The 288,358-nt window shown below is 47.2% G+C and overlaps 2 protein-coding genes and 3 long non-coding RNA genes across 21 annotated transcripts; 1 reads left to right on the top strand and 4 right to left on the bottom strand.

The window, feature by feature from the left end:
- Positions 1-26,998: 26,998 nt before the first annotated feature.
- Positions 26,999-44,897, bottom strand: 2700003A03Rik. Of its 7 annotated transcripts, XR_878375.1 has the most exons (5): positions 42,465-42,786; positions 42,219-42,375; positions 34,631-34,708; positions 33,914-34,085; positions 26,999-27,145 (listed from the first exon to the last, which is right to left on the bottom strand). It is a non-coding gene; the product is annotated as an RIKEN cDNA 2700003A03 gene (long non-coding RNA). The 7 variants fall into 7 exon arrangements; XR_003947931.1 differs by lacking the exon at positions 42,465-42,786 and adding an exon at positions 43,864-44,897 and having other exon boundaries at positions 33,914-34,708; XR_003947930.1 differs by lacking the exon at positions 42,465-42,786 and adding an exon at positions 43,882-44,897 and having other exon boundaries at positions 33,914-34,708.
- An 11,216-nt stretch (positions 44,898-56,113) lies between these two features.
- Positions 56,114-70,504, bottom strand: Gm34930. 8 transcript variants are annotated; one of them, XR_878384.1, is made up of 6 exons: positions 70,242-70,504; positions 68,239-68,361; positions 66,616-66,814; positions 60,872-61,040; positions 59,251-59,730; positions 56,114-56,481 (listed from the first exon to the last, which is right to left on the bottom strand). It is a non-coding gene; the product is annotated as a predicted gene, 34930 (long non-coding RNA). The 8 variants fall into 8 exon arrangements; XR_878380.1 differs by having other exon boundaries at positions 70,299-70,504; XR_878385.1 differs by lacking the exon at positions 70,242-70,504 and adding an exon at positions 70,128-70,225.
- Positions 70,505-102,044: 31,540 nt separating this feature from the next.
- On the bottom strand, positions 102,045-113,789 carry Ackr3 (atypical chemokine receptor 3). 2 transcript variants are annotated; one of them, NM_001271607.1, is made up of 3 exons: positions 113,682-113,789; positions 107,899-108,181; positions 102,045-103,974 (listed from the first exon to the last, which is right to left on the bottom strand). In NM_001271607.1, exon 3 carries the CDS (start codon positions 103,946-103,948, stop codon positions 102,860-102,862), a length of 1,089 nt encoding a protein of 362 aa, NP_001258536.1. In that variant the 5' UTR covers positions 103,949-103,974; positions 107,899-108,181; positions 113,682-113,789; the 3' UTR covers positions 102,045-102,859. The 2 variants fall into 2 exon arrangements, with proteins under 2 accessions (NP_001258536.1, NP_031748.2); NM_007722.4 differs by lacking the exon at positions 107,899-108,181.
- A 44,524-nt stretch (positions 113,790-158,313) lies between these two features.
- 4930434B07Rik lies at positions 158,314-164,277 on the bottom strand. Of its 2 annotated transcripts, XR_878374.2 has the most exons (4): positions 164,031-164,277; positions 163,512-163,696; positions 163,136-163,374; positions 158,314-158,696 (listed from the first exon to the last, which is right to left on the bottom strand). It is a non-coding gene; the product is annotated as an RIKEN cDNA 4930434B07 gene (long non-coding RNA). The 2 variants fall into 2 exon arrangements; XR_878373.3 differs by having other exon boundaries at positions 163,512-164,272.
- Positions 164,278-164,332: 55 nt separating this feature from the next.
- Positions 164,333-275,637, top strand: Iqca (IQ motif containing with AAA domain). Of its 2 annotated transcripts, none has more exons than NM_001368722.1 (19): positions 164,333-164,604; positions 172,624-172,948; positions 174,977-175,093; positions 177,695-177,886; positions 179,547-179,618; positions 187,511-187,716; positions 213,862-213,946; positions 219,706-219,858; positions 228,219-228,294; positions 236,347-236,453; positions 236,817-236,909; positions 239,895-239,962; positions 243,940-244,022; positions 247,150-247,257; positions 250,845-251,044; positions 265,295-265,381; positions 269,803-269,980; positions 271,939-272,177; positions 275,027-275,637. In NM_001368722.1, the coding sequence occupies exons 1-19, from the start codon at positions 164,594-164,596 to the stop codon at positions 275,141-275,143; spliced, it is 2,517 nt and encodes an 838-aa protein (NP_001355651.1). In that variant the 5' UTR covers positions 164,333-164,593; the 3' UTR covers positions 275,144-275,637. The 2 variants fall into 2 exon arrangements, with proteins under 2 accessions (NP_001355651.1, NP_083398.2); NM_029122.2 differs by having other exon boundaries at positions 164,368-164,604; positions 219,706-219,831.
- The last annotated feature ends 12,721 nt before the right edge of the window (positions 275,638-288,358 follow it).

The following is a 288,358-nucleotide window of genomic DNA, read 5'->3' as shown; positions in this document are numbered from 1 at the left end:
ATGTATGTATATTGATTCTGATATCTAGATCTAGACCTATACACACATGTACACACATAGTGTGTGAATTAGCAATGTAGTCAGATACAGATTAGATGGATAGATGGATGATAGATAAATAGATAGTTGGATAGATGGATGGATAGATAGATAGATAGATAGATAGATAGATAGATAGATAGATAGATAGATAGATGATAGTTGATAGATGAAACACACAAACGCACAGGAAGAATATATTTAACATTAAGCTACAGAGATCAATGATATCTTAAACTTTCTTAAAAACTAGCACAATGACAAAACAATACTGAAGCTTGTTATCCTATGTTACCTTGGGTCAGTCTTCCAAAGTGAGTCTTTGCTGGTGACCTCAGGGGCCCCGAGGACCACGTCCATCCTGAGTTGACCATATGCAGAAAGCTGGAGCAACACGAGGCCTGAGCCTGGCTGTCTCCACGGTTATTCCCGTAGCTCATGAGAGCAGTGAATCTGCAGCTCAGCTAGTATTTACTCAACAAATAAAAGATTGGGCTGAGAAAAGTCATAGAAAGCTCTGCATTTGGAGTAAACATAAAGACAACCAGATTAAAGCAGAAAGCCTCCAATCCAACCCAGCACTCAGGTCGTAAGTTCCTCAATCACGTGTCTATGTCTCTTCACTTTTTCTTCTTCCTTCCTTTCTTTCCTCCTCTTCACCAGCCTGCCATCCATTCATCCTTCTGACAGATTCATAGGGCACATGATATTTCATTTAGGGGATGCCTTTACTAAGAGGGCGTGGTGGTTTGAATGATATGGCCCCCACAGGACCATAGGGAGTGGTTCTATTAGAAGTGTGGCCTTGCTGAAGGAAGTGTATCACTGGGGGTGGGGATGGCTTTGAGGTCTCAGATGCTCAAGCCAGGCCCAGTGCTTTATCCTCCCTGTCCGATGACTAGTTAGCCAGATAAAGAACTCTCAGCTACCTCTCCAGCACCATGTCTACCTGCATGGCACCATGCTTCCCAACATGACAATAATAGAATAAACCTGTAAGCCAGCCCCAATTAAATGGTTTCCTTTATAAGAGTTGCTATGATCATGTTGTCTCTTCACAGCAATAGAAACCCTAACTAAGACCGTGAATAAAACCTAGAACCTTCCCCAGACCTTAGAGCTTTGAGATAGATAATACCGCACATCATCAGCTTCCAGAAACAGCAGCAGATACCACTGCAAAGCAGAGGTCTCAGCCAGGCACTGGGCTACTTGGGCGTAGTGGAAGGAGACTGGGTCATAAGAGAATCACTCAGCCTTAGAAGGGATGGATGTGGGTCTTTCGAAGTATGTGAATTCCCAAGGAAAGTAGCTGTCTTTAAAAGTGAGCCTGAAAGCGGATTCTCTCTAATTTTTTGTCTCCCCATATGCTAACTCCCCACAATGATGTTGTCCATCATGTTAAGATGCACCCATGGGGACCTCACCAGAGCTGTACTGATGATGACCTTGGTCAGCAGCTCTGGGTGCCACCGCCCCACCCTCCACTTGGGACTATGGTCACAAGTGTAATAGGACTGTGCTCCAGTGCCTACTCCCACAATCCCAGCTTCAACACTTGCTGAGAGGAAGATTACCCCTCCTCTGTACCCTCCATCTATTGCTGGGGCCTCTCCATGTCCCTAAAAGAACTCAGCGGTGACTCTGTCCTGTTTCTACAGTGGAGATGATCGAGTTCTGGTCAGCTCCAACCAGCCAACACAAAAGATCTCCATTGAAGAGCTTTTTTGGAATCTTGTTTGGAATCTGAGAAAAAAAATCACCCCATCTTCTATTTAATATTGATGGCTGAAAGCTTTCCTCCTGGATACAGAGGCAAGGAGCTCTTCTTAGTCTGCACAGCAGCTCTCTAGCCTATGCTGGACTGATACCTTGGGCTGGTGCTAAGGAGGCTCAGAACAGATTATACAAACTGAGAGACTTCTAGAATCCTATAGATGAAGGGAAGGAGGAAAGGCATGGAGAGACAGAGAGACAGTCATCTTGGAGAGGCTTCCTACTCCTGACTCCCTCTTCTACAGCATTAGGCTGTATCCTGCCCTGGGGTCCTGGAGACAGACCTGGAACCTCATCACAAATATATCTTCTTTGTTTAGACACCTCAAGACGTTTTTCTCTTTTGTCCTGGAATCTGTCCAGAAGAAGACCTGACTCTCAGGCTCTTCTGGGCTCTTCTCCTTGAACCTCAGATTCAGTGCTACTGAGGTGGTCCATCTACCCATGCCTTCACCCAGGGTGTCTGTCTACCTATGCCTCTACCCAGTTTTCACATCTCCCTCGACCTCTGTTCCAGACTGGGGTAGGCCAGGCCTCTTCCTTGTGGTCCTATAGCTGTCAGTCACATCTCTGAAAGCACGTGTTTTTCTTGCATGAAAACACTAGAGGCCAGAGCTCTTTTTGGTCAAATATACCTCTGCATTGTTCATTGAGCTTTAACTTCAAGGATTGCTGGGGATTCAGGAAAAAGGAAAGTCAGATGAAGCATCTACTTAGAAACATCACACACACACACACACACACACACACACACACACACACACACACACATTCTCAATGCCCATGAACAAGACCTCTCTCTTCACACTCTTCCAGAGTACTTGTATACACTTCATCCCTCTTGAAAAACACCTCAGTCCCACACAGACAGACCTTGCACTCCCATCTCCATCCTGCTCCAAACTAGGGTCAGAATGTTTGTAAAGCCATGGAGGTAGGTGGTACTGAATCCCCGTCATTCTGGATCATAGCAACATGTGCAGGAGATGCAATTGTAGAGAGAAGCCAGACCGCTCAAAACACCTCAGATGTGTGAGAAGTGAGGGATATACCCAGTGCCCTCAGCTGTGACTGAAAATCTCTATTCTCTGAGTACTAATATTCATACCTGATTCACTCCAGGGTGGGATATTGTGTACCCGTGTATCTAAGGGGTAGAGGGCTCCCTCTAAGAAAGTGCAGACTCCTAGGCAGCTGATGGTAACCCTACTGTGGTCCTTGGGCAAAACCTGACGACCCAGCATTGAGCACACTTACAAAGTCCAGGCCTGCTGGATTAAGGAGAGTGAATTCTCCTTTAGGATGTGCATTGCTTAACACCTTGAGTCTAGTCGGGCGTGGAGACACGTGCCTTTAATCCCAACACTTGAGATGCAGAGACAGGAGAATTTCTGAGCTTGAGGCCAGCCTGGTCTACAGAGTGAGTTCCAGGACAGCCAGGGCTACACAGAGAAACCCTGTCTGGAAAAAAAACAAAACAAAACAACCCACCTTGAGTCTGTAGAAGGTCCCCAGCATTCCAGCCTGTTGAAGGCAGCCTATTTACCAATCAAGGTGCAAATATAAGCATATGTACTTGCATTTTTGATCATTGATCTGGCTGGGCAGGCAGGGAGGAGTTAAAGCCTTAAGGAGTGGTACCCCACCTTGCATGAGAAGCCTGTGCCCATAGCTTTTAAGCCCTAATTAAAGCATGCCCAGATCAGCCAAATTCAGAGCCCGCAGTTACATTCCCTAATAAGACAGCCAACGCAGCTCCAGGATGATAAATGATTTCATCAGCATACCGCATTACATGGGAAGAACTCATGAGGTGAGGGGCTTTTAATGTGCTGCCTAAGGAGGAGGCACAAAGCCTGCAGGGAGTCTGGGCTCCGAGTTTCAATCCATTTCTAATTATACTAAAAGAAATACCAAGACTCAGGGCACGGAATGGTCAACCCTTCCTCCACGTTAATTTAGGTCCTTCGCCATCCTCGCTTCCAGCCAAGATGCAGGCTGGGCTACAGATCCTCAGCGATGCGCTCAGCATTACTAGGTAACACACTCATGGGTCCAAGCAGGACTAAACCAGTTTTCTCTGCCTTGCAGGATATATAACTGTGAGGATATAGTTTAAATTTAGCTAAATCCTGCCTGTTGGGATTCTAATCCCGGTGTTCTCAAAATCGAGCTGTGTGACTTGGCTAGTTACACTCCTTCACATCCCTGCAGTTTGCCTTCCTTGTCTGTAAGGTGGGCATAAAATGGTACTTTATCCCCAAAGACGTCTGTGAGAATTACATTGAACTCTTCCTGTCATACATACCTGGCTTCTGGAATGTGTGCTGTGACTTCGAGCCAGCAACTAATGCCCTTGCCCTTAGTGGAGACTTGGGTATCAGAGATGCAAGGCTTGGAGTAAGACTTGGTGCAGATACAAGGCTTGGATTCTTCAATGCACCTGACCCCTCAACCCCTGGACCATACCTAGAAGGAAGAATTATGGTAGCTAGACTCACATGGAGAAGGCCCCAGGAAATTGACATAAAAAGGAAGAAAAGGAGAAAGGGCAGCAACATTTGAGTGTGCTGTCCAGACGTCCACTCTTCCAGTTCATTTCTGTTGTTGTAATATAATACCAAGAAGTTTGAGTTTATGAAAGAAAGATGTTCATGTGACTCCTGGTTCTGGTAGACGCCGTGTTTCAGAGCTTAATGCCATCGAGATCCTGTGCTGCATGCACATGTACTGGAAAGGGAAGGGGGACACGGGGTAACCTGCTTTTTAACAACCTGTTCTGGAGAGAGCTAACCTGGTCTCTCAAAATCTACATTAAACCACTAATGAAGCTAACAGCTTCAATCAGTTCGTAAGAGTTCTCCCACCGATCAGGTGGGATTCAGTGTGAGTTTTGATGAGCATCATCCATATGGAAGCCTAATACTAGTGGACACGTGATTCTGCCTGGGGCCCTCCATAGAGCACGCACACTCCCTCATAGAATCGCTCTCCGTCGGTGATGCCAGTGAAGGTCTCACTGCTTTCATCGTTCAAAGGACTTTGTCTCTGCAGCTAAAGCTAGAGGGTAGTTTCTAGTTTTAGCACCCTTTCCTCAGAGTGAGACCATAAGGGCTCTCTGGCAAGGAGAACCTGTAAGGACCCTTGCTGTACCTTCTGAGATCAGCAGACAAGAGCCAGGTGTTCCAGACTTAGCATCCAGAGCAGTCAAGTTCCTCCCAGGAGACACTGGATCCATGAGTAAAGTTTAGCGTGGCTACTGCAGGTTGATAAGGAGGGCATCGTGGCTCTGATCTGAGTCAGTGCTGAAGATGCAGCCGGTGGCAAGAGCCAAACGTCAACCACTGAGAATGCACAAAGATAGATGCTGGAAGTAGCTGCTAGAGGTAACCCACCTCTACCCCTGCCCCCACCCCACCCCCAGATCTATTTCAGTCCCAGATCCCCCCAATACCTACTACACAATAGCTGGCCATCCTGAGAGAACTAGACCATCCTTGACCTGGAGCTTGAGTGACTTGCTCCTTCAACGCTAATGCTGTGGCTTTAAGCATTGCCACTTTCAAGAAATCTATAAGACTTGAGCAACAAAACAAAAACATTAGGGAAAGAACAGGGCATTAAACAGCTCATTACTGTCTGTGTGACTCCCTCTCTGCACCGCTGAACACTACCCTGACAAGTCCTTACGGATACAAGGAGAAAATTCAATCAAAACAACATCTTCAGAAGTTCAATATCGCGGCTGTGATTAGCTAATAAAATCCCAGTGGTCTGATGATATTCATTTTCTGAGTTGTAATTTCCATTTTTACTACAATTCATCTCTGTCTGAATCCAGCCCATTTTCTTTCCAGCTCTGGGCACTGGTTAATTTGAATAAATGAGATAAGCAAGACAGACAGGTGAATATCCATCATATTTCTGGTATTTCCAAGGGGCAGAAGCCACCTCGCCACTCTGCTGCACCCTCCCAGCGCTGATGGGCCTTGTCTAAATGCTACACTGAATTGGCATCCACTGAATGCAGATGAGGGCAGCTGAGGCAGAGGAGTGCCCAACAATTAAGGGTTTGGTCTCTCTGGCTCCATGGCGCCTGCTTCCCTCTAAGTTTCTGTGATGGATTAAGTGTTTACAGCTCCCCACTGCCTCCCCAAACTCTTCTTCCTTCAAGCCTGCTGTTAAGCTGTCACTATAAACAATGGCTGTGCCATGAGTTGCCCTCCATGTCCATCAGACTCAGAACAGCAGACAACTATTGTCACTGTTGGCTAAACTCCCATCTGAGGGCTGTGGGGGTGTTTTTGTTTTTTGATTTTTTTGTTTGTTATTTTTTCCTCTGTGTGGTCCTCATCTGGCTGGAAACAACTTTCCGAAGAGCAATTAACTTTCCATTAGAAATGAAGTAAGCTAAGTTTTTCTCCTTTCTCCTCCTGAAGATGCTTTCAGTCTGTCCTGAGCGTCTTCAAACTGATGCAAGATGGGGGGTGGAGATTCTAGAAGATTCCATAGTTTAGGACTTTACCCTAGATCCATTCCTACGCACCCCAGGAAGTCCCTCAGAAGTGGGGGGAAGGTTTCAGACATCTGGAACCCCGCCATCATTTTACTGTCCTGTCTGCCCCGCTCTCATTCATGGCTTTTCTCCTCAGAGTTCTCTTGGCTTCTGCCTGGCCCCAACCACAAACCATAACCACACATAAATGCATGCACAGGCCAGCTTCCCCAGAATGCTTGCCAGGGACCACTGTTGGAGACCACACAAGCAAAGAACAGAGCTAAAGGAGGAAGGAAAAAAATGGTAGTCCCCTGTGTCCAGGCTGACACCTGTGCTGTCCCCAAGAGCACACCCCACTCTGTCTGCTACCAGACTCCTTACTTTCTAGCTCAGTGGTTCTCAACCTGTGGCTGTCTAAGACCATTGGAAAACACAGATAATTATGTTAGGATTTATAACAGTAGCAAAAGTACAGTTATGAAGTAGCAGCGAAAATAATGTTATGGTTGGGGCCCACTACGACCTGAGAACTGTGTTAAAGGGTCACAGTGTTAGAAAGGTAAGAACCCTGTTCTAGCTAATGAACACTAGCATGTGACCAGTACAAACTAAGTTATTCCATGTAGAAAACACACACCCAATTTCCAAGACAGAGAGAGAGAGAGAGAGAGAGAGGGAGAGGGAGAGGGAGAGGGAGGGAGGGAGGGGGAGAGGGAGAGGGAGAGGGAGAGGGAGAGGGAGGGAGGGAGAGGGAGAGGGAGAGGGAGAGGGAGAGGGAGGGAGGGAGAAAGAGAGAGGGAGAGGGAGGGAGGGAGAGAGAGAGGAAGAGAGGGAGAGAGGAAGAGAGAGAGGAAGAGAGAGAGGGAGAGAGGAAGAGAGAGGAAGAGAGGAAGAGAGGAAGAGAGAGAGGAAGAGAGGAAGAGAGAGAGAGGAAGAGAGAGGGAGAGGGAGGGAGAGAGAGGGAGAGGGAGGGAGAGAGAGAGGAAGAGAGAGAGAGGGAGGGAGGGAGAGAGAGAGGGAGAGGGTGGGAGGGAGAGAGAGAGAGAGAGAATAGAAGCTATTCCACTGGTGATTTTCTTGTAGGGCACATGGGGTAATAATGATATTTTGGAAAGAGTGGATTCTATAAAATATATAATTAAAATTGACTCCACTTCATTTTTAAACATCAGGACACAGATTCTAGAACATTTAAATGTGCATATACGGCTCACGTTGAATCTCCATTGGATAACTGACCTTTGCTGAGGGCACTACTAACCCTGTCTTTTGGTGTCCACTTCCCCTCATAGTTGGTGCTGCTCCATTTACCATTCTGAGGGCAAAGGAAGCTGGACTCCAGCAGTATGGAATCTACCAAGAAGACTTCACAGGCACTGCACACTGCCTGGCCAGCTGCTCTGAACAGCCACAGAGAATCCTATCAACAGCTCCTTCAGTCTGTCTGGGGTCACATCAGGTGCAAGTCTTGGGTTCTCCGCTTCCCCCAACCCCCAGAAGAACATTCTCAGGAGAAGCGGGCTATCCACGAAAATGCTCTCCAGAAGCTGTGTGAAGGGTCACGGAGAGCAAAGGGTGAGGTCATTCAGGGAGCTGCTGTCACTAACAACTTCCAACCACTACTTAAAGTGACAGAATCCACCTATTTATACAAAGGTACTTCAGAAATAAAACTATCAAGGTGAAGAGAGCACAGCCCTCTAGACACCTCGACTCAAAACTCAGCGAGATGACATTGCTGACACCATCATCTCTAGGATCCATGACCCCCTCCTCATCTGTACACTGATACCCCCTGTTCCATGTTTTCTTTTTAAAATGTGTGTGTGTGCGCGTGCATGAACACATAGTGTATGTGTGTGTGCCTGTGTGAGTCTAGCTGCACCAGGAGCTTTTGGAAACCCAGGAGTATCTGATTTCCTAGAATTGGACTTACAGGCAGTTGAGTTGCCACTGTGGGTACTGTCACCCAATCTCAGGTCCTCTGGAAGAGCAGTGAGCACTCTTAACCATTCGTCCAGCTGCCTCTGAGCATTGTTTGCCCTGTACACACTCTTCTCCCTCACTCAGCGTTCTACAATGAAATCTGCAGCAGCTCGAATATAAGTACGACAGTGCTTCCCAGTATACTCGCCTACTCCAATAGGCAGTAACTGAAAATAGTATCACTCTTTTCCCTCATTCCCTACTTTGAAACATACGCACTGCACTTTAGTTTAATCATTGCTATTAAGGACAGGATACATAAAAGAAAACTTTAAATAGTATGCATGTTTACAATGTTTAGATTTGATTCTTTCTCAACACTTCTTTTTATTGACTAAAATAGACTATTTTCATATGATATATTCTGATCATAGTTTCCCTTCCTCCATCCTTCCCACCTCCCCACCCACCCAACTCTGAGCCATTCTTATAAGGGCGCATGTTGATGGACTTAGGCTCCGTATTCTTAAGTGGATTGTGCCTTAGGTCATCTAAGGTACATTCACAGGTTCCAAATGGTATACCTCTGAGGATGGATGCCATAGCATGCTATCTTCTCGGAGGAAAGCTCATTCTCTGCCTGAATGTCACTGGCATCCCAGACATCAAAGGGCACAAATGCCCTCACCTGGAGTTCATGGGAATAATAAATTCCATATTTTATTCAACTCTTCATTTGCTCTAAGCTAATATTTGACAGTCTGAAACCAGGCGATAAGGTCCCCCCTCCCAATTTATAAGTAATTGAAATAGTATAGATGTTGACAACGCATAGATTTCTTTCCTAAATCACACACATGGGAACAACGCCAAGTTCGTTGGGAGCTATGAATTGGCTTGTCTCAGGCCTCCTGAACCTAAAGACCGTGATCAAACCCTCTCCACACAAGCGTTTTGCTGTTTCCATGAACATCTGCCAGTGTGCCGGCTCACCAGCTTTCCCCGTGTCACAACTCCAGGGATAAGAAGCTCAGGAGTTGCTTGTGTTCTAAGCCATCCTGGGTTCTCCAAGAGAGAGTTTGGTGATGATGTCTGACCTTCTCCTGGCCTCTGTGATTAGGGGACACTGTCTCTGCAAGTGTGAAGTAAGAATAAGACATGGGGTCATTGACCACACAGTGAGGACTTTACAGCCTGGGCCTCAGTCCTTGCTTTTGGGCCTGTCTATAGTACCCAGCACAGGCTTAGCTCTCTGCTCAAAAGGAAGGAAAGTAATCTGCTTTCAGGACTGAGTCCGAGCCTGTCATGGCATCTACCTAGGGGTACCATTACCAACTGGTCATTTTTTGTTGTATTTAATTGTGGCTTTCTATTTTTTTTTTTTTTTTTTACTTCTTAAAAATTAGTTCCTTTAGAATTTCTTATAATGTTGGCCATATTTCTCTTCCTCCCTGTGCTGACTAGTTTTATGTCAAGTTGACACTTGCTAGAGACATTTGGGAAGAGGGACTGTCATTTCAGAAAATGCCTCCCTAAGACTGGCCTGTAGGCAAGTCTGTGAGGCATTTTTTTTAATTAATGATTGATGTGGGAGGTCCCATCTCACCGGATGTGGTGCCAACTCTAGGCAGGTGGTCTCAGATATATAAGAAAGCAGCCTGAATAAACCACGGGGCGCAAGTCAGCAAGAAGCATCCCGCCATGGTATGTGCTTAAGTTCCTGCCTCCAGGTTCCTGCCTTGAGTTCCTGTCCTGACTCCCCTCTGTGATGAACTACAAGTTGTACAATGAAATAAACCCTTTCTTCCCAAAGTTGCTTTTGGTCATGGTGTTTATCACAGCAGTGAAAACTTAACTAAGACACGGCCCTAATTCTCCTGCTCCCCTCCCCACCACGTTTGTGCCTCCCCAGCAAATTTGTGCTCCATGAATATTCCTGGGTTTGTAACCTCGCACTGAGGCAGGGGTATATATACTCTTAGAGAAAACTGACCCTTCTTTTCCCAGCAGCTAACAACTGCCAATAGGTTTCTCAGCCAGGGGTGGGCATGCCCAGCTCCTCTCTTCATGCTAGAATGTGGTCTGGCTTGGGCTTAACAGAACTTGTGTATGCTGTACCAACCGCTGTGAGTTCATATGTGCACCTAGCTGCCCTACCATGTGCAGAAGACATTATTTCTTCCTCTCCACTAGCTAGCTGTCACCATATCATGAATGCCCCTGGAAGAGAAAAATAGGCATCAACCATACCCATCTGTGAGCCACATGAGCTTAAGAGTGACTGGCTTCAAAAGGCATGCACACTGGTGTGATACAGGCACCAACACCGTGGGAGTAACCAACCACTTTCTGGTTGGATTTAAAGTCCACTCCACAAAATAAAACCTGTACCTGGCACCATTACTAGGCTATGGATCTGTGGTTAGGTAAGTCATATATGACCAAGGGGCGATCACACTATTGTTATGCTCATAATTGGGCATACTCTATTAAACTGACCCCTAATAGTTTATGATTATACCCATAGATAAGTGTATCAGCACCCGTCATCAGAGAAGCTTCTGTTTGTAGTAGATGATGACTAACATAGAGACCTCAAACTGGCCAAGGTGCACAGAACAAGAAACTGCAGAATTCTCAGCCCCAAATGGAACAGCTATACTGAATCCTCCTCAAAAAAAAAAAAATTATCCAGGGAACGTTGAGGAAGAGGAAACAGATTTAAGAGGTTGTGAGCGATGATACATGTCATGTTCAACTTTAAGCAGATACAGAGTTTCTCTTCAACATAAAATATCATGAAAATAAATAAGTGGACTCTATGTGATGGTCAACTTGCATCTTGGTTGTGTTAAAGAAGTCTAGACACCTGTTAAAATGTTATTTCTGGACATGTTTATGACGGTATTTCCAGGGGAGACTGGCATCTAAGTTAACAAGCAAAGAAAGGGAGACCCATCTCCCCACTTTGGCTGGTTCCATCTGACAAGTTGAGGGCCCAGGTGGAAAAGAGGCAGATAAAAAGAATGCATGGTCTTTATCCTTGAGCTGGATATCATCTTCTCGTGTCCAGGAGCATTGGAACTCCAAAGTCTCTGACCTTGACTTGTTTGTACTGGCTAGTTTAATGTCAACGTGATACAAGCTAGAGTCATCCTAGGGAAGGATTCCTCAATTGGAAAAATGCCTCCATAAAATAGGATTATAGGCAAGCCTATAGGACATTTTTCTTAATTAGTGATTAATGGGGGGGGGGGTTAGCCCATTATGGTTGGTGCCATACCTGGGCTGGCGGCCCTGGGTTCTATAAGAAATCAGGCTGAGCAAGCCAGGATAAGCAAGACAGTAAGCAGCATCCCTCCATGGTCTCTGTATCAGCTCCTGTCTACAGGTTCCTGTCCTGTTTGAGTTCTTGTCCTGACTTTCTTCAGTGATTAACAGCTCAATATGGAAGCATAAGCCAAATAAACCCGTTCTTCCTCAGTGTGCTTTTGGTCAGGATGTTTTATCACAGCAGTAGTAATAGTAGCTAAGACAAAACCTCAAGATGATTCGGAGGCCCTTGAGGTTATACTGAGGATTCCATTCATGGTGCACCAGAGATTCAGGACTTGAGCCTTACCCACTCTCTGCCACCAGCTTCCCTGGTCCTCTGGCTTGCAGATCCTCTATACTCTATATATTCTATATACTCTATATACTCTCTCTCTCCCCCCCCCCTCTCTCTCTCTCTCTCTCTCTCTCTCTCTCTCTATATATATATATATATATATATATATATATACACTCTATACTCCTCTATACTCTATATACTCTATACTCTATAGTGCCATCTGCATCCATTATCTTGTGAGCGGAGCCCCCTAAATCACAACCTCTTCTCTGTGGGTCTAAATTCATTTGGTTCTGCTCCTCAGGAGAACTCTGCACTGTGTCCAATTAGTCAAGGTTTTGCAGGGAAACAGAACTATGTGTGTGTGCGTGTGCGTGAGTTCATGTGTATATGTGTGTGTGCCTGTATGTGTGTGTGTGTGTGTGTGTGTGTAGATAGATTTATCACAAGGAATTAGTTGTTTCATTCAATGATAAGGCCCAGAGAGTTCTAAGGTCTGCAGGCTGCAAGCTAGAGACCCAGGGAAGCAGATGGATAATTCTCATCCAAAATCTCCATTGCAGCGCCCCTCCTTCTGTGGAGCTAATTTTCTTTGCACTAAAATATGAAAATTCAATGTCATCACTAAAAGGAACATCACTGTTGAAAGCAGAAGTACAAGTGTTTGAGAGCATTTTGTTTTGTTTTGTTGGTTTTTTTGTTTGTTTGTTTGTTTGGCTTAAATGCCTTCTGAGAAGAAATATCTTGACATAAAAATACAAAATGAGGAGAGCAGCACCGCACAGGTGTGTGCCTGCTCAGTGGGAATGCCACTGGACTCTTCAGCTTTGGCTACTGGTTCGCTTGGTGAGAATTTGCTAGATGCTGACAATAAACAGCTGAGGGAGAGCCGCCTAGAGCTGAGCCTTAGGACTTTTACATGACAACTGTCATCTTTTCTTCTTTTATTCACTTTACATCCTAATCCCAGCCCACCGCTACCCCTGCTTCCGCTCCTCCCAGTCCCATCTTTTAAACACACAAATCTGACCCTATAGTAGGTCTGCTCATAGCCTCCCCTGGCCCTCCCCTGTGCTCAGAAGAGGTTCAACCTCCCTCAAGGCCTCTTTTCTCCTCTCTCTGAACTGCCAACCCTCCTTCACAGGCCTTAATGTCCTTGCCCCCTTTCTCTAGAAACAGGATCGCTGACATTTTTCTCTGAGGCCTGCAAAGTAGGTCTCAGTTCCCCAACTCTGCTGCCACAGTGTGAAACCTCCACCAACAGTATATGGCCAAGCGGGTTTGGCTGGGTTCTAATAAAAGTTTATTTATGAATAAGCAATGCGCTGGCTCTGGCCTCGGGCCTGCTCCTCTGATTAGAGTCTGGCTACACAGTTCTGCCGTCTCTGGGGGGGCCTCCTTCTGCCTGCCTGGATAACAGAGGCTCTGCTGTGGGGTATCAGTAAATGGCCTTCTCCCTGGGAGTTCTTGGATTCTCCCAGCACAGATTCTTTCTCAGAGCAATTATCCTATGTGTCTCTGTGTGACAGGTCACCATATGCTTCTCCGGCAGTTGCGAGGGGACAACTTCATTATTACAAGCTCGGTACGGCTCCTGGGAGGTTCAGTCCTACCTCAGTCAAATGAGTCTGTGAATTGCTGAATGAGAAAACAAATAGAAATACATAAAGGTTAAGAGAAGTGTGTGTGTCTTTGATCTTGCCAAGCCTGATTAGGGTCCTTCCCGGCTCCTCTTCGCAGCACAGGCCTTGCCTCTGATATCTTGGCTTTTGCTGTGATCTCCCTGAGGTGCAAAAGAGCTGTTCTCTCTGAGGTCCACCTTCAGCTCACAGATACCTCAAGCTGAGTTGATCGCCTAGTCACTCATCTGCAAAGGTGCTAGCCACACTTCCCTCTAGGACCTCTTAGGAAGATCAATATTGTTGATCATTGCTGCTTTGTCTGTGGAGAAAATCAACAGCCAGCCCCAGGAGGCCCGTGATAAAAAGCCCAGGACCCAGTGAGTACAGACAGTGTCTGAGGACAAAGGCCAATCTGTGAATACACATTTCTTCTGGGACAAACCATAGCTCTCTTCTCTACTTTCATACTAACAGTATTGAAACAACTGTCAAGACATGCGCCTGCAATTCTGAGTTTAGAGTGGATTGTCAGTGTCTGCCATGTGTAAGACTAGCTAGAAACAACCTTGGGCAGGCATTACAAGGGTAGAGCAAGGGGATCCTGATGCATGAGGCCATTCGGTTCTGTTGAACATTTTCAAGCTTTGTCACAACATTAAACAACAACTCAAATAGCTGGAAGACCAAATTAGAAATTTCATTGCATAAAAGAAAAGTCGCTGTGAGATGGGCCAGAGAGATGTGGGGAGGATTGGAGTTCAGCTCTTGCACCCCCTTCAGATAGCAAATAACCGCCTGTAACTCCAGCTCTAGTGGATCCAGAGCCCTCTTCTGGCCTCCACCAGCATTGCACTCACATTCACATACACCTACACAGACACACACATATATGCATATAATTGAGCATAAAGTAAATCTTTTTTGTTTGTTTGTTTGGTTGGTTTTGTTTTTGTTTTTGTTTTTTTTTTTCGAGACAGGGTCTCTCTGTGTAGCCCTGGCTGTCCTGGAACTCACTTTGTAGATCAGGCTGGCCTCGAACTCAGAAATCCACCTGCCTATGCCTCCCAAGTGCTGGGATTAAAGGCGTGCGCCTCCACCACCCAGCTAAAATAAATCTTAAAATAACTAAAATGCGTAAGTAAAGCAAATATTGAAGAGTGTCTTCTTCCAGTATTTTTCTGATTTCCCAGCCTCACCAATTATGACTTGGACAATCAAGGAAGAAGTTTGATCGAGTGTCATTCAAAGCTCTCCAGATAGACACCATGTGACAGAACATCCACTTGTAGGATTGGACATAAGAAGCTTAGCCCCTTGTCGGGGTTCCTAGCCACCCAACACAGTGCTGTGAAACTATTCCTCATAGTCAGAGTTGGGTCTTCACAGGCTATGGGTGATGTCTATGAATCTCTTCCATCTAGGGTTCCTTTCAGAGGCTAGAGGGGAGGGAGTGCATCAGCCATGGGGGGGGGCAGCTCTAGCTTGGGTTAGCTTGATTTAGGCACAAATCCTATTGCCGCCGTGACTTCAGTCATAGTCTTTACCCTTTTAGTGACAAACTTCTCATCTGCGAAATGGGACGATTGTACCAGGGCTGGGCTCAGTGAGGACAGGGTCATGCCAGGGAAGAACAAATAAGAAGCTGCTCTTAGACCCTGCAGAGGCAGAGCAGGTTTCTTGCCAATCTTTATCCTCTGATCCCTTCTGGGACAGGAGAGAGTGTTTAAACTACTGTTTCATAGATGATAGGTCTCCGGTGAGCTGGTCTGAGATCAGCATGGAAAGGTTGGACCAAGTCTTGAAAATGAAGACAGAACAGACTAGCCTGGAGTAGGGAGGGAGGGGGAATAGACAATACCAAAATACCTCTTATGTGTTCTTGAAATGGTTGATTCATATGTGTGGGATCGGAATTGGCAAAGATGCTCACATAAAATGTCTGGGAAGTCTAATGCAAAGTTCCCTATCTCTGCTCAGGACCTTGCAGGCGAGAGGAGTTTCAAGAAAGCAATGGCTTTTATAACAAAAGGCACTTCTGAGACAATCGACCCTCTTTTATGATAACGACCTTATTCAACTCAAGAATACAGAGCCCCAAGACCTAAGCTTTTTTTTTTTTTGCATGTGTGCATTTGCATGAGTGGAAGCACATGTGTGCACATTCATGGGGAGGCATACTCCACTCTATTTATTGAGGCAGAATCTCTCAGTTGCACCCAGAGCACGTACACCATCTAGTCTAGCTTGACATCTTTCTCTAGAGATCCCCTGCTTCCAACCTCCTGAGTACAGGAGTTACCGGGTGGCCACCAGACATACCCATCACCTATGTGGTCTTCGAAGTCCACAAACTCAAGTTCTCATGCTTATGTTCATCATCCACTAAGCCATCCCAAACTCCTAGATAGATGCCTTTTATAAGCCCTCATTTCCCAAGTCCTCTGCGATGCCCACCGATGTCTTGTGTTTTCTAGAGAAGTCGTCCAGAAGACAACTCCCAAGTCTGGGGAGGCAACCTAGGTCCTGTGGAGCAAACACATCTCTGGTCTTCATCTACTGGAATCTGGAGATGAAAGTCACATTTTCTTTAGCATTCTACCAAGAGGACAGCCAGATCCAAGCATCCTCAAGAGTCCTGCATCATGAGAAAGCAGGAGAATGTTAAGCTGCCCAAGCAGAGTTGAATGTACGAGGCAAGGATCCATCTTGCTGCCATCTCATTAGGAATGATGAAGTTCTGGATAGGAAAACTATTCAGTCCCTCACCCAACAGACATATATGCTATGTTTTCCTTTTATTTTTCAATGTCTGTGTGTATGCGTGTGTGTTTCTGTGCTTTGATATATGTGTGTGATGTATGTATGTGTGTGATATATATGTGTGCATGTGCATATGTGTGTTCATGTGCATGTATGTGTGTGTGCACACATGTGTGAGGCACGTGTAGTCCTAAGTGTCTGTATACAGCTATGCAAATATGGAAGCCAAAAAAGAACAGTAGGTGTCTTGATCTATCATTCTCCCTATCTCCTTGTGACAGGATTTCTCACTTAATCTGGAGTTAGACTGGTGGCCAGCACTAACTCCTCTTGCCTCGCCACGCCCCACAGTGCTAGGGTTACAAATACACATACAGCCACATCTGGCGTTTTTTCATGGGTTCTGGGGATTCGAAGTCAAGTCCTCATGCTCACCCAGGAAGTGATCTTGTCCACTGAGCCATCTCATCAGCCCTCTGATTTCATCCTGCAGGACTACCAGATTAACACAAGTACCTCCTTGGGAAGAAAGTCAAGAAGTAAGTAGAGAGGCCTGAAAGGTAGGGAGGGCAGTGGAGGACTCAGAAATGTCCTGGTCACTTAATGAGGCAGCAGGACAGAGTTGGCAGAACCAGAGACCTTGCTGCTGTCCAGTGATGGACAGTCTGATGCCGAGGTTCAGCACAGGGAAAAGCTGGCCACAAGTGCTTGTTGTGAATTTCATGTTCTCCAAGGTGTTTCTGAGTGTGTGTGCAGAAAATGTCTTAGCTGTTGATTTTTCTTCCAACTAAGAAAGTCTTTGCCCTTGATTCATAATCTGAAATCCCCTTAGGAGCTCAAGATGTGATCTGACAGGGGAAATTAAGCCCAGGAGACATCAAGCCACACCACACTGGTTTTCCTTGGAAAACCCTTTCTCCCAGGACCGCAGTCATTGTGGAATGCATTCTCACAAGGCCATTGGAGAAAGCGGATGTGGCCTGTGAGTGGTGGTTCCTGTAAAGGGTCAGATTTGCCTTAATAATGGCGCATGTCATTAAGACGCAGACACTGGCCAGTGACAGACCAGAGGCAGCGTGTACTTTTTCAACCGTTCGATTACAACCTTCTCAGATGGCAACCCAGCAGTGTACATAAACACTGGAATGTGGTAGTGATTATTATGTGTGAGCAGGGTGGGAAGGTTAATTCGGCTTCATTTTGACACCTGAAGGTGTCCAGTGAAATGTTGGTTAGAAACGTCCAGATAAAGCCATGTGCCTTTCTCCTCCAAGAAAGCCAGACGCACACTTGGTGCAAACCTAAAAGCCGGTAAGCGAGAGAAAATGTAGATAACTCAAACCATATTCCCTTACCCCTGTTCTGTGGCTGCTGTCCTGGAAGACATGTTAGGTCACAGCTAAACAAGTGCCTCATCACTGAGCAGATCCGAGAACCAGTCCTCAGGATCCCTCCAAGAACTTGGGCACTGGGGTAGTTCTTTTCCTGGCACCTGAGCCCTGGTACCTATGCCAATGCCCAGGTCTCCCCCAGGCCAGAAGCATCATTTTATTTCATAATATATTTGATGTATTTGCTCATTTTCATTATCTTCTCTCACGATCCTCCCATTACTACGTCTAAGCAAAAGGGATCATCTTTTCCCATCTTTATCTGTTCAGCTCTCTTCCTCCTCCTCCTCCTCCTCCTCCTCCTCCTCCTCCTCCTCCTCTTCCTCTTCTGTTGTGATCCACCAAGTTTAATTAGGGTCTCTAGCATGAATCTGGGTAGAAAGCTGCTTACTGGAAAGCAGGCACTTAGCAGACTACACCTCTAAAGAAAATGACTGCTTTTGCTGCACCAAGCACTCACTGGCAAGAGCTCCTTAGGGGAGGTGGCTTCATGGACCCCTTCCCTATACATGATGAAGTATTGGGAAACTCCCTTCCCTGACCACCAACCCCCCCCCCCGTCTTCTGTAGGTCTTGTCAAAGCATAATCTTGATATACTTCCTAGGACACTTGTGGGCCTCAATGCTTCAGCTGCGAGAGACCCCTGAGAAATGTCCCTTGGATCATGTCCTCCCAGTTTCCTCCTGCATGTTGCCCCTTGCAGCGTGGTGAGGACTAGGCATGCTCTGTGAGTAGCAACTTTTCATACAGACTGTGAGACCCCAGCACCAAGATGATAGGAAGGCATTCAGTCCTCATTTGATGCTCATGTCTGCATCTTAGTCCACCCTTGACCAAACCGCATGGCACTCTCCTTCCAGGAGTCTCCCATGGACAAAAGTTCCAATTCTGACTAGATCAACTTTTCCCCTAAATTATCTTTGGAGTCCCTGTAGAGCAATCAAATCAACTCCTGGTCAGTAGCTAGTTTGCCAATCCCTGGTTTCTGTCCCCTTGTGAAGAACAGGAGTCTAAACCATGAGCTAAAGGAATCCCCTTAAAAATTGAGAAGTGAACAGTCATGCACTCCATTCAAAGAGCCAGTTTCTCATACTGAACAGCAGGGCATCCATCACTGAAGTGAAGAACCCATTACCTGACCATGGGAGAGGACCCCAGCCACACTGTTACCATGCAAGAAACAGGGACTTGACAATTGGACATTCCTGACTATGATTTCTGGCTCTATTGTCTACCACTCGCGTGACATTGGGCAAGATGTATGTCTAAAGGCCTCCATTTTCTCACCGGCAAATGGAGAAAGATTAACTCTTGATGAGCTGTTGAGGAAATTCAAAAAGATGTCAAATTCATTGGTGCACACAGTAGATGCTTGCCAAATGTCACCCCTTTCTCTCTAGTCTCCTTCCAAAGTCAAGCCTCTATCCCTGCTCTCTGACACACTTTCCCATCCTTTTCTTGTGTCCGTAGTTGGAGGTCCATCCTTCTTCCACCTGATCCTCATCTCACAGAGGCATCTGGGGGATGAGGTCAACTCTGCTGGTTCTAATTCCTTTCATTTTTCTTCCCAACCATCTCTGTTCAGGGTCCTATCAGTCCAGTTGTTGCCAACAGTGTCACTCAAAGCTCTTTCCCTTCCCCTGCAGGTGAGTTAAACCAACCCTGAGAGTAATAACAGCAAACAGATTGTGGACTAAGAAGGGCAGAATTTGGTGTCCACTGGATGGCCCTTAGAATGACCCCTCCATCTCCCCCTTCTTGAGACTGAGCGTGTGGATGTAGGAACAGCCAGGCCTTCTGGGCTGCTCGAGCTACAGTATGAACTGTGTATGTGTGAGATTTTCCCTTCGTAGCCACCTACTGCACACAGCCAGGAGGAGTGTCTCTGTTCTCTGGGGTATAGAGAAAGCAACTCAAGGACCAACGGATCTGATGGCCAATTTTCCCCTTTCCAGTCAGGAAGCAGGATGCATGAGTCTCTTGGGGACTTTGAAGGTAAAGTTGGGAAGCCGGGATGCATGAGTGCGGATGCATGAGTCTCTCGGGGACTGTGAAGGTAAATTCTACTTGAGCCTATCAATAGTCTTAGAAAATGCAACTTGACTGAGCAAATATTTGTCTGGACTCTCAGGCCCTCTGAAGCATGCCCGGAGAGGCATGTCAAGGGGGCCAGTGGGCCTAAGGCAGCTGCTCTGGTTTCTTTTCCTGAACAAGCACTTCACAGCCACCTGACACTTTGAATTGTGTAGCCCATAAAATTAACAACTGCCTACAAGATCAAAGAGCCCATTGGACACTGTAAACCAAGGGACAGAGGAGAGACCTCATTTCTAGCGTGACAAATGGGTCCCTTAATCTACAAAGAGAAATGAGAACCTGGCAGAAGCTACTCCCTGATTCCCTAGCAGGGGACCAAGTGACCCCCAAAAGCTTTGAGGGGAAAATCTTTTGAAAGTACACAATATTCAAAAATTAAAATCCTAGAGCTAGGCATGGTGACTTGTGAGTATGATCCTAGCACTCAGGAGACTGTAGCAGAGGCATGCCGTAAGCTTGAGGCTAGCCCAGGCTGCAAGTGAGATCACGTCAAAAGACAAGACAGCAAAACAAACAAACAAACAAACAAACAAACACCAAACCAAACAAAAAGCTTTTAAGCAACAAAAACTAGAAATGTATATATTTTAAGGCCCTTGGCATCATTTAAAATAGCCAATTGTGCTAATTTTCAATGATAAAACACTACAACTGAACTATGAAAGTTAATAATAAATAAGATACATTTTGACATCTGCAACGGCCAGTTTTGAAGAGGATGCGTGTGGTATGCTTTTATACCTGCCAACTTTCAGTACTGATTTGAGTGCACTTGGGGACTGGAGAGCATCAGATGTAATATGCACTCATGTTATTAAATTAAGCATAGTGCTGGATCCTGCTGAAGAAAAGTTCAAGCGAGTAAAGTGAGAGATTGTTTTACAGTAAACCAAGTCCTTGGCTGACATTATAAATGTTATCTGCCCTTATAAAGTCCATTTGTGTTCTCAGTAGTCTGGTCCCGATCATAGCTCACACTAAACCTGAAGCTGCACATCCCTGGGTGGGAGGACAATGATATGGGACCAGTGGGTTTTATCAAGGTAGAGCCTGGCGCACTAAGAGAATGTGATGTACTGGACCTAACCTAAGCTAAGTATGTAGTTGGTTTGGACATTCACAAGCCTGAATAATGCTGGAGAGTCCTATATAGAAAATACCCATGAGAAGAGAGAGAATAAAACAGAGAGAGAGAGAGAAAGGGCAGAGAAAGAGAGATATCCCACCTTAGCTTTGCTGGTGTGATAGAGGCTTTGTCAACTTGGCACACATTAAAATTATCAAGGAAGAGAATCTTGATCAGGGACTGTTAACATTGGGTTGATCTGTGAGTGTCTCTCTGGAGGATTGTCTTAATTAAATTAACTGATGTGGGATAGTCAGCCCACTGTGGGAGGCACCATTCCCTAAGCAGAAGCTTCTGAACTACAGGAGATAGAAGAAATAAGGCTGAGGATAAGCAAGTGAGCGTGTACAACTACATTGCCTTTTGATATTTACTGGGCATGTGTATATATACTGTATGTATGATGTGACTGTATAAAGTTCCTGTCCCGACTTCCTTGCTGATGTGGACTGTAACCTGGGCTTGGGAGATAAAATAACCCTTTCTTCTCTATGTTGCTTTTTGTCAGAGTATTTTTGTCACAGTCACAGTTGAATAAAACTAAGACTACGGGTCTCTCAGATATGCAGGTACTGGGTCATTGTCCCTATAGAGGACTGAGAGACACATTTCCTTCAGTAGTGTCCCACTCAAGAAGTGAGCAATAGCTCAGAGATTCTTGGAGCAGTGCCATAGGACACACTCGAGGATGTGTCTGAGTTGGCATCAGCGGGATTGACTGCACAGGGTGAGGGGGATGAGGATTAGACATGACCCAAGATGAGGAAGGAAGATGAGGAGGAGGGGGCCCCTTGTCTCTGGTAGACACCAGGATAGAATGGATGGATGCTGCTGCTCCCTACACACTTCTCACTGGGTTAGGTTGAAAGGGAATAATGAGGTCAATGTTAACATGCTGGGCAGGAACTGCTGTCAGGACAGACAAATCAAAAATCTCAGTGATGTAGCCTGACTATTTTTTTTACAAATCATTCTAAGTTGTACTGAGATCAAATTCATTGGGAGAGATAAATACCTACCACCCCGGGGAGACCACAGAACAAGAAGGAAAAGCAGATGGAGTTCCTGGAGTTCCCAAATAACTGGGCATTGAGGGCTACAGAGAGCAAGAGCTACGGTTTTGTCTGACTATCTGTCCCCTGGGGAGGAGGGATCCCATTTTGGTTCTCTGCATCACCTTCTCTGAGGGAGGGGCTCAATGACCATGTGATAAGTGGATGAATAAAGGCATAAAGACATGCAATTGAGTTCCTGGCCTACAAGTAACTGCCTTGCAGACTATCATATTTAGTATAGCTATAAAGGACATGATAATTGCATATGAAGTGAGTCACATGTCACTGATGAAAACACACACACACATACACACACACTCATACAATCATGTCTCCTCATTTGTATGCAGAAGCAGTCAGACCAGGTATATTTTGATATCTCTTTTTCTTTCTCTTGATATTTCGGAATCCCAAATGCACAGATGAGGCACAGATTCCAGGTCCATGTGGCTGGTCAGTGATGAGAAGAGAGATCCCACACACGGAAGTGGGGGTAGGACCCATTTTGTGACTACAAGTGCCATGGGATTTCTGACCTTCAGTGTGAATCAGAGACAAGATGGAACATCCCTCCTTTCAATCGCTGCCATGACTGACATGTTCTTCAAGTCTCTCCTGCCCAGAGAGATATAGAAAGGAGAAAAGCTGGCTTTCTGAAACTCAGCCCCTCTCTGAGGAACAGCCCTTGCTTATGGAGTCTTACATCTCAGGACTCCATTCAGGGTCTCCTCCATGGATCTCTGGAGAGATGTTGAAGAAAGCATTGCTCATTGTGCACACTTGTGGTCTAGCAAGTGAAGCCTGCATGCTCGCTGCATGTAGTCTTCCCTTCCCTGCAGCCTTTCTGTCACTGTGCAGCTCTGGCAGAAATCTGTTAGTGGAGATCTTCTAACTGCCTATGAGTGGATTTCAAAATTGGAGGAGTGTGTAAGGTCTGTCTTTTCCAACCAAGTACCCAATAGAAAGAAAGAAAGAAAGAAAGAAAGAAAGAAAGAAAGAAAGAAAGAAAGAAAGAAAGAAAGGAAGGAAGGAAGGAAGGAAGGAAGGAAGGAAGGAAGGAAGGAAAAAGAAGATAGAATCTTCCCCCTCAACTGAAATTAAAATAGGAAACAAACAACTCTCAAGAAAGTTTTCCTATTTTTATGTACCTACAGGACAAAAAGGCAAACTCTAAGTCACTGTGCAGATATTACCTACTCACTGAAATGGAAACTTCTGGTTCCTTTGAAAAGGCATTAGACAATGCTTTGCTGGGGCACAGAGGTGAAAGGATAACTCCACAGACAGAGAGCTCGAGCACTGCTTTGCCTTGCTCCGCCTCACTAGTCTTCGCTGATGACACACATGTATTGGTTGGCTTTACATTGCTGTTGACTTGATAAAGAGAAACTTGCCAAAGATCCTCTCATGAGGTTCCTGGGGCTTCTTGTCACTTCATCGGACATGAGCCGATTGGGAGCCTTGCTGTTTCTTCTGAATTGAACTGTCCTTGATGATTTGTGAGTGATTTTTGCAGAGTGGACTGCAGCTTCTAATTCATGTTTGGTGTGTGCTAGTGGACTGGACTGAGATCAGTGAAGATTGGATTCACCCCAAAGAACTATTTCTAAACAGGTCCATGTCCCCTGTATCCTAATAACCTTTCTTTTCCACTACCTCTGCTGGGTGGGCTTGAGGGGATGTTGAACCTTTATTAAAAAGTAGGTTGGAAAAATATTCACCAACAACATACAAAGCTCCACTGTTCTGTCAACTGGAACACAGTGTGTTACTCTTCTTCTGTCTGGGACAGGATGACCTACCGTCCTACCATCCGGAACATGGTAAATCCCTGTCCTTCCAATGGGGAAAGGATATCCATTGCCCTTCTATCTTGGATTCTTCCACATAAAATAGGATGTTCCACTCTTCTTCCATCTGGGGAAGGATTCCCCAATGTCACTCTAGAGAAGGAGGGGAAGGGAAAGAGGGAGAGGAGGGAGAAAGGAGAGAGGGACAGGGAGAGGGACAGTGGGAAGCCATCTCTGATCTCTCTTGTTCTACTCACCTTCACAAACTGCAGTGAGGAGACCAGGAGCTGGAAGGGACTTGCTCAGGAGGTTTTATTCTTAGTCATTGACAATTTCATAATGCACATAATCTATTGTTGATATTTTCACCCCCAACCCCTTTTCATTTTCCTCCAACTGAACCCCTTGTTGTTAACATGTCCCCATCTCCTAGTTTGCTTCATGCTGCTATGATACATCACTGACCAAAACCAACCTGGGAGAAAAGGACTTGTTTACCCCACTGGTGGGTTGGTGCTTTGTGATGCTGGCTGCCATTACAAGCAGGCTTTCCACTGCAGCTGCAGTGACTTTTCTTCTTTCTCCTTTGACCCATACCTGAGCAAATCAAGTTCAGACGACAGGAACTTCCCCAGAGCCTGATGGGGAGGGACAATGAGGTCCCCAGTGTCACCACCACGTTTCTTTACAGAACTGAGATTGGAGAGTTGGAAGTGGCGTTGGTGTTACTCATTGAAGAGAGTGGGAGGCAGGAGAATCCTGTGAGTTCAAGGCTATCCTGGGCTATCTCCGGAAGACTGTCTCAATAAGGAAGGTGGGAAGGGAAAGCGCAGGAGAGATGGGGGCAGGGGGAGAAGATGGCAAAGAGGAAAACAGGGGAAGGCATAGAAGAAGAAAGAGGAAAGGGGGCATTTGAAGAGAAGGAATGATGTCATAGGGTGGCCTGAGCACAGAAACCCTTCCCAGTGGGGTGAGGAAGCAGGAACCATTCTGCTCAGCTTCCTCCAGGCAGCTCCTCTAGGGCAAGCTCCCTCTTCCACCCCTACTTCCTTCAGCTCCTTGGCAGGGGTGAGGGGTGGGGTGGAAGTGGGTGAGGGTGGGGCAGGGGGTTACCTTCAGGCCTGCAGCTTCCTGGGCCCCTCACCACCAGAGATATTCACATGTATACAAGTCAGTCTGGGGTTGTTTGTTTGTTTGTTTGTTTGTTTGTATGTTTGCTGCTGTGACAGAATACCACAAGCTGAGCAACTTTCAAACAAGATAAATGAATCTCCCTACAGTTGTGTGGAGCTGGGAAGTCCAAGATCAAGAGGCTGTGTCTGGTCAAGGCATTCTTTCTATATCATATCATGAAAGTCAGACAACGAGAGGGCAAGAAAGAGACAGAGGAGTCTGAGCTAGCCCTTTCCTTAGCCACCTCCATGATAGTGTAACAGTAATAAGTCACTCACCAGGGCAGTGGCCCCACGGGCTGAAAGGTTCATAGCCTGTATACTGCAATGGAAATGGTTGTGACGTGACTTGGGGGCAAGCCATGGAAACATTGCAGCTTCTCAATGTGATGTCAGACAGATTCTCTGCTGAGACACCAGGGATGCAGGGATGGCTAACAGGGTCCCCAGCACCTGTGCTTTGACCCTGAGATTCCCCTAGCTCTCTGTGTTTCCTGTGGAGAATCCCCAGGTCTTGCTTTTAAATAAGAACTAAACTTCAAACCATTTCAAATTATTCAGAAGTAATCTGTCTGGTGCAAACCTGTAATCCCACGGGTGGGATGGTTTCATTTTGAAGGCCAATCCTATGGAAAGAGAGAAACAAGAAGAGAGGAAGAGAGGGCTGGGGGAAGAGGAGATGGAGGGGGAGGGAAAGAGGGAGAGGAGAAAGAGGAGAGGAAGAAGGGGAGGGGAGGGAAAGACTGAGAGGAGGGAGAAAGTAGAGAGGGAGGGAGAGGGAGAGGGAGAGGGATGGAGGGAGGGAGGAAGGGAGAGAGAGAGAGAGAGAGAGAGAGAGAGAGAGAGAGAGAGAGAGCCTGCCTTTTCTGTGAAAACATTAAAAAGGCCAGCAAACCTGATATAGGTGAGTGACCTTCTATAGAGATGTTTCTTTCATTGTTAATTATAGTAATCATAATACTATTGTTAAGGACTTTAGGAACTACCAAGTGGGTAAAGGTTTTTGCCACTAAGCCCACCCATCTGAACTCATTTCTCAGGACCCACATGGTATCAGGCAAGAACAGATTCCCAAATTGTCCTCTGACTGAATGGATATATATGCCTTGGAGCAAGTCTCCACTCCCATACATACACACAAAATAAGTAATATCGTTAAATTAAAAGGGAATTCTAAAAGGTCTCATCCATGATGTCATCATCATGGTACCGTTACAATATGCCCACAAGACTAGGATATCAGAAGTCTGAGGGACACACACATAGCACTAGATTGATCTGTGCCTCCATGGTACCCCAGATGCTTCCAGAAAGTGTATAAGTGATATACAGACTTCTGCCTCTGGGGTGGGTTGCAGGTCTTATGTTCTGCTACCTTTTGTTTATGTGTCTGTGTGCTTTGCCAGCAGTATGTCTGTGCACCACATGCATGCAGTCCCTGTGGAGGCCAGAAGAGGGCGTCACATTGTCTGGAACTGGAGTCACCAACTGTTGTAAAGCACAACCATTAGGCTGCTGGGTGCTGAGTTCTAGGAATCAAACTCAGGTCCTCTGCAAGAGCAGTGAGTGGGTTTGGCCTCTGAGCTATTTTGCCAGCCCCTATATTTTATGTTAAAAAAATGATTACATATTCTGGGACCTGAACTTCAGATGAGAAAAGAAAAGGGTATGAAAAAAATATGGAGGTTGTCAGGACATAGTGTCTCTAGTGTCAATCTGCCCCAAGGGACAGCTAAAGCTGGGGATTGTGAAGGAAGGGCTCTCATGCATGAGAGCCCAATCGTGGCTGTCACAAGACACTGGCAGAGCCATCCTTTCTGCAAGGACATCTGCCCAGCAAGTGTTCAACCTCAGACTAATGTCACCCTGGTTACTGATCCTTATTAGACAAAGACTGCTGTGTCAAAATCTCTGCTATCCTCGGAGTTCTCAGTCTGAAGGATTTCTCCCTGGCGCACCCTTTTGAAGATGCCAAAGCTTACACAGCGCACACTCCCTTTGTAATGCTTTACTGTCTCCAAACACAGTCACTGGGCCACATTTTGTTTTAGATTGACAGAAGAAAAGAAGTGAGGAGAGCCAGGGGTACCCAAAGGAAGGGAGGAAGGGAGGGAGGGAGGGAGGGAGGGAGGGAGGGAGGGAGGGAGGGAGGGAGGGAGGGAGGGAGAGCCCTGTTCTTCCTTGAAATAGCCGCAGTCAGTTCACATAAGTAGGCTCCCAGGATCAGCATAGGAGTAGTCATCTTGTGTCCTGTTAACAAAGGTCCTCACAGTGACTTCCTGTTTGGGAAAAACACAGATGTGTGTAAGTGTGTGTGTGTGTGTGTGTGTGTGAAATAACCCCTAATTCCCTGCTGGACAGTGGAGTGGGTTGTCTGTTGGTGCTCGTTTCTCCAGCCCCTCTCCAGTCTGCCTCTGTGTATCGCTACAAGAATGACTGCCTATCATATTTTGGGGTATGCATTCCTTTGATTCCAACCAGTGTAAAATGTTCCATCCCATATTCTCACACCAAGACCCGTCTCCTTGAGAACAGAAGAGCCTTTTACCCCAAACTCACGGCCACTGTCTCCCTCAATGAGGGTGTGCTCAGCACCATGTGTGAGCAGGGGCAGAGCCCCCTTTCCAGACACAGCCTTTGCCCCAGAAGCCATGCCTTCTGGCTCAGTAGCAGGAACACAGGCTCTAACCTGCTTGCCACCGGCACAGTCTAAAGAGAGTCATGCTGAGTTTCTACATGGAAGTGTCTGCCTACAAAAGCAACAAGCTTCTCCATCCACTTGAGGCTTACCACCTCCGAGGGCCAGCCAGAGAGAAGTACAGCCCATGAGAGAGAGACACCTCCAAGTCCTTCCCACCCCACCCCCACCACAGCCACTCAGCCCCATCCTTCCAGCCATGTAGCCTTGGAAACCAGAACAATTCCCCAAACATCCCAAGATTCCCACGCACTCAGGAACTCTCCTGGAGATGGGTGGGGGACAACAGCAATTGTTTTTACAGATGAAGGGACCAGGAGAGAGCAGGTTGGAGCCCGTGGGTTACTTATAGCTGGCCCTCCAGCTACTCTACACAAACCCAGGGAGCGGAAACCTGAGTGTGAGCTCAAAACAGGTCAGCAGGGCCTTCCTGGCCACTTCCCCCAAAGATCTATAGAGGCAGCCATGGCCGTGGAAGCCCTCCCCCATGGGCAGAAAGGCAAAACTTATCCTCCAGGGACCTAGGGACGCAGCACAGCCTCTGACCTCAGGGAGCAGGCTCAGGGTGTGGGCCGGCCAGATAAGAAAGGGGAGGAGGGGCCTGGGGAGGAGAAACCAAGGGGAGTAGATAGAAGCCCAAGACTTTGAGACACTTGTTTTCAATGCATAGATTCTCAGCATAACGAGCAGACTGTGTACTCTGCCCACAACATGCCCTGAGAATGGCCAAGTGCTGCGATTTTCTCTCCCATAAGCCCTAGGTGTGCTGGCTGAGGATTCAGCAGGAGTACACTCTAGTCAAGAGGGTGTAGACGCCCTTCTGAGTGCAGATCATCACAGGGCTCAACTGCCTTCAGTGGTGCCTGCAAGTACCTGCTGCTCTTAATGAGATACCAGATGCTTGACTCGGTGACTCTTTTCCAGAATTTTCTATCTGTACCTCTGTGCTTTCTGCCTGACACCCACTTCTTCCACAGACTCCTGGCCAGCTAACCCTGACTTGACCCTGGCCTGACTCCGTCCTGCACTCTGCTCTGACTCTCAGCTCCAGCCACCACCCCTGTGACTCACTTTGTGGTGAGGACATCTCCATGCCAGGGCCTCTGCCCAAGCAGACAAGCCCCACACACCCACTGGAACCCAGCATGATGCTAGGATCCCCCTTTCCTCTTGTGTGCATGTGGCACTGTGCCTGTGTCTCTGGGGACAAAGAAGCTTCCGAGCAGAGCATTGCATGGCAGTTCCAGGAAGACACTGCTATGTGGCTGGGCATGGGCCCACATTTCAACATTCCCATCCCATTCTGTATACAAGTTCCACCTTCTCAGGCTGCCTGGCATTTGTCTTGCACTGAGAGCAAAACGCAAAACAGTCTAGTTTTCCAGACACTATTTTAGAGTGGATGTTACAGTTTGAGCTAAGAGAGCTGACCATTATGCATACACACACACACAGGCACACACAGGCATGCACGCGCATGTGCACCCACATGCTCACACAAACATGAAGGAGCTTGACAGTCTGGCACAAACAGAACATGTCAGGGAAGCCACAGCCTATGTCCTGGTGCCCTGAGACTTGCCCAAAGCAGGAGGAAGAGGAAGGCTGGGTACCATTTGCATGTGTGGAATCCCAGAGCCTGAAGTGGGTACTGAGATGACTCTAGCAGACAAATGAGGCAAGGCACCCTTCCATGAAGGGGGTATGACCGCCTACATCCCTGAGGATCTGATGGAGTCCTGGATGGAAGCCAAATTGACAGATCCTCCTGTGAAGAGGGCAAATGATGGCGGCTGGGTGAGCTAGCGGCTTTGTCCTAGGTTGACCTGATCCAGGGGACTTAGGTCCGGATGGATTTTCTCCTAGGGTCTTGAGAATTCAAGGTTGGGATTGTCACTGGCGTATTTTCGAGGAAGGGAGTTAGCATTGGCATGTTCTTAACTTCAATGAAAAGGGGGCAACTTGTCTCCAGGGAAACTGTTACCAGGAGCAAAAAGTTTACGGGGGCGGGGCATGGGGGCAGAAGGTGTAACTTCAGAATGCTGGAGAAGTGACCTTGCCCTAGAGAATGTCACTAGCTACTAAAGGACACATGAAATGTGAAGCCTGCATTTAGTGTCTAATTTCAGACTTAAAAGGGGCTCATTCAAGGAGGAGGAGAAGACTTAAGTGAATTAAGAGTGAGCTTTATGATTGTGAAACAACCTCTGACTAGTGTGAACTTCTAGAACTAGTTTTTCAACAGCCAAAGCCGACAGGATTCAGATACCTCCATCTTACACGAAGTACTCAGAGAGGTGGCTGAGTGAGGGGGACACTTCATGATGTTCTCCATGAGGTCTTACAGAGTGAGCCCAGGCTTTTTAATCCAGCTAGAATATTCTGGAACAGTATGACAGCCAGGATCTGGCAACAGGGACACACAGAGAGAGTGGCCAGGCCAGGCATGAGCACAGAGTGGTGCTGAGGTCCCCAAGTAGCACCTGATTGCCAATGCATGAAAGTCACGCAGAAAGACCTTTGGGGTCCTTGTGACGAGTTGTACAGGGATACAGAATCAGACTCTGGGGGCTACAGTGCAGAAGTCTCACTTCTGTGGCACATCTCTTCGAAGTTTGGAAAACAGCTGTCCCCATAGCAAAATCTCAGTCCCCTTGTTACCAGGAAGCAGGACCTGAGCAGGTGTTTCTCCTCTGTGCCTGAGTTTCTCACCTGTTCACCCCTCCCCTGAGCGCTGATGCAAGCTTAAGCCAAAGTACCTTTAGTGGTTTAAACAGAGCCCCGCCCATCCTGTGAGAGGCACCCATCCTAAACTGCAGGATTTATGAGTTGCCCTTTTTTCTTTCTTTTTCTCCCTCTCCCTCTCCCTCTCCCTCTCCCTCTCCCTCTCCCTCTCCCTCTCCCTCTCCCTCTCCCTCTCCCTCTCCCTCTCCCTCTCCCTCTCCCTCTCCCTCTCCCTCTCCCTCTCCCTCTCCCTCTCCCTCTCCCTCTCCCTCTCCCTCTTCCTCTCCCTTTTCTTTTTCTCAGTTTTGAAGCAAGGTCAGTGTAACTTTATAGGCCCTTGCTTCCCAGAAACTTATAGATCCAGGTGTCTCTATGTTGACGCTCCCCACCCCACCCCCACCTCGAGTTATGGAGACAAGAATAAAATTCCTTTTCAAAACTGATCTCCACCCTCGTACTCTTACTCCATAACAGTAAATAAAATCCAGATAATAATACCCAATGAAACAGGGGCTTTCCTGCAGCGATTTCTCTTTCCCTGGTATTTTCTAGAGATTTGTTCTCAACATGTGCCAGTCACAGGCACTGTGCCATACGCAGATTCCTGAAGGTTCTATGCTGGTTTCACCTATGAGAGCCACCGGGAACAGAACGCCAGGCTTCTCAGCAGCAATGAACCCGAGCAAGCTGTTTAGCCCACCTCCTACATGGCTGTCACCTGTGAACTCAGGCAAAATGATTCCCCCGAGGAGTCGCCAGAGTGTGGGTTGCACAGAGTGGGCAGGTGCCCATGGGCCTTCCCTCTGTGGCAGCTGTTCCGGGACTCCACGGAGAATCTCAGGAACGATTGTGTTCTGGGCCGCAGAATGCACCAGAACCACAAGATTAGGTCTCGAACTCATGGGTATCCCACTGTGAGCCAGGCCCTCAAATGAGGTGCCCACTCTCCAATCCAAAACACATCTGGTGCTCCAGCGCGGAATTCTGGGAAGGACTGCAGAAGGTCCCGCCCTGAGACGTCACGGACGTCACCGAGTAGAGGCATCTGTGGAAGTTGCAGACCTTTCTCAGATTAAAGCAAGATGGGTTTTGCTTTCTATTGCTGTGATAAATCCCACGATCAAAGGTGCTGGGGGAGGGGGAGGTATTTCATCCTACAGCTTCCGGTCTGTCATGAAGAGAAGCCAGAGCAGGAACCTGGAGGCAGGAACTGAAGCAGAAGCCTTGGAGGAGCGCCCCATTCCTGGCTAGCTCTCCGTGGATAGTTTGCTTTCGTTACCTCCCAAGACAGCCTGCCTGGAGGCAACACTGCTCACACTGGACTGGACCTTCCTGTATCAACCATCAATCAGGAAAACGCCCTGCAGCGACTAGCCTACCCCTTCAGTGAAAATGAAGACATTTTCTCGATTGAAATTCCCTCTCTCTTTCCAGATGACCGTAGCTTGTGTCAAGTTGACAAAAAGCTGACAAGCGTCGTGTGCATCGCTGCTGCAGCCTGGGAATCCTAGCCCTGGCTAGCCTGTCAACCTTTTAGAAAAATGGGTGCCTCCGTTGGATGCTGAACCCAGGCATGTGTCCTATATCTTCTGGCCAGAGGCCCAGCCTCTATAATCCAGTATAGGTCAGAGCATAACCCTGGAAAGTGTACCCAGCAAGAACATCAGCTGTGGACTCAGTTGGCAGGCCTCCTTCCCAGAGGCTCCTTTCACCAGACTGAAGCAGCAGAGACCTGAGTTCTGACGGATGGGGAGCTGGGATGTGTATTTTGTCCTGCTGACTATACCTCTGAATTTTATTTGGGTGGAAGGCTGGCCTGAGATACAAAGAAGAGGAGGTAGAATAACCCTGTTTTCAGGCTGGGGTGAGGTTTACAGGCATGCTGGCTGCTAGCCAACTCATTATCTTATACCTATGTCAGAGAGCAAGCAGGATTCAGGGGAGCCAAGTGTCTATCCCTGGTCCAGATGGTTTGGGCAGCGCAGAGAAACAGAAGGCACAGGCTGCATCTCAACCCCTAAGCCAAGGTCTCCCTTCACGTTCCTCTTCTCCTTGGAGGTGCATGTGTCCCCAGTGCAATCATTAGTCCGGGCAGTGGGCAGGGCAGTTCCCAGCATAAGCTCTGTGCTCAGCCTCAGTCCAAGCTGATGTTGCAGTACCCCGGAGTTAGAAAAGCCAGGATTAAGAAATGAAAAACAGTTGACAAAGCAATCTTTGAATAAAGTAATCCTGGTGTGTCTTAGAGCTGTTGACATGAAGGTTTGTAACACAAACAGGGGCCAAAGTTCCCACAGGGAGATAGACCCTAGGCCTTCAGTTATCTCAGAGAGGAGCCTGGTTACCATGGTGACCATGTAGGCCTGAACACTAAGAACAATTGGAAATGCCTTAGATAATTTGGGGTATTGTTGCTTCAATGACTATTTTTACCTATTGTGTTTATGTGCACATGTGCGCATGTGTGTGACCAAAGGACAACTTATAGGACTTGGTTCTCTCCTTCTATCATGTGGTTCCTTCAGGTCAAGCTCAGACTGTTGAGTTTGATGGCAGCCTTTACTAGCTGGTCCATCTTGCCAACACAGATCTCGTCTTTAATGCATAAACTGAGCAGGTTTCCTGGAGAGTGTTTCTAGATTTGACGTTGTTATTTACTTAGGTTGGACACAGAAGAGCATTTACTCAAGTTTCTACTCTGCAGTCTGCCAGGAAACCTTGTTCCCTACTTCCTTACAGAAATTGATGGGCATTAGGGAACATTTCCTGGCTCCACTTAGAGGCAGGATTGTGAGGGTTCTGCCTACGATGTGCTGGAGCCCTTTGCAATGCCAAATCACAAGACATGGGCAGGACTGCGATTCTCCTGGCCCGGAGCACATTTCTAATGATCTGTTTTGACAAGAAGGAATCAGAGAAAACAGAGTTGTGAAGGTGAAGAATGTCTTAAAGGGGGAGAGGTGTGAGTCCATGAATGTTACTTGTGAAAACTGAGGCATTTTTGAGATAAGAGTATTAAGAGGTAAAGAGAGAACTAGCTAACTCAGATTATCAACTCAGCAAAACAGAAAGGAACACAGTTACTATGGCAATCGTCATGGTTACTATGGTGATAGTGTGTAGGACTAAAAGTGAAGGAAAATTGGAAATGGCTTAGATTATGTTGGGGTCTTGTTGTTGTTATATTTTTATTTATTTTATGTATGTGTACATAAGGAAAACTCATAGGAGCATGTCTGTATTTCCTGAAATATTTAGCATTTGCTTATTCTAAACAGTGTAATGTTTATCTGAAAGTCAAGTGTAAGTGGATGGCCGGTCTGTGTCTTTGTCAAACCCTGCTGCACTAGGTGGTGGTGCTGGCAGACGTTCCCAGGCACTCCCTGTCCCTTTATCTCTTCTTAGGAACTGTCACCACTCCTTGGTTTCAGCTGCACCCATGTACCCCATTTCTTCACTGGATGCTTCCAGTTGTTTTGCGCTGCTAGTTCAGAGTCAGGTTTCCCAAACTGGGTATTGATTGCCACCAAGTCCTGCAAATGTTTTTTTTTTTTTTTTTTTTTTTTTAATTGTGTAAACCCGCAGTGGTACCTATTTCCTGTTCTGTAGAAACCCGTTTCCAACTCACATAGAAGATTGGCATGCTGTTGTGTTTCAAAGATGAAAACTCAATCACCATGGTGCCTCTCCCTGCATTTTACATCTGGTTAGCACGGCTCTGAGAATCCAAATGTAGAAGTCGGGGTTTTTTCCGTTCCAAGCACAGTATATTTGTCCTGGTTGTTAAATCACTCAGTTGCCTGTAACAGAATCCCAGAAGTCTCAACAGGGAGTCTCAATGGCAAAGGGCTACTCCCTGGCAGAGCATTCAGCAAAGCTGAGGACCTCTCCCCACCCCTTCTTAGCATGTGGTCACCGACCCTCTGCCTCCCTGACATTGACCTTGTTGCTCCCTGCAACTCTCCTTTGCAAAGGATTCCGCTTCGCCAGGTTCACATTTACAAAACTTTCTGGCACAGACATGCAAAAGGATAATGACATGCATCAGGAGATAAATTGATTGGCCCAGCTCGGAGCAGCCAGCCCTGGACTGGAAGCTTTGGGGAGGAGATAATTCCCACTGGGTGAGTCCACTGATGTGTCCTCAGTCGGGGTCTTTGATGCACATCTACCCTGGTAATGAAGCTTCAAGGATGGTGTCTGAATGATCTGAACTGCCAGCCAAATTTCTGCAAGTACATTCTGCACTGAGGCGTGTTTGGGGGCGTTGTAGGCGGTCTCACCCTGCAGTCACCAATAACCTTGTTTACACACGCCTCGGTATTTCTGAAGATTGCCAGCTCACCTCAGGAATCAGGAACGGAGGCCCACAAGCAATCCGCCTGTGATCACCGTCTGAACAGTGAAAGCTGTCAACAAGGGCCTGCGCAGAGAAAATAAACACGGTTGCTACTATAGCTTTTATAAACTATTCCATTTGGTCAAAGCCCCACACAGTGACTTCAGAGCCCATTTCCTTTGCCCATGGGAAATCAACTGCTATATGTCAGATCCCTACTCTTGTCCACACCCGCCCCTTTCTATGTTTGTTTGTTTGGGTGCGTAATTAATCCTCATCGAGACAATGTACAAAACATCCCAGAGCAAAAGAAAGATGCATAGCCACACGTAAATAGACGCGAACGTTTCTTTACTACTCCCAGGTGGACAGTGGCCACAGTTTGAGTAGATGAATTCGCTTATCTGGCTTTTTGACTGGAAATGTCATGAGCTTCTTCCCACCCATAAAGATGTTTGAATGGCCATGTGGAATCCTTCCCACTCAGCCCCCCTTCTTGGATGTTTTAGACAGCCCCTACATTTCCTGCTCCGGCCCTTGTAATCGACACCCATCATCACCAGGACCAAGCTCTTGCATAAATCCACGCAGATTGTTTATTACTGTGATCCCGATTGCATCTCTGACCCTGTATCTACTCGGGAATGTTTTGTTTTGTGTTGCTTTGTTTTAATTTTCCAGTGGCCGCACTTTCCTGTTTATACGTCCATTATTGGACTCTAGTTTTATTGTACTGTGGTCAGAGAATTCAGATGGCATGTTCTGGTCTTAGGAATTTATTGAAATTTCTAAGTAGTTCAATATATAGTCAGGTTTTGTAAATGTCCCGGGGAAAGTTAGAAGACCTCTCCTTTGTAGACTGTAAGCGGACTCTTGTCTATAATTTAATTATTCAGAATTCTCCTTACTATTTTTTTTTATCTCTTAAAAGCCAAGGAATTATCCTCACCACTATTTAGTTCTGGCATGTCCTTTTGCATTAATGTCAGCCCAGAGAGTTTGGCAGCTGCTGTTCGTTTTGGACTTTAAAGCCGGGGCAGACCACAACTCCATCCCGCCACCTGGGAGGCATCCTTCCATGGGATAGAAGAAGACACCACTATCTCTCATAACTGTAACTCATCTTCCCAGTAGTTTTTACTCTGTCCTGAATGACCGGAGTGTCATTTGACTAGGTCTCCTGGACTGAGTCTTACCTTTCCCTCTATTTATTCTTTTTGTATACCTTTGACCATGGGTGTGTGTGCACATGTGAGTGCATGTGCCCTCTGAGTCCAGAAGAGGGCGTCGGTGTCCCTAGCGCTGAAGACACAGGCAATCATGAACTACTTGACTTGGAACTGAACTCTGGTCCTCTGCAAGAGCAGCTCCCACTCTCAGTGGCTGAAGCCTCTCTGCAGCCTGGCATTTACTTTCCCTAACTGCAGGTTAGATTCTGCAGCACTGCATTTCTCTCTGTTTGGTTTATTACAAGTCTGTTGTTTTTGTTGCTGTTCTCCCATAGCCTCATAGGTTACTCTTTGCTGTGTAGAGTCTAGAAAGCAAATAACCAAATACTGTTCCTATGTCCTTCCTGGTCCCACAGTTGCCATACACCAGTGTGCATGATGTTGGCTGTAATACCAACTCATCCTCTGCTGTGATATCCACTCTGGGGAAGTGTAATGGTCTGGGCCAGGAATCAGATGCCAGCTGTCTGGAGATGATAGAGGCTACTTTTCCGACTCATCCTGACTTGCAGCTAGAGAGGCAGATATGGATTCACACTGGCTCCTGGCTTGCTAACTGACAGGAATCCTCAGCCCATCTTTTGGCCTTTGCCAACTTCTTGGATGGTGGAGGCCTCTCACTAGTGCCATCTCCTGTACATCAAGTGGGCTGGCTGGTTGGCTGGGACACACTCTAGTACTCAGTAGGACTCTAGCTGGGCCCCTCTCTGGCACCACTGCCATACTGGGAAGGCACTCTCCCAACTGAGAGAGATGTAGGTCCAGAGTGCTGGAGCGTCAGATCCTGTCAAGGTCAGGAGGGTCCCATAAGGAGGAAGCCACATCTACAAGGCTTATACACCCTTTCCCTGATAAATGATCTGTTTCCAGGAGCCTGCTGTGCCAAGCAAAGGGAAGCCATGTGGCATCTCTACCACCATGACCCATACTTAACTGGAGTGCAGCCTTCCCAGGCTGGTGTCTTAAGACGTTTCCAGAAACACTTCCCTATGATACCTGTCTCCCCTACTCATCCCTGAGGAAGGCCATGGTACATATTATCCCTGCACAGCCCTGCACTGACATTGCCAGTATCCCAGCCTCCTGGGCCCTGTCTCTGTCCCCCAGATAGCGGTATCTTACTGTGAATCCTTTTCATTGGTTCTCCAGAAAAAGACTCTTCAGTTATAGTCACAATATTAACCTGTAAACCAATAAAATATTAACCATGTGCTGGGACCAGCCTTCAGAGCTTTGTAGACATCAGTCCATCTGCTTCATCCATCGGGTACTGTTAGCATTGATCCCAAGTTACAGTTGAGAAACTCACCCCACCGACACAGCCACATGGACCCTCACGGTCAAACACAGTCAGTCTGGCTCCAGGATCTGCCGATATACTCAGTGCTTCTCATCCCTGCACAATGCTACCCCTGCTGCACTGTGCTCAATACTCAACTTCCCAGGAATGAAGAAAGGAGAGCCATGGGCAACGGCAGGGAGGCTTAACCCTGACCCCTATAAACAATCTTGGGAGGGCTTTCAGACCATATATGGGCTACAAAATAAGCAGGTGGCTGTGTGGCGGGGACACGTGCTTTCTCTTTTATGGCATCCCCCAAAGCTCGGCAGGGCAGTTGGAGTCCTGACTGACTCTGTGATCATCAGGACAAGTCCTCGTAAATGGCCTTCCCATGGTACTTGAGGGCACCATCAGGAAGCCGAAGGGCCACTGCTCACCACAAGAAAGACAGGAATTCTCACGAGCAGGTGGAAGCCTATGACTGCTGATCCTGCCTCCTTGTTTTATATCCTCAAGCTACTGTGACTTCCCCGCTGTCACTAATGTCACAGTGAGTATAATTGGAGTGCCACTTGCCAAAAGACAGTGGTGCCCATCAAATGCTAAATCAGTGTCCTAGAGCCAGGGTCCACAGACGGTATGACATGTCAGTGATGTCAGCCGTGTCCCACAAGCAGCTGAAGGAGCCACTGAGATCAGTGATGTCACTCTGATGATAGTGCCACCCACAGCCCCACAGGCCACCTCTTCCAGAACTAGTTGACATCCACTCTGGAAGCTGCAGAAAGATCCCTCCCAATGGGACACGCTCCCAATGGGACACGCTCCCAAGCCTTCCTTTTCCTCTAACTACTGGAACGTTAACTTCATCACTAAAGAATCAAAATATTTAAAAGATACTCTGCCCAATTAATGCAGCGACACACAGACAGAAGTGTTTGTGGGGTTTTCGGCTTTCCTTAATTAAAGATCTCCATGGAGAAATAAACAAATACTCTCCTCTTGGCGACGCTGAGATAAGAACTGGAGAATGCAGTCGCCAGCTAAGGTACAGGAGCCTCTGTGCGCCGGCAGCGTGGTTAATTTAGGGAGTAGCCTGGTCTTCCTGGGTGATCCCAGGCAGGTCTCGGAGCCTCGATTGACTTGTCCAGGCTGTAAAGTCTTGCAGGGATGTTAAGATCAGTCAAGGAATGCCTATAAAGTGCTTTGAACTCTTAGAGTTAGACATTAAATAAATACCCAGTGTTATTAGAACTCCGCTGGGGCCCTCGAATGTTCGAAATGGGACTTTATTATAAATACCCTCTGAAGTTTGCCAAGAATAAATTGAATGGGTAAAGTCAACATACTTGGCTGTAACTTAATCCAGCTTGGCTTATTTGCCAGAACTTGGCATCATGACGCATGAATAGAAGTCTCTGGAGGCAGCATGAAAGGAGCCATTGTGAAGGCAACTGCTCCACTAGGCTTCCATATCTTCATGCATTCGTTCCAGGCTCTAAATGGCCGCACGAGAGGGGGAAAACAAAAATTACAAAATAAAAATAAGGACCCAAAAGAAAGCCTCTTTGCATTTTTCTACAATGGATTTAGCGAAGGCAAATTGGCTTAAAGGTCACCAAACCAATCTACTGATTGATGGGCGGAAAGCAAGGCTCTCCTGTTTTAACTCACAAGGCAAAAGCTATGGTAGTGCTCCGCCACCTCTGTGGGGCAGAGATATCATCTCTGATCAGAGACATCTACACCTGCAATCAAATTAGATGTGTTTTAAGCCTGGCATCTTATAAGGGAATCGTGGTTTTCCTGGAGTTGAACAGAAGATTGAAATTGCAGAGTTGGAAATGTTGCTTTGACGTGGCGTTTTCATGAAGAAACAACAGGAAGCCAACATTCAGTGGATGTCAAGAGATCAGGCAAGAGAGAGAGGAAAACACAGAAGGTGCCCCCTAGAGCTGGAGGTGAAGTTTCTGGATACAGGCCTCACTTGGGTCATTTTTTTTTTTTTTGGTATAAGCCTGTGTGTGCACATGAGTGTATGCATATGTAAGCCAGAGTCAAGATTGGGCATCATTTCTCAGGTGCCCCCCAGTCTCTCACTGAATCTGGAGCTCAGTGGTCAGGCTGGAATGGTTGGCCAGCAAGTCCTAGGGATCTAGCTGTCCCTGCCTCCCACTGCTGAGGTCGCAAGCCTCTGCCACCAGGCTAGGCTTTTTCACAGGAGTCCTGGGACACACAATCTCATTCTCTTTCTTACGTGATTGAGCCATCTCCACAGCCACGAGTCAAACTACCCATATTTCCATTTCCTGGTCTACAAAACAGTCATCTACAAACAGCCACGTTTTAAAAGGCGTTACACATAAAACTATGGACAAAATAGCACATCCCTGGAAACAGCCCCAAACTGACAGTCAGACCCTGAGCCCCGGGGGAAAAACTGATTGGGAAAGACTGAGTTTCCAATCAGCCTGGTGTCTGAGTTTCCCATCACCCTCTTACAGGAAAAGGAAAGTGACTGCATGCTGGCAGGTGCCCCCGGGTGTTTTCAGCAACAGACTTCATCGTGTGTGCCAGGGTTTAGATTCAGCACGTCTCCCAGATGACCACATTCAAGCAAGCGCTTAGGGTGTGTCCGAGATATGTTTAGCGCGATATTCAATCTGCCAGCGATGGACAGTGGTTGCTGAGAGAGCCTTCTACACTAAATGAGTTGCATATTTTCTGGAGACATAAACGGGGGATGAATAGAATATTATCCAATAAAGCAGCACATGGGCATGGGGGGCGGGGGGGGGCTTCAAACACACTCTTTCCACAAATGACAAGGCCATCAGGATCTGCTGAGACCAGAACGGAAAATTAGCAGCATCTGACTGGGCCTGAGGAAGAGGCGGGCATTGGATACACTGATGTAAACAGACCAGCTGCATAGTCGGTGCCCTCCGCGGCCACCAGCCAGTGCCTCAGAAGAGCAGGCATGACTGCAGAGCTAGGAGCTAGGAGCATGTGTCTCATGCTGAATGGCTTCCAGGAAAGCTACTTCAGACTCTGAGGAGAAAGGCGACATAAACAACCCCTCTTGAGGTAGTGTCTGTCAGACATAGGCGCATTCAGGAAGCTACTGCCACTGGGGAACTGTGGGCATACATTCTGAGTTCTGAAGTTGGCCTAGGCTCTGGCCAGGCATTGCTACTGCCCTATGGAAAGGGACGTGGGAGAGGGCTGAGTGGCCTCCACTACAAACAGCAGAGAAGAGGAGGGCCTTGTTAGGCCTGGGACTTGCCCCAGGAGAACTGGCTTATGGTGAAGTGGGAACAGCTCTAAAGGCTAGTCGTGTTACAGTGTGCCTGGAGGGCTCTATGGGGACCAGTGAGGTTGTATGCCTACAATCCTTAGCACTAGGCCCCGCTGGCAGCCAGAAGTTTCTCCGGTCACTATATGCAGAAGTCCCCTCAGCACCCTTGGTCTCATGCAGGATTCTCTGCACAAAATGGCACAGGCCTTGGGTAGAAAGTGCTGCCAGTCAGCAGAGCTCCTTGTCCATTGGAGCTAGGTCAGGCACTAGCATCAGTGACAGCTTATTCCAGAGCCCAGTGATCCCACAACACCCTGTGCAAGTCACAAACTCCTGAGGGCCAGTCTCTTCCTTGGATGAGCCAAGCGTTCCTAAGAGAATCTTATCCTCTGAATTTCCCTGGGCTCTTAAAGAAACTACCTCAGCCTCACCTCCTTTCCACCATGGGTGAGACTATTCCTGTAGTAGATGCTACTCACCCATTTCCTCCTGCTCCTTACCAGTGTCAGGGTCAAGGTGTGCCTGTCTTTAGCTGGGCCTGAACTCCTGAGCAATATGGAGAGGAAACCCAGGCATGTGTTCCTCCTTGGAGTGGTGAGTTGAAGCAGGAATTGCTGTCAACAGCCATACACACAACACACATATACTAATACAGATGCACTCATATTTGCACGTGTGCACACTAAACACGTATAGACCCACACGTATGTGGACTTGTGCAGAGAACACACATGGAGTAAACTTTAGCACTGCACACTGACAGCATAGGTCCACTGCCCACACCCCTGTACTTTGAAGGTGACTAAGGGCACCCCATCCTCAAGGCCGGAGGGGTATGCTTGCTTGCCATTACCTGGGTACTACTAGGTCTGTTGAATGAGAAGTCAAATCACCTACACGCTTCCTGCTTTTATTCAGTTCGGTTCATCCTGAAGAAGAGCAAAGCTCCCATACAAGAAACAAACTTCCGAAGTCTAGCCACACCCTGCCCAGCAGGCTGCAAAGGACCTCCGCCCGCTAGCAGGCAGAGTTCGGACTAGTTGCCAAGATCTTCCTCATGCTCCAGCTCATGTGAAAGAGCTAAAATGCCCTGCTGTTGTTTGACCTGCCTTCATGCCGTTAAAAAGAAACTACCAGGAGCATCCTTCGGTTCATCATCTGCACAGCTGGGCCATTTCCATTTCAAACACCAGCTTGGCAGCTGAAAATTTCACCACTCCTCCCTCTCCCATGACACCAGCAGACTGTTCACCCCCTCCATGTCGGAATGTACGTGACTCATCCCAAGATGGCGCCACCATGTTACCGGCAGGCAGATCCTCAGGCTTCGAAGTATGTTTGCGTCTTCTCGCCTAGCCTACTCACCACCAGCAGCTCAGGGTGTGCCATCTGTTGAGCATCTTACACCCTCTGCACTCCAGCCAGAGCAAATTCCAGATGCCTCCTGCTTCCTACTCAGCATAGGTGAGAAGCTGCCCCCCACCCCATCCTCAGCAGCCCAAAGTGTGGCTGCTCCCCCTAGGTCCTGCCCACATCCTCACTCAGCACTGAAGTGGAAATGTAAGGGTTTTTTTGGAAAGTCGGTTGTGTTGGATGGTGTTTTGCTGGGGCAAACATGTAAGGGAGTGTTTTCCTGAAGTGGACACAGGTGAAAGACTAAGGCAGACTTATGAAGGACCATTTCATTGAAGCAGACACAGGTGAAAGGATGTTTTACTAAAGCAAGCACATGAAAGGACACATGATGAAAGATTCTTTGCTAAGGACATTTATGTATTGGCCCACCTTACATTGCGCAGCTGAGCTCCATCTGTTGGAACTCCATAGAGAGAAATGCCAAAAAAAACTTCTGGTACTGTGCTATAGCTACTTGCAGCTTCCGAGGACAGGCTCATTGACAGAGTGATGTCAGCTGAGATAGATGCAGGTGCCGAGTCACGTGCTAGGGAAAGATCCATGGAGAACACATGAAATTTAGAGATAACACGAATAAAACTTGATAGACAGTGACAGAGACTGAGCTTGGCTTACTTGTGGAACTAACTATGCAACAGCTTATGGGGCTCTCGACTTTGCTGATGTTTGCTGAGAGGCACAGCTAAGAACTTCTTCTGATGACCTTCCTAGTCCTTCCTGCTGACTCGTGCCGACACTGAGGCCTGGCTGTCTCTGCTGGGTCATGCCACCATTGCTGAGTCATGTTTACTGTCCCAACTCTACCAAACTGGACTACTGATATATCCATAAAATGTTTACCAGTAGACCGAGCTGCTACTAAATAACCTGTAAACTAAACTGCTGATTTCCAGACAACACAGATGGAAGCTGCTCAAAAAAAACCAAAAAACAAAAACAAAAAACAAACAAACAAAAAAAACAAACTGGCTAACCAGGTCCACTTCCCCTGTATCCTTTCTTTTCCACTACCTCTGGTGGGTGGTGGGCTAAAGGGGGAGTTAAGAACTATCATTTTTTAAAAAATTAAAGTTAGATAGCCCTTTGGAAGTTGGTTGAAATAATCCTGGGAAAGGCAGACAAGCTCTGTGACAGACACCTGGAAGAAGCACCCAGATACAGCCACATACGAGGCAGGGGGAAAGCTCGAGGGGCTCGTGTGTCTACTTGGGGTCATAGAAGAATTTTGCGGGTTTCAATTTTAAGATTTTTCCTACTGGAGCTGGAGAGATAGCTCCAGAGGCCACCCTTCCAAAGGACAAGTTCATTTCCCAGCACCCACACTGTGGCTTACAGCCACCAGCACTCCAGTTCCATGGGATCCAATGCCCCAGTAGCTGCTTTCTATCTTCCCAGGCTGCATCTATCCTGTGGTTCAGCTTCACTCAAGCAAGCTTGGATCCAGAAGCTCAAAGTACCAAAGGGTTGATGGATTCCCAAGGGTTTAATTCCCCAAAACATGAGGGGCCCCATCCCATTGTCATCAGATCCCAGGGCTGAACCTTGGAACCAGCTCTGGCCCTTGCAGCTTTTGCCCTCAGACTTGTAGCTTCTGCCCTTAGACTTGTAGCCTCTGCCCTCAGACTTGTAGTCTCTGCCCTCAGACTTGTGGTTTCTGCCCTCAGACTAGAAACCTCTCTCCTTCACTTCCTTCTTCTTGTCCTTGTCTCTTTCCTCCCTCCCTCCCTCCCTCCCTCCCTCCCTCCCTCCCTCCCTTCCATTCTTTTCTTCCCTTTTATTTGGGGGCAGAGGGGACAAGAGTTTAAGATCTCAAGTTCTCATTCTATAGCCCAGGCTGGCCTAGAACTTTATCTAATTCAAGATAGCCTTCAACTTGTGGCAGTCCTCCTGCTAAAGCCTCCCCAGTGCCAGAATTACAGGCATGGCCCTCTACATCTGACTTCTTTCTGTTTCTAAGTTAGAGTCCTGCATGGCTTTGCAGTTTTAAATTATTAGACAGGATCTTTTCACTGACCTGTCCCCTACTCCTTACCACTGCTTCTGGCTCATTACTCTGGTCCTTGATGGCACAGTGACCATGGTCCTCACATCCTCCCAGTCAGGCCTTGGTCAGTTCCTTTGCTTTGCTCTCCCCTTGGCCAATCCAGCCTCATTTCTGCATGTGGACAAAAGCCTGTGACTCATCCAGGAGCCATGAGCCCTGGTGGGCACAGTAAATTGTTGGAACTCAGGATGGTTACTTGTCACAGCCTGTAGGGCACTCAGGAACCCATCTGGCTGAGAGGTGTGTTATTAATGTAGAGCATTATCATTACAGCAACAACCACGGGGTGTCAACATTCCAGGGTCCGGCCCCCTCAGAGAAAACAGGCCTGAGTTGCTGGCACTCAGCACGGGCCTCTGTGGTGCAGACAAGTGTCCGGGCTGGGGCAGGTGGCATTTGCTTAAGTAAAGCCTTTGCTGACATGTGGGTGGAGGAAAGAGAGCGAGAGATCCGTTTCTCCAGAGCGAAGCTGCTCCGAGTTTCCAGCCCGAAGAGAGGCCCACGTCCACACATCCATGCAAGTGTGAGCCACGTGCCTCGGTGATTAAGGCTGTGGTTTGGGCACCGTGTCAAGAGCTCCCCATGAGACCCCAGCCCTGAAGCAGGATGTTGGAGATTTTTATTGCAGGCAATCCAGTTTCTCGGAGAGCTGGTAATGACAGTCCCCAAGAGCTCATTCATCCCTCCACATGCCTCAGCATAAGCTCTTCCCAGGATCCAGGAGATTCACGCCTGGCTCTGCTCCTCTGTCTCCCTGGCAGGACCCCAATGCCCGCTGACCATGAGGAGCGCCTAAAACCATGCTCCCAGCACAGTGTGAATGTCTGGAGGCCAGGGAATTAACTAGCCCCAGAACAGGAACCAGCAGGAGGCTGGAGACAGAAGTAGCAGAGTGTAGACTCTGAAGGAGTGCTTTATCCTTCATATCCAAAGTAGTATTTCCACATGTGATTAGTATGGACACGAATGATGAGAGAATCATGTGTGATTTTTGTACCGTTAATGCTACTTGTGGTTGACATATTGTGACTATATATTTATAGACCGCAAAGGGCTGTTTCTCCTTATGGGTACCATGCAGTGATGTGGCAACTGCTTTAACACACCCATCACACCTGGCCTAGCACTTGTTGGTGATAGACAATCTGTTTTAATGTTTATGTATCTGTGTGTGCCTGAATCTCTCCGGGTGTGTGCACAGATACGTGTGTGCATGTTCCCGTGGTGGCCAGAAGAGGGCGCTGGCTGTCCTCCTTCATCACTCTGCACCTAGTCCCTTGAGACAAAGTCTCTTTTGGGACCTGGAATTTACATTTTCTTCCAGTGTCTGAAAGACAGAGATCTTGTCTCCATCCCCTCAAAAAGCTGGGTTACAAACAAGTGTTGGATGCCCAGCTGGCCATGCAGGTGTTAGGGGCCAAACACCAGTCCTCGTGACTCTTCAGACAGTGCTTTTAACCACCAAGCTTCTCCCCAGCCCCACTCATGGTTACTGCTATGTTCACATTGTCATGGACATTATCGTGGGCTACAGTCACCATACTGAACAGCAAGCCTCAAAGTAGACCTCTTGCAGACATGGGCCTCTGTCCCTTGAAGTTCTCAGCCCCCTCCCCTCTGATAACATTACCCTCCTCACTAAATGCACGACCTCATCTTTCTGTATAATAGGCTTTTTAGCTATGTTCTAAGGTGAAGGTTAGAATTGGCTGTCCACTTGATCAGAACTGGAATCAACTAGGAGATGTGTGGAGACAGTCACCCCTGGCTGAGACCCACTGGGACAGATGTCTCACTGGGTCACCTTTAATGGAGGTTCCACCCTTTGGTGAGTCCATGAATCTGCTACCTTTCCCTAAACTATCTGCTAGATTCTCTCTGTGGAGCCACTGAAGGCAGAGGGGAGATTTTAAAACAAGAAAGAGCTGGTGTTCTCCTCCAGTGAGTAATTCAAACTTTGACATGGTGAGGATTCAACTATAGAGGGTGCTCACTCCCTTGACATGGAGGGGTGGAGGGAGACCTGTGTACGGGGTTGGACGACCAAAGGACAAGTCCTGTATAATTCCCTTCAGAGCCAAGGCTTGGTGTAGCAGACAGCCGGAAAATAGAAGTCACACAATGTTCTTTCCACCTGCAAAGAATGGCTTCCTCTAAGTGCATCTGGCACAAAGGGGCCAAGATAAAAGAACCAAATGTTTGGATAAAATGCAATGGATAGTTGGTGTCTAGAAGCCCCCATATACATTGTTGGCTAATGCCAAGTAGGTTCTTAAAACTGTGAGAGCCAGCCTTGAGACTGCTCACCCGGGCTGCAACTCAGCCAGAACTGTGGGCTGGCTCAGGGTGTGGCAACATATGGTCTGAGTCTACAGAACATCTGATTCTGGTTCCCAGTGGACACGGTGGGCCTTGGTGATCCATAGGAGGAAGCACCATGCCTTCCACACCCAGTACCCTCTGACATTCTGCTCTTGGGGCCTAGTGAGATGATTCCCCTCCCCCGAAGTCTGTCCAGGGCCTCTCCACACACACCCCCACCCTGTACATTGGTGTTATTTGAGATGGCTGAGGTCACTGATGAGGACTGAACTGGATGCCTCGAAACACACCCTACCTCAGCTCATTCCTCAGGTTTTCCCCCTAGACCTCTCCATGAACACGTAGGATTTGGATCAGTGGGCTATGTGGTCAAGCAGCTTCAACATCCAAGATTCTTAGGGACTTTGATCTGTCCCAAGAATGTGCCTCTCTAGCTCAGTTCCAGGTCAATGACAATGAAGAATTGGAATGGGCTCAGAACCCAACAGAACCTGAGTGGCATGGGCCAGTCTCAGACACAAAGGCAACTGTGCCCAAAGCCTCAAGGCTGGTCACCCATCTGCTCTGCAAAGAATCCTTTCACCCAGTGCCCAGCACCAAATGCTTTACTTTGCCCTAGGTGCTGGGAACACAGTGAGCCCAGGGTCTAGCTTAAACTATGCTCTGTCTAGCCTCTGTCTTATCATGTCTTAGTTAGGGTTTTACTTCTGTGAACAGACACCATGACCAAGGTAACTCTTATAAAGGACAACCCTTTTGGGGCAGCAAACCCTTCATTTGGGGCTGGCTTACAGGTTCTGAGGTTCAGTCCTTTATCATCAAGGTAGAAGCATGGCAGAGTCTAGGCAGGCATGGTGCAGGAGGAGCTGAGAATGCTACATCTTGTTCTGAAGGCAAAAGGAAAAGACTGGCTTCCAGGCAGCTAGGATGAGGGTCTTAAAGCCCACACCCATCAAGATACCCTTTTTCCATCAAGGCCACACTTACTCCAACAAGGCCACACCTTGAAATAGCACCACTCCTTGGGCCAAGCATATTCAAACCATCACACCATCTCATGAGTGGTTGGTTTTGGAGACCTGTTCTAACCACCTGCCAGTTCCCGTGGTGTAAATGCTTCCACTGGGGGGGCAGCTTCAGGTCCTGAGTATGAATCCTGCAAGCTCCCCTAATACCCGTGGATGTAGGGATCAGGGCTCAGCACACACAGGCACCATGGGAGGGATCAGGGCTCAGTACACACAGGCACCATGGGAGGGATCAGGGCTCAGTACACACAGGCACCATGGGAGGGATCAGGGCTCAGTACACACAGGCACCATGGGAGGGATCAGGGCTCAGCACACACAGGCACCATGGGAGGGATCAGGGCTCAGTACACACAGGCACCATGGGAGGGATCAGGGCTCAGTACACACAGGCACCATGGGCACATGCCTGCGTCTGCAGTACTGGTCTTCTTCCATCAAGCCTTATTTACTCTTGTCTCATAAATACTGAAGAGTTAAAAACATTTTTGGCAGGAGACCCAGACAGGCTGGCTCTGAGAAGGCAAGGGGAGACTGAGAACATGTGAGTCTCCTTTTTTCCCTCATTAAGAGGAGGGCTAACTGCAGGACAGGGTGGAGAGCCTGACAGCTCTCCACTGTGAGCCCCCCAAATACATATGGTACCCAGCACCAAATGCCACCAGATGGTTATCTACCAAAGAGGGAACAGCCATTTATTTTTCTTAAAATTTTCTTGACCAGAAAAATGGCCTACCTCATAAAGTCGGGCTAATCTTTATTACAGATCAGAGCTGCTTTTGCCCAGTAATGTTTTATTATGGCTGAATGCTGATGATCTTTAAAAAAAAATAAAATAAAACTTTTTTCTAAAGTTTCCTCTGCTGTGTGAGTTACTTTCTTCATTACTCAACTCACGAAGGAGGGGTTTTTGGTTGGTTGATTGGTTTGATCTGGTTTGGCTTGGTTGGTTTGGTTTTGGCCCACCATTCCAGAGTCTATCATGCTGCAGAGAGCATGGTGTCAGAGGGTGTGGAAGAGAGAGATAAATGCTGGTTCTCAGTCCACTTTCTCCCTCTCCTCCTTCTCTTAAGTCTGGGAGCCCACCACCCCACATCCGGGATTCATCTTCCCCAGACATGCCCAGAGAAGATGTGTCTCCTCGATGACTCCAAATCCAGTCCAGGGGACAATGGAGATGACCCATCTTACCTACCTGCCTTGTCAGATGACTACTTTCTGATGTTTAGCGTTATCTATTATAACAGGAACAGAAAGAAAATAGCTTTACAGCCTGGCTGGAAGCCCGAGTGTGGCTACCAGCCTACCATTCAAAGAATGTTCACTTTGATGAAGTTAGGGCTGTGCCTCCAAGTGTACACTCTGCCAGAATTCCTCACAACAAAGAGAAAAGACAGCACATGGGGAGCCCAGGACAGATCATCGGGAAGAGAAATGGCTTGATAAACCATAAAGAAACTCAGCAACGACTTCATAAGTCGTTCATGAGACACCAAGTCACTGAGCGTGAGCACCCACACCAAACTAAAAGCCTTTTCTCGAACCCCCCATGTTGGTTCCAGATGAGAAACAGCTGCAAAGAGATAGACAAAAGAAAAGGGGAAAAATGTTCACTCTCTCTCCGGGATTGCCGGAGAAATGGTGTGCTTGATTTTATCTGGATGGCTAAGTGAACCGGGCTAACTCGGAATCTGTTCACTTAACCTGAGCCTCTGGGATGGGGCACTGAGGGCTGAGGAGATGGGGAGGAGATTGACTTCCAGAGCTAATTGCTGGACTTTCTCTCTCAAGCAAACTCACCTCCGGACTCCTAACTCGTAGCCTGTGCAGGTCACTCTGCAATTTGCTAGACATGTCAGCTATTATCCGCAGCTTAATACACCAAGGCAGAGACAGAGCCCAAACAGCGAGGCCGTGCCAAGGTCCAATCACCGCCAGTACTCTAACTGCGGGTCAGCAAGCTGCACAGTTCAGCTCCGTTGCTCTGTAATCAGTCACGTCTAGGGTAACAAGGAGGCTCCCGGAGACAGCCCATAAAGCCATCTAAATGTGACTGCTTGGGAAGGTTAACGGAGGAGCAGTGATTATAGCCACAGACTTGACACACATAATTAGGTTAGGAAAGCTCTCGGAGTGAAACCCAAGACAGAATCGTATAGAAGCAGATGCTCAGACAGCTGATGCCCTTGGTTAAGTGCCACATGGCCACTCTGCGAGGTGCTGGAAGCTGCGGCATCCTGGAACGAGCATCGTGCGGGATCCTGGCCCAGGGCTTTCTCTGCTATAGCAGCCTGCCGCCTGCTCCTCTCACCAGCATAGCAGACATGGACTTAACACCAGGCAGAGGTGGCCTGGGATGGTCATAGAGGAACCAGGCAAGGCCAGGCCAGAAATGCCACACAGGGAAAGGTCTATAAGAACAGCAGGGGTGTGTTAGACAATGTCAACTGAAAGAACCACTTTCTGCTCTCAAGGAGAGGAGGTCTCGGGATAAGGCTGAGGTGGGGCAGGAACCTCTTCTCAGGAGACGAAGCTGACAAAGAGATTCCCTACAACTTGGGAAGAGACATTGAGATGGACACACACAGAAAGCTGACCCACCCACCCCAAGAGGCTTTCATATAGAATCACGTGGGTGGAGGGCAGTGGAGAAAACTCATCTCCCACCAAGGAGTGTCCAGCTGCTAACTCAAACAGCGGGACCCAAGTCCTGCTTTGTACAGGTCTCTGTTCTCTGTTTTCTCAGGAGGAAAGCAAGACCCCTCTCACCGTAGTCCCTCCTCCTCCTCCTCCTCCTCTTCCTCCTCTGCTTCTTCCTCTTCCTCCTCTTCCTCTTCTTTTCTTCTTCCTCCTCTTTCTCCTTCTCCTCCTCCTTGTCCTCCTCCTCTTCCTCCTCCTCTTCTTCCTCCTCTTTCTCCTCCTCCTCTTTCTCCTCCTCCTTGTCCTCTTCTTTCTCCTCTTCCTCCTCTTCCTCCCCTTTCTCATTCTCCTCCTTGTCCTCTTTCTCCTCTTCCTCCTCCTCCTCCTCCTCTTCTTTCTCCTCTTCCTCTTTTTCTTTCTCCTTCTCCTCTTCCTCCTCCTCCCCCTTCTAAGATTTCCTGGGTAATACCTGAAGCAAGACACTCAGGGGCCCCCTCTTCTGACAGACTTCTTCACTCTGCTCTCTCCCTAGTAACTAGCCCTCAGCAATCAGTCTTATGCAGAGCTCTTCCTGTAGATCATCACAAGTTCCCACCACTGCCCTTCTGGTTGCTTTGTCCTCCTTCTCCTTCCCCTACTCCCTTTCACTCTCCATCTCAAGTGCACAGAAAGTGACCCATTTGCTCAATCACCATTGCTCCACCAATGTCTTTTATGGCTTCCTATTTCCCTTTGAGTAAAACGTAAACCCTGCCTCATGCCCAAGTCCCTGTGCTGCCAATGAACCTGGGAATGGAGAAGAGTAAGCCCCTTCCTTTGAGGGTAAGAGAGCACCCCTTTGGGATCCTGTGATGAATGACTACTAGGAGCCACTGGGAGGGAGGGAGGAATTGGGAGCCATGCTGGGCAAGGTCATAACACTTGAGTTATCCTTGCTGTGACTGGAAAGCCCCTCCTAACAGCAAATTGTGAGCACTCTGGGCTCGGACCACACTATTTAAGAGAAAGAGGACCAGGTCAATGAAGATGGATCACTGAATGAGTGTAGGAATCTCTAGGATGTCCTGATGCCCCAGATGTTGCATGTAGACTTTGCCCAGAACTCATCAGGATGTATAGACACCAAACAGCAAGAGCATAAAGGAAGATAGAGGGACTGGGTCCAGGAACTGAGGCCTAGAATCCAGAGTGGCTCATAGCCTCTTCTAGAATCAAGCCTAAGACTGAGAGACCCCATTGGTCCTCAGACCTAACGCAGTGCTTGCACCAGAACTCTATGATCTGCACACTTTAAGAGACCTGGACCCTGGGCCCTGGGCCGGGACCACCTTGATCCAACCCTCTCAGGATATCAGGATGCGGGATCTACCTGTCAGGAACTCTTATGAATTCCAGAGCCACAGCAAAGGGCCTTGCCCTCTGATAAAATAATTTTAATCATTAGTTGTCAGTGGTTTTTGCTATTAGTTTCTAGTGACCCTAACAGAAACTTGACAGGATTCTAATATCCCTAGATTATGTTTTATGACTTGTTGAAGAGTTATAAAGGTGATTCATAACTAATGGATTTGGTTTTAGGTTATTTGTAAGTAATGTAACTACATCTTTTTTATTTCTAATACATGAGCCTAGTCTGAAGGCATTGTTTCTTTCTCTCTCTCTTTTTCTTTCTTTCTCTCTTTTTTCTTTCTTTCTCTTCTTTTTTCTTCCTTTCTTTCTTTTTCCTTTCTTTCTTTCCTTTCTTTTTTCCTTTCTTCCTTCCTTCCTTCCTTTTTTCTTTCTTTCTTTCTTTCTTTCTTTCTCTCTCTCTCTCTCTCTCTCTCTCTCTCTCTCTCTCTCTCTTTCTTTCTTTCTTTCTTTCTTTTTCCTTTCTTTCTTCCTTCCTTTCTCTGTTTCTTTGTTTCTTCCTTTCTCTCTTTTTTCTTCTTTTCTTTCTTTCTTCCTCTCTCTCTCTCTCTCTCTTTCTTTCTTTCTTTCTTCTTTTACATGCACAATATAACACTTCCACACCTTCAGGCTTTGGTTGGCCCTCCCTCTGCCCATCCATCCCCCATCTCCCTGCCTCCCTTCCTATTTTCTTCCTCCCTGCTGTCCCTTAAAGCCTCTTTTGTTTTCCTCTCACCAGTCCTTCTTAGTTCCCCAGCATCTACACACTTCTATTCACATTCAGACACACATATTTAGAAATTAGAAACTAAGACCCACGTATGAGAGAGGACACGTGGTATTCGTCTCCCTGAGCTTGGGTTACCTCATTTAATATAATATTGATGATACTTTCCAGATCCACCCATTTTCCCACAAATTGAATAATTTCATTTTTCTTTATGACTGAGTAAAATTCCATTGAGAATGCAGACCACATTTCCATGATTCATTTGTCTGTTGATGGACATCCAGGCTGATGCGACTTCTAAAAAGGCCTGCAATAAATATGGATAAGCCAGTATCCCTGTCGTAGGATGTAGCATCGCCTGGGTCCATGCCCAGGAGTGGTGTAGCTGGGTCATATGGGAGTTCTGCTTTAGCTTTTTCAAGATTCTCCACACCCACTTACAAGTGGTTGGAACATCTCACACCCCCACCAACAGCGTATAAGGGTTCCCCCTTTTCCACACCCTCCCCAGCATTTCTCCTTGTATGTTCTCTTGGTGACAGCTATTCTGACAGGGGTGCGACAGAGTCTCAGAGTGGTGTCAATTTGCACTTCCCAGATGGCTAAGGATGTCCGAGCAGGTTTAAAAACACACTTATCATGTCTTCTTTTGAGAACACTCTGTTTGGCTTCTTAGATCGTTTTAATGTTTTAGATCTATATGTTACTTTACACGTATGAGTGTCTTGCTGGAATATTTGTGCGTATACCACATGTGTGCCTGGTGCCCATAGAAATCAAAATAAATTATCCAGTCCCCTGGAACTGAACTTGTGGGTTGTTTTCAGCCACCATGTGGGTGCTGGGAACTGAACCTGGGTCTTCGGCAAAAGCAACAAATACTCTTAACTTCAAAGTCACCTTTCTAGGCCCTTGTAGTATATTAGTTGATTTGCCATTTTCGTTTAATTTTTTTTTTTTAGTCTTTTCTATTTTCTACCTGTTAACCCTCTGTCAAACGTTTAGATGGTAAAGATTTTTCTCCTGTCCTCGACTCCCTCCTCACTCAGTGAACTGTTCTCTTTACTATACAGAAGTGTTTACATTTCTTAAATTAATTTTAATTTTAAATTAAATTGAATTTCTTAAATTTTTAATGGTGTCCCATGTATCAATTATTGGCCTTATTTTTTGAGTGACTGGAGCCATTTTCAGGAATTTCTTAGCTCTGTCTGTGTTTCAAAGGAGTGCTTCCCTGTTTTCTTTTCCTAGGAATTTCAGAGGCTTAGGCCTTACATTCAGGCCTTGGATTCACTTGGAGTTGACTTTGGGGTGACATGAGAGAATGGAGAGCTTTCAGATGAGGTCATTAAGGTCTCTGACAACTAAGAGCATTGTCATCACAGAGAAGATCCTGTGACTCCTTCCCGTGCTACACGTGTCTCTTCTCTTTCCTTCTCTTGTCTTCTGTTCTAGCGAAGACTTCCAGCACTATTTTGAAGAAGGTTGGAGAGATTCAACACCCTTGCCTTGTGCCTGATTTAATGGCAATCTCTTCCCCTCCTCCCAGAGCCACGCCACTTAATAGAATGTTGGGTATAAGTTTGGCATGCATATCTTTATTAGGTCAAACTGTATTCCTTCTATACTGAGTTCTTATAGAGTTGGATTTTTGTCAAAAGCTTTTACTGCATCTATGGATATGATCGCATCATCTCTGTCCTGAATCTGCCCATCTCCGTGCCTTCCGCAGCACAGTGGACTGTATCCCTTCAACCCATAAACCAACCCCAACCTTTTCCGCCTTATGTTGCTTCTCATCCGGGATCAGTTCCCCTTGTCAAAAGAAGTGACTGATATCGACTCAGTGAACACTTCAAAGCTGAGCTGAAAGAACAATGCCATGTGGCCATCTGCAGTGACATCCTCCCCTAGAAGTAAGGACTTCGGCATAAAGCTAACAAAATATTCACAAGATCTCAGTATAGAAAGTCATAGCACACTTACTAAAAAAGCAATCAAATAGGCCCTAAGTAATTACAGGGACATTCAATGTTCATGAACTTGAAGACTCAAAATGGTAAGGTTTAAAATCACCCCGCTTAATAACAATTTTATTTTTTAAGATTTGTTTTACTTATGTGTATGTGTGTATAAATACTTAGGCAGGTACCACTCAGGGCAGGAGAGGATGCCAGATGCCCAGATTCTGGGTTTACAGGTGGTTGTGAGTTGTATGGTGTCCATGCTGGGAACTGAAATTGGGTCTTCTTCAGGAGCAGCAAGTACTATTAACTGCTGGGAACTCTCTCCAGACCTCTGATAATAAGTTTTATACTACCAAAACACTGGAATCTTCTCTTAGTGTTGAATTGTTATGAATATCATATATTTTAAAAAATCAATGAGTTCAATTACCAAAATGATCAGAAAAAGATGGAAGTGGGAGGATTCAGAGCACTGCCTCCAAGAGTTGCTCTAAGGCGATGGTCATCAAGACAGGGTCCTATCAGCTGGGAGATGGCTCACTTGGTAAGCTGCTCACAATAGTGAACTTTGTATAAATAAAAGAGCCTGGCTCTGGCCTCATCTCCTCAAGAGCTGCACGCTCTGGCCAGAGCAGCACTGGGCTCATAAGCATCTCAGAGGCATGCTGGTCAGGGGACATTTCATTCACCTGACCTCCTACTATGTGAATTCTTATAACCTCTCCCCCTCAAGACCCCGATGACCAAACCATATATTATTTTGGCATGCTCAGCATTTATCAAATGGCAGTTTCATCACGCAGACTTTGCTAGATTCTTGGCCCTGAACATTTAGGGTCAGCCTCCATCTCTAAATCCAACACCCAGGGCAGGACCTGGCAAACTACATCCTCGAACAAGTGTGCCCACCAAACTGACTCTAAATGAAACTTTACTGAGACACAGATACAGTCATTCGTGCATCACTGGTGACAAAGTTTAAAAGCTGTAACAGTGTTCTCTGGCTCCCATGGCTACAGTATTTACTATCTATCTGGCTTTATATAGCAAACCTTCCTCATCTCCGACAGGCATCTCCAGTTTTATTTTGCCTGAATATCTTTGTAGAGCCTATTAAAGCTGTTATTTGATAGAAAGTTCCAAGCAAGTGGACGTGGATGGGGCAGCCAGAAGGCTCTGTGCTCTGGGATAAGCAAATGGCTGGCCATGCTCCAAAACAGCCTATCAAGAACTACGAAGAAGCGAAGAAAGCAGCAGACTCGGTTTGTTTGAAGCCTCTCTACTGAGATCTAAGGACCAGGCCCTTTTGGAAGTTGCTTCGAGTATTTGAAGGCGGCACCCCCTGGATAAAGCAATATTTGGAGAACAGATACCTCTGAAGAATTATGAGCACAGGTTGCATCGTGCACATTATCTGCCCTTATGAATACATATAAAACTTTCCAAGAAGTCAGCAATAAAAACACACATTATTTTGGAGCTCAGCCTCAGCCCAGCCCAGCCAGGGTTCAATGGGGAGGAGTCTGCCCCTCTGCAGAAAGAGGGTGGTTGACTCATTTGTCATCCTGATGGGTGGGAGGAGGGGGTCAGCATAGGAAAACACTTATCAATTCCATTTAGTGCACAACTGTATCTTCTAGATCTTTCTCCAGCATGGTACCTATCCCTAAATCCTCCATTCATTATTTTTTTTTCTGTCCCACTCTTCTTCAGAGCACAAAGGCCAGGCCCTGCTAAGCCCTGTAGGCTTCCACTCAAAATCAAAGTAGAGAGGTGAGAGATGGCTCGGTCTTGGGATGGCCTTGACCCATTCGTAGCCCAGAACCCATGTAAACAAACATCAAGTGTGGTGGTACACACCTGCAATAGGTCTAGTCTACTTGGCAAGTGTCAGACCAGTGAGAGAGACCCTGTCTCAAAAACCAAATAGGTGGGTGGCCCTTGGAGAATGTCACCTCATGTGCTCCTCCATACACACTCATATGTGCACCTGTATACATGACCACACTGGTATTCACATACAGGTACACACCCCACATACACACACGTGCATGTATGTGTGTAAGAAAAATATATATTAATACTATATATATTAATTATATATATATACTCATACACACACATACACACAGAGAGAGGTGGGGAACTGGAGCCAAAGATAGACCATCTTACTCAGCCAGGAAGGCTGATGATAGGTAACACAACCACAAACATCAAATATGGATGAGATTTTCAAAGATTGAGGGAAAACGCAATAAACAAACCACAAACTAGGAATGTGAGCAAAAGGCCCTGGGCTTGAGGAGAGAGTAAGAGGCAGAACTCAGGAAGGGGCTGGGAAGGGGAGAGGGAGTGCGTGGGTCAATGTGTTCCATCCAACAACTACCACCTCCACCTCCCCGAGGGGATCCGGCATGCGTCAACAGCTCTTTGCCTCAAGTGCCAATTTTGACTGTTGATCTCAGAACCCGGCTGTCATCCCAGGGCGATCCAGTGAATTCCATCAGCTTTAGGGCTGTAATAATAACATTTTTAGAACATTACAAGATGAGGATATAATTGCTTTAATTAGTAATTATATGACATCATGGCTGGGGATATTTTATTTTGAGAGTGAAACTTCCCATGATTCACAGTGAAATTATTATTTTGGGTCTTGCGGTGTCCCCCTGATGGCTCATAGCTCTGGCATCTCCGAATGGATGTACCATATCTGACGCTCAAGCACACATTCTTGTGAAAGAACACTTAGCTTCCAATTTCATGTACCTTGACCTCTGAGTCTGAAGCCAAGACAGCCCTTCTCTATAAGAGGAAACAGGTTGCTATCTGTCTTCTTTATTTTTTTCTCTGTGGTTAGTATTTGACAAGAGTGATGTGTCCAACAGGTGTGTCCCATCTGACTTTTGACATCAGAGCTCATGGCTAGAGCATTCCACTGTGATGGATGGGGAAGGGAGGTAAAGAGAGTGTATCTGACCTGTGTTTTAAAAAAAAAAATCGCAAGATAAATTTGGAGCTCTGTTGCTGCAGGGATATAGAGGAGAGGACACAGGGAGGCCAATGTTGATTCATCTTGCTAGAACCAACACTCCCTGAAATATCACCAAAACAGCAGACAAAGCTCCAGGATTCCCTCCACAAATGGTTGTGAAGAAACTGACCAAGAGTTTTTAAAAATAAGGTAGTTGTGGATCTACCACTCTTGACGTCATGAATTGCTGGCCTCTTTATATTTCTTTGGAAATGATTGTGTCGTACAGGGCTGACTTTCTATTGAAAGCTGTATCATAAGCAGATACCTTCCCCAGGTGTATCAGCTTTGTAGGTTAGGAAATAAACCCTGACAAATGCATAGTCCGAACATCTCAGGAAAGTAGGACTCTGCTGTAGACACAGTCACCGTCACTGTAAAAAGCCCCTCAGGATAAACTTAGAATTATTACTCTCAGGAACGTTAATGATACGATTGTTGTTAGCAGTATTGGAGTGCTGAAGGCCGTCCTGTGGGAAAGTAGTCACCGGCATCAGTCTCATCTGATGTCATCTCCTGCCTCATGTGTGCAGAGTTTACTTTGGCACACATGAGGCAGGAGCATGGGAAAGCCATAGGATGCTCTGCCAGAGGTCACAGGTGCCTCACATCATCTTTATAAATCCCTCTTCACAGAAGGGAGTTCAGGAGGGAAATATGAAGGCTTGGTATAGGCAGTAATGATGGCGTGCAGTCCAGACCTATGATCAAGTGGAGGTAATGGTTGAAATCGATGGATCAGAGCAGCGTGGGCTTGAGAGAATGTCAAAGCAGGTGATGAAAGGACAGGTACCCTAATAACGTTATTGGTCTTGGGGTCCAGTACAGAAGCCAGATGAGGGGCTTTGTTAATATGTAAGTTCAGACTCGATCCTTATGAAGACAGTGATGGGAGGTAGGGTTGGAGTGGGATGTCTCAACTGACAGGCCTCCTGCAACATGAGTCAACAGAGCTGAACTCTAGGGTATGGATGGAAGTGATACAGATTTGAGAAGGGAGATGGTGGATGCTGAGTGGGTCTGTGGTCCAGTCTAAGCATCACTGTTTCCTATATGCTCTTTGCCCTCCTCCAAGATCCCAGCCTTTATACTTACAGCTCCCTCATTAAGGGTGTGTGTGTGTGTGTGTGTGTGTGTTTAGCATCTAACATCGGGAAGTCTCATGCTTTGGGAGGACACAAGTCTTCAGGAAGATGTGTGTAAGGGGTAACTCCCACCAAGTTATGAGAAAAAACATAGGGATTCCTTATACTCATGGGCTCATCATGCCAACCTCTACCCTTCAGGATCACACGGCTTCTGTGTCTCCTGTTTGTCTTGTAAGGGCACTAGGCACTGGAGAACCTTAGCTTGCTTGTGCCTGCAAAAACCCCGTCATCCAAAGAATGCAATAAGCCCTCAAAGAAAACAGGGTATTAACAGTCCAGGAAAATATTAGGAAAAAGAGCCTCAAAATGCTCAGGACTGTAATTTGCTGTTTTTGAACAAGATGAGTCTTGTGCTTAACAGACAAGAGCACATCTCTGGGTCATGCCAAGGCTTCCCAGAAATGCTGTGACTTGAACAAACTTAGATTCAGGTTATGAGATCCTTGGAGTCTCCTGACTCAGCACTCAGAGCCCAGAGCAGCCCCAGGCCCTTCTACCCCTGCAGACAGCCTTCTCTGAAGTCCAACCCACTTGTCACACCCACCCCTACCTCGGGCTGTTTTCCACTTCCCTGTAACCACTCCAGTCAAACCACCTCCCCAGGGGAAGACGTTGGAAGCCTCAGATCTGAGTTGTGCCCATAGAGCGGTACAGGACTCTACAGTGACTCAGAGAGAAAAATGCAGGACCACATCACCGGATCAGCCACTTCAGGGGCTATTTTCCTGAACCTCTGGGATGATCTGGAAGCTACCGAGGGGCCCGTCTTTTGAAAGAAGCCTGTGTGACATCACCAGGGACGTGAATTTCCAACAGATGTGCACAGCAGCAGCATCTGTGCACCAGCATCATCATCTGTGGGCTTATAAAAGCTAGTGAATCCAGGCCTGCCACAACCCACTAAGCCAGAGCCGCCACGTGAACTTGAGTTTGTTGCTCTGTTTCCATGTGACAGACACAGTGACTCACTTTTGCTGAGAGTCCTTGACTACACTGATGTTGAGAGTAACCAACAAGAACACAGAGATAGGCCCTGAGAGGTCAGATACTTTCATAAGCTTTTGTCCCTACATGAATCTGACTTTTTTGTTGTTCCACTTACTGAAGAACAGAGCCCATCCTTCCGTTTGCGTTTGGTCAGCATGACACTGAGCAGACAGACTCCAGGCATGCTGTCTTGTTGAAGGTCAACTTGCTGGGTGTGCCAGACTGCTTCCTCTCTATTCGGAATTTTGGGGAGACACCCTGTAAAGTTCAGTGTTATTCTCTGAGAATAACATCCCCATCCCGCCCCCTAACCCGGGAGGGAGGGATACATTCCAGCCAGTTCCCGTGTGCTCTGCATTTCTGATGCACACTGCTGCTCCATGGATCCCAAAGCCAATGTTCACCAGCCTTTTCCCGCAGAACTCCAGTGGAACCCCATGACCATTGTCATGGTGGGAAGCTTGGGCAGCAAACCCATGTCAATCTTATTCCAAAGGCCACACCGTGAAGCTCCATGCTGACTGGCTGGCTGCTGGAGGCAGGCGTCCACCACTGATGAAACACCTCCAGTCCTGGTGGTCATACTTGAAGACATCTTGGGAACACACAGGGAGAGCAGCCACTGAGACACACCAGGCTCAGGGACACCCGGCAAGTTTAAATCCCTACACCTGCAGTTAGAGCTGGTGGTCAACTACATCTTGCCAGAGGGCCCTGAGTGGAGCCACTCACGTGGCCCAGGGGAGGGCTGCTTCCAGCATCTCCTGGAGGAATCACTCCTGGGACTCTGCTCTGCAAGATGCTAGGCTTTCAACTACACGGGGGGCTGTGTGGGGTTTACAGGGAACACTTGAATATTGCAAAACTCTAACCCGTTTCCGGATGTGAGCTAGTGTGTTTCTTGCAGATATGTTGCTCATTTCTGCTAAACTGCCTCTAGCTGTTCTATCTGATGATTCCCACTCCCTAACTGCAGTCTGCAGATCTCCGTGCTTGCTCTCCAGCTGACCGCCAGAAAGCAGACCACCCTACCCTGGATGCTGCATGGCTCCTTCCTCTCAACCTCCAGCCACCCTGATAGGTCCAACAACACCTGTAGAGGAGCCCCTTCCTGCAGTGTTCTCAGGGGGAGCTCTTCCTACAAAATATGTCAGCCTCATCGCCAAACTGTGAATCCCAAAACCAGGCTTGTGATTTCAAGTGTTCCCTGTACACGTTACTGGAGGTCCCATATTGACCTAAAGCTTACAGTCTGTATGGCATGGGAGGACAACTTCACCATTGCAAGACAACCCAGAAGCAGGTCAAAGTGCTTCTTGAATGTGGATGCTGGTCTGGTTAGTAATGGGGTACACTGTGAGACTAGGATTAGGAAGAGAGAGAAAGAGTCCACTTCCAAATGACTACAGACCAGCACTGAAGTTTCCCCTTTGCATTGGAAGACATTTTCCAGAGTTGGTCATTATCCACAGCTTCTCTCTGGAGAGAGAGGCTAGGGATACGTTCCAGTCTTAATAAGGAGATGTCCTTGTCAGGGATGCCCTTGTGTTTTAAATTTGGGACTTGGCCTCCATAAAACAGAAGGGATTTTCCACTGGAGACTTCTGGACAAATCTTGGATCCTGAGAGTCTGTCCTCACTCCCAAAATTCTGATCCTCCCGCTAAGGCTGCCACTGAACTCATTAGCATGTTTACAGTGGTGCCTCAAGAGCCAGCCTGGAGAGTGGATACTCACTTCAGGGTCCTGTTTGCATGAGATGCCATTGTATATAGGAGCCCAGCTGTGCTAGAGAAGTCTGTAACATCCAGCTGATTTATATAACTCGAAATCTCCAAGAAGTAAAATGTGTTTTAAATTGCTCGATGTCTTCTGCCAAAGCACGTTGTCTTGATGTCTCGTAATGCTATAATTAGAAAGTAACCGGGTTGGAGACAGGGGAGAGGTGACTCCTTCCTTGAGAGCCTTCTGTAATTAGAGTAGTGGCATTCACATGACTTTGTGAGTACAGATAATGACTATACACTTTGGATGGGTAAACCTTATGATATGTGAACTGTGGGGCTTTTTTAGGTTCAAAAAAACATCAGTTCTCTCTTCTTTTTCTCTCTTGTTTCAGTTGGAATGGTCTACCCTCTAGCCACGTCTGTGGCTTCTCCCCTTTACTGGACTCAGACAGAGGAGGAAGGGGCAGAACCAATAAAGACAGAGACAAGGCCTTCAGTGGTATCAGTAAACCCTGAGCACTGTTTACTAGAGGCCCCTAGTTGGACAGCATCCCCAGATGGCTACCTAGGAGAGGTCGGGATGTATTATTTAGAGTTGAGATAAGAAGGTAGAATGGGACCAGGGCTAGGAGGATATCAAGAACAGGTCTCTGCATGGGGCATACTGGAATAGGGTCTTGAGGGATAATTAGAAGTTCATCAAGAAACCAGATAGTCTGGCATAGAGGATGCTCTGGGATTTCAAGAACAACAGTGTTGAGCATTCAGAGCAGAGTCAAGCAAGGCAGAGATTCAGAAGGAAGAACTGAGGCGCCATTTCTATCTTTTCTTTATCTACAGGTTTCTACAAACTCCCAATCTGTCGAAGGGTGTTTCCTAGATGCCTCATGAGCTCAGACATAACCAGCCAAGGTCCTGCCAGCACAGATTCCACCCTACTGAGTAAGAGCTCGGTTCAAGTGGCACCAATTGTACACGGGACCCCATGGAGCAGAATTTCAGGCCTCGACCTTCACATGAAGCACCAGGCCACTTTCCTATGACAAGGCATTTCTAGAAGCCTCTAGTTACTTGATCCAAGGTCAACTTCTCCTGGTCATACCAAGTTTTAATTTTCTTTCTACTGTTATAAGAAACACCATGACCAAAATCTACCTGTGGAGGTGAAGATGTATTCAGCTTATAGATTGTAGTCCATCACTGAGGGAAGTCGGGGCGGAAGCTCAAGGCAAGAATCTGGAGGCAGGAACTGGGGCCAAGACCACAGAAGTATGCTGCTTACTGGCTTGTTCTCCATAGCTTTCCCACCCTGTTTTCTTATAGAACCCAGGACTCTCAGCCCAGGAATGTCACCACCAACAGTGGGCTGAGGCTAGCCTCCCCCCCCCCATTAATCATTAATCAAGAAAATCTCTCCCACATAGAATAGTCTACAGGCCAATCTTATGTAAGCATTATCTCAATTCAGGTTTCCTCTTCCCAAGTAATTATAGCTTATGCCTAGTTTGCAGAGAGGGGAGGGGAGGCTAATCAGCACACACCAATAACTCAAAGAACATTAGAAATGTACTCTGAGAAAATTCAAATTCAGCTGGTCTGGGGAGCCTTGGGAACTCAGTTTCAACAGCTCCAGTAATCGGAAGTCCAAGGCCCTGCCCAGATACTAGTGGTCCTGGGCAAGTTGCCGTGACCAGCACCATGACCTCTGCCATCGTTCAGAATACTGCTACAATTATGGTATCCCAGAATTCCTTCACAAAGAGGCTGGCATCAGTAGGGGCCACAGTGTTTGCTTTGTGGGAGCCCTGGTTCTTGGCAGGATGAATAGCCTAGACTTTTACCCATATCCAGTTCATCCCCATGAAAGGGTTCACATCATCCAAAACTTTATACAATAAAAATATCAAGTTAAGCAGGAGTTGGAAGTAACACTGTTCTTTCTGACCTAGAGGGTCTGCTACCTGTGTGGACTGGTAAGTTGCACAGAGAGGATGCCAGAAGGACGCCCAGTCCAGCATCCTGAATCTCTTCCCCCTAAAATCCTGGCAAGAGGGCAGGGGCAGAGATTAATCCTGGAGAGGAAGGTTAAGGACTAATGATCGACAGAATGGGCCTCTGTATAAATGACATGGTGACCACGCGCGACGATGTACGTGCAACAGCGAGAAGCCCATCCTGGGACTGCCACAAAGCACCAAAGGCAGGTGAACTGAAAGTGCTTGGGTGAAGAGGATGGGAGTCCGACTCCGGTTGACAGCAGCGCTGTATCTCCAGCAAAAGGTCAGATCCCTCCCCTTGTAACAGTCTTGGCATTAACTTGGAGCTGTGTTATTCTGATCTGTGTCTCCATCTCATGCGGCCCCTATACATCTCTTTATTGTGTTATATTCTCATGGGGATACCAGTCATTGGATTTATGGTCCACCCTCATCCAGAATGAGCCCCAAACATATTATATCTGCAATGACCCAATTTACACATATAGGTCACATTCACCATTTGCCAGATATTGGGATATAGACTTGACTCTTTACAGGAAAGGACTGCATTTAACCAATCCAGGTCATTGCTGTTCTACCCGTCTTATGAATGGAGACATAGGATGGAAAGTTCAGATAATGACTGAGTCCAGAGCTAGCAAGGGATGCAGCTCAAAGCTGTGACATAGAATGTAATGTCTATGTGGAAGACCTAGAGATATAGACAGAAAGACAGACATACACAGAGAAAAGGACAGGCAGGTAGGCAGAGGCAGGGAAATAAACACAGAAAGAAAGAAAAGCAGGAAAAAGATAGTGACAGAGATAGCAGACAGACAGACAGACGACACACAGAGAGAAGCCACAGATTCCTAACACAGCCTCAAAGAAAAGCAAAATCCCACTCTCAATTTTGACCTTGCCAGAAACAGGGTGTTTGCATAGCTTCTGTCCGTGCACAGAGCACAGTGCACCCATCCAAACTGCTGCCAACAATAACAAGCTGCCCACCCACCCACCCACCCACCCACGGGGGCCTACAGCTCTAATACTGGAACCAATGATTCAGCCTTCAAACCCAGACTGACTCCCCCTAACCAAGTGGGTTTTATTCCCTCCCACTAATTAAGAAAGACGGGTTAGCGTGGGCTCCCCTGGGCTCCGAGGTAACCCGAATGCATGACGGCCGATCATAAATCTCATTTAGTGCAAATCACCCCACAGCTCCTGCAGAATATGTCAGCTGTCACAGGTGCCAGGGGCTCCGCCTCACTGCCCCTTGGAAGTCAGGCTGGATAGGCAGGGAGACATGGTATGTGCACCAACCTCCGGAAACACTACAGAAGTGTAGGAAGAGACATGGAGGTCTCCAGATCGCTGGCCCAAGACTGAAGGAATTACCGTAGAAACTCTGACAAGAGCAGGGCAGATAAATCATAGCCTGCCTGTCATCTACTTACAGAGAGAGGAAAGTGGAAGAGAAAAGAAAATACGGAAAGTTAATTAACCTGCCAAATTTTTAATCATTCACCCACATTTCAGAGCAGGAACGTGATGACACAGAAACAAAGAGAGGGATGAATCCTGGAGAGTGGGGAAGACTCAGAAGCCCTCCCTCCGGTCCCCATCCTAGGGAGGGTACAGAATGCTAGAGAGAAGGGACAAGGGCTTCTGGAAGGTCCCCCACTTGCCAGTCTCCTGCTCGCCAGTCGGACTGTTGTCAGACTGGGTTCTGGGACTTCAGCTGCCTGCTGTCCCAGGAAAGCGCTCCTCTTTACCAGAGCAGCCAAGCTCCTTCTGACTTGCACTTTCCTTGAGAACATTGCGTCTCTCCAAAGCCATGAGCGTGACAAAGCTTGTGTCCATTCAGAACAGAACACGGGTGCTGGGCTGCAAGATGTTAGCTTCTAACACTGTCAGTGGGTGCTCCATGTTTAAAGATTCGGGTGTGGCTGATGTGGCCACACTTCTGTAGAAGTGTGACTTGTCCCTCCATCATTGCTTCCTGGGACTCCAATCCTCATTGTCTTGCGTGCGTGCGCGTGAGCACTCGTGGATGAGTGTGTAAGTGTGGAAGGCAGGGACAGTGCTAAGCATCACAGAAAGGCAGGTAGACTCATGCCAGGCAGATGCTGTCTGTAATGTGACCTGCAAAAGGGGGTCTGCTGCAGAGCTGCCTCCTTCCTCTGAGACAGGACATAACAGACCCAACTCACATGTTGCTGGGATTAAATAAGGTAATGGGCCCAGCACGGTCGAATGCCCAGTGGGTGTTCACTATCCCCTGCGTTACAGCAGAGATGATTAGGCTGTTTTTTGTTTTCAATCCTTTTCAAAACCAGCCCATGACTATCTTTCTTCCACACGCAGAGGGGCCTCGTGTTTTGTCTTTCTCATGAGTCACATAGAAAGAGCCCACGACAAAAACACTCACGAAGCCTCTCCCACGGACCCCAAGTGCCAAGAAGGGTAGAGAGATGCATTTTCCAGCCAAACAAAGGTGAATTTCTAAGCTATGTTCTGAGGTGAAGGAGCTCTTTAGTGTGTGTGTGTGTGTGTGTGTGTGTATGTATGTATGTGTGAGCGAGAGAAGGGGCAGATAGAGAGAAAGAGAGAGAGAGGCAGAGAGAGTCAGAAGAAGAATAGGGAGAGGAGATGAATCTGTACAAAAATAAAGGGGTGGATGTAGAAGAGACAATGATGCTCAGCTCTGCCTTAAATCTCCTTTTGTAAAAATGAAACAGATCCTGGGTAGGGGGTATAGCTCAGTGGGAGAATGCTTGCCTGCCTGCCGTATTCATGGCAGTAGGCTTGATCCACAGCAACATATACACACACACAAACACACAAACAGAGAGAGAGAGATACACACACAGAGGAAAGAGAGACAGAGACGGACAGACAGACAGACACAGAAACAATAAATGGTTTGCCATGGTGAGGGCTTGAGAGGGAGGTGGGCCTGTCAGAACCATCTAGGAGTGAAAGCAGAACCCTCTGGCTAGTCCCTGGAATGGGATGCTGAAAGGCAATGAAGACTTAGCCCCGTCCCAGAGACAGCTCGCAGGCTTTATGCTGGGTGAGCTTGGTTTCCTGCTGGATTATTGAAATATGAGAGGAGCTTTGTGTAAAGATCCACTTTTCTCCATACAGCTGTCACTATTGGCTATGCAGAGAGCTGCCTGTCACCAAATGCCCTGTCAGGCCCACCTAACAGAGAATACTGAGCTATGAGCCTAGAGACATTAGAACAGCCACAAGAAACCCGAGGCAAGGGCAAGGGGCAAGGGGCAAGGGCATGGCTGTTTTCTCTGAGGACTCTGAGCAAGAACAGGAGTTCAAAGTCACATGCTTGCCCCCTTTGAAATACCATACTACCCACCTCCTAAATTAATAGACTGTCAGATAATTTTGCTCAGGAAAACCGGTTAGCCACATCTAGAGCAGCGTCTCCAGATGGCCTGTTCTTGGCTGAGCCTGGTGACCTTCCTATGTTAGGCTCTGAGCCACCAGACATGGCAAAGCTTAAGGGGATGCTGGTGAGTGCAGACTCCCAGTTGGCTAGGTTCCAGAGAGGACAGGTGGGATAGCCACCACCAACAAGTACTATCTATTCAGCAGAGCTAGCCACAGCCCCCAGCTGCAACCATGGCAACCTAGGTGACTGGGCTGTGTGAGCTGACCAGTGACCCCTGAAAGGTACATCACATCCAGAACTTGTGACTACGCTGTCTAATGCACAAGAAGGAACCCACCATGTTGAAGAGAGGCTCACCTGTCCCTAGCAGTGTGAGCTGTGTCCAAATGATCTGATGCCACATGGGTGTCACCTGCTGGGCAGTGACCCCTTCGGAGATTTCCCGGCTTCCAAGGTTGTTTCTGGCCACCACAAGGAGTCCACTTGCTGGTCCCTAGTGGTGTCTGTCTCTCTTGTGATACTTAACTGGTTAAATGATTGCTGTTCTGTCACATGCCTGGATTTTGGAACAAGAAACCATTCCTGTGTCCTTTGGGGACTCCTGGAACAGCATGGGTAGGGGCTTCAGGGGGCAAAGCATGTTCCCGGCAAAGGCAAGTGCTGACGCCACTGTCTTGACCATTTTGCAAGTAAGAATCATTGCTGGGGTCCCCTCAATCATTTTTATCAAAACCTCATTTCTGGCCTGCCAGCTCCCACTGCCGCGTTCCATCCCTTCCACAAACAGGACTTAGGCAAGTCTATGGGAGCCAGGTACGGCCTTAGGTGTGTGGAATGTAACAGCAAAGCAAATGAAGAGAAACACCCGCCCTTGGCATTCCAAGTTCCTGTGGGAGGTGGGGGAGGGGCAGGAAATGGATGGATAAGCCAGCAAGATGTACCACAGTGGCCACCAGACAGCGGCAAGGTGACAACCAGCAGCTGGAAGCCTATGCTACCACATAGGCTCTGTCAAATCATTTCTAAACAACAGGAAATCTGTCCTTATCCCTCAATCCTACACGGAGTTGCAATATGCAAAGGCTGACACAGAGGCACTTCCATCAGTTGACAGAGAAAGCCTTTTCAGCAGCTATTACCCTACACCTGCAGCCTGTCTGTAAACCACTGGGATCCATGGGCCCCAAAAGGAACCAATGTATCAGTAAAAAAAAAAAAAAAAAAAAAAAAAAAAAAAAAAAAAAAAAAAAAAAAACTCTTTCTCCCAGCATTTGGACTGCTCTGGGTCAGTTGCTCTATTCTCTCTGGTTCTCTGGTCTCCCATGCCCCAACTATAGTTCTGCCCCTCCCTGAGCCTGGCCAAACTAAGCTGGAAACCTGCAGCCACAGAGACCTGCCACACTGGGTGATGTGCCTTTGAGAGCTGGCCAGATCCTCAAAGTCACACAGTGGGATGGGGGTGGGGGGTGGGCCTGGTCCTCCACCTCCCTTGAGGGAGACGCTGGGAACTTGGCTCCTGAATGTTAGAAGGGAGCTAGCTGCCTTGAGGGTGCTCTCCTGGGAACTGATGGTGGTGACAAATGGCCCCTTGTCTAACTAGCTCTTATGGCTACAGTGGTGAGCACCCAGGCCACGCCACGTTAGCAGGGTCCTGAGAAAGGGGCCCGCTGGGCTCCTTCCCTGAGCCTTGATTCACTACCAAGGCTCTTTCCACACTGAACACAGCCCACCCAGCCAAGGGCATGAGGTAGGTAAATTAGCTTCCGTACAGCGCAGAGTTTTATTCTCTAAGCACTCAAGAGAGGGCTTTGATTCTAGAGAGGCCGTCAGCTGGTGGAGCAGAATTGACAATGAGGCCACTTCCATAGGAGGTAGGGGTAGACTGAGCCAAGCTCGAATGCCTAGGAGCCCACCCCTTTCCTTTCCAAAGGCTCAGGTCCCGTGGCCAACCCATGAGACTCCACCCTGCCAGAGGCTTACCAGTCTGCTGCAGATCCACCTCTGTCCATCTCAGACCTTGGGCCGCCCCCTCCTGTCTCCTTGACCTCACTCTTTCCTGCAACCGATCTTATTCGCCCTCATTCCTGAGTAGTTCATTTTAAGCTGGAAAATATTGAAGAGAGAAACAAACATTGGGGAAACGCAGCCCCCTGATAATAGGGCTCCCTGTACTTGAAAGGCTAGGGAGCTGCTGTCAGGACCAAGTTAGTAGGCAACAGAACCAAGAAACAGCCAACAAGTAAACCAGGAGCCCAGGCAGCCTGGACTCCCCTCGTTTCTTGCTAATGGAGAAGTATGTTGCCCTCTGGCCCTTGTGGCTGGGCCCTCTCTCTGTGACACACTGACCCAGTTCACCAGCCACAGAGCTTTGGTAGGGCACAGCCTAGAGTGTTCCATCATGCCCTAGGGGGCCTTTGTGCTGATCAAACTTTATCCAGCTTACTGGAGTGTGTGTACGCCACTCAGGATCTCTCTCTCTCTCTCTCTCTCTCTCTCTCTCTCTCTCTCTCTCTCTCTCTCTCTCTCTCTTGCTCTTTTCTGAGCATAAAAATGAAAATATGATCATTTCTGCAACCTACTGCCCATGTGGGACTCCCCCACAAAAAGGTTTTTTTTTAATAAGTTAGTTCTTAATAAGTCCCACATAAGTTAATTAGAAAGCTTGTCTTTGACCTTGTGTCCTTACCCAAACACTTCCACTATGGGCCCCCTCTTCTGGTGGATTAACAAGCCTCATGCCAGAGGCCCCCTCTGTAGGCCTCAGAGCTCTCTGAAGTCCAGGCCTGGGGCTTTCTCAAGTCTGGATTCTGAAAACTCCGTCAGTGCATTGAAACTAAACTGTCACACCCACAAGAAATGCAGCTCACACTCAGGATACCCAGCACTGAAGTTGGTCTCCACACCCTACATTCTGTCCTCACCCCAATACCAGGATTGGCCAAAGCATTCTGGAAATGGAATGCTTTCTGGATGGAGAGGAAGAACATGCTATTCCATGGACATGTGTCCTGCAGAGATGTCCACTGTTAGGGTTCGACTTCAGAAACGAGGCACCAACAGGCACCTGTTCCCTGCATACAACCCCACCATCCCGAGACTTTCTGCACAGGACTTCTAAACCCTCAAGCCTGCAGCCCTCCCCTAGCAGATAAACACCAAGCTACAGGGATGGGTGGTTCCTAGAAGACAGATAAGAAGATCAGACAACTGGGACCTAGTTGGTGGCCTCCTCTGAGTATCTACAGTGACCGACTGTGAAGGTACCCATGCCAGACTGTCCTTAGGATGTGATAGGAGCTCATAGTTTAAAACTTAACTGCCTCTCAGGCACAAAACCCGCCTATGCTATCCCAGCAAAATTACCAAAACCTTCTCTTGGACGCTCCCATCCAAGGCCCTTGTCCTCATTAATTCATACTGGGTGGATATCATTTGGGAGTCTATAGTGAGCCAATTTCCTTCAGGTTACCCTAGGCAACAGACCTCTCCATCCAGTCCCATCCAGTTCCATCCAGTCCTATTTAGTTTTATCCAGTCTCATTCCCTTGATTCCACTGCCTATCTGTTTGACCACGCCTGGCCTGTTCCCAACCTTCTCATCCAGGCTGGGCCTGCAGGCCCTTGCTCCATGGTGGTCTGAAGAGCCAGAAGGAAGGAATCCACGTATTCTCACACCTTGATAGGATCTGTTGTTACAGTGTAAGATCCCAGTACATCCAGCCAGGCACATCATCATCCCCCATATTTGCAGCCTCCCAAACCACTAGGAATAAAGTTAGTGTCCCAGCATGCAGTGTGCAATCAGCTTCCTGTCTTCCTGCCTGCTGTGTAGATGGAAGAACTCAGAGCTAGCTGGCCACAGAGCCTACCTCCAGGGCATCCTAAGTGATGGATGTTGTTTCTTTCACTCCTAAGGTGCAACTTGCTTCCTCCTCCAGACACCCCTTGGCTCCCACCCAGCAAGTGTCAGTGCTGACTCTCACCATCTCGGTGGCTAAGAAAGCATCAGGTTTAAACCAGGCATCAACCGCTGTACTCACTGGGCAGCTGACATAGCTTGCAGATCTGCTGATCCTCCTTCAAGCTCTCTCTGTCTATTGTTGGCAGCTCGCCCTTCCAGGTGTGGCCTGCCACCTACTGCCTCTCTTAGTCTCATCTGTGCTCCAACCAGGGACTATACAGAGGCCCCATGGGGTTGTGTAGTCTGGAGGATGAACATAGGCTTGAGGTCTGGGTTTCCCTCACAGATTTTCCATGCGTCCCCCACCCCACCCCCAGCCATGCCCCCCCCCCCAGAATGCCCATCCTCTGCAAGTGAGATTTGCACCCTCAAGTTTCCCTCTGACTCCATTCCTCCACCAGTGCTCCTGGGACAGTGGCTGTCACTTTTCTGAAAGAAGTCAAGAGGTAGCCCCACTGCCTGGGCATTAATGGCTTTCTGCCTTCCCTGGCTCTCAAGCAGGTCTCAGGATAAGGCTCTCTCTGTCCCTTCTACTGAGCCATGGCAAACTCTGCCTCGTGTTATCTTGGCCAACCATTGAACCATCCTCCCCCTATCTCCTTGTCTGCAGTTTCTCATCTCCCAAAGGCACCTGTCCCTGTCACCAGATGACCAAGCTGTTATTTAACTTACATGTTTTTACCACCACCCTGTTTCTTTCAAGAGAAAAAAGATGCAATGACTCTTCATCCTCTTCCCCCATTGTTCCTGCCTCCTTTCTCTGCCCTGCATGATATCTGGATAGCTTCTCAGGCCAGAGGTGTATTCAGCTCGCCAACCCCTCCCCCAGGCCCAACACTTCATTCAACCAGCACAGAATTCTCCTCCTTGGCCAGGCACCCTGGACTCTCCTAGTCTATGATTGTCCTGTCCCCCTGTCTTATTCAGCCCACGTCTCCCAAGGGCCACGGGAGGCTGTTTGTACGCCTGTCACCCACTCAGTGGTCAGCCTGAGCCTTCCTTGGGAGCTGACAGGGGCCAAACTCTTTTCATCTTTAAATCCACAGTGTCTGGCTCACAGCGGACACCCCCTGGTGATGGATAAGTGAATGAATGAATGATTGATTGAAGCAGCCTGCAGCCTGGGGTCCGTCTCCTCTTCTTAGGAGACAGTTCATTGTGTGCTAACTCGCCAACTCCGAAAAACAAATAACTTTCTAAGAACGCCACAACCAAAGCTCTTAATGGGAGACTGACGTGTGTCCAACCAGGCCAAGGAATGTAAAGCTCTCTGGGCCCAGCACCATCCACCAGTGTGTACAGGATTAAGGCCCTGGAAGTTTCAGAAGGGAGACAGTGCCGTCATTGGTCCAGCTTGCCCCAGCATCAACTCTAGGAGTGCTTTATACCTCAGTAGACATCTATTTTGCAAGTGAATATAATTAAGTATGAAGGGTTCCCTCGACCCTGGGACACACATAGTCGGGGAAAGTTAGACTGCCTCCTGGACAGACTGACAGGGAAGACAGTTCAGAAAATAGCTCAGCATGTGAGTTTCCCATCTGCCCTCTAATCAGCTGTGAGAACTGGGCAGCAGCTGGAGAGCAGGGACATTTTTGACCCATCCTTGAGAGCTGGAAAGCCTAGAAAAGGAAGCCAGGTCCTGAACCATACAGAGTTGACTTGTGGGTCCTTTTGTCCCCCAGATTGTAGAGATGAGAGTGGAACGGAACCGAAAGCCTGGCACCTGTCCGGGCTTACTTCTGTGTGTTGAGGCCCGGGCACCTTTGCCTCCCCCAAGGTCAGTGCAACCTATGCATGTCGTACTCCCTGAAGGTGGCACTGTGACCCTAAGATGAATCAGAGCTGTCTGATGCAGCTCTCCTGGGTTGGCTCTCCTAGGGGGCTTGAGAGAGCAAGGCTGGGAGGCTGCGGGACAGCCTATAGGAAGCAGCAGCACCCCACCTTGCACCCCATGCATACGCATTTGCTTCTTCACATAACTAGTGCTTATGGAACCCATACTGACTGCCAGGCACAGTCTCAGACACAGACAGGCCACACCTGACCTTTATCTACCCTGGCTTCTCTTCTCCTTGGTTGCTGGTTACCCTGACAGCATACATCCCCAAACTCTGCCTTATTTGTCTTCACAGGTCCATCTTCTCTACCACCAGTGTAGAGGAGCTGCCAACCACCATCTTCAGTCTTCTCTCGTACTCTGAGCTAAGCTGCATGCTGCCCCATTCCTACAAGAAAAAGGTGTCCACATCGGATCCCCAGAGCATGTGTGGAATGCCTCTTATCCTGACGTGTGTGTGTGTGTGTGTGTGTGTGTGTGTGTGTGTGTGTGTGTGAGAGAGAGAGAGAGAGAGAGAGAGAGAGAGAATGTGTGTATGTGTGTGTGTAGCCAGGAGACAGCCTCAGTTGTCGTTCGTCAAGCATGTCTATTTTGTTTTGTTGTTTTGAGTTACTTGTTTTGGTATTTTGCTTTATTATTTGTTTAGGTTTTATGGGTTTGTTTTTGTTTTTTGTTTGTTTGGTTGGTTTTTGTGAAATTTTTTGGTTGATTTTTGTTGTTTGTGTTTGGTTTTGTTTTCACCACATAGCCCTGGCTGGCCTGGAACGCCCTATATACACCAGACTGGCCTTAAGCTTAGAGACTCACTAGTTGCTGCCTCTAGGCTCTAGGAATAAAGGTATGCACCATCATGCCCAGCCTCCTACACTGTTTCTCTGATTTTCTTTGATGGTTCTGATTAGACAAGGCTAGGGGCCAGCAAGCCTCAGGAATCCTCCTGTCTCTGACCCCTGCCCCACTCCACCTGAGCAACTGAATCACAAGTGCATACCACAGGAGCCTTTTTTTCACTTGTTTCTTAGACTCAAACTCATGCTTGTAAGGCAAGGTCCTTACTGACTAAGCCATCTTCCCCATTCCAAAATAAGAGTCTTAAGGAAAGACAGGCCTGGGTTATCAATGTGGCCACAGTGAGCATCTCGGCTACTTTTCCTGTGTCATTGTGACAGAGATCCCTGACAGAAACAACCTAAGGTGGTCATGGGGTTAGGGGTGGGGTATCTCTGGCTCACAGTTTCAAAGTGAGGATGGCATGGTGAGCAGGTTCCACCCTTGGTGACAGGAACAGGAGGCAGTGGCTGGCCTGTTGATGTCACCTCTGTTCCCAGCAGCTCAAGGAAAACTGAGAGGCACCCACCATACAAGCCTGATCCATGACCTCGGTGTTAGAAACCTGGAAAGATGCTTGAAGACCCAGAATGTCCCATCTGTGTCTGGATACCATATTCTAGGACATTCCAGCTGAAGATTCCTATGGAGCCTTCTTTGGTGTTGAAACAAGTTACCCTATCTCAGCAGGTTTGAGAGGGCATGTCAGAGAGCAGAACACAAAGATGTCCAGCAGAACCAGGGACAGGTGTCTCCTTCAAAAGCAAGATCCTGGTGCCTGCTTTGCCAGCATGGCCTTTAAATAAAGCCACAAATGAAGGAGCAAGCATGAGGCTCTGAGGGCATCTCATGTTCTGATCATAACACCATGTCCTCAAAGGGACAAGGCAGAGGGATGACCACAGAGGGGAGAAAAGGGCGTGTGCTGGTGACAGCAAAGAATTTCATGCTGAAGGAAGGGACCACAAATCAAGGAACACAGTAGATGTCCAAATGATGAGGAAGTTTGTCTCCTCATAACCCCCAAAAGAAGCCAGCTCTCCAAGCAGGCCAACTTCAGCAGTGGCAAAGATCAAACTTGGAGGATCGAATTGTGTTTTGCTTGAACCTACTGAGGTAGGGTAACTTGTTTCAACACCAAAAAAGATTCTATAGGAACCTGTGCCTTCAGCCAAGATGTCCTAGAATATGGTATCCAGACACAGAAGGGACATTCTGGGACACCAAGTATCTTTCCAGGTTCCTCACACTGAGCTTGTGGGTCAGGCTTGTTTGGTGGGTGCCTCTCAGTCTTCCTTGAGCTGCTGCTGGTCACAGTGGTGACATCAACAGGCCAGGTGCTGAAGAATTGCCCCCTGATGCAAGGATTGTTTATTTACACCATGTGACAGGGAACCCACCACTCCACACCCCTCGCATCCAAAGGAGTCCATTTGATCCTCACACAGGGCTGGCTGCTAAGATGTTCTTTATCTGACCTGACAATGACTCCCTGAAAATCACCTCTTCCAGTGACTTGTCCCCCTAAAAGGGCAGTGTGCTCCAGGGCTCCTTTTTAATGCTGTGTTTGTGTGGATGCCCCTGGTGGCTCACTCATTCATTTGAATGTTATATGGACGTCTCTCCTCCCTAGCTCCTTACCTGTTTGCTGTCACTCACACACACCATCCTGTGGCTGGGCAATTGTTTTGCTTGGGCCAGGTCAATTTTAGTTTTGACTTGCCACCACTTTGAATTGGACCAGGTGGTCCTGTTTGCCTGCAGCATTCACCTCAGCCTTCTGTCAGTGGAAAATCGTAGCTGCTGCTATCTGGTCAAATGAAAGCCCTAACCATAGCCTCTGTGCAGACCATTTGTCTCCTGGCTTCCAGGCCTGTTCTTCTGTAGGCCATTGGACGCACACTAGGAGACTCTGTGATCACAGATCCATTAGACTTCCATTGCCTTCCTCCGAAAAGTAGGCAATGCCTACTTTTATCCACACAAAAAGAGTTTAAACCATCCCTCATCTGTCGGAGATCCTGACAGGTCCTCTGTGAGTGCATTCCACTGGCATTAGGGTACCAGGCAAAACCTTCCCAGAGGGATTTCAAAGAGAGGCCAAGGGCCGATGAATCAGGACACCAGCCTCGGATAGAGATTGGTGAGGCCTGCCCCATTGGCTAAGAGGGATTGTAGCCAGCTACCCCAGCACACCCTAATCCTTCCAACAGAAGACAGATATCAGTAATTACAGACATACTATTTATAAGATACAAAGAACATGGGCAGGCAGATAAGAGGGAGGGTTGAGAAAACAATGTGTATTTGGAGGAGGTGATCTGGAGGGGCCTGGCAGTCATGTGCCCTGTGAGAATGCTCACAAGGCTCCTTCCCTCCAAGAACAGCACCCCGCAGAAGCAATCCCCTCTCCGGCTCACGCTGTCCTTTCCCACAGTTTAAGCAATAAAGAGATGCTCCCAGTCTTCTTGGAAAGGATGAATAATTCTCCCTAGTCTTCTTGTCATATCGTACTACAGCCTTCCTGACTGTTTTGTCCTGCTAGATCTCGCCTATAGATCCACACTACTATGGAAATGACTTCATATAATACCTTTGAAATATTGACTAGTTTTTCCTCTCTGTCTTTTTTTTTTTTTTTACTTTTCTCTCTCTATTTTTTGCATACATGTGACCTCCATGTTGTGCCTCATACCATAGTTTCTTATGTGGGCAGGTGGCTTAATACATGTGTGTATGTATTTACCCCATGTGTGTTCAGGTGTGTGTGCTCAAGGCGTGCATAGAGATGCCATAGGAGGCTCTCGGGCGTCCACTACACATCTATACACCATTGCGACAAGGTCACTCAGTGACCCTGGTGTCTAGTGATCCTCCTGTGTCTGCGTCTAAAGCTGTAGGATTCCAGATGCGTGTAGCCACGCCCAGATTTTACAGGGGTGCTCCATAGTCAGTCCTCACGGTGGCAAAAACTCTTTCACCCATAGAGCCATCCCTCAAGACCTATTAATTTGCCTTTGCCAGTCATCAAATATAGGTTGGGCTTCCATCTCTTGTGTGTGTGTGTGTGTATGTGTGTGTGTGCATGTGTGTATGTGTGTGTATGTGTGTGTGTATTGTGTGTATGTGTGTGTGTGTATATGTGTGCATGTGTGTGTATATGTGTGCATGTGTGTGTATATGTGTGTGTATGTGTGTGTATATGTGTGTGCATGTGTGTGTGTTTTGTATGTGTGTATGTATATGTGTGTATGTGTGTATATATGTGTGTGTGTATGTGTGTGTATATGTGTGTGTGTATGTATATGTGTGTGTGTGTGTGCATATTTATATGGATGAACTGATACCTCATGTTCTCGCACATGAGGTCACAGGGAACACTTGTCACAGGGACCCTCAGTCTGTCAGCCAGAAATCTTCTGGCTGCTTCCCACTGTCTTCAGTGACTGGTGGGGCTTCTCTGATGTCCTTCATGACAGGCTGCTGTGGGTTCATTTGTAAGCGTTGATTCCCCTGCCTCCTTTCCTTGATTCTCCTCACATCATCTGTCCGCAGACCTGCTTTTCAGTATTCGTGTTCCCCTTAAGCTTGATGTGGTTGGTGCAAAGGGCTCTGGAAGGTACTCCATGCAGCTTCTCTGGTGGGCTCCATCAACCTGCTGCTGCTACCCTTGCTGCCTCCAGAGCTCTGAGAAGAGCCTGTAGCTCTCGAAAAACAGTCTATTTTTCCTATCATGAAATATCGCTTGCTGTGTCAGACTTCTTTTGCATCCAGCATCGAGAACAGTGAAATATGTTGGCAAGTGTGGGTCCCTCCTGAAGTCACTCTCCCATAGACAGCACCTCACTGGCTGGTCCTTGGGGGATACACACCTGCACTTCTCCATTCCCTACCAGCCACTGCTCAGCCTAGAAAGCAAACTAGGCCAAGGTTGACAACCCGAGGTCCCCCGCCTCCCAGGACCCACATGGTAGGAAGAAACTGGCTCCCGCAAGTTGTCCTTTGACTTCTGTATACATACCTTGCCATGCATGTGCATATACAGTTCCATACAAACACACACAAATAAGTCCAATGCCCTGCTTGCTCAGGATAGAGGTGGTACTGAGACAGGGAGGGGAAAGAGACAGCTGCCAGAGGTAACAGGGACCCCAGTCTTTGAGTGCAGGCAGGCTCCCTGATCCCAGTAGACATTTACAAGACACAGATGAGAGAGAGAAGAGAGAGAGAGAAGTTGCTATCAAGGGATTCACATGACAACTTTGAAATGTTAAGCCTCAAGTGTGGTGTGCTAGGTCTGCGCCAGTCACCCGTCTGTGAGGACAGCCCAGATAAGACCAACCCAAGACTGCTCCAAAGAAAAGCGTAAACATTCATTGGGTCTCTTGTTTGCCACGGTGTGAGGATCTGTAGGCCTTATCTCCTATCTGCACCAGGCCAACAAAGGGTGAGCCTGGGCATGGCTAACCTTTGCTTTGGAAGAGAACACAGGGGCAGCTGTGGTAAGGTAAGCTGAGGTCAAATCTTGCTTCAAAGTATCATCTTGTTCTGGAGTCCAGCTGCCCTGTGCTGTCCAAGCACAGGTACCAGTGGTAGCCCTCACAGCTGGTAGGGAAGAGAGTGGCCATTCTGTGAGGTTTTGAAAAAGAATAGTGCATTTCATCGAAATGCCACTAAGTCAAGAACAAAAAGACAAAATTGAAGGATAAGGTGGAGGAAGGGGGAACATTTTCACCAGGAAATTGAGGCAATGATAAACTGTTTCACTGGATGCTGAGACCTCAGCTCCAAGCTGCCTGGAAGCTGAGAAAGGTCGAGGCTTATGAATCACATAGTTCCCGGGCCCCGAGGAAGGGCGGCATATGGAGAAGTGTCTGCTAAAGCAGAGCGACGGGAAGAATGCACAGCCTACCTCATTACCTGGGGGATTTTGAGAACCTCCCATGGCAGTGTGACAAACACCAGCAGATCCTCCCATTTTGGTCGTTTCGTAGAGTGACTATTGGGGCTACAGCTGAGATGCTGCACTACGTAGCAGTGACTGGAGCAGGGGAGGAAAGGCCCAAACCATTCAGGGTCATTCGCTGGAGGCTTAATGCTGGCCTCTGTGGCCTGTGGGTTGAGGACTCTCCCAAGGACTCCATGCTGAGGAGTCCTGACCCAATGATGCACTTCTGGACACACTGGCTCTGTGAAAAGATAGAACTTCTGAAGTGAAACAAAAGGATAGTGTTTTTGAAATAATAATCTCTCTCTCTAAGCTGGTCTTTTTGTCTTCCTTTAGAAAAAAATGTCTATGTGTCAGATATGATTATTTTGCCGCTGTGGGAAACTGGCCCTTGGCAGGGCATTGCTCATTTGCTGGCCTTGGCAAATGCCAACGTTGGAGAGACTTCGAAGAGGAAAAAGAATCAGTGCGGCAAATGGTAGGGTTGACTCAGCCTTGGAGCCTAGCGTGAAGGGATGGATGAGAAGCTAGCCAGGGACCAGAGGCTGTCACCAAACAGTGGTATCTGCTCTAGATAGAGTGTGGAGAGGGTAAGGAGAGTCCTAGAGTGAAGAGAGAGGACTTAACAGCCAGACCTCCCACCCCCAGGGCCAGCCTTAGGTTCTCCCAGCCTTAACATCTGTCCACAGGGAAGTCAGGTGAAGAAAATCTAAGTCAGCAAAGCATCAGCAAGAATTCACCAATAACCCTGGCTCTCCACACCAACTCATCTGGTCCAGCCATGCCTTCTACTTTGATCAGCATCCCTGGTCTCTCTGGGCATCTAAATGTGCTCCAAGCAGTCAAATGTCAGGGACTCACAGAAACCCTGGGGTACCACATCTAAGCTGTTCTTTAATTGCATGGAGAAGTGATTAAAATTTCATCCCTGACATCGGGGAACTGGCCACCTAATGCAGAAGGGACACTGAAAGGACATCACAGTCAGACACAATTAAATCATAATGTGTGCCATTCAGCAACCTTTCCAGGCTCCAACAACCTAACAGGCTGTGGACAAGATGTCTGGCTCCCAAGATCACTCCACATTTGACCCAATGGAAGACCCCACAATCACAAGCTTGCCAAGTGCTAGTCCCCAAGAACCAAGGCGGCTGTTGCGTTCTCTGTATTGGGTAACACTGAATGATTGGCAGTAGCTCTCTTGACACTAAATGTGAAGGACTCTGAGCTCACCACATTGACCTCACAGCTTATCAGCACAGCCTGTGTCCCTTAAGACTAACGTGGGGTATGAGAAACACCCTATGAAGTTTGTCTGGCCTCTGGGCATAGACCATCCAAGATCATTAGCAAAACTAATTTGGACCTGATTAGTCCACATAAACTACCCACCACCAAAGAGCAGGCTGTGTTTGGACTGATTAATAATTGTTACTGAAGCTGGCTGTAATTAGTTATATAATTCTGAGCAGGGTGACTCTAATTCCACTGAGCTGACATCACAAGCCTGAAGCATTAGCAAGGGTTGCTTTCCAAACGCTGGTAGGTATGACCACATGCTCATGTGCTTTCACCCTTGTGTTTGAACTAAGTCCAGGGCCACAGGCTTGCTATCAACTTGACATTGTTTTAACAAGGCTTTTATGGAACCAATGCCACGAGCGTTTCTTTCTTGGCAAACCCAAAGCCTGCTCCAGAACTCCATAGCACCCGCTTCTGGGTGGCGTATTTTATGCTGGCTGCCTTTCCCACCTACCCCAGTGAGGCATGCTGGCAGCAGCTGTCTCTGATACTCGCTATGCCCAGGGCATTGCTTTCCCTCTCAGTTCTTTATTCTCACGGAGCTTCAGTTTCAGAGTACTTCTGCAGCTGCTGCCGATCTGAGGGGAAGCGTGAGACCCTACCTCTCAGAAGTTCATCTCCTGTGGTGGGTCAGAGTCTAGAAGCTCTGCGTCTGTCTGCCTCCATCAGTGATGTACAGGCCACTTCTTGCTAATTCCTCCTAGATCGTACCAGAAAAAAAACCTATCCTGCTCTACTCCCAAGAAAGGTCTTGGAGTGGGGCAATGAGAATGGCCCCCACAGGCTCATGTGTTTGAATATTTGATCCCCAGTTGATGGAACAGTTTGGGAAGGATTAGGAGGTGTGGCCTTGATGGAGGAAGTATGTCACTAGAACAGGTTTTGTTTTAAAAGCTCACAGCACCCCCAGTCTCAGTCTCAGCAGAAACTCATGCTTGTGAACCAAGATGTAAGCTCTCAGCTACCTGCTCCATAGCCATGCCTGCTGTCTGCTTCATGCTCCCTACCATGATGGTCATGGACTCTAGCTCTCTGAAGCTGTACACCAGCCCCCTCGGTCATGATGTCTTATCAAACCAATAGACAAGTAACTACAATGTTGATCATGAGAGAAAATAATCAAAATATATTATATGCATGGATGAAGACACCATAATGAATCCTACTGTTTCATTCAATTAGCATATGCTATTTGAAAGAGAATGGGGAATGGGAAGCCACAGTGGGAAACAGTGAATTAAGATTGTCACTGTTAGGATTCCTGATCCATGGGGTCTGATCACTAAATGCAATATTCATATCTATGTTAGTGTCTCTAAATCAGCCACCTCCCAAGCCATGGTCCTTCATCACTTGCTTCCCAGACTAGCCTCTCACACAGGGACAGCTCCCTTCGAACCATTGCTTTAGCTTGAAAATGGGATCTTATGCAGATAGTTACAGAGTGTTTCTGACTTACTCAACCATTACTGTATTTCCCCCATTTCTGTCCCAACACAGGCAGGGCAGTAGTACCAATCTATGTGCAACGATTGGATTCTTTGAAAGAGTCAGGTAAAAGTGGCCCAAACAAATGAGAGAATGACATTGGTGATTAGCAGTCACCAAGTCTAGTCTTGCAATTAAAAGAGGCAGGGACAGCCCATGGGCTTCCTCCCCTCCATACCTCTGAAATTTCCCCATTGAGTAATTAAAAAAACAAAAACAAAAACAGGGGAGAGATTCTGTGGCTGGGTTACAAAATACTCCTGGTGTCACTACAGAAAATGAGTAACAAAGGTTTCTGTAAGTAGGTCACAGTAGGACATGAACTCTGCTTGACCCCGGAAAGTGGCTGTCTTAGTCAGGGTTTCTATTCCTGCACAAATATCATGACCAAGAAGCAACTTGGGGAGGAAAGGGTTTATTCGGCTTAGACTTCCATGCTGCTGTTCATCACCAAGGAAGTCAGGACTGGAACTCAAGCAGGTCAGGAAGCAGGAGCTGATGCAGAGGCCATGGAGGGATGTTCCTTACTGGCTTGCCTCCCCTGGCTTGCTCAGCCTGCTCTCTTATAGAACCCAAGACTACCAGCCCAGGGATGGCAACACCCACAAGGGGCCTTTCCCCCTTGATCACTAATTGAGAAAATGCCTTTAGAGTTGGATCTCATGGAGGCATTTCCTCAACTGAAGCTCCTTTCTCTGTGATAACTCCAGCTGTGTCAAGTTGGCACAAAACTAGCCAGTACAGTGGCAAAAGACGGCATGTGTCATGAATGAACAATGCAATTTTATTATTCTCCTGTGTTTTAGAAGAGTACTAACCAGGTGATTTTTTTCATGAAGAAGTATCAATGAGAAGAGAGAGCTGTTGAGTGACAGAGTAAAAAACCACAATTGTTGATGCTGATAACTGGGTCTTCAAGATAAACCAGCTCAACGCTTTTATACTCTGCTTTATAGCAATGACGTGGGACTCCTTGGGTAGAGGCAGGGACAATAGGATTGTCCATTTCCCCAGCCTCCACCTTAGCCAGGGCAGCTTCGACGCTTCAGCTTTTGTTTGCACTTAATTCCATCCAATGAAAACATTATTTCTCTAAACAGTTGTAATGGTTTGAGTGAGAAACGTCCCCTATAGGCGCATGTACTTGAACATTATTTGGTCCCTAGTTGGTGGTGATGTTGGTGGGGAGTTGTGGAAAGATACAGCCTTGCTAAAGGAAGTATGTTACTGGGGGGCGGGCTTTGATAGTTCATAACCTCTCCCCACTTCCTGTTTGATCTTCTGTGATCTGCCAGTGGATGGAAACATGAAATCTCTGATCTTCCTGTTCTGACCAGGTGCTGCCAAGCTTTCCATGGTGGACTCTCTGCCTGGAACTATCAATCAATCAATCAATCAATCAACCAATCAATCAATAAAATAAACCCCCTTCCTTTGAATGCCAGTTGCGTGTGTTTGTGCTGTTTTGTCACAGCAACAGAAATATAACACACACAGCACTGCACCCCCACCCCCACCCCACCCCTGTTAAGCTACTACCATCTACCTTTTTTACAGAGGAGGGTCTCCTCAGGGGACCGTCCTAAAGCGCTGACCCTGACCTGGAGCCTATGCCTTTGCTTGGGATCCCCATCAATCATCATGCTGACACTGTAGATTTCTGCTCTATGCACAGCCTCTGCCATATTTCCAGGAGGCTAGATGCTCTTATTATGCACAACTCATAAAAGTATATCATAACATGATGGAATTACGCATTCCAGTCATGGAGCTTTCCTCACAGGAAGGAGTAAGGAATGGGAACATTACATCCTTAGGTATCTCTAGAAAGCGGGGTATAAAGCAAGTAAGGAAAGAGATATAGCACAGCCCCAGAGGTACTGGTTTCTCAGAGGCCTATCAATCATTTCTGCTAGATTTGCCCATGGCATCAAAACCAGAGCATGTCAGTGGCATCTCCCAGCAGCCACGAGGGCTTCAGGAGAGGATGGTCAAACCCCAGGTTTCTCTCTCCTGTTCAGTTGCAGGATTGTCTGCCCAGGCACTGTATCACTGAAGCAAGCTAAGGGGCATCCAGGACAGGCTTATGGGCCAGGCAGTCCAGATCTACCATCTGGGGTTCATTAGCGAGTGATGTTTTAAGCTTCTAGTCACGCAGGGAAAAAGAACGCCGTGCATTGGAAATGTGGAGGTATTCAAATGTCAGCAAGGAGGCCCACCTCTAGGGACCAGGTTCTCTTGAAAGAAATGTTATTGCAGCAACAAATCTGTTTTTCTGCTGATTTCACCCCATTTCCACATTGCCGTCATCTAAGTTCACATTCAAAAGTGACGCAAGGCATGTGGCAATGTTTTTCCATGGGCGGGGCACCTGACTAATCACAAAACTATGTCTCCCTTCTCCTTACTCGGCCTGTGAGGTCAATGGAAGGACCTTTCAGCAAACCAGACTGGCCCAAGAACGTGGTCAAAGTCACACCGCTGAGACGTGACAGAGTGCCCTGTCCTGACTTCCTCCTTCCACAGTCCCTGAGTGTCCAAATGCTTCCAGGACAGACTGAATAATGTTCTCCCCAAATCCACACGCTGTGGGCCTAACCTTCAATTTGCTTGTGGCTCTGCACCTCCCATTTCCCCTGAAAGTTCCTGTAACCCAAATAAGCCCTGTGCCCAGAGTGAGTGAGCATCATAAAGAGATCAGACGTTACACTTCAGGGCATGCATAGAATAGATTGTTAGAGGGGAATTCATGGCGTGTCTTGCGTCTCTTCCCCACAAAAACAATACATTAAGCTCTCCATCCCTGGTCCCTAATGCCTCAGACTATGACCTCATTTAAGAAAATAAATCTTACCAATGTGATTAAAATCACTGAAGTAAGGTGGCCACTAATCCAGTATGATTGGCACTTTTGCAAGACAAGGGCTTTGTGAAAATAGAAACTGATTTCTATAGTCAATTTTCATTTCAATTGCCGCAGGCACCTTCTGCTGCCGGCTTGGACATGATGCACATTGTGACTGGAGGGAAATCCAGGCCAGTTTGAAGCTCTGTGCTTTGGGGGAAGAGATAGTGCCTGAAGCTTAACTTGGCCAAGGATGGATCCAAAATCATCATAGTCTCTTCACTGCACATAGAGACTCAAAAGAGAAGGCTCCCGGTTTCGTAAAAGTTGGGAGCCACGCTGGGGCACAAGCTCAGCCCTTCAGGCTTTGGCTGTTTTCAGCGGGCTATTCCATGGCTCAGTTAGTAGAGGTCACTGTGCCCTTCAACGGCTCCATGTTCCTATTAAGAGTTCATGCATTTCTGGGTGTTTTAAAAGCTTCCCAGATGAGCCACAGAGATGCGTCCTGGAGATGTTGCAGGCACAGCATTTTCATGGGGTTTTATATCATCAGATCCTTCTTCCAACATTTTAAATAAAGCCCTTGGGGAGGATAGGATGCCTGTTGGCTAATTAAACTCAGTAACAAGCCATTTGCCCTCTCTTGGGGCTTAGGAAGCCCCGGCTTTCCTGTGGAGGTCCTCCTTGATGTGCCACATGTCGGAAAAGAAAATTTAAGCACGTCTAATATCATTCTTTATCAGTTCTTAGGCCCCTTGGTGAAGGGAAGCTAAGTTCCCACACATGTTCAAAAAAAAACAAATCGGAATTAGGTCACATACCTGGACCCAAGTGACAGTGCCTAACTCGGGGCCTCAAGTCTCCTTCAGGTCTCTCTCCACTGTCTGACATCGTCTTCAGACACCTTTGATCTAGAGCAGTGCTTCTCTGCCTTCCTAGTGCTGCGACCCTATAATACAATTCCTCACATTGTGCTGACCCCCAATCATAAAATCACTTTGTCGCTGCTTCATAACTGTAATTTTGCTACTGTTAAGAATAGTAATGCAAATCTCTGTGCTTTCCAAAGGTCTCAGGGACCCTTGCGAAAGGGTCATTCAACCCCGAAAAGGGGCCGAGACCTATAGGTGGAGAGCTGCTGCTCTAAAACTTCCTGTCCAAATTTTTGTGAAATTCCTACCAGAGGTATACAGTTAGGGGCCCATGGGTGGGTGGTATTGTCTTGCGAAGCACTACACAAGGTGGGGGGGTTCTAACACTAAAGGACTCACATGGACACCACACACAGGTACACATGAGAATGGAAAGTGTGAGATGGGATTCCCAGCCCAGGACTGAGAACTATGTGCAACTCACAGCCAGGATGGAGACTCATTCTCTGCTTCCTAAATCCAGAGAACTTTATCATCACAAATCCCAGCTGTAGGGAGCCAGGGCAGACTAATGATATTAATGGGATTAATGAAAACTATCTTGTATAATATTTTTCTTGGACTGACCAAAAAAAAAAAAAAGGGGATTCATGTTAAGTTTTTGTCTGTGCTGCCTGGATGTCTGCCAGTGCCAACTCCAGTGGCCTGTGGCAGGGGTTCCTGGGTCTACTCCAACTCAACCAGCTGTGGTCTGAGGGAAGCCACCTCCCCCACCCCTGGATGACAAGTACTTCTCTGTGGAGTTTTCATACACAATCCCTTAGTGTTCTTGGTTTTTTTCCCCCTTTCCATTTATTCAAGCCTAGTTGGCAAAATTGTCACACTTAAGGACAATGCTCCCAGAAGTGTCTTCATTTTTAATGTGGTGCTTCTGACATCACTTGATGATTTTTTTTTTTGAAAAATGACTTTTTGGTTTAAAAGATATCAGTGAACTTGGCCATCTCGCTGAATGTCCAAGGGTTATCAAAATAGAATATGTAGTCTTCCGTGATGTCCTCAGAAGGAAGAAGTAGCCAGCACAGGTGACCAACACAGCAGTCGTTCTTAATAACCAAACATCACGTGAGGTTTCACTTCCTAAAGCAACATCCCGGGCCTGCTGTAGCTCCTGCTGACAAGAATCAATAACACTGCCAGCCGGAGAAGCAGGCCTAATGGTTTCGGCAGGCATCCTTCCACGCTGTGTCAGGAACGCGATGAAAGTCCTCCGTGAGACGCCAAACTACACAAACAAAAGTAATTTGGGCTTCTGGGTTTTGTTCTCGGTGGGGGTTAAAAAAAATCATTCAAAGCAATATTTAATATTTAACTCCTAAAAGCTGCATGCCAGACCCTGGGGGTGCAGGTTGGGATGGGGCAAGCCAGGCCGAGTTGGTCTTGAGTTTTCCTCATTGTCCCCGTAGCTCACAGGACACAGGAAAGATACACTAGGGTATGGGTTTTGTTGCAATGACTGGTACTACTTAGACATCTGTCTATACTTGGATCCACGGCCAACCTTGCTAGCTCACTCTCTGCAGGTAATTAGAGAGGAGCCGCTCTTCCCGGAGGCTGTCGCTTGTGAGTCTTGGCACAATTTATGGTGTTTGGTTTTCATTAAAAGAACCCGCAGATAGTTCTTTCAAAAACCCAGCCTGCCCTCGGGATAGATGTGGTAAGGCTTGGCCACACTAATGGGAGTTTCATGAAAGTTTTCGAATTGATCAGCTGGGCCTGAGTGAAGTCTCTTTGTTACCATGAAGGGCATGTGAATTATTCATTCATTCATTCATTCATTCACTTATTCTTCAACAGTGCCCTAGTCCTACTGTGTTCTGAGCACTGTGTTCTGTGTTCCAGCACAAGGACCAAACACGTAGATATGGAAGATATCCTCCATTGTGTTCCGATGTCTCACCTTCAACAGCTCTTGGGTGAAAAGAGCATGCATGCCCTGACTCTGCAGGCTGTTCACCCAGCAAGCCCATCCCAAGCAGAAAGGTGTTTAAGATCCCTGACTTACCAGGTGTCCCTCCTCAGCTGCCAGGGCACACAGCAGTACAGTGATTATCCATCCCCTTGGTTACAGAGCTAACTTGGAACTGCATTGGCTAATGCTTCTCATGGGCCTCGAGGGAGGGTGAGACCACCCATCACATGTGGTTAGCACAGGACAAAGCTCAGCATTGTCAATGTTAAGGATGGCTTCCATGGAGTGAGGTTCATGCTGTTGGAAAGGTGAAAACCCACTTGATTCAACTGTCCTAAATCAGAGGCCACTGGCATGGCAGAGGCTGGAGAACTCAGGAGTGGGGCTGAGTTCAGGGTGATCTCTTAGGTACCAGGTGCTTAGAGATACTCACAGCTTCTAAGCTCCCTGTCCTCCTGTCCTTTCTCAGCCTCCCCTGGGATCTCAGAACAGGCTACAAAGCATCCAGATGGCCTGGGGGCTCAGGGACAGCCCTCTCAGACAACCACCTGGATTGACCATGTGGCCTGGCTTCTGGAACTGGTCCTGAGAGAATTCCACCCCTTCCATGCAGTCCTCGGGGAGCCTGTGAGGCACGCCGGTCCATCTCTTTACCATTGGCTGTTTCAGCAAAGCTGAGTGAACTGGCCTTAGGGAATGTTGCCTGATCCTTGCTTACTCTGCCCTGGCAGAGGTACAGGGTTCCTGGAGTTGAGTCACTGTAACTGGAGCCAGCAATTTATTTATTTTCTCTATGGTTGCTCGTGTTTAGAAACCTCTAATGTATGCATATAACTGCAGGCGAAGTTTTAGAAGCTCAGCCCACAAGGCTATTAAAATAGAATAAAATATCACCTCTGAAATGTCAGAATTAAAAAGAAAGATCCATTAGGTGGGGCCTGGAGAGATGGCTCGATGGTTAAGAGCATTGGCTGCTCTTCCAGAGGACCCAGGTTTTTCTATTCCCAGCACCCACATAGTAACTCACAGCCATCTACAGCTCTAGTTCTAGGAAACATGGCACCCTTCTCTAGATTCTGGGGGAACCATGCACAGACATACAAGCAGACAAAACATTCATGCAAGAGGTAAAAATAAAATAAATCCATTCGGAGGATCCATATGAACAAAGAGGCCATACAGAAGGAATTCTTTAAGATGACTGAGAAGATCATACTGCAGCTGCTTGTACTGTGCAGAGTTTGCTGGTGACAAAACAGATTTGCTCAAAACCATCATTCTATAGGCAAAAAGATTCAGGCATGGGGCATTAGGCTGGATGCAAGTTAAAGACTTCCCCAGTCATCTCAATTGTCCTTGTGCCATGACAGAATAATGGAGAAAAAAATAAAAGGCAAGATCTTGGGAGCTAGGGAAGAGCTGGGGAAGAGCTGGAGCCAGTAGTTGCATGGCCACCATGTGACTGTCTAGATACTGTCTCTTGCCTCCTGCAGTGAGACACTGGAACAAGGCTCATACTATAAAGAGAATCATAGCTCAGCGACTGTGAGTTATTTGAGCATGGCAAGAATCTTTCATCTTGATAAATCTGATTTCCAAGTTGCATAGGTGTCTCTGAGTGTGCCGGGAGAGAAGCCACAGCTCTCTGAAGTGGGCAACACTTGCTTTCCAGTCCCAAGCTGTCCACTTGGAAGTCCAACCCAGGGACATCCAGAATGGAAGTCTGGGTCCAGTGAGCTGGCGGGACCTAACAGAGACCTCTCTATTGGTGGTCTCTGGCCCACTATGAGGCCAGTACACTCAGAGAAACAGTTTCCAGAGTGAAGACCACTTCAATCAGAGCCTGAAGCCAAGATGGCCCTTTACCTCCTCATCGTCTCTGACTTAATCAGTTTCTTGGAACTGAATTATAAACCAAATGGGTCCGCTCCATCTGCCTGTTTTCTGATAGACAGACATGTTTCCAAAAAAGAACAGTCATTTTCTGTACTACCTCGAATGCTCATTAGCTTAATGAGCTTGTTAGGACCACCAGGCACTGCACAAGACCCTAGCTACAGAAGAAGTACAGAAGGGACATCCTATGGAACCCCTTCCAGGAGTGTTTGAAAAGTGGACCAGGGAGAAGTATGCAAAGGGATGCCTTTGCCAAGTCTTCACATTAGCAAATGTTTTCTAGATCAAGTAAGCAAGAGGAGTCAGTGGCCAGAGAGCGGGTCAGCACAGAAATGGCCATCTTCAACGTAGAGACACGTTGAAGTCTGCGCTGGGGACAGGCTTGACCTCCACCATAGAGTAGCTTGGCAGCTCTATGTACATCCTGTTTGGCCTACCCTGAACTCTATGGAAACAATAGGTATCCTCAGACATTGCAGAACTGAGAACCAAATGCATTCAGGCCCTCCCGGGTTCTCCATCTTTCACTGGGCCAGGCCTTAAGAACAAGATACGTTTAGCCATAAAATAATTTCCTTTTTTTTTTTTTTCCTATCAAGAAGGACAACAGATTGTCAGCTTGACAAACTCAGGGGAATCTCTCGAGACTCATTAAGCCAAACCAAACCACTAGAAAGAAAAGCACGACGAGGGATAACTCTGACCCACCAAAGTCTGTGTGTTTGCTCTGTCTTGAAGCTGTGCTTTCTTCTTCCCTGCAGGATAAGCAGAGCAGCCAAGGTTCTATGCTCAGATAACATCCCTGGCTTGCAATCTTATTTGCCCTCTGAATGACTTCTGGCTTTAAAGAACTCTGCAAAACAAGTGTGCAATTCATCAGGTATATCTGTTCGAGGACTGAGGCCCAGACTCACGGCTTGGGAGAGGGAAGAAGGAACACGCCTCCGTAAGTTCGCTGTGGTTTCTGAGCAGTCTGTTGCCCTGGGCAGCTGCGCTGTCACCAAGGGCTGCTGGTTTCCTGCTTCGACCACTTGTCCTGCTGGAGGCAGCCTAAGGGAGAGGCTTCAGAACCAGATGGTCTTGGGTTTAAATTGGGGGCTAACAATCAACTGAGTTCACGGGCTATTTGCTTGATGTTACTAAAGCTGCCAAAACCCCATAGTGAGAGCCAAAAGTGCCCGGAGCTCTAGCTTGGTCTACCAAGAACACAGGAGCTGTCTGATTTCTTCTTTTCTCTCAGTGTGCCCAGTTCCACCTTAAAAGACAATTCACAGAGCAATGTTTCTCTTCTGTCCACACGAAGAAAACAACAACCACACACACACACACACACACACACACACACACACACACACACACACACACACACACACGGCACCATACCACACACTCCCTACAACACAGCAGCTCTCAGACTCTATGCAGGAAGCTATGATGTAGACAGGTCCTGGTAAGACAGCACTGGCAGTGATTTCTTGATGTATCTAGTGGCCACGAGACAATCGTTTCATCGGTTGAAATCAGCCCCATTTCTGCTTTGGGGGTGTTTGTTAACACGACGTTCCCTCTAAAGACAAGCAAGTGAACACAGTGCACAGAGCAGGGTTGAATGCTAAACGTCTGGCTTTGCTTATCTGTACACTAATGTATGCAGCGATTCAGCAGTGAGTACTTGGCACGAGGCCAACAGGGCCTGTTGAAAGGCCGGACACTAGGGTACTGACAACACTGGCCACTTAAGACAAGATTCCAGAAAGTTTGGGCACCCCACCTTTCTACAGGTCACTACACCTGGCCTTTGCTACATGAGACGAGTGGCAGTTACATCCAAGGCTGCCTCCTGCTCTGCCTCAGTGGGACTCAGTTAACAGGTCTCATTATGTCCTATTACTAACAGGCACCTGGCGGATCAGTACTAATCTATGACCCGGGGCTCCTCCCCAAACATCTGAAATGGATCCCCCACTCCTGGGATGGCTCTGTTGGCTTGACTTTTCCAGGTTGGGTTGGATACTTTTCTCTGGATGTGTGGAAAGGCACTAAAAGCATTTGCCTGGATACAGCCCAAACCAAGGATAAATAAGCGCTCCTGGAGGAATGCATTTCCTCTCTGTATACCCCAAGGATGGTCTACTTACAGAACGGTGCAGGTAAGACCTCCAAGGAACAGTCATTTGCTTTTACACTTAAAATATCCGTGCACATCATTTCCAGGAAGTTAGTTTTCCCACAGCCTCTTTCCCAATCCTTTAAAGGTCTCTCTCCTAAGGATGTCTCCCAAGAGACAAGGAAATGTCTCTCTTTCCCAAGATACTCACCCATGGGTGGATCTAAGATGGCTCTGCCCCACCTCTGATTTCTCCACTCTATTTGCCTTTGGGAAGCTCAAATTTAAAGCAGAAAGAAGAAAAAATTCAGTGTGGGCTCTGTGGTGCCCAAGTCTCTCTCTCTCTCTCTCTCTCTCTCTCTCTCTCTCTCTCTGTGTGTGTGTGTGTGTGTGTACGTGCTTTTGTGTCTCTCTGTGTGTACATACATGTATGTGCATGAGTGCTAGCATGTATATATGTGTGCATTCGAGTATGAGAATGTGTATGAGTGTAAATGTGTTCCTGCATGTGTGTGAGCATGCCAGTGTGAGTGTGTGTGCATGTGTATATGTGTATATATGTCTGAGGTGTGTGTGTATGTGAGTATGTGTGTATGTGTGTATGTGAGTATGTGTGCGTGCACACACACTTGCCCATGTGTAGGTCAGAGATTTATGTCAGGTGTCTTAGGTGTTTTCTTCAATCCATTTTCACTTTTTTTTTAAACACGGGCACTCTCCCTGAACCTGGAACTCACATATTGGCTAAACTGGCTGCCTCCCAGCACTGGGATGACAGACTCACTCCTCCTCTTCCTCCTCTTCTTCCTCCTCTTCCTCCTCTTCCTCCTCTTCCTCCTTCTCTTGTTTGATGTTGTTGTTAATGTGGGTACTGGACATGGAGAATGGAGACTCGGGCCTTTGAGTTTGACCTTACCAACTGAGCCATCTCCCTTTGCCCCTTAACCTGAATTGTATCCAGTCCCTGGAAAATTTTGAGAGAATATGAACAGTGGGGCCCACCCTGTAGCCCCTAAAACAAAGCCCCATGGGAGCAGCCCCAGAAACCCATGGTGTTTTGGAATCTTCCAGTTAAGTCTCCCCGCTGGAATGCGTGAATTCAGAGTTACCACTGACGGTTGGAAGGATCCTTCAGGACTTCTCAGATCCTGGGATGCATTGTGAATTTCCCACAATGCAATGCAGGGTTTCTCAACCATATCTGACTTCCAAGCATGCTTTTCCAAGCAAGGGGCAGGGGTCACTTAGAGGCAACCTCTGCTGAAGTACCTCACCTCAGGAGCCATCCCAACACTCTTGCTGGCCAGACTTAATGAAGTCACTCACGGCTAGTTTGTCTCAATGGTATCTCACAGTCTGATGGTTGAGAAATGAGAGCCGGGACCTGGCTTTCAGGTTTGGCCACAAAGGCAGGCGATGACTTAGCTGATCTCAAACGTGATTTATCTTTCCCCACCCAGACTCTCACCAGGAAGATGAATGCCTGGGGTCCACACAGTAAGACTAGCTGGGGCAAAGAAGAAGTGATGAATTGATTAAGTCGGTTTAGAGGCAGGCCACCAGCAACCACACCTAATTACTCAGTCAGCACTCAGGGCCTGAGCATGAATTCCACACCAGTGACTCACTGGTCTTCCTTCCACAGGCTGCCGGACATGTTTCCTCCTTGAACACTTTGGGCGAGCTTGAGGAGCCCTGGCCTCTGCTAGCACTGTAGCCCATGGGCATCACCCAGGCAAGATGCCAGCCCTGACGATAGAGAGGAAGTATCTGGGGACCCAAGACTGTTCTCATAGAACATGGGATAATTTAAAGTTCGGCCTCTGCTTGTGTCAAGTATTAGGACTGACAACAAAGAGGAAAGAGAGAAATGTTAGACACCAGAGAGAGGGGAGGAGAAGTGGCCCCTGACTGCCTGTCTGTTGGGAGGGGTTGTGTGAGGTCCAGAGAAGGGGTTGGCTGTCTCAAGGTCCAGGCAAGAGAAGAATTCCTGATAATCACTCAGGAAAGAGAATATGGTGCAGGGTGGGGATAGGGAGGTGTGTGTGGGGGGTGGGGGAGGGGGACCTTCCTAAGGGTATCAGGGGTCTTGGAAAGCCATCAAAAGGAAGCCCAGAGCTCAGCTTCAGGGAAGCAGCAGCTGCCTCCAATGTTGGTGTATCTCAGCTAGGGAAGGACCCAAAGCTAAGTAGCCAAAAGGAGCTACAAGCAGGCACTGCCATGGGAACTGGGGCTACAGAGATGAGATGAGCCTGCCAGAGACACTGAACACAGTAGAGAGGGAAGAGGACCTCTCAGGCTGTGACAAAAGAAAAAAAGAAAAAGAAAAAGAAAAAGAAAAAAACCCAAAAAAAACTACAAAGTATAGTGGTAGAAGGCAGTGGCTGAAGTCACTCCTTCCACCTAAGGCACAGAAGAGGAGGATGGGAAAATGTCTGAGAGCACCAGGAAAGAAAGGCTAAATAGTCCCTCAACAGAAATGGAGGGCAAGGGGCTCCGGGAACCACAGTCACACCCAGATCAGGCAGCCTACTCAGGGATGCAGCCAGCATCCTCAGCAAACAAAAGAACCACCTCCAAGTTAGGGTTGGTTTGCCTCAGCACTGTGGACATTTAGGACTGGATCATAGACTACCGCAAGCACCACCCTGGGTACTACAGGATGTCTAGACACATCCCTGACCTCTGGCTACTGGATATTAGTTAGCAGCAGCATCCAAGTATAACACCCAAGCTATCTCCAGACCTTGTCAAGGATTCCCTGGGAGCAGAACCACGCCCTGTTGAGAACCACTACTCTGACTCATGGCAGGGGGAGATCACATGGGTCTTCCATCTCAGGTAAGCTCATCTGAAGAAATTGCACATGCAAATCGGTGGATGGTAGAGTAAGAAGGACCCTTTTTGTCAGCAGGACACTGCAGTACAGCAGTAGCTGGATCCACTGTGGCATGGCTAAGCTCAGAGGCAGCCCATTTCCTATGACCAGTGAAGCATAGGGCGTAGCCATGTATTTCCAGGGAAGTGATGCTTCCTTCTGCCGTATGTTTCACAAGGTACAGAAGGGAAAAGCAAGCAGAGAAAGAAGGGGGACGGAGCTCAACTGTGACAGTCACTAGCATCATGCTGACCCCTGCAAGGACAGATTGGACAGCGTGAGCTTCCCTGGCAGAGCAGAAGCCTGAAGAAACACAAAGCTAGAGTTGTACAGGCCTGCACTGGCTCTCAGCCTCAGAGCCAGGACATCTGTCAAAGCAGGACACCAGAGTCATACATACAGCATGCTCCGTCACACCATGTACACAAGACAATACACACAGAGCTTACCATCATACAAAATAGGCCAGCCAGGAGACACTATATACACAGGATAGAGACTATACATACACAACACACCATACAGCATTTACATGCTAGTATATATGTGTATATATACCTGACCCCACGGAGTGGCACTATTTGGAGGTGTGACCTTGTTCGAGTAGGTGTGTCACTGTGGGGGTAGGCTTTAAGACCCTCATCCTAGCTGCCTGAAAGCCAGTATTCTGTTAGCAGCCTTCAGATGAAGATGTAGAACTCTCAGCTCCACCTGCACCATGCCTGCCTGGATGCTGCCATGTTCCTGACTTGATGATAACAGACTGAACCTCTGAACCTGTAAGCCAGCCCCAAATAAATGTTTTTATAAGAGTTGCCTTGGTCATGGTGTCTGTTCATAGCAGTAAAACCCTAACTAAGACACATGCAAACACTTCTCATACATATACAATCCTCATGCAACAGTCCACGTAAACACCATACATATTAGTTATACATAACACAGTACTAGGTTCATGTATACTCACACCCCACATATACCATACACACAATATACATATAACATCACACACACACACACACACACACACACACACACACATACAAGTAAGAAGCTACACTATCCCCTTTGAAACGGCTTTAACGCTGTCCCCATCCTGAGAGAGTAACCAAGGAGCCACCGTCTTATGCCTTTCTCTGCTTCCCCCACCGCAGCCCACACCTCAGATGCCAGTGCAAACATAACAGACTCAAGGAACAACATATGTGGAACACTGACCTCATCAGAGGGGCTTTACTGAATGAGAAACCATAGCTGTCTTGAAACTCTAGGGGAATTAAAGATATCAGCCAAGGCAAGGCAAGTTTGGATTCCCATGGAACCATGAACTTTGGGCACATCCCTACTTCATAAGGAGCCAGGAGGACAAAGTCCCAGGATGTGCAGGGCTGAAACCATCCACCCAGGAAGCCTCAGGCTTCTCTGTGTTCTCTTTCGTTTTCCTATCCTGGGCTTCGTTTTTTCTGTCCAGAGAGAGGGAACACTGTGACCTTTGAATTCTGTGTAAGGATAAGCCACCACACAGGAACTGACAGTCTTAGTATTCATTAGTTCTCTTCAGACAGACCCCTTCACTTTCCCCCAAAAGAACAGTTAAAAGTGACGGCATCCTGGGAGCTGAGGCTTAAGGTCCAAGCTTTGTCCCTGGGCCTGCCCTGCAGTTCTGGCCATCAGCAGGATTCCTTCTCTGTAAGCCTTCCCTGTTTCTCTGATCTAAAGGACCACGCCTTCCTCTCCGCTAAGACTCCAGGATGCCCCTCGCCTTGATGCGCTCGCCAAGTCTCATTGCCCATCACCACTGCAGGCTGAGAGCATCTCTAAAGGAACCGCAGTGGTTCCATTGCTGCTCTTTAAAAGACATGCTCATTGTGCAGCCAACAGTGGTGTGCCATAAAGCCTGTCCAACTAATGATTGAATGAGCGAATGTATGGACGGATGAATGAATGAACAGGAACAAGTGCAGAATAAATCGTCAGCAAAGACATTTCTCGGGCTGCACAGCTGGGCGACTGGCGATTTTTCATTTACACTTCACGCGCCACACGAAATTCAAATTCTCATTACAGCACATTGCAGAACGCAGCCTGCACTTTCAACAAGGACCCTGAGAAATGTGACGGTGGGGGGAACCTTTAATGCTTTCTTCCTATTGATTACGGCCCCGTGGAAAGGAATGAAAAGATAACTTCAAACGCTTTCGTATGAAAGGCAAAAAGAGGAAGCAAATTGTGCACGGCTTGCTGAAGCCAGGCCTCTTCAGACACGCCACCGCCACCAACAAGACACGTCTGCTGCCCGCCACATGGCGCGTTGCCGTGCCAACATACATTCTGAGTCACCCAAGCAGATTTAATGCCATCGCCCCAACGACTTTCTCTCTGCCTTTTCTTGTGAAAACTGTTCAAGGGAAGACACTGACCTACCTAGGAAATGGTTTTAATCAGGTTTGTTCCGGAAATAACTATGGAAATGCAGATGCTTCTGGACGTTCTGTTGTGACAAATGGCTGAGAAGTCCCCTAGGCCACACCCCTCAGCCTGTAGGAAAAACTGCCCTGAGTGGCAGCCGTTCAGAATCCTACATGAAGTGTCATCAGCATATGAAAGCACACAGACTCCAAAGCCGTACCTCACTTTTCACATACCACACAGACAACCATGACCACCTTTATACAGGATCCTGCCCTGGGTCCATGAATCTCAGACGCTGTGAATCAGAACCCTCAGAAACAGACGCCGAGGCAGTGTGGAACACGAGTAAAGGACTGTGTGAATGGCGTCTTAGAGAAAGCCAGGTGACCAGACACTTGTAGCAGACATCCAGCAAGCTCGAAAGCATGGGTTTCACCAAGGGGCCATCCATTTCTACGCTGGTGACAGAATCTCAGAGCATCTCCACTTCCAGTGACAGGAAGATGAATCATAGGGGCTAGGGAGGGGGGTCGAGAGCTCAGGAAATCTCTAAGAACATTAGTGTGGCCCTGAGCGGTTTTCCAAATGCATCCCACTCTGGTCATTCAGCTGCATTGACTCACAGGTATGCTGTGTTTCATGCTCACCAGTAATCCTCTCAGAAAGTGGGAGGTAGTATGAGAAATATACGCACCTCACGGAGCTTAAATGAAGCCAATGGTGTAGATCTCCCAGACCTAGTGCTGTCCTGTGGGCCCCTATCCACTGACTATGTTCTTTCCAGGGCTATGTGTTTATTTGTTTATTTTTACACTTGCTTATTATGCATGGGAGAGGGTCATAGGACAATCTGTGACTCTGTTGGCCCCCTTTAGGTGCGTTTCCCAGCCCAGCGCTGTGGGTCTTGAGGGCCATACCACGAGACAGAAGAAGAGCTGGTAAGGTTGAAAGCTCAGACCCTGGTGAATCTCAGAATTGAGACTGCCTGCCCCTACCTGCTCTGGAATATAACTACTGACACCCCACTGAGAACCATGGCAACCAGTCACGTGGCATAGAAACCTAGAGTTCTCCATGCTAATGAGGTATCTAGATAGGCCCCAGTGTTCAGCCAATGAGCTCCCTTCCTGGGCATCCCTTCCTGCAAAGGCATTTAATCCCTGGTTCACCCTAAGTGAGGAATATGCATTCACAACTGCCATATATAAAGCAGTATGAACAAGCGAAGACTCTCTCTTCATTAAAGATCGCCTGGGATGTGGGATAGGGAGAAGAGAAGCCTTCAGGGTAAACAGATCTTCTAGATCTCCTGAGAAGGCCTTCTCCCTTCCAGCCCCTCTGTACTCTGAGCACTCACTCAGAATCAAACCTGGTTCTTCCCTCACCTTGGGCTCTGCCTTTCCCTTCCTGTGTGGCCCTGAGAGGAAGCACAGACTGGAGAGCCCTATTCCTAACTCCCAGTGGTACACCAGCAGTGCCTGGGTATGCGGGAGCCTCGCAACCACAGCAATCGTCCGAGGCTCCACTGCTTCCCACTCTGGGAAAACACAGACTGAGGACTCCCATTACGGACAGAGTTCTTCCTCCCCTGTGCAGCCGGCTGGTGGTGTTCCGGGCACTCCAGTGGCGAGGCAGACACAGAGCCCAGCATGGGACTTGTCAGAGGCCCTGCTAAAGAGATAATTGGTATCCTGGAGTTTCAAGTCCTAGATAAACCCCAGGCTCTCCTCGTTACCATTCATTGATGACTGGGGCCTGGTGCTTCATTGTTTTGTGGCAGTACTGTGTGCTTAGCCTCAACTCATGACATGCTAGTTTTCTCATCTCTCTCTCTCTCTCTCTCTCTCTCTCTCTCTCTCTCTCTCACCCTCTCTCTCACTCTCTCTCACTCTCCCTCCCTCTCTTCCTCTCCCTCCCTCTCTCACTCTCCCCCTCTCCCTCTCCCTCTCTCATACACACACACACACACACACACACACACACACACACACACACAAATGTCTGTGCATTACGGCATTGTCAAGTGTATCTTAGGACAGTTGCCTCAGGAGAAAGCCACAACTAAGGCAGATGAGCCCCAAAGGCAAATCTTTCACCTCACTCTGAAATGCTTTATTATGAAAGAAAAAAAGAAAGAATAAATATTGTCCAGAGCCTGAAGATGGGCCAGCTGTTGTCTTCTGAGTGTTCTGTGACAAGCCCTCTGCAAGGACCCTGTGGTTTGATCATCACACAGTTACCATTTGGGACAAGGCTTATCACACAGAAGAGCAACTGGGGCTCAGCAGAGTTAAAGCCTTTCCCAGTTCCCTGCATGGTAACCAGTGACAGCTCTTTGGGCTACTCCCAGGGCTTGCCCCCACCATGGTAGGACCAGCGCCTTCTAGAAGATGAACCTCAAATCATTTGGCTCATCCCAAACATGATATCGGAAACCATGTCTGCGCGTGTGTTGGTGCAGGAGCAGTAGCAAGTCCAGTCATGTCCTTCTGCGGCCATATGTTTTCAAGTGTGCGAGGGCATGAGAGTCAGAGTATGGGAAGTAAATATTCTTAGAAGGGTTGACCCACAGCTGACCCAGATACCCCAAATGCAATGAAACACTGCAAAGTCATATTGTACAGGGACAGCAATGCCCCCTCAGAACTTGCTCAAACTTGTCTCATACCATGTGTGCATGGTCTATCTCTGGAATCAAGACTGTGGGGTGGGGGGCTTGAAGGGGTTGTGGGAAGGCGTCACCCACCAAGGCTGAGCAGAAGAAACTTTGCTTGAAGATCTAGGCTGAGAGGGATGGAAGAGTTTTGGAGGCATAGGAATGGTCTTTTGAAGTACTGGGCCCGCCTGGACCCATCACTCTAGACGGACTAAAATCCACAAAGAAGCAGTATAGAGCTCAAAAGTGAGACTCTGCTCCCCAAGTAGGTACCTTGGGGTCTCATTGCTACTCTCCCCATGGATAATTCTCACCCCACCCCATCCTATACAGGTCCATAGATCTTTGTGTTTCTCCCAAGCTCAAAGGCATCATTTTTGGCTTAGATGGGTGTCTCTAGGACCCACCCATTACAGAGTGCCCCCAGGGAGAGGCCCAGAAGGCAGAATTCCCCAGTCCTACTAAATAAAACAGACACCTTCAGCTGCTTCTAAGAGAGGCCCCAAGAAGCCTCAGGAACAATGGCTTTAAACCTGCCTCTGACAGCTGTGAACATGAGAGTGTTGGGGTGGATCTCCCCTGGTTGCTGGGATGGGCACTTGCATGAGGCTCCTCAGAGGACCACAGGCCACTGTGTAGTGGTTAGGCTTTGTTCTTTGGTGACAAAGGCTCTGTCAGCCATCATTCTTTATTTCCAGAAAGCCCAGGCCACATTCAAGGTAAGTAGTTAATGCGTCAAGCCTGGTGGAGCACGTCAAGTGACACAGTGGGCAGCAGTACCAAGCACTGCCTGGTGTACAGGAAACGTCTGCCTCACCAGTGCAGGGACAGAGAGTGAAGGTCACTCTCCCGCACTCTCCCTGGAAGAAGCACGGGGGAAGCAAAAGCTGCTTTTCTCCTGACCCTGGGGCACACCCTATACACCTCCTAAAGTCCAAGTGTCACTGGTTGGTAAGGCACCAAGTGGCTTACATACTTTGGAGGCTGGAGGCTGATGTTTTGAAAGATCTACCCTCCTCCACAAAGGAAGCCGTGTAAGTGGGTCCCAAGTGTCACAGTTAGGGCTCCTATTGCTGTGAAAAGGGTACATTTCAGCTTCCAATTCCAGGCAACAGTCTAACTCTGAGGGAAGTTAGGACAAGAACTCAAGGCAGGAACCTGGAGGCAGGAACTAAAGCAGAAGCCACAGAGGAGTGCTTACCAGCTTGCTCTCCATGGCTTGATCAGTCTGCTTTCTTATAGAACCCAGGGACATCATCCCAGAGATGACACTACCCATAGTCAACTGGGCTTTTGCATATCAGTCACAAACCAAGAAAATGTACCACAGGCTGGCCCACAAGGCAGTCTAGTGGGAACATTTTCTCAGTTGAAGTGCCTTCTTCCAAAAAAATGACTTCTAGCTTGTGTCTAGTTGACATAAAACTAGCTAGCACACCATGTGACAGAATTCCTGGGCCTCTGGAGTCTAGATTTAAGGAAAATCAGGGTCTCTTGGCATCCTTCTTCCCGCCAAGTCCTGCACCATATCCACCCCTCAGAATCTTCCTTCTGCCTCCCCTATGCTCACATATGTAGAGTGGGGCAGAATATTCTTTCCATGCTATGGGATGAGCCCTTCCCTTGAGCACATTCTACACCCTTGATTCTCTGTTCTCCCATAGTCCCTCAGGAAAGGTGCTGCAGAAGCCTAAGGCCAGACTTGGAGTCTAGATAGCAGGTCTTGGAACCCCAGGGTGACAAAGAAGGGGATTTGTAGAAATACAGAAAGACCTCAGTCACTTCACCATCCCTGAGACAGAGGTGGTGCCTGTATCCTGGAGACAGCAGACTTGACATGTACCAAGAACTCTTTGCCAGGAGTGGTGGGGGCTGGGGATGCATGTAGTAAAAATTGTCCTTGGTGAAAAGGCCCAGGCTGGCAAGTCTCCTTGCTCTGTCTTCTTATCTCAGAGGAGGAGATAGCTAGATGACTACCCCATGGCACAGAGAAAAAGAAAGAAAGAAAGAGAGAGAGAGAGAGAGAGAGAGAGAGAGAGAGAGAGAGAGAGAGAGAGAGAGAGAGAGAGAAAGGAAAGAAAGGAAAGAAAGAAAGAAAGAAAGGAAGGAAGGAAGGAAGGAAGGAAGGAAGGAAGGAAGAGAAAGAAATTATAAAGGATCAAGTCCCACCAACATCCCCAGGATTCCATGCAACAGTGAATTTGCAGCAGGAGCTACTGGGCTAAGGCTAACACAGGGGACCTGCCTGTGAACCAGGCAGAAAGGGTTTATCAGGCATCAGCATGGACAGAATACTATCCAGGACCCCTCCCCACCCCAGCAAGGTACAGCCACCTATGACTTAGCCAGTGTTCTAGGCAAGGCACAAGGTCCTCTGTGGTCAACCGAGCCTTCAGATGCTCAAAGCTAGAGGTGAGTTATGTTGAGTATTTCCACTGAATACAGGGTGGAGCTACAGACCTCTCCTGCTCCCATTCCACCTACCCCTTGAATTTACTGTTGGGGGAGGGTTTCTGCTCATTTGAACCCCTTGAAACCCCAGAGTTGACATGAGGTCCCTGCTCATTGTCAGCGACCCACACCAGGTTGGAATTTTCCCTGACTTTGCCTGGCCATTTTTCCTTATCTCCCCACCCCCATCAGTAAATTTGCCTATTGTTATACTATTATCTCATGGTGTGTATTATTGCTATTCAAGCAAAATGTTCTTTGGATTAAGGCCGGTTGTTTAAACATCAAAGGATGTAGCAGGCATTAATACAAGTTACAGCCCTAGGTAAAACTATCAGGCATCAAGCCCTTTACAGGATATTGGTGCCCTGCAGCTGACATGGTCAACATGCCCCTTGGGACCTCTAAGGCTACTGGCTGTGACTGGGAAAGTCCATGTGCACAGGGGCTTTCCTATAGAAGGGCAGCTGCAGGCTCTCCAGATCAGTGCTCCTGGCTTTGATCTATCTGTGCATGGGCTAGCAGCCCCCAAGCAGATTGTCCTCAGAGCTGAGACAGGTAAAGGCAGCTTGGGGAGCCAGCCTATCTCTGAGCTCCTGCCTGGTGTTCCTTTAGCTCCATGGAGAATTAGTGAGGGTAGGAACCCCCATTTCTAAAGGACACTTTCAAACTCTTCGTAGCATACATCAATGCACAGGCCAGGAACTTTCTTACACCCTGCTTTCCCTTAGGAGGGATCCAAAGCCTTTTTTTTTTTTTTTTGAGACACAGACTTACTACACAGGCCTGGCTAGCCTGGAACTCACTGTGTAGATCAGGTTGGCCCTGGCCTCAACCTCACAGAGATCCACCTGCCTCTGACTCTAGAGTGCTGGGCCTGAAGGTGCTTTGGGCTTGGAGAGTCATACAGCATACACAGCTCGCTGACACCTAACCTCATGCCCTCAGCAGGATGGTCTGATGGACATGTGGCTGGGGAAGACGGCAGGCAGATGTTTGTTAAGATAAGGACATGATTTCCTGAGTAGACAGTGGGCAGCACAACTTTTACAGCAAGTTTCACTCAACAGCCATTGAAATGCACCTACCTCTGACCTGCTCATCCTCCCCTGAACTCAAATGTTTTTGAAAATGTTCCTTCAGGAACCAAGGAATAGCACCCACCCTGCTCAGATCCATCCACCCAGTCCCATGGTTGGGCTCTCTGGCCGTTCTCTCCCACTGAACATCTTCTTCTTGCCTGTGTCTGACATGTTTTTCCATGTGTTAGTGCTATGCATGCCATCCAAAGCCCAAACATGCTTTCAAACCCAAAGCACACATGAGGTTTTAGGAAACAAAATCTTTATTAAAAAAATAACTTACAAATCAACAGAACGCTCTGTTTCCCTTGTTCACGGGTTTGCAGCCCGAAGTGTAACTCTACAATATGGTTCATGTAACAAACTGCATTGCTGGGCAGTTGTTGTTTCATATGCTGTGCCAGCATTAAACATTGCACAGATATAAAACTATTGTAAATAAAACCTTTCAGCCGAGACTGGCATAAATTTATATATATTTTTATATTTATATATATAATTTCAAATCAGCTAACAATTAATGTCATCCTTAGTCAAAACTCAAGTCCAGCTAATCTGAGGCCTACATGGTCTGAATACAACAGCCTTACACCTCCCATACAATATTTAAAATATATTTAGCTTTCAAATACATTTATAAGGTACATCCATAGTGAGAAAATAAAGTCTTAAAACTTAAATACAAAAAGTCACCAAGTAAAAACTTGAAGAAACACAGAAGATTCTACTGTACACATGTCCATAAGAGCCTGTCCTGGTGCTGGCTTTGATACGCAGCTCTGGCTGCACAGCACAGCACAGCGCAGCACAGCACAGCACAGCACAGCCCTGCCTGCTGCCAGCTGCCAGCTGCCAGCTGCCAGCTGTCAGGATGGGCATCCAGGCGGCAGCCATCTTGGCTGGAGAATGAGAGACAGGAAGCATGGTCACATGCCTTCTCCTCTTCATACCACTCAAGCAACCAGACCCAAAGCTACATTGCTTTCTTGAAGAAACCACAGGACCCAGCCGCCCCATTTGCAACATGCACGTGTCCCCCCGACCTCTGCAGAATGATGGATCACTTGGTGTTCTGTTCCAGGGCAGAGTACTCTGTCTCTGACACTCTGGAGGCATCAATGAGCTTGGTGAGACCTGTTTTGGCCGAGTACTTGAAGATGAAGGCCTTCATCAGCTCGTACCTGTAGTTGCGGTTGATGAAGCTGTAGAGCACGGGGTTGACACAGCAGTGCACCAAGGACAGGCACTGGGTGACATGCAACGCTGTAAAGAGCACATTCTCCAGCTGACAGGTAAACGGGATGTAGTGTAAGATGGAGAAGATGTCCAGCAGAACCACAAAATGGTACGGCAGCCAACATACCAGGAAGACCACCACGTAGGAGAAGATGATCTTCCGGCTACTGTGCTTCTCCTGGTCGCCTGATGCTGACATGGCTCTAGCGAGCAGGAAGTAGAAGATCGCAATGATAGTGAAGGGGACAGCAAAGCCCAAGATGACAGAGACCAGCTCCATGCCGATCAGCCACTCCTTGATGCTGTGCTCGGGGTAGAAGGACCTGCAGTAGGTCTCATTGTTGGAAGCAGATGTGACCGTCTTCAGGTAGTAGGTATCAGGCAGGGACACAAAGAAGGCCAGCAGCCACACCAAGATGCATACAACACGGCGTACCATCTTCTTCTTATAGCTGGAGGTGCCGGTGAAGTAGGTGATGGAGAGATAGCGGTCCACGCTCATGCAGGCGAGGAAGAAGATGCTCCCAAAGAGGTTGATGGAGAAAATGAGGTGTGTGATCTTGCATGTGAGCTCCCCCATGGGCCACTGGTTATGCTGCACGAGACTGACCACCCAGACGGGGATGGTGATGACGACCCACAGGTCTGCAATGGCCAGGTTCAAGATGTAGCAGTGCGTGTCGTAGCCTGTGGTCTTAGCCTGGATATTCACCCAGACCACCACAGAGTTGGCAATCATGCCGATCACGAAGATGAAAATGTAGATGAAGGAGAGGGTATACAGAAGCACGTTCTTGTTAGGCATGGTGGGACACTGCACAGTGTCCACCACAATGCAGTCGCTGCTGTTACATGGCCAGTTGATGTCAGAGTAGTTGCCAGGCTCTGCATAGTCAAACAAGTGCACATCCATGGTCTTGAGGAGAGCGACCAAGTGACCTACAGCAAAGGCAAGCAGGAGAGATCATCATGAGAAACCTCGGGTCTCAGTCAACACTGAGGATGCTCACGGGTTTTGCTTTTGCTCTTCGATGTCTTCACAAAGAAAGGAAAGAAAACAACTAACTTAGGCTGCAAGAAAGAAAATCAAACACAGCCCAGCTAAGGTTACATGGTGCTGGGGAGGGGCTGTGTTTGTTTTCTGTGGCTTTTCATGGCTGTGTTATGGAGGCATCAGCTTGGCTGTGTCCTAGGTGTGAAATCAGCATGATACAGGGTCCAAAGAAATGTCAGATAGTAGAGCCCTGGCCACAGCAGTGCTGATGGCCTGGCCTGTACTTCAGTAGGAGTCCACAGAGCCATTTTACTGACATTCCCAAGAGAGGCAGGGTTGGTTTGCTCCTGGCATGAGAATTGTTAAGTGTGCTGCTTTGGTGTCTTAATGGAAGCACTCCAAATCCTCTCCCGATTTGCGTTTAAAAGTGGGACACTGTTTCTTTAGCCCCCTTTGCAATATCCATCTGCCAACCTGGATCCTCTCCGGATCCTCTGCTTCCCCTGAGTGCCAGCAAGTGTGGAGTGCCCCGCCATAGGACTGTACCCCAAACTTGCAGACCCAGGGCTTGCTTGCTGGGAGTTTTTAGCCGCGGGCAACCAGCCAGCTGCCTCCAGCTCTCAGACTTCGCCTGGGTTCCCATTCCTTGCCCACTCAATTGACTCCAGAGTGCCAGGAGCCAAGACTGGAAGTATATAAACCACCAGCCACCTGCTGTATCTCTGGAGGGTTGATGAGCTCTGTTGATTGACGTCCCCACTGACCTGCCTGACCTGAGGCCAACACTTAGCTGTCATCACATCACACCTAGTGAGAATTTGGCTCCAGGGTAGCACTATGCCTAGGGTGATTTCTCCACATACTCTATAGGAACTGCTGGGAGCTGTCTTCTATTGCCCATCTGTCCATAGTTCTGGGACAATTGCCCTTGTCATTCCCCGCCACCCCCCCCCCAACCCACACTGCATGACTAGAATGGAGAGACATCCGGTCCTAATGATGGCACCTATCACTGGTGATGGCTGAAATAGAGCCAAGCTTGTCTTTCAGGTTCATTTGGGATGGACTCCAGGTTATGCATGAGAACTCCCACAGGACAGCATTTAGTGGGTCAATGCCTCGGTGGCGGTGGCTAACCCCGCGGTATGAAAAACCACCAAATCCAGGATTTGCACATTCCTGGGTTGGAATTATGGCTTCTCAGTCATGTCTAAGCTAAGATTTAACCACCCGTGGCTACTGTCCCAGGACAGAGGGCACAACCCAGAATCTGGGAAGCAGCAGTTACTCCACACAACTTCCCCTCCAGCACCTTCCAGGACTAGAGAAGAGAGGACTGTCCAGTTTAAAGTGGCCAATTATCCCCTTTAGGAAAGCCCAGCCCCACTAACTAGAATGCCAGCAATGTGCTCTTAGGAATATTAAGGACCCAGCAGAAGGGAAGTCAAGGGCTGGTGGAGGATAGCTAGTGACAGGGCTTTCTCCTTCAAGACAGCAGCAGTAGGATCTTGAAAAGAGATGACATCTGATGCCACCCATGATCACCTCAAGTCTTCAACCCACAGCAGGTGACCCACTCCTAAATCCCAGTTAAAGAAGACTGCCTGCAAGCTCTGAGGGGGCTTCCTGGTAACCTAACTAGACCCCCGTGTCCTCAGCTGCTGATAGAAGATCTGGTCTTCTGTGGCAGCTTCATTCCCTTCCTATTCAGAGGATCTCCTATGGTAGGAGAGGATGCTGGTCCTCAGAGATGTCCTGGCATGTGGACCCCAGGCCCACACACTTTAGAAAGTGCCAGTTCTGTCCTAAGTCCCAGTCCTGAGAACTACAAGAGGACAACAGCTGTCTGGGTTGCAGAGAGTACCTTCTAAAAGATGGGGCCTCTGTAACTGACCAGACTGGCCTCTGGAAAGAGTGTTAACCCCAAGTTGCCTAGAACTGCTACATATACAGACACCCACACAATACACACAGACACACAATACACACACAAACACACACACACAATACACACACAGACACACACACAATACACACACACACACACACAAATACACAGACACACACAGAGACACACACACAGAGACACACACACCACACACACACACCACTCACACAAATAGACATACACAGAGAGAGACAGACACATACATACACACACACATAGAGACACACATACCACACACACACACACACACAGGCACTGACTTTCCACTCTGAACTTATGACTGGGAAGGAACCAAGGCAAGAATTCTGTCCTGCACGACTCCAGGGCAAAGATCCTTTTTTCCTCTTATTCTATTACATTAAAATAAGACACAGGGTGACACACATCTATAAACCCAGCACTCAGGAAGTGGACGCAGAAAGATCGAGAGTTCAAGGTCATCCTCAGCTACCTAAGAAGTCTAGCCTGAACTACAGGAGACTTGGTTTGAACAGACCTCTCAGTCTACCCTGACCCAGAGTCTCTAGAGAACATCAGAGGTTGGAAAAAAGACCTTCCCAGGCCCACACTATATAAAGGAAGGACTACAATGGGGACCTAGGGACCGGAGGATGCTTGACTGGCAGTGGTGTGAGCCTGTCCTTGAGCTACTGGTCCAGACTATGGCTTTAGTAGTCAGTCATGGAGGCTGAAAACCAAAAGAAAGAACTGGCCCCAAGCCTAGGTAGCTTGACCTTGGGTCCTGAACCTGTCTTCCTGTTCTCTCCACACCAGGAGGCAGCCCCTTACCCCCTCCATTGCCTTCAGTGCCCAGGCACGCCTAGCCCTGGAAATGGTCCAAGAAGGCCCCGTGCGGTGCAGGGGACAGATGGAGATGGTATCTGCCTTCTGCATCCCTCCACTGTCCCTGCAGATTCAACTCTCGTTCTCATGTGCACCTGCCAATCTCAGCTTCTCTCAGGTTCCAGAACAGCAGTGGATGGTAGCAGGGGCTTGGGGATCCCCATCCAGCCCTTTGTTTTTTTACCATTGGGAAAAGAACCTTGGTCTCATGACCATTGGGTCCCAGAATCACAGTGGTATTTCGGGGGCAGGTACAGATCGCCAGCCTCCTGTTTGTCCCTACTTCTGAGGTCCCTTGGCACTGTGGAAAGTCTCAGACAGGGACGGAGCTGTTATCGTCCCATTCTGAAGGACAGGGCTTAAGCTGGTGACTCCTCGTGGCACTGTGACAACCAGTCACCTTCAGTGGGCAGTGCACAGTCCAGGGGCAGAGAACCTCATCCTGACCACTGCTGCCTGATTGGATGTTCCCTCCCTGCCACAGAAGGCTCCTGGAGACCAGGCAGAAGGCAGCAACCAGACCCTTTGTGCTTCAAACAAGTGACTAAAGAAAACAAAAACGAAGATATCAAAGGGCCACCTCAGCCTGACCTTCATCACTTGGACATCTTTCCTGCATTAGGTTTTAGAAGCAAATAAGAATGATTTCAGAAAAGAGCCAATGACAGGACAATCCATCTTCTTGGGGACAACAGAAACTGTGTGTCACCTGGGTGTGGTCTGCAGTCACAGCACCTATGCAAGACATCAGGAGTATGCCCTCTTAACACCAGTGATGTCTGCCCCTTGATGAAGCCAATAGCCCTCCTCCATTTCTTGCTTATCCCTCAGCAAATGACCTTCAGCCTTCTTGACAGAAACAGAATCATGACACAGCAAACTGAGGGACATCTGCCCATGATCCTTGGACTCCAGTCCTGGACAAAGCTCTCAGAGAAATCTGAAAGTGAAGGCCAATTGGGGAAAAGGGAGACTCTGCCGACCTCCCAGAGAGCCCTGCATGGAGACCTGGCCTCCCTCCAGCAGACAGAGGGGTTCCCAGGAAGTTCATGAGGAACAAGTTATATTTCATACAAACCTGCTCCTTGAGTCCAAAGTTAATGTCTCTTGGCCATCTCTTGCTGTTTATGCTGGCCACACGGAGGACTGACAACCAAGGAGACCAGAAAAAGGTTTCCCCATCCTGCCCAGTCACTCAGGGCTGCAATCAAGCCTGGTTCCTTCCCTGATGTCTTTAGGCCAGAGGTGAAGAGTGATTTGTGGGGTGTCCTCTGCATGTGGCCTCATCTTTGAACACTCAAAAGTCCAGCCCTAGGAAGGCATGGATGAGACCCATTTCAGATGCTTCCTGGGAACCACACCTGGATAAGAACTGCAGGGAGTTAGGGAGCCTTAGAATGATGGCTTTATTCTATGGTTTTACAAGTTTACAAACTTCTTCTTGAGATGCCCACGTGGTCTCAACCATGCATTCTAGGTATCTACTGAAGTGACATTTGTTTACCAGCAAAAACCGTGGGCAGCATAAATATCCAACAATAGCAGACGAGCAAGCACATCTAATGTGTGGAATACAACACAGCTGTGAGCAGAGAGGGGGCGGGGATGGAGAGAGAGAGAGGTTTAAGAACAAGGGGAGTAAATGAATGTGTGCTGCTGAGCAGAAGGCTAAGAAGCAGATGTGCTGCCCTCAGCACAATCCCATTGATGTGGGAGAAAAGGCAAAATTATGAGTGTTTTATATGCAAATACATGCATAGAAAGACACAAAGACCCACAATGAGGGTAAGGCTTTGGGCAGGGAAAGTAAATAGAAGGCAATCACAGAGGCAGCCTCGCCTTCCTCCAGAAACGCCCAAATTATTGCAAAGCTTACATCAAAATTATGTAAATTTTAACAGGGGAGGGAATGAGCCACTGCACATCAAAGGTTCCTGCTCTGTTTTTCTGGGCCACAGACTTCACCAAAACCGAAAGCCTCCTCCAGAGGCCGACTCCTACCGAGCTCATTCACTCTTGTCTGTCAATGACTTTGTCAATTATCTGCACACAGACAGCACTCCCATCTGTCCAGTTCTGCCATGGGTCCACAGCCACACGCCTCCCAGGACCAACAGCGAAGAGGAAGATCCTTCCTCAAAGATCTGACTCTCGCTTCTAAGGTTCGCTACTCTTCATAAAATGTCCTGGATAACACCCAGCTGCCTGCGGTATCCAGCTGTTTTCAACTGGCTCGCCTAAGCTCCCTAGCATGCTGGGACAGCACCAGAATTAGAAGCATCCAAATTTAGAGTCTCCATGGGGTGGTGGTTTGGGCTGCAATCCATATGTCCTTATCCCCAGATAGATCCTCCGAGGGACTGCCAAGTGTGTTCAGGTGCCTGGATAAGGTTCACCAAATTGCCTCAATGTGTTCGCCACATCCCCATCGGAGAAGAGAAGAGCCTTCTCAGCCTGCCTCTGCCTCACCCCTCCCTTCCACAGGCTTCACATCCCAATGCATCACAAAGCTCTCCTCATTGCTACCTCTACACTTCCTCCCTACTGGGTCTCATTCACCTTTGTTCAACCAGTGGAGCAAAGTGACCTGAAAAAGCGCTCAGTCAGTCGTGCTCCCGGGAGGCCAGCAGCCTGAGGTGCACTGGTTATCCAGAGAGACTCAGCTGCAACCCTTTCCCAGCTGACATCAGTTGATCTCCTCTTGAAGGCACTGCTCTGGGACACGTGAAGCTGTCAAGCCATATCCACCTCCCCCAAACACCCACCATCCAAACAAGGCTATCCAGGAGGCACAAAAGCTTACTGCTCTCCTGGGCATGGGTACATCCTTCAGTAGTAAGGTGGGGAGCCTTCAGGAGAATGGAGGCAAGCCAGGGACATCATAGAGCATCGATGAGAGGCAAGTCACTGTCTCCATGAAGGAGAGAAGAGAGCAGAGGTGGGCCTTGACCTGTGGGCAAGGAGATCTGGCCTTAGCCTGTCTATGCCAGGGCAGGTTTAAGGAAACGCCATGGCTTTGGGACAGAGAAGGTTTAAAGACAGAAGTGCCACACAGTTGAGAAGGCCTGACCCAGATGCCCTATAAATAGGCTTGCTGCCTGGACAGAAGCCACATAAGACAATGTGATCCCAGCCCCAGGGACTTAGAACCTACTAGGAAACAAGAAAACTTCCTTTACAGTTTACTCTTTTTTTTTTTTTTTTTCCAGAAAAGTTTACTTTTCTGCAAAGTGTGGCCTGTGTCCCACAGAGAACTTCCTGGAGAAATTCTCTGTGGACTCAAGTCTGGAGGTAGGTATTTATCCAGCCTGTCTTCCCTATCTACACCTTTGAAAACAGTTCAGGGCAGCTGATAAGCCACGAGGGATGCACACATTAGTAACTAACGGGCTGTAGCTTGTCCATGCTCCAGCCAGTAGGAGCTGTGCTCAACAGCTTCCACTTGGGTCCTGTGTTACAGGCACAGTGTTTTCATTTGGCTGGGACAGTCTACAGAGAGCCTTTCACTGAAGCAGGAGAGTCTGACTGTCACCTTTGCAGAACCGTGAGGCCACTGTCCATCAGAGAGATGACGGCTGCAATGTTGCCCATTAATCGACCCCCCTACTTAAGTCTACTTGAAACACACACCCAACCAGCGTGACACCCACCCAGGCAAATCCTAGTCTTGAGTGCAGAAAGGGACTCTTGTCTATCCCCCAGTACTGAGCCAATGAGAAACAATGCTGTCCTGACCACACATTCATTGTGGCCCTGAGTGACCTCAGTTCATGTAAGTAAGGAACTGCTTTGAATTATTCAGGAACTCAAAGAAATAATAAATACGGAGAGAAAAATCCACACCCTGATTCTGATACAGGCCACCTATCCCCAGGGTTCTTGGCTGAATTTCCCACCAACACATGAGACAGCCTTCTACTACCATGGGAGCACTCACAGATAGAATGAATGTCCCATCCAGAAACCGGATCAGAGCCATTGTGCTCAGCCCAAGGGAGCAGAGCTGCATCTAGCAGAGAGATCTAGATGTTCCTGTACATACAAAGGCTGCCAGCTGGCAGGATAGAGCCAGAGTCTGCATTCCCACCAGTTTAGGACCTGGGCAAGACAATAGGAGGTTCAGGTTCCCAAGCCACACTAAGAAAGCTTAGGCTCTTCTTATATACCAACCTTCAGGCTGGCAGAGATGACAGAAAAAGACGCCAGCTATTTAGCAGACACAGCCTTCAAACGCAGCTTTCCCAAGCTGCCCAGGGCTCCACCTGGAGTGGCTCAAGGCCACCTGAGACAGTCTCCATATCTCCCAGCCGTGGGCTGGGAGAACAAAACACTGCCCACAGCCAACCTCCTTGTTCTCTGCAAAATTGTCACCATAAAATTCTACAGTCTCTGGGATGTGTTTATAAGAAACAATTTTTTTTTTTAAAGTGAAGTTTGAGGGAGTGTAGGCTAACCATCTCTCTTCAAACAATTCTAAGTGAGTGGATTTTTAACAAGGAAGGCATCAGAAGGCTAATCCCTGCAGAAAATATCCTTGCCCGACACCTGGTCCCACTTGCTTCTTTCTTTAGGCTGTTTGCTTCCATTGTAACAGCAGAGAGGTGCCCCAGTGCCTGGGGAGTTTGAAAACAGTCATTACTACTTGTCTATCAATTTTATCTAAGCACATAGATTTCAATTACCAGACTTTATGTTTGTTTATTGTTTATTTTATTCTGAGACATAATGTGTAGGCAACATAACCCAAGCTGGTCTCAAACTCATAGCAATCTTCCTGCCTCAGCCTCTGGAGTTCTGGAATCACAGGCATGCACCCAGCCTAACAGGCGACAAGAAACATTTTAATACCTGATTGTCCTTAAGAATCCCTGGTTGCTTAGCTGAAAAGTACAAATGCCTTTGGGGGCCCAAATTCCATTCTGTTTGCTACAAGATCTCAGAAAAGTAAAAGTTCTAAAGTTGTTGGGGCCCTTTCCCCCTCCTCCGTGACTCTAAAAGTTTATAAAGGAGTGGCCCTTCAGACTCAGCTCTGAGTAACTGCAACCAACTTCCCTGTGTAGATTTGAAAATTAGAGCACTCTGCCTCAAATCCTCACACAAAAAGCCACTGTTCTGACTAACCAGGGTGTTTCATGGTCTTTCTTTCTTCTTCTTCTTCCATTTTTTTTATCCCATTTAGAAAGCCTACCCTTGGCCAGCTCTGGGTCTGATTAGAAATCATAATACTTTCTTAGCTCCCTAAGGGTTTGCTAATAATACTGGATAAACTCCCCTCCAAAGCCCTGACTCAGTTAAGCACAAGCATGCAGCCGTGTAGCTTTCTGGAACTTTAAAATATATGTGTGTGATTGCACTGTGCATGCCCCTTTAAAAACAAACTGGAGGAACCCAACAGGCAGCTAGCAAGCAGTCGGACTTCCCCAGCTTTTACACCTCTGCTCCCAGACAGATCCTTCCAGCCCCTGCTGCCTCCTGGAGGCAGCAGCTGAGCTCAGCAGAGAGCAGCACAAAGTGTTCACCGCTCAGACTGGGGGAAATTAGAGCAAAATGTTTCCAAGCTGGAGCCTGTGCACAGCTCCCGATCGAAACAGGGTTTTCATTTCATTTGGGGCAGGCTTCTATTCAGATGGGAGAAAGACGGGGACTTGGGGGCTTTATCCATTTACAATCTGCAACGAGCCAGGCACAAAAAAACAGAACCACCCCCATCCCTCCTTTCTGGTCCTATCCATTGAGCTCCACATTCTCCTGAACTAAATAAAGACCACAAAGCCAGCATCTGCTCCTTCAAAGAAAAACAAAGTTTCCATACTGGCCACAGCACAGACTGGGGTCTCAGGGATGCCACTAACCCAAGACACCTTTAAAAAGATGCTTGATCCTACCTCACATCGAAACAATTAATTAATCTGTTTGTGAGCAAATGAATGGAGAGACAGAGAGAGAAAGGGGAAGAGACAGCCAGTCTGCCTTTCACAGTGCCTCATTTTCCTAGTAGCTAGCAGCCAGGAGTCTTGGCTGACCAGGATCCCCTGACCTCAGAGTCTCCCTCACTCCCAGCCACCCAGTGAACCTTTATGCACCCTAACAAAAGTCAGCAACACTCACAGTTCACTTGGAGAGTAGATTTAAATTCAAATACTAGATTTCTTAGTGTCTGCTTTTTTTTTTTTTTGTCCCAATTGAAGTTGGACAACACTTTCTAGGAGAACAATAAATACTCAAAATTAGATTAGCAGGGGTGCCATGAAGAGATAAGATGAAGAGGAGCTAACATTCAATTTACAACTTCCAGAATTCAGGAGCTGTGAATTAATCCATCCCCACCCCCCAGAGCACGGAGTTTAAACTCATCCTAGACTCAGAATGCTCAGCCCAGTTGTCTGGTCCGCTGAAGGATGCCTCTGGGCATATCACATGCCTTTCTGGAAGTGCGCTTGTGGTTTTTACAGCCAATCTGATAACCAGAAGTAGGAGTGGGCAAACAGTGATGCCAAGCTCACCCCTAAGCTGGCTTTGGGCAACCTCAATGGGGCATCCCACATTCTCTGCAAAGTTTCCCTGCTTCCTGGAACTTAAGTACTCACAGAAACAAATCAGAGTCCAGTAGCAAACAAACATACACAGAGGTTTCCCTCCACAAATGACTGAACTCAGATCCCCCAAATCAGGAGCAGTAGCTTGCAATGCAGGCATGCAGCGTGCTTTGAGCTTTCCAATCCGGACCTGCAGGCTCTAAAGCCCCCAGCTCAGGGATCCAAGAGTTCTCAGAAAAAGCCCAGTTCTCGTAAGAACAGGAGTCCTGCCCCTTGCCGTAGTTGCTCGGCAAAGCTGTCGCAGAAGCAAGGCTTTCTTACTTACCTCAGGGCTTCCTGGGCTGTGGTTTGCCTTCCTGACGGTGAGCGCTGCAGGCTCCTTCAGTGCTGAGCAGTTTGTAGCAACTGAGATCTCTCAGGGCTCCGGACTTGCCTTTTATATACACTGCGGGAAAGTGCCTCTAGGTGGCAGTTTTGCAACCCTCGGCTCTCCTCCCGCCCCTCCTCTCCCACCACAGCGCGCAGGCATGCAGGCTTGTACAGGCGCACACGCCCTCCTGTAACCCTCTCTAGGTTGTTGTTTCCTGCACAAACACATTCTTGGGAGCCCTCAGATCCCTCCCTTTGCAAAGGCTAGATCCTATTGGGGGAAATGTCAGCAGAAGAAAAACCAAAAGAAGTCCTAGGACGTTCCAAAATGATAGAATATTGATCCAGTCTCAGGTATAGCTTTTAATAATCCCATGAGCACCGGGAGTTCCTTTGAATGCCTGTAGCTTCAGGGAAGACTTTGTTCCCAAGACAAATTACTCTGAACTTCTGAACTTCGATGTTGGTTTGTCAAGCTTGCTCTTTCTTTGTCGATGCCTCCTGGACAGAAGTCACATTTTGGAAAGGGGACGATTAATCGACCCTGTACCGCCATCACCCAGAAGTGAGGGAAAGTGCCTTTAGGTTGGATCCAGATTCTGCTGGAACTCTTACACAAAGTCCTTAAGGCCCTATTAAGACCGTGTTCCACGGAGTCGAGCAGTGCCAGTCACTGAAAAGGCCTTGTCGCAGGTGAGGTAGAGTCGTCATTGTGAGCTTAGCCAACTTTTATCGCAGTCCTCATCTTTATCAAAATCTACATTCTAATCGCGATGCACATTGCTAAGATTCCCTGTTTTGTTTTTTAAATGTGTCTCTTGCAATTCCCCATTTAGTAAAACTCAAGCACAAAATGACCCAATCTTTACTTTTAAAGCCGCGCCACTGTAACGCCTCCCCAAGTGCCCCCCACCCTCCAAAGGGCTGGTGGTCACTCTGCTCTCATGCCCCCCTGGGCCTCTGAAAGGCAGTTACAGCACCCACAGTTGAGGCGCGGGCTGTACGCAAAATCTGCCTTCACCAACACTTGCCGAGTCTATTTTCTAAGTCTCCGGAGAGTGACTGCTGAACACAGGAACCCGAGAACTTGGGGATCAGAGTCTCACGTAGGCTAGAGAGCTTCGGTCTAGGGAAAAACCTTAACAAAAGAAGTGGTTTGTTTAAACAGCCTTGCACTTTACTCCTGGCGGGGCAGATCCTGCTCAGTGAGCTCCTGAGGAGCACACCTGCTTTCCGGGCTGTGGGAGGGGTGTGTGTCTGCAAGGAGTAGTGTGAGATCTGGTGGGGGGTCATACGGCCTCCTGGGGAGTCTGTGACCTCAATGCAAGGGAGAGGCCCTGAGGCCTGTGGGCGGAGTCTGTGGCCCGGAGATGTGGTCTGTGGTCTCAAGGGTGGATCTGGGTCTAGCTAGAGGTGGGCGGTCCTACAGCCACAAAGACTGGTCTGTGGCCCCAAGGGGAGGGAGGTCTGAGTCAACAGGGAGGGTCTGTAAGAACAGGGAGTGTCCTATAGCATCAGGCAGGGACCTCTGAGGCCTCAGGGTCAGAAAAGGGTCTGGGGCCTCCGGACCCAGCTGGGCCGTACTACCCCAGGCCTTCTAGCTTTCATTCACTGAAGACGAGGCACTATTAGCAATCCGCCCCAGTTTGGGATGCCAAAGCGCCTGCGCATCGCAGCACGCCCAGGCCCGGGGCCAAATCCTCTGCAGGGAAGGTTCTTGACTGCCTTTGTCCAGAGCCCAGCACTGCCTGGGAGCAAAGCAGAGACCTGCCCTCGTGCGGCCATCCCAGGATGTCCACAACAGGGGCCGGCTCTGCTTCTCACCGCGACACATGGACCAAGGCGGACCTCAGAGAACTGGACTTCCCAGGGGGAAATGCGCTTGCTACAGCAGAGCCATATTGATGAGACCATGCACTTACTTGCTAAGAAAGAAGATGCAAAGTAATTTTTTAAAAAGTAAAAAAGTACACACCCACCCTGAGAGAGAGAGAGAGAGAGAGAGAGAGAGAGAATGAATCAAGGGTGAGCATGTAGTGTTTTCTAAGAAGGCATTGATGTTCCCCAGCTCCAGAAAAGATTGACTTGGTAAGGTTAAGCCTATTGGGCTGAGACACAGCATGAGGTCCTATTTAATGCCTCCATCCTTTGGCCAAGAGCCCACCTGGTGACCCACACAGATGACAGATTCAGTACACTGACCCAGCTGCCTGGAGCTCAGCTCTTCGGGTGCTACAGGCCTCTGGGTATCTCCCAGTCAGCTCCACCCCCTTCCATATACACCTAGGGTCTGAAGCCCATTCAGCAACAGTTCCCTCTGGAATCCGTTCTTGTGTTAGCATGCCATTACCTCCTGCCTGAATCCCACCCACTCAACACACTTTGACCCTTGAAGGGACAGGGCTGTAGCAAGCTGGGTCCTGCTCCCAGCCTGCAGAGAAAAGTGGAATAGTTGAAAATGTTGAGTTACTATGAATATGTCGGGAGATCTTCAAGCAGCTGGCCTGGGGACAAAGCATTATAATGTCCTTGTGCTGCAACCCAGGAAGACGCGTCATCTTCCAGTGGCCAGGCAGAACAGGAATGGACTGCTTCCTGCTGGACAGGACGTGCTCCCCCTCCCCCAGCCCCCAATTACTGCAATACCAGATCCCTTCCTTAGAGGTAAACTTGGTCAGTGCCTGACCCACAGAGGATATCCCAGCTGGATGGTCCAGACAGCTCCATCTCGGAACTGATTCTTGAGTCAACCCTCCCCACTTGGATGTCTCTGAGTGCCAGGCATCTATCTATACTAAAGGGACCTTCTATTCTTGCTGGGTGCCAGTCAGGATCTGAGGAACAGGTGCGTGTCAGGGGTAACTAAGAGAGATGCAGACAGGCTGACTCTTCTTCTCCCACCTCCGTAGGAGTCCAAACTCTCATGACATGGAGTTCTTTAAGAAATATAGGAGTCATCTAATGCTAATGATGCTTATCAACATCTGGGTGATATTTAGAAATGACCCTTAGACATAGCTAGGTGTGAGTGCTGGCTGCCTTGTGTTCTTCTGAGGGCCCCAGCCAAATTCTTCCAGGTACTCTTCACAGCTATCCTCCTCTCAGTTCCGTAGTGAGGAGATGGAGGCTCAGAAAGCGGGTGGCTGTGGGTGACCAGAGGGGCCATGCAAAACTGCCTTTGTCTGCCTTCACAGTGCCCCTTCCTGCCTAAGAAGCAGTAGTATCTTACGTTGGCACCCAAAAGCAGTAAGCTAAGAACTGAGGAACAACTCCTCAACTAAGGAAGGATCCCAAGAGAAACTGAGATGCAGGAAGGGAAAGATACCCAGGTGTGTGAGTCCAGGCACAGGTGTGTGAGTCCAGGCACAGGTGTGTGAGTCCAGGCACAGATGTGTGAGTCCCGGCACAGCAACTGCTCCATGTGGCCCTCTGCAGCCTGGTCAAGGGAACTAGGTCCCACTCTCATAGCCTCTAGCCACTGTCTAAGGCTTGCAGGCCATGATGGCTCCACCTACCTGCAATTAGACTCTGCAATCAGATCAGTGTTTTTCTCTGCCTGAGTAGCAAGCTACATTAAAACTGAGGAAGAAGTACAGAGAAACTAAGAGAGGCACAGCAACTTAAGAGCACCATGGGTTTCTATAGCATGTGTGGTGTGAGCTTTGTCCAGAATAGGAGTGTCCTGTAATACTCTGAATATCTGGGTTCTGCCCCAAGGCCTTTGTCCCTGACACTCTCCCAGTGACTGCTACATGGCTTCCACCATCTCATCACTCCAGAGGCAACTTTAAACACAATGTCTGTGGAGTGGAATTGAAGGTGGAGTGCGGCTCTTTGACATTTGTGTTGGTCACTTCTATTCTTCCCAGGACAAAATACCTAAGAAGCAACTTAAGGGGTGAAGGGTTGATTTGGTTCATGACTAGATCTAGAACAGTGCAGTCTGTGGTGCTAGACAAGGCAGGAGAACAGAGCATACATACATGTTCATATCCTGACAGAGAGCAGGGAACTCCAGCTGGAACTGGGATTGGGCTAGGGCCCAGCTCTTCCATCTAGGTCCTGTTTTCTGAAAGTTCTACAACCTTCTGAAACAGAGCCAGCAGGCAGAGACCAGGGGTTCCACCATGTGAGTCTGTGTGGTACATTTCACATGGAAACGCCCACAAGCCTTTAGTCAAAGCATCATATGCCTGACACTCTCTTGTAGCTTGCTTCCCTCATGGCATGTCCAGTGTCATCAGTTAGCTGTCTTCTTCCTGCTAGCATAGATGTTTCTTACATTCCCTCTCTGTGTCTGTCCATCCATCTAACTATCATCTATCTATCTATCTATCTATCTATCTATCTCTTATATACATATACACATGTGTGCATTCATGCTCTCTCTCTCTCTCTCTCTCTCTCTCTCTCTCTCTCTCTCTCATACACACACACACACACACACACACACATATATATACACATACATAGGGCTAGCTGCTTACCAACACTATGTAAATGAATCATACCCACAAAGCTCAGGTCAGAATCACCTGTCTTCCACCCCTCTCTGTTTCACCACCCACAGAATCATGAACTAGGTTGGGAACAGGCATGGGTAAGAGAGGATGGAGCTAAAGGTTTTAGGAAGACTTAAAACTTACATCTTGAAAAGGACTAAGGGCTTCATGGGTGCAGTGGTTTGAATAGGTATGGCCCCATAGACTCATTTGTGTGAATTCTTGGTTATAGGGAGTAATGCTATTAGGAGGTGTGGCCTTGTTGGAGCAAGTATGGCCTTGTTGGAGTAGGTGTGGCCTTGTTGGAGTAGGTGTGGCCTTGTTGAAAGTGTGCCACTGTGGGGGCAGGCTTTGAGGTCTCTTATATGCTCAGGCTATGCCCAATGTGGCACATAGTTCCCTTCTGCTGCCTGAGGATTAAGATGTTCTCCAGCACCATGCTGCCACACTTCCAACCATGATGATAATGAACTGAGCCTCTGAAACTGTAAGCCAGCCCCAATTCAATGTTGACCTTTACAATACTTGTCATGGTCACGATTGCCTCCGCACACCAATAAAACCCAAACGTAGGCAATAGGCAGTCCCTACAAAGGACGTTAATGTGGGCAGTATACATCACACACGTGGGGAGGTGTGAGGCTTCCTTGGTCATGAAAACACAGCATCACCCAATGGACCACACTCCAGAAAGTGCCCTCCCCCAAACTGCTGCGTGTCAGCAAGGAGGAGCAGCTGGAGCCCTCAGATTCCCATGTTCTCAAACTGAGTGTGCTTCCTTAGTCTTTAGGTTTCTAATCCTCTGTGATCCAAAACATGGTCTCTTGAAGCATTCCCAGCTTGAGGCCCTTTCATCCTCCCACAGCAGGACTGAGTTGGAGACCATGTTCACACTGGTAGGCCACTCAAGCTAATGAATCATGTACTGTGCATCAAAAGATCATTATTCTATAGAGGTTTGTGTCTAGACCTTCCTTGCTGCGTATTCATAACCAGTAGCTTGCAGATAGCATTGCTAAGCAGTACCATCACTTCTAAGGGCAAGAGACTTTCCAGCTCAAGTATTGTGCCATCCACAAACCTTTGACCCAGGATACACTATCACTGCAGCAAGCGTATACCCAAAGAAATCCTTGTAAGTGCCCCCTGGAGAACTTTTGATAAGAGCCACAGCTGCAATTGATCTGAAGACTGGGAGGTAGTGTTTACAGTGTCCCTCCTAAACACAGTGTCTTAGTCACTGTTCTATTGCTGTGAAGAAACACCATGACCAAAGCAACTCTTTTTGTTTGTTTGTTTGTTTGTTTGTTTGTTTGTTTGTTTTTGAGACAGGGTTTCTTTGTAGCGCTGGCTGTTCTGGAACTCACTCTGTAGACCAGATTGGCCTCAAACTTATAGAGATCTGTCTCATTTTGCCCCTCCCCCCATCCCACCCCCTGGCCTCCAATGCTGAGATTAAAGTGTGCTCCCACTGCCTAACCGAGGGCAACTCATGAAAGAAAGTAATTAATGAGGGACTTGTTTACAGTTTCAGAGGCTTTATCGTCATGGCAGGGAACATGGTCATGTATGGTGCTGGGGCAGTAGCTGAGAGCTACATCCTGCTCCAAAGGCACAGAGAGAGGAGAGAGAGAGGGGGAGAGAGAGAGAGAGAGAGAGAGAGAGAGAGAGAGAGAGAGAGAGAGAGTCTAAGCCTGGTTTGGTCTTTTAAACCCTCAAAGTCTACCCTCAGTGACACATCTACTCCAATAAGGGCATATCTTCTAATCCTTCTAATCCTTTCAAATCATGCCACTCCCTGGTAACTAAGCATTCAAATATATGAGCCTATGGAAGCCACTCTTACTCAAACCACAACACATAATCAGAACTTTTATTGAAAAGTGCCAAACAAGTGCAACAATGCATGCAACTTCTGGTGATTAAATGGGGCATCTCTAGCTGTCTGCAAGCCAGTGGGGTTGCTGAAATTAAAATGCAGACTACATTCATGATAGCAATTTCCAGGATATGGGACTTGATAGAGGGGGTATTGCTGTCAAGGTCCTCGCCACAATTCCCTCTGAGTAAGAATCCAAACCTGATGCTGTGAAAGTCTAAGGTGGAGATGTGGAGGGGGAGGCACATGGGTCTCTTGGACAGTAGAACACCAAATACACAGGCAACGAAAGCTAAAACAAACAGATGGGACCAAGTCACACAGCAAGACTCTGCACAGCAAAGGAGTCTTTCAGCAGTAGACATCCTAACTAACACATGAGTAAATTTAAGGACATCTGTATTCATACTATGTAATATGAACCAAATAGTCATTAGCTGCTATCTCTCACCAGTAACAAAAATCACTGTAACATTTGATGCTATGAAACTATCAACAGAGAACATAGAGAAAACAGTTCAATGGGGCACAGTCCTCAAAGCATGGGAAACAGAAGTAAAAATAGACGAACAAGATTTTACAAGACCCCAAAGCATTCACACAGCAATGAAAGCCATCAGCAGAGTGAAGATCCAACCCAAGAACAAACTATGGTGAAGCAAAATACAGAGCGCATACACCAGCAGGGAGCTAACAGCCAGAGTATCTAAACAACACACCATAGGAAAATGGCAAATAACCCAGTAACAAATGGGCAATGGGCCTAAACACACATTTCTCCAAAGGAGACGTGCAATTGGCCAGAAGGCCCATGAAAAAAATGTTCAGTATCCACATTACCATGAGTATGCAAGCCCCGAGTGGAAAGGAGATGCTGCTCACTCCACTGAGGTGACCAGGATCTGCATTACATGATAACAGGGTCTGCTAGCAACCAGAATGCTCACCTGCTGTTAGGGGGCTAAAACCTGGTCCAGTCACTCTGGAGAGCAGCATGGTGGGGCCTCAAATTTTTAAAAAAGATCCAGAAGTCCCACCACTAGGTATATATCCAAAGGAGATAAAATAGGTATGTGGAAAAGTTATCTGCACCCCTGTTGATTGCAACACTGTCCCCCAATAATAAATACAATGGTGTGGCCTAAAAGTCCAACTTCTGAATGAGTGACAAATGCAAATGGAGTTCTGTGTATCACAGGCTCTCTATCGCTGTGATCAAACACCAAGGCCAAAAGCAACGTGGCAATGAAAGAGCTTACTCCTGCTTATAGTTCTACATCACAGCCCGTCACTGAGGGAAGTCAGGGAGGAACTAGGGCAAGGTCAGAACCTGGGGGTGGGGGCAAGAGCTGATGCAAAAGCCACAGAAAAATGTTTCAGATGGGCTTTCTCCTCTTGTCTTGAGCAACCAATTTCCCTAAATATGCCTTGCCCACCTGCCTAGAGGCAGCACCACCACATTAATTATCAATCAGGACAATGCATCATTGTCTACGGGTCAATCTGGTGGGAGCGCTTATCAATGGAGATTCCCTCTTCCAAAATGACTCTAGCTTGTGTTCAGTTGACATAAACTAGGCAGCACAAGTTCTGTTCAGCCACAGAAACATGGAATCATGCCATCTGCAGTGTGATGAACAGAACACAGTTCCCTATGAAGTTAGACAATATATTATTTTATATTACAATATATTGTTTTATATTTTATATTAGCATAGTATTTATATTATATGTAGTATACTCTATATGTATATACGTATGCTCACACATATTGTAGCAGTTTGAATAGGAATGGCTCCCATAGACTCATGTGTGTGAATGCTTGGCCCATAGGGAGTGGAGCTATTGGGAGGTGTGGCCTTGGAGGAGGAAGTACATCACTATGAATGGCAGCTCTGAGATCTCATCTGCTCAAGCCTGTCCTGCTGTGTGGCACAGTCTCCTGCTGCTGCCTGTGGGTCACCATGTAGAACTCTTAGCTCCTTCTCCAGCACCATGTCGGTCTGCATGCACGTCACCATGCTCCTCTCCATAATGATCGATAGTGGACTAAACCTCTGAACCTGTAAGACAGCCCCAGTTAAATGTTTTCCTTTATAAGAGTTTCCATGGCCATGGTGTCTCTTCACAGCAATGGAAATCAGAACAAAGACACATCCATACACAAATATAAAGTTGATATCAGAATGTGGTTATGAGGTGCCAGGGTGTCAGGTGGGGAGGAAGAGATGAGGGGAGGTTGTCTTAGTTTGGGTTTTACTGCTGTGAACAGACACCATGACCAAGGCAACTCTAATAACAACAACATTTAATTGGGGCTGGCTTACAGGTTCAGAGGCTCAGTCCTTTAGGGAGCATGGCAGCATCTAGGTAGGCATGGTACAGGAGGAGCTGAGAGTTCTACATCTTCATCTGAAGGCCAATAGGAGAAGACTGGTTTCCAGGCAGCTATAAGGAGGGTCTTAAAGCCCACACCCACAGTGACACACCTACTCCAACAAGGCCATACCTCAAAATAGTGCCACTCCCTGGGCCAAGCATATTCAAACCACTACAGTGGCTGGCCAGTGGGTGCTGCTGGACAGTAGGATGACTGTAGATGTCATCCATGCCTGTGCAGAGAATTTGACGGGTCTTACTATAAAGAAATGACAATCAGGGGTGGGAAGCTTACATTAAAACAGCATAGTGTGTCCATGAATCAAAATGTCACATGACAACCCACTGATGATCATTTCTCTGCTTTATGTGTCTATTAAAAATACATTTCACTTGTGCTGGGAAGATGCCTTGTGGCTAAAAGCACTTGCCATGCGAGTGTGAAGACCTGAGTTTGCACCTCTGGTACCCTCAGAAAAACCAATGGACTCATGAGCCTTTAACCCCAGTGCTTGGTAGTATGGTGGGCTGCATGAGACAGTGAGTAAGTGCGTGCGTGCGTGCGTGCCTGTGTGTATGTGTGCTTTCATGCATGTGTGTCTGTGAGCCAATGGGCATGTGAGCCTTTAACCCCAGTGCTTGGTGCTGTGGCAGTGAATGTGTGTATGAATGCAGGAACTTAGAGACTATCCAGTCTGGGAGGACTGGAAGGGCGATTAAAAAGCAAAAATCAAAACTCAAAACAAACAAACAAATAAACACCCCTAAAACCTGGCGAGCTCTAGGCTTAGTGAAAGACTCTGTCAAGGGAACAAAGAAGAGTCACAGAGGAGGACATTTGGACATTTGCGTGGGTGCACACCTGCTCAGACACGAGCTATCTCTTAACACTTATGTTTGGAGGGCCTCACTCTTAGCTGTTTTTAAGCAGGCAAGGGGCTCTTAAAAGTTTGGAGTGAAGCATACTTTTCCTGTGCTCCCACTTCACTGTGAGTCTGACACAGAAAAGAACAGCCTCTGATCTCACAGAGGACCAGCAACGCCCGCCATGAGAATCTACCAAAGCTTGGAGAAACTAATGAGATGCTGAGTGCCTTGGGTCAGACCTGAGGCTCATTTTCCCAGCTTCTGAAGCCTTGTGCTTTCAAACCCTTAAAACTACAATGTATAGATTTTAGCTTCCAAACAAGAAAAGCAATTCAGCTTAAAAAAAAAAAAACACCCTAAACTCTGAAGGCCATCCGAGAATGCGCACCTTCGCTAACCCACGGAGTGATTTGAGCTACATGCTGGCAGACTTAAACATTTCCCTTTTCATTTATGTTTGACATGCCCCTGAGACACCCAGAGGTAAACTGAGTAAGGGAGACAGCTTCTCCCTTTTATTTCCATCCCTTTGACTTTAAAATCATCACAAGCCTACAGAAAAGTTTCTGGTAAAGAAAAAGGGATTTTTTTTTTCAATGAACCATTTGCCCTGGCATAGCAACCCTGTGTTTTTCTCTACTTCTGTGCTATTTGTCTCACACAGGGATGCCCTCATCATGCTGACATGGCCACCACAGTCACCATGAGAATGATGACACCCTCCACCTCAAGTAACCAAGCCCCACTGGGTTTTGGTGGGCTCTTTTGTTGTTTTGTTTTTAATTCGTGTGTGTGTGTGTGTGTGTGTGTGTGTGTGTGTGTGTATGAGAGAGAGGGAGGGAGGGGAAGGAGGAGAGGAGAAGGAGGGGGAGGGAAGTGGGAGAGGGAGGGGGAGGGGGAGAGGGAGAGGGAGAGGGAGGGGGAGGGGGAGAGGGAGAGAAGCACCTGCAGAGGCCAGAAGAGGGCGCCAGATCCCCCAAAGCTGATGTTACAGTAGGTTGGCAACTGCTGGGAACCGAACTCAGGACCTCTGGAAGAACAGCAAGTGTTCCTAATCTCTGAGCCATTTCTCCAGTTCCCCAACTGGGTTTTTTTTTTTTTAATTATCCCAGGGATATTTTGTTTTTTTAAAGAGAGAAAAGCTCCTTGTGATCACAGGTCCGCCCTCGCCCGGTCTTCAGTCTTCAACCTGGCTCTGATCTTCAATATTCCATAGCTTTCAGCAACAACTGCTGACACATTCGGTGGGACTGGCTGGTTCTTGTGCTCACTACTTCATTTGGCATACGGTGGGTCCTTCTACAAGTGCAGCCCACACACCACAGAAGTGACAGTGTACTCTCTTCCTGCAGCCCACTAAGCATGAATACTGTCAACATGTTCCCATTTGGACGCTCTTTTCTGTGGTCCCTTAAGGAGGGTCCGCACCTTTCCTCTTCTCTCCTAACTGGAACACACTCTAAGTATCTCTCTCTTTCTCAACTTTAAGTTTGTTTATTTATTTGCTTATTGACATGCAGTTTCCTGTTTTATTTGGTGAGTTATTTAAAAACCCCCTCTCCAATTGCTGTATTCACTGAGCCAATAGGAGCTTCTTTTTTTTTTTTTAATTATTTCGTCATTCCTTGGATAGTTAATTGATGTCTGACATAAGAGTTGGTGTCTAAGGGGACAGCTATACCAGGCTCCTGTTAGCAAACACTTCTAGGCATCAGCAATGTTCATCTTGATGTTGCATTTAGTGGATAGAGGCCTGCTTAGGAGATTAATAAAGAACACCTGGGCATGTGTGAGAGGCCATTTCCAGGCATGAAAATTCAGTGTGGCCAGTTCTATCCCATAGTCAATTTCAATCTCTCTCTCTCTCTCTCTCTCTCTATATATATATATATATATATATATATTCTATATATAGCAATTCTTCTCTGCCACACCCTCCCTATAAAATGAAGCATCTGAACCATGAACCAAACTAAGTGATTCCTTAGTCAAACCTCAGTAAAGCAAAGCACCTAACGTCTGCAAAGAGGGTGCACTGGGCTCTTCGTGGGAATTAACTCTCAGCTTTGAATCCTCACACCTATGGTGATTTTCTAGCCTCCTCTACTGTGGATGCCCTAGAGAAAAGAACCTTTGTACTCACAGTAATAAAAGTTGTCATCTCCAGGTGTGAGAACAGGACAAGAAAAAAAAAAAAGTCTCACAATTTGCGTTCAGTTTTGAATCTCTCTTGGTGCCTCCACACCTCCAGAACCATCGGTGGAATCTACTGCAAATTTCCAGGTTGGTTGTGATGGTTAGCGTCATCGGCTCTGTAATGTTTTTTCTAACAGGCAGCCAACAGCATCTGCATTCAATAAGTTCAAATTCATTGGCCAATGACACCGGTGTCTCTGTGCTTTTGTTGTCCTTTTATTTTCCTACACAAGGAAATGTCAATCAAGCAACAATCTGCCCTTCACATCATTCCTGTAAGGTATTCTGTCACGGTGACATACCAGAGAAGTCAGTACTTCTCCCTTAAGTATCTCCACCATCTTTCTCCTCTAAGGCTGCAGGCAGCTGATGAGAGTGTCTACCTGATTAGCCTTAAGGCCAGGTAAGGACCGAGCCTGAAAAGCCCCATTTCTGTCATTGACGGTCACATAAGTAGTATTCACTTATGCGATTCTCTCTGTTGACACCTTGGAGGAGGGTTTTGAAGGTCTTCCTCATCCCTCAGGATCCCCAGCCTCTAGCAGGGAGGCTTGCCATGCTGCCCTGTCCCGGGAAGAGTCTATATAACCAGGAAGAAAGCGTGAGCATGCGCAGTTTATACTGGGCAGGGAGGCTGGGGGAGGAGCAGAGCAAAGACATTGCTAGATCAAAAATGTTGCTGGAGAGACAAAGCAGGTGTGTTTCAGACCGGAGTTGGCCTAGGAAGCTAGCTCTGTCCTGAGATCCAATTCCCAGCCATCCAGGGAAAGCAGCCCGGCACTGGGACATCCCAGCACGAGTTTGGCAACTGAATGAGAGCGAGGCTTTGGGATCTGGGCCTGCAGTGGAGGGGCCCATGAGGTTTGTTAACATGGGGCATTAGAAATCTCTTCCAGAGCTTGTTCTGTGAAGCTCTCTGGAGAGGTTTGGAGCTCACTGCAACATGGCCACAGATGTGTTTGTGTCTCAGATGGTTCTGTGGAGAGTATGTGGATCCTTGACCCCTCTCACTGTGCTGGGTGAGAACGGTGTTAAGTCAGAAGGAGGTGCCAAGGGTGGATACAAGAAGGAAGTCTTGCCTCCCTGTTGGGCACAGTAGCCCTGTGGGTTTTCACTGCACATGAGGCTCCTCCTTTGCCAGGGTCCTGGAGTCCCATAGCCTCAGCTTCTCCACAGCCAGGCAGGTTTAAGGAACTACCTCATCTAAAATGTAATTCCCCAGACCCATAAGATGTTCCCTGCTGTCCCATGAGCTCTGCCTTCTACATATCATCTGTATCTCACTCCTGGATGAGTCTTCCTCTCTGTGTGCCTCAGTCTTGGGGCCTGGCTCTTTTGCATCTATGAATCTCAGTTTCTCTCCAGTCTTTCTCTTACTGGTTAGTTCCTCATAACCTCCTTCTTGTTGCTGTCTTTTGAGTTGTTGGTGTGATCACGCACAGAACAAAACCCAAGGCCTCAAATCTGCTAGGCAAGCATTCCATCAGTGAGACACACCCAACCCCTCAAAACTGACAGACGCTGCCTGCTCCGGTGCCTTGCTTGGAGTCTGTCTCCCGCTGACTGGCCCTCTTTAGTCTAAGCACCTCTTTGCTCCTGCCGCCCCGACCCTTCCCACTCAGAACTCATCACCCTCAGGGGTCCACGAAGGCCTTGTTCAGATCTGCTGGCACTGGCTGAACCATGCTTTCTGCTACAGTTATCCGTGTGACATGTGTAAAGGATTAATAACTCTCGATGTTTGGGGACCACATCTTACTTTTGTTTTCCCAGAATAGAGAGGGGTCGAGTTCTGCAGTGATGGGGCACAGCTGAGCTGTGGGGTTCCCTGTGGTGCTGTATCCTTGTGACCTCCCATCTGGGACCCTAAATGACTGTGGCACAGTTGCAGGTGTGAAGCGGGCTCTGAACAAAGCCATGCTTTGAGGGGCTGGATGAATAACATCGCAAGACAAATGGCTCCAGATGCCTAGAACAGGTGGGGTGGAGCCATGAAAACATTACCTAAAAGGACACGCTGTTTCCTCAGCCTTTCTCTTCCAGATCTCTTTCCTACACCAGATGTGTGCCAACCAACCTTGGTCCCACAAGCCCACATTACTGTTCAAAGCTATAAGTTCAGACTGCAGGCACTGAGCTGGGTGCCCTCCCAGGCTGGAACTTTTATGCACCTAGGATGCAATGAGCTGGCAGCTGGATGTGCTTCTGGCCCCTCCCACAACATGAGGCGTGCCCTTCCTGAGCTCCAGCGAGGTTCCTCTGTATCTGATCTCTTAAGACACTCAACCCTCCAACCACCACAAGCTGGCCATCCAGCTCAGCCTGTGACCCTGTTGCCCTGTGTGCTCTTTCTCTTTCTGGATCTTCTTTCTCAGCCTCTCTACCTTTGCTGCTTTATGTAAAATTCAAAACACGCTAAGGGTAAGCATGCTGAAACTCAACGGTGTGGTGTTTCCTTTAGAGTGGGCAGGTTGGGTCTCCTGAACTTTGCAGTGACCTGCGAGTCTTAGCTCTGGTGGCTGCCTCTCCTTGCATCCCTTTGATTGATGGTACTGTGTGTTAACTTTACACTGTTTCTAAGGGCATCCCTACAAACGCATCTATGTGAGCAAATGTACTGATCACATGACCACCATCCCTGTGTGGCCTCGATGTATTTGGATCCTCTAGCTATCAACAAAAGCAAGATTTCACTATGTCTCCCCGATAAAACTTCCCCTACCCATCCTCCCAACCCCCTCTGACCGGGAGAGAGGAAGGCTGGAAGGAAACGCATCTTAAAGGACCTCGATGGCAGTTTCTTCAGCTTGGCCTTTACCGCTGTCCCCAAAATTCCCCCTGCCAACTAATGAGCTCCAGATAAATGACAGTTCTTTCTCTGTCCGCAGTGTCCATTCTCTCCTGTGGCCTTCATACACAATCCCAAGGACACACTGGCAAGTCCTGGCCCATTGACCTGGCAGGGAGGTCCTCCCCCCCACTTCTCCATCTCTTTTCAGGAGCTCACAATACAAATTTGCATCCTAAAAGATCCTCTCCATTCTGCCCTGGAAAATGCCAGGCTCTGCTGCGGACATGTGTCAAAACTCTGAATTGCTATGAGATGGCAGATCCAGGGAGAGCATTGCGTGATTGCATGGCGTGTGTGTTAGGGGAGGGGTGGACCATGTTTCAATTAATTTGCAGATGTGAAAGAAGATACAAGGCCAGAGCATAGATTCGAACACATAGCCAGTCCCAAGCGTAGCATCCGGAGCATGGTGGGAGATTGTCCCCTCCAACCCCAACCTGGAGCTGTGGCTGTTGGCCTCCCTGAGCCAGGGTAGAGATAACAGCTGTGGGGCCAGCTGAGGGTCCCAACTGCAAGATCGGGAAAACAGAGGAAACAGACTGACCAGCAGAACCAGGCCTCGGAGGGCTAGGCTGCGCTATCAGTCAGAGTCGGCTGGCACTGGAAATGACTGGGCATAGTTCTCAGCAGCCCAAGGCACGTTTTGCTGCTACAAACCCTCCACTTGGCCTTGCAGAGACTCTCATACTGGATCAGAAGAGGGACAAGTGACGAGGCAGGATGGCACCCACTTGCATGCTAGTATCGGTTAGTGCATGAGCCTGCTGCTTCCTGGTTTTGCTTCCCACAGACAAGGGTTGAACCAAGGACCCCTATCATGCTAGCTACCCAGGATCCCTCATGGTGCATGTCCCTGCCTGGTTCCGTATGCCTCTGGGTATCACGGACCAGCACTTCCTGCGTGCTTACAGAAGCATCTAGAGTTTGTTTTCTTTGCTACAACCAGACTGGCCTGGAAGCAGATGCCCCAGGTCAAAAGCACAGCGGGGACCTGGAAGTGGCCAAGTGAGAAGGGATGTGAGATGCAGGGCTGGTGGCGTGAGAAACCAGACTCCTGTCTGTGGCTGGCACATAGAAGGTGCCCTGAGTTTCAAGAGGCTAACATAGAAGTAAGGCAATATCATATCACCCAATAGTATCACCTTTGCCCTCAGATGGATGCAAGATGTGTATTTCCATCAGTGCTAAGAGAGGCTGGAAAACTGAGACAGGGCATCCAAAGAAAATAACGCCCCCAGAAGGGGAGAAAAAAGATAGTTCTATAACAGGGGTTGTCACCCAAGGGTGACATAAACTAAGAAGCAGGTTGGCTCTTACACACGTTCGCGACCGGCCAGGAAAGATGCAACAAACCGGAATCTTCTGCGGCAAAAGCTTTATTGCTTACATCTTCAGGAGCCAGAGAGCAAGAGAGCCAGAGAGCCAGAGAGCCAGCGAGCAAGAGAGAGAAAAAGAACAAGAAAGCAAGAGAGAGAATGGCAAAACCCCGTCCCTTTTAAGGAGAATTATCCTCCGCCTAGGACGTGTCACTCCCTGATTGGCTGCAGCCCATCGGCCGAGTTGTCGTCACGGGGAAGGCAGAGCACATGGGGTGGAGAACTACCCTTGGCACATGTGCAGATTATTTGTTTACCACTTAGAACACAGGATGTCAGCGCCATCTTGCAACGTTGAATGTGAGGGCGGCTCCCCACAGGTGGCCTCTCCCCAGGTGCCTCGTGGAGAGGTGTAAGCCATTCCTGCCTCTGCCCAGCAGGACATCTCTGCACAATGGTACATGACATAGTGAACAGCTTCATTATCAATGAAAAGAAGGACAGCCATACACTTGAAACAAGAGTCTATTCCGGAGCCCTGGCAACATCCCTGAAGAGGCTGTTAAATGTCCTTGTTTCACAGATGAAGAACCCCAAGTTCAAAATACTGCACGCCCTGTCTGCAGCCTAGCCTGAGCTTAGGGTTAAGTCAACCTCTGACCATCTTGGGAAGACTCAGATCCACCTGCTTATCCTGCCCAGAATTGAAGAGAGCTGTTGGCTCAGGCTGGGATAATAGCTTGGTCGGTAAAGTGCCTGCCTCGAAAGCATAAGGATCAGGGTTCTTCCACTGAACTCACATAAGGCTGGGTGGGGTACTGTGCTCTTGTGTTCCTAGAGCTGGCAAGGCCGGGACAGATAGGTTCTTAGAGCTCACTGGCCATCCAGCCTTACCTAATGGCCAAGCTCCAGGCCGATGAAAGACGTTATCATCACACAATGACAAGACAGATGGCATCTAAGGAAGGACAGCTAAGTTCACAGCTGTCAGGCACATACACGGTTGGTTGGTTGGTTGGTGGTGGTTGGTTTGTTTGGTTGGTTTTGTTTTGCACATGTTGGTTCTCCAGTTGTAACAGAATCCCTGGAAACTGAGAGGATTCCTTCACCCCAGCTCTGGAAAAGTACCCAGCCTGGCTAGTGCACGGAGCAAGAAATCTATCCTTATTCTGGCAGCAGGGTTCACTGGGTCCAGGCACAGCCCAAGGCAGAAAGGACGCCACCAGCTTTGCTCCCTCTTCACCATCACTGCATAGACTGGCCAGAGACAGACTTTCTCATGACCACGGGAACAGAGCAAAGCCAGAACCGGATTCCACCCTATGGCAATGTGGTTGGTGTCAGTAGAACTGGGAGCTCCCTAACTTTCAATCCAGAGTTTGTCTCAGATGAGCTGATGGGCATCTGAACAGATCAACGGTTCCATGGCTGAAGACAGACACCCTCTGCCTGCCACAACCTGCAGACGCAGTCTCATGAAGAAAATTATGGTCTGTGGGCAGTGCTCATTCATCTGTCCCCTAGACAGGTCTCACACACATCTGTGGCACTCTTCTTAAAGGTACACCTGGCTTCACCACATTTTCTACCTACCAGAGCCATAGGGTGTCACACCAGACACGGCCCATCCCCTTCTAGATGAATCATGGACTTGGCACAAGCCTCCCGGCCCAGCTGTATCCTGTTCCTGCTCTTTCACACACAGTGGCAATGGGGGAGGAGACGAGCATCCTCCACCACACCATAGGCTCTGCGTGTCTGCTTCCCTGTGATGGACCCTGCCAACACACTCCCAAGTGCTACTATGTAGGTGAGGTTGCCTCATAGGCTGACTTGGGCCACCAGCTATAGCTAGCTGATAGTTATGGACTCCAGAAGGCTAGCTGTGCCAATGAGGAACACCTAGAGTCATCCTTCCAGCTCTGCAGGCAACATGGCTAGTCAAGATGTGACTCTACTGGTACTACTGAAAGATGAGGGGTATGCCTGCAACCTCACTCCAGCCAGAGTGGATTTGTTCCCATCTTGTTCCCAGTCCCAAAGCTGGAAGGGTAGGTGGGTGGTTGAGAAAAGAGCCAACACTGGAGCTAAAGGAGGAGGATAGATAATCCCAGGATGGTTAATCCTGACTGCAGTTTGGTTAGATGTAGAATCACCTCAAAGATATAGCTCTGGATGGGTCTGTGCATGTTTTTCCAGGAAGGGTGAACAAAAATGAGAGAAGTGTCCTCCAGGGTGGGTGGCGCCTTTCAGCAATGGCTCAGATAGAGAGGTCTGAGGTGGGGACAGTGCTGTTAGCTCACTTTAGCTTCTTGCAGAGTGTGTCACTGCTGGAGCTGCTGTCGCCATCCTCAGGGACACCGGGGACACTGGAGCACAGCTTTTTAATACCTTCCAACATGGACTGATGATGACTCTCCAGGAGCTCTGCAGGTCTCCAGTGCCAGATTGGGGCTCTTGAGGTTCACCTTTGTGGAGTGAGCAATTCAGGACTTCTCTGCCTCTCCTGCATGCAGCCACTCTTGGACTGCCCAGTCCACACTGTGTGAGTCAAAGTAAACATGTCCCTTGGCACTCTACTGCCATTCACGGGTCCTATTCCTCAAGGGAATTCCAACATACACATCTCATGTAAGATATACCATCACGTAGCCTGCTCTTGGCACATGATGGTGGCCTCTGCTTTCTTCTAAAATGGAACAAAATACTAACGCTCTTAAGCACAGCCTTAAGGGCTCGCTTGTAAACCCCAGTGTTTGGGAAGTGGAAGTAGGAGAACAAGGAGTGCAGGGCTAGCCTGAGCTACACGTGAAACCCTCTCAATAAAGAAAAAGTTTAATAAAGGGAGATAACTTTTCTTTTAGATTCTTAGGCAATTTCATTGTTCTCTTCCAGAATTCCTATGAAAAGCAAAACTGCCTTTGAGAATTACAAAGGAAGGAAGGAATATGTAAACATTTAGAGTAATAAACAACATGGGACAAATCAAAATTAGTATGAAAATGGCTACAATTTAAAATGTAAGAAAGTATACATTAAAACCTAGATTTTTTTTGTGTGTGTGGGGTACTTATTATGATAAAAAGAGACGAGGCAACATCTGTTTGTCCTGGTGAATGTGTTATGGGGTACAGTATTACCTCTATGTCATGTAAGTGGCTGGTGACACTCTGGATATCTTCTACATCCATTCAGACCACTCCTGTCACTCAGTCCATCTCTCACTGATGTCTCAAGGTCTCTTTCAATTTTATTCTCAGGTTTTCTTATCTTTCTTTCTTTCTTTCTTTCTTTCTTTCTCTCTTTCTTTTTCCATGATGGAAAACTTTCAACTTTTTCTCTTTTTTGTATTTTTTAATTAGATATTTTCTTTATTTACATTTCAAATGTTATCCCCTTTCCTAATTTCCCCTCTGAAAGCCCCCTACTCCTTCCCCCCACCCTGCTCACCAACCCTCCCATTCCTGCTTCCTGGCTCTGGCAGTCCCCTATACTGGGGCATAGAACCTTCAGATTCCTAATGAAATGAACTTTCAACCAAAACCTACTCCATTAAAGCTCCGAATCTGCTGTGAAGAATTGCCTTCCTGGTGGGAAGGTGGCCTCTTAGGTGCACATGGCTGGACTTTGTACAATCTAATTGTGAGCTGGTGTGTTTTAGTATCCATGCTGTCACAGAAAAACTCCCCCTCTAACTCTCCTTGAGCAATCCTCCCGGCATCTGCTGTGTCTCCTCATTATCATCTCATCGTTATTGTCTCCCCTCCCAGTAGAACGGGATCTCTCGGGATTGGTGTGTTCATGAAAGCTCAGGGGTCTAATCAGACAGATCCCACAGTGCACAGCACCGTCCCTTCCCTGAGAAGATTCAGAAGGAAGGAAGGGAGGGAGGGAGGGAGGGAGGAAGGAAGGAAGGAAGGAAGGAAGGAAGGAAGGAAGGAAGGAAGGAAGGAGAAGATAAGAGGATAATCTGGCTACCTCTATTGGTTCTGATGAGGAGAAAAACAATCTCTAAGAATTCCAAGTAAGAAACAAAACTGTGGGTGTAGGGGCTTGTTTCACACCACCATTGAGGACCCAAACAGGTCTGTTTTAAAGCATTTCTTCATGTGTGAGGCAGCCTGGAGCAAAACCAGCGCTCTGTGGGAGAAGAGCCTTCAGTTCTCCCTCAGGGAGGCCTCTGAGCACAACTGATCAACCAGGAATTCACAGGAGAAAGTTCTTAAACCCCCCTGAACCTGCAGAAGCAAGTCACTGCGTGCCTTCATTAGGAACGGCAGACGGCAGGACCAAACCTGAGAGGCTATGATGAGCATGCAGAGAAACGGGCAAGGAAGGGGTGGGGTGGGGAGGGGCAAACCAGAGTGTTTAAGTTCCAGGAAGAAAGGGGGTGAGCCAACTGACCAGATGTTGGGAATAGTGGTCAGTGCACAAGTCCGCAGACTCAGCAGGTATAACCAACCTCTGCCAGAATTCCTACAGGAGTTCAATGTCCAGGCACGTTGTAAGGACACTTTACCACAATTAGGGCATAAGGGGGCTGCTGAGGGGCCACTCTGGCAGACTCAGTGGTGCCCTGAGGAGACTGAGCTGCAGCACCAGAGGAAGCCAAATTCAGAGAGAGGGTTCTCTCACACAGGAAGACAAGTGCTTTTGATCTGGACCAGCAAACAAGGCCGTTAACTATGAAAAAAGAGGTCACAATGAAAATGGGCACAGGTTGCCAAAACCTGTTTTCTACCAACAAACCTTTCTTCAAAGTCCTTCTAGAAACTGAATCATCTTAATGTTTTCAACATATGTACATGCATGCGACTGTGTTTGGGTTGGTGCAGGTTCCCATGGAAGTCAGAAACTGACAGGTCATTGATTCTGGGAACTGAACTCTGGTCCAATGCAAGAACAGTGAGCTATTTCTCCAGCTCCACACAGAAATTTCTTAAGAGGTTCTACTGCTAGGAAAACAAACAAACAAACAAACAAACAAAAAAACAAAAAAACAAGGACATTACTCCAGGAACAGAGAATAAATCAATCCGATGTAAATCATATCACCACCACCACCACCACCACCATCATCATCATCATCATTGTCATCATCACCCATTTGTGGGTGAATTGAGATCTTCTCTGGTTTGGGTTCCCTTTAAATCTGCCTCCTGTGCCTGAGATTCGGGGACTATACTTCATTTTTATTTGGTACAAGTTGGCAAAGAGAATAAAGCATTTTTTCTCCACATGTGGGAAGGCTCTGGGGAGTTTGTGTTCCCTTCTTTACATGTTTGAGTGCTTCGTGCAATCGTCTTTGCTGAACTCTGTCATCCACCTGTGACCATGGCAACTTGTCTCTGTGGCTGGAGGCAGGTTCCAACTATATCTCTGTTGCTGGGAGTCGGGGGTTGGGGGAGGGCGATTGAGGGGGGTGTCTGGGAACTTGTAGGGAGGACCTAAATGAAAACAGCACCACTACCCAGAGTAGAGCCTATGCCAACTCTCAGTATGAAAGGGGCCTCCCTCTTCTCTATATGCAGTGACACTGCCACATACACACACAGAGGAAAGTGGGGGCGGAGGGGAGAGTGTCTCCTGGGGACACAATCAGCCTAAAGAAGATAGGATAAACATAGTTCACAAGGAAGACACAGCTGCCAATCCTTCTGGACACAGGACCAGGTCACCAATCTCCTGGCACAGGCATGGTGTCCCTAGGTAGGATCTGGGTGCCAGCTAGCCCTGGCTTTGGTAGTCTCCTTGGCCTGCCATTCAGGCTGCCTGATTCCTCTTCTTTAATGGATGGGCCTTGAATCAGGAGGGGTCAGCTCTGACAGACCAAGGCTCTCAGACACTGAAAATCTGCTTGCCTAAGGATGTGTATCCTTCAAACTGCAGAGGATACTCGGACACTCCTAAATCTTGTCTCTCACCGATGCCCCCAAGAGCTGGCAGCATGTGGTATTTATTCCAGTTGGAGTGGCCATCTAGGGATCTAATCCAGACAGTGGAGAACTTGCTCAGCATGCACTAAGCCCTGAGTTCCCTCCTCAGCAACACACAGTTGCAATCCTATTCAGCAGGCGGAGGAGGATTGAAAGTCCAAGGTCGTTGTTGGACTTATAGTAAGTTAGAGGCCAGTATGAGCTCCGTGAGACTCAAAAGGAAGAGAGAGTTTGGAATGGGAGAATGCCCATGCGGTAAAGTGACTCATTATTACAGAGAAGCAGGTGGAGAGAAAGCAAGGAGACTTTATCGAACGCTGAAGGTAACAGGCCTCATGGTCAGGATTGAGGGGTTACCCTTCTAGAGGGAGTCTGAAAAAAAAAGTTCCTCCTGGGCACGCCAGTCCTCAAAGGACCCATTTTCCTATGCGTCCACAAAAACACAAGTCTCCCATTACAAATGTAACTGGGTTTCTAGCTTCTCAAAAGATCAAAGATCACCAAAAGGAACGTCCTAGAATAGTAACACAGTATCACCTCACATGTCACAGGTCCCTGAAGAGGAAGTAAAACTCACTGTGGTCAGAACAAAGTCGGTCACCTGTAGCCAGGCCAGGTGGCCCATCCATGCCTTCATGTCCTTTCGCACATACTGAAAGCCGGGGGCTTTCAGGGCTGTGTGTCACGGGTATGTGAGAGAAGACATTATGCAAATGATTGAATAAATGAACTTGGTTTGTCTTTCTAGTAATGAGAAAGTATGTGGCTTGGAAAGCACCGTGGATCCTTCTAAGCACTGCAACTATTCTCCCAGGAGTGTCACGTTATATCCCGGGAGAGAAAAGACCCCAGAGTTCCCTCTGTGAATTCTCTATGTTTTATTACCACATGGTAAAGTGCAGCATTGCGAAGTTGTAGGGAACACAAGGTCCCTATAGAATATGCCCCCTGCCCCAACTCACTGCTGCAGCCCAAAGGCATCTGTGAGGATGGGGAAGCTAAAAACCAGCCCAGTTGGCGACCTTGGTCAGGTTGGGTGGCATTTGAGAGAGGCACAGGTTGGTTTCTACAGATTTATTGATACTTCACCTTCATCCCTGGAGTACTGAGACCATGTGCATTGAATCACGATATCCATCTTCTCTCTTCAATACACGGATGGAAGGGACCAAAGATCCTCAGCCGGAAGAATAGAGGAAGAAGGGCAGGTAGGAATGCAGAAGTGCTGGTGTGTTGTGTGTGTGTGTGTGTGTGTGTGTGTGTGTGTGTGTTTGGGGGAATGCAAGGGTCGGTGGGTGCAAAAGTGTGAAGGTTGTGTATGCAAATCCATGTGTGTACACGATCTCATAGAAGCCAGGGGCTGATGTCAAGTGTCTTTCTAAATCATGTCGCCCCTTTATTTTTGAGATGGGGGCTTTCCCCTGATCCTAGAGTGGATTGATCAGTTGGGTTGGCTGGCAAGATGAATCTAGAGCTCACTGATTGGCTGGGCTGGCTGGCAAGATGAATCTAGAGCTCACTGATTGGCTGGTCTGGCTGGTCTATAAGCTCCAGAAGCCCCCCCCCCCCGCCCCCCCGGCCTCGTTAGCAGCGGTGTTACAGGCTCATGCCATACCCAGCTCTTTATGTGGGTTCTGGGTATCCAAACTCAGGCCCTTACACTTACACAGCAAGCACTTTACAGACTGAGCCATGCCCGCAGTCCTTGAATCCTTACGTTTTCTCTCCTCTGACTCCCAGACTTTGGACAAAACCGTCTAATCATTTATCATGTGCTTAGGACACTCCAGCTCCCTGCTCATGGGGTGCGAGTTGTATCGCTAAATCTCCATCTTCTCTCTTCAGTACACTGATGGAAGGGACCAAAGACTCCCCCACCCTACAGACACCTGCCTGAGAGTAGAGACATCTGTCCGACTAGAGGAATGGAAGCCAGGAATGTGGAAGTGCTGGGGTGATTTGCCACTTTGTCCAGTGAGAACATGGAGATGCACTGGTCAGCAGGCAACTGACAGTGGGGCAGTGGCCCCACCACCCCCATAGAGTGAGCCTGCTTGAAAGAGGCTGGCACCATTGGGCATGATTCTCAGATGAGCATCTACCTCACATTCTTCAGTTGCTAGAAACAGAAAAGTCTCTCTACCACATATAAGCACAAAAATATGGAGTGTGTAGAAGGTACCCAAGTTCCTGTGGAACCAGAAGAAGTCAGTGCAGCCACACTGTGAGACAACCCCGAGCAGGTGCCATCAGCCTTGAGGTACTGGCCATCTCTGAACTCTCTCTCCATGCCTGTCATCATCTCCAGACAAGATTGTTCCTTTTGAAGACACACATGTACCTTGACTCCCCTATAAGTATACAATCTTTTTTTTTTGTATTTCAGTATCTTAAAATAATTACCTATAACTTGAGCCCCTATTTTCTTCCAACTCCATCCCAGATTTCTCTGCATCCAAGAATCTATTCTACTTACTTCAGTGGGCTTCAGATTCTGCACTGAGCTGGTTGTCTTGCTTTCAAGCTCTCCTCCTCTGTGTTCTGTTCCTTCAGCTCAGTACAACCACAGGCGTCCCCCCACCTGCTCAAGCAGGACCCAGAAGTCACTGCCCTTCTTGACATTCAATATCCACTCAGACTCCATTCACATCAATTGCCCTCTAAATCTTTCTCTGATCTCAACCATCCAACTCCAGACTCACTTCAGAGCCAGTTGTTCTCAGACAGACCAGTCCATTTTCCCCAGGTAGCTACTTGCCAGGAAAGGCAGCTGCAGAGCTCCCTCCCCTGTGTGAAACATGGACGAAAACCCTCTGGATTCTGGGACACACCCATTTCACACAGGTAGATATATCTATAGCCACGACATTGAAGAAGGTCAGTCAGAGGGTTTGATTCTGTGGCAATTCTGTTTGAGACTCTTCATATCTGTGCCAGGAGCTGCATCTTCTGCCCCGACACATCTCACCATCTGTCCTGCTTTGCTCTCTATCACTGTGATAAACACCATGACCAAAACCAACCGGGGGAGGAATGGATTTATTTGGCTTACAAGTCCTCATCACCATCCATCATTGAGGTAAATCAGGGTGAGAACACAAGGCAAGAACCTGGAGGCAGGAACTGAAGAAGAAACCACAGAAGGAAAAATTCACTGGATCACTTGCTCTCCAGAGCTTTCTCAGCCCGTGTCTTAGCTAGGGTTTCCATTGCTGTGAAGAGACACCACGATCAAGGCCACTCTTATAAAGGACAACATTTAATCGGGGCTGGCTTACAGGTTCAGAAGTTCAGTCCATTATCATCAAGGCAGGAACATGGCAGCATCCGGGTAGGCATGGTGCTGGAGGAGGTGAGAGTTCTACATCTTCATCCAAAGGAAGCCAGAGCAGACTGACTTCCACACAGCTAGGAGGAAGGTCTCTCAAAGCCCACCCTCACAGTGACACACTTTCTTCAACAAAGCCACACCTCCTAATAATGCCATTCCCTGGATCAAGCATATTCCAACCAACACAGCCTGCTTTCTTATACAAGCCAGGACCACCAAGGGTAGCACACTCCACAGTGGGCTAAGTTTCTCCCATTCCCACATCTATCATTCATCAAGAAAATGCCCCCACAGACTTGCCTTCAGGCCAATCTGATGGAGGCAATTTATCAGTTGAGGTTTCCCCTTCTGGGATGTCTCGAGCTTGTGTCAAATTCACACAGAGAAGCAAGTCACACACCACCTTTTCTCCTCACTGTCAGCTGATCAAAGTCTCTACGTCAGTAATGGAGACACCCAGTGTTTACACTACAGAAAGAAATGACTGGAGAGATGGGCGTGCTGAATCTCAATGAGAACTGTGCGGTGCACACACGCTCTCAAACATCATGTGGCCCTCCACCAGCGTGGACAATATTTTTGTTCTTTATCAGTTAAAAAAAAAACAAATTAAACATGCCCAGGGTGGTGGTTTAATCAAGATCTACATTGTTAGCCAGCTGTAATGACTCATGCCTCTAACCACAGCACTTCAGAGGCCTGGGAAAGCAGAAGGATAGCTCCAGGCCAGCACTTCTCAACCTGTGGGTTCTCAACCTTTGGGGAGTCAAATGACTCTCTCACAGGGGTCACCTAAAACCATCTGCATATCAGATATTTACATTATGATTCACAACAGTAGCAAAATAATAGTTATGAAGTAGCAATGAAAATAATTGTATGGTTGGGGGTCAGCACCATATGAGGAACTGTATTAAGGGGTCACAGCATCAGGAAGGTTGAGAAGCACCTTGGTGCTCTAGCACCTTGCCAGCCCAAACCACCTAGCACAGGGCAGGCACCTGCTCTGGAGGGCAGGTTCCCTCTTCCCTCCAGTCCCTCCCACCTTCATTTGTATTTGCCTATCCACTGCCCTAGGAGTAGGGAAGGGACTGGGACTTGGCCCTTTACTAACTCTCTGTTTTCTCTACAAGCTTCCTGCCTATGAAGAGTTAAGAGACACTGGGGTTGCTTTGACTTCTACCATCTCCTGTACAGTGGCCTCAAACTCCACTTTGGATCACATTTCCATTGTCTTAGCTATAAGTCCACACTGCATGGAGTCATTCCACACTAATGCCCCAATCCAGGGCACAAGTATGGCCCCATATCCCCAGGAGGCTTGTTGACACTGAGCGGCACGCTCTCCAATAGGTCCTGAGAGGCCTGAGGTTGGTTTTTGGTGCTCCTTCCCTCCCTCTGCAGGAGTCACCCCCTCTCCACCTTTGTGCTCCAAGCAGCACCTAGCCCAGGGAGGTTTCCATTTAGATCCAGCAAAGGGCTTGTCACAGTAAACTAAGAGTGTCTTACCTCACTGTGGTTCTGAAGAACTGTATCCGGCCATGCTGGTAATCCTAGCTGTGGGAGTTTGGGGGTGGAGAATCATGAGTTCAAGGCCAGGCTTAGCTACATAGTAAGAACCTTTCTTAAACAAACAAACAAACAAACAAACAGAAACTAGGAGCTAAGAAGATGGCTCAGCAGGTAAATCACTCTCTGCATAAAACATAAATACCACAGTTTGGATCCTCAGAACCTCCACACACGCTCCACAGAGAAGGGCTGAGGAAGACATAACAACATCACTGTCATCCACACGTGTGCATCCGCTTACACCTGCCACCTACAAACACACATATGTGCACCTGCACACATATGTGCCCACACAATCATGCATGCACACACACTAAGATGCACACACATATAAAAAATAAATTAAAATGAAATAAAACAAAACACCAACAAGAGAGTTATCGCCCTCTAACCCCGAAGCTTATCTCGGGGCCTGTATGCAGCAGGTTCTAGACAAACCATCTCTAATGCATAGCTGAAGGCCCTCAGGGAACAGGCAACAGCCTTGTGCATCAAGGCTATGGAATGTTCTCCAAATGAAGAGAGAAATTCCATGCTGGAGTCTCATATAGAAGTGCAGTCCAGGTTAGGTTGGGCTTTCCTTTCAGGCTTACTCTGTTTATTAAAAAAAAATGCCATATACTCTTTAGCCTCTCGGAACCTTAATGCAAACTGAAATGCCACGTCTCCAGCAACACGGCCACACTGTTCAGAACGGAGCCCACCCCATTCCTGCCTAACCCCAAACACGTGCACATAAGACTATGAGGTTCTCCCTGCCAATCTGGTCTGCTGCAGTAACAGACCCAGGAGACGGTACAGGGCCTGTGGAAAACTCTTCGGCAGAAGTGAATTGGGAGCCTTGCCAAGTTTTTTTTAGGCTCTGAGCTTCTTTCTGCATAAGGAGGCCAGGCATCCTGGAAACAGGGCAGCCTTCTCACCTTACTAGAATATAGGAGGGGCACAAAAGAAGCCACAGGCAGGGGCACACAACCCAGAGCAGACACTGCAGGCCCCATACACAGACTATGCACTGTCCCTAGTAGGGTCTTCTCTATTTACAGGATGAAAAGTTGGTCTTGGGCTTAATTCCATTCTGGTGTTAAAAATGAGCACAGTGTATTCATGTATGTCTGTTCCTGGCAGGAAGATGTCCCACCCCAAAATGAACTTACTGTGCGGGACAGGCCTTTGATCCATCCACAATGATAGTGTCCTATAGAAATTCAGTCTCCCTAACAACAGGAAGATTGTACATGATGTGTTCCATGTACTGGTAAGGACTTAATGACCAATAGAGAGGCAGAGAGATGGAGGCTGGGGGTGCTCAATAAACACACAAATGTGGATGGAGTGACACCAATAAGGAGCTGTGTGGACCTGTTTCCTGGGCTCTTAGCTTGGATTCTGCCAGAGTTAAGTCTTCTATGATGGGCACCTGTGACTTAATGGCTTCCTGTAAGGCTGCAAAAGACTATGTGGTACTTACTACACAGCAGAGGCAGACCATCACCAACAGAGCAGGGCTGACTCCAGAGACCAGAGACAGACACATTATTCAACAAACAAACAAACAAACAAACAACAACAACAAAAAAAAACCCTTTGACATCAAAACTTATAGAAACAGGCGCTTGAGTTCAGTTGGTGATGTACTTGCACGTCGTGAAAGCACAAGAATGTGAGTCCAATTCCCAGGACCTATGTAAAAATGCTCATTTGTTAGCTCAGCACTGGGAAGGCGAGACATGTGCAGCCCTGGGATCAGCCAGCCTAGCCCAATGGCTGAGTTTCAGGCCAGTGTGAAAGTCTGTCACAGAAAGAAAGTGGGGACTAGGGTGATGGCTCAGTAGTCGAAATGCTTGCTGTGTGGAAAAGAAAGCTAGCCAGTGTGAGCAAGCACTTTGTTTCTCTTCCTGTGCACCCTGCCAATCCTATCTTCCCTATCTCAGAGCAGGGATGGACTGGACAGGCTGGAGGTGAACTTGGCTGCCCAAGGTGGTAAGAATCAGTCTCACACCATTGGAATTTTTCCTGTTGTGCGTTCTGTGGCCTGGAGCTTGTTTCTGCAGTAGTCAGTATGCAAACCAACTCCTTCACACACTTGGTGTCCTGGCCCAAGGTTTCTCAAAGTGTCCACTCCATCTTGCTGTCCCTCAAAGGTTATGATGCTGGCTTGCATCCAGGGAGGGTACATAGCGCGCACATATCACGGGGGTAACCTGATGCTCTGTGTGTCCCTTTTGAGGATTCCCAAAGCGTCAGCTACCCTCCCAGACATGACAGTGAATCAGGTTAAATCCATCAACGACCTTTAGAGAATTCCCAAAGGTTAAAGTCCAGATGTGACGGTGCACCCCGGGACCAGGCCCCCTCGCACTAGCAAAACGGAGACATGATCTGTTTATATTGATTTTTCACACTAAAGAGGGGAAACAAACAAACAGGTCTTTAACTCAAAACCTGTTAGGAGTTTTCTATAGGAATAATTTTCAAAAGCTCCATTCTTCTCTGAGAAGTGTGTTTCGGCAATAATGCTTTCTCTGAAGGCTATTTTTAGTTTCCTACCTGTCGACTGAGAAAAAGATGCCAAGTGTGAAAGTCAAATGCATTGCAGGAGCACTGTGGGTGGGTGGAGGGGCGTGAATGCATACTAGAACAGAAGCAAGACTAAGCTGGAGGGGGAGGGGGTCACGCATCTGCGGAAAGTGCGGACCGGGAGAGGGGAGATGAGCGCTTAGAATTATTATGCATGCTCCCTCCCTCTGGGTCTCTGCAGAAAATTACTAACATTGAAAGAGAACAAGAGAACAGAATGAAAAGCCAGGCCTGAGCTCATGGCTGTGACTTTGGGGAGGGCTGGCTGTGCTACTGTTTGTCCTAGAAGGAACTCTGGGCTGTGAATTGGGATGTGCCTTGAAATGGCCCAGCAGGAACGGAGTTAAACATATTTGCTGCAGGTGCTGTGAGGACGCCACACTAAAGTTACAAACCTGATATCTAGAAGAGAGTACAGACCCAGATAGCCAGGAATTTTTAGACCAATAGGCTCAGACACTGCCCTCTCTGGTCATTCAGGCTGACCAACTTGGGCTATGCAAAGCTAACCTCACTGACAATTTCTCACAGCTATGACTGTCATTCACAGGTGAGCTCATTTTCTAGACTCCCAATCCTAGTACATCCCTCCAGAACCAAACCACGGGGGCAGAAATCCAGAAGCTAAAGGTCACCTATGTTCTTAATAAAAGACTCAGGTTTCTCACTCAAGTCCATGAATCCTCAGAGGGACAGCTAGACCCTGGTGGCCAGCACACACCACAGATGTGACTCAGGCCCAGAGGCAGGTGAAAGACCCCTCCATGAACTCTGCCTCTTGACCTCCTGGCCCATCTTTCACTTCAACCAGGGTGGTAGCAGCCAGATTCCTGAAGGAGGTACCTGTGGGTGCATCACCTAAGATACCTGCTTGGCCCATAGACAAAGACGACCCCAGACACAGGGCAGAAGAGCAAGAAGTGCCATGCCACAGCCTTGATCAGAGCACAAAGAGTGCTAGAATGTTTGCTCCCTCTTCTTCTGACCAAAGATTCCAAGAGGCGGACCCCAAAGTGCTCTCCACACAAGGTTGGGACTAAACGGCCTACAAGATCAGCAGCTCTATGGATCAGCAGATTATGTATGTATGCATGTGTGTGTATGTATATATGTATGTGTGCGTATGTATATATGTATGTGTATGTATGTGTATATCTGCTCTCCTCACAGGGAGTAGACAGCATCCAATGGATCAATTGCACACATGTGCTCAACTCAGACACAAAGTCTCTGAGCACTTGGCTGATGAACTCTGAGACAAGAGCATCAGTAGACACGATGAAGGTGTGAAAGTTCGAATAAGAAGTGCTCCTCATAGACCAGGGCATTTTAACACTTGGTCCCTAGTCGGAGGCTTTATTTGGGAGGTTTAGGAGATGCAGGCATGTTGGAGGAAGTTTGTCACTGGTGGTGGGTTTTAAAGACTCTCGCCGTTTCCAAGTCTCACTCTGTGTTTCCTGCTTGACATTTGAAATGTGGATTCTCAGCTGTTCCTGCTGCCATGCTCCCCACCATGATGTGGATGGACTCTTATCCCCCGGGGACCGTAAGCCCAAATGAACCCTTCCTGCTACAAGTTGCCTTGGTGATGGTGCTTCATCGCAGCAATGGGAAAGTAACTGAGGCAGGACGTCAGTTTGCGAGTGGTCCGTGTTCTGGTGGTGTCAGACATCGGCTCCTTTCTAACTTAGGGCGTAAGGTGCTCTGCCTGTGCTCGTGGCTGGAAGTGGGAGGCGGCCGCGCTGAGGAGCTCATGAACCAACTGAGGAGCAGAGGAGAGTTCTCCGACTTCAGAAAGGAGATGATGATGCCAACAGTGGGGGCAACATGGTAAGAGGGCATGTGTGACTGCAGTGCCAACCCTCATAATCTCAGACTGGGTACAGTGCTCTCTCACCACTGCCCCCTGCCCCCGCCACCCTGTCAGAGTGCATGGCCAGAGCTGGGGTGCAGATATATGGCCCATAGACACACAGGGGACATCAAATTGTGTAAGAGGCTACAGTCAAACCTTGGATGGATTAATAATGAGAATGTGATATATTTGCATAATGGAATACTACTGAGGCATGGAAAAGATGGAATCCTATTATTCTGTAGAAATCAGGAAGTTAACCGTTTAGAAGAACAGGATCCTTGTTCTCTAGGAAGGTCATACAGAAACTCAAGAAGAGGCTCCAGACCCCTTGCTAGTCCTTAGCATTGTAAGGCAAATGTACCTATGGCATGTTTTTGAATGACCATCACCAAAAATTCAAATATCTAACACATCAAAGTGCTTGTACTAGCTGGTTTTGTATCAACTTGACACAAGTTAAGAGTCAGCTGAGAGAAGGGAGCCTCAGTTGAGAAAATGCCTCCATGAGATCCAGCTGTAAGGCATTTTCTCAATTAGTGATCAATGAGGGAGTGCCCAGCCTATTGTGGGTGGTGCCATCCCTGGGCACCTGGGTTTTGTAAAAAAGCAGGCTGAGCAAGCCACGGTAAGCAAGCCAGTAAGCATCACTATGATGGTTTCTATATGCTTGGCCCAGGGAGTGACACTATTAGAAGGTGTGGCTTTGTTGGAGTAGGTGTGTCACTGTGGGCGTGGGCTTTAAGACCCTACTCCTAGCTGCCTAGAAGCCAGTCTTCTCCTAGCAGCCTTCAGATAAAGATGTAGAACTCTCAGCTCCTCCTGTACCCTATCTGCCTATATGCTGCCATGCTCCTGTCTTGATGACAATAGACTGAACCTCTGAATCTGTAAGCCAGCCCCAATTAAATGTTGTCCTTATAAGAGTTGCCTTGGTCATGGTGTCTGTTCTCATCAGTAAACCTCTAACTAAGGCAAGCATCCTCCATGGTCTCTGCATCAGTTCCTGCCTCCAGGTTCCAGCTCTGCTTGAGTTCCTGTCCTGACGTCCTCCAATGATGGACTATGATCTGAAAGTATAAGCCAAATAAACCTTTTCCTCCCCAACTTGCTTTTTGCTCATAGTGTTTCATTGCAGCAATAGAAACCCCGACTAAGGTAGTGGTGACTGGTGAAGACAGGTCAGCTGTCCTAATCTGCTTTCTATTGTTGTGAAAAACAGTGTACAAACGCAATCTGGGGGATGAAAGGGTTTATTTGACTTACGGGTTATAGTTCATCATCCAGGAAGGGCAGGGCAGGAGCTCAAGCAGGAACATGGATACAGAGCCTGAAGCAGAGACCTTGGAAGAAGGCTATTTACTAGCCTTGGCTTGCCCGGCCTGCTTTGTTATACAGGATAGCACTGCCCACAGTGGGCTGGCCCCTCCCACATTTATAATTAATTCAAAAAATGCCCCTCAGACTTGCTCACGGGTCAGTCTGATGGAGGCAATTCTTCGATTGAGGTTCCTTTTTCCCAAATGACTCAAATTTGTGTCAAGTTGACAAAAACTAAGAAGTAACAGAGGTACTTCATTGTCTGAACTGTTACCCATGTTAGGTGTGTATGGAGTTACCATCATGTATGTCATAAGAGATGGATGAATTGAGAAAATAAAAAAGTAAATTTTTAACTTAGGACTGGAGCTAGGTGCTACCTTCCTGCTTCTGCTTTGTACAAATGTGTGTCTGTCTACCTGTGTCTGTGTGTGAGTATGTGTGTGTTTGTGTTTCTATGTATGTCTGTGTCTGTGTGTGTATGTGTGTCTGTGTATATATGTCTCTGTGAGTGTGTGTGTGTCTAGATATGTATTTCTGTGTGTATATGTGTGTGTGTGTTTCTGTGTGTGTCTCCGTGTGTGTATGTGCATCTATGTGTGTGTATGTCTGTGTGCTCATGTCTTGTGTGTGTTTCTGTGTGAGTGTGTGTATGTATGTGAGTCTGGTTGGAATATAACCCAGCTTCCCCATCTGATATCTTCATGCCCTCCGTGGTTCTCTGTGGGTTTCTGATGGCTGTGTCCCTCTTCAGATGAGCTGTCCATGGGTGTGGCCCATCAAGAGTCACTCAGAGTCTCCACATGAAGATGAAGAAAGGGCAAGCCCTGCTCCCCTTTACATGTGGAAGGTATAAGGATAGCACCACATCCCAGACCTGAGCTGATCAGCGTTCTGGGTGTCTGTCTGCAGTTCCCTGTGAATGATGTTCTAATGATATTCAATGCCACATTCCCACTGAAAATAAATTTACACAGACAGGTTGCTCCCTTTAGGATAAATTCCCAGACGTGATTATTCTTCATCATTTCCCCTGAGGGGGATTAATTACATCTCCCGATTATCCAGATGAGTGAACATTTTCCATCTTATTTACTAATTGAATGTATTCTTGTGCAAATGTTTACTAGCAATTCTACCCAACTACAAACTCTTCCTATTCATGTGTTTCTTATCAATTTAGATGTTGACATAGCATGGCTCTTTATTATTGACTGTGTGTGTGTGTGTGTGTTGAGTGTGTGTGGCTGGATGTGAATGTGGGCATATGTGTGGAGGCCAGAGGCCAACCTTTGCTGGAATTCCTCAGGTGTCATCCACCTTCTTATTTATTTTAGTCAATTAATCTTTTCTGAGAGAGGATCTCTAGCCTGAACCTAGAGTTCACAAACTAGGATAGACAATCTGGCAGCCAGCCTGAGGGATCCATTTATCTCTGTTGCCACCTCGGGGGATTTACAAGTGTGCACGCCACACCAGCACTCCCACATGCTTTCTGGGGATCCTCTTGCTTGCTCTGCAAGCACTTTACAGACTGGGCTGAATCACCAAGCCATTTATTATGATTTTTATGAGTTCTTTCCATGCCTGACTGAGTGGGTCACCAAGGGCCACATCCCTATGGCCTGTGTTACATAGGTGCATTTCACCTGGTCTGCAGAAAGTCTGGTCCATCATTCCTGGAATGAGTTCACTCTTACAGGATAGAGGGATTTCAGAGATTGAGACTCACACTAACAGTGTGGTTCCACCTTCTTCCTCTATAAACGTACCAGAACTTTCTGTGTAGCACTGTTCCTGCCTTATAGCCTAGTTTTTATTCACTGGTTATATTTGGTCTTATGAAAAAGCCAGGTTCTCTCCACTTCTGATATAAGGGTTTAATTCAATAGTCAGTGTTAAAGATCAGTAAATATCCCATCAAATAGAAATCCTTCAGAGAAGAGTCTCAAGAAAATGAACCAACCTTCTCACGCGCCTTCTGAGGATCCTCTTGCTTGCTCTGCAAGCACTGTACAGACGAGGCTGACTCTCCAGGCCATTAATTATGATTGCTGTGAGCTCTTTCCATGCCTGACTTGGATGAAGACAATGTCGCTATGAAGGAGGGATGGGTCAAAATCCTTGCCCCTGGGCTCACAGGATGCTCAGCAGGCAGCTCACTCACTGTGCAAGCCCCAGGGCCTGAGCTCAGGGCCTGGTGTCCGTGTAAAGATGAAGGGAGAGGCCAACTTCACAGAGTTGTCCTCTGACCTCCACATGCACACAGTAGCGTTTATACATCCTCTTGTGCACATCTTACACACACACACACACACACACACACACACACACACACACACACAAGTGATTTTTTTAAAAATCTCATCTTGCTTAAAAACGATTAGCAGTTTAAACTTAGCATGTGACTTTTTCCTTTCTTACAACCTCACATGTTTCTTTAGCAATCTGTGACAGGACACAAATTATATTTTTGTCTAGCCTGTGCCTACTACTTACGCTGAGCAATGGGTGGACAGGTCCGGGGCTTATGATTTGAGGTCTAGCGTGGAGGAGAGCCACCCACAGGCCCATTATCAAACCAAGTTTGAGGCTCACAGCTGCAGAGAGTGAGGTCCGCAGCAGCCACCTGCTTCTTGTCCCAGATCTTCTGGAGTCCTGACCTTGGTCTGTAGTGATATATTTTAGCTCTTGTGTTAGCTCTTAGTCACTGTGATAGAATGCCTGACATAAACACCTGGAAAAGAGAAATACTTATTTGCTCACCGCTGATTGGCTCAAAGGCAGAGCATCCTCAGCCCTGACTGGGGATTTCTAGCCACTGATGCTAAGAAAACTGTTTGGTCCTCATGTGGGACCTCTAACAGCAGGAGCAGGGGCTGTCTCTGACTCTGCTGCCCGTCTTTGGATCCCTTTCCTCTAACTGGACAGCCTTGTCTAGCCTCAGTGGAAGAAGATGCCCAGTCCTCTACAAGGCAGGTTGCCAAGGCAGGTTGATATCTATGGGAGGTGCCCTCTTCTCTTATGAGAAAGGGAGGGGTGTAGGGGGAGGGAAGTGGAAGGGAGAGGCTGGGAAGACAGGGAAGCTCCAATCAGGATGTAAAGTAAAATTAATTAATTAATTAATTAATGGAGAAAATTCTTTCGTATAAGTACATGGTATAAATTGGCAGAAATATGTTTAGGCCTACTTCAGAAATTGCTGAGAATTCCATCCCTATTCCAAGCCAAACTTTATTTAAAGATTTTTTTAAAATGAAACTCAAGTCAACAACTCAAACAACTGCTTTTAGAATTACACATTCTAACACTATCCGGCCCAACAATAAATCAGCCTGATTGGCATATGCTGAGGAAGGATGGTAGGATAATAGTAGAGACCTTTGCTTTCCATAGTGAAGCCATGGCATGGCTTCTGCAAGAGCAGGAGACTCTGTGTGCACAGTAAAACTCCTGCAGTTCGTGATGTGCCACGGTCTCTCAGGTCTGACTCCAGGCGTTTCTGTGCTTGCTGGGGTCATGTGTCCCAAGGGTCCCCTAAGTGCAACCTGTGTGATTCAGTACAGGTGTGTTCTGCCAGAACTCCTCAGATTCATCAACGTTTGAATCTGAATTAATTTTTCATGGTTGTATGTGCAGAAATCTTTTCCTGTTGCCAAATGTTCTGCAACCCCCACATAAGGGGCCATAGTTTAAGAAGCTGGGTTCTCCATGAGAAAATCCATGCCTTTTCTCCTGCTGTCTGGGTTAGTGGGGGGGAAGCTCTTACACCCTCTATCTCCCTATCCATAAGGAAAATGAAGTCTTTCAGCCTACTATGATGGTCCAGGACAATAAACCCAGAGACCTCAGAGGCTGAGACAGAAAGATCACAAACAAGTCCTAGGCCAGACCAAACCACAGACTAAGTTCAAATACATCCTGGGCAAATTTTTGAGACCCTGTCTCAATTTTTTTCTTTAAAAAAATGTGTTAAGGGCTGGAAATAAAACTTCATGGTACAGCAATCACCTTGCATGTACCAGGCCCTAGAGTCAATCCCCAATACTACAAACAAAAAGTGTCATCCAGGTATCATAGCACCTATAGGCTCTGTAATTAGTCTTACACTATAGGACTTGGGAGTGGAGGTGGCTGACTAGAGACAGGCTAGAGAGATTCAAGACGGATGCTATAAATTCTTTACTGAGAGTGTGATGCCAACAAAGAGAAGACAGCAAGCCCTGCACCCAGTTCAAAGGATTCATCAGCCCCCACTTGGAGGGACTGCCAGCCAGTAAACAGCTAGTCAACTCAAGCTGGTTTTCCCCTGATGTTTACAACCTAAAACCATAAACAACTGTGCTAGAACTTAGCTGATGAGGAACCCAGGCCAGGAAGAAACATCCCTGCAGAATGGGGATGTCTATAGCCTTTGAAGGTCACCGAGAGGTGAGGGATGTAGAATCTGAGACCGGTTTCCCAGTGAAAGTTGCAACGTGGGTAGAGCTCAGCCATGACCCTCATTGAGGTACCAGGTCTCAGCTAGGTCAGGGAGAAATGGAGCTGGAATTCCATTCTCTAGGCAGAAGGCTTTGGGGTGGGGACAGGTCCACAGGGAGCTCTGGGGCTTGTCTCGGTTAATCTTTCATCAAGAAGATAAGAACCAGCTCTGGTGTGATAAACAGCTTGACATCCCCAGCTCTGTGTTGCTGGAATTCGTGATGCCAGGTCAGTCTTAAGTGCAGTGTCCAAAGCCCTGCACAGGGGGAGTTCAGGGTCTAACGGCAGTTATTGAACACAGGCCTGCTGGGTTTACATGCCAGGAGCAGGTGTGGCTCTCGGAGCCTGAGGAATGAGAAGCACCATCAATAACGTCTCTTAGCTCCGTACAAATTCATACCAGGTCAGCATACCGATAATAATTCCCTCACCCACAAGATGGATGCTGGCCCACCACAGATATTTAGATTATGCTCTGAGCTGCAGCCTTTCACCAGTTCTCAGAGGGCTAGGCTAGCAGGCTTTGGTGTGCTAATGGGTCCTTACCCTAGTTGTTCCTATCAGAAGATATGTCATACCCCAAATTGGGCTTGCCTCTGGTCAAGGCTAGGAGATGGGACGATCATTCCTTGGAGGAAACTCGAGCTGAAGGCAGAGGGCTCAAGCAGCTTTAGAGTAAAGTGGCATGCTGGGTAAGGGTGAATGACTAGAAAGTCAACGTCAGCATGAGGAGCCCATAGATGACCCTATCAATCACCAAAGCGTGCTCACAAAGAGATCCAGAGCTCAGGGAAGGAACATGGCCTGGATGGCGCTCAAGTTCAGCCCCAAGAGGCCATAGCAGAGAGTGTGTACAGACCCAACCAGACTCTTGTTCTGGAATCTTTGAGGTCATCACAGTCTCTCTGAGAGCCAGAAGGTGTGAATGACTAAACACTGCATAGGAATGTGGAGATGGTAATGTATATAATAACATATGATATATGATTTTCATGTGTGATATGTGATATATAATGCATATTGTATATACATACATATGTATGTATATATACATATATATACTGTGTGTATAACTGTATATATAGCTATATATACAGTAGATGGTCCTATACACCTGTCCTCCTGTCTTCTGGTCTAAAAGTTCCCTCACTTCCCCCTTGTTCATTTCAAGGAACAGGAGTGATAGTCTCGGTTCCCAAAGGAAGCCTCAGGCACACCGGTGCCTAGACTAATTTGCAGCTCCAGACTGGAAGGTGAATTGGTGGTGAGTAAGAATAAAAAGGGGAGGAAAGGTTTAAAACTTAACGTGAATTAAGGGCTGAGCAAGTGGGTCAATGGCTAAAGTGCTGAACGCATGGAGACCTTAGTTCAAATTTCAGAAAATCTAGGCATGGTGTTGTGTGCACCCCAAGGCTAGCAAGGCAGAAAGAGAAGAATCCCTGGACTATGCTGGCCAGCCTGCCTAGCTATAATGGTGAGTTATGGAATCAGCAAAAGACCTGGCTTCAGAATACAAGGTGGAGGACAGGCAAGATGGCTGAGCTGCTGAAAGGTGCTTGTGGCCAACTCTGATAACCAAAGTTCAACCCAGGGAACCCACAGAGTCGACCCCTGCTAGTTGTCCTCTGACCTCCACGTGCACATTGAGGCATGAGTGTGCCCACAGACATACTCACATGCAGAGACACACATAAACACGCACAAACAAATAAGCAATGTAAGTGTACTTGGTTTTGAGTGCCCCTGGTTAAGTCCTGACTACAGTGCAGTGTTTCGTGACCCAGTCCCTTTGTACAACAACTGCCTGAACTCCATCAGCTACAGGCATGGAAAAGCCATCAGAGCTTCAGGTGGGAAGGGCCTGCCTTAATCATTAAGCAGCCCCTGCTGCCATGCTGTTGATATCATTGCACCTAGACATGGCCAAGACATGACGAGAACAGAAGCTAAAATGCAGTTCAGAGGCAGCGAGCATCAGTCAGGAATTTTGTGCAAAGATACAGCCCATCGATGAGAAAGAACCTAAACGACTAAGGGAATTACTAATCAAAAGATTAATAGTCAATACTAAATACTAATAACTCTGCCCCATTCCTCAGAGGCTATTGAACTCTATCCTCTATCACAGAAATCATAGAATGAATCGAATCTCTGACCCTGTTATTTTGGGGAGAGTGGGGGTGGGGTGGGGTGGGGTGGGGTGGGTACTAGAGTACAGAGCTTGAAAGCAGAGTAAAGCAGTTGAGAAGAGCCTTGGCTTCTGACTTCCTGGCTTCTGGGAGACAAGATGGCCAGGTGTCTCTGGCTTTCCCCTCCCCCTACTGTTTCTCCCAGCTCCATCCTGCTTGCTCACTCTCCGCAGAGTTAGTCACCATGCTGCAGCCAGCCTGTGGCAAGTCCCTCACCCCGACCATGGACTGGAACAAAGGGAGCCTCTTCCAGCCAGTGCCAACAAAGAACTCTAGATTCTTCAAGCCAACAGCTGAGGGGACAGGATCCCCACCCTGCTGACAGCTCTGTGAATCAGCCTGAAGGGTGCCCCCACCCCCAAGTCAGGCGGTTGGATGATGCCTTTGTGCCAACCCCTCCACTCCTCAGCCTGTGAGCAATCTTCAGGCAGGGATACCTGAGCTGTGCCCATTCCTGACCACAGAACTCAGGGTCGGTATGTGTAACGTGCTGTTTAAGTTACACTGAAACAGGGGTACTCATCTGTTATGCCACAGCGGATGGCTAAAGCAAGAAATAAATAAGAAAATGAATCAGCCAAAGGCAGCCTCCAAAATTACTGAACAGAACAAAGACAAAGAGAAAAGCCAAGCACTGGCTATCTGGCAGGCACAGTAAAGATGGTGGAGGGGATGTGGTGACTGCAGACACTACAGGTACTAATGAGATAACATGGAGTTATTAACACCCCGCTGATATTAGAGAGATGGTGTGAAGTCACCAAACCTCTCTGATATTAGAGAGATGGTTTGCAGTCACCACAGAGCCTATAAATACTAAAGCGACAGTGTCATGTATTCCGAGCAACTGAATAAAAGAAATCCCACAACTTACATGAAATGATCGAATTGTTGGATGCAAAACACAGCCTACTGAAACAGGCCGGTAAGAAACAGGAAGCTTGGGCCAAGCTGTGCTATTAGCCATATTGACATTTCTTCATTGAAAACCTGCTGCAAAGAAAATTCCAGACCCAGCTGGTTTCTATCAAACATAAAGACACAGCCTTAACGTAAATTTTCAGAAAATATAAGAAAGGAACGCACGCATCCCAACTTACAAAGCCAACATAACCATGATAACTTTGACAGGACACAGTTGTTAAAATCATAGACCGATCATCCGACATAAGCACACGGGCAAAACCTTTCAAATTCTGAACACAGGCAACGGAGCAGAGAACCCCCAACGGCAACCCAGACTGCTATCTCTTCGTGAACTCAGTTTTACTGAGCTTTTATTCTGTAAGAGTTATTTTTATGTTTTTAATTACACGTATGCCCATGTGTCTGTGTGTGGGTATGTGCATGTCAGGGCGGTGCTGGTGAGGCATGTGATCCCTGGGGATGGGAGCTACGGGCTTTTATGAGCTGTTGTGTGCACTGGCAACTGAACTCGGTCCTTTGCAAGAGCAGCAGTGTGTGTCCTTAACCACTGAACCATCTCTCCAGCTGTTTTCTAAACAGCTGTCTCTCTGAGACAGTCAAGATGACTCCAAAGAGATGTCTTTGGCATGAGAAGGATTCGCTATACAAGAAACCGAGATGTTGAAGCAGGCACATCCCCAGTAGGTTTTCCTTTGGTATTTATACTCCTCCATGGCCCAGGCAAGCTTGAGCCCATAAGATGCTAGGGAAATGCCACAGACGCAGCTCAACCTTCAGGAGACAGGGGCTTGCACCAATCTTGCAATCCTGGTCTGGCTCAAGGCTAGGTCTAGGGAACACTGAACTTGAAGATAAACTGAATCCAGCCTAGGAAGCCGCGGAGGCTGGGGAGGGGGTGGTAGCGGGAAGCAACAGTCAGTCTTCCAGCCTCCTGTCTAAAACTAAGATGTTTCTACAAATCCTGATGGTGTAATAGGGTAGACAAAAAACCAAGTAGCTGATTTCCCTCCTCTTCAGCTGTGCCTTGCTTATGTTGTTGGGCTGTTGGTAATCCTTGTCTCCCCTGTCTCGTGGGTGACTAAACATGTCACTTTTGTTTTATGCACAGGCCAGCTGTTGTTTGCAATTAGCTCCATGCCGTGGGTACGAAGGCCATTGTCTTATTAGAAGCCTTGTGAAAAATGATATCGCAAGAGACGGGACATGAAACCCCAAAACAAACCGGCAGAAACTGGATGGACACGTGTTATTTACTCGGAAGTATTTATCGGGAGTGAAATATGGGAGACCGTCATGGATGGGAGGGGGGGTTGGATTTCTCAATGGCTTGGGGAAGTTGTGTTCCTTTTCCAAGAGAGCAGGTGTTCAAACAATGAGAAGTGACCTCTGCTGGGGTTAGGAAGGCCGCCTTGGTGAGTGGGAAGAAACAGGACGATAATAAAAACAACATCCTGCGCTGCACTGTGGAGAACCTTGCCACTCTGTTCTCACGCGGGCCAGCTTTATTTATAGATAACAGAGGTGGCTTAGAAGTCATACATACACACACACACACACACACACACACACACACACGCACACGCACACGCACACGCACACACACACATACACACGCACACACATACACACACACACACGCACACACACACACATACACACACATACACACACACACACACACAGGCACACGCACACATACACACACACACACGCATGCATACATATACTCTCTCACACACATACTTACAGGCACACACACATGCACACACTCATGGGCACACATTCACAGGCATACACAAACATACACCTACAAGCACACACATTTCCCAGGGGAAGTGAACTTTACCTGACATGATCGGCTCTGCTGTCTGTGGGAGCCTTTTTTTTTCCTCCCGGAAACTCTGTCCAGAATGTTGTGTTCAGTTGCTTGTGTCCCCTTTAGTTCAACAACTTCCTCTCAGTGGAGTTGACCAAATCGGACTCATTTCCAGGATACACGATGCTTGGAGGCACAATTGTGACAACTGGAGAGAAGCCAAGATTGGCAGCCCAAACCATGCAGCCTGGGAATGACCTGGCCTGGCAGGGTTTCAAGGACAGCTGCTCCCAGGGACACCTGTGCAAAGTTCTCATCTGAAGACCTGTGTGGAGCTGACACTGGATCCTGGCATCTGCACTAAGTCCTTCGGGGCTAAAGAGATGGTTTCGAGGTTAAAGTGCTTGCTGTCCAAGTTTAAGCCTTAAGGACAGACGCAAATCCCAGAAGGTCATGGCAGGCCACCTAGAATTCCAGTGCTCAGATGGGGATGTGATGTTTGCTGGTCAGTTTTTGTCAACTTGACACAAACCTTGATACATCTAAGAGGAGGGAATCTCTACTGAATATCTGCTTCTATCAGATCGCCCTGTGGGTATATCTGTGTGGCATTTCACTGGTCGCTAATTGATGCAGGAGATGTGGGTGTAGCCACCCATGAGCAGACAGCCCTGGGTAGCATAAGAAAGCTGATCCAGTAAGCAGCATTCTTCTGGGTTCCTGCTTCAGTTCTTGCCTTGAGTTCCTGCCTTGGTTTCCCTCAATGATAGCCAAATTGCTTGATTTTGGTCCCCAAGTTGCTTTTGGTTCTGATGACTTTACAACAACAGAAACCAGGGCCTGTGAGTCTATGAAGCAAACTGGTTAGTTAGACTGTATAGATGAGCAACTCGGGGTTCAACTAAGATATCTGCTTCCACAAATAAGGTAGAGGGAGAGTCACTGAGGAAGACTTCAGACATCAACCTCAGGCCTCCACGTGCACGGCCACATATGTATACACTCGTGCATATGTGCCCCCCTACACACACACACACACACACACACACACACACACACACACACACAGTTGGTTCTAAGGAGAACCTTAGACGCCACATAGCTTTTAGGCTTACCTAACTCCCAGCCGAAGGCAGGTTCAAATTTGCATTCAGTGCCTTCCTGTGAGTGAGTATCTGTTTAATCCCCACAACTGCCTGAGGAGAGTCAGAAGTCCCCCTGTCACAAACTGTAACTCCCTGGGTACCTTGTGGGCTAATGGGAAGAGGTTGTCTGTGGTTGTCTCTCTTGTAATCTTGGTGAGGGTCCCATCAGCACATGCCTTAACAAATCCACATTAGTAAAACATGGCTGTTACTCTGGTCCAGATACAAATTACAAATGTCACAAACCCATCTTGCATCCACTTCTTCTGTATGGACTTGACGTCTACTACAAAAGTGGCCCACGACAGCAGACAGCTCTGCAGCTGTCATCTTGAAACGCTCCTCTCTGAAGAATGACATTTCCAACTCCGGAGCACAGAAGTGTTTCTTACATCTCGGTTTGGAGGAGCAGGGCCTTCCAATTCCGAGTGAACTTCAGGTACCTCAGCTTTCATCTAGCCTGGTGCTCGTCTCTTTCTGCAGCCTACCTGAGCAGCGAGCTGGACAGAATCAAAGTCAACCGGAAACTCCCCGCTTTCTTCTCGCAGGGCCTTGAAGTGCCCATCAAACGCTGACTGGATCCGGAAGTACTGTTCGACTCCCGCGCTCCAGACTCCCGCACAGCCTGAGGAAACTCAGCTCCACGGACTCTACTCCTCCTGCATAGGTTCAGCGAGGGAAGGGAGGAACTTTGCAGACTCAGAGGAGTCTGGGAGAGTTTGTCCCTGAAAGTGTTCCCCTGCCCGGATGACTCCTGAATTGCAAGGATGGACCAGCTGGTGGCGCTGTTTTCAGAGGCTGTGGTGGGAAACTTAGCAGCCACTGGAAGCAGGTAACTGATTATGGGTCCTTGGGGGACTGGACTTTTCTCTACTTCCAGGACTCCGTGAGCAAGCAGCCCTGCTTCACTCAATGTCCCCACCGTGATGGACACACTCCTCTGAAACCGGGAGTCAACGGGAACCTTTCTTCCTTTTACATAGCTGACACTGAGTGCATCTTCGAAACCATGAGGGTCAGGTGATCACTCTGATGTAAACACACAACGCCACACAGTTTTACCAACACACAGCAGTTTAAAAAACAAAAACAAAAACTGGAGAGTGTCTGTGCTCAGTAATTAAGAGTATATGCTGCTCTTTCAGAGAACCCAAGCTCAGCTCTAACTACCACACCAGGCAGAGCACAACTGCCCCTAATAACAGCTCCAGGAGGTCTGACGCCCTCTTCTGGCCTCTTCAGGCACTGCCCTCATATGCACACCCACACACAAACACACACCCATACACATATTAAAATCAAATTAATCCCCTTTTTAAAAATCTATCAAGAGATACACCACCATGGACTTGGAGTGACACAAAGGACCTGTAGAGGCAGACTGGGGTTCAAAGGTGTTACTGGCATCAATTCAAGATGGAAGAACAGGGTCTGGACGTGTTGCTTGACCATAGTTTTATTCCTGTTAATTAAACATCCAATTTATAACATCTCTTCCTGTCATAGGACTTACTTTCTAATAGCAAATATTATGAAATGCTAACGGGGAATAAGCCATGTCCTGTGCCATGCAGAATAATGAGCAGGGATATTATAGGAAATGTGCGATGCAATGGGGTAAAGAAAGGACACAACTTCCCGCTCGATGTCCCTGAAGAGATGTGACGTGTGGGTGTGGTCTTCCTGGCACACAGCTGCAGTCTTACAGAAAACCTCCCGGAGTTACCCAAAGTGCACACTGTGGCTTAGGTCCATGGGTTCCTTCAGGGCTAAGTCTCATCACCAGAACACTCAGAGCAGGTATCTTTGTGCTGAGGGAGCACAGGGGGTCCTGGAAAAGAGAGAAGTCTGTATTCAAAAGGTGCTTCCTGATACAGTTTTAAAATCAAGGGTTTTAGGGGATGGAGAGATGGCTCAGTGTTTAAGAGCACTGGCTGCTTTTCCAGAGGACCTAGGTGTGGTTCCTAGCACCCATAGGACAGCTTACAGCCTCTGTAGCTCCAGTTCCAGAGGATGCTACACCCTTTTCTGGCCTCTCTGGGTACTGTACACATGTTTTACATAGATATACATTGAGGCAAATGTCCATACAAATACAATGAAAATAAACATTTTCAAAGTTGTCAGTTTTATCATGGTAAATGCACAAGTCCACAGCATCAAGTGAATTCCCTGGGTTGCACAGGTGCCTCTGTAGTTGCGAAGTGTTGTTGCATGTCTTACGCCTCATAGAACACCCTCACCCTTCCCCAGATCCTTCCCCAGTCCATAGTGACTTCTAATCCTTCTCTGTGAATTTATGTATTCTGAATACCTCATATTAAGTGAGGTCAGACGGTGCGTGTCCTCGTATGTCTGGCTTATTCGGACTGTACAGCAGTCTCCCGGCTCATACATGTCGCCACCCGTGTCTGACCTTCATTCCTTCTCATGCTACAGGTTACTCCATGGTATGTAGAAAGTGTGTTCTGTTTATCTACCCACTTGAGCTTCCTGTCTTTTCCTTGGTGCCTGCCTCTGGAGCATGCAAATTCCCTGCCTATACAGCATCCATTGCTTCTGGAGTAGATGTATGATATCCTCGTCCACAGCTGAATACATTCACCCTGCAACCCACAGTGACAAGCCTGTTTCCATGCCACCAATGCACCCTCCACCTCCATGCCTATGCCTGAGTTTCCTCCCTCTAGAATGTTCTCCTCATCTCCTCAGATCAAAGTCCACATAGCCAACTTGTTCCCCTGCTGTATAAAACCATTTACTGTTTTTATACCGGGCAAAGGCACCCTCTGTCTTCTACAATCACAGAGGACTTTTCACCAGAGAACCTCTTCATGCCCCACCTTTGTCTCCCATTCTCCTCCTAAAGGCTGAGTCCCTATCAGAGCTCCCCTTTCTACGGCTGCGCACAGCACTGTGCCTTGCATAGTATCGAGTGGAGTACTTAGCACAGCACTAAGCAGAGTACTGTGCTTTCCATGCTACTGCAAGGAGTACTGTTCTTTCACAGAGGGAGGAAGCACCAGTCGCTATCTGTCCTATTGATTTCCTATATGTCAAGAGGACAAGAAAGATGCATTTCCCCAGAGACCTGGTAGTCTTGTCAGGAGGCTGGTCAAGGAAACATTCACATTTTGCATGAAATAAGGCATCGGTTATTTAAGAGAAAAGCGTAGCGACTGCAGAAGAGACATCACATGCAAGGCACTGCCCAGAAGGACAAACTAGAGCAATGGCTTGGGCCTCAGATGTCCTGCACAGCAGACTACATGTGCCAAACTGTTCTTGTAGACAAAGAAGAAACTTCCCCGCACATGGAGGCCTGTGTGGTGACCTCTGAATACCCATCAACAGCTCAGAGGTCAGAGGAGTCAGAGCCCAGGCATCCCTGGAAGTCTAGAGGTGATTGTGTCCCTGGGGGATTAACCCTCTCTTTGGATCAAGGTTACCTGTTGCCTTTCCCCAGGGCTACCTAGCAAGCCCTGGGAGTCTCTTGTCTGCTTATGTTGGATGTTTGTCCCTTGGTCCCCTCGTGCAGGGTTTTTCAGCCTTTATTTGTCTTATTTCTGGGGAATGGGCAGGTGTTAGGGAAGAAAGCAAGAAGGACAGTGGGACCTTGAGAACAGGTTTCCAGAGTCCCCATGGGGTCTCACTGGTGTGGACAGTGGTACTGTGCCTTCTCTGCAGCAGGGGAAAGCTCTGCTGGCTCCTGTAGCCTGAGTTATCTCTGGGAGTCTAGGCTGGAGTGGAGACACTGAGGTGTGCCTGGAGAGCCAAATTCCTGCTCTGACAGGATAATCATGGGGTTATGAAGACTAAGGCCGTGAAGAATTACAGCAGAGAACTAATGTCTCACTGATAAGAAGGTCGAGTGGAGGACTATGAACTTCTTATGATCCCAGGAAGCGGCGCAGAACATTAAAATGATTTCTGAGGAGGTAGACAAAAAAACCGAGCGAGGAAGTGCACTATCCTGGACTCCCCCGCTCCCCCCCCCAAACACACGAGGGCAATGGAAGATCCAAGCCTGTGGTTCTGGCCTCGGGGATAAGGATGAGGCTCTGAATACAAAGATGGAGCCATGTGTCAGGAGCACCTGCCCTGTCCTCATCCCGGGAACAGCTGAGGACAGGACAGCTGGGGCAGGGCAGGTTTAGTGACTGTTGATTGATCTGCACTGTGCCTTTTGACTGAGATGTGCTGAAGGCTCCTTGACTTTGGCAGGGGGAACATTTACATCAGGGGAACTGGTTAGATTTGAGGGACCGCACAGACCTTGATAGGATGGTGAACCACTTTGTGACAGATGACATTGCAGGTTGATGGTTTCCCTAGCCATGAGTACCCCATGAAAACTGAGGTACAGCAGCCACCCAGGAATAGACAGGGTGTGCAGGAAGGACCTCTGGATGAGACAAACAAGGGCCCACTGTCCCTTCTCGGGCTGTGGCAGCCTTGTTTTCTGTTCAAAGGACAGAAAGACTTAAGGGAGACCGGCATGGGAGTTTAACCACACACAAAATTGCTCCTATTGCAGAGGCTGGACAGGCACCAGCTGAGCTTTCTTGCAGGAAGAGGAATAGCAGGTTTTTGTGTGACCCCATTACAAGTGTGGCTGACACCAGTGCCCAGGAACCTAGACTCTCAGAGAGAGTCTAATGCTGCAAGAGCCAGCAGAGTCTTTGCATACCACCATAGCAGGTACACCACCACTATCCAGTCCAGTAGAAACCCATGGCCTCAATATCCTCCTTGCCTCCTTCCCTAACATCTACCCATTTCCCAGAAATAACAAGCAATATCAAGGCAGAAAACCCTGCACCAGGTATCCAAGGGACAAACACCAAACACAAGAGGACAGTGACTTCCTGGGCTTGATAGACAGCCCTGAGGAGAAGACAACCAGGTAACCTTGATCCAAAAAGGGGGTTAATCCCCCCAGGGACACCACCACTTCTAGACTTCCAGGGATGCCTGGGTCCTGCTTTGAGCTTGATGCGCCTTCACAGATGACCTTTAAGCATTAGATGCAAGCATAGCTCAAGTGGACCTCCACAGGCATCTGAGCCTGTTCACTTTCAAGAAAGTGTCCTTCTGTGGTGACGGCCTATAGCCACCCCCACCCCATGGTCACTCTTTCCCAAACTCCATGAAGGCTACTAACTCCAGCAAAGTGTCTCTGTCTGCTGCCCTATCTGGCTTTTCAGATGGCAGTGTAAGTGTCTATTTGCTCCAAAGAGAGCAAGAAGTAAAGCACCCTTGACAAGGAGCTTGGCAACTGAATGCTGAGGCTGTGCGAATCACTAAAGGCAGTGGATGCAGTGGGCTTTCTGCATTGTCCCCTCAGGGAGCAGTGCTGGGTGTCCCTGATGGATGAATAGCTGAGGACCCACTGTTTTGGTCTCACAGAAACCCAAAACTTTAACCAAGACAAGTGTTGGTACCCACACTGAGATTGAGACCTTCAGCTGTTTGTCCCCTCGTCAGGGCTACTTAGGGCCTGACCCATAATCATTTGACTTCTCAAAGGCACCACCAGGAAAGGTGAAGCGGTTCCCATCTTTACAAGGTGGGAAACTCCAGGTGGTCTTCGAAGACCAAACAGCTAGTGATACACATCAACTCCAGTGTCTATTTGAGTGTGGCCTTGAAACTAGTTGCTTACACCCCCGGCTCTCAGTTCCACCTTACATAACTGTCCAGTGAGGTGGTGGCCAACGTCACAACACTGTGCCTGACACCCTAGCGTCAAACTCGGAGCTGCGTGCACTATTTGCTATCTGAGCACCGTGGTCAAGCACTTTGTTTTGATGAGCTTGTGTGTGTGTGTGACTTGCATTGACTTCATACAGCAGCTGGCACTGCCCTCTCCCAGCTGAGCGCTGACTGAGTTATTCCTTCTACCTCCGCCTGGGAATGCAAGTAGATCAAGGTAATTTATGAAAGCTCTTATGGTCAAGCTGTGGGGTCCTGAGTTCTCTCTTGACATTTAACACGCTAGTTAAGGTCCTGATGGTTTTCCTATTTGAGCACTAAGTGGCTCCCACTCTCCCCTCGAGAGCTTTGCACTTTGTATTTGGCACTGAAAGCACTTGTTGCTGACAGCCAGCATGGCTCCTGGTGTTGTCTTGCCATCTCTTGGTTCTCCCAGAACATAGCAAGAAAACTCTCTCTCCCTCCCTCCCTCCCTCCCTCCCTCCCTCCCTCCCTCCCTCCCTCCCTCCCTCCCTCCTTCTCTCTCCCTCCTTCTCTCTATTTCCCCCATCCCACCTTAGATGTCTCTTTGTATTTCCATGAATTGTGGGCGGGCACATAGATAAAGGCCAGAATCAACATCAGGTTTCTTCCTGGACTGCTCTTCACCTCATTTATTTTTTCAGATGGAGTCTCTTCCTGAGCCTGGAGCTCACAGAACAGACTAGATCGGCTAGCAGTGCACACCAGGGATCGTCTTGTCTGCACAGGCTTCAAAGATGTGTGCCACAGAACCTGGCTTTTCCCCATGGGTGCTAGGGATCAAAAGTCAGGCCCGCATATTTCTCCCCCAAGGAATTAACCAATCTCCAGAGCCCTAGAAGCTCCTCCTCCCCCGCCCCCCAGGAACACCAGCTAACCCTTTTGAGCAGCCCATGAGTCTCCATCTTACCCAGCCACAGTCACTATGGCTGATTCCGGCTCCTCGAAGTCAGGACATGCTGAGTTGTGCCTGGCCTTTCTCAGCTTTTCCCAATTCCTTTCTCTGTTGAACCCTTTCATCAAAAAAACATCCCTGGGACCCTTGGTGTGTTGTCTGGCTGGCTGCTTTCTCCACAAAGACTTGGGGAACTGGGCCTAGCATAAATCAGGACTCCATTGCAGCCTCTAGATGGAGGTTCATACTGCTACAGGGTTGGGGAGAGGTTCGTACCTCCTTTGTTCCCTCCCTCGATAATGGTCTGTGGTTTGGGTCTGTTGCTTCCTGCGTTGGCTCTCCTCTTTCCCCTCTCCCTCTTCTCCACTTTCCCCCCACATTTTCCTCCCTCCCCGAATCCTGTCTCTCTATTGTGCGATTCAGGGCATGCCCCTAAAGGAACTGCAGATTCTTTGTAAAGTTTGCCACTAAATTTTAACGTTAACTAAGAATGAAAACTAAGAAAAGCCTTTTTGCGGGTCGCTGACGGCTCACATAAACAGGGCACTTCTCTTTTATGGAGTGCCGGCCTCTGCGCTTGCCAAAGTGCGCAACTTCTGCACCCACTCTGAAGATGGGAAGATGTCAGAGACTCCAGACAGAGACAAAGCAGGACCTGGAGAGCCGGACGTAGCTCCTCCCACCCGGTCAGCTGCAGAACTTGCCTCGCCCCTAGCTCCTCGCGCCCTGCCTTGCAGTTGCCACGGAAACGGAAACATAAGCAGGCACTGCTCAGATGTAGAGTTCCTGTTGCTAGGGGCCACCTGAAGACGCTCTAGTGGGAGAAGTGGGGTTCCAGAGCCCGAGGCAGCAACCGGAGCGAGGGAATCCCAGTCAGAGCCTGCTCTCCAGGAGGGTGGCCACAGGTCACCAACCCTGCCAAGCCTCTCCCTGCCCTAAGAGACAGGCTGTCCTCAGTCCCTGTTCCTCCCTCCAGAGGAATCCCCAACCTCTGAAAACCTCTAGGGGGAGTTCCCCCAACTTCGGCAGTAGGCCAGCCTTTAGAGGCCAAGGAAAAGCTTTCCTGTGGGTGAAGGAAAGACAGAAAGAGGCCAACCATGTCGAACCTGTAAGTGGTGGGTTACTATTGCCTTAGTGGGGGGGTCGCCTGGGCAGGGTGGCTTCTGCCTTTCCCCCTCCCTCCTCCCTCCTCCTTTTTATCTTTTATCAAGTTCAATGTGCCTCAGAAATGACTCTCCCTGTCTCAGCAAGGAACACTAGACTGTTTCCCTCCTTCCCCAGGGGAGGACCTCCAGGCCTTCATCACATGTCATGGGTGACCGAGGTGGCTTTTCTATTAGTCATGAAGGGGTTGCTTGTGGAAACACCAGTCCCTAGATCGAGCTCCAGAAAGATCTGGGGGAAGCAGCAATACCCTATTTCCCAGCCCAACCCCGAGGCTGTTGCCCTGTGTGTGTCTGTCCCCACCCTGTGTACCTGGCTCTGCACTTACTTCACATTGGGAGCACACGGTATGGCTTGACTGGAGTAAGTTTCAGGGCCCAGCCATGGCCACAGCCATCCTGTAAAGCTGTAGCTCTGCGTGCTGTTTCCATCTTGTTGAAGAGACATCCTCATGGGGCAGTGGCTCACAGCGTCAATGTGTAACAGCTGTATACCACAGCTCCAGCTCCAGCTCCAGCCTACCCCCAGCCTCCCAATACTGACTTTCAGGAAACCTAAGCCTGGAAGTGAGGAGTGGGGTGTGGGGAGACCAGGAAAGCAGACTGCATGCATGCAGCCTGTGGAACTCGAAGGAAGGCTGTTGAATATCAGCTCTTAGCTTCATAGAGATGAAGTAGGAACTTGACAGTGTGGACCCAGGATGGTCCATAGGAGACACAGAATAAGTGTAGGTAAGAGGGCGAGCCCGGATCAGCGGGAAGAAGAGCTAGCACGGCAAAGGATCCAAAACCCCTTCCTCCATGGGAAAATGGTGGAGAGAGAGAGAGAGAGAAAGAGAGAGAGAGAGAGAGAGAGAGAGAGAGAGAGAGCAGGCTCTACCCAGTGATCCTGGCATGAGTCTATGAAGAGGCAAGACTGGAAGCCACATTAGCAGCCTAAGGTCTCTGCTCGTAACTGACCGTGGAGTGATGGGCCAGAAAGATCATTCTGGACATGGGAGAGGGGAGCCGGTGCAGTGAAGGCCTGAGAGTTTCCCACAGCAGAAAGGGATGAGGCGGTCGCTGTGACGGAGGACAGGGGAGGCAGGGAGTTTTGAATGGAAAAACTCAGCTTACAGAGCTGGAGAAATGGCTCAGCTGTTAAGAGCATTGTCTGTTCTTCCAGAGGTCCTGAGTTCAATTCCCAGCCACTGCTTGGTGGCTCACAACCCTCTGTAATGGGACCCGATGCCCTCTTCTGGTGTGTCTGAAGACAGCTACAGTTTACCAGTGTACTCACACATACAAAATAAATAAATCTAAAAAACAAAACAAAACAAAACAAAAAACAAACAAAGAAACAAAAATACCCAGTGGTGAGGGAGGAGGAGGAGGCCAGGAGGAAACGCGTGCCACCCTTGATAATGGGAGCCATTGGGAGCACTTGGGCCAGCAGACAGTGTTGGGTATCAGTTTTATTTAACAAAACTGAGTATAGCCAAACATCTGGAGGAAAGGCAAAATAGAGTGTTCTGAGAGAAGGGAATAGGAAAGAGAACACAGAGGGAAGTAATGTCAGCCACTGAGGACATAGAACTCACAGCTAGGAATGAGAAGAGAGGGAGTCTAGAGGTGGTATGGACAGCCAGGAGGTCCCTGGAACAGCAGCACACAGCCATGACAGAAGGCTATGTAGTTCTATGCAGAAGGGGACCCCAACCTTAGAGAGCATCCCCAACACACCAACCTATACCCTCAACACACACACACACACACACACACACACACACACAGAGAGAGAGAGAGAGAGAGAGAGAGAGAGAGAGAGAGAGAGAGGAGGGGGAAGGACTAGGTCTCTCTCAGAGCAGGAAGGTGGCACCACAGGTTCTTTGGCGTTAAACAGAGAGAAGACCTGACTTGTGTTACAACCTGAGTGAGCTTGCACTCGGTATGAGTGTAGGAAGTCACTCACAGAAATCGACTTAGGACAGACTCTGTTTACAGACAGCCTCTGACTTATACGATGGTTCAACTTACAATCTCTTTCCTTCACAGAGATATAAAAAGGCAGTGGGGTTCAGTAATGACATACCTATGAGCTATGACGGTGGATCTGGGCTCCTGGATTATGCCTGGCTTTCTAGATGCTTAATCTCAAAAACGCCTTTTGGAGGGAAACAACTACTCTCTGCAGTGTGCCGAGCTGCCGAGATGGGTGGTTTTCCAATTGTGATGTTTTCACGTGGGTCAGGCATAGCTGTATGTGGGACTATCTGGATGATGTGGGATTCTTGGCCAAGAACTGGGAGGAGGCAGGCTTGGGAGTGACTGTTCGTCTGAACAGGATTCTCTTTGAGTGGTGGAAACACTCTAGAGCCTGACAGTGGCGCTGGCTCTATAGCACAGTAAATACACTAAAGCCACAGCCTTGCACTCATGAAGGCAGGGCCCCTGGTGGGTTGTGAAATGTGTCTCCATGATGCTCTTCTTTAGTGCCTTGCTGTGCCTCATCTCACATCATCATCATGGGTCCCACATGAGCAGAAGGACCAGATGATGTGTGGGCTCATGGCACACCAGGTCTATGAAGGAGGCCAGCACTCCACAGGCCGGTGTGGCTGAGGCATGGTTGTTAGGTCCCTGCCAAGCCAGAGTGGTGGAGTGTGGCCATAGGTACATGTAAGGGACCAAGGCAGGAAGCCAGTCTCCAAGGAATGGGTCTGTCAGAAAAAGATGAAGCCATCTTCGGTGGTGGTGAAATCAGGACAAGACATGGGATCCACAGGCTCACCTAACACTCCACATTTTTCTTCAAGCAAAGCTATGGCTGTAGGGTCCTTGAAAGGTACAGGTGAGGAAGCAAAAACCTTCAGGCCAGACGGAGGATCTGTAAGGGTCCAGCCATGAGGAGTATCTTTGACTCAGTGCTACAGATATAGCCAGTCTAGAATTTTCTTCAGCTGGATCTGCGTGGCCCCCAGTATTCTTTAACTCCTTTTATTTGAACTGAGATGTAGCTGGGGACCTTGAAAGCCCCCTGCTGTCCTAACCCTGTCTGAAGTAGATGCATGAGGGCATAGACTCCATGCAGAGCACAGACTCTACACGAGCCTGGCTGGCTGCATCTCCCTGCCTGGCTGATCACAGCATCCAGCTAACCTGCATTTCTGCTCCATTAGGGCATCTGGAGAATCCCATGATGGAAGTCTGAGTCTCTTGATGTGTGTGGGTCTGGGTGAGGTGAAGCTGCCCACCCACACAGTTGGGAGATGCCTTCATATAGTGCTTGCTGCAGAGATGAGCAATTTAAAGCATAAACTGCTGTGGTTGTTTAAATAAGAATGCCCCCCACAGACTCATATATTTGAATATATGTTCCCAGTTAGTGGAACTGTTTGGGAAGGATTAGAAGGTGTTGGAGGAGGTGTGTCACTGGGGGAGGGCTTTGAAGTTTCAAAAGCTTACACCATTCCTGGTTAGTTCATCTGCTTCCTACATACTGATACGATGTAAGCTCCTGGCTACCACTCCAGCACCTGCCTCTCTGCCCTCAGCCACACACACTGCCATGACAAGCAAGGACTCTAACCCTCTGGAGTCATGATTGTCCAATTAAATCTTTTTCTAAGTGATTTTGGTCATGGTTTGTTATGATAATAGAAAAATTACCAAGAGGGTAGTCTTTCATCCTTCACTGTTTATTTCATTCCCTTAAAATTATACTTACCCTCAGTTTCCGGTTCTTTTTCATAATATACATATCATATTGCAGCAACTTATACTTCAAGTTGCTTATCTCTGCAACAAGTACTTGTTCATATTAAATATATATACATGTACACACACACACACACACACACACACACACACACACCTCCAGGCTTTCTTGTTTTTATGTTTTGTATCTTTGGGCAGGAGCAGATCCTATCTTCTGTTTGTTCTCTACTTCTGCATTCTAGAATTTTCTTCAGCTTAGATCTATCTGTGTGCCCCCCCCCATTATTCTTTAAGACCTTTTATTTGAACTGAGATGTAGCTGGGGTTTCTTTTTTTTTTTTTCTGCCCTTCATTTATGTAGGTGTTATCTGAGCCTTGAGACCTTTCTGTTCTAATGGATGTCATTTACTGTCATGGTTTCCTTGCGTTTGGCAGTTAAGCCATTTACAAAGAGCAGTGTTAAAAAAATATTCTTTTTTGTCAACCCCTTCTCTCTCTTTTACTCCTAATTTCCAGGGTCATGTTGTTGGTGTTCTCTCAGTGAGGATGCAGTGGTCTCTGGACTCAGCATCCTGCAGCAGCCATCACCCTTGTGTGCCCAGGGCATCTCTGCTCAGGAGTATGTGTGGTCATGTGCTCAGGCATGCTGAGCCTCAGGCATCCCTGGACTCGCCCTGCCTTGGTTAAAGGAGACTCTTTCCTCCTGCTTGCATCTTGGTTTAATAAGTGTAGTTTCAGATCTCCGAGCTGAACAAAATCAGCCTATGCTTTTCTTCTGTCACCATGTCTGTTGGCTGAGGCTCCAAACCCTAGTTTGTCCCCCAAACAAATCCTACAATGTGTCTAGGTTTGATGCTGCAGAGCCTGCTGGTGTGCTCGATCTGTGTTCTATCAGGCCAGTGACCATCGTAAAGTGTTCTCTTCTCAAGTTCTAGACTATGGGCTTTGGCAACACAACCACCCCCCACCCCCCACTTCTCACTTCACACCCTTCGTGACTTTCTGCTCTCCAGGCAGAGGTCTGGCAGCAGCTGCTTCTGTTGAGGCCTGACACCATCTTTGACTTGCTGTGATCTGTGGTTCACAGTCTTTGCTTCTCATCGTGCCCTTGCATCTGTCCCCAGTAACTGCCCATGTTTGCTTTCTCCCTGACAAACTGGAAGCATAAAGCTTAGTAGGCAGACAATGAGCTCTGAAACCAGAACCCCAAGACATGGAGTATGCCTTCCAATCTGACTTGAGCAATAGCTTCTGAATGCTTTGGTCTCCTCCTATATAAACCAGAGCAATCATTTATATGTCATTTCTGTCACCATTATCACCCCACCATCGTCACAGTCAGAATTATTACTATCATCACCAACATCACCATCATCAGCCACCATTACCACCATCATGATCATCACCACTCACCCACCATCACCAGCATCATGACCATCATCACCATCATCATGACCATCATCACCACCATTAGCATGATGATCATCCCTATCATCATCACCACCACCACCACCACCACCACCACCATTATATCACTATAACCATAGCTTTGAAAACCTCCTCACATCAAGACACATCTAACACTAGGCCAGGAAGATAGAAACCTCACTGGCCATCAGGGCATCATCAGTCAGTGCAGATTATTGGCACAGGAGAGTGCAGAGCAACAATTCTGGGGAACAGTTGGAGGCTGGCATGTCAGGAAAACCTGGGAGTGGAGCTTATTGCTGACATTAGGGTGCCGTCAAAACAAGGTGGTCAGATATGAGTATTCACCCCCAGTGCTCCCTAAGTTGTTTTCTTGTGTCAGTAAATAACTTGAAAGGCTGTGAACTTGTGAGGATAAACAGTACCTACACATCTGTCGAGGACCATGAGGAAAACTGAAGAGGGAGAGAGATGGATGGGAGGTGTGAGGTGGGCAGGGAGCTGGACCAAGCCAGAGCTCCCCCAAAAGAGGGGAAGCCCTGGTGCTTTTGAAGGGACTGAAAAGGAGTTTTGATGGTAGCTATATCAGCTCATGTGACTCCCAGTCCCATCCCTTATACACTCCAGGAAACAGAGGCTAAGCAACTCTGTGTCCAGCAGAAAATGACACATGGAAATGGGAAGCTGGACACCAGGCACCTGGGAGTTATCCAGGCTAGAGCCACATGGGAGTCAAAGGCTCCAGACTCTGGCTTCTCAGTAAGGGGAAGGGCTACCACCCTCTCCAGAGAAGCCTCCCCCAGACACCCATGACATTCAGCTGTTTTCAGCCTAATGCAAAAAATGGATAGGGAGAAATCTCTGAACAGGCATGTTGAGCAAATCCAATGACAAAACTATTCAGAGATGGAGGGGGGATGGGATGGTGGCCTGGAAGCCCCCCTGGTGAATGATATCCCCAGCCATCGGCTCCCCTTCACCCCAGGAAGGCCATAGAACAATCCACAGCTCACAGACTCATACCATGAGCTTCTGATTGTACGGACCCCTCCCAGTAAAGTGGGGGCAAGCAGACCCAGGAGGCACGGACCCCCATGAGATCCTTCCTTTCAAACACTGTCATGGCTCTAAGAACAGCAATTGATGTCTTTAGCTATGGCTCGCTCACACTTTCTCACTGCTGTGTGGCACAGTAATTTTGGTGACTACACTGCAGTTACTTGCCTCTCATCAGTGAGCTATCTTTAGACTTTTGCCATTTTCATTTAATTTTTTATTTTATGTGTGTTAGTATTTTGGCTTCATGTACGGGTGGGGGGGCGGGGGGTGCATATGCATACCATTTGCATGCAATGCCCACTGGGGGCAGAAGTGGGCACCAGATCTCCTGGACCTGGAGTTATAGAAGGCTGTGAGCTGCTATGTGGGTGCTGGAACTGAATCCTCTGCAAGAGCAGCTAGTGCTCTTAACCACTCGCTGCTTAATCGCTAGTGTGAGTATGATGTCACGCTCTTATAATCCCAGCACTTGGGAGGCAAAAAAGAGGGATCCCTGGGACTCACTGGCCAGCCAGTCTAGCCTATTGGATGGATTCTAAGGCCAGTGAGACCTTGTCTCAAGAAGCAAGGTAGTTGTATCCTGAGAAATGACACTGCAGGTTGACCTGTTACCTCACACACCTGCACACACACCAAGAATCTAAAAGACTAGGTATAGGAGTGTTGGAGAGGGGGGTTGCTATACCCCCTTTGCCTGCAAATTCCTGCAGGGTTCTCTATACCCACTTTAGCCCATATAGCTCCTGAATAAAAGACACAAAGACCTAGTATTTTTATTAACTAGCTGCTGGCACTCTGCTGGGCAGATTCTGAACTATTCTAACCCAACTAGGCTGTTAATGCCCAGATAAATGCCCCATTACTTGACATCTAAATCTTGCTCTGGTGGACTCTGCTGCATGTGTGTCCCCATGACAAACCCTCCTGGTGTCTCTACATGGCCTCTCCACACCTTTCGACTCTTTCTGCTGTTCTCTCTGTACCTGGGATCCTCTCACAGGGATCCGATGTCCCACCTCCATTGTCCTCTCCTGCCCAGTCATAGACTGATCAGTTCTTTACTAATCAACCAGAGATACCTGAAAACAACTTTTACATATCATGGAGACCAGAGATGCTTGGCCATGCCATCACCCAGACTGTAATCAGATGTCTGGGCACAAAAATCACTATCTGAATGTACAGAATGCAAGACCGATCTGCAACAGCTATGGATATAGTTCAGTGGTAGAACACATACCATGCCCAAAGCATTGAATTCTTACCTTCGCACAGGAAAAAATTATCTTACTACAATCAAACTTGATACAGAGTCATAAGTTTCTCTGGGGCATAGCTTTATCCACAGAGTCTGTACACATCTAACTTTACAATGTAATGCGGAATTACTTTCCGACATGGTAGTTTTAATGTACACTTCCCATCATATATGCATCATATAAATGTACATATATTCATTTAAATAATCAGCTGTTCTGGTTATAAATTACTTTATTATTTAAATTAGTATAGTAACACTGGCTTTACAGACATGCTGAAGAGCAATTACATTATCTTTAAAGAGGCTTTTAAAACTGTTTACTAATCATAGTGGTGGTTTTTCAAAACAAAAACCAAAAACCAAAAGCATTTCAAAACACCGTAAGTTTATCCAGAGAGCCTTCCAGCCGCTTGCCACGTCCTGAGCTCACCCCTGCCTGTGGGTTCTGTTAAAGGTGCCAAGTGTGCCCAGTGGATAGCATTCATCCATGAGGTTGTCTAAACTCTGTGTCTTCCCTCAGAATGTACAATAAGATGTGGCACCAGACCCAAGAAGCCCTCAATTCTCTGCTTGACAAAGAGTTTCAGAAGATGTCCGAACCACAAGCAAACAAGGTCCTAGTCTTTCAGATGTTAGCCACCTTCTACATAAACTATGTGCAGATCTTCAGGAACATGGAGAATGTCTATGATCAGATAGTCCATCCACAGAAACGCATGCTGATCCGCAAGGTCCTGGATGGAGTGATGGGTCGCATTCTGGAACTGAAGAATGAGATGGTAGAGTTGGAAATGACAGAGTTCCATTATTTTGATGATATCTTACAGGACCTGAAGCTGTCTCCTGTGAGTGTTACTGTCTACCTTGTTAGGATTTTGTTGTAAATAAGATGTATAGGGCTGTGTCCCATTGTCTGCAGACTTCTTCGCCAGGCTTAAATGTGATGACCATGGTGAATTAAAAGCCTGAATGTTCCGAATGTTGTCACTCAAACCCCACCACCATGAGGCAGATGTTGCTTGCTTCCTTGTCTATGTTGATCATCTGTACACAGCCCTTGGGTCTGTTTGACTCTGAGATCCTGTTATTACAGAGAAGCCACACTGTCAAGATGATTGAAATGGAGTAGACCGGCCCTCTCACAAATACCCCATAGCCCAAACTCTCCCATTTTCTCTGGGCCATGCCCCAACTCTCTCCATCCACAGTGCCCTTCTTCTTATCCACCCATCGCTGGATGGTAGCCTCGGATGGCTCAGTCCTCATGCCCAGCTGGATGCATCTCTGTCTTGGCTTTGGGTCGGTACTGACCCAGTAGGTTACAGCTGTAGCCTTTGCTCCTTGGCCTCAGCAGAAGGAAGCATCCCTCCTTATTGCCCAAGGAGACTCTCTCTCTGCCACCTGGTGGCTGGGGCATCTCCTGTGGTCACTCAGACCCTGCCACTGAACCTTTTCCTCCTTACTGACAGAAATCTGCTAGAGGTGTGTCTAATATCCTGGCTGGCCATGCTCCCAAAGGCCACTGAGCACCTCATTTCTTCCAGCTGTGGGCCCTATGAGCTCACCCTTGATTTTGAAAAGACGTTTCCCTCAAGTAAAATTAAAAAGACAAAAATCTCTACACGGAGCTTAATGTCTGTTCACTTTGGAAACATTTTGACTTTCATGAAGGTCGTTTCTCTTTCTGAGGAAGACTCTTCATGTATTATCTGATGACATTACAATAGACTAAAGAGAGAAATTGGAATGGGTCCAAACATTCCAGAATTTGCACGTGCATTTCATACATTTATAAGAGCAAAAGTTAAACCACCAGATTGAATCAGGTGTGCTCCGCTCGCTCGTGTGAAAGCATAAAGAACAGCATGGACCAAATGTGAAATAGCTGTTTATTGAATCATATCCCTAAATTCAATTAAGGTAAGGTGACATTCAGACTCTAAATCTAATCTCAAGACTGTTAAATGGTTACAGACTAAAGAAGTTTGGGGACTCACATGCCGGGACCCCTCCATTTCCCATGCTATTCACAATGCCCCGAGCTTCAGCTCCTCACCGTCCTTATAACTAGCAAGTGCTGGTTCTGTGAGAAACCAACTGTGCACAGGGAGGAGAGGGGAGACAGGGGACCAGACGTCACCCCAGACGTCTATGTTGAAGGATAACATCAACAGTGTTCTCCATCAGCCTTGGAACTGATGGAAGGACAAGCCATATGATGTCTTTGACATGCAGGGGCCAGAACATTGGGCCATCAATAGTATCTAGGTTCTGTGAATAGTGTCGTGGCAGAGAAGTAAGCCTTGGGAACGTCCCTGCCTCTGGGATGGAACATACAGACATCCTCCATGCTTGGCCACTGAGGCCACTCTCTCACAAAGTCCACACTCTGGCCAGCCCCCAGGCGTTCACGTGGTAGGATTTATGTCCTCATCACAGAGACTGGGGCACTGGGAAAGTTGTGCTGGGCAGGTCCTCCCTGAGAGAGTCTGAAGCAGGAAATTGATGGTGTCTGTCTCTGATCTGAACTGACCTCCCAAGCTGACCTCCTTGGAGCCTTGGTCAGCTGGAAACTCTAAAGATTAGAGGGAGTAGAGTTAGAACAAGAAGGAAAGTGAGGGGAGACCAACCCATCTTCATCCCCACCCCTGTCCTTGGTCCTATGAGTTCCTCAAGATGCTTCCATATGTCACTAATTGCCTTTAAACTCAGACTTCCATACTTCTGCCACAAACACCCTTACCCACGGAGCCTTCTCTCTAGCCCCACCCCCAAGCAAGTCTTGTTGATTTGCCCATCCCACCACCATTCCAGTTGGACTCAAGTCCTGGGATCCTAACTGAATGATCCTCCATTTCTCCCCTCTTCTTCAGCAACAGTTGGATGTCCCCATACCCAGGTATTTCCTGAAGGAGAGGTTGGAAGTCATAAAGGGAAGAGAGAAGATCCTGGCTCGGATCTTAACTGAATGCGGACTGAACCTCCCTGTGGTCTGTATTGTTTTAAAAAGCAGTCACCATCATTTTTGTAAACTACTCTACCATGCCTCTGTATAAGAAACGCTTACTTGATTTTCAAATTGAGGAAGGTGCCTCTCTTCCACGCTTGCTCTATGAGGTCTAGACAGGATTAAGGAACGTTTGGGCTCTTGTTAGGGATTCACATACCATTACTTTTCAAGAATAAAGAAGTAATACTAATGTTTCCTGGGTTGGGGATCCAGAAGGATGAGCCAGGAACCAGCCAGGTTTGCTTTCTCATCTCTAATTCATCTGCTAAGGTCAGAAATTAAATCCACTAAGTTTCAGGATCCACAGGCTTACAACTTCCAGTGCATTCTCAGTTGCTGTGCACTCTGCCCTGCCACAACTGAGTTCTGAGTGACCTTTGGATCTCCCAGAAGGACTGTCTCTTGGAAAAGGAGGTCTTTAATGTGGGCCCATGGGACAACTCAGTGAGTAAAGAGTTCGCCCCACAAACAGGAGGACCTGAGGTCAAGCCCCCAGATCCCATGTAAAGCTGGATGTAGCAGGTAGTGAGCCTCTACCCATGCAGGGCTCTCCCCACCATGCTCCCTGCACCGGTACAGCTTCTCCCTTGCTTTCAGGACAACACTGGCCCCACCCTGACCCCATGTAGGTCTCCATGGGCCTCTAAGAACTCCCAGTAATCTTACTTGTGCAACTCTGAACCCTGAAAATGGCACACGCCACTCACCGAGTCCTGTGGCTACATAGCCCATCTGAGACCGCACAGCCTGCAGCATGAATCCTCCTTTTTCTGCTTTATATGCCATTCATCATGGTTGGATATTTGTGTGTGCATGCGCAAACATGTGTGCAGGCATTAATCATTCTCCACCTTACTCTTTAAAAAAACTTCTATTAGATATTTTCTTTATTTACATTTCTATGCTAACAAGTGCTTGCTGACAGGAGCCTGATATAGCTGTCTCCTGAGACGCTCTGCCAGTGCCTGACAAATACAGAGGTGGATGCTCTCAGCCAACCACTGGGCTGAGCACAGGGTCCCCAATGGAGGAGCTAGAGAAAGGATCCAAGGAGCTGAAGGGATTTGCAGCCCTATAGGAGGAACAACAATATGAACCAACCAGTACCCTCAGAGCTCCCAGGGACTAAACCACCAACCAAAGAGTCCACCTTACTTTCTGATCCAAGGTCTCCCACCAGACCCAGAGCCTACTGGTTCAGCTAAACTGGTTGGCCACTGAGTGTCAGGGATCCTCTTGGTTATACCCTGAACACCCCCCCACACACACACACACTGGGGTTCCAGACACACCCAGCTTTTTTTAATTGAGTGCTGGAGATCTGAACTTAGTTCCTCAACCTTGAGAGTGGCTGAGTCATCTCCCTAGCCCCCACCTTTTCACACATAGAAGCAAATCGTTCTGAATGGCTTCACATCTTAGTCACTGGTCAGTCTACAACTGCCTTCAGCCTTTTCCTTGAAGTACATTTAAATCTTCATCTCAGAGACCTGGTTCCCATTGACAGTTCTCCCATTCATCAAATGACAGAATTTTCAGCATTAATCCATATGTATGATTGACATTTCTGCTCATCTCAGGTCTAACTTGATATGGAATTAGACTACTGGGGTGACAATTAGTATTCTGTTTGAAAGGATGGTGATCTGGTCTGTGATAGCTAACCTTGGTTATCAATTTATCATACCAGAAAGGAGCCTCAGTTGAGAAATTACCTCCATTAGATTGGTCTATGAAATTTTTCTTTCTTTTTTAAAAGGTTTTCTTTTTAGGGGGGGGTTGTTAGTTTGGTTTGATTTTTGAGAATTTTATACATGAGCCCTGTGTTTAAGCCACTCCTCTCAAACTCTTCCATTGACTCTGCCCTTTCCAAATTCTTGATCCCTTCTTTAATTACTATTGTTGCATGTATATGCATTATATATTATGTAATTATATATAGTATATATAAAATAGTATACTATATAATGCATCAAATATATTTACACATGTATATACAATCTACTAAGTTCATTTAACATTGCTCATGTGGACATGTGTAACAAGATTACCACTTGGCATTGTGCATCTTATTTGCGAACTTGTCCCCAGAAGAAACGAATTCGAATTCTCCCTCTCTTAGTAGCGTGGAGCACTTCCTTGACTGCTAGCTGGTTTAGGAGATCCCAGCCCACTGCGGGCGGTACCATCCCTCAGTACCAGCCTCTAGGCTGTATAGAAAGGTAGCTGACCGAGAGCCTGGGAACGAGCTAGTGAGCCGTGTGCCTTTGTGGTGTTTGCTTCAAGCTCCTGTCTTGAATACCTGCCTTGGCTTCCCTTGATGTTGAACTGTGACTTATAAAGTGAAAGAATAAAGAAAACCTTACTCTCCAGGTTGCTTTTGGACACAATGTTCATCACAGCAACAGAAAAGCAAACTAGACACATTATCTTTAAGTCAGGGTCACAGTCTACAGCTGACATAGTATAGCATACAGTTAGCAGCAAGTACCCTTACTCACTGAGGCATCTCATGGGTTCATTTCACATGTATAACTCTGATTTGTCTGATTTTCTTTTGGTTGTGTTCCCACACACACAGAAATATGCCGCAAAGAGTATAGCTTTGGAAGAGGCTGTGAAACTGATCCAGATAGCGGAGCGTGCAAGACAGGGCCGCCTCAGGGCTCTGTTCATGAAGCAGATTTTCCTTCAGGAGTGCAGAGCCAAGGAGATGAAGCTGTTGGGACATAGATTATTAGACACCAAGTTGGCGGCACTCCAGATCCAGAAAGTACGGACACAAGGCAGGGGGATTGGGGCGGGGAACGGAGCTTCTGGGTGGGTGGGGGGGGGGGAGGGCAGGCAACATGTTTCAGCCTTGGAGCTGAGCTCTGAAATTCAAAACCCAAAACCCTACCTATAGGAAAGCTGGGTTGAGTTAGTAAACTCCACAAGGGTTTATTGGCTTAGCCTGGAGAAACATCGTCTTGTTTTTATTTTGTTTATTGTAAACTAGGAAGTTTAAGATGCAGAACACTGTGTTCAAAGACTTCCAAAAGGGCACCAGTAATTGTTGGAAAGAATGTTGCTAGAATCTAGGGAGGATGAAAATCCACAATGAGGTTAAACACACACAGACACACACACAGACACACACACACACACACACACACACACACACACACACACACACACATCCACCCTGAGACAGTTGCAGAAAGGAGAGGCCAGAAGCCACTCCTCAGAGCCTGAAAACAAGCTCTCCACTTAGCACGTTTCAGCCACCATGAATAAGGGCCAGAACCCTGGAACTCCTTCTCGAGGGGCCCTGGGGACCAATTTTTCTTCTCAAATAGTGTTACCAGAGTGTGCCCTGTCTTTTTCCTAATGGAGAGCAAGGTTGTGGGAAATATAGACTTCATCCACGTGGCATAAATAAGAACTATATTTGAAAGAAACCAAGTATGGGGCCACACCATGGAGCCTGAAGGGCAGGACCCTGTCCCAGCTGTGCATGGCAGGACCCTGTCCCAGCTGTGCATGGGTAGACAGGGAGACGGCAGGGAGAAGGACAGACAGATCTCGTTCATTGCTGTCTCTGTGGCCTCACAACCCTAAGCTAAGCTTTGGTTGTTGAAGTTTTGGAGGCACCTGAGCTGTTCTTCGGACCTTAACTTTGGAAGGTTTTGGTTGTATGGCCATGAAGTACTCTCCTCGGGTCGAGCCTCACTCTTCTAATTTCTAGACATTTCTCTTAAAGGCTCCCAAGTAAGATTCAAAGACAGCTATAGGTCATTTCTCTAACTGTCCTTCTTTAAAGCTGTTGAGTATGGGGGATGCAGCAATGGCTCGGTGGTTCAAAGCACTGGCTGCTCTTCCAGAGGACCTGGGTTCAATTCCTAGTACCTCCATGGCACCTTGAACCCATCTGTAACTTCAGTCTCCAGAGATCTTATGCTTTCCTCTGGTCTCTGTGGCTATTGGCACCATGTATTGCACATACATACATACATGTAGGCAAAACATTCAAATACATAACATAAAATAAAAGTTTAAGAAACTTGATATCTCATCCCACCTTGATCTGAGGGTTTGAGCCTGTCTCATTAGAAGCCATGTTTGGTTGATATCACCGGGAGGCCTGCTTGTTTCTGAAGGGAAATGGAGGAGAAGTGGATCTGGGGAAGAAGAGGAGGTTGAGGAAGAGGGGGTTAGGAGGAGGAGAGGGAGAACAGGATCCAGGCAGGATGTGTTGTATGAGCGAAGAGTAAAGAAAGAAAAATGAAAAAGAAGTAATAAAAAGGGAGAAAAGAAAAGAAAGTCACTGCCTGTCACTCCAACATTTAAACAATAACCCCAGTGTGCAGGCTGGAGCTGATCGTTACAATGCTTGGGATGGGCAATGTCTACATGAGAGCTTCTTCCAGGAGTAACTATACATTTGTCTGCAGGTTTGGCGAGGTTTCCATCAATGCAAAAAAACAGTGAAGGAGCGGGAAGAGGAGATGGTCTTCCTGGGTATGGTAAGTTCGCTATGTAAAGAGCCTGTGGGGTGTGCATCTTCTCCAGCGAGTTTCTGAGGAATGGAAGGAAAACTGAATAGGTATCTTAAGAGACTGGAAGTATCTGACTGATCAGAAGCCTGCAGGGGACCCAAGAGGTTGGGGAGTGTCCCTGTTATGTCTTTGCAAAATGCAGAGTGCCCCAGATGGGAGACAGGCTGCAGAGTCTGAAAAATCTCATGCCTGCCTGGTGTCAGGAGAGCCCTTGGCTTCATGAGGATATTGCTGGTGAGAATGGAATTGTTTTGGTCCAGCTGGTGTTGAAGGGCCCATTTTCACAGTGATTACCAAGTCAGGGTTAGAAGGGTTCATTTGTTGTGTACTGCTGTATAGCTGTGTCTACAGAAAACAGCAGCTAGGGCGACCACCTGTGTTATGACACACATCCCATGGCTCAGGAATCTGGCACAGCTCAGTTCTCTGCCTGGGTATCACATGGTTCCTGTTGTACCATTGGGGCTAGGGTCTTACCTGAGGCTCAGGGGGGAAGGATCTGCCTCCAAGGTCATGTAGCTATTGGTGGCATCCCTCCTGGTGGACAGTAAGACCAGCACCATCAGTTCTTGGGCAGATCTCAGCTGGAGACAACTCAGCAGCGCCTGGGCTCATGGACCTTGGAGTCTTCCCTGTGGCATCCTGCTTCCCCCGCGGCATTGGGAAAAGAAGGTCCACTCATTGCATGCAGTCCTTCACCATCACCCTATTGTTAGTTTAAAATAAGTAAAAGGTCTCAAAGAGAGGTTACAGCAGGGCTTAGGGACCAGGAAGCAGGGCACTGGAATCCCCTGAGAGCAGCATTTCTCAGCCTATGGGTTGCAACCCCAGTGGGAGTTGAACAACTCTTCACAGGTTCCCCTAAGACCATCTGAAAACACAGATATTTGCATTAAGATTGATAATAGTGGCAAAATTACAGTTGTGAACTAGCAATGACATAACTTTATGGTTGGGGGTCACCACGACATGAGGAAATGTATTAAAGTTTCACAGCATTAGGAAGGTTGAGAACCACTGTCGTAGTCTGGTATAGGGGGTCCTCAGCATCTTTTGTGCATGGAGTACGGGGCCTCTGAACAGGGCTCACACGACCTGAGCAGAGCCCATGATCTCCTTTTTAGGGCAGCCCAGCATTTCCTTTTCAGAGCCCCCTCTTCCTTAACTGAAACCTCACTCCTCACAGGTCTCAGTGAATTGCTAAGCACTATTCCCTATGGAAATCCTTATGGAGACATCTTATGTCTCGACACATGACATCCCTTCAGAGCCCAGGAGGTCAACTCTGCAGCAGTAGTCTCCCCAGAGTTACATCCCCAGAGATGTGACTCATTTTTTTGACCAATGTAGTTCCCATTAAAGGAATCTTCACCTGAGAATACCAGAATCCCAACACACCGTATAGCAATGGCTTCAGGTGCATCACCGGGAGCCAGCTGCTCTGCTGGCAGCTTCCTTGGTACCCTCAGATTACAAACACAGCAGTGTTGACAGGACAAAGATTTGGTCTCTGAAAAGAACTAACTTCCTGTAGAGCTCTGATGAGGCCAAGAAAGGAAAGAAGAAACAGAAATATAAACATGCCATCAGTAACCACAGGCTACAAAACTATCATCTTGAACCTCTGTGGTCGTAAATCAGAAGACACTGAGCAGAGAAGATTGTCTGGAGGAAATATAAATACCAAAACTCACAGAAGCCACAAGAAACCTTAATTAAGCCAATCACAGTAGCAGAGGCTCTGCAGATTCTCCATCGTCAGAGAGTTGGGCACCAAGAACAGTGGTGTTTGTCCAATGCCTCAGCAAAGTCAGACTGTCAGCAGCCTCCAATGCCATGGGGGAAACCAGGGTGGAGCTGACCCCAGTCAGAGCAGCGGAGGTGACTCGGGTGGTATTGTGGACACAGTAGATAATGATGACCTGTGTGGCTGATTACTAATGCCAGTGCACAGCAAGATGGCTTGACTAGACTCTGCTTCCTGACGCTCGAGGCCCTTGCCCATGAAGGAGAAGAGATACATCCACACCCTGCCTCCACTCATCAACCTAAGCACTTCAGACACGGTCAGACTCTGGTGAGGGCATTTCTGTTGTCAAAACAACGACAAGACAAAACAAAAACAATCAAATAAAATTGATTTTCACTTGGGAGGCAGGGTGAATTGCCAACAAGAAGTGGCCTTGGTCAAGCACCATCTCTGTCATAGTTGGGGCCCATGCAGATAAAGGTGGAGTGTGAACCAGAGCATCCTCCCCTCCCCGCCCCCATCACTGCAGCAAAGCACCTGCTCAGTCCAGCCCCTGCCGCCCCTGCCCAGCCTGTGCAAGTACAGGAAGGGCTGCTGTTGTTGTTCATAGAGAGAGAACCAGACCCTTTTTAAAAATTATGCTTTCAAATTATTGTTGGAAAATAAATCATAAGCAGTTTTTAACCCCCTCCAAAACATAACACATGGAAAGGGGACAAGAAGCATTGGGTCAAAACAGAGAAAGATGTTAGAATAAAGAAACAGTCCTCCGCTTTCCTCTCTAAATTCCATGTGCTGAGCTCAAAAGAGAATTTCTCCGCAGTGTAGTTTGCAAGACGTAAAGAGAACAGCTCCCCCCCTGTGTGTTCCGTGCGACTCTCTCTGCACGCTGTTCTGCCCAGTGTGCCGAGTCTTGATATTACATGTTCAATGGATATGTTAACCACTGAGAAATCCAAGGATTCAATTTTTGAAAGAATGTTATCTGCAGTATGCCGGCTGATGACCATACAAAATCCACTATCCCAAACCAAGGGCATGTTTTCAATTGACTACATTTTCCGCTCTGTCGTTGATGAGGGTGGCGCCTCCTTGGGTCAAATCTCAGTTTTCCATTGGTTCATCTGGATCTGTGACGTCAATGGAAAAGGTTTAGTCGTCCCAGCTTGCGCTTGTGTCTTTCTGAAGCAATGATCTAGTCTCTGAAAACAGACTCGGGACAAGGGGCATCTCTCCACCTTCCACCCTAACCAGATATTTCTCTTAACCATTGTCATATAAATTATGTTTTGTTGATACTGCCATCTTAAAATTCTAAATCATAAAGTCTACAGAGGAAAATAAATGGTGGTCTAAAAATCACGTCCAGCTATTTTAATTGGCAGAGCCAGTGGTGTGGAGCCAGTGCAAGGGAACTTAATGAACACAATCCATTCTCTTCCAGGGGACCCCTCACAGCCATCCGTCCTGCAGTCAGGGCCCTGCATATTTCAGTTTACCCTGAAGCCATCGCTGTTTGCATTGTAATGAGGAGCTCTGGGGTCACTTATTAAAGCGAAGGGCCTGTGGCTTCTACAAACATCATCGGAATCCTGAAAGCACCATAAACCCATTCACCTTCATTCTCTACCATCAAAGGAGCTATTTTCTCCATCGCTTTGAGGCTAATAAATTAAAATTTTATCCTTATTAGCCCCAGCATAGGCTGGGGTACCCTTTGACTGAGGCTCTTAGAGCCCCTGGTGTGCCTTTTAGCATTAGAAGAGCTATCTGTTCCCCCAGTGTCCCAGCAGAGGCAGCATCCAGCCACATACATATGTGTCCTGCAGTGACTCTCAGGGGCGCCTCTGATTGGTAACATGTACCTTAGAGGCAGATAGACTTGGTTCAAAGCCCAGCTCTGTCTGTCTGTCTGTTGCCAGGGGCAGGGGCCCACGTGTCTCACACACCCTTCCTGGGAGCCTCGGTTTCCTTTTGGAAAAAGGCCAGCACACTACTGCCTCTATCCCTGGGGCAGCAAGCAGAACATCCTAAGAGCCGAAAGGGAGAGGCCTCCCCTGGAGCATGAGGAAGGAAACACCTCTGAGGAAGATGGTTTGTGTCGTAGTCTTGGCAGATGCTAAGATGTAACGCCAGTTGAGTGATCCTTGCAACAGAACACTTTGAAGAAGTCCAGAAATTTCATGTACAAAAATCACAAAAGGATCCGAAATAAGTTCTTGTATAAGACACATGTAACAAAGGCCTCAAAATCCAGTATACCCATGCCCTTGCTGCTCATCCCACTAAACCTGTGTACCGAAATCTAGCCTGTCAAAATTTGGCCTGGAAAAGTCCATGAGGCTGAGTCTGGCCCAACACTTCCCTATCTTGCTACAAAGGGGCCATCCGAAGATTCCCCAAGGCAAAAGACAGAGGAAATCCTGGAGAGGCAGCAAGCCACCCCTCTAGCCCACCACACACTCTGATGAGTGGGCTTCCCTAAAGTGCTTCGTGGCTTCAAAAGCCTACGTCAGCAGGGCATGGCCCATGACACCATGCCTGTAATCCTGGACATGGAGAAAGGGGGACGTTTACAAGTTCCAAGCCAGCCTGGGCTACAGTGTGAGGCTCTGTTTCAAAAAGAGACAAGCACACAACACACTTGAGAGGCAGTGGAGAGAAGGCAAAGCCACCCCGTCTTCTTCTATTCAGTAGGATCTTAACATCAAACACAGAGAATAGGAGTGGTCTAGGTGTCCTGCCTGTGTGACACTGGACAAGGCCCTTGATATCTCTGTGCCTCCATTTCCTCATACATAAGATGTAAGTAGTAACACTCTCTCTGCTTAAGGCGGCTGTGCGGAATAATCAACCTCGTATTTGTAAACCACTCAAACTTGCCTCACAGTGCTGACTTTAAGGTATGAGAACGCAAAGCAGAGAGAGCCTCAGTCTCGGCTGCTAAAGATCTGAAAGCTCACCAGCACCCTATCCTATCATACTTCTTAAATAAGCATTAAAGAAAATACTGAACTCGTAAAGAAATTGACTCCAATGGGCTAGAAAAACACTCCTACTCTTTAACAGATCGGTGCATGCTAACATAGTGGATCTTAAAGATTCATACTGAACTTGTTCAACCCAGAGAGTGAAACAAAAATGATCTCTCCCTGAAGACCTTCACTTCTGCTTCTGTCTGTCCTTGCGCAGAGTAGGTGCGTTTATGGACTCACAGCTATATACACACAGACAGATGACTTTGAAATGATGGGCCACCCACCACTTGGTACAATGGGACCTGATGAAGAGTTAGGTGTTCTGCAACCTGAGATCTTCCTTTTACAAAATCAGACACCTGGGTGCCAAGGCCGTCCATCTAAGCACTGCCCCCAAGCATCAGTGCACACGTTCAGGACCTGGGAGAGCAGGTGTAACAAGGTCACTAGCAGAGATCCGTTCTTCCCCTTAGGGTGACAACCACCACTCCGAGACAGAAGATCTTTGGATAATAGCCAGCACCACGCCACATAATTCCCAGTCTATTGGGGACAAATACACTGAGAAGATTTTTATAAATGACCGTTTTCTCTTCCTAATTTCAACAAGGGTTTTAAAATCCAAAGCCTGTCGAACATTAGCTAAGCATCGACATTAACGGAGCGTGGAGTCTTCCTTCCCCTGAAAACTCAGGAAGTGTCGCTTCACGTCACATTTCTACAGCAACATCAATTATTAATGTGTGTGTGTTTTGCTGACAGAGGACCTCGCTGGAAATGTAGGTTTCGTTATTCCGTTCTGGGTCGTTAACTGTGGAGAGCTGGCAAATGTGATGGTTTGCCCACATGGGGAGCCTTCATTAAGATGCATTAATCTACAGCCCATGCATTTCAATACATCGTATGTTATCATGGTCCCCTCTCCTTTTAATATCCCTAATTTATTTTTAAATGAGTTGCTGTTTATGTGGCCAGTTAACAAATTTGAATTCATATGACCAGAGTCGCTAAAGAAGAGAAGATGTTTGCGCCCAAAGGACAGGATGCTCGTTAGCATAGGATGTAAATTTATTAGAACCTTCAAGTGCAAAAACAGCAAGAGGAGGGAGTTACAAACGACCCAAATGAATTCTTGCCAGAGAAAATCTATATGGAAAAAACATGCATGACTGCTCCCATCTGAATAACACAGCACAGTGCTACACAACACGGAAGAAGAGGGAGCTTGGAGCTTGCCCCAGCCACCCTCACTGCCATGAGACCTCCACTTTCACATCTGTCCAGTGGCGGCTCCTCGTCACTCTCATTTCTATCTCCAAAGATGAACATAAGCATCACTGAGGAGACACAGTGCAAGGGCTCATGGGCCAGAGTACAATGAACCCATACGATGAATAGATCAGCCTGTAGGACTTTACAGGGGCCAGAGAGATGGCTCTGTGGGTCAAAGTGTTGACTGCACAAACATGAGGGCTGGGGCTCTCTTCTATTTCACTTGACTGTTTGATTCTAAGAAATCTAAACTCTAACAGATGGAAAAGTAAAACAATCTCTCCCATGTGGAGGTCCAGACATGTTCCTTTGAAGGTTGTGTGCGTGCGTGCGTGCGTGTATGCATAATCAAGGGAACTTGTTTGACCCAATGGGCATGATACAACTGAATCTGGCCTTTGATCTGCCTGATTGTACTGTGACCTCAGCACCAAACCCATCAGCTCTACTAAAACAATGTCCCCTGGAACTGACCATAGCTACTCCCCCAAGCAGTTAAGAAGTTACTCAAAATATTGCAACAGATATAAATACCCACAAGTTACTCAAAGTATCGACAGAGAGACAACAGATATAAATACCCACAAGAGCACATGTGGCAGGAAAGGAACTCAGAAGTTCTTTGTTCTGAGTTCTGAGTACTCCAAGCTTTGTTTACCAACATAATTGACTTCAACTATTTCTTATAATTTAAGATTAAAGATACCCGCGTTTAACACCAACATGCAAATTTCTAAAAACTGTACTTTGGCTCTCAAAACCCATGAAAGGCTGCCTTTAGTTCCACATCACTGTGCTTTTGACTTGAGAGCCTTGGTTGAACCTAGGGATGTCTCCAGAAAGGGGGGGGGGGATTCTTCCCCTGTCCAGGAGTCCTGTTCTCCTGCTCTTGTGTTTATGATCTGGGGATGGTAAGTACCAGGACTGGATCCTTCTGCAAACCCCCTTTACTTCGCTCTATCCAAGTCTCCAACGCCATCCTTGGATAGATGGCTGCATAGTCATATAGGCTGATCTATCCGATTTTGCTCTGTTGGAGCTTCAGGTGAAGTGAACTTCATTCTAACACTATTTGAAGAATGTCTGTCTACAACTTTGTGCAGATGCTGGGCATGGGTCAGGACTGGGGGCCAGAAGATGCTCCACAGTCACCACTTCCAGATTTGCTGATTGACAGGTGTGGAAGGAGAATGCTCTAGAAGATGTGTGGGGAGGTGTGTCTGAATTAAGCTGCACAATGTCTTCCTTTGGAGAGCCAAGAGTTGATTTTCAGAGTTGATGTTTAGGTCATTCTGAATAATGAATAATCAGAATACAATTCCTTTCAGTAGGCTTTGTGACAAACACTTCCCTCTTCTGCATTCTCCTTCCTCCCACTGATCAAGAAGATTGGCAAAAGCTTTAGTTTCTAAAGTATGGGAGACATTTTTAGGCTTACTGAACGTACTAGTTTTTCTGTCATTATAACACAATATCTGAGATGAGCTTAAAATACTTAAAAATTAAAATATAAAAGAGTTCTTTTACCTAAGAGTTTTGAAATTGTTCACTAATTGTTCACTTGCTGTCTTGGAGGCACGTCTGTATGTAAGGTGGTGTGTGTCAATCCCCCCACACATCCCCACACACCCACACACACCCACACACACACACACACACACACACACACACATACACACAGAGCGAGTTCTTTGGGTGCTCACACTCACTTTGAGCTTGTGCTCTAGATGTATTTTTTTTAAAAATGTGTCTGTGGTAAGACCCCCTCCAAAAACCACACATATGATTTGATTCTAATGTTTTCTACAGTCCTGTGACTTTCAGAGTCTCAACTTTGGGTGGGGGGGTGTTATTTCCAGAAACCATCCCCTCTCTTCAATGAAGTCAGTGATGCCATTGTCCAGTCCAAACAAGTGACAAATCTGCGGGACGAGGTGCAGCTAAAACACGAACAGGACTACCAGGAAGCCTTAGTAAATATCAAGGAGGACCTGAAGATGCTGGAAGGCCCGGACATCAAGGAGCATCTTCAGGACCAGATCCGGCAGTGGTTCATTGAGTGCAGGTGACAGGTGGTCTCTGGGGTGGCCTCAGCTCACTCGGTGGGTTGGTTGGCTTGCTTGCTTGCTTGCTTGCTTGCTTGCTTGCTTGCTTGCTTGCTTGCTTTATTTTGTTTTTGTGACAAGGTCTCATTGTTTAGTCCAAGCCAGGTTTGAATTTAAAGGGAGCCTTTTGCTTCAGCCCTGGAGTCCTGGGACTATAAACATGAGCCACCACCTGGCTTGTTATATTCTTGGACACCAAGGCATCCAGTATGGAGACGTGAGGTTTCTGGGCTTCATTTTTAAAAACTCAAATACTATCGCTAGGGATTCGGAAATGTTTTTAATTAAATTGCTTCTTGGCCTGTGTTTGCTTTTTTTTTTATATGGAAATATGGCCCATGTACTACTCTGTGACCACATAAAATAGAATGTGATGGGTAGGGGTCTGCACAGCCAGATGTGTCTAAAGCCCAGGGAACTGGAAATAGCCAGAGCTGACTGCCCTTCCATTGTGAACCAGCAAGCCATTGCTTCGGGCTCTTGGACCCTGGCCCTCCCTCAGTCTGGGAGACAGCTGTGCTGCTGGGACCTAGGATTCCCTAAATGATACGCCACTAGGAGTTCAGAGGCCAGGGCACCAGACCTGTTCTTGCAGTAGACTTCCTACTGCTTTTAAATGAAATGCTAAATGGTCTACAACTTGTTTGCTGGAGCAGTTTTAGGTATGTTTTATATCAAGGGAGAAGAAATAAGGGTTCTCTATCATGATCATGTGCTGAGGAAAGGGCTGCAGACATCTCTTCCCATGACAGTGTGTTCACCCCGACATCAGGTCCTGAGACACTCAACATGACAACACTGGTCAGCTCATTGGGATCAGAGAGCTGAATTGTCAGAAATAGGAAAATCAATTTTTTTCTATAAATAAAATCATACCAGGGAGAGGGGATGTTGGGTGGGAGGAGGCAGGCTGTGAGCAGACGTCTGGGAATCCTGGTTTGGATTTAGTAAGTCTCTTTTCAGAAAGAGCTCAGCAACACTGATGAGAACTCACCTGCCTCTGGCTCAGCACCCACTTGCTGGTTACTGTTGAGGCCCACAGGGCACGGGACCTAGAGAGGCTCCCGGGTAACAACAATGAGGGGGGGTGCTGAGGGAATGGAAGGGTGTTGTTCTAGAAGCTGGACAGCTAATCTCTGTCCACAACCAATTTCCCCCTCCCTATGTTGACTTCATGTGGAAATCAAATACTCATCCCTGCGTGATAGTCAAACTGTATGCCAAAGCTTTGTGGTAGGTGGTAGGGGGTAGGTGTCCAGAACAAACAGTTTGTGCCTTTTAAATGGTGTACCATTTGGAGTAACATGATAGAACAATATGTGATGTACACTATTACTACTACTGTACACAACACACGCACACGCACATGCACACACACACACACATGCTTGTGCACACAGGTGTCCAGAATAAACATTTCACGCCTTGTAAATGGTATACCATTTGAAGTTCTGGTCTAAAATAGTCTCCTTGGGTCAACTGTCTTTTATACATAGATTGTGATCACTTCAAATAAGAATCTTTCGTGACTTCTCTTCTTCTTCTTCTTCTTCTTCTTCTTCTTCTTCTTCTTCTTCTTCTTCTTCTTCTTCTTCTTCTTCTTCTTCTTCTCCTTCTTCTCCTTCTTCTCCTTCTTCTCCTTCTTCTCCCTCTTCTCCTTCTTCTTTCTCCTTCTCCTTCTTCTCCTTCTTCTCCTTCTTTTTGTCTGCCTGTATACATAGAGAGCCAAGCTTCAGACACCCAGAACAGTGCCTGGGTAAAGAGTGAGCAGACAATTCACATGGACAGACATCCGTTAACTAGCACTGTAACGCTGGGTCATGTGATGGAAAATGAGGTGGTAGGCTGAATGAGTTCACTGTTGTGTGTCCATCACAGGGGTACACACACACATACACAAACACAGGCACACACACGCACAGCCCTAGATGCCCAAACCTCCTGCATGACTGAACACCATAAAGCTTCTAGTGTGTGTGTGTGTGTGTGTGTGTGTGTATACAGTAGTAGTAGTAGTAGTAGTAGTAGTAGTAGTAGTAGTAATTAATAGTAGTAGTAGTAGTATGCAGACATATGTAGAATAGCGCAGCACAGTGTTCTATCACACTGCTCTAAATGGCACACCGTTTAAAAGGCACGAACTGTTTATTCTAGAACCCTTTACTAAGTGATTTCAGATCACAGTTGACAGCAGGTCACAGGCAAAACCACAGAGGGCAGAAGCACAGATAAGGGGGCTGCCGTGCTCACACCACAAGGACCACCGTAAGCTTCGTCGTGCACATGTGTGGAAAGCTTTTGGGGAATGCAGCAGAAGTGAAGGCTGCCTCCAGTTAGGCTCTAGGGAGCGGGGTCTCTGGAGAGTCTACCTTCTGTACCAGGAGAACTCTTTTGTTTCTATAAAAAGTATTGTTTTTACAATTAAAAAAAAAAGTCAAAAATACATTTGGTGGGGAGGCAATCTGCTTGCATTGATTTAAAATATTTAGGACACTCGGATTTTAGGGCAATGGTTTACTAGAATGTCTTCATCACAGGCTTGGCTGTTGTTCCTAATGCAGAATTGGGTAGGATGGCAACGGGGTGAGATATCTTCCCTACCTGAATCCTCAGCGGCCCGGGCTGTCACTCTAGGAATGCCCTGCTATTTCAGCATTTATGAGATTCTTTGAAAATGCAGCTGGTGGGTCCTCTGAGGACACTTCCTCCTGGTGTCGCTGACCCCACCATCCAGGGGCTGGTCAGAGGCCCCCTCGTGGGTACACTGGGCAGAACTCACAAAGGCATAAAAATTCCTCTTTTTGAAGTTATGTAAGGTCGAGGGCAAATTTATTTTCATAATTGGATTAAAGTCATCTGATGGACTTTGATAACGAGCCTTCGCCTTGCTTTTTTTGAATCAAAGGCAAATAAAAGCAAATATTGTCTTTTGAAGTATGAAACACAGTCCGTTCTCAGAATAAATCCCAAAAGATGCACAGGGGCAGGGCAGGCGATCATGAGAAGCTGTAGGGGGCACACACCCCCTCTCAGTTCCTCTGGTCAATACGCACAGGCTGGCCTCGGGCTCTGACTCAACACATCCCTCAGGGCCATGCTGACCTCCCAGGGGCTGGGTCACAGGTGCGTGTTACCGTGCCTTCTCATTATTTGTTTTTTTAAGCCAACTTTTAAGCTATTCTAGATCATTTTTTAAAATTATCTGACAGCTTCACACATGAATATAATGACTGTTAGTTGTTCTTAGTCTTCTCTTCCTATGCCCCTCCCCCTCCCACTGAGAAGTTAAACTTCAAAAATAACACCTATTCATTTGAGGTAGAGTTTAATGAAGAAAATGTAACCTATGTATAGTTTCAGCAAACAGAGACAGCAACTCTGAAAACTTCTTGGTAACATTCCTTCCTGTCTCTTTTCTTTCCAACATATATTTTAAGTAGTTTTATTTATTCATATTTTTACTAATGTTTAAAACTTCAACAATGAACTTTCTCACGGCCTCATAAAGCTTTTCAAAATATTTTTTTTAATGAATGCTTGGCATTGAATTGCATGGGTGCTCGGGTTAATAAGCTGATTGTAATCTTTTTAATATTTTGCAGAGCTGGTAAAATGTAGGTTATCAAATGATCTTGGAATTTATATTAATTTGATTATTTTGGGGTTGGGAAATACTTTTCATTTTTGATTTTGTTTTGAGACAGAGCCTAACTATGCAGCCCAAGACAGCCTTGAACTCCAGATCCTCAGGCCTCAGCCTCTTCAGTGCCAGGGTTACAGGTGTGCACCCCCAAGTTATTTGAGGTGGTTTTGTTTATTGTTCTTCTCTGAGCTGTTCTGCCATTTATCTACTTCTCTGTGTCATGGTGTCGGGGTTTTCTTCTTTGAGGGATCTGTGATAGATAGATAGATAGATAGATAGATAGATAGATAGATATGTAATATAAGCATATTTTATATATGCTCATATATTCATATAAACATTCAAGTATATGTATCTTTTTATATAATTTATATAAAATATTTATATGATTTATATAAAATATAACATATATACCTATATGTTATTTATACATATAGTTAACATTAATATACACATATATAAGCATTAAAGATCCTTAAGCTCCGGGTGTATTACTAGAATAATGACTGAGCTCTCATTTGTCATTATTATCTTTAGGGAGTGATCTCCCCTTGCTAGAGACCTTCCATTCCTCTCCTTTGGTTTGTCTTCTCCCAGTCTTTTACACTGTATGGCCCTAGGATCTTCTGCAGGGTGCGGCTGTGCATGCATCACTCTTGGTGCGTTTGTAGCGTGGGCTGTTTAAAGAGCTCAGACTGGGAAGCTTAAGCAGTCAGAGGCTGCTTCAGTCATTGGTCAAGGAAGAACCAACTTCCTGGGTCAGAACTCAGATGGGGGGTTCCTCACCGTAACTCCCAGGGTCTCACTTGTAGTCATAGCCACATTAGTGACCAGGTATATCAGGCAGGTGTGCATTCAGGGAGGAGGGAGAGACTGTTTTGCCCGAATATGTATTCTACTTCCAGAATGCTTTACACGTGACCTCGTTTGGCCTCTGTGTTGCTTTGCTATTGTTACTGGGTTAAATCTGCCATCTTGGTGATTTAACTGGAAACTGGAGACCTGAGGTGAAAGGGCAGATCAAGTGCTCTCAAGACACTCCAGGGATAACCCAGTCATGGTCTCTTCCAGCCCCTGGTGGAGGCTGCCACTCCTTGGCTTATGTGTCTAGGTCACTCCACCCTACATCAGTGGTCACATTCCCCTCTCCTCTGTGTGCCTCTGACCACCCTGCACATGTTTTGCACAGTATTGAGGACAACATGGAAGGAACACCTCGTGACACAGATAACCCCTATCAGATAGATGTTCAGTCACATCCTCCAGAACATGCACAGAATCACAGACATTAGGACAAGGCTCTTCAGGGTTCACTGTTCAGCCCACCACACACCAACAGCCCTGTGAGATGGCCCTGCAGCCTTTTCACCCACAGGCAGACAATGAGGACCGAGCTACAGGACTTTGGGTTTTCTACAAAGTTACCACCCGACAGGACTCTCCGTGGCACTGGGAACGCTCTAGGTTCTGGTCCCTAGCACAGTAGTAGAAGTCAACTTAGTCTGGTTATGTGAACTGGCTCCAACTTACAAAGGTTCAACTTGGCTATGTGCAAAGCAGGGCACATCCCACAGAAACAGAAACCGCTTTCCTAACTTGAACATGGACCTTGTCCTTGGCCAGAGCTATGTCCTCTGATCCTTGGTGATGGGCAGTCATGGGTAGTAGCAGGGAGCTGGAGAGGGAGGCACAACTCCCAGTCAGCCCCATGACCTCAAGGTCAATCTGTGCGGTGCGGTGCGGTGCTGTGCAGTGCTGTGCGGTGCGGTGCGGTGCGGTGCGGTGCTGTGCAGTGATGTGCTGTGCTGTGCTGTGCTGTGTGTGCTGTGCTGTGCTGTGCAGTGCTGTGCGGTGCGGTGCGGTGCGGTGCTGTGCAGTGATGTGCTGTGCTGTGCTGTGCTGTGCTGTGCTGTGCTGTGTGTGCTGTGCGGTATGGTGCTGTGCGGTGCGGTGCGGTGTGGTGCTGTGCAGTGCTGTGCTGTGCTGTGCTGTGCTGTGCTGTGCTGTGCTGTGCTGTGCTGTGTGGTCAGTCTGGGATAATCAGCAGCGCAGATATATTAAATGCATTTTCCATTGTAACATGCCTTCCAACTTTGCATCTAAGGGACATAGTGGCGTCGCAGCTGTTTATTTCATTTTATTTAATTTGAACTTCGGTTGAGGCAACCACATGTCCCTAGTGGTTACCATGGTGAGAAGCACAACTATGGGGATGTTTCCAAAAAGCACTTGCTGTACTTAGTGTGTGTCTTCACTTGAGACCAACACCCACTGTGTTGAGTTTCTGGACTCAATTGTGAACTTCATTCCAAAGTCTCATGGTCTTAGCCATAGCTTCATCCAATGCACAACTGAAACCCATCTAGGTTACAACACCCACAACCAGACTATGGGACTGGGGCTCTTATCCCTGAAGATGCAGCAGTCTTTCCTCCTCCCAGTCACCTACATCAGCACCATGTAAATGGTCATCATCACAAATTATAGGTCTTAAGGCCTTTACAAATGAAGACCCCAAGATGGTTTGGCCATCTTATGGTCCCTCTGCAGTTCACTGTTGAATGACTCGGTATTTCTGTTGCTGTGAATGAGCACCCTGACATAGGCAGCATAGGACAGGAGAAATTTTATTTGTATTGTAATCTCAGGTTACGTCCATCATGGAAAAGAAGTCACCCAGGCAGGAGCTTGAAGCAACTGATCATACCATATCCACTCAAGAACAAAGCAAACTAATGCAGCTGGTGTGGTGGCACATGCCTTTAATCTCAGTACTGGAGAGACAGAGCCAACCTGGTCTACAGAGTGAGGTCAGCCAGGACTCTGTACATAGAGAAATTCTATCTCAAAAGGGGGGAGGGGTATTTGGAAGAGAATGCACCCAAGCTCCCTGCTTCTGCTCTTTCTAAGCTTCTGCACTTTCTCTTAACTTGTACAGTTCTGGACCCAGCCTAAGGAATGGTGCCACCCACAGTGGGCTTGGGTTAGGTAATAAGATAACACCCCAGAGACAGACCCACAAGTCAACCTGATCTGGACAATTCTACACTAAGGCTTTCTTCTCAGGTTATTCTGATTTGTGGCAAGTTGACAGTTAAAACTAACTGGCACCTTGTTTAAAAGCACTGTGACTTCCAGGGAGCCTTTCAAAAGGGGGGTACAGCGTGGGTGTCGGATCAGCTTGATGGCCTCTCCAGGCACATTTCAGCAGACTCCCATGTTACTATTCTCATTGCTGTGATCAAGTGCCTTACAAGAAGAAATTTAAGATAAGAGCATTCCCCTGTGGTTCACAGTTTGATCCCTCACATCTGTTGTGACTGAGAAGACACGGTGGCAGAGCAGTCGGGAAGCAGGAAGTGGAAATAAAATGCAGCAGGACTCAGAACCCTCAAGGCCCACCCTGAGTGTTGCACTACTTCCATTGAAGCACCACATCCTAAAGTTTCCACAACCTTTAGTGTCACCAACTGAGGACCAAGTATTCAAACACATAGACCTATGGGTGACATTTCACATTCAAACCCAGGACTGCTTTGAGTTGTATATAGGCTTATGTTGTTTTTCCAGTAGACACAATAGTTGCTGTGAAGGTCAAATGAAGTGACTAGGGAGTAAGCTGGATCTCAGCAGTGTGGCTACATGGCTGGAGGTGTCACCACCACCACCACCTGCTAATGTTATGATGCAATGATGCAGCCTGTATAGACAACAAGCAAATGCACTGTGAATGTTGCATATACACACAAGATTTCAAACTAATCAGGGAGTGGAGACCCTAGAGTAGAGTCTATATGGGTTTAGTCTATATGGTTAAATCTCCACTCTACCACTTTAAGTCTTTGTGACCTTGAGCCATACCTTCGCCCTCTGTATTTGCTCCCTCATCTAAATGTATGTTAGTAGTGGGGACAGTCTTAATGCCTACTTCATGAACAGGATAGATAGATAGATAGATAGATAGATAGATAGATAGATAGACAGATAGATAGATAGATAGATATGACATCATCAGAATAATGTGGACTTGTGGTGCCCCTCAGACACACAACCTATGGTTCAGAACATTTGTTGCATCTGTGTCACCCCATGTTTCATCTCTTGGTCTAGCGCTCTGACATCCATAGCGATAGACATATTTTGTGATCTCTTAGTCACAGTTGCCTACCAACCTACAAAGGATATACTGGCTGGTGGGAGCAGTACAGAGAGGAAGATCTGAGAGGGAGGGGGAGATGTTGATGGGAGAGAGGTCATAGAAGGGTCCATGTCACAAAACAGCAAGTGTGGAATGTCCTCGGGCCTCAGGGCAGGAGAGCAGCTTGTCTGGGATCACCTGTGATGTGCATTCTTTCTGGAGGGGGTTTCAGTCATTTGGGGGGTTTTGTGTTTTAAAAAGTATAGTTTAAATGACATTAAGTCCATTCCCCACACCCCATCTTAGTGCAGAGCTTTGGTATTTTTAAGTAGGGGAGACCTTAGGCGCAGGTACTTCCCTCCCATGGTGCATGGGAGAAGCTGTCAATGTAGAGTCTCCATGCTTTGGCCCTCGATGGTCAGGCTGGGAACAGAAATTTGCTGGCTGGCAAGAAGCAACCTAAAGGAGGAAGGGCTTATTCAATTTGAGGAGAAAGTCAGTCACAGTAGAGAAGGCATGGGAGTGGGAGAGTAAGGGAGCTTGCAGACAGGAGGAAGAGAACAGACAAAAAGTGGGGTCAGGCTATCAAACCTCTGAGCTCACACTCAATGACTACTTCCTCCCATGATGCACCACCTTGTAAAGGTCCTAAAGCCTTCTGAAACAGCACCACAGATGGGAACTGAGTGTTCAAACATGTATGCCCTTGGGGAAGATTTCATGTTCAAGTCACAGCAATGCCCACAGCCATGGGCTCATTAGATATCACCTGGGAGCCCAGGTCTCTCCTCACTCCTGACTCTTCCTCTTCCCTACACAGCTTCATGTCTTCATGCAATGTACTTAAGAGGAAAGAGCAAGCCACTGAGAGGGAAAGACACGGGTGAGGAGAGAAGAGACGGGGAGAATCCTGGGATTTAAGGAAGCCAGTTGTGGCTTGCCTCATGTATTTCCCATGTGACACTGAGGGCTTGTGGAAGTTAGGCCACTTGGCTAAAAGTCCATCCAGTGACTAGCAGATGGAGAATGAAGACACAGGGGAGAGACCTCTAGAAATGTGGGCATTGTGTAGCTCCAGGGAAAAGGCAGAGCTTCCTTCTGAGAACTTTCAGTGACATGAAAAGAAGCCACCAGCCTGCTCCTGTCAGATACCCTCTGGATGGCTGGGATCCCAGCTACGTTTGATTTCTTTTCCTTCATGTTTTCTATATTTTTCCCTCAGGGATCCTGAGACAGATTCAGAATGTAGCAGAAGACTGAGAAAGACAGGGGGATGGTCACACATGGAGAGATGAGTCTAGGGCTCATTATTGTGGATTCTTTGTGTAATTACATATTCAGTGAATTCTCAGAAGCAGCTGCACTCAGCAGAGGAGAGGCAAACACGTGTGGGTTATTCGAGTAAGAAGCCAAAGTATCTTCCTCTTGGCCATCACTTCCATGAAAAATAGATGAGGTTCAACAGGGGACATGAGAAGAGGCCGGGAAAGAACTCAAGATTCGGGCACCGTTCACTGAGGCCTCAGGGATAGGTGCATAGCCCATGTGAAACCACATGCTTTGATGGGGCTCGTCACAGTGAATTAAATTAAGAGCGCCCAGCAACTAGGGGCTCTTGTGGTCTTCGATCCAGGTACTACGGCTCAATGAAAGATAGACACTAAGCTCTTCAGCAAATATAGTATGCTGATTCCCTTTGCCTAGACTCATAAATGGATCCAGACAAAAGCCATGAGCCCTTTTCATTCTCAGTGTACCCCACAAACTGCAAGGACAGAGTACTCTTCCCCTGATAGTGGCTTCTCAGAAGCATGCTGGCCACCAGTCGTACTTAGCACTGCTCTTAGGATATCTTCTATCTCTAAAGTGTGACCAAGCACCACCAAAGAGATGAAGACATGCTTAGATGTGGGAGAGCTCACACCCAAGCATTTCTACTGCAGTGTGTGTAACAGGAAGTGGGATGGAGTGTGGCCACCTCCTCGAAGGGACTGAGCACTGTGAGGATAGAACACAGAGTGGGTTTTCACACTCAGAGTCTCCCAGTTCGGAGCAGGCAGAAGCCCTTCATCCCTGCGCTCAATGGCTTTGTGTAGACACTGCTTGGACAGAAACAGCCACACACCTTCTTAGTTTATAAATATAGTCACACTCACTTGCCACTTGATCAAACAAGCAGAGGAGTTTGGAAAAGGACAGGACAGATGAAGCTCCTTCTGATGAGGAAGGGACATGGGGACGCTGGCTGGGCTTCAAGCCATGTCTTGAAGGGAATGGGAGACAGTGAAGAAAGCCCTTTGCTTTCATTCTGACAGGGTCAGCTCTTTCCTGAGTATTAACTCTCCCACATAAACGGTATTTGGGATAGGAAAACAGAAGTAAGACCTGCTTGTCACTTTCTCAACAGAGGATCAAACCAGCATAGATTCTCAAGTAACCCCTAGTGGATGGTTCCTTTTCATTAAATTGTAAAGGGAAGAGCAGACTGTCTGTACGGGTCTGGGGGGGGGTGGTTGTCAGATTCAAACAGGAACAGAATTCAAGATGTCTTGGACCAAGAAGGAAGCCTTGATTCTGACTGGTACCCTAATAACATCCACTAATAATCAAGGTGTCTGTGATAGACCGATGATTCTCCTATCCAGCACTGGGATCAAGAGGTGGGGTGCACAGGGCTCTCCTGGTCTCCTCTGAGCACAGGTCCACTTTGTGTCCCACGGAGGCCACGTAATCAAGTCCATGTGTAGTCCATTGCCTTTATTGAGTGCCTGTGAATTTATAGGCAGCAACTGACACCTTTGGAGGCTTCTGTGCAGTGGCACAAGCTGCTTACTTTAGAACTCGGGAGAAATTTATGGGGCTGCTGACATTAATGGAGGTGGCTGGATGACTGGGGGGGATCGGCCGGAAACCCCTCCATCCATCTATTTTTCATACTTGATGAAACACAGATAAATCTCTGTCCTGCGTGTCTGAGACGGTGAGACCCGTCGAAGCTTGGTGTCGGGCCTCGGGGGGGAAATTTATCATTTGAGGAGTTCTGCTTTCTAAATCACTGTGAACTCCAGACTGGCCATTTGCACATTTGTATGAGAATTTTTGACAATATCCATAAATTTTTAATAGGCCCCAACTTTTACCAAGTACCACACCTCCCATTTGTTAACAGAAAAAATACGAGGCTGGAGCGTTTTCCTTCAGCTCACTCAGATAAAAGAACAGGAAAACAGCACTCAGTGTCCATCATGTTTTTAGTGAGAAAGACAACATTAGTCGCCAAATAAATTTTTTAAGAAGTTAACATCGGCCCCATCATTTGTCACATGTAATTGTAGAGTTTCCAGAAGTCAAAGGAAATATTAAAATGGCCCAGTGGGCACAAGGTTCTATTTTAAAACAATGAACCTAAACTTTTGCAAAAATGGAAATACCTCAGCCCCAGTGGAGATTTGTTTTATTTTGTTTTAAAGAAATATATATACTGTAGCTGTCTTCAGACACACCAGAAGAGGGCATCAGATCCCATTACAGATGGTTGTGAGCCACCATGTGGTTGCTGGGTATTGAACTCAGGACCTCTGGAAGAGCAGTCAATGTTCTTAACCACTGAGCCATCTCTCCAGCCCAGTGAAGACTTTTTTCCTGTAATTTATGTTACTGTTTGTGTGTGCACATGCCACAGAGAGCAGCTTTGTAGAGTCGGTTCTCTCCTTCCACATTCTCGCGGCTCCCAGGGATTGAACACAGACTGCTAGGTTTGGCTGTGGGGCAGCAGTGGGAGGAGTTTCCTGCTGAGCCATCCCACAAGGTGACTTCCTACTTTCTCCCCATCACAGCAGTAGCCAGTGGCAGCTACCACACAGCTTTCATCATTTCCAGTCAAGTCCTGCATATTATACATCTATTCTCCCAACTGCTCCTTGATCGGCATGAGACTATGCTAACTAAGCTTACTTTCTTGTTATCCACACAAGCAGTGTGCTTGCCTGCCTCAGTTTCCTTAGTGCTGTGTTATAAGTGTGTCACCACACCTGGCACTATAACCATCCTTTAAAATCCTAAAGCAGAGAAGGATCTGGTAGCACTGACCTGTAATCCCAGCTACTGCAGAGGCTGAAACTGGATGATCTGAGATTCAAGATCTATCTGGGCTACAGGGTGAGTTCAAGACCAATTAGCAATTTAGCAAGACCTGGTCTCAAATTTTAAAACAACAACAACAAAAACCATTAAGTTTGAAGATATAACTCAGTCATAGATATGTATGTTCTAATGTCCACACGTCCATGGCCCTAGGGTCAGTCCCCAATACACACACACATATGCACACTCATACATGTACACTTATATACACACACATACACACATATGCACACTCATCATATACATACACTCATAAACACCCACAAACCTATGCATACATAGTCTGACATAGTTGCAAACATACACATGCACATGTGTGCACACATGCACTGCACGTATACACACACATGTTCACATGCACGCACACACATAGACACACACACACACATGCACACACACAGCTGTAACAGTCCTGTCAAAGGCCCTGGGGGCAAGTGTGACATGCGGTGGTGGTGTCCAAATGCATCCTGGGCGCTCAGGCACCCCTTTGTCAAAGGCCATGAGGTTTCCCTCTCCTTTGTGGGAACCTTAGCTCAGGAGAGCCTGCCCATCCTTTCTGCTCTTAGAATTGTCCCTAGTGTTTTGCTTTTCCTTCTACAGGCAATGTGGAAGGACAGGGAGTGGGCTGGACTTGTGCTGTCATCGGTTTCTTACTGTACAGGATTGAGTGGACACCCGTGGTACCCGAGGTACCCGTGCAGCCCATCCTGTTTTGATTACTCACTTCCTACGCGTTGGTACATTCAGAATTTCTGCAAATCATTTAGTTACTTCAAAAGTACTTTGGCCTTTCCAAGAGATGTGCAATTCAAATGTTAGTATTTGTCCTTACAAATGCAGTTAGCTACACGGTAGGGAAGTTGAACATTAATTATCTTCATCCATGAAGCCACATGATTGTTTCTGCTTATGCAGAGAAAGCTTTTGATCACATTAAATGTGTTGTTCTTACCTGAAAAATCTAAAACATAGGAGAAAGGACAAACTGTAATGGCATTTAGTTAGGTATGACAAGATGTAAGCCAGGTAGAGAGAGACTACTATATCTTCTACCTGCTGATTTTTCTCAGGGCCCCAGACACTGTTTAGCACACCACACAAACTCAATGAGCCTACTGTCAATGAGCAGGGTGGGTGAATGGATCAAAGATACCCAGTCCTCAGTGGAGACACACTTCACAGGCGACAGGCACAACCTTTGTCCCTACCTACGCATAACTGGTGCAATGTGTATTGATAACCAGGATCATACAAAGGGGAGATAACAAGAATAAATGTCTGACAGAAAGCAGGAAGCTGTACTATTAAATATTGTCAGGCAGCCCATTCATGGGAAGCATCCATGATGGTCAGAAGCAAGAGTCACAGGGAGAGATGGAGAGGTGGGCTCTGCTCCAGCGAGATGGAAAGATGGTGAACCGCGCCCCTCCCCCTGGAGATTTATAGGGATAACACAGTTTCAATTAAAAATCCCAACAGGATTATTTGTTGCACGTGAAATATAATTATTAAAGTCATTAGGATTAAAATACGAAACTAAGAGAAAGGAGGAAGAACAAATGGCCGCATATTCTAAAGTGCATTATAAAGAAAAATAAGGAACTGCTTGGTGCTAATAAGAGAGCATCTGCATAGATCAGTGGACTAAGAGGGTGGCCCCGGAGCTGACAGACATAGATGAAATGAGGAATTCCTAATAAATGCATTTTTAAAAGGGAGCCAGCACAGAAGAATACAGTTACAGTCACTACATTGTTAGAGCTGACTGGTTACAGAAACAGTGAATTTAATGTCCTGGAAGAGACGCCACAAAAGCGTAAATATTTGAAAATAAAACTGGAAAAACCCACTGCAGAAATTATGAGGTCTGCTCAGTAATGAAACCCTAAGAAAGGAGAGAAACCAGCCGAGTCCGACAGCTACTTTGATTATAAACTGTTCTGCTCTGTGGCTTACTTCATTTGACACGTCATTCCTACTTGCTGTGTTGAAGAGATACCAAAATGGATCAGAGCTCACCGGCCTGGCTCCAGCCCACCCTCAGGTCATCACCTAAAGACATGGGCACAGGGGATCCCTGCTGTCCCCTTTGCTCTGAAGCAAAAGCAAGGACGTGGTGATCTCCCCCAATGCCTGGTCTTTCTCACTAAATGCTGTACTAATGAGTTCCGGGTGCACTTCCAGCATCCTGCAAACACCCACTGGGAGGAAGAGTGTGGTGACTGCACGAACAGCTCTGTTCTCTCCACTTAAAACCACAAGAACTTAACTCCTGGAAAACATTTCTTGCACAAAGCATCTGATGTTGCAGAACAGGCTGTTGTGGTTAGCAGAGATGTCCACAGGCTGAAATCTGAAGTGGCTGAGGAGGGCTGAGTGGGTCTGGACAGGGCAGGACAGGACAGCCTGGGCTGCTGCCTCTCTCAGGAGTTCAGAGTCCCCAGGGTAACCTCTACCTTGGAGCTGAGAGATACAGAGGTGTGGTTTTTAATGCACAGGACAGGGCAGAAGCATTTCCTGAGTCTCCCAGAAGCCACATAAATGCTACGCAAATACACATGGTATAAAATCCCCTGTGGGAAGAGAGACACTGACAGGCCCCGTTGGCCCTAGCTGGAGTGGGCAGCAGAAACGGTCTCCATGGTGTCTGGCCAGGGGTTCTTGTCTGAGACTGAGGCAGGCTCAGGGCACTACCACATTTGTGAGAGCCAAGACTAGCGGGTGAAAGCCAGGTCCCAAGGCCACTGTCACAGTGGAGGAGAAATCTGCTTGGAGATTTTGAGGTCAGAGCCCTGTGATTGGTCCTAGAAGAAAAGGAAAGGCCAAAAGCTACTTACTGTCCAGATCGGTCCCACTCCAGTGGAGCGCCAGGGCTCCACAGCATCGAAGGCCCAAGCCTGGATGCCAGCAGGGATGGATGCTCCGCTGCCCCTTGCCCAGTCCACTTGCTTTCTGGGTTTCAACTTCCGGCATTCCAGAGGTGATTTGGACTTAGTGATGGAGAGGTGACCTTCATCCTCTTAAAAATATTAAACAACCTCTAAAATGTCGTGTTTTCATTTTCTCAGTACATTTTTTTGGAAACCCAGAAATATCTTTTTGGAAATTACTATTTGTCTTGGTAAAATTTAAATATCATGGGCTGGACAGAAAACTCACTCAGTAAGTTTGCCCCTTGCAAGCTCAGGAACCGGAGTTCAACTACCAGAACCCATCCATGTAACTAAAAGGGATTTTCTCTCCCTTAGTGATGCAAATATAAACCAGATTAGACCAGAATTAAAGACAATAAGGGCAGGTTTATTAGTAGTTCTGAGGTGGGTTCACCAACGATGGCAAGGTTGCAATGGTGAAGGTCGGTGAAGTCACTCATCCAGGCTAAAGCAAGGCAGTTTTATAGCGCCTAGGTGAAGACGTGCCAGCTAGGAGCTGGGACTGTGTCTATACATGATCAGAAACTGAGCCCCTGGGCAGGCACTCTTGGGTGGGTTGTTAGGAATGGGGAGATGGGGTGGAAGGAGATGACGTGCCAGGCGGAGTTTTCTCCAAGAAGACTTGGGGGCTGTCTCTGTGGAGGGGGGAGTCCCAGCTTGTGGAGAGATTGAGCAAGGCTTCCAGCCTAATAGTAAGCAACATCCTATGGGAGAGTAGAGAGACAGGAGATGTCTCGAGCTTAGTGGCCAGCCAGCCTACCTAGTGAGCTTCAGGCCAATGGGAGACCCTGTTATAACACCAAAGGTGGTCCTCTGACCTTCATATGCATGGAGTACACACGTGCACACATGTGAACATGCATATGCAATAAATGCCCCCTCAAAGTTAAAAAGGTTACTTTAGAAAATGCCATCCCTGTAACATACGCCAGTGTTTGCTTGTAGGTGACATATTTGTGTTGACAAATAGGTCGTAACTTCCAAAGATTTGCTTTACCAACACAGCATCCATTTTTAAGCTTTCTGTTCCTTGACAGCTGCCTCCTCCTCCCTCCTCCCCTCTTTCCCCTCCCCGCCCCCCATGCCCCACTGCCTGCTTTGCTCTATAGACAGGCATGAACTGGTTTGGAGTTGGCTTTGTCTATTTCGCAGGAAGCTTTTTTGCATTGATTGTACCACCTGGAGGTTCTGATGTTCACTTGACTTGCCTGTTGCAGCAATTTGGGGGTGAATAGAAGTGGGCAAGGAACCTGGGGAGGAGGCAGGATTCTGAAATGGCATTCTAGCATGCTATCAGCTGTATGTCAGCAAGACAGTGAAAGATTAAAGATAATCAAGGCTTTGAAATCATAGTTGAGGGAAAGCTGTAATTTGAACAATTACGCACAATCTCAGCACATTGAACCTCTCAGAACTGTGCAAAAAATTATGCCTCAAAATTCATTTTAAATAGAAAAGATTCTTCCCTCCATTAAACCATTTTCCGGATTGCAGAGAGAGACCCAGGTTATCATCCCCAATGTAATTTGGTGTTCTCCTATCTTCATGCCACAGATGTGTGCCTCTAACGGTTTTTGTTTTTTGTTTTTTGTTTTTGTTTTTGTTTTTTGTTTTGGTTGTAAAATGAGAGTAAAAGATTGTATTTGGTCAGCTTATATCATACAGTGTAGCTAGGCAGGAGCTGTCTTGCACTATGACACTCGAGCACATTTAAAATGATGAAGGAGCCGGGCAGTGGTGGTGCACGCCTTTAATCCCAGCATTTGGGAGACAGAGGCAGGCGGATTTCTGAGTTTGAGGCCAGCCTGGTCTACAAAGTGAGTTCCAGGACAGCCAGAGATGCACAGAGAAACCCTGTCTCAAAAATGAGTAAATAAATAAATAAATAAGTAAATAAACAAATAAAATAACGAAGGAATCAGTCACTTAGTGCATTTTTCCAGTCAAGAGAACGGGGGGCCAGAAGGCAGCCAGAGCAGCCAGGATTAGACATGCAGAGAAAGGTACAGGAGTCAGGGTAATGGAGGCTCTGGGCAGCATCACATGGGGCCAGGGTCATCGGAGAAGTCTTGTAACTTAAGGCCCAAACCAGTTCAGCTTTAAGAATGAAAAGGGCCCTGCTATCAGTTTTCCCAAGTGAGCTGGAATAAGCCTTAACCTGACGATATGGGAAAAGTTTTGTTTTGAAAGAAATGGTGACCTTTGAGCAAATAAATGACATAGCATGACTCATGTTTTAAAAGGGTCACTTACCTGCCACCTGGGGTAGGGCTACAGAGCAGTTAAGAGACCAGTTCCTAGTATAAGCAAGTACTCGGTGGCAGTGCCCTGGGACTAATGTAGTGGTGTTTACCAGTCACTCTCAAGATATACTAGGAAGGTGGAAGCAATGGGAAAGAGACAGCTGAGAATGGCTCCAGGTAGTGCTCCCTGGAGCACCCCTTGGAGTGACCAGAACAGAGTCTCTGCAGTAGGCAGAGGTAGAGAGGGCTCGAGTGATAGACACTTAATATCAGAACTTGTGTGCTTCTGGGGTTAGGGGTGGACAACTGGATCTGGGTCAGTTGTCCACCAGGGAGAAGTGAGAGCCAGAGAGAAGTGAGAAATGGAGTCGGGGTTAAAGAGCTGAGCACACACGTGCTGAGTCAAGCTGTGAAATGGGGCCACACAACGGGGTGTGAGGCAGACAAACAGAATGAGGAGCCCTAAGTCTGAGCCCTGGGCCTTCAGTTTCACAGGTAAGGGATGGAAAAGCACCTAGGAGAGAGGGGTTCTGTGTGAGAAAAGAGAGCCCATAGAGCATTCCCACCAAGAAGGGGACAGGCTCTATCCCTGTGCTGTATGTGAAAGAGAAAAGGCTCTTAGCAAGAGAGGAAGAAAGCAGGGAGATGCAGAGCACTGGAAACCAGGGCAAGAGGACCTCTCAGAAACAGTGCTGTGCCGTCCAACTGCAACACAGCATGTGCTGGCTAGTTTTATGTCAACTTGACACAAGCCAGAGTCATTTGGAAAGAGGGAACTTCAATTTAGAAAATACTCCATCCAATTAGCCTGTGGGCAAGCCTGTGGTGCTTTTTCTTAATTGATGATTGATTATTGATGTGTGAGGGCCCAGATCACTGTGAGTGGTGCCATCCCTGGGCTGGCAGTCCTGGGTGCTGTAAGAAAGCAGGCTGAGCAAGCCGTGAGGAGCAAGCCAGTAAGCAGCACCCCTCCATAGCCTCTGCATCAGCTCCTGTCTCCAGGTTCCTGCCCCACTTAAGTTCCTGTCCTCATTTACCTCAGAGATGGACTGAGGTAGGGAACTATAAGCTAAAGTAAACCCTTTCCTGCCTGCATTGCTTATGATGATGGTGTTTAATCACAGCAATAAAAACCCTACAACAGCATCAAGACAAAATGCCCTTTAGAGGGCAGGAGACCCACACTAGGCCATAAGCTGTATACTAGGATGCTGGGCCCCAGCTGCCATAATTATGGTGCTGAGTCTGGGTGGCCGAGCAGCAGGAATGTATCCTCTGGGTTCTGGGCAGGAAGCCCAGAGTGTCAGCAGGTTGGCTCTTTCTGGGGACTGTGAGGTGGAGCCTGGTCTTAACCAAGCACAGCTGCTAGGATCCCCTTTCCAAAAAGGCTGTATCCTGAGGTGCTGAGGTTAGCACTTCAACGTGTGCATCTCTGGGGTCAGGGCCACAGTCCAACACTCCACACCTGTGAGAACTGTCTGAATGGGTAGTCTCTGGATGTGGACTGTTCTCCCAGCTGAGTTCAAGAGGTAAGAGCTAGGGAAAGTGAGCATGCCAAAGGAGGAGCTGCAGGAGTCACAGGGTAGCAGATGAGGTGGAGGAGGGGAGGAGGGAAAAAGAAAGGAGGGGAGGAGGGAGGAGGAGAGGAGGGAAAAGGGGAGGAGGGAGGGGGGAGGAGGGGAGGAGTAAAGGAAGGATGGAAGACTGAAGGGAGAAAGAACCCAAGAAGAGTGGCTCCTGAGGTCAAGCCCAAAGAGCAAAGCTAAGCCCTCAGGAACCAGAAGTGTTTCTGAAGGAGGTGACAGGAAGGTGGTGGCTCCCTGGTAGATGGGGTACCTGGCTGTTGGAGCATGTGAAGACACAAGTGCCCATCACTGAAAGGTCCCCACACTCAGCGCTTTATTCCCAAGCACAGCCAAGCATTCCAGCTCCCGGCCTATGGACTCCCGGTTCCATGAGTAGTATGGCTGCGTGTGTCCAGGTGTCCAGGAGAAGGCAGCTTCCGCCAACCATAGGGTCCAGGACTGTGGGGGAGAGGGTGCCATGGGGAATGGGAGCCAGAGGCACAGGATTCCCCAAGACACAGACTTCCGTTTTCCACTGTTAATCAAAAGCGTCTTGGGGCTGACACTGTATAATTTGGGGTCCTGACACTGTATAATTTGGGGTCTTCAGTTCCTTCTGGGAGGCTCCAGGAGGGCATCACCTGCAGTCACAGCTGTCAAGCCCCGGCTGTTTAATACCAAAATTACCATGGGAACCTAAATAACATTCGCCGTTCCCTCTTGCTATCAGCACCTCTACCCTGCGGCTCTCACGCCCACTAGAGCTGACCCTAACATGCTCAGGGGCACACAGGACCTAAATTACAAGAAGTAAAGTACAATCAGATGAATATATTTAAATATTATTTTACAAAAAAATACTGTGGGGCTTAATGTTAACTCTTACTGTGAAAATTGATACATTCTACATGCAAAATGGGATCGTGTGCATTTGGGTGTTTTGTTTTGTTTTGTTTTGTTTTGTTTTGTTTTGTTTTGTTTTGTTTTAAGTAAGTCACAAGGCTGGAGAGATGGTTCAGCTGTTAAAGTTAAAAGCATGTATTTCTTTTCCAAAGGACCTGAGTTCAATTCCCAGCACCAACCTCCTGCAACTCCAGCTACTGGAGACCTAACACCTCTGGCTTCCCAGGCACCCACACATAGCATACACTCCCACAGACACACATATATATGTGCAATGAACACCAATATGCAGAGGCACTAAATCTGCTGTGACCCTTAAATCTAACAAAACAAAACAAAATCTAGGTTTGACAATTCAAGGAGAGAGTCATCTAATGAAGACACCTTCAGAAGTCTTGTGGGTGGGCATGGTTAGGCAGGCTGTTGCAGCCTCCACACCAGATGTAGCTTGTGTGGCAGGGATTGAGAAGTGAGTCTGGGGACCCTCGCCCTTGGCTGAGAGTGCTCCCAGGGCACAGGCTTCCCAGTGTCAGTGAGTGATGTCATTGGCACTGGTGAGCTTAGCTTCCATAGAGATCTGTAACTTTTCTTGCAGCTTCTACCATTGTGACAAAGACCAGATAAAAGCAACTTACCGAAGAAAGGGCTCCTTTTGACTCACAGTTGAGGGCACAATCTGAGGTGGCAGGGAAGTGATGGAGGGAGGAGTGTGAGGCAGCTGGACACAATGCATCCGAGGATGGGAAGCAGAAAGGATGTATGTTGCTCAGCGACTCCCTCCCTCCTCCCTTTTTCCCTCTCCTCCCCTGCCTCCCCATTCTCTTTCTCTCTCTCCTTTATTTTTTAAGATTATAATTATATATTTCCCCTTTCCTTTCCTCCCTCATACCCTCCCATATACCCTCCTTGCTCTCTTTTAAATCCATGACCTCAGTTTTCATTAATTGGTGGTGGTGGTGGTGGTGGTGGTGGTGGTGGTGGTGGTGGTGGCAGTGGTGGTGGTGGCGGCGGCGGCGGCAGAGGCATTGGTGGTAGTAGTGGTAGGGTGTGTGTATGTTTGTGTGTGTGTGGCTTTCCTGTGTCTGAGTGTCTGTGTCTGTGTGCACACATGTGTGTTTCTAAATAACAAATACAACTTGCTTCCCCCTGTATCTCTCTTTCCCTGAAGCAAGGTCTTACCATCTAGGCAAGGCTGGCCTAGAACTCAGAGACCTGCCCTCCTCTGACTCCCAGGTGGTGCTGTTACTTCTTCCCTTTTTATCCATCAGTCCGGGATAACAGCCCATGGGATGGTGCTGACGATATTTAAAGTAGCTCCCCCACTTCAGTTACGCTAGCCTAGGAACTCTCAAAGACAACCCAGAGTTTTGTCTCTTAGGAGGTTCTAGATTCTGTCAAATTGACATCCAAAGTGACTGTCTCACCATAGGATGAAATGCCTTGAAGAACCAAGTGAACTACTATCTAAATGAGCAAGGCATGCCATTCCCAGAACCCCCAGAGAGGCCTACAAGACCAGTGCTTCAGTGACATTCAGTGACAGTCATTCATTAACATGCTTGATTGCTTATCTCAAGCAGCCACAGGAAACTACAGTCATTCCGCTGCAGGGCACAGTCGCAGCAGGATGTTCAAAGCTGCCTGGATGCCTGTCAGCACATTCCTTCCTTTCTTTTCTTTTTTTTTTTTTTTTTATTTATTTTTTTTTCCATTTTTTATTAGGTATTTAACTCATTTACATTTCCAATGCTATACCAAAAGTCCCCCATATCCACCCACCCCCACTCCCCTGCCCACCCACTCCCCCTTTTTGGCCCTGGCGTTCCCCTGTACTGGGGCATATAAAGTTTGCAAGTCCAATGGGCCTCTCTTTCCAGTGATGGCCGACTAGGTCATCTTTTGATATATATGCAGCTAGAGTCAAGAGCTCCGGGGTACTGGTTAGTTCATAATGTTGTTCCACCTATAGGGTTGCAGATCCCTTTAGCTCCTTGGCTACTTTCTCTAGCTCCTCCATTGGGAGCCCTATGATCCATCCATTAGCTGACTGTGAGCATCCACTTCTGTGTTTGCTAGGCCCCGGCATAGTCTCACAAGAGACAGCTACATCTGGGTCCTTTCAATAAAATCTTGCTAGTGTATGCAATGGTGTCAGCGTTTGGATGCTGATTATGGGGTGGATCCCTGGATATGGCAGTCTCTACATGGTCCATCCTTTCATCTCAGCTCCAAACTTTGTCTCTGTAACTCCTTCCATGGGTGTTTTGTTCCCAAATCTAAGGAGGGGCATAGTGTCCACACTTCAGTCTTCATTCTTCTTGAGTTTCATGTGTTTAGCAAATTATATCTTATATCTTGGGTATCCTAGGTTTGGGGCTAATATCCACTTATCAGTGAATACATATTGTGTGAGTTTCTTTGTAAATGTGTTACCTCACTCAGGATGATGCCCTCCAGGTCCATCCATTTGGCTAGGAATTTCATAAATTCATTCTTTTTAATAGCTGAGTAGTACTCCATTGTGTAGATGTACCACATTTTCTGTATCCATTCCTCTGTTGAGGGGCATCTAGGTTCTTTCCAGCTTCTGGCTATTATAAATAAGGCTGCTATGAACATAGTGGAGCATGTGTCCTTCTTACCTGTTGGGGCATCTTCTGGATATATGCCCAGGAGAGGTATTGCTGGATCCTCCGGTAGTACTATGTCCAGTTTTCTGAGGAACCGCCAGACTGATTTCCAGAGTGGTTGTACAAGCCTGCACTCCCACCAACAATGGAGGAGTGTTCCTCTTTCTCCACATCCACGCCAGCATCTGCTGTCACCTGAATTTTTGATCTTAGCCATTCTGACTGGTGTGAGGTGGAATCTCAGGGTTGTTTTGATTTGCATTTCCCTGATGATTAAGGATGTTGAACATTTTTTCAAGTGCTTCTCTGCCATTCGGTATTCCTCAGGTGAGAATTCTTTGTTCAGTTCTGAGCCCCATTTTTTAATGGGGTTATTTGATTTTCTGAAGTCCACCTTCTTGAGTTCTTTATATATGTTGGATATTAGTCCCCTATCTGATTTAGGATAGGTAAAGATCCTTTCCCAATCTGTTGGTGGTCTTTTTGTCTTATTGACGGTGTCTTTTGCCTTGCAGAAACTTTGGAGTTTCATTAGGTCCCATTTGTCAATTCTCGATCTTACAGCACAAGCCATTGCTGTTCTGTTCAGGAATTTTTCCCCTGTGCCCATATCTTCAAGGCTTTTCCCCACTTTCTCCTCTATAAGTTTCAGTGTCTCTGGTTTTATGTGAAGTTCCTTGATCCACTTAGATTTGACCTTAGTACAAGGAGATAAGTATGGATCGATTCGCATTCTTCTACACGATAACAACCAGTTGTGCCAGCACCAGTTGTTGAAAATGCTGTCTTTCTTCCACTGGATGGTTTTAGCTCCCTTGTCGAAGATCAAGTGACCATAGGTGTGTGGGTTCATTTCTGGGTCTTCAACAAGATCCAACACCCATTCATGATAAAAGTTTTGGAAAGATCAGGAATTCAAGGCCCATACCTAAACATGATAAAAGCAATCTACAGCAAACCAGTAGCCAACATCAAAGTAAATAGAGAGAAACTGGAAGCAATCCCACTAAAATCAGGGACTAGACAAGGCTGCCCACTTTCTCCCTACCTTTTCAACATAGTACTTGAAGTATTAGCCAGAGCAATTCGACAACAAAAGGAGATCAAGGGGATACAAATTGGAAAAGAGGAAGTCAAAATATCACTTTTTGCAGATGATATGATAGTATATATAAGTGACCCTAAAAATTCTACCAGAGAACTCCTAAACCTGATAAACAGCTTCGGTGAAGTAGCTGGATATAAAATAAACTCAAACAAGTCAATGGCCTTTCTCTATACAAAGAATAAACAGGCTGAGAAAGAAATTAGGGAAACAACACCCTTCTCAATAGTCACAAATAATATAAAATATCTCGGCGTGACTCTAACTAAGGAAGTGAAAGATCTGTATGATAAAAACTTCAAATCTCTGAAGAAAGAAATTAAGGAAGATCTCAGAAGATGGAAAGATCTCCCATGCTCATGGATTGGCAGGATCAACATTGTAAAAATGGCTATCTTGCCAAAAGCAATCTACAGATTCAATGCAATCCCCATCAAAATTCCAACTCAATTCTTCAACGAATTGGAAGGAGCAATTTGCAAATTTGTCTGGAATAACAAAAAACCTAGGATAGCAAAAAGTCTTCTCAAGGATAAAAGAACTTCTGGCGGAATCACCATGCCAGACCTAAAGCTTTACTACAGAGCAATTGTGATAAAAACTGCATGGTACTGGTATAGAGACAGACAAGTAGACCAATGGAACATTCCTTCCTTTCACACTTACAGGTGTGTGCGAGGCCAGACTTCCTTCCTGAGCTCTTAGCTAGTACCACATATTGCAACACAGCGGAGCGTGGAAACAGAGCAGAGCATCCAGCAAACTTTCCTTAAACCCGACTCCAATAGACTTTAAAAGATTATGACATTGGATACTGTATTTATTGTTCATTAAATTATACACACACACATATATAGTATATATATATATACATATACTTGTGGCAACATACAGTTGGTTGACTCCTGTTTGTTTATTTTTTCTTTTAAGTTTTAGTCCTTTGGGGACTTGGTACAATACATTTTGATCATACCCACCTCCTTCCTGACTCTTTCCAGGCCCATGACCCTTTTCTTACCCACCTAACTTTGTTTTCTCCTTTTTCTTCTACTCCTCAGGACCATTCATGTTGCCCGTATATTCTTGCCTCACAGAAGGCGCTGTCTCCTTGTATCCGCTGTGTCAGGGTCTTACACTCTCTCGGTCCCCTCTTTCATAGTGACTCCTGAACCCTGGGAGGAAGGAGTGTGATGTAAATGTCCCACTTAGGGCCCAGAAATCTGCAGGCTCTTATTCTCTTTACTTTGAGCAGTTATTGGTCTCTATGTCAATCAATGCCCTCGGCAAGGTTCCTGTTGCCATGGTGAAACAACACAAAGGCAAGCTGGGAAGAAAGAGTTCAGATGCCTTATGCTTCCCGTCATAGTCTATCACTGAAGGAAGTCAGGACAGGAACTCAAGTGGAACCAGCACCTGGAGGCAGGAGAGGCCCTGGGAAGGTGCTGCTTACTGGCTTGCTCATCATGGCCTGGTCAGCATTTTTATATATAACCCAGGTTTGGCCCTTGTTCATCAATAGCTAATTAAGAAAATGCCCTACAGGCCTGCCCACAGCCTGATGGTCTGGAGGCATTCTCTCAGTGAGTGTCCCCATCTCTCAGAGAGTGTCCCCATCTCTCAGATAACTCTAACTGGTGTCAAGTTGACTGAAAACTAGCCAAAACCAGCACCATCTTCTTCAAATAGAAGCTTCTCTGATGAAAGTTGAGAGATGCACTAATCTACGAATGCACTAATCTAATCTAAGTCATTAGGAGTTGGTCTTCACTTAGCAGACTAATAGCAGTATAGGGCCAATGACTGTCTAGCCTGGTAGGTTACCCCCATGACATTTGTACCACTATTGCAGAAAAAGGCATGTCTTAATAGGCCTGCAGTTATTGTAGCTCAGAGCGTTCAGAACTGGATAAAATTGGTGATAACAATTATTTTTAAGTGGACTAGAAAGTACATATTTTAGGATTCTCTGAGTTTTGATGTCTAATAGGGTAAATATCAGTAGTGTGGCCTGCATAAACAGAAATCCTTAGGGGTCCTTAAAAATTGTTAAGTGTGAAGAATATCTTGAAGCAAGAGTTTGAGAAGTAGTTAAATATGACCACGTCTTCCAAGACTTGGGCTCTCCACTTCTGGGAAAGAAAGGCTCTTAATTCATCAGCTATTTTCCCTACACATGGAGTAAGTGTGACGCTATGTCAAACTCAGTTTCTCTTTTAAATAATGACCACACACCTCCTTTGTTAAGTCTCCACACCAAATTCTGCAGCCTGCTTTCTTTGTGGAGAAATTACGTGGCTACAGAAAGAAACCTTTGTTGGATCCTATCAAACATGGGGCCCCAACTTCCTAAAAACCAACGCATATGTGAGTGTTTTGGACACTTGCTGGACGTGCCGTTTGTACGACTCCACCCTTCTGTTTAGCTTCAAAGTCCTGTGTTTACCTTATGTTTTAAACAGGAAGAAATGATTTGTGTTTCTGTCTTTGTTGAAACTAAACCACAAAGCATCTTGATATTAAGGGGGGGGTGGAGGCAGAGGAAGAAAAGTACAGTCTATTTAAGAGACAGAGACAGAGACAGAGATGTTCACCTCAGACTAACGTGTCCCCAGAGGCAGGAAACCTCAGGCTGCTTGTCACCAATCCTCTGAGGCTCAGAGATGCTGTCCAGCCTTGGGGACAGGAAGCCTCGCCCCAAAGATTCATCACTTAATTGATGTAAACTCACATGTGTTGGCAAGCAGGGCTTTACCAAAAGACTCCTCTCACTTCTGTCTCTACTCACACTGTTTCTCTCTGCAGGAATTTGACGGGCACATTCCCAGACTACCCCAATGAGGAAGACGGAGGTTCAGCTCTCATCTTTTCCAATAAGACCCCAGAACAGGTAAAGAACTGTGTGAGGAGTAAAAAGCAATCATGTCACAGGGATCTTTTCTTAGACTTGAACGTGAGTGATCCCACAGTGTGCTGTGTCTCCACCATTTTCTTAGGGTTGCTTATGCCCCAGGGTGAAGATCTCTTCGCATGCTCTTTCTGATTTGTTTCACAATCAATTCATTCCTTTCCCTGTCCAGTCTTTGAAAAAGCTGTAGTAACATATGCTTAGAGCATCATGTCTGTCCCCAAACAGTCTGAGTTCTGGTTCCTGGTACCTCTCCATCTCTCCTCCCTCCCCAACATCAGGCTGCTGATTCCAGCTGTTCACTCCCCCAGCTGCTCCCTCATGTCTTCCCATATCTCAGGCTGCCCCCTCCTGTCCCCCCACAACTCAGACTGCTCTCCCTAGCTCTAAGGTGATTTCTCTCAGATCTCTTAGTATAATAGCCTTGGCAACTCTAACAAATACAGAGAATTTTAAAACAGACATTTATAAATGCTTTAAGTGACATTTATTATTTCACATTACGAGTGATCTTCCTAGAAGATGCTGCAATCTCGGAATGAAATCACACTGACAGACACACAGTTGTCCAGAATTACATGGATAAACCTTTACTGGGGAGGCAGAAGAAGCCTTAGTTAAACCAAGAGATTGATGGATCAGTCCCCTGAAGACTCAATAAAATAGAATTATACTTCATCCATTAATCCCAACCCTTAATGCAATTTTGGTTAAAACCCAAATAATTTTTGTATTGACAAACATATTTTTTTATGGAAGAATACATGGAAATCTCTGAAGAGGTCTAGTAAAAGAATCCATAATGGTGGTAACACCACAGAATTACAGAAAGAATAGGCAGAGGGCAGCAGCAACAGCAGCACATTTACTCACTAAGAAAATGTCCAGTGCCAGCTGCGATGCAAAACACATGCAAATTAATCACAGGAAGATCAGGCAACTTGGGCAAACTCACAGTTAATAAACTGTGGTTCCTAAATTCAAACCACAGAGGCCAACATGAGAATAATGTGTTCAGAAGCCAATTCAGATACAAATTAGAAGTCAGCCATCCCGATAGCTTCTTTCAAAGAAGGGAGAATGACCAGCAGGTAATGGGACAGCCAAGTCTGTTCACTGCTTGACAGAATTCAGTAGATCCTTTCTTACAAAATAAATTCCTTTTACATTGAAATTTTACATGTAAAAATATTAGACCACAAATCGACAGAAGAAATTGCTAGGATATTTAATAATCAAAAGGGTGAGGGATAATTTTAGAAGCATGTCACCACTGGCAGAAGCCATAAGGAAAAAAGACTAGGATAATTGTCTACATAAAACTCAAGCAGTTAAAAAGAAACCACCATAAGTGGCATAAGAGTCATGAAAAACTAAGGAAAATCTTTGTGGTGTCTCTGATGAAGTCGGTTCATATTTAAAGAGTCCTTAGAAAAGAATGAATCTCCTGAACATTTCAGTAGAAAAGACATCAAAAATACAAACAGAACATTTTTAGAGAAAAAAGTTACCAATATAAAACAGTTCTGCTGTGTCTCTTTATTCACACAACAAATAAAAATATAAAAAATTTTAAGTTAGAAAACCAGCTTGGTGTACATATAGGAAAATGTCACTCTCAAACACTATGGTTGGGAGAATTCATTAGCATGGCATTTTTTTTTTAAAGGGTCATGGACCTAGCTGACATGCAGAATTTCAGTGTGGATGCTCTTTGCCTGAGGGACACCATTTGAAGAATTTATACTAAAGAAAATAACAAGGCAGGTTGCTGAAAGCTAGAAATGGCAGGCTCTTTCACACAGGACCAGATGGTAAGGACCTTAGGCTGGGCATGGATACACTCCGCCATAGCTGTTAAACACTACCATGATGGGAAGGAAGACAAGCCACAGTTGTATACACGTGATGGGGCTGTGTGGCTCTGACCAGACTGCCATCCTCATTACCCCTGCCATAGTTTGGTCATGTCTGTCTTGTTTAAAGCAACCCCTTATATAAACCAAAGTGTGTGTGTGGTGTGTGTGTGTGTGTGTGTGTGTGTGTGTGTGTGTGTGTGTTGAAATAGTCTCTGTAGCCCAGACTAGCTGCAAAGTCATTATGTATCAAGGATAACCTTGACTTTTAGATCCTCCTGACTCTACCCCCTAAGTACTGGGATGACAGGCATGTACCACCACATGCATGTATGTGGTGTTAGAGATGGAACCCAGGACCTGGGCTTCCTGCAAGCTAGACAAGCACTCTTCCAGCTGGGTGATATCCCTAGCCCTCTAGTGTTGGGGAGGTGGGGGTAGTGAGTAGTTGTCGTTTTGTTCTTTTAAGATTTATGTTTATGAATGTTTTGCCTGCATATGTATAAGTACACCTCAATGTGTGCCTGGTACCCGTGGAGGTTCAAAGAGGACATTGGATCTTCTGGAACTGAAGTTATTGGTGTTTGTGAGCCACCATGTGAGTGCTAGGAACTGAACCCCAGTCCTCTCTAAAACTAACCAGTGCTCCTAACTGCTGAGCCATCTCTTCAGCTCCCAGCCCAAACCCCAGTGTTCTTATGAGAAGCTGAGTCCCTGGAACACCATGCAGTGGAGTACACACTCTTACAGTCGGGGTCAGAGACCTCACACCAGCCCTAAGCCAGACTCCCCACTATGTGCCTGGTGACCTGCGGGGTCAGCTGCAGGGTTCCTCTTTAACCTGGCGTGTCCATACCATCAGAGGCCAGCATCTTTTGCATCTCTTCAGAGCACACTCTGCCCTACCACAGAATACTGTATGCATGTAATACCAGCACTGTTACTTGGCAGCTCAACAAGCCCTGCCTTGAGGGACCATCACTTTAACTCTCTCTCTCTCTCTCTCTCTCTCTCTCTCTCTCTCTCTCTCTCTCTCTGTGTGTGTGTGTGTGTGTGTGTGTGTGTGTGTGTGTGTGTGTGTCTGTGTCTGTGTGTGTGTTTTGGTCTTGGCCCTGCAGCTAAGTCTTCAGGAACAAGCAGGATCTTGAAAGTCAGACCAGGGCATGCAGCCAAGCATGCTTCACCGTAGTTTAGAGAGCAGTGATTACAGGATTAAGAATGTTGGTGGAATGTCTCAGTTGTCCACAAGAAACATGAAAAGGAGGCGTTGACTCTAGTCAAACTAGAAACAAACCCGAGGGCGTCTGGTTAATACATTCCAATAAAGCAAAGGGGACCACAGGGAAGCTTAACATTAAATGACAGACGATGGAAAGAGAGAAAGACCAGCCAGTCCAGACCACATTCCACCACAGGCAGTATGCAGCCTGGGCCTACCTGACTCGAGATGGAGACCGGGCCATATCTTCCTGCTTGGACCATGTATGAGCAGATGAGAGGACATGCATCAAGCCCTGAGTTCAATTCCCAGCACTACCAAAGTGGGGGAGGCTGGGATATTGACATATCAAAACTAGCAGCACACTGAAGAGGTAAACCACGGCAGTTAATTCAGAATGAGACAACACTTTGAGTTTAAGATACGTGTGACTGCACTGCACTGTATCATGGGAAGTGACCCAAAGAAAAGAGCAGGAATTCATCACATGGACATGGAGGCTCCAACCTCAGCATCTCTCCCTGACACTGAGAAATAAAATTGAGTCGTTGGTCAGTAGGGTTCCAGAGACACTGTCAAACGTTACAAGTCATTTCTAATGCCATTGATTAGCCTACAGCACTTGACGGTAAGATGCTATTGCTGCAGATGCTACACTCTTGAGTCACAGGACATGGAGAAATCAAGGTAGTGCTGACCTGGAATGTCTTGTCCTCATTGGCTAGCTTTTATAGTGCCAGAAGGTTCTGTTAATGATACAGAGAGAGAAAAGTATTCAGCAACCTCACTCAGCTGTGAACCCCATGAACCACAGTACTGACTGGCCTGGCAAGACATGCTCACTATTATGTGTGATAGAGCCATAAATATTCTTGATGTAACCAGATACTTTCTGATTAGCTCCACGAGAGAGGATTTATACCTGATCCTGTTGGTTGTGCCCTAAGCCCATGGCTAGATGGGTCATAGGCCATAGGGAGAACCTATTAGTAATCATTATTCTGCTAGGTAGACAGAGTAATAAACTGCTCAGTTGTGGGAGAGGGGTGGAAAGATTATAAGAGCCATAGGAAGTGGATGACCACAGAGAAGCAGTATTTGTTGGACATGACAGCAAATCAAAACACCTATGTCTAAAGATACAAGACCTGAACAAGTCCAAGCCAGTGGGATTCCCAGCACGGACAGGGGAGGGGCTCATGGATTCCCATCCTTAGCTAAGGAGCATCTTGCCCTTGGTGGCTGCTGAGGAATCGAGAGTCAGGTTTCTTCAGTGATGTGGTCCCTGAGAAGGCTGCCCATGCTCCAGCCAATAGTCCTACATCCACCCATGCACACGCAGGAAGCAACAAGTAGAGACAGTGTCTGTCTGTCTGTCTCTCTCTTTCCCTGTCTGTCTGTCTGTTTGTTTTAAAGCAAGCACAAGAAGTTAGGGGGGATAGTTGTAGGGAATGGGGGAGAAATTGGAGAGGGAGAGAGTATGGGGTGGACTTGATCAAAACACATTACATGCATGCATGAAATTCTCAATGAAAAATTGAAGTCAATAAAATTGAAATATATGTACCATTCTTTAACATAACAATGTATTTCCATCTTGGTTTGAAACTCAATGTCATGCCTAATTAAGTTCACGAGAAATGGTTCCACTAATGGTAGAAACACACAGGAATGGTCATTACACAACCATTATTAGACACTGTACAATGTGAACTGTGCATTCTCAGTCAAGACAAAAGGCAAAGACACACATCGGAAGGGGCACGGGATCGCCCACTGCAGATGTGTCCTAAATACAGAGAAGCCACGAGAATGACTAAGGAACTGAAGAGTAAGGGCTGAAACAGGAGCCTTACGCTATTAGTGTGTGGAGCAGCGGATCTGTGTGTGCAAACACTGGTAGAGAGAAAACACCATAAAAGCCATTTAGAGCAGCAAACCGTCATAAAGATGCAACACCTGGGATAAACTTCGTAATGATGACTATATGCTAAGAGTTACAGGCTAGACAACAGGACAGGGAAGGGAGGGCTTGGGTAGGAGTGATCAGCTGCACAAACCCCCAGCTCTGCCAAACATCATTCTAGAGATGTGACTGGTCAAAAAAAAAAAATCCTAACAGTATATCATTATTTGTTGAAGCCTCAAAGAGCCAGGATGAGGGCTTCAAAGAGCCAGGATGAGGCTGTTTTGGTCAGAAAACAGACAATGGAGGATACCCAGCTCTGCCAGATATTAAACCTATTTATTAGGAGCCTGCTGAGGTGGGTAAAGGCTTGAAAAGCTCTAGCTTCTGTATGCATGCACACACACACACACACACACACACACACACAAGCACACACACGCACACGCACACGCACACAAACACTCTCACAGCTCTAGTAGAAACAAAAGAGCCTGCAGGTTGGATTACCAGAGGATTGAGTGCGACAAAGCTGCCCTGCATGCACGTTGCTGGCCACCCAAGGGAAGCGTGGTCTGTTGGAGCGTCACTGTAACCCCTGAAAATATGGAGATATGGAGAGAGGTGCCTGACCTCTCAGGGTAGGTGGCACCTTCGAGCAGGAGAGCAGGGCAGATATGGAGCCCAACAGGACAGAGAAACAGTTTTCCTCCTACCCGGGGCGTATGAGGTGCTGTAATGGTTTTGGTCTTTTCCATAGGTTATGGGGGATATCATAGCCACCCAAGAGGAGGAAGAAAAACTTAAGAAGAAAAAGAAGAAAGAAGACAAGGAGAATAAGGGCAAAAAAGGCAAAAAGGAGAAGAAGGAGAAGAAGGAGAAGAAGGTCAGCCTGAAAGAAAAGGCCATGAAGGTAACACGAGTGAGAATTTTACAAGATTGATTCTCTTTTTTTCTTCCCTCTGTCTTTGCTCGGCTCTCAGGCAGAGGCGTGAGCTCGAGCCCGCCGAGGTCACGGTCGGTCGCTTCAGACTCTGCTGTGTTTTATGTTGATCAGCACTCACACACACTCTTTTCCACATTTTATAAATATCTACTAGGACAACTGTCAGTGTGGACAACTCAATCAGTTTCCGTAATTTACATAATCATTCCCCCAAAATAAATCATTTCGCTTGTCTTTCTTCAAGGCAAGCTGTTTGGCAGATCAAGGAGCCACTGGGAAGTGAAAAATACCCGAGTCTTTGTTAGCCCAAATGTGCTCACTCGAATTCATCATTGGCACTGATTCAGCTGGGCGTGGCGAGGCACACCTTTAGTCTCAGCATAGGGAGGCAAAAGCAGACAGATTTCTGTGGGTTTGAGGTCAGCCTGATCTACAAATCGAGTTCTAACAGCAAGGGTTGTTACACAGAGAAACCCTGTCTCAGAAAATACATACATACATACATACATACATACATACATACATACCACTGAGACTGAGGATATGCCTCAACAGCACCTTTGAAAATCATCAATAAAGTGTAGGCAACTAGCATTTACTCCAGGAGATAGTTGTGTGGGCATACAGGAGAGCGGTATGTGTTGGGGCAGGGTGGGGGGAGAGGAGAATCCCTTCTATATGTGACAAGTTGGGCTCCATCAAATTCGAAACCTCTTGCAATGTGAATGAGCTGACAAGGAGGATTTTAAAAGTGAAAGAGTGGGAGAGTATGGGGGCATATGGATGACAGCTATCAGGACGTAAAGTGAAAAATGCTTAAAAATCAAAATAAAAGTCAAAATGAAATGGCAAGCTCAGCTGGAAGAAGATACTTACAAGCTATCTCAGGAATTGTTGCATATATGATGAATTCTAACCATGTAAAGAAAGACTTTTCAGGGGATTTTTTTGGTTTGTCATCAAAGCTGTTTGGGATTTCAGACAATGAGTTCCTGTTCCCATACAATACCATGATGGGATACCTCCATTGGGGGATAGCTCCATGGGGATAGCTCCATGGGGACTATCTGAATTAGTGGCTACCTGGATGGAGGATACCTTCATGAGTGGGAGACATATCTCAATGAATGGATACTTCCATGACAGATACCTTCATGAGGAAAAAGTATCCCAAAAGTGATACTTTTGTGAGAGACCACTGAGGCCAGAAGGCCATTTTTACCAGTGTGCAGCCACTTCTGCAAACCTGCTGTCAGCAGCAAAGTAATTTGTCTGGCTGTGGCTCTCATGGTCCTCATGCCAGCTTCGGGAATGAACACGTGAGAAATGAGCCCGTTGTACATAGTATACCATTGCAAGTTGTCGGTGCTTCTTCCAGAACAAAACATGACCAGACTGAAGGCTGCTGGGAAGATCTTTGGGCCCCTACACAGCACAATCAATTCTGAGAGTTCTTGGTTGATGGTATCACCCAGCCATGATGAGCCACAATCTTCTCTCTAGTCTCTTGGCCCAAGGAGGAGCTCCACATTGAACAATTGGGCTCAAGCCATGGGACGGTGCCATCAACATTCAGAGTGTACGTCCCCTGCTCTGTTAAACCTTCCAGGACTCCATCATGGTCACATCCAAAGGCTTGTTTCCTTGGTGATTGTAAATCTTGTTAAGTTGGCCACAAACAGTAACATCACATAAACCTTCAGGTAAGACCAACGAGGAGCAGAAACATCCTGGGGCAAGGAAGAGAGCCAGCAGTGTGAAGACTATATTTAACTGCCCGACTGTGTCCATGTATGTAAGGATAAAAGAACATTGCTTTCTGTCCCTCGGCTGTGAGAAGAGACAGCTAAGAATGTAACAGAGACAAAGTCAGATGGCTTCTTAAAAACTGTACCTCCCCAAAAAAACACCCCCCCCCAAAAAAAAAACAACAACAAAAAAAAATGGGCGTGGTGGCTCACTCCTTTAATCCCAGCACTCGGGAGGCAGAGGCAGGTAGATTTCTAAGTTCGAAGCCAGCCTAGTCTATGGGGTGAGTTCCAGGACAGCCAGGGCTATACAGAGAAACCCTGTCTCGAAAAACCCAAAGTGTGTGTGGGGGGGGGGGGGACTGTGCCTCTCTTCAAAACCTGAAGAAGGGTCTGGGCTAGAGAGATGACTGCAGATAAGAGCGATTGTTGCTCCTGCAGAAGACCTGGGGTTAGTTCCCAGCACCCACATAGTGTCTCACAAGCATTCATAACTCTGATGTTAGGGATCCAGTGCTCTTCTGACTTCTGCAAGCACCAGGCACACACATGGTACACATATACACATGCAGGCAAAACACAAACATGCATGAAATAAATAATAAAATGCATCCAAAATGGCTTTCAAACCGGAGAAGGGCAGGAGAGATGACCCCTTGAAGGCTCCCCATCTCTTCCTCTCCTTGGTCAGTGTCCTGGGGTAGAAAACAATATTTACTGTGGAACATCTTCCCTTCTCTAGATCTAAGATCTAGAGGTAGATGCCACCTCAGAATGAGAATAATCATGGCTAGTGTCCTGGGTGTCACTGTATGTCAGCTTGACACACGTTAAGAGTAATCAGAGGAAATAGCCTCAGCTGAGAACGTGCCTCCTTGAGATCCAGCTGTAAGGCATTTTCTCAATTAGTGACCAGTGGAGGAGGGCCCAGCCCACTGTGGGTGGTGCCATCCATTCGCACCTGGGTTCTATAAGAAAGCAGGCTAAGCAAGCCAGAAAGCAGAACCCTCCATCAGCTCCTGCCTCCACGTTCCCACCCTGCTTGAGTTCCTGTCCTGACTTCCTCCAATGATGGGTTGTAATGTGGAAGAGTAAACCAAATAAACCCTTCCCTCCCCAACTTGCTTTTTGGTGCTTGTCCTTTTTTTTTTTTTTTTTTTTTGCAGTAATAGAAACCCCAACTAAGACAGCTAGAAACTGTATTTTAATATAAAACTATGCCAAGGTCATCTGACAGCATATTAACGAATATATATATGTACAGTTGAGTGTCACATTCTTGACACCATTAGAGACTTGGAGTTGTTCGTGCCTGTCAGGAGGCTTTTCTCACCCACACAAAATCAGCAACAGAGCTGATAGAATCTGAAATGCAAAACCAAAAATTATGATGCTGTGACCCAGATCTGTCTCAGTTTTCCTTGATGATTATGCATTTAACCTTTGTCACAAGGATGCCCCTGGTTTTTTTGTTTCCAAAGCGGCATTGAAGAGACAACACTCCTGGTCACCCACAAGTGTTGGCAAGGTATGGAGTATGTGTGTAGAAGGGTGGGTGGGGAGTATGCAAATGAAGTTTACCAACAAAGTAAAAATCAGAAGTAAGTGATGTGCTGCACCTATTCAGCTGGTAGAACCTGGAACTCCTTAGCATTGAGGTATGATGGACAGGTATCACACATGCAGGCAAACAGCAGAGAACAACGACCAGTTCCCTCAGGAAAGAGCAATAGGATGGCCTTCTTCCTTCCAGTTTTAGATCTTGCATGGTGCTGTGGCGGGGGGGGGGGGGGGGAGGTGGTGTCATTTTTTGTGGAACTAATCCCGTTAGGTGGCTTTGCCTCAGGGCAACAGGAGGAGCCAAAGGGTAGTGTGAGTGCCTTCAGGGGAGCCAGCAATCCAGCATCAGTAAACAGCATGTACACCAAACAGGTCCTGAGTGACATTTGAACAGCTCTGAAGAAACACAAGGGCTCACACTCCTCACCTGGAAGCACTGGGCTTGTTGGGTGCCAAGAACAAGCTTGCTGAGTCATCAAATGATAACATGCGACAGGGGTCATTCGAAGTGTAAGGGACAACAAGTGTGACCTCCCTGGCCTGGAGTGGAAAAGGCTAAGCACCCAGATCCATGAGCCAACTTCCTCATCTATCTCCTCTGAAGAAGAAAAAAAAAAAGTGTGTGTGTGTGTGTGTGTGTAAAACTAAGACCCAAGTTCTCACCTGGCCTTTGCCTTCCCAGCTCGATGCTGACCGAGCTGTGTGCATGGCAGTCCTTTTTCCCACACGAGGCCGTGGCTGGACTTTCCTCTATTCAGCACAATCTCCAGCCACTTGGCTGAGCTGAGAACAGCAGGGTCGTGGCCAGAAAGTTTCCATACGACCTATCCAAGTAAAGAGTCAGGGGAAAGAAATGCCCTTAGGATTAAGATGGCAGATTCAAACTTCCTGGAGGAAAACCCTACCTACAGTACCCATTCAAAGAAGTGATGTACCGAATGCTTAGAACAGCGGCCAAAGGAGGAGTTGCTCAATGAAGCCGAAGGCTCTTTGTCAAAGAAAGCAATGCATTTCGAGGGGGAAGCAGAAGCTTCATGCTGCACTTTCCCCTCCAATAAGAAGGCGGCTCATGTAACCGTCAATTATTTCATTACTGCATGGAAAACCAGACTCTATTATGTCATGGGAATGTCTCATGTTCTCTCTTTAAAATCACCAGGATTAGATGTTTCCCAAAACAGCCTCACAATGGTTTTGCCTTTTGAGAACTTGAACTTTGTTGTAGAGATAAAAGCAGGCCTCTAGTTTTGCTTCTATGTTCCTGCCTCAAACACCTGTTGCATGCAGAGCTACACACTGGCTGCAGACAGAGCAGGAAGCACGTGCGAGATGGTATCCTTGCCATGAGGGTACCTCGCCCAGTGGCCAACCACCTCTGCTGCCCTGTCCTTGGGCCAAGTCCAAGGTCTGTGCGGAGTGCAGCGCTGGGGCCTTCTGAGGCTCTTCCTTTTGGCTTGACTTTTTCCCTCTGCTTGTCTGTGTGGATCTCTCTATTTCCTCCCCTGCCCTCTCCTACACACACCTGTATGCCTGTGCCCACTGTTCCATACTAACACGGATGAACAATCTTCAAACAGAGCTCTTACCTCTGCAGCTCAGAGTTCCCACCCGCATTCCTCTCTTCTGTTATGTGTGGCTCTGCAGCGCCACTGTGCGCCTTCCCAGGAACTACCTCCACCTCCTCTCTTCCTCCTCCTCTCTTCCTCCTCCTCTCCCTCTTCCCCTTCCTCCTCTTCCTCTTCCCCTTTCTCCTCCTCTTCCTCTACCCCTTCCTCTTCTTTTTTCTCCTCTTCCTCTTCCTCCTCCACCTCCTTCTCCCCTTCTTCCTCCCTTTACTCCTACTCCCACTCCTACTTCTACTCCTCCTCTTGTTCCCCCTCTTCCCATTTGGTCCTTCTTTTATTCCTTCTCTAGATCCTGCTCCTGATCCCACTCCTCCTCCTACCTCCTCCCCCTGATCCTCCTGTCCCTTCTCCTTTTCTTCCTGTTCATTCCCCTCTCTTTTTTTCCTCCTACCTCCTCCCCTTCCTCATCTTTATTCTCCCTCCTGCTCATTCTCTTCTTGGTGCTCCTTCTACTACTGCTCCTTCCTCCTCCTCTTCTCATTGTCCATTGTTCTGTGGTCACTGGCAGTGTTGTCATTGTTGTAATTGGTTTGATTTGATGTTCATAGCTGCCTGGGTTTAGTGTGGTTTCTGTGGCAGGGTTCTCTTTCCTCATCTCTGAGAAGTACAGGGACTGAGTCCCCACACATAGGCTTCTCACTGAGACCCCCACAAATACATCCAGAAGAACTTTGCATCCCAACAGATGCACAGACTGCAGCTCAGAAATGCCAGAGCCTCAGAAAAGCTATGTGGCAAGAGCACTCCAAACAGTCATCACTTCCTGGAAAACTGCATGTGCCTATAAGCATCACAGCTTCCAACAGAAACCCCAAAAGTAGGTAGTAGGTAGGAAGACCACCAATACAGAGTCAATGATGTGAAGTGGCTCTATCACCAAAGACAGTCTGCAGAGTCGGTAAAATCCCACTCAAAATTCTACTGACATTCTGCACAGATAAAAAAAATCATAAAATCCATACAAAAGCAGAAAAGACACGGGTAACCCAAACAGTCCTGAACAACAGCAAATATATTGCTATATTGCTGAAGGCATCACAATAGCCAACTTCAAACTGTACCACAGAGCCACAGTGACCAACACAGCACAGTACTGGCACAGACAGGCATGTAGGACAGTGGAACAGAGAAGAGGACCTGGAATACAGCCACGCAGCTACAGTCACCTAATAAGGAACTGACAACACACACTGGAGAAAAGACAGACTCTTCAAACAGTGCTAGAAACAATGGATTCCATGTGTAACATGGCTTTTCATTAAGAATACAAAAAAAAAAAAAAAAAAAAAAAAAAACCAGAAACAACTAGCCAGGCATCAGATACCCCCCCCCCACCTCATACATTTGAAACTCTAATTTCTGCATATCGGAGAGAGCACACAACAGCCTTTCAGGGCTGGCTTACTTTGCTTCATGCGATGATCCACAGTTCCATCTGTTTCCTTGCGCATGGCACACTGATGCTATTTATGGCTAGATAAAACTCCCAGGTGTGTCTGGACTATGTTTCCTCACCTACTCACACAAGTTCTGATATTAAGTGTCAATCACTCAAGCCCTCTCTACCTCTGCCTACTGCAGAGACTCTGTTCTGGTCACTCCAAGGGGCACCTAGGCTGATTCTTATTTTGGCAGCTGTGAAGGATGAACATGGACGTGCAGGGATTCCCTGTAGTAAGATGTCTTAGAACCCTTCAGATACAAGCCTTGAGGCAGAGGCAGGCAGATCTCTGTGAGTTCAAGGCTAGCCTGGTCTACATAGCAAGTTCCAGGCACCCAGAGCTACATAGTGAAACCCTGTCTCAAAATAATAATAATAATAATAATAATAATAATAATAATAATTAATAATAATAATAATAATAATAATAGCAAGCAAACAAACAATACATTCTGGTGAGGTTGTTGGGGGAGAGGAACCTTTCTCACACTGCTAGTAGGGTACAAATTAGTGCAGCCACTATAGATATTAGTGTGGGATATAAATGATTTAGCTACACCACTCCTGCTTCTGGGGTTAGGGGTGGACAACTAGATCTGGGGGAAGAAACATAGTCCAGACACACCTCGGAGTTTTATCTAGCCATAAATAGCATCAGTGTGCAGCCCCCTCCTAACGTTGGGGCTATGCACATGTAGGACGCTTAAAGACTCTGTGTGGTCCCAGTGACCGGCATGCTTCCTTTGATCCAATTTGACAGTAACAATAACCACAGCATTTGTCACCAGAAACTATTGATATGGTAGGAACACCAGATGAGACTGTGTAGAGCTAGTTCTTACAATCAGAACAGAGGGAGAGAGGGGTTCAGAGCAAAGCGTGTACACAGCGGGCAGATGGCAGTCTCCTGTCTCAACAAGCAGAACTGACAGAAGACGCCAAGGGCAACATGTTTGGGCTCTCCAAAGTGGGGAGTCATGATTGAGAGTTCTCCGGTCTCAACTCCATAGAGGAAGGTAGCTCATTCCCAGGTAAGGGGCTGTGGCTGATTCCCAGGCTTGGGAACAGGATCAATGAGAAACAGGAAGGGCACTGGTACACACCAAAGCCCCAAAGCTCAAAGCCCCGAAGCTCAGGGTTGTGGGGAGCCGCACTCACATTTGCCATTACAAGATGGCGCTGACAGCTGTTTTCTAAGTAGTAAATAATCTGCACATGTGCAGGGGCAGTTTTCCCGCCATGTGCTCTGCCTTTCTCGTGATGACAACTGGGCCGATGGGCTGCAGCCAATCAGGGAGTAACACGTCCTAGGCGGAGGATAATTCTCCTTAAAAGGGACGGGGTTCTGGCACTCCCTCTCTTCGTCTCTTCCTCTTCGTCTTTTCCTCTGCTCTCTTCCTCTGCTCTCTTCCTCTGCTCTCTGCCCCTCTCTCTGCATCTCTCTGTGTCTCTCTCTCTTCCTCTCTGCCGCTCTCTGCCGCGCTCTTCCTCTCTTGCTCCTGAGTAAGCAATAAAGTTTTGCCGCAGAAGATTCTGGCTTGTTGCGTCTTTCCTGGCCGGTCACAAACGCGCGTAAGACAGGGTGAAGAGAAGCTCAAAGCCCAGCTATGGGGACACTGGGAAGGGAAGCAGACAGGACCTGAGCTGAGGGTGCAGCATTCAGACAGCATTGAGCAAGTCCTTACAAGGCAGGACCCCAACCTGGCCTGTGAAGTGTGGGAAAGCCACCATGCAGAGACCACGCCTGTCCGACTGGTGCTTCAGTAGCCTGGCCATTCATGCTTCCAGTGCTAGTGTGGCACTCCATGCTCGGATCACTAGCAAGGGAATGTCTCTGGTGGACAGGGAAAGATCTCCAGGCCTGTTAGCTATGACATGTGTGCCTTTTGCTGTCTGGTCTTAACAGATAAATTGAACCTGTAATTAACAAGAACATTGTTCTGCTCTGGACAGGACGAAGATGAGGAGTGGAAGATGTCACCAAGTCTTTTCCTTCAATTGATGGAGGAAGGAAATAGCTTATACAAAGGTCAGTCCCAGATAATGCATGGTTCTCAAGGGGTCATCCTGTCTGTGAATGTGCCCAGGTGCCAGTAGGTGGACAGGTCTTTAAGTGGACAAGCATGGTTTGAACTGTGTTGTGTATATCCAGCAGAAACCTCTCCCTATCCAGTTTCTTATGATTCCTAAAAGCATAGAGTTGTAGTGGCTACTGTCCAAGTTTAAGAAAAACAACCTGGGAAAGAAAGAGCTGACTCCAGCTTATAGTCTGCCATGAGGGAAATCAGGGCAACCACTCAAGGCAGGAACCTGGAAGGAGGAACTGAAGCAGAGTCCGTGTTGGAACACTGCTTACTGGGGCTTGCTTCTGATGGCTGCTTCAACTTGCTTTTTTATAATAGTACCACCTGTTCAGGGAATGATGTCACCCACAGTGGGCTGGGCCCTCCCACATTAATGATTAACCAAGAAATGTCCACCTAAACTTGGCTACAGGCCAACCTGATGGACACATTTTTTTAAAACTAAGACTCCCTCTTCCCAGATTATTCTAGCTTATGTTAAGCTGGTGAAAAAAATAAATAAACTAACCAGCATAGTTAGGTGTTCATTGTCAACTTGGCACAACCCAAAATCACCTGGGAGAGTCTCAAAGAATTATCTAGATGAAGTCAACCCGGGAGCATGTCTGGGGTGGGGGGGGTTGTCTTGATTATGTTCATTGATGTGAGAAGAGCCATCCCACTGGCTTGAAGCCCTGGGTGAGAGCAAGGTAGTATGGGTAACTTGTTTCTCAACCCCTCCTTCCCTAAGCTGCTTTTTTTGTTGTGTGTTTGTTTGTTTGTTTGTTTTGGTCAGGGTATTTGTCATAGCAATAGAAATGAAACTGGGAAAACTGAGGAGAAACACACACGCACAGGCTGGAAATGTTCTTGAACTTTCCCCAGTTTTGTACCCCTCAGCTGACCACGCTCTTGTTTAGTGGCATGAAGAAAGGGATTACATTAAGGAAATGAATTCCATATGTACAAATCTTAATCCTCTCAGACCAAGACCCGTCTCAGTTCTGACAATTGCTTTGTCTATGGTTCAATTCCATTAGCGTAGCCAGAACCTGGCAGGGTGTGTGAGCAGATGGGCTCTCCCCTTTCAGAGATCTTCATCATAATTTGCCAAGACTGTTATCCAACTCCTTAGTTTCACCATACCCTTGGGATAAATCTTAACAGAAGATTATTGGCCCGTGTGACCCTGGTCCATAATACTGTTGTAGACATTTCTGAGAAATGTAATAATGATATAAAGAAAAATGTCTTCATATGTCAGTTAATCTTGGAACTCCTCCTCAATCTGAGTTGGATCTGGACAACAATGCATCAGGTAGGGAGGGAGGGGGAGAGAGAGGGGGGGGGAGAGAGAGGGAGAGAGAGAGAAAGAGAGAGAGAAGAGAGAGAAATTGATGCATAGAGAGGGAGATAAATTGATGGATAGAAATAGATAGGTAGGTAGATGGACAGATAGGTAGTAGATAGATAGATGGATAGACATGTACATATTTAATATTGATTCAAGGTGTTTATCCCAGTAATTTGAATTATATCCTTAACAACAATTTTATTATTGCACTAAAATATAATATTTGCTATGCTAAATGTATTCTAGCATGTACTTGCTAACAGACCACTAGAGGCAGGGACTCTAAGGATTCTGAGACAACCATGATGCTGTTATCATATGGCCCCTGAGTTCATTAAGGAGGAAGAACGTCAAAGGGATCAAGTGACATTTATCAGGTGTTCAAAGCATGCAAAGACAAATGTTTTCTGTGCCATGTCATTCAGTCTTCATAGGAACTAGAAAATGAACACAGTCCCTTGTCAGGAAGGACCATTGGGAAGCCTGCTGTTTAAAGTTTGAGAGTTCATCCAAATGTTTACATGCAATGGAGCAGAACAGTTGCCATCAAAAACATCCACCCACTCACATACTCACTCCGCAAACTCTGTCTCCACCATGTTGGATGCAATACTGATCTGAAGGCCCCAAAATGACAGCTATCAGCATACCTACAGGGCTTTGTGTGTTACAGTGGCAGATGGGAGGGCCCAAGCTGGGGCAGTTATGTGAATTAGGATGAAAGCACAGTCAGGACCTTCAACAATCCACTCTGCAAGTCCAGGCCTGATTGGGGTCCCACTGGTGTGTGGGTGTGATGTATATAAGAATGGTGATTGGCAAGATACTGCACTGCCCAGTCTTGTCTCTCGGCCTTTTCACCAACCTGTTTGTGCTATGTGGTCATTGTCTCCCGCCAGCCTTCAGGGTGCTTTCCACACAGAGAATGCCACATTCATTTTCTCCTGGGCCCTCTTCTGGGAGGCCCCCATACCCTCACAACCATGGTGGGCCCACCATGGTCTCTGCTCACTACCAGCCACACTCTTGCCCGCTCTACTCTCCCTCAGGTTGGTGGCACCGTCATCCACGATATCTTGAGCAGGAAAGACTCCAGTGCAGGGGGCCCTGGGCCCCTGCTCACCCTCAGAATATGGATGGCCTGACTCCTCCCTTCCCTTTTCTCACAACCTTTCAGAGAAAAGGAAGGCAGAGGAAGACATGCCGGGGGAGGAATCCTCCCTCATAACACTGGGCACTCAGAAGCTCCAGTCTGCTCTTAGGAAGGAGCTTACTGTGCAGGACCGAGGCAGCGACACACGCACCGGCTGAAGGAGCTCCCGAGGTCGCATCTCATGCCCCACTGATGCCTCTCATGCCCAACACATCCCACAGCAGTTGTGAGCCCCCGGCTCCTCGTCCTCACAATGCTTGTCCATCAGGCCTTGTGCCAAGAAGGCCTCCCTGGGGATCTCTGCAGCGTGGCCGTCTCCTCTCTACCTGCACCCCACTCTGTCCCTCTGTACCCATCTCAGATACCAAGCAATGGATGTGTGGCTTCCCACAATTGGGCCCAAGTCCCAAAGGGCAGGACCTGTCACCTCCTTGCCTTGGAAGCAAGGCCTGGTCCTTATTAATTAACACTGAATTTACTTTCCTCCTGAGGGAGGGAGCACGGAAATGATATCAGACGGTGTGACCCAGAGGCAGATGGCACAAGAATTTCATTTTCACGGTCTTTTTTAACACTCTTGCAAGCAGTGTGTGAGCGTTTCTTTTTAACAAAAAGCAAAACTGAATTTGGGGTGGCAGGGGTGGGGGTGGGGGGAGAGATTTGGTATTCCCATGGGAAGCCAGGTCTTGCAACCTGCAACATCCGGCCTTAGCTGTCACAATCGAATGGGCACAATCTGTTAGCATGACATCCAAGAAACAGGGAGAAGCCTCAAGGTCTGTCAGCTGGAGGCCTGGGTTGTCATCCTCCAGGTCTTCAGTAGCTTAAATAGGGATCTCTTCATCTACAAATCCCTTTCATTAAAACCAAAGGTTTGCCTTCTCAAATAATACATTAGCATTTTAATCACTAAGATTAAGCCCTACTCCAGCCCTCTTCACCACACCACCCTCCCCTTCCCTTCCATGTGAAAGGGCCCTGGCCTGCTTTTCACAGTCTTGGGATAAAAAGCTCTTTCTAGCTGCAGGAGAGTGAGGGCACCAAATGCCCTCTGAGGGTCCCAAACAGCTTCCTGCATTTACAAATGCCCATGACATTCCCGAAGGGATTGAAAAGTGCCCTGTGCAGAAGTGTCATGAGAAAGCAACATTTCGATGGCAAACTCTGCCCACCAAGACCTTGCAGAGGCGAGATCAGAGGGCTCCTTGTAAGGAGCTCTATTATGAAGCAGGGACTCCAGTGTGTGACCATGTCACTGGGACTGCTACAGGCGTACTTGAGTTGTGGCTCCCTCCCTGCTAAGTATTCCGTGCTTCTTCTGTTACTGAAAGCCTTGTTCTCAGAGCTGGAGAGTCTCTCTAGCAACACTAAGAAGCGGGTCCCTATAAATAGCAAAGCAACTTTGCTCTCTGATGTCTTAACATAACAGTAAACTGTGTGGTGGTTGAATACTCACCAAATGCTGCAAGCTGGAAACCTGTCGGGTAGTTATCATTAGTAAGTGGCACTTTATAACACACTGAAGCTCCTTCCACTGTTGTCAGGGGTTTGAAACATAAGATTACTTTTTAACACAGAGAAGGAAGCCAGTGGGCCAAGCATGGCGATCACCCCTGTCAACTTAGAAGGCTAAAATAGAAGACCTAGATCAGGACAAGCTTGGCCTATGTTGTGAGACCTTGCCTCAGAAAAGGCAGAGTCTGTAAGCCCGACATTTAGAAGACTGTATTTCAGGAAATGAGCTTATTAAGTGTGAACTTTTGTTCTCCTGCTGTAATTGTTGTCTGGGATGCTTACTGCCCCCATCTGCTAACCTGGACCTGGTCCTGGAAGCTTCTCACCTCTGGTCAGTCTGATATAGGCCTAGGATGTTTTCAGCCTCTGAGACTTGCTGCTGAATAAGCTCACCCTTTCTGGTTCTTTCTGAGCCCTGGCTGGCTCGTTCAACTCAGCTGTTTTGGCTTAACCTCCTCCCCCAGCTGACTTACTCAATCTGGCTTCTCCCGGCTTCTCCTTAATTGCTCTGCTTGACCGAAAACTATTTCTGCCAATCTGTTCTAATCCCCTGACTCCTTCTCATTCTCTGGTTCATTCCACCTTCACCTGTGTCTAGCTTGTTCTCTCTTCAATCTGTCTCTGTAAAACTTTCCCCGTAAAACCGCCTCCCTCTTCCTCTCAACTCTACTGTATCCTGTACTGCACTCTCTCTTCCTGTATTGGTTGTTCCTCCCTTGAGTAACTTCCCTTTCCTCTCTCATCTCAGGAAAGTTGGGCGTATCCTCTTCTGTCAAACCTTTCTCTGACACGCCTCACTTTGTCTACCGCTCAATTAGACATCACTTTCAAACACAGCAGCTTCCTTCTACACACTCACTTTAGCTTCATTGTTTGGGATTAAAGGTATCTGCTAAAGATGTGTCTGTATTCCAGCCAAAGGAATTAAAGGTGTGTGCTAAGGGCTGACCCTCAACACAACTAGAAACAGGACTTTTCAGTAGATAACACAGTCTTAGGGTTCACAGTGTGACCAATATCCCGCAGCAATTAAGAATATTTTTATTTACTCCTTGACACTTTTATGTGTATATAAACTGTGTTGTAATCATATCAGCTCCCAGCTCCCCTCTCCCGCTCTCCCTCAGTCCCTCACCAGGTCCCCTCTCACCTCCATGTTTCTCTTTTTTTTGTGTATTCTACTGAGTCAATAGTGCTTCCCACATGTACGTGGGTGTGGTAGCATCCACCAGAGCATGTGTGGCCACAGTAGTAGTACCCCAAAGGAAAACGACACCCCCAAATAGCCATAAACTTCCAATAGGTCCTTAGCTAGGGATCGATTAGCTTAGTGGCGCTTAGCGAGCCTGTCCCCCACCCGTGCTGAAATGCTGATCTTGTGCAGCTGTTGTGAACTCATGAGTGTATAGTGCCAGGGAAATGTTAGTGATCCCCCCAAAACCAGACAGGAACTGATCTGATGTAACTCACAGCAGGGTCTTTATTCTAGCTCAGGCCCCTCAAATGTACCACCGTCACACAGGACGTTTTGGTGGTGGTGGAGCCCCAAATGTGTATCTGGGCAAGACTTTATAGTAAGCAGCAAGCAGGGAGTATGTGTGCAACCATCTAATTAGAAAGCTACTGTGGCCTTTAACATAATTGACTGGTGCTGGGAGTCATATCATAAACTTAATTTCGGCTCCTCTCTGCATTGATGGTCGTTAGGCAGGGGCTGGGCTTGTAATTTGGGGTGCAATTTGTTAGGGGAATAACCTGGAGACACTGGTCTCATTAAGGGTGTCACCTGGAAACACTGGTCTTGTTGGGGATTAGCCTAGAGACGACTGGAGCTAGGCTCAAGTTTTGTGGGGGTGGGGTGGGGGGTACAACTTGGAAACTAATGCTAGGTACCAGCCTGTTAGTTTACCTGAGTTCAAACTTAGATAAGGTTTTCTAAAATGGAGTCTAAACTTAAAAGATTTGGCATCTCAGGTGCAATGGTCATGTCTTATCCAGAAGTCAGAATTTCATAGCTCTCAATCTCCATCTTCCTGCTCTCACATTCTTTCATCTTCTTTCTCCTCAATGTTTCCTGAGCCTTGGTGAGATTGATACAGTTGCCTGTCTAGCTATAAGCACTCAATGGCCACTTCTTAGCACTCTGCCCATTAACAGCTGTCCATTTCAGACAGACGCTTCTCTCACCAGGGTTAAGGGTAGCCCTAATCCATGCGTATAGACGAATACTTAGAAGGCAGTTTGACAACATGTCCACTTATCAAGACAACAGTAACAGGTTCCCACTAGGATCCGTGACTCCCATAGCCATGGGTTTTGAATCAAGTTTACAGTTTTCGGCATGAATTTCTTTCTGTGGAGCAATCCTCAAATCCAATCAGAGAGTGGTTGGTTGCCCCACAGTGGCAATGCCAGTGGCACACCAGTGGGCATATCTTGCCTCGCAGCTTGTAGGGTTCAACTCTAGGTAAGGCCATGTATGGCTTTTCTTCCCCGGCATCTTTATGAAAGCCAGCCTGCAGGGAGCAAACTTCCTGGTGAGCTCCAGCTTTCTTTCTATATATCTTTAGCAGTAGAGTCTTACCATACGGTTATGATGAGCAACCAAAAGTAATGGTCATAGCCTATGTTGCTGTCACAGGATCTATGGGGCTTCGTTGACCAACAACTTCTTATAGGAAGCTACCCCACACCTGACAGTGGCATTTTCATCTAATAACATATGTCTTCTTGCATAAGCAAGATACCCTTTTTCGCCAGGCTTGTCCCCTACCAGTAACAGATGATGATACACCTTGAACTTCAGTTTCAACTCTTTTATCACCTTCAAACTAGCTTCCTTCCAGTGGTACCATTCATGCCCCCCCCCAGCATCCATCCTGCGCTGTGGATCCAGTCACTGAGACACTTCTCATACAGCTGCTCTGTCTAGGGGAGGGCACATAGAAGAACTAGACCGGTGACAAATGCAACAGTTGGAAATATAATTCCATTTTCTTGTGAGTCCACATGCTGCATTTTTGAGCCCCCGCCTCCTCTCTGACATCACCCACAGGCTTACCCACATACCTTGGTGGTGAAGACTATGTTGTGGTAAAATGAGGACTCTGATAGCCATACCCAGCTCAGTCCTCATCTTTCTCAAGCAGGACAAAGGGAAGGTGAGTGAGAACCCTCAGTGGTTACGGCATCCATCCAGGCTCTGCTCCTGACAACATCTGCTGACCTCAGTCTGCCTAGGAAGTAAAGTGGGAACACCTCACTTGTGCATGTAGCCACTGGGTTGGTGTCTATAGCTTGCAGGCCTGACACACAGTTTAGAAACTAGTCCTTTGTGCCCATGTCTTCCTGAAGCTATTTCTTTCCAAGGGCTCTTGGCTGAGACCTCCTCAAAATGGTAGGTCACAATTCCTGGTCTAAACAATTCCTCAACTGAGGCTCTGTGCTTGGGAGATTCTAGATTGTAGCAAGCTGACAAAGCCACCCACAACCATGTCTTTACCTACCTGATGCTATTATATCTCCTCTCCTCTCCTCTCCTCTCCCCTCCCCTCCCCTCCCCTCCCCTCCTCTCCCCTTCCCTCCCCTCTCCCTCCCCATTCTTGTTGTTCTTCTTGTTCTTGTTGTTCTTCTTGTTCTTGTTCTTCTTGTTCTTGTTCTTCTTGTTCTTCTTCTTCTTGTTCTTCTTCTTGTTCTTCTTGTTCTTGTTGTTGTTGTTGTTGTTGTTGTTGTTGTTGTTCTTCTTCTTCTTCTTCTTCTTCTTCTTCTTCTTCTTCTTCTTCTTCTTCTTCTTCTTCTTCTTCTTCTTCTTCTTCTCTCTTTCTCCTATCATATAACAGGTCTATAAACCCCATACATGCTTCAGTTTCTTTATTCAAATTCCTGTCCTAGGACAGATTGGTGTGTGTCAAGATTAGAATAACAGCCCTCATTAACCTAGATATTGAATGTAATTTTTTTGTCCATTTCCTTTTTCTCTGTCCTCGTGGCTTACAGACATATGGCTGAATAAAGACGAGTCTTGGAATTTCCCTCAAGACTATGACCCAGAACTGATCAAGGAGGAAAAACGAAAGGAGTTAGAAATGGAGATAAGGGTTCAGGTATGCCTACACTCACCTCCAGTAAGGGGATGGGAGATGCCATTTACTACACTCACCTCCAGTAAGGGGATGGGAGATGCCATTTACTACACTCACCTCCAGTAAGGGGATGGGAGATGCCATTTACTACACTCACCTCCAGTAAGGGGATGGGAGATGCCATTTATTACACTCACCTCCAGTAAGGGGATGGGAGATGCCATTTACTACACTCACCTCCAGTAAGGGGACAGGGGATGCCATTTACTGCAACAACTAGACTTTTTACAGCTTCCAAACTGATGAACAAGCCAAGACTTTACCCCGAGGGCACACGAGGCAATTCATTTGAACACATCATATGTCCCTTGCATTCTCTCCTAGGTGGATGAGCTTATGAGACAGGAACTGAAAAACCTTAAGCTGGCTGTGAACAGAGAGATGGAAATCCCACCCCGGCAAAAGAAAGGGAAAAAGGTGCGTGTCAAACAAGCAGGGTCAACCACAGACAGCAGTGCCTGCTGGGCGGGTGGTTGTGCCTTGCATCAAGTGTGGTGGTTTGAGTAAGGATGCCTCCCCCCTCCACCCCAACCCCTACCCCCACCCTCACCCCCACCCCACACCTGGGCTCATATATTTAAATGCTTAGTCATCAAGGAGTGGTTCTACTTGGGAAGGATTGAGAGGTATGGACTTGTTGGAGGAAGTATGTCACTTAGGGCTGGGCTTTGAGATTTCACAAGTCCAAGCCAGACACAGTGGCTCTCTCTTCTCCTGCTGCCTGTTCTACATGTTAATGTAGAACTCTCAGCTATTCTCCAGCACCATGTGTGCCTGAATGCCCACCATGCTTCCTGCCATGATACAGGACTAAACCTCTGAGACTCTTAGGAAGCCCCAACTAGAGGCTTTCTTTTATAAGTGTTGCCTTGGTCATGGTGTCTCTTCACAACAATAGAACACTAAGACATCAAGCATCCCTGCTTTTTGCAGATTTCACTGTTCATCACCCAGTGCCCAAAGATAAGGCCTTTATGTGGAATTAATAAATCCTGCCATCAGAATGGCTCCTCCCCAGGACCAATCCATTACAGATTCACAGCACCCAAGCCCTACAAGAATGAGTACTATCAGAGGGACACGGCAAATGTCCCAATTCCTCCTCCCCCACCTGTTCCTGTAGGGAAAGCCAGGAGCATCAAGTCGGGTTTGTGAGTAGGAAAATCAGACTGAAAGAAACTGGGAAGATCAACTCTTGCATTGTCACAAATCCATCTCATGGTGGTTTGCAGCAACCAAAGAGACTGAAGGGTGTACAGTTTGCTCCTTTAGCCTCCTGTTCCCACCATTATCCCTCACAGACAACCCTGCCACTGGTCCAGAATGCCCAAAAGACAGTAAGTCCAAGATTCCTCCCTGGCAGTGTTATCAAAGATACAAGAAACCTGTGGCTTGGAGACACTAAGCCACCCAGCCTGTGACTCAGGAGCTCAGTTGCACTGTGTTGAGTCTTGGCTCCTCAGGAGACACATAGTCTTAGGATACCTATCTTGGTCCATTTTGTGCTGAACATATGGCTTGACTCCAAGTTAGTTAGGTTGCCCCTTGGAGCTCTGTTCTAAAGATACAACTTGCTGGCCTGGTGCAGTCCCCTCTCTTTACAGGGACACCTCTGGATGCCCCTTTTCAATTCCTATGTATCTTTATCTATTAAAAAAAAAGTGTGTGTGTCCACAATTAGACATGAAAACTACACTGATCTCAGTGGGAAGTGTATTCCAGAGGTGGCCATAACCTCCTCTCAGAGGGCAGGTTTTCTCCTCCTCAGCAGTCAAGCCCAGGGCCACACCAGTCTTATTTCCCTTCTCTGACCCCCCCATCTCATTTCCTGCAATCTACAAGATGCCACTGTGTCACAACAGGCATCGGGTGCTATCAAGAGCTAGAAGAGGAGTTTGTACAGCCAGGTCCCAGCTCTGGTGACCTAAGGATGAACTTCAAGACAAGCTAAAGCTTAATTGGTAACAAAGAGCCTTATAGGGAGACGACTAGCCAGGGATGGGACGCAGAGGAGGACAGTACGTGACAGTTCCCAGCACTTGCTGGAGGTGGTGACTTAAACCTTATCTAACATCCAGATCAGTCCTTCCTGAACACAAGTCTGATGTGGACATTCTTCATTCATACCCTCTAATGCCACGTCTGTCTTTCAGGAACAGACAATAGTCTTCCCGCGGGAGGTCTTTGGAAACCCCAGAGTGGCTCTTGTTTCTTTGCATATCAGGGCACTCTGGGGCATATCTTACTTGAGCTTCAATAATGGGTGGGTACTGAATTCACTGGGGACACCTTGTTAATATCGTTCTTCTACTTAAGGGCTATGAATATAGGAATGTGTAGACATTAGTAACCTTCTCTGGCTCCTAGCAAACCCTAATTGTATATTATTGTATGGATGGACTAATTTGTTAAGTCTAGCTCCTCTGTGGATTGGGCCCTATAGACTTAAATGAGTAGTGGAATGTCACACTCAGGCCTCCAGAGAAAGTGAAAAAGAAAAGTCAGTAAAAAAAAAAATTTAAAAATAAGTTTCTAATAATAATAGAGAAAGGGAGAGTTCTAAGCTATTTTTTTTTTTAATACAAGGGACTTTCTGAAGGGTTAGGACTTTTTTTAAAAATGTATGTGAGTACACTGTTGGTATCTTCAGACACACACTAGAAGAGGGCTTCGGATCCCATTACAGATGGTTGTGAGCCACCATGTGGTTGCTGGGAATTGAACTCAGGACCTCTAGAAGAGCAGTCAGTGCTCTTAACTGCTGAGCCATCTCTCCAGCCCACTTCTAAACTAATTTTTATAAGCCCTCTAGCATCCTGAAACCAAACCCAGATAAAGACAGAACAATAAAAGAAAACTAGGCATCAATATTCCTGATTTACAGGGGCACAGATATCTCCAAGGAAAGAAACACTAGCAAATTGAATTTGCCAACACTTACATGCATTTTGCTGCAGGACCATGCGATGCAAGGACATGCACAGATAGGTCCTTGTGCCCACCACACTGATGGGGTGGAACTGAAAAGCTTGAATCACTCATTGTTACGATCGACTGCCTTGGCCTTCTGTGTCATTTCAGAGACACGGGAAAGAATGTGACAGTTCAATATTCTTTTGTGAGAAAAACTCTCAACAGTTCAGTATAGAAGGAATTTACCTCTATATAGCACAGATGTGTTTATCAACCCTATGCTATGTTCATAAGATACAGACATACAGACACACAGAGTGACAGACAGGTGGATGTATCTGGAGCAGGACAGAGGACCCAGGCAGCCCTGTGCACAAATACACACAACTAATTTTTGTCAAAGACGCAAAAGCGATTCAAAGGAGAGGGGAAGCCTTCAGGACTCATCTACTTGCTCGTTTTAATGACATCCTTGCTTATTTCTTTCAGAAAAATAAAGGGAGGAAAGGCCGGAGAGGGAAACGGGGAAAGAAGGAAAAAGACCTGACGGCTGACAGGTGAGGGGTACGTTTGTTCAGGGGGACAAACGTGGGGAGTGGACAGCAGAGAAAATAAGAAATGCAGAGATGCACCCCAAATCCCAGAGCAGGCCCGGGCAAGACAGCTCCTCTCAGCCCTACCTTCTGGACAGAGTGTGGGGAGCAGTGGGCACAGGGGAAAACCCTATATAGACTCTAGATTAGGAAAAAATGTGCAACAGGACCACCTGCCTGGAGGTAAAGCTGCCTGTCACATCTGAATTCCCGTAACTTTTCAAAATTCCAATATGTTCATGGAAGTCAAGTGGCTGATGTTTATTTAAAATGGCTTAGGAAATAACATCATGAAACCTCAGATCATGCAAGCTGAGGTTCTTCTGGACAGAAAGGGCCTCCCATCCTTTACAGCACCAGCCCACTCCCCCACCCACCCTCTCCCCATCCTCCTCTCCCCATCCCCTCACCTCCCTACCACACACACACACACGCACACGCACACGCACACGCACAGAGAGAGAGAGAGAGAGAGAGAGAGAGAGAGAGAGAGAGAGAGAGAGACCGCCCCTGTGCACTCCTTTCTGCTTCCTGAGGGACCTCGTACAGAGATGCGATGAGGCTGAGTCTCCAAAGGAGGGATGTTTACGGTCCTTGAGTTAGCCCAACTTCAGACTAATACTTGGCTTTAAATGCCTGTGTTTTGTAAGCTCAGCACGTGAGAATGCAGACATCACAGTGTCAAGTTCAGTTAACACCCTGCTGGTTGGAGGCCAGGCACTGTTCTGAAGTACTCTCTCTCCCTGAGTCACAGTGGACATGAGTGACATCCGTGGGGGAAAGAAGCCTACCTGGATTCTCTGTTAGTCCCTTTGCAGTCGCCCCTGAGGTAGCCAGAGTACCCCACAGCTGGTGCTCGCTTGGAAGTAGCCCCCCTTGAGGTTACATTGTTTGGCTGGCTGGTGCCTACGGGGGTCCTTGGGTACATTTTGAGACCCCAGTGCTCTCATTCATGGAAAGACAGACATCTGTCATTGCATCAATGTTGAAACTGCCAAGACAGAGATACATGGTTATTTTGAGGAGATTCTGGCCAGGCAGACCCTAGAAGCACAGGCGTGTTTCAGGGGCTTTTATATCGTGACTTCCTCCTATGTTTTTGCCTTGATTCCAAAGCAGAGTGAAGTAATAAGAAACCAAGAGCTAATACCAGGTCCTCCCGTATGACCCTGCTCCTAGTGAAAAGTATTCACCCACCTTCCTTTGCCTTTGAAGTATCACCAAATACAATGGTGCTGACCAGCATGGCCGCAGATGGATAATGGACAATGACTGCCAGACACTGAAGGTGTTCTGGCATCCTTCCTTGCACTTGAATCTGTCATGAATAAATCAGAGGCAATCTGTTCTAGTTTCCTTTCTGATACTATGATAAAAACACTCTGAACAAGAACAGTTTAGGAAAGAAGAGGGCTATTTCAGCTTAAAACTCCAGGTCATAGTCCATCATTGAGGGAAATCAGGACAGGAACTTGAAGGTGAGCCTGCTTGTTATTCCACACAGCATTAACTCCAGCCAAGTCTAGGACCTCCTCCCTAGGGAATGGTGTCACCCACAGTGGGCTGGACTCTCCTATATCAATTTATGATAAAGATAGCTCCCCACAGATCACTCTGATCAAGATGACCTTTCAATTGAGACTTCCTTCTCTGATGACTCTTTTTTATGTTATTGTTTGTTTGTTTGTTTGTTTATTCTATTTATGTGAGTACACGGTAGCTGTCTTCAGACACACCAGAAGAGGGCAGCAGATCTTATTACAGATGGTTGTGAGCCACTATGTGGTTGCTGAGAATTGAACTCGGTACCTGTGGAAGAGCAGTCAATGCTCTTAACCGTTGAGCCATCTCTCCACCCTCCTCTGATGACTCTTAAGCTGTGTCGCATGGAGGATTAAAGCTAACTAGAACACAGCTCCTGGGTGAAAAGATATGAGATCATGTTTTCCATTCATTTCAATGTCCAGAAATATAAATCTACTGGCAGCCACCTCATTCCTTAAACTTTAATCCTAAAGACCAGCCTCTAGGATCCTATTAGCTCTGCAGGAATACTGGAAGATAACTTCTGTTTCTCTCATCAAATTAAGAAACCTTTAAACCAGTAAAGTCATTATACCTTAAGGCCATTTTCAAATTGGAATTCTTGTTTCCATATCAGAAGTTCATTTAACTATGAAAAGAAATCCAAATACAGGTTTGGGTTTGGAAATTCTTAATATAGTTTCATCATGTTAGAGAATCTTTTTCAGTTTCATGTTAATATTTGATGTCTACATTACATATTTACATTAAGCACATATTTCTGTGGAAATACTTGGCACTTCTGTGACATTGTTTGGGTCCTGTCACTCCAACTGTCATAGCAATCAACCCTTCCTCTGTTGTCCACAGAGGGTACAATATTTTAAATATGATTGACAAACACAGGCCCAGTCAATCGAGGCCTAGGGTCTCTGAACTGAAACTGCCCTGGTAGGATTCAGCTTGACTCTAACGTAACATTCTTGAATTTTTTTAAGATCGTTTTAATCATGTTCATTCAAACTACTGTACAGTGAGAGAGCTTTTTCTATGAAGTTACAATTTTTATTTCCAACAAATAAAAGGCAAGACTAGGCTGGCAGGACAGAGAAAGCGAAAGGATAAGCTGTCCCAGAGGACCTAATTGAATGATATTCAAGCTTAACCTACTGCATGTCTGTGAGCCAAACCCCAGTTAACATCAGCGGGGACTTCACCCATCAGGCAGAATACCGTGACTATCATTTTCAGCTGTTATAAATTATCCGTGTCCTGGCTGTCTGCCCAAACCCCTCTTTGACAAGTGCGTTGTTGTGGTGGTGGTTTAGGCATGCATATATAACACAGAACCACACCCTCCCAACACACACACAGCTTTGAATAACTTGTCTCCACATATGAATTATCTTCAGACATGAGTTGTGGCAAACACCCTTCATCCCAGTACTCAGGAAGCAGAGGCAGGCAGAGCTTTGTGAGTTCAAGACCAGCCTGGTCTACATAGTGAATTCCAGGACAGCTAAAGCCACATCATGAGACCCTGTCTCAAACAAAACAAGACAAAACAAGACAAAACAAGACAAAACAAAACAAAACAAAACAAAACAAAACAAAACAAAAAGTAGGTGGGGCATGGTGGCATGTGCCTTTAATCCCAGCACTCAGGAGGGAGAGGCAGATGGATCTCTATGGGTCCAAGGCTAAGTTGATCTACACAGTGAGTTCCAGACAGCCTGGGCTATATAGAGAGACCTTTTGCTTCCCCCAAAAAATTACTGGGACAATGGCTTGGTCAGCCTATGAATCAGTGAGCTTCAGGTTCAGTGAGAAACCATGTCTCAGAAAAACAAGGTGGAAATAAATTGAAGAAGACAACCAAAACCAATCTCTGACACATACACAGAGACAGATAGACAGAAAGACAGGAAGACAGGAAGACAGAGACAAAGACAGAGACAGAAAGACAGACAGAGACAGAGAGAATTATCTCCAGTTTCAGCCATCCTTACTCCTTGTAGATATTAAACCACTGTACTATCAAGTTAAAAAGAAACAGAAATTTCACGAAGGCTAATGATCTATGGCTCACAGATGCTAACTGAAAATAAAATCCCAGGCCCATTGTATTACTATTATCAAGTAATTTCTAATTCATAGTTGGACAATCATAAAGACTTATGGAGTCATAGTTGGTCTCAGATGCCCACAAATATAATTCTTATTAATGGGAAACATCCAGTATCTACATGGTTGGCTGAAAATATTGTTTTCAAAAAGCCTAATTTATCGCCAAATGGTAGAAATCTTTCAAAAGCGCATTTATTTGCATACATGAAAGCATACGTCAGAGCAGCTGAGGTCGAAGTCCTAGTTTGTTAGTGTATACTGATGACAGAGACAATGTACTTTGTCCCCAGGACCATCGAGTCGCTGTACCAGGAGCTGGTTGAAAAAGGCCTGCTGATCCAGGCTCTGAAGGTCAACCTCTCGGATTACATTGGTAAAGTACACATGGCACTTGGTGGGCTTAGAAATGCATTTCCTTGTGTCTCTTTTCAAACAGAAGATAGGTCATGGTAGCTGCTTGTAGACTGATTTTTAACCTGGCGGGGGGGAGGACTCTGAACAAAGGAGCTCCCTGAATAAAACCAGTCCCTTAGTAGGGCAGAAGCCAGTTTTTCAACCCAATAGCAGACTCCCCTGGCCAGTTCTTTCTGGCATGACCTGATGTGAAGAAATGAATGGGTCATGCATTTGTGTGGAAACATATCGCCCCTGGGTGCTTCTGTAGTGCACAACCCTTTCATGCTTGCTGTGCAAACACGGGGATCTGTGTTCTATCCCCGGAACTTACAGAAAACAAGCCAGGCGTGGTGGTGCCTCCTAGGGCTGGGAAAGTGGAGACATCCAATAAGCCTAGCCTGCCTACTGAGCTCCAGGCCAATAAGAGACCCTATCTCAAAACAAAGGTAGACAGACAGCTTCTGGGGAATAGCAGAGATTGACCTCTGGCCTCCAAATACATACACACACACACACACACACACACACACGGGCATTTTGATAAACTGCTTCATTCTCCGTTCCTTTCTCATAGCTATATTGAAAAGAATGGAAACGCAGGTGCCGATCTTGTGTTGATCTCCAGGATCCTTTGTGTTTCTGGTTGCTTTCAACTGTGCTCTTCCACGCTGCTTCTCTTTGTTTTGCTCACTCCTGTGCCTGTGTGCTACGGCTGTCTTGACCCATTACAAGCCTGGTAGCTTAAACAGTAGAAATGGACCAACTCTTGGTTCTGCAGACTGGAAATCCAAGTTGAGATGTGGCGGGGTGGGTTCCTGCTGTGGCATCTGGCCACGTCTGCCCTGCTTCTGGTGCTCACTGCCCTTTCTGGTATCATGTGATGTGTGGATGCTTCACCCCATCTGCACACTCATCTTTGGGTCCTATCCACCCTCCATGTGTGTTTTTCTCTGTATCCATTTTTCCCGCTCCTAGACGGACAGGAATCCTGCTAATTTTCAGGCCCCTGGTGGACCCATTGTCCAAAAGCATCTTCACGGATCCTCCTCCCGGGTAAAGTCACACAGTGAGAACAGAGCTTGAGGATGCTGGTACACAGATTGTACTAGAACTGAGTTCAGCACTCTGTGCATGCCTTGTTTCTCTTTCAATTGCCATGCATTTCCTAGCCCTGTATCACACCCTCTATCCCAGAGACCTTCTCTCCTGCTTCCATCTTTTCTCTCACAAGATCTGGTGCTTGGGCAGGGGATCCAGAACTTCCTGTACCCTGACTTTGTAGATGGGAAGAGATAATGGCTCCCACTCCGGGCATCCATAAAACACAGAGACATGCTTTCAGAGTGAGGCTCCTAACTTGGCAAACAGCCCAGGCTAGTTGGATCCTTCCCTCTATCAGAACCAACACCCACTAATTTAATTTAATATAATTTGTTTAAATAAAATCTGCTAGGTTCCAGAAAATATGGTCTGCCTGGATATTAATATGGATTTACACAAGCAAGAAAATTGAGGTTGCTTTCACTGCCCCCCTAATGTCATGTTTACTGGCAGTAAGCACTAGATTTAACGGTTGCTACAGGGTCTCTTTCCCTTCTGGTAGAGGCTAAATTAACCATTCTGCTATTTATTACCTGCTCGTTAAAATGCAGGAGTCTCCGGATCCGTAATGGAAGTGTCCACTATCATTCATTCCGCCAACCAATACGGTTGTCCTTGCCAAGGGCTTCTTTTTTTAATGCTGAGAATTTGGAAGGCTTCCCTGCACGAGACAGAGGCCAGTCTCTCGGTTTCAGCTCTAATTTTCCTCACGTTTGGGAATGCTCTAAGCACTGGGCGTCTTCGGCACTTCACACACAGGAATGCACTCCTCGCATCACACACACACACACACACACACACACACACACACACACATGCACACAATGGGGTCAGTGAGCACCTGAAGTAGGGAAGACACGTCTGGGGAGTGAATGGGACAATCAAATGCCCTGCCTCATTCTGGGGGCATCTTCTCTGTGCATTCAAAAACAGATCACGGGAATCATAGCAGTATATAAAGGTCCATCCTTGTGACAAATGGAGACAGCCAAACTAATTTTCTTGGTGACCTTATCTAAATGAGTTAGAAAATAACACTTCAGATTTATGGCTAGTTACAATTAAGCCCTTTGATATCTTTAATTAAACCTGTAGAGATTTATTTCTATATTATTCCTTTGGTAACCCTTTAAAAATGATAAAAATGTAAATTAATATTGCCCTCAACAGGAGCTGTTTCTATTTGTCCTAAATTAGACTCAGACTCTTCCTTTCTGCTGCTCAGGCACACAGTCCATGTGGGTCTCACAGGATTGATGGTGGGACTTTCCACCGATATTAGACATAATCTTTCAGAGTCTGAAAAAAAAAACCTGCAATATTTTAGCTTCTTTGTATGTCACTCAGAACTTTATCTCCCTTCACACAACCCAATAGTTTTTTTTTTTTCTTTTTCTTTCTAAGTGATTCTGAGTGACCAGGCTGGGGATCAAACCCAGGGCCCAGAACATGCTAAGCAGACAATATTATTTTTTTCCATGGGAGATTATTGCAACAGTTCACGTAGTTTGCCTTTTATCACAACTGGTACAGCCATGCTTTCTTGCCTGGTTTCTCTTCAAACCTTATCTAAGAAAAGATGCCCTGGGTTCATTCTGTGGCTGAGATTTTAAAAATCAAACAGATAAAAACATCTCTCTTACCAAAGGCAACTTGGGGAAGAAATCATGAAAGAGGACTTCTCTCAGGCTCACCATTCTGGCTTTTGCTCACTTACCCATGTTTGGCTAGCTTTCTTATACAGCCAAGATCACCTGCCTAGGGGTAGCGCTGCCCACCATGGTCTCAGGTTTCCTACACCAACCCCTATACACATACATGGTCACAGGTCATTCCTTCCCCTTTGATGACTCTAGGCTGTGTCAGGTCCATAGTTAAAGATGAGTAGGACTGACGTGCTCCCCCATGGTAGCTCTTCCATGCTGTGTTTGCATTCTCTGACCTTTCGGTTTTCAGACCAGTGTGGTTTCCCATTCACTCATCCATGTTCCCTTCTTCCCCAGGTGAGTACAGCTACCTGGGGACAACTCTGCGCCAGGTGGCCATAGAACCCATGCCCTCCCTCCTGGATGTCAGACAGCTCATCACACTGTATGGAATCTTGCCTCTGGGTAAGGATGGACCATTCTCACAAGCTGGGACAGCAACCTCCCTTCTTGCTTTGATGGCACTTCCTGTTTGACACCATAAGGGCGTTTCCCATTCCCAGCTGAGGGTGTGAAGCCTTGTCTCTCTTCCATAGTGCTTGCCCAGCAGAGAAGGGCATGCTGGGAAGAGAGCTTCTGTGCCATCTCTGGGTCTGGTTCGAATTACAGCAATCAGCTGGAGAGAGATGGCCTCTGTGAAGCCAATGAGCTGAGCCTGAGAGCTAAGGTGGCTGGGTGCTTTCACATACTACCTTCTATGGCTGGGACCTGATCCCCCACCACCACGGTCCCTTCTCACTGCTGAGAGTTCCAGCACGGTTCTTCAGACACATCTCTAGAGTGTGCCTAGGGATGCAGGAGGCATGTAGCCAATTCCTTCCCTCTGTTGGGTAGTTGCTGCAGGAGGGCAGCCCAACAACCGACAGAGCTCTGCCTGCCGCTCTGAAACTAGAAATCAGGGCTTGTTTCACCTACTTCAATAACTCTCCCGCTTTGACTTAAGAACCTTAAGTCTGTTGGCAAGAAAGCTTTAAGTCCTCTCCTGACATTACGTCAGAAGTAGTAAATGTAATCTGGGGGCAATATAAATGTACAGGTACTATATTTCATACTGCATCACGTACAAATATGACACATAGGAGCCCAAGATTTAATGTCAACACACTCAACGTGTAACATTCACAGGGCCAACTTAATAAAACACATTGAGCATCGCACCTTATTGTAACATAGTGGAAGTCAGAAAATGCAACGAGCCAGTAGGTGTATAAGAAACTCTTCCTCCACACTGGTTCCCTTGGCTCACAAGTCCCCGCACACGTGGTTTTCCACCCTGCTTCAAAAGGACCCCACCCCTGCCTCCCTTCACCCCATTTCCCTTCACCCCATTGTCTTGGAGAACCCTCCCACTACCACCCACTCCCCCCCACCCACCCTACCCTCACCCCACTCCACGTCCCACCCCAATCCTGTGCTGTCTTCAACACCTGCCAAGCCCTCCTGACCACAGAGTCAGCAGGAGAGCTGGCTCTCCTGAGGGAGTTTTATGTCACCTGTCAAGAATGCAGATACAAGAAGCCGTGTACGCAGATATGCCTCCAGGTGTTTAAACTTCATATGTCACCCCCATCTGCCCATGAAAGCAACCTGGGGAGATGCTGGGGTCTTCTAGCACAGTTCTTGAACCTGCCCCTTTACACACACACACACACACACACACACACACACACACACACACTCATAGGAGAACCCTCACGTGGAAAGTGCCTTCTGTTAGAAAAGGGATGAGGCAAGGCCTTAGGGGCAATGATTGTTTGGATCACTTCAGTGGTGGCCGCTTGCAGAAGCCCACACAGGCTAGTGTCCACACCCAGTCATGAAACAAAGCCTAAGTGGCTAGGACTAGGGTTGAGGCCTCCTAGCCCCCTCAGAGTATAAGAGAAAGCCCAGAACATGTCCAATCAGGTCCTGGAAGATCCAGAGGACACAGAGAGAGTACTTTCCTGAGCAGGTGTGGGTCATTGTCTGAAGAAGGTTTCTTTTTATGGTCATGCTCCCTCTGAATCCTACATCTCCAGATGATATTAAAGTTAGGGAGAGATGGAAATAGGGTCAGGACCCAGAACACCAGGCCTCTCTGCAGTCCTCCAGACCTTAGACAGATGCCATACCCAAAGCTAGAAGTGTCCCAAATATCTAGACCATGCCATGAGAATGAGGATCCCTGGGTTAGCTGGGTCCCAAGCACAGGGACCTTCCCTGGACTACCCTCTCCACCTTTGAGTGGCCTTGGGTGATCTCTCCCTAGAAAAGCAATGCCCTGCATTCAAGTCTGGCACACCCTCCCCAAGGTCCAATTCTCCCCGAGGTCCCACCCTCCCCAAGGTCTCACCCTCCTTGAGCTCCCATCCTCCCCGAGTTCCCATCCTCCCCTCCACCCTTCATTCCTGCCACCTCTCCCCAGGTGTCTCCCAGCCCTGGCCCTGGCCAGCACCTTTGGCAAGCCTACAATTCCCATCCACCTTTCAGATAGCCACTGTCAGCAGTCTCCTCACCTGCCCATCACTGTCCCCTGACACCTCATCAATCAAAATGTACACTGTTCCCTTAAGACCAACCTGATCAGCCACTGTGCCTCCATCACCAGGACCCTTCTCACACACTGCTCCTGGGATGCTCTACTCCAGAGTCCCACATAGATGCCCCCTTCTCCCAGGGTCCAGATGAGACCCCTAGCTGAGTTTCAGCTTCTCCAGCATCTGTGGACCTCGAGGTTCCAAGCACACTTTGCTTCCAGGTTGTGAGTTCAGCCCCATCCTGGCTTCCCATTGCAGGCTCACCTCCTCGGGGCTCAGCTTCCTTCTGCCCATAAACCCTCAGTAGCACATCTCAAGATTTTTCCATACTTAAAACCCACCCTACTCAGCACAGGAGCTCCCGGGGCTTGCCAGAGCCACACCCAAAGCATCCTTCCATGTCCAAGAATGAAGAAAAGAGGAGTAAAGAGCCTCTCTCTCTCTCCCACCATCAGAAAATTGCTCCTCCATCACACCATGTTCCTGTAACCCTCTCTGATCACATAAACCTCAGTTATGTCACTGGAAAGAATATGTAGAACGTTGAGTCACTCTAAAGAGACATTTCTGACTTTCAAACAATTCAGTCCTTTCGATTATACTTGGAAGGAAAGGAAAGGGAAAATTATATTGAGCCAGGCATGATGGCACATGGCTGTGATCCTAGCATTAGAAAGGGAGAGAGAGAAAGGATCAGGCCAGCCTGGGCTATAAGGTAAGAACCTGTCTCAGATTTTATGATTAATATTATTATAGTCACATATTAATAGCCAAGACATAGGTACCCAGAGTCTCCAAAACCAGGGCCCCTTGAGGACAGCTGCTCCCCTCCCCCCACTAACCAGCACTGAATTGTGTGCACCTTGTACCTACTGAGTGCCCACTCCTGTTCTGCCACCCCCAACCCTCGCCCCATCTGGCCTGAGGTATAGACTGTGCAGATGAGAGTAGACAGCAGCAACTGTGATAATCCAAGCTGCTCTATTGCCAAGTGCCAGGTGACCTTTGATCCTGACAGTCTGGGGCCAGCTCAGAAGGCTTTGCCCCCTGGCCTTGGCCTTTCCCTCTGTCTCATACGCTTCAATACATATACATAGTAGGAAAGAAGGGTCCAAAGGAAATGAACATGCCTCAGCCAACCTCATTGTCTGTCTCTCTGCAATCTGTTCCACCACCTCCAAATAAACAAATACATAAATAATAATTTTTTTAAAAAAACAACTTGGTTAAGCTATTATAGGAATGATCTTTAAAATTATTAGTTTGGAAGAAATGCAGGACACCAGGGGAGGAAAAGCAGGCCTAGAGGACCCCAGAGGCCCCAGAGCCCATTGAGCCTTAGGCTTGACTTGACTTCCATGTATTCACCATGGCCACAGACCCCTTCACACAATGCAGCGCCCTAGCATCCTCATGCTAGGCACACACTCTGGTTTTCTGGGCATACTCAACAGCACTGGCCTATGCCTTTTCCAGGGTCTGCAGAAGTGCATGAGAGAGCTCCCTTGGTAAAGTCACTGCTTTTGGCTGGACCCTCGGGAGTAGGGAAGAAAATGCTGGTCCATGCCATCTGCACAGAAACAGGGGCTAACCTTTTCAACCTGTCTGCCTTGAACATCGCTGGGAAGTACCCGGGCAAAACCGGCCTGCAGATGATGATACACTTGGTCTTCAAGGTACGTGCCATGGCTGTCTCCTTCCTCTTCCAAATGACACTCAGTTCCTGCAGGTCATTTTTCTAGAGAGGCAGACACATCTGTGTTGAGCTCCCCTTTCACCCTCCCATACATTAACTTATTTCCAGATCTGGCTGAGCATCCTACAATTAGAAACAGCTTCTTTGGAGCATAAACACCCTACCGTGGTGCCCAGACCTGACTCCTGAGGCCACAGGCTTCCTTGCTGAGATGCCTGTATGTCTCCTGGAAAATCAAACCCACGTTTTACCTCCCCAGCTCATCTCACTGTCCTGATCACCTTTGTACTGTTGCTCATGTGGTACAAATTACAGCACTCTATTACTCTCTGAGCACGAGCTCTTTCGACAGGTCTGAAAGGGGAACCTTCAGAGAGCTAGGCCCAGGATGGGAGGGTCACAGACAAGGATGACACAGGGTCACAGACAGCATCTCAAAGGACCAAATGAACCGCCAGCTCTGTGACCATAGTTAAATTCTTAACAGCCCCTCTGGGTCCCATCACCAGAATGAATGAATCTTAAAGAGCTCAGATGCGAATCTTCTATACATTATATGAAGATTTTGCAAGATGTAATTTCGATCTGGCTGAGGACCTTGAGGTTTTTCCCCTGCTGGTCAGCTCACCTTAGCTGTTACAGTGTCAGCTTTGACTATAGAATCCAGTGTGGCTGCACACAGCATCTAGGCTGACTCTGCCTTCTCAGAGCTCTAAAGTATGGGGATGGTAGAAGTGAGTCTCTCCTGGGGATGCTGGTCCAGTACAACTCAGATGAGAGAAGGTAGCAGAGGGCTTTGTTCCCTCAGCTGCCTCTTTCCACAGGGCCCTAGAGAGTGTCGCTCTTCCCTTCTTCCATGATTGTAGCAAAGGAATCCTACAGTGCAACAGTTCTGGTAATGGGATGCCTACCTGATGTGTTCTGTTTATATGACTCCTCTTGCAAACTATCTCTTGAGGATCTTGCCTACTTTGTATGGATGGATGGGCAAGTGGGTGTGTGGTTTTGTTTTCATGTATGGGTGCACTTGTGTAAGTAGGGGTTAGCATGCAGCTGTGTGTGTCAGCACATGTGAAAATGGAAGGTCAACCTTGGGTGTCATCCTTCAGATACCATCCACTCATTTCAAGAGACAGGGCTTCTCTCTGGTCTGGTCTCACTAGGCTGGGCTGGCTGGCTAGTGAGCACCAGAGATCTGTCTGTCTCCACCAGCCCAGCCTTAGAAATAGAAGCAGACACCAATGCCTGGCTGTTTTAAGTGGATGCTGATTGACAGGTGAGCCAGTTCAAGTCCTCATGCTTATAGAGCGAGCACGATCTCACTATCTCACTATCTCACTATCTCACTATCTCACTATCTCACTATCTCACTATCTATCTCACTATCTCACTATCTCACTATCTCACTATCTATCTCACTATCTCACTATCTCACTATCTCACTATCTCACTATCTCACTATCTCACTATCTATCTCGCCGGCTGCTTACCTTCCATGAGCTATTGGCTTCAGAGTTTGTTAGAATTATTTGTATATCCTAGATGCAAGTCTTTATCACACATGAATTGTAACCATCAGCATTTCCAAGCACCTAACTACCTCCAGACATTCTTTGTTTCGTTTTTGTTTTTGTTTTTTCGAGACAGGGTTTCTCTGTGTAGCCCTGGCTGTCCTGGAACTCACTTTGTAGACCAGGCTGGCCTCGAACTCAGAAATCCGCCTGCCTCTGCCTCCCGAGTGCTGGGATTAAAGGTGTGCGCCACCACACCCAGCTTCCGGACATTCTTCTGCACACTGCTGTGTATTCTGTGTTGGTTAGTTCAAACCGTCAACTTGACAACACCTAGAATCACCTGGGAGGAGAGTCTCAGAGAGGAACTACCTAGGTCAGATTGGTCTGTGGGGATTATCTTGGTGGTTAATCAACATAGAAAGTTCTAGTTCTCCATTTAACAGGCAGGGGGTCCTGAGCTGTGTAAGAATAAAGAAATCAAGCTGAGCATAAGCAAGCAAGAGAGCAGCATGCATCCATTCCCCTCCACTCCTGACTGTGAATGCGGTCTGACTAGCCGCACTGTCTGCCTTGCCTTCCTCGCAAGGATGGACTGCAACCTAGAAGTCTAAGCCAACTTCTTCCTACACTATGTTGATCCCCTTTCCTCCAACCCATCCCCCCCAGAGCTGCGGTCCAAACCCAGAGCCTTTTGCTTGCTATGTAAGCACTGTACCACTGGGTTAAACCCCAACACCCCACCTTGCAGTGGTAACACATACCTTTAATCCCTGGGAGGCACAGACAGGCAGATCTTCGTGAATTTGAAGCCAGCCTGGTCTACAGAATGAGTTCCAGGACAGCCAGGGCTACACAGAGAAACTCTGTCTTTGAAAAACAAGACAATGAGCCCCAACACCCCACTTTACTGTTGCTTTTAGTCCAGATATTTTATCACAACAACAGAAATGAAACCAACCTATTCACATCTCACAACAGCCTATGGACACAGGCATGAAGTGAGGGAACAACTGGGTCATAGTGCTGCCCTGAGATGCCCAAAGTCTGGCACCATCCTCCATGTTTCATAGCCTGAGTTATGAACACACAGAGTGTGCCTGGGTCTCTTCATTCCTTACACGGCTCCTGGTGTGACTCTTGGCACAGCCAGTGACCTGGTCGTTTTGTTCAGCTTGTTAGAAAGTGAGAGCCCTCATCTTGATCATAGATAAGCGATTGCTGCACTTACCAGAATTATCACAACCGGACACCATGTGGACAGGAGATGCTAGATGTCAGGCCATTAAAATGTAGAACAGCACATCATCTGCCTAGACCTCTTGGTGTTGGGTGCCTGACACATACCTCATTAGGTTTCACCTTTGTTGTGTATGTAGCTGATTAATGAAAGACCCAGAAGTCTCAGGAGTGGGAGTCATTCAATTAAAGATGCTCCGAGAGGCCACTGCCTCCCCATTCCCCCACTCCCTACCCCAGCATGACTGACAGAGCAGCTATCTGCATTTAATTAACCAGAGGAAGGCAGGATTAGGAGCCTGCTTAGGCAAGTCAAGGGCAGGAAGCCTGAGGATGTAGCTAACTATAGAACCTAGGACCCAGGCCATGGCTCAGCAAGGCAGACTTCTGTAGGATTTGCTGGAGGTGAATAAACAACAGAACCCGCCAGCCTGCACCTAGACTCCGGGAGATGCTGGCTCTTCCCTGATGGCCCGTAGCTCTTTTCTTCCTCCTCCTGCACAGTGACGCAGCTGAGGGCCAGCACAAGAGTGAGGTCCTAGGGGAAGAGGGCTAAGATGGCTGCTCAGCCAGGAGGTCACATCTAGGTCATGCAGACATGCTAGCCTGCAGCCAGTGAGCACAGGATGCCCAAAGCTCTTAGGCCCAGTCTCTTCTCCAGGAGAGGACTCTGCCCATATATGCTCCTCTCCAGAGCTCGTGCTACAGTCCCAAGGGGAGCCAGACAGCTCTGCTCCATAGCTCCTGGGGATGAGGACTCTGACAAATAACTTCAAGATACTGCTGATATGTGCGGTGGTGTGACTAACCTAGATCTGTGAAGAATGTGACATATATGTGACGTGGGCCACACATGATCTCAAATGAGCTGACTAAATAAAGAAAGGAAGGGGGCAACTGCAAAGATGGCTCTGTCAGTAAAGTGCTTGCTAAGCATTATGGGAGCTTCAGATCCATCCCCTGTATCCACACAGAGAGCCAGCTGTGGTCATCCCAGCACCGGGAAGGTGTGGTCAGAAGGATCCCTGTTGCCCGCTGGTCTGCCCAGCCTAGCCTCATCAGCAAGCCCCAGAGCCCAGGGAAAAGTCACGACTCATAAAGACAAAGAGGATGGATTCAGGGAATGATATCTAAGGTTGATCTCTGGCACCACGTGCACATGTACATACATGTGTGCATGCACACATGAGCACGCACACCCACACAGGCATACACAGTGTGGGGTTGAGGAATAAGGAGAATTGGGAAGAGGGAAAGGGGGACCAGAAACAGGGCATCATGTACAGATGGTACAGCATCGGGCATGAAAATCAAGGGGCCTGGACTCTGAGCATAAGTCCTGACAGAGAGTCTGTCTGAAGGCCAGGGTCACCTTCCAGTGTGTTGAAGGCAGTTTCAGATTGAGGGGTAGGGTACAGGTGGATCCCCAAACCTTTTCCTGTGCATGTAGCTTGGCTTCTAGCAGTCTTAAGTCAATGGCAGGTTTAAGCAGGGTGTGTGGAGAGTGTACTGGACTCATCTCCACCACATACCGCCTCCACCACCAGCATCCCACAGTGCGCATGTGCCATGGTCCAGAACCCACAATGCCGTGCCATCAACATTACAAGGTCATGCTTGTCTTCTACTATCTGAGCCTTCAGAACTTAGTCCTGGAGGGGACAGAGTCAAAGGGGAGAACATCAGAAAAGGAGCCCAGACAGAACCATGAGGGAAAGTCCACCCCAAACTGAGGCCATAGTAGCTTGGAAAAAGGAAAAGACCACAGAAGGATGATAAGGTCCCTTGGCCACAAAGCCATGTGGTAGGTATAGCTGTGTCTGGCTCTGGGGAGAAGGGGGTTGAAGAGGGTGGAAAAGGGGGACCCATTTCTCCATGGTGGCACCAGTTATAACAGCCCTCCAAAGAGTTCCAAAAGAGAAGAGAGCGTCAGACTGTGGGCACAGGCATTGCCAGCAGGGTGTGAGGGGAACACACTGTGGACATTAAGTCCCCAAGTACAGAATCAGAGCTGCTGGTGTTGTAAATGAGGGTGTGTGTGGAGGGGAGGAGGTGACCTGTGGCCAGGCTTGGATGGAAGGATGCTTCTCCACCCTGGACACATTCAGAGGGAAGATGAAGTATTGATTTGGTTAACCCTGCCCCGGGGAGTCACTTGTGCCTGAGTCTTCGTCCCATATATATCCTGTTCTTCCCAAGTTGCCCCAGCATTGCTGAAGCCTGGAGCGAGCCCTTCAGCCCTTACGTAGAAGAGTGTGGACTGGGAGGAGCAGGACTTTCAGCACAAAGTCACCACATGTGACACAATGCCCCTGCATCTGAACCCTTTCCCTTTATGTAACAGCACCATTCTGTCCAGTTCCTATTAGCACTGCCTGCCCACAACACGGTGCCCACCAGAGTGAGCAGCTGTGCCATGAGTCCCCGCATCCCTGCTCCTTCTCTTCCTCCTCTGCCCTGCCTGTTTACCTCTATTTCATCAGTCAGGCTTCCAGTTTTAGGATACTTCTACTCTTTTGTTGGTTATTAGTTTCAAAACAAAGGTAGTCTCTTGCTAGAACCTGAAATCACTTCCTTGACTGTATACAATGTAGCACAAAAAGATAGCAATTAACAATAGAAATGTGTACAGAAGAGAACACCCTCACATACTGCTCAAATGGACCCCTATTTAGTAGGGTAAATTTAGAATGTGAACTCCCCCCAGTAGCCTGAACCCTTCCATTCCTCTCCAATATGACAACACCTCACATACAGACCAAGGATACTACATACCTGCTGGCAGGGAGGGGTCCCACTGTCAAAGGTCCCTCCTTCCTGCCAAAAGCAGATATCTGCCCGTATTCATGGAATAAAGAGCAAACACGTGAAGGAATGAGTGTGTGTGGTTCCAGCTTGGTAAACCGAGGCAATAGCTTAGAAAGCAGATGTTGGGGTTTACTGCTATTTTCCTAAAGTTCTCCATATCCAGGGAAGAACCCTAAAACATCCAGGGCTCATGTCTGTAACTTACATGATGTAAGCGTGTTCTGACGGCAAGCCAGTATGTTCTGAGGTCTGATGCCTGCGGTGACCATTGCGCAGTGTGCTCAGAGGACTCACAGGACTCAGTAATAGAGGCCTCCTTGTTTTGACGAAGATCAGGCTTGGTCAGTAATTGACAGAGACATTTGATATTTGATAGGACCGAAGAGCCCTCTGCTGGCCACAGAGTGAACTATCCCACACGACTTTAGACTTTAGAGGTTCAGTTACATTTAATTGGCCATGACCTCAAACTATCTGCATAATTTAAATGAAGCTTCTCCATAGCTAAGTGAAAATTAAAAGAGCAAAAGAGACCATTTTTCATAGCAAATTGTCAAACCTCTCTCTCTCCTCTCTCTCTTCTCTTCTCTCTCTTTCTCTCTCTCTCTCTCTCTCTCTCTCTCTCTCTCTCTCTCTCTCTCTCTCTCTCTCTCTCTCTCTCTCTCTTGTTAATTCTTACATACGCAAAAGGAGTATGGACTAGCAGACCCAAGTACTTACTGTTGTTAAACAGCCACCAAGGGAGAGACAGATAGACAGGCAAAGATTCTAGAAGGTTGAGGGACAGGTAGAGCCTCCAGTAACAGTGAATGTTGGGTTCTTAAGACATGCAAATAGCATAGGTGAGACCCTGCTGTTCCAGCCATTTGGACATCCTCAACTCAAGCCAAAGGAACCATGCTGAGCTGAGTCACCTGATTGCTCCGTTTGTTGTACCTGGCCACAGTTTGGTATGAAGCGTGATGGCTTTAAAAGCTTTTCTCTCAGAATGGAAACAGCTTGGCCTTGCACTTGGTGGGTTAGCAGACATTCAACTTCATCACGGAACTCCTGGGCCACTGAGGTCAGAGTCACCTTGCACAAATGTCCTGGCCCTATAATGGCTTACTGATCAGTGATTAAGTTGGTAGAATAATGCAAGATTGTGTTGGAAGGAACATGCCCGTTCCAGCAGGCAACTGGCCACATTCACCCTGGATTATTCTCCAGGCATCAGATCTCAGAACATACTGGCTTTGCCGTCAGAACATGCTTACATCATGTAAGTTACAGACATGAGCCCTGGATGTTTTAGGGTTCTTCCCTGGATATGGAGAACTTTAGGAAAATAGCAGTAAACCCCAACATCTGCTTTCTAAGCTATTGCCTCGGCTTACCAAGCTGGAGCCACACACACTCATTCGGCAAAATGCTTTTTAAATGATCAAATGGCCTGTTTGCAGCTCTGACCCCAGTTAAACAGTGAAGGGCACATATAGGATATAAAAATACAGTCTAGTATTTTGTGCCTTTTCAGCCTCCATCTGACATCTGCAGGATCTTGTAAACAACCCGCATTTTTAAACTGATGGGATCCACGCAGTGACCATGAACACCGTGAAGCCAGTAGCAGCTGGACCTGCTTCTTCCCAGAGTCAGGTTACTTGGCAACACAGCCCAAAGTGGGTAATAAACTCCATCCAAGACTAAACACTAGCATGAGATTGAATGCCAACAAGTGCCACAAGAGAAAGTTGAAAAGAACTTTGTAGAACTGGGCCTGGCATGGCCTTTTGAAACCTCAAAGCCCAGCCCCAGTGACACACACTCTCCCACAAGGCCACGCCTCCTAGCCCTTCTAATCCTTCTCAAATAGTGCCACTCCCTAATGACTAAGGACTCAAGGGGCCATTCTTATTCATCCACCACAGCAGCTTTCAAATGTTGCAAGGTGACCTAGTTGACCATTATTTATCGTAATCCCCAAGCCAGAAGTATTATCTACAGCAATGCTGATAGCAAACTTATCACAGAGTGACCATTGTGGCCTTGTAGCCTAAGCTGCTGTTTTGTGACAAAGCTTTGAAAGAGTATAAGAAAAAAAGAAAATGTGTGTTACGCTTTTAACAGGTGACAAATTAATGACCCAGGGTGTGCATGCTTTAGTCCCCTTGTGATGGTCCCTACCTATTCACCAGGGGTGGGGGGATGTTAACAGATGTGGCCTCCAGGAGGCTGCAACCTTAAAGCCACACAACCCATGGTATGGCTTCTACAAAGCCCTGTCCCTCCAGAAGTTATCTAAGGGGATATCAATCATGTTCCCCAAATGCTCATCTAAGCACTCGTAGACCTAGGGAAGGTCAGAAACTTCATTCAAAATGGGTTCAAAATAAGGTTAGAGCCAATGAATGATATGGTCCCTCATGCTATCATGATGCTAGAGAAGTACGTCTTCTATCTGGGGCTTGGGAGGTGGGCAGCCTTCAAGACAGTCCACATAGCAATGCTCACAGAGCCCCGGAACCTTCCCATCTCTGTGTCTGATGTGAAGGCGTTTGTAATGACAGGGACTGCCTGAAGACAGATGTGAGATGGACAGTCAGGGGCTCTGTGCTCTTAGACTGCACTGGTGAGTGCTGCAGTCAGAGACCTTCTCCTTAGCAAGCATGTCTGCCCAGCTGCTCTACTGTGTCCAGTTGATACAGTCTTAAGAGAAATCCAAGAGGAGCCCCACTAATGTCACAGTCTAGGGGTCCTGACTGGGTTTGTTTTCTCTGCCAGTCAAGGAAATAAAAGGCAGGAAAAAATCTGAAGAGCAACAGGCAGCAGCAGAGAAAACTGAAGCTCCACAGTCAGGGTGGGTGAGGAACCACACGCAGGCAGCAGGCACACAGAGGAAAATGCACTCTGTGAAGCAGAGGGTCGGGCTCAGAAGGGAAGGAAAAACTCCAGTCTCCTCTCAAGGCCTGGAGCGTCTAGAGCCTCAGAGTTTTCCTCCCCCACTTGGAGGTTGGTCAGTTTGAAGGCAGATATGGTGGTTGCTTGGCTGGAACTATTGTGTGATGTGTCCTGATCCTGCCTTGAATTTGTTGAGCCAGACCATCAGGAAGGGGGGCTGCTGGTGGGAGACTGAAAGAACTCAGTGGGGAAACCCCCACTCAGCTCCCGATTCGGCGTGCACCCAAGAATCACGAATAGAACACAACACCTTGATGTAACAACAAGAGGTATTTTAATGGCGGAGCTCCGGGTCGAAATGTTTCTCACACAGGAGACAGTGGATTCGACCACGAGGCTTGGAAGCTAGGGGTTTTTATAGAAAAGGAGTGGGGCTGGGGAAGGAATTGGCGCAGTTTCACATGATTGGTCCATTTAAGCATCAGCAGCCTGTAACATTTAACTTAGGTCAGAGGGGTGGGAGCTAGGGAGGCGATGGGCCTGCCCGGGCATGTCCTGGTCTGTTCTGCTATGCTCTCAGCCCCAGGTTTCAAAGCTCACAAACAACTCTTTGGGCTATTTGACATACATTACATGAATTACAGTTTTATTTCCTTTCAAGACAAAAGCCTACAAGGCCTTTGTTTTAGACCAACAGGCTTCTGCCTCAAGTCAGGAGGGTGAGGAAAAAGTCAGCCATCTTGGAAGTTTGCCACTTTATTACCTAGTCATAGCCTCTCTCTCTGCCTGTCGCCTACCAGGGAGTCTGTCTAAGTCCTCATCCCTCACCATGTCACCCCCTGTCCCACAGTGGTGGTTCTCTATGTCTCCCTCCAAGGTTGCCTTTCCTAGCTTTCTCTCCTCATCCCACGCCATCTCTGAGTTCTTCTCACAAGCTAAGCTGCCTAGATGTGTCTGTACTCTCCTCCCCAATTCACTATTTGCACATCTGCCTGAAAGATCCTCTTTGTCTTCTAGACTCTGTCCCAGCATGCTTCAGCAGCCTGTCTTGTCCCCTGCACTCCTGCCAAGGCCACCAGTGACATCCTAGCTGCTCAGCTTCCTGGCCATCGTAGCCAACAGCCAAGTGTTCCATCTTGCACCTGCATCCAGGATGGCTTGCCCTCCCAGACCCCATTTTCCTTCATCATTGGTTTCCTGGAATGGTCCTTGAGCTCTGTCCCAGCCATAGTCTATCCAACCCTTCTCTCCTCTTGCAGATCCTTCCACACCATTCTTGGATAATCTCCCTCCTGGACCATTGGTCTTTTCTGATGTCGGGTACCCTCAAGCTCACAGTGGCCCATGCTGACCTCATCATTTCCTCCTTCATCGGGTCCCCTCTAAGCTTACTGTCCTCTTGGTCATTCCATATCTACTTCTTGTATGTATGGCCAACTCTATGCCCCTGAGTCCATTCCAGCCTTCCCAGGCATGCACCGCTTCTGTCTTGCCTGCTCTCTTTAGAAGCCTCTATTCCCCTCCCACCTTGTCCTTCCCAGTGTCCTTCAGCCATTCCCACTGCCCCCAGAGCCAAGGTGGCCCAAGTCTGAGCTTAGTGCCAACTACGGCAGTCCTCACACACTGACCTTAACACAGATAGAATCTTGAAGTCTTCTCAGGGTATCCATGGCTTCTAACATATAAACAAATTCCATCACATGGCTCCAGCCTCTGGCCCCTTTGCGACCACCCTAAAAAACCTTTGCACTATGTGTCATTCCCAGTGCCCAAGAGCCTGGCTCCCACTCAGAGCAGCACAGGTATTTTCTCCTTCTGTCTGGGAACCTCAAAGCTCTGTCTGCTTCCATCTGTGCCTACAGTCTTCATCTCCCTTGTCCCTACCACCCTACAGTTATGAGACACCCTCTGCTGTCCTTGAACCACCTGCAGATTCATAGCTGCCCTCTCCTGCTTTCCCAGATCCTTGAGGTCCTAGCTCCTAGAAACTGGCCCCTACATTACTGATCTTTATGGTCCAGCCACTCCACACAGTGCCTCAGAACTTCTCTGCCCCCAGCCTCTAAAGGAAGGAAGAGAACATAATTTTCATTCCTAAATCCAGGCCAAAACTGAGAAAGCAACTCCCTCTCGCCCCCATGTCTTCACCCACCATGAAAAGCAGCCTCCGTTCCTCTAATCCTGCCTCACCGCCTAGTGATCCAGGCCTCTCCTCTCTGCCCAGCACTGCACAGGAAGGCCTGTGACCACCTCCCAGCTTCCCCACAGAAAGGACAGGAGAATTCATGCTCCCAGGACCAAGAGATTCATTCTCCCAGGAGCAAGGTGATTATTTCTCAATCACCTTTCTGCTAGGCTGCAAGAAGAGAGGACAATGAAAGTAGACAGGAAGTGAGGGGAGAAGTTATGGGGAGGGGGGAGTCATGGGGGGAAAGGCGGGAATGATGGGAGGGGCAGAAGTATGGAGTAATCTGCTCAAACTATAGATATGTATTTTACATATGTATGAAAATAGCCTCAAATAACCACCTGTAATCATAACTTTTAAAATTTAAAAGCTCTGATGCCAGATGGTGCCCAGGCACTTAAGTGTCATTTCTCAGCCAGGGCATCACTATCTAGAGCAGTGACTCTCAACCTTCCCAATGCTGTGGCCCTTTAATACAGTTCCTCATGTTGTGGTGACCCCTAACCATACAGTTACTTTTGTTGCTATTTCATAGCTGTCATTTAATTTCGCTACCGTCATGAATCATAATGTAAATGTCTATGTTTTCTCATGGTCATAGGAGGCCCCTGGGAAAGGGTAGTGTAACACCCCCCCCCCAGAGGGGTCATGACCCACAGGTTGAAAGCCACTGGTCTAGAGTCTCCAGTGTCAACCCAAGGAAAGGGAGAATGCTGTGGGGAGAGGAGGCTGCAGTATTCTGGCTCCTCTTGCTCCCTAGTGTACCTCCCACAGATTATCACAGGCACACATGGCAGGAGTTAAATTCTAAGCACCAGTTGGCAGCCAGCATTCCCTGATACTGTCTCCTTCTAACCGTCCTTTCTCATGGCTTCCCAGCCAGGACTGGCACTGTTCACAGGGAGCCTACACCCTGTACTGTTTCTGCGCCTCTCTCTGAGTCCTCACCACCCAGCAAAGAGTTGGCGCCCAAACATGACATATTCCACACTGCAGGTCTGGAGGAGGATGGCTGGCTCCAGCCGCTCTCTCTGCAGTGTGTGTGCTGCCTCCCCTAGAGACCCATAGAATACTGAAGGTGGAGAGTCATCTAAGCTGCTCTGACATCTCTGGGTGCTGATTTCATTAAATAAAAGATATAGATGAGGGAGAGAGAAGCAGAGAGGGTGTCCCTTCATCCTGTGGCATGTATCTGCCCCAAGGGTGGCAGCTGCAAGGCAAGTGGCTGGTTTGTGATGGTCACTCCTCAGATTGAGTGGGTTGAGACTTTTTTCCAGCCCCCCACCAGGCAGCCTCACCTCCACTAGCAGCCGTGCGAAGATACATCAGAGTTCCAGAGGATGGCAGTGGCGGGCGTGGGATTTGGAAAGAAGGGTGAGGCATGAGAAGGGCCAGGCCAGACACGGCTGTTTTAATCTGTTACTAGCACAATCTGAAGGGCTGTGTGTGCATGGGTGTGTGTGGCATGTGTATGTGTGTGCATGTGCATGTTCCTGTGCCTATGCCTATGCATGTGCACACATGTGTGTACGTGCACAAGTGCATGTGCATGTATGTGTGTGCATGTATGAACTTATGCCTGTACCTGTGCATGTGTATGTGTGTGTGTGTGTGTATCTGTGTCTGTGTCTGTGTGTCTCTGTGTGTGAATGTAATTACCTGTGCATGTGTGTGGAGCCAGAGGTCAGTATTATTTGTCTTCCTCAATCATTCACCACCTTACTTTTTCAAGACAAGTTCTCTCACTGGAACCGGATCTGCCTGCTTTGGCTGGCAGCAAGCCCTAGGGATCCTTCCGTGTCTAGCTCCCAGCACTGGGACACATATACCACTCATTGTACTGGCTTCTTACCTAGGGCTGGGGATCCACGCTCAGGTCCTCATGCTTGCGTAGCACGCCTTTGTTAACCGAGCCATCTCCCCCAGCTCCTTGACTGAACTTTTTGTTCTCTTTTTCTCTGGCAATCAAAATCTGGGAAAGGGAAAAAAATGTCTCTTCGAATTCTAGTGCCAAAAATATACCACAGGAGGCTAAGCCAAAACAAAGCACCCCTCATGAAGGTTGCCCCAAATTCAGAGGTCACAGTGGTTTGGGGTAGGGCTCAGTAGAAGAACCATGAAGAAAGAGAGCTAGGCTCGTAGCAGCAGAGAGTGTTTGGGTCCTCATCCTCCGTGCATTCACCTCCAGAGCCCTGGTCCTCCCCTGAGACAGAGATTCGGGAACTGTCCAGTTCTGTGTAGAACAGACAGGGAACCACAACAAGCAGCTCGCCCCTGCTTCCCACACCGTGGTGGCCTCCGTCCTGCCTCTGCCATTTTGGAGCTGTGTAGCTCAGATCACTTCTGGCCCTCAGTGACCCCCGTCTATAAATGGGGGAGGGGGTTAATGGGGCACACTCTGTGGGACTGAGTTGAGGAGATCACAGGCATCTGAAACCCAGAGAGGCCCCTACGAGGGGTGGCTGCATCACATGCACGCTGGCTCTGGCATGTACAGTGCCTGTGCCCTGTGCCTGGCACAAAGTGGCCCCACTGCTCCTTGCTGGACCACCCTCAGTTACAGCCCACACCATCTGAGGCCTGGGGTTTAAGAATAAGACTTGAATTCTCAAACTCTATGACCCAAGGTCTAAAAGCCTAATATAATAGTTCCCCAACTGTGTGGGCTCCTAAAGTTTGCTGAGTGTCCTCATGTGTTGGGGAAAATGGATGCATGTGATGTAGGTGTTGGATTGCGTTCAGTCAACATTACTTTGTTTCTGAAGACACATAATCTGTTTTCTCACTTGGCACATAATGCCAGGGAAACAGACTTGGCCATCCGCCCCTGGTGACTTTTCTGCCAGTCAGTGCGTAAATAATGTTGTCTCAACAATGTTTCAAGAAATGTATAAATAAGAGTTCCTAACACTGGCTAGATGCTGCAGCTGCTATTACCTGCCACAGTTGCACACAAAGCGCAAATTGTTGCAAAAAATACCTCAACTCCACTACTAGGCGGGTGCTTTGAAGAGATTGTTAGGCCTGTGGCAATTTATTCACATGCCTTGGTTAAGTCCAGTCCTAACTCTGGCATGAATCCCTGCTCACTCTAGAAAGGCCCAGAGCCACTGTCCTGCAGGGGAGCCGCAGTCACAAAGGCACAAGTGAACAGAGACGCACAAATAACATCACGGGAGCCTGTGATGAAACCGTCTTCTCATAGCAAGCAAACTTGAATGAACCTGGGAATGTGAGTAGCCTGTGTTTAGAGCACATGGTCCTGTTCCCATTCATTTTCAGCCGAGAACCAGTGACTTATGACAAACCAAACCAGGCAGGGGCTCTGGGCTCTGATACAGGAATATGTCCACTAAGACGGGCCTGCAGTGGTGGAGGCCTGTCCCACCCTATGGCCCCACCTCCTAGGCAGGTACTGAGATGCAAAACCCATGGATGCTAGCCTCCATGAGGCAGGTGAACAAGCTCACTTCTGGGTGACATCAAGGGTCTGCCTTCCTCAAGGTGTGCCAGGGATGTCCCCCAGTCAGGCTTCAGGGAAAGAGGACAAGTGTCCCTCAGGAAGAAACACATTCACCCCTAGGCTGGCTCTTGTCCTCCACAGGTGGCTCGCCAGCTTCAGCCTTCCGTGGTGTGGATCCAAGACACAGAAAAAACCTTCTACAAAAAAGTCCCGCAGGCAGAGAAACGGGTGAGTCTTCCCTGGCACCCAGTCTTCATTCTCTGATGTTTCCCCTCACAGGGGGACAGCTCCACGTTTCAAGAATGTCTTAGATTTCCAAGGAGACTCTGGGGGCTTTAAGTCCTTCCACAGAAGGCTCTCTCTGCCATAAGTGCCTGTCAGGGTTTGAAAGAAGCCAGCGCCTCGGTTTTTATGAGGCATAATTTGGGAGGAAAAAAAAAAATAAAGCGAAGGAGGGAAGTTTTTCAGTCCAAACATGATTCAGAAGAAACAATTCAGAGAACTTTGCTCAGTTACAACCAGAGGCACACACAGTTATTATTACCATTTCCTATTGTTCATAATAATAAATAGCAAAGGGCTCGAAATTCTCGAACAAAGGCCATCAACAGCACAGCTAAGTGCCCTGCATCCAGGGCCTCTGGGGAGCTCCGTCTCAATTGCTTCCTTCCTTCTTTTCTCTCCTTTCAATGCCCCCCTCCCCCACACTTCCCCCCACAAATCACCAGAAAATTTCCCACAAGTTAAAAAGAAAAAAAAAAAAAAAAGATACACGGGCTTGTTATTCCACACCAATTTGTACCAAAGCAAATAGTGGTTAGCTGTGAATTTCTGATTAAATCTGTAAGGATTTTAATCACTTATGTATTATACATCACTTTCAGCAGGTAGAGGTGATTTGGGTAAAGCCCAAAAGCTCAATCTTTGCTTCTCCAAATGAGCCCTGATTGCCCTGTCATTTTAAAACCTCTTAGGAAGACTCATTTGTTACATATTTGTTACATCTGGGAAGCCAGTGGTTAGCGCCCTCTGCTGACCATGTTGAGACATTGAGGGAGGAAAGAAAAAGAAGTCCCAGTCTGACTTAGCCAGGGTTCGCATACATGGTGTCATCATAATGTGGATTGCTCATAGACGTAGTGATTCACTCTCCTACGGGACTCCAGCCTGGGAATGTGAAACTCAGGAGGCCATTCTCCTTAGCTGGCTGTGTGTCTGCCGTCAAGTAACTTGATCTCTCTTAGTCTCTACTTAGTCACCAGCCCAAAGAACCTCTGAGTTCAGGAAATTTGTCTGGCTTCCTTTCCCAAGAGCCCTTAGCTTTATAGCAACCCAAGTCCGCAAAAAAGAAAAAGAAAAAAAAAATCTGAGGGGTGTGATTAATGAAAGATCCAGAGGCGAATGGGCAGGAAGATTGAGACAGCTCACATAGGGAAGGCAGGAAGCTGGCAGAGATGGAGATGTCTGTGGTACAGATGAACCACCTCTCTAGGCCCCACACCCACCCTCCGTCTTGCCTCCATGACCCCACAACTGCCATCCATGGCTGGGTCTGTTCTGTAGGATATGGAAGGTTCTAGAGGCACAGCCCCACTGTGGACAAATTAAATGTTTGTTCTGTTCACACCAGCTAGAAGATCCTTGGCCGTCAGGGGGATCCCCTGCTTTTGAAGACCACAAATCACACACGCGGAAGAGCCTTAATGCAGAGACATTTCCTTCTGCTTCATGTCCAGCCATCAGTCCTTCCCTGTCTCCCATAGCACCCCTGGGACCATGCTAGATTTCTCCCCGGTCCTGCCTTTGAAGACCTCTTGTCTTAGGAGCCAAAGATGAAAAGCTCTGGAATTCCTCCTCCTCTTCCTGTCCCTCTTCCTCCTCCTCCTCCTTTTTCTCTTTCTCCTGCTGCTCACTCATGTTCCTCCATCTCAGAATTTTCAGAAAAGCCCAGTCTTGTGGGGAGGGGATAAGGGGTCCAACCATCCTGCTTTGAAGAGCCCAGCTCTGCCCCGGCAGACCCTTGCTGGTGCCTGCCTCCTGATGTTACTGTAAGCAAACGGTCAGTCACGTCAGAGACGAAGGTACAGACTGAGACAAGGGCGCCTGCTCCTGCATTTACTGCCCCATTACCCTTTGTTACTTCATCTGGCCCCAGCCTTCCCTGCTGCCACAATAGGTCTCCACCGGGGAACTGCTTGCTTTGTTGGCGCTGGCTGCGATGCTCATTTTGTGGAGCTAACTGCAGAAAAGCAAATTGAAATTGCTGTGTGGATGCTAGCCACTAATTTGAAATTGCACACGGTAATACAGTCGTGAGAGACTGGCAGGCCAGCCGTGGGGGGTGGCGGATGTGGAGGTAGCCAGCTAATCAGGAGCTGTTTCCCGGCATGATTGATGAGCGGGCCGTGCTGAATGAACAGCTCTGAAATGGAACCGAACTGGCCTGAGCACGGGGGAGCTGTGGACTGGATGAACACACCCCTGCTCTCCCCACTCAAGAGAATGCACACGTCGTCAGGGTGACGGTGTCACTGTGGAGGCCATTCAGGATCAACATTTGTCATCCAAATAGGCTACTTAATTTCAGATCTCCCTACCATTTCAGGACAAGCAAGTAGCAATATCTCGCCTCAGAAAGGGGAAGGTGGGCGCCGCCATCACCATAGCAACTGGGCTACTAAAGGTGAAAGGGCTCAGCCATGCAGGTGTGTCCCTGTTTCCAGCCTTCCAGAACCCTCCGGCCAATCATTTCTCCACCAGTCTTTGGGGAGCTCACACGTGCACCCCTCACATCCTACCCACCCCTGTAAGACTTGTTTGTTCTACTTCGCTCCTTAAAGGCCTTGTCTACCCTCTCCATCTCCTCTCAACCCGGCACCATTCTGTCTCCACTCCATAGAAAATGCTTTTGAAATGCACCACGGCACAGAAGTAGCACAAGAGCCCTCTGAAAACTATAAAACCATTGAGAGACCTAGACAGACCGGAAGACATTCGGTACCGTGGGTTGAAGATTGAATGTTGCTAAGATGGAGCCAGTTAGGTTGCTAGCTGTGATAAAACACTGACCAAAGCCAACTTAATGAAGGAAAAGGTTTATTACATTAAGGGAAGCCAGGGCAGGAGCTCAAGCAGGACCCAGGGTCAGGAACTGAAGCAGAGACCATGGAGGAACGCTACTCTCTGGTATGGTCCTCACTGCTTTCTCAATCCTGCTTTCTTAACTCAGATCACCTGCCCAGGGGTGGCACCGCCCACAGGCATCTAGGACCTCTCACATCAATCATTCATCAAAAAGATGCCTCACAGATGTGTTCACAGGCCAATCTGATGGAGGCAGTTTCTCTTCTGAGGTCCCCTCTTCCCAGATGGCCCTAGCTTGTGTTGACAAGCTAACCATCACAGACAGCATCTCCCCAAGAGCCACCTAGCAGTGTAGTGCAACCCTCGAGAGCATGGCGGTTGACTCGTTCACACACATGTAAAGCTAATTTGGGTGGAAATTCAAGAAACCCAGACAAAATAATGAAGCCCCCAATTTCTAACAAGCTAAATTCTACATCTTCCCAAAGGAGACACCAACTGACCACTAAGTTCACAAGATGCAGAATACCCTTAGTCACTAGTTAACAGGAGCCCTGGTGATCAAGCCTGGGCTGGGCGTGAGCATCTCTGCCTAAGTTCCCTTCCAGTGCTTCCTCCTCATCTAGCCATACAGTGAGACTTAACTCCAGGGCGGGCTCTGATTCTCCCTGGGGTCCCAAGCAGAACTCATCCACACTCCAGCTTCTCCCTCTTGGTGTGTGTCTTGGGGTTTTACTGCTATGAACAGACACCATGACCAGGGCAACTCTTATAAGTATAACATTTAATTGGAGCTGGCTTATAGATTCAGAGGTTCAGTCCATTATCATCAAGGCAGGAGCATGGCAGCATCCAGGCAGCCATGGTGCAGACAGAGTTGAGAGTTCTACATCTTCATCTGAAAGCTGCTAGCAGAATACTGACTTCCAGGCAGCTAGGATGAGGGTCTTAAAGCCCACACCCACAGTGACACACCTACTCCAACAAAGCCACACCTATTCCAACAAGGCCACATCTACTCCAACAGAGCCACACCTTCTAATAGTGCCACTCCCTGGGCTGAACATGTACAAACCATCACGGTGTGATGGCACTGAAATACTACAGCCTGGAGCTGCCATTGAGGTGCTGACGCAGTGGCAGAGCCCTTGGTGACATGAGATTCAGGACCTTGGGTCCTCGTGGTGCCTTGAACAGCAAAGGAAACCTTGAGTCCATCTTCTAGACAGCTCAGAGCAAAGTGGGCTCCTTCCTCTAAGAAATCAGCCTTGTGGGGTGGCCACTGAGAGTCAAGGTCTTGGGTCCCCCAGCAGATGATTCCTTTCCTTCCTTCTTGATCCCAAGTCTGAATGCCAGAGGCCAAAGGCCAGATAATGCCACAAGAAAAAAATCAGTCAAATAGGAGGTGCTTTCCAAGGTTCATCCAGGGTCACACTTTGAAAAGCTTCGAACAGAATCTCGAATGGCCTCCCCGAGCACATGCCACCGCACATGTCCCTTCATGTTCTCCGTTCTCAGTTTTCTTCTCCCTGTGGCCTAATCTTTCCCCTGTCTCCCTTTCCCAGTTTGAACCGAAACGCCTAAAAAGATACCTCCCCAAACTCCTGAAGCTCCTGAAACCGGATGACAGGATCCTGATTGTGGGGACCACACACCGACCTTTCGACGCGGAGCTCCAGCCCTTCTGCAGAGTGTACCAAAAGATCATTTTGGTTCCCAGACCTGACTATGCTTCCAGATATGGCAAGTTTCATGAGGGTTTCCATGAGGCTTAGAACAGTGTTTCGTAACCTATGGTTCGCCACCCCTTTGGGGAGTCGCATATCTGATATTTACATCATGATTCGTAACAATAGTAAAATCACAGTTATAAAGTAGCTATGAAATAATATTATGGTTAGAGGAACTGTATTAAAGGGTCACAACATTAGGAAGGCTGAGGCCCACTGGCTTAGACGAATGTGAACACTTCAGGGGCCAAGGTTGTTAGTTACTCAATCTGCAGAGAGTGTGATCCTGGCTTCATAAAATCCACGCTACAGACACAGCAAGGGAGACACTAGGACCTGGGAGGTCTCTGTCCACTGGGGCTTGCCTGTCATGTAGGCCCACAGTGGTTCTTCACAGCCAGCCAGACCAGAAAGAACAACAGAGGGGAGGTGGGTTGGTAGGTGTTACAGGTGACATAACAGGAAAGAAGAACAGGGACAGTGGAGAAGGCTGGGCAGAAATGAGAGAAAGTGAGGAGACTATGAAGAGTGAGGAGAAATGAAGAGACTGTGCAGAACAGGGGCCAGTGATGAAGCCAGGCTGGGAGGAACAGAGAGGCGAGCACCCTGCTCCTGCAGCAGTAAGGAGGATTTTGTTCCCCTCAGTGCTCCCCCTCCCTCTTCACCTCATCCACTCTGTTCCCTCAGTGCTCCCCTCCCTCCTCACCTCATCCACTCTGTTCCCCTCAGTGCTCCCCTCCCTCCTCACCTCATCCACTCTGTTCCCCTCAGTGCTCCCCTCCCTCTTCACCTTATCCACTCTGTTCCCCTCGGTACTCCCCTTCCCTCCTCACCTCATCCACTCTGTTCCCCTCAGTGCTCCCCTCCCTCCTCACCTCATCCACTCTGTTCCCCTCAGTGCTCCCCTCCCTCTTCACCTCATCCACTCTGTTCCCCTCAGTACTCCCCTTCCCTCCTCATCTCATTCACTCTGTTTTTCTCAGTACTCCCCTTCCCTCCTCATCTCATTCACTTTTCCTTTTCTCTTATTGCACATATTTTATACTGCTTTATGGCAAAGAGACACTGTGGCCATCTTAAGGGACTACAGCATTAGGCTTAGCTTTGGACTGAGCGGCTTCAGTTGTCTGACAAAAACCATAGCCTTTAACAGGAAGCTGTCGATGGACATCACGGGCAATCGGAGTCTGTGACAAAAAATAATAAATAAATAAATAAATAAATAAATAAATAAATAAATAGAAAAAAGCCAGGCCCCTCCAAGACCTCAGGTCAGGCATAGATACTTTCCTAAATGTTTTCTGGCTTCATCATCATGGTGAAAAAGGCATCCTTTCCTCATGGGCAGAAAGTGCCTCTAACAGAACGGTTCTCCCAACCCCAGCACCCATCCGATGCAGTCAGCCAGCATGCTGACAGCCATCAGGGGAACAGCAAAGCAGAAAGTCCACTTGCTCAATTTGGTCCCATGTGTAGTGTTACTATGTGGAGCCTTGCACCAGCTAATAGAAAATGGGAATTTATATTCTTACTCCAGTTACAACAATAATACAAGAAATGAACCTTATAATTAAAAAGGGAAAGTCATCCGTCTCCCACTTATCCAAACTCGGGAAAGCACAACACCTCGAGGAGCAGTGAAGCCACCACACCCAGGGTCAGCCTCCCATCTTGAAGGTTGCCACATTCACTTTAAAACCACACAAGTTTCATTTTTCTTTGTTAATTTACAAGAGAACTGAGGGTCTCCAGTATGCACCCCAGTGCTGGAAAAGCCTCCAAAAAAGATGCATTGAACTGATTCAACTGTCCGCTCATTTGAATTGCAAACCAGCCAGGGTGGGTTTCTCTGAGAGTCCCTCTCTCTATGAGACTGGGTATTGAATGGAGAGCCTGGCTAACATGCCTGGCTCTACAGTAATTTTGTTCTCTGCCTCCAACCTCTAACTCCCACTCTCTCGGATGTGACAGTTCTGTGGAAAGAAATCATTCTACGCAATGGAGGTAAGCTCACCAATTCCTTGAACATCAGCTGCCTATCTAAAGTCACTGATGGCTTCACACAAGGACAGATCGTGCAAGTGATCAAAGACGTGCTCACGGAACGCAGACTCCGGCAGCAGGCTCACAAGCCACTCACTGCCATCGAGTTTATCACCATGATGACCAACATGAACCCTGTGTACCGAGAGGAGGAAGAGAGTTTTAAGGTAACAACAGAACACCCTGCCAGCCAAATCCTAGGCAAACACTTGTCCCGTGACCTCCCCTCTCCCTCCATTTTCCTGGCCTCCATGGATTTGAGTCCTGCCCCTTAGGGTGAAATTTGAAATTCACCTTTCCCAGGTCACAGAGTCTTTTGTACCCCTGGGCATTTACTTGTCTTGTGGATCTTATTTGCACCTAGAAGGTAGAGCACATGTCTTCTAGGTTGATCTGTGGCTGTGTAGAGTAACCAGTAAATTGTGGGATTAAGGAGTAAGCTTGACAGCCACTGATTTCAGAGCTGGGAGCATAGGGCTGCTCCGGGGCACAGCATTTGCCTAGAATACACAGTTTTAGCCTCCAACCCTGCCTGCCAAAAGCAAAACCTCTTCCTCCTGTTTGAGGACTGACTGTGACTCTAGGCACAAATGCATATCCTCCTCACCTCCGTTCTTGATGGATTTAATCATTCTGTTCATCTCTAAAGAAACTGAATCATTTCCCGCCATCACCCTATTCCCCAATCATAGTGTGGCACCAGACACAGTGCCTCGCCCCAAGTAGATCTTCCAAAGATTTGTTAGTGACACGTGTAGTGAAGAGTTGGGCAGGTGGAATGATGTCATCATGCTTCTGGATGCTGTGAGGACCATTGCTGACATGGTACAGCAACTGGTCCATAAACCTCCCTTAACTGGGCTTCGAGAATGTATCTACTGAGCTCACAGCTCCCTGTGAACATTCCGTCCCATTCTTTGGACTTGGTGGAGAAAACATGCAGTGCTATATGGTATAATCATTTAGACCTCACAGCCTTCTTTTTTATGGGTAAAGAGCCTGCACTATAAAGAAGTGAGGGGGGTAGTAAGCAAAAGTCCCTCAAAGGGACCTTAATACACAGAGCTTGCGGAGCTTGGGAGGCAAAGGGAGAATACATTTGCTGCCAACTGACCCTAAGATCCTCAGCCTAAGCCTGAACTATTCTAGTCCAATAGAACCCTGAAAGGAGATGAGGAGATTAAAAGAGAGAATGGGGGGAGCAATTAAAGAGATACTCACTGGCTCTCAAGTAGCCCAAAGTCACTAGCCTATGGATGGACAGGGAGCCACCAACCAGAAGAGCAGGGGTCTGCAGAAGCTGCAGCAGGCCAAAGAATAGCCTCTCCTCTGGGGACTCTGGGAGGCACACAGCCCTACCCATGCCATGACCTAAACCAGTGCGACCGTCCCAGAACTGTGACATCCCAAGTATGCAGCTCTAAGTAGTGATTTGAGAAATTTGCAAAAGGTATGTAGGAAGGTTTGGAGCTAGGAAAAGAAGGGGTAAGTGGTATAATCATATTACAGCCTCAAAACATAATTTTTAAATTGTAAAAAAAGAATAAAGTGCTTTGAATACATATAATTTCATGTTCAAGAAAATAAGCGAAAATATGACTCCCACTAGAAATGAACCTTTGAAACATAAAAAACACTAAATTAAATGACATAATTATCTTTTAAAACCACAAAACAAAACTTTTAAATGAAAAAATAGTAGTTAATTAAATTAAAACTAAGAGAAGTATGAACTCTAGACTATGTAAGGTCAAAGAGCAAACCATGGAACTAGAAATTGGCCCTAGGGAGTTCCCCCAAGAAGGCATCACAGAAAAGCAAAACAGATAAAATCTGCAAAATTGAAATTAAAACCTACAGAAGACAAGTTAAAGGGCATTGACCTTTAAGTAACAGAATTCCCAGAAGAAAAGAACACAAGGTAAGTCTAAAGTAATACTTGCAGAGAATTTTCCCAAATTAAAAGCATGAGGTATCAGATTAAAATAAATTCCAAGCAGCCAGTTAGACAAATAGGAGCAAACCCATTTTTGTCAATTATTACAAGTCTAAGCATAAGATAACAAACTAAGCTTTAAAGCTATCAAATTGCCCCAAAGAAACAGCATGGGCAATCACACATCTCTTTGAAATCATGAGACACTAGAAAACAGTAACTTATATCTTCAGAGTGCAGGGGAGAAACGATCATCTAGCTAGTATTTATATCCAGCTAAACTAGCACCCAAATGACAGGAAACAAGGTCATTTGAAGTCAAATAGTCTCCCACTCACAGAAAATAACTTGGTAGCAGCAGGTTAAACTATGCCTAGTTTGGCTCCCAGCATCCACATCAAGTGATGTACAACTGCTACTACACCAGCTCCAGGGGATCTGATGCCCTCTTCTGGCCTCCCCAAGTACCTGCACACACACACACACACACACACACACACACACACACACACACACACACAGAGAGAGAGAGAGAGAGAGAGAGAGAGAGAGAGAGAGAAGGGAAGAGGAGAGAGGGACAAATCTTTGTTAACTGAATTGTAAGAAAACTGATAACTAGCATCCAGTACAATCATTCGCTGAGATTATCTGTAAGGTTATAAACTGAAAGGTTTCTCAGGTTTTGAATAAAGTATTATCAGTGCCATGTTTTCTACATCACCTCCCTCAGAGAATGTTGAGGCCTCCTGTGGTCACAAGTGTCTACCAATTGAGCTACTAATAGCTGGCCATATGTGAGCCAGAAGCCATACACATTACCAAGGAAGGCCACACCCTCAGGTGTCTTAACTAGGCAGGACTGTGTACAGGAGTTGATATGTGGTTCTCTAAAACTACTAACTACCAGAGGACACATTTCAAGTCACAGAAATCCAAGCTAGGAATGTACTGAACATACATCAAATGCCCAGTGTCTAACACCAGTGCCCATCTCCTTCCTAGCAGTCGCATCTTTACCCCCAGGACTATCTCAGCATCTTCATGTAATTTGATCATTTCCTAAACATCTTTTCATTCCAGAACTGGTATGCCAAAACCCCTCTGGGGAAAAAGCGAGTCTTGTCACTAACAGTTGGCAACAAAGAAAAGGAAAAGGACAAAGGAAAGAAGGGGAAAAGGGGCAAAAAGAAGAAGTAATGTCTTCCTCAGCAGCTACCCCGAGCATCTTTGAGATGATGTCGGCCCCAGCTTGTCAGGGAGAGGCTCACCCCTGCTCACCTGGGGAAGCCCACAGAGAAGCTAAGCGGAGAGCAGCCACTCCAAGGCACTGTACCCTGACCACTGTGTTCTGTTATCCTTCAGGAGGCTGCACACCAAGCAAGATGTCCCTTACAGCCATAACCATTACTTGCCATTATCCCTTAACTCATGCAAAGTCTGTCAATATCAAGTTGGCTTCCCTTGTGCTCCACACTCTACCCAGCTCTCACACTTGCCAGTATTAGTTAGCACCAAGATTACAACATAAAGGGAGGTCTCTCTCATGGCAAGAGCACCGTAGTTCTATTGTTGGTACACTCGCTCTTTATTAACCCATACGCATTGTATATTTTGTTGCACATATTTTAATAAATTATTTGCTGTAGTCATGAATATCACATAATGAAATAAAGCTGTTGTCCTTGAACTGACTCAGTAATTTGGTCACTGGAGTTAAACAAAATCTTGAGTGTGGAGTCTGCCAGTCTCCTAACATTCAGGTGAGGCTCAGGAAGTGCAGTGGTCCCCGCTGATAATTGGACCCCTGAGATGACCAGCTCCTAGAAGTTACCTGACCTCTGCAGGCCAAAGACTTGGCAAAAACAATGACATAAAAAATGGAGTTGGGACTGCAGAGATGGTTGACAGTGTGTGTGTGCTTACACAGGTCCTGGGTTAGGTTCCCAACACAACACAGAGGGTACAACACAGAGTCATCATGTCTCCCTCCCACTAACAGGCTGGGCCAAACATCCAAGTTCTCCAAGCCTCAGCACCATGGCCCATGACACACAGGAAGACTAACAGCTCAGCGTTCTCCAGCCCATGTCTGCACGCGGAGGGCAGCACACATGAGCAGACGCAGAGACCCTCACTGACCCTGAAGCCTTGGACGGGGTCTGTGTACACAGAGAGTGCAGTTGTCCCAGAAAAATCTTAAAAGAGAAACTTCTGGGCCCAGTCACCTATGCTTTCTTTGTATTCTGCAACTGCCCCCCTCTGCAGGGGTTAGGGGGTCAGAGGAGAGACCTGTCTGTCACTCAGGCCTTGTGGGAAGTCTGCCCTACCATATTCCACAGAGAAGTTGCAGTTGTCAAATGTGATAGACTTACCTGCAATCACACTGAAGACCCAGCCTGGGCTCTCCATGACAGTGAACCCAGGAGGCACAGAAGCATCTTGGGAGGAGAGGAAGCAAGGTGGTGGCAGGAGTAGGGTGGCGGGGCGGGTGAGAAAAGGGGACTCACTCCTCTGCAGTTGTGCCAGGGTCTGTTATTCCTGGGCCATTACGTAGCAATTAGATCCTCTTGAGCATGCTCCTAAGTGAAGGGGGCAGTAATTAATGTCATTAGCCTTCATTAAGGGAGTATACTATGGAATTGCATCTGATTGGAGTGGAATTAGAGCTCTCGGGTGGCTCTTCACCCAGCCTGCACTTGTGAAGAAGTAGATCCCAGTTCCCAAACCACTGCCTAGTATCCCAGCATTCCTCACAAAATGCCCCTCCCCCAGAGACCAGCAGACCCTTGGCAAACACCCCTGCTCGGAAATCATAAGTTTCAGAAAACTACTGTAGCAGAATCTACTCCTGAGGTTTTCTCTCAGCATCCACAACTGAGGCAGGCACTGTGATGGGTGATCACAGGGTAACTGTGCAAAGGCTATGCTCTTTTTCATCACTGTAGGACCTAAGCCACTAAGAGGGTCATGTTATATCTGAAGCCTTCAGCATTGACTGTGAGGGAAGCAGAGATAACGCTTAGTAAAAGCAGAAGGGAGAAAAGCCATAGCCTGGAACCACCTGCCAGCTGTTTCACTAAGATTTGGAAAACCTGGGTGACTCTGAAACAAAACATGCAGCTCAAAGCACCTGAAGCAGCCCTTCTCAGGAGTATCTGTTTGCCGACATAGGTTTCTTAGCACTTCTGTTTCCTTGGAGGCTCAGGTGCAGCCTAGCCATCTTCTAGATCTTCCCATGGGCTATCACCTTCTAGGTGATGCTCAAGAAGTTACTGGGTGGCCCAGTGGTCAAGAACATTAGTAAAATGTATGGATGAGGGTACAGACAAGCTCTGGGCAACCCTGGAGACTGGTCTGAGAGGTCAAGCTTATGCCACTAGCATCACCCAGGAAAAGTCAGCTGTCGGAGCCCTATGAAGGCCATGAGTCAGCTCTCCTGAATCCACATCTCTGTAATCATCTAGGATACCCATGGGGTGCCAGGATGCAGCTCACTGGTTAATCAGGGCCCTCCTCATGGTGGGCTTTCTAGGGATAAGGGAACCCAGGGTCCTTCACCACACCCTGGTTTTGTTGTTAAATGATTTGACTCATTGCCTGAGGCATTTCACTCAGTTCCTCTACTTGGGGAAAAAAAAAAAAACAAGCTGAGAAATTACTCTTGTTAGCCAAAGGAGTAAGAACTTGTCTATCTAAAAGTAACTAGACAGCCAATTTTACTTGTATGGAGCAAGGTCTTCGAATGACTCAAACTTGATATCCCAGCCTGCTCTGTCAGCTCTATAAAGATGGGAATTTTTTCCTTTTTTTCTTTCAATTTTGTTTCTGTTTGGGTGCTGGGGATCAAAGCCAGGACCATTTACATACGAAGTAAGCTAGCTCTACAGACGTGCAGTATTTTCATGGTCATATGTTTCTGCCTTGGCATGCTGGGCTGTTGATTGGGAAGTGAAGCAAGGCGGGTGGAAAGTTTGTGACTGCCCAGCAGGGTACCCCACCTATCATTTAGGAGTTTTCAAGCAGCAAATGCAAGTTCTGCCCAGCAGAACTACTACAGTCAGGTCTCTACCGGCATGGGGTTTGGGAACACCCTTCCAGAGGCTAAAGGACCTGCAGAGCTGTCCTTTTGTAGCCTTATAGAACTTGGAGACCCTCTGCAGATACCCCCATCCCTCCATCTCAAATCATTCAAAACTGTTTTACTGGTTGGGAGCCATTTTGGGAATGGGGTCCAGGACACTGCTATACAGCACTCTTAAATGCCCTGGCCTCATCTCTGAAGCCCTGTCTCCATCCTGTCCTCAAGCCTCAACCTGACAGATCAGACAGCATGCTATGAGGAGGGTCGTACTTTGGGCCAAGGGAAGGGTTACATTCAACTTAACCCAGTGCAGCTACACACATACAAACATCCCCACACATACAAGCACACATGCCCACAAAAGACCACTTTGCATGCTTGTGTGCAGGTTGCATGTGCAACTACATGTGACACTCATAAACTCACACATACACACATACCCAGGTATGCACATAGCACTCACTGCAGACGTGTGCACAGAGATGAACATAAAAACAGATGTATAAATATACACAGCATGTTCACACAGATGCACACACTCAGCCCCAGTGTCCCTACTTCCTCAGAGGGCTGGTGGCAGGTGCCTCTGGCCTGTACAGCCTTGGGCTTCATGCCACATCTGGAAGCTGCAGCAGGGACCAAACCAGCAAATCAGCCAAGCAAATGCAGAAGGACACTCGGGCAGGTGTTCGGATCCTGTTGTCTGTTTACTCACTACACTCTATGCAAACATCCTCTTCCTGCCAAAAGACACCCCAGCTGCACCAGGAAGGGCTGACGCAGGAACCACAGCTCCCAGCTGGACCTCATTCCTAAGCTCTGTAGGATGGACCTGAGGCTGCTCCCTAGGAGAGCACCTTGAATAGATGCCACATTGTGAGGGCACCTCCACTAAGCGGCAGGACTCAGAGAAACCAGCCTGTGGCTTCTATTCACAAGTCTTGAGACACCAAGTCTGACTAGACCATCATAGGCATGGGTGGGGCTTTGGATGGTCTGAGTTCTTGCTTTATTCCTCATCCATGAAAGATCTGGGGAGACTCCAGACTGCTCCTTCAATCACTGAGTTCCTGTCACTCTGAGGACAAGAGATCCACAGGACCTCAGTCATGGTGGACACTGGACTGTCAGGAAATGAGGAGTGGTACCATTCACCCAGATAATAGACTAGCATGCTGGGATCTCCATCCTGGCACAATGCTCGGGAACAACATGAACAACTGGAGGGTTGAGCTCTAGCTCCCACTGGGCACAGGGTTCTCTGAGCATCCTGGCTTATATAAGCCTGAGCTTTAATGTCTGAGCCAGAGCCCACACTAGTCCAAAGCTGCCTTTATCCCAGACAGCAAAGGTGATGTTTGCCTTTGATCTTTGCTAGCTACCCACATAGCCATCTGTGCCAGGCTGTGCCTGTGCCCCAGGAGGCTGCTGCAGAAGATGAGCTGCCTCTGCCACACCCAAGATGCTGCCTGCTCCTGGCTCAAAACCTGCCAGCTTGGTGGTCATGCCCCACCCAGCAACTCTGTTACATAATCCTGCCTTGTGTTTTCTCAGTTTTTGCATCCTCTGGGCACAATGTCTAGACATATGCCCTCTGTTGCCCAAGCTCTGGTTAATGGAGAAGATCGAAAGAGTAAGATTCTGACCGTGTCTCCAGACCTCAGACCAGTGGGCCTTCAACACTGGATAAATAGCATACAAACTAAAAGAATTCCACTGTTACAAATAAACTCCCAAAGTGTCATTCAATAAATACTTCCCTGCCATTTACGTTGTAGACATGTTCAGGGGCCTGTACCCAGCACTGTCCAAGGTCACCCTAGACATCACACACTGCCTGTGGATGAGTAGGATGATGAAGGCTTTCTGAGACAGACCCACAGGTGTGTGAACATGTCTGCAGCTCATTCTCAGCACAGACATTGCTACACCCAAGCATAAGAGAAGGGGAGAAACTGACTGCCTGTGTGCCCAGCCTCCACCACAGGCAAAGACGTGAAGATGTGTTAGCAGTTCTTAGGCTATGGAATCAAATGTCCAATTCAAGTAAATTCAGTATTTCCAAGCAAAGACACTAGAGATGCATGGCTATATGAATACAATAGATAAATGGAGGATGGAGGGATGGATGGATAGATAGATAGATAGATAGATAGATAGATAGATAGATAGATAATAGAAGCTATATACAGATGATAGATAGATGTATGGACAGTTGATAGATGATAAATATATAGATGATTGATAGGTAGATAATGAATAGATGATGATAGATTAGAGAGAGAGAGAATAGAAGCTAGATACATGGATGCATAGGTGGTAGACAGACGGATGGACAGTTGATAGATGATAAATATGTAGATGATTGATAGGCAGGTAATGAATAGATGATAGATTAGGTAGAAAGATAGACAAACAGACAGATGGATGCTTGACAGGTAGGTAATTGATAATAGGTATGTAGATGATAGATCTTCAGTGGTCCATTAACACCATTCCTTCATCTGTCAGAAATATCATTGTTCTTTTGAAAGAGAAATTTTCCCATGACCAGTTATCAAAATGCAAATACCTTAGAGGGTATTTGTGTTTATTGAATGCTGACCAGTACAGAAAAGGGCTCCCCATGCACCAGGTGGACCAGCTCCTTTGGATTCTGTATATTCCACCTGAGAAGGCAGCCCAGATGAGACACACCCGAGATGTGAGCACATGCACTCTTCTGCCTGGCTTCCTCTCATCCACATGGCAGCTGAGTCTCTTCAGCTTCTCTTATGCAGCAGCATCCGTCTGTCATCATGGTGGAACAGGATTGCTGTGCAGACACTGCAATAGAGCTTTTATTTCACAGTTAACGGGAATCTGTCTTTGCCTTTAAGTTGGGGGGCTCTGTGCATGATGTTGCTGTGGGCACCTGAGAGCATCTGCCAAGGTGACTGGCTGTTCTATGGCTTATTGCCATGGCTACCCATTTCCCCCCATCAGCACAGACAGACCCTCACTATTCTACATCATCTCCACACTCAGAGTGATGAGATGTTCTCGATGTTCATGCCCTGGAGTGGGAGCCAGTATCACAGGAATGTATGAGTTGGTCTGATACTGTTTGTATTCTAATGCTTAATACTGGTTTCTCAAGACATGGTTGCCCCTGACGAGCAGATCCTCATATACATCAAGTGATGCTATGTGAACCTTTCTCTCCAAGGAGCAATTAACTGGTCAATAAAAGACCAGATTCTGTGATTGGGCAGTAGAGGGAGAAAGGTAGGACTTGGGGTTTGAGTAAGGGGGTTACAGGTAGAGAGAAAGAAGAGAAAGAAGACAGAGGTGGAGGAGGCTGCCGTGAGAAGAGATGAGCCATATCCATGTGGCAAAGAGAAACAGCAAGTAACAAGGGACTTTAATAGCTGGGGGGAGGGGGAGATGGTATAGCTCTAAACCTGCCCAATCTAGGCTTATGGCTTGCAAATAAAATGCCTGGATTGTGTGTCTTTTATACAGGCTAGCTAGGATTATAATTTCACTCCACACAGGGGTGTTTGAATTTCTTTCCCCTAGTGACTTCTGGAGTGGCACAGCTTTCCTTAGGCTGTGAGATTCACCTGCTACCATCTATATAATGTGCCTGGGAAGCTGGTTGGCCCCATGCCCACTGGGTCATCTCTTTATTACCAACTCTAGGTTTCTTGGAGTTTATAGTGTCCAGGGGAAACTTATATGGGTAGATGAGTCACAAATACAGCTGTCATAATGGGTTTTTGATGAGCATACACTCTTAACATTAGGATCACTTTGCTAATCAGTTTTTCCATGGGAATATAAGGTTCAATGTGTCTTGTGAGTAAACTCTTCAACTGATTTCAGGCTATGGGACTCTTCTTGCCAATATCTCTTGAAAGTCTGGTTATTTTATGTAGCAGATTCATGTGTACCAGTTCACCTAAAATTGACTTTTGCTAATGACTTAAGTTTTTTTTTTTATTTTAATATACAACTGACCCAATGGTCTAGGACCATTCATTTAAAAAAGACTCCTTTGCCTGCTACTCTGCAGAACACTGTGTTGTCAAAACAAACATTCAAAAATAACAGTGAAAAACTAAAATAAGTATTCATGGACGCAGCAAGTTCCTTAGGAACGCCCCACTCCAATCAACAGCACTAAAAGTCTCATTAAGCCAATGCCTCCTTCCATCCCAGGAGCTCACAGATTCTTTATGTCCATAAAGCGGCCCTACTCTCCTTGTTTCTCTCCAAAAACATCATATAGGCTTGACCATTTGCATTTCAAAACAAACTTAGAGGTGATTTGTCTATTTCTACCAAAACACCTGATATTTAATGTACATTATTTCCAATCTGCATATTCATTTGAGAACTGGCATCTTTGCATTACTGAATTTTCCAGCCCATGAACGTTATGTCTCCCAGCATGAAGCTTAGACTTTTAAATTTTCTCATGATGCTTTGTTCTTCATGCATGGGGATCTCACACGTTTTAATTATCTTTTGGTGCACAAGGCAGTACCGTGTTCCACTGTGGTGTTTTCTCTAAGTGTATCAGTGAGCTTTGCTCATTCAGACCCACTTTCCTAGCTCCTGTGCCCCTCCTGCTGGCCCCCCTCTCGCTGTAAATCATCCCAGACTGTGTCCATGGAAGAGAATAAGTGGCATCTGTCTTTCTGAGTCCAGGCATATCTCTGGTTTCATCTGTTTTCCTGAAAGTGGCAGAATTTTGTCCTTTACACCTCAATAAAATTCCATTATATATCCACATCACATATACACAAAGAGAATAGCATATTCTCTTTATCCCCCGCATCTGCTGGTGGGCAGCTATGCTGATTTTATATCTTGGTATTATAAACTGCACTGCAATGAATTTACCAGTGAGTGCCTCTGCAGATCTTACACACCCTTCCTAATATTTACTTTTAAGTATATGTCCCTACATTATGAATTTTATTTTTTGAGACTTGAAAACCAATTTGTTGCTGATATATAGAACAAAAACTGAGATTCTACATTAATTTTATGTCCAGAAATGTTAACTTCCAATCAAATTTTAAGTATCACCTGTAATTCTCTATGTTCACAATCATAGCCTCTTTAAATAGGTTTGATCTATTTGCAACCATCGTCGTTTTTATTGTTTTTTTTTTCTCGCTTCATTGCACTGCACTGGCCCTTTCTTTACGATGATGAATAGAAGTCGCAACAGACAATATTAATCTCAAACTTGCACTGAAAGAGCATTCAGCACGTGGCTAGCCAACACAGAGTCCACGTAAGTTTATGAACTTACTTTATTACATTAAAACCCAATTGGGGACGAGGGAGATGCCTCAGCAGGGAGAGTGCTTGGCATCCAGGCATGAGGAACAGAGTTTGGATCCCCAAAGCCCATGTCAATGCCAACGTGGCATAGCAGCCAACTGTTACTCTAGCACTCAACAGTTGAGAGCAAGGATCTGCCCCACCTACACATCCATCTTACCCCACACATCACACACACACACACACACACACACACACACACACACACACACACACACAGCAAGCTACCCAGCTAGGCTGGCCATATCATCAGCTCTGGGTTCAACTGAGCAACCCTGTCTCAATGAACAATGTGGAGAAGGAAGACTCCTAGCCTCAGGCTTCCACACTCAGCCACATGTATGCACATGTACCATCACACATGTGCCCATGTACATGATTGTGCATATACGTGCACACACAGAGAATCATGTGAAATAAATGGTAAGGCCTAATTATAAGACTTGGTTGGCATGCTAAGATTTTTTTTGATGTGTGGCTATAAATGGGCGTTAAGTACTTTTCTCTCTCTGTTGAGATAATCACCTTTCTCTTTCATTTTATTGTCATGTTGGATTTAACTAAATGATTCTAACTGAATTTTCCATTGAGGTAATTATTTATTCATATCCTTATAAGAAACAACAGAGAGATCCCTGTACACTTTGACTATCCTCTAGTTATATAACACTGTATATAATTATTATGTCATTAAAACACACTAATTTTATTTGGACTTTCTCAGTATTATTTTACCTATATTATTCTAGCACTCAAAAGCTGAGGACAAGGATCCCCACATACATCATACACACACACACACACACACACACACACACACACACACACACAAAGCAAGCCACCCAGCTAGGCTGGCCATATCATCAGGCTTTGTGTAATTTTTGCCATCTGTGTATGCTGTGTATCTATGTCCATTGTCAAAACACAGAGCAACTCTAACACCAGAAGATCCCTCATCACACCAGCTGGTTATAACCAAATCTTCTTCCCGCGTACGACTCTTTAGCCCCTGGTAGCCACAGCCGTCCTCTGTCTGTATGACAGTATCAAATACAGAATGCTGCGTACGTGGGCTAATAAACTGAACAGATTCTTTGCAAGTGGCTTTCTTTACTCAGTGTGACTGCATGGAGGAGTCCCAGATTACTTGTGTCGCAGTGACCCGGTGTTTTTACATTCCACACTACGGATGTCCCACAATTGGTTCACTCCTTCCTCTAACAAAGATATATGATGGTGTTCAGAGTGGTTTTTTTTTAACCATTTCAAATAAAACTGCTACAAGCATCTGTGAATGAGGTTTGCGGTGAGTTTGTTCTCCCATGAAAATTTGAGACAAATACTCAAATATGGTAGAAGATATTTCTACACTGGCAAAAATTATATTTTGAGCAGCAATATATGGGTGCCCCAGTTTCTCCGTGTGATCTTTGACATCTAATACTGTTACTGTGCTGGATAAAGCTCTTTGGATGACTGTGTAACAGCTGACTGACTACTAATTTTTAAGCCAGCCTTGTGTTCTCAAGTCCAAGCTTGCGTTCGTTATCTGCCGTCTGTCCTGCACATCATCAGATCATCTTTGCTAATGTTGCTTAAAATGTTGTATGTTCTTCCATGACACCATCCTGTAACATGCTTTTCATACAAAATCCCAACTAGACTTTCACACCGAGATTCCATAAAAGTCAGTAGCAAAATGTTCTTTCTTCTTCTGTGCTTTGAAGGATCTCTACAAAATTGTAGTGTTTGTAATGGGTTGGTAGCATTCACAGGTAAGGAGTTTTCTTGGGAGAAAGGATTCTAATTTCCCGAGAGTTCATTTCTCCGTGTGGAAAAAAGACTTCAGATTTTCTATCTCCTCTAGTGTCAGTTTTGGGAAGTCGTATTTCTGTGAAATTTATCTATTTCCTGGAGTTTTTACGTTTTCAGCATAAAGCTGTCACAAAAATCCTTTTCTCATGCTTAACCTGTGTAAAATTCAAACAGTCCCGCTGTTAATGTCTGTGAGATAACACTGCGTTCCATCCTGGGCATTGGCTGCTCCTGCCTTCTCTGTTTCCTGTACCAGCCTCTTAGGGTCTTTTATCTTTCTTAACTATAAAGACAAAAATTTCAAAGTGTCAATTTTTTGGACTTGATGACTGTATCTATCATTTTTTTATTTTTATTGATTTTTCATGTTTTTCATTTCTTTCCTTCTATTCTTTTTTTGTGACCTAATTCAGTCTCTCTAATTTTCTCAGAACAAAGAACACTCTTTGGTTCTTTTTTTCAGCCTGTTTTCTTTTCAATTTATTCATAAAGTCTGTACGTTTTTCTCTGAAGTTCTATCACTTAACAGTTACCCAGACTAAGCTAAAAAAAAAAAAACCAATTGTATGGAAAATGTTTACTATGATGCACTTCAGGATTTACATGTGCAAATAAAATCAGAAGGATGTATGCCAAGGTCAGTTGTCTTCTGTAGGCTCATAGACATGCCTGTTTCCATTGTTGTTTTTAAATTTTTTGATGGGCCCTTTCTATATAGTGTATAATATATTATATATGTGTGGTTAGAATTTAATATGTGTGATTTGTGACACTTGAGTGCTGCTGAGGAGAAATGGAGACGGAGCCACCACGATGCCACGTGTGAAACTCAGAGAACAGAGAGCTGGTTCTCCTGCACCATCGGTTTAGTGGCTGCCAAAGGAGGGGTGTGTGGCGTCTTGGCCCTATCGTCTATTTTAGTTTTTTGTACTAGCATCTTCTCTCAGCACACCCCAGGGAAACACCTCTACAACCTTTTAGAGGGGTTTTAAGAGGACAACCTATCAAATGATGGGAATGATAAGTTTTAATAAATCAATTAATTGTGACAGTGTGGCAAATGAACATATACTTACTAACCAATGGCCAAGGAAGTAAAGGGACAGGGTGGCCTCGGAGCATATGTAGAATAAAAACACCAGAGGACAAGGAACAGGATGGAAAGACAGCTGTTACCCAGCCCAGTCACCTACACCTGCAATCTGACTGCAGTCCTAGCTGCTGCGCCCCAGGCCTGGATTAGTGCCATGTCAGACACCCATGGCCAACCACAAAGTCACTACAAACACCAAAGGTTGATGCAGCTTCACACAGTCCCCTGCCCAGCTACCAAATCCACAATCCAGCCACCCTGGCTTGTCCCTTTTGCTCTGTCCTACCTTGTCCTGGAGCCCACTGTCTGCTTGCCTACAGCCACCCCCTTCTGCCACAATGGCTCTCAGACTCCAGGATGCTAAGGAAGGGGACACACTGGGTAAGGACCGAGTTAAATCTGGAGATGCAGAACAGGCATACGATTGCTGACAGAAGCTTGAAAGGCATGATGTAAGCACAGGCTCTCCCTGGCCATGAGATTCAGAAAGGAGGCTAATGGGAAAAATAGATATGAAGTGGAGCTTACTCTACAGCCACTCTCCTGAGAGAGAAAGAGGCAAGCCTCCAACTCCAGTCAGACACCCCATTCATGGGTCACCTACCCAACACTGAACCACTTCTGACACTGCCAGTTGGGGGTGGTACCACTTACATAACCGTGCACCCGTTGAGCTACTACTGGCCAGCCTGCAAAGGTCACAGGACTCTGAGGAGTGAGGCGTCTCACCTTAGGGTAGTCAAGCAGGGATAGGCCTGGGCTGATCCCGGGGTGCTCTGAGGCCTCCCCACCATGTACACTGGTGGCTATGAGGATGGCCAGTACCCCTTAAGGTCCACTGTCCCCACCACTAAGACTGGCACTGACCCACTACCAAGATAGAGAGGACACCATCCCTCTGAGTGGAATCGAATTGATTCTGCCTCCACAACTTTCCCAATTTGCTAGTGTTCTACGACTGGCAGAGCAACTGATGGGAACTCTACCTTTCTATAAAATGGTGAGCCCCAGACTTCAAAGCCTTCTCAAAAGTACTTTTAATTACGTTCTCCCCAACAAGACATCCGAAATGCCTCACTTCGCCATTGTGTGGGTATTTATCCTAAGCACAATGCCCACGTCCTGTGCCATCGGTATTTCCCTCTCATCGTTGGAAATGCGAGTACTTTGGAACTGACTAGAGCAAATTATAATGCATCCAGCCAAGGCCTTTTGTCACGCAGCCCTTCGCCAGCACTGCCCGCCTGGCCCTGTAAAAGCTGTGGGACCCAGTGGCGTTCATTTGAGAATACTCTACCCCAAGTTGGTCTTGCAAATTATTTCTGCCCTATGCAGAGTCTTTTCACTCATAGCACCAAGGGGCTTTGAATCACGCATAATACATACTCGTTCATACACAGGGGGAAGGATTATTGCGCAACCAGGATTAAACAACGTTGTTGGTAATGAGCTGATAAAAAACCAAATCAAACCCGAATCATCGCGATTCCGTGTTTGCCCCTGTGGCGAGGTGGCGTGAATACGGACAGAGAGAAACTTCAGGGCTGCCGGGCTTCGGGTTGTTTGTTCCTATGGAGACTAACCTGTGCCATCCTCCACAGGATCAATACTTGGGCTGGGACAACTGTCACCACAGGGAAAACAGCCCTGCCTTTTCTTCATGGCCCAGAAAAAAAAGTTTGAAAGAATGAGTCATTCCGAGGTCAACCAGTGGTAGGGTGTGAGCCAGGAAGGCTAGTGTATCTGCTGCCGTTGAGGGAGCCTGGCTTCCTCAACCTGGCAGTGAGCTTGATGCTAGTCAGGCTAGCCCAACTGTGGGCTCTGTGAAGAGGAGGGACCCAGCCTCTCCCCCCACCAACTGATGAATGGAAGACAGGCATCAGGGTGTGGAAGAGTCAAGTGTCCATTGTGCCTGCAGAGAGTGGCAGCCAGTCCCCTTTCTAGTGACACTCCTCCAATGGCCAAGGACACTTAACATCCCCATGCCAAGCAGACGGGGCCAGTTGTTCAGTTCATAGCCTCCATCCCTGTGAGAATGAAACCACCACTCACCTCTAAGAGCATGGGGAAAGCTCGTGGACTG

This window comes from Mus musculus, chromosome 1 (assembly GCF_000001635.26).
Source record: "Mus musculus strain C57BL/6J chromosome 1, GRCm38.p6 C57BL/6J".
NCBI lineage: Eukaryota > Metazoa > Chordata > Mammalia > Rodentia > Muridae > Mus > Mus musculus.
The sequence above is the reverse complement of the archived record's forward strand: the minus strand, read 5'-3'. Positions and strand labels throughout refer to the sequence as shown.

Excerpts from the sequence above, each read along its gene's own strand:
- Iqca (NM_001368722.1), top strand. Across the intron at positions 172,949-174,976 it reads AGGACCTGAAGCTGTCTCCT|CAACAGTTGGATGTCCCCAT; the intron begins GTGAGTGTTACT and ends CCTCTTCTTCAG. Across the intron at positions 272,178-275,026 it reads AGGAGGAAGAGAGTTTTAAG|AACTGGTATGCCAAAACCCC; the intron begins GTAACAACAGAA and ends TTTTCATTCCAG.
- Ackr3 (NM_001271607.1), bottom strand. The coding sequence starts at position 103,948 with ATGGATGTGCACTTGTTTGACTATGCAGAGCCTGGCAACTACTCTGAC.